The sequence below is a fragment of the Caloenas nicobarica genome, chromosome 2 (assembly GCF_036013445.1).
Source record: "Caloenas nicobarica isolate bCalNic1 chromosome 2, bCalNic1.hap1, whole genome shotgun sequence".
Taxonomy (NCBI): Eukaryota; Metazoa; Chordata; class Aves; order Columbiformes; family Columbidae; genus Caloenas; species Caloenas nicobarica.
In genome coordinates this window covers 34,245,491-34,533,848 of record NC_088246.1, presented here as the reverse complement: position 1 = coordinate 34,533,848, position 288,358 = coordinate 34,245,491, and the positions used below count along the sequence as shown (strand labels likewise).

General features: G+C 41.9%; 2 protein-coding genes across 2 annotated transcripts; one reads left to right on the top strand and one right to left on the bottom strand.

The window, feature by feature from the left end:
* Window positions 1-8,763: 8,763 nt before the first annotated feature.
* IL6 (interleukin 6) lies at window positions 8,764-11,830 on the bottom strand. Its single transcript, XM_065629685.1, has 3 exons — window positions 11,363-11,830; window positions 11,012-11,158; window positions 8,764-8,955 (listed from the first exon to the last, which is right to left on the bottom strand). Exons 1-3 carry the CDS (start codon window positions 11,828-11,830, stop codon window positions 8,764-8,766), a joined length of 807 nt encoding a protein of 268 aa, XP_065485757.1.
* A 96,567-nt stretch (window positions 11,831-108,397) lies between these two features.
* Window positions 108,398-272,977, top strand: RAPGEF5 (Rap guanine nucleotide exchange factor 5). The gene is made up of 26 exons (XM_065628690.1): window positions 108,398-109,097; window positions 138,567-138,617; window positions 139,761-139,867; window positions 140,882-141,003; window positions 142,380-142,548; window positions 150,571-150,637; window positions 158,194-158,242; window positions 174,767-174,843; window positions 180,436-180,561; window positions 207,410-207,513; window positions 207,858-207,946; window positions 236,578-236,656; window positions 238,614-238,758; window positions 239,521-239,618; window positions 240,398-240,428; window positions 241,377-241,455; window positions 244,483-244,632; window positions 247,266-247,363; window positions 249,129-249,251; window positions 250,476-250,654; window positions 253,946-254,036; window positions 256,739-256,789; window positions 257,896-257,983; window positions 261,104-261,168; window positions 265,726-265,780; window positions 269,239-272,977. The coding sequence occupies exons 1-26, from the start codon at window positions 108,912-108,914 to the stop codon at window positions 269,355-269,357; spliced, it is 2,598 nt and encodes an 865-aa protein (XP_065484762.1). The 5' UTR covers window positions 108,398-108,911; the 3' UTR covers window positions 269,358-272,977.
* Window positions 272,978-288,358: the final 15,381 nt, after the last annotated feature.

Genomic DNA, 288,358 nt, shown 5'->3' with positions numbered 1-288,358 from the left:
CTGCGTTTAAAGGGCATTTGTGATTGGAAAGAAAATGAGAAATGAGCCAAGAGGAAAAAATTAAATTAAGAGACAAGACTTGGGAAGAAAAAAAAAAGTGGGAAACATTTATGAGAGCTAATGCAAATCAGCATGTTCCTTAAAATTCTATTAATCATGGTAATCAAATGTCATGATATAATGAAACAGCTAATGATAGTAGACTGCTGATGGGGGAATAGAGCAAGGACTGAATGCAGAACACTTTTCTTGTGACCCTCTATTCTGTTGATACTGCAGCTTTTCTAGTGCCTTTTTTTCTAATGGTAACTTAATAATGTAACCACTCATATCTTAAATTATGAAAGGAGTTTAAATTCTGTTCCTTTTTCTTGACTGATCCTGATTACAATAGTAATGAAATAATCTGTTGGTACTTGATAGTAACTTCAATCATGATGAGGAGCATTTTTATTCTGTTGAATCTAGTGGGATAACTTGAGATATTGAATACTAAGGGATACAGTATTCAGTGTAAAATAACTCAGATTTCTCAAAGTCAAATTTTGTGTTTCTCAAGGGTGTACAATACTCACAGTGCTGCAGCAGGTGGGTGGACCCAGACACCTGCAGGAGTGTATTTCATGTGCTCTGTTGTGTGTCAGCCGTTTGGGATGTGGTTTGTGGGTCTTAACCACCACGTGGTTGCTCTGGTTGCTTTCCAAGAGTTATAGTATTTGGCAAGAGGTAGAGAAATAGGGAAGTGTTCTTGTCTCTTCTGTTAAAAGTTTTACATAAGCATGGATATATCAAGCAAAGACGATGTTCTGTGACCTCACCATGCTGGAAATTTCCCTTAAAAGTAGTTGTAGTTCAGTTTTTTTGAGACTTGGAATTATTGGATAAATAAGCACATCGGATAGCAAATTTTTCGTAATTCACTGTGATTGTGGAAATAAGTGAAATTATTGTTCTCTTAAAAAAATCAAATGTGGTTCAGGAAAGTCATTAGTGTAGAATCTTTGGGGTTTCAAATAGAGGAAAAATGTCTTTCATGGTACATTCAAGTCAAGTTAAATTGAATGCCAATATGTAATATAATTTTTCATTTGTACAACCAGATAATGTTTCATTCAGTATAGCTCTGTCTCTGTAACCAAAAGGTGAGTGAAACTGCTTAAATAAACACTGACTTTTTCCCCCTGAAAAAAGCAGAGTAAGCATTAATCATAAGTCTTTGGTAATAAATTGTAAGGTAGCAAAAATCAGAATAGGAGAGAATTTTTTTTCAAGTTCAAACAGGAAGGAATCTTTCATAGCAGTGTCTTGAATTTACTTTGCAGTTAGTGTTATTTTCACAAAATTCAGATGTGCTTATTTGAGCAGGTCAGTGCTGAAGTTATATGTTAAACAGATTCCTATAAAGAATCTTAATTCCCTAAAAAAACTTCAGCAAATATGCTAGGTTTATCAAGACTTTGGGTTTTTTTTTGTGGTGCTAGGGAGAAGAGGGCAGGTCTGTGGAGTAATCTGGAAGGACTCAACGTTTGTCAAGGCTGTGGGCTGGGGACTTCGAGTTACGTGTTATTTGTTCCAAGTGTTTTAATCTCTAGTTTTTGCTTTTCTGTCTTTCTCCCAGTAAAACTTAAACTTTTATTTTACTCTTGGATGGGAGACACTTCAAAAAGGGTAAACATGAGCTCCCCTGCTTGACTGTATTGATCTCTGTCAAGTGAATCAGTGGATTCTTTCCTGTAGTGGGGTTTGTGATGCGATCCTGTGAGACCACGTGTGAACTCATAGTGTTGGAATATAGTCAATGAGTGTAGCTTACTGAAAATGGAGCTGTGACTTTGACAGCTGAGCTCAAGCCTACAGTCTGAGATGCATGAAATAAAATCATTGGTGCTTTCCTGTGTGTTGTGGAGATTGTACTAACTTTGAGGTATCTTCATCTGATCTTACCTGGAGACACAAATTGTTCAGCTGTGTACCTTATGCCTGCAAAGTGGAGGTTGAGTGTGCTTGTAGTTGTCTTGCTGTCAAGGAAATACCCCAGGTGGGAGACTGTCCATGCAGCCTCTGGTACTTTGTGACAAACGATTGTGCAAGGGGATGAGGAGAATGTTTCCACCTGGAGGAGTCTTAGGAAGATCAAAGGTTGCCATCCTCACTATGCTGCTTGCCAAAATTGAAAGCATCTTGAGATTTTGGTGCAAGAAGAATGCTCTGTTCTCCATCTCAAGTGGCCTACAGTCCCATGCCCGTGATCTTTTTGCATGAGGAAGACAATGTTTCTCCTTGTCAGAAGGGGCTGGTCTGCCTGTTGGCCTCCTGCAAGAGGGACAATGGCAGGAATGGCTTTTGTTTGGTCGCCAAGGAGGGTGACTGCAAACAAGGGATTGTCTTTAACTCAAGAGTGAAGAAATGGGCTGTTTTTCTTCCTCCAGCCAGGCCATGTGTGACATATGAGCAGTGTCAGGAGGTTATGACAGGCAAGGAGGAGTATAGTATCCAGTCTTCTGAATATCTTGTTCACTGGCAGCCTAACCACAATAGCTGGTGGTGGTTTTACTATTCAAGAACAATGTCTCTATTTTCTGTCTTTTCTATATTTTCTTAAAACTGCTTTTCCCATCATTGTATCCAGCTGGAGTGTCAGAATACCCATAACAACCTGGAATGGTGGTGGGGCCAGCAGCTCTTCACCCCTTGGTGTGACAGCCCCTTTAGCAAAGCATCTCATGCAAGCTGGGCTTTGAGGGTCTGCCATCGGGGGTGGGCATAGCACACAGTGCAAAGGGGGACAAACATGTTGGGCTAAAAGGAATGGAGGAAGGAAGGGAGAAAGCTGGGGGTCCTGAAAACAGAAGAATAAGGAGTAGGAAATGTGGATGAGGTTTTTAAAGGCGAAAATCAAATAGGAAGTGAAACAGGTGTGTGTATGAGGAGGAGCCACAGAACCACATGATTCTTGGTGTGTGATGCTGAGGGAGTCTTGTGAGTTTGGTGGATTTCTTGGTCTTGGTGTGTGGACTGGGGATCTCCTGGAAGTAGGATGTGAAAAATTGTGCCATTTAGTGTAGTCATTAATGGGGGGAAAAAAATATATATGACTTTCAGTGTAAATTAGTTCCTAATAAGTTAATCTACAAAGGAACCTACCTTTTTGCTCCAAAAACTCTTCAAAGACTGGCCAATTGTGAGGTAAAAATCAAGGACCTTTAGAAGAAGTATTTAATTCTGCTACAAATTTCTGGTGTAGACATGGCTGGTATAAAGTCACTGTACTATATCTCGTTGCAGTTATAAAACAGAGGGTATGTGCTTTTTTCTTGAATTCATCACCAAAGTTCATGTTAACTTAAACCTATAGCTCCCAAATGTGAACTCTGCAGACCAAAGCAACGTTCGTAATTTTGTCACAACATGTTGGCAATGGGATAAAAACCATCCTTTGCTGCTTCGTGCAGCCATCTTACAAAATGGCTGCAGATGACAAAGTGCTTCTTAAGACTTATTTTTATTGCATTGTGTTGTTATTGAAGGAGGGATCTAACACATTGGTTTTTATCAGGAAAAATTGCTATAACAAACTATACCCTGGATATTTTTGGCAATACCTTGTTACAGACTTGGAATTTAAGCTATGATGATACTAATGATATATTTGGAAAGAAAAGCTCATTACGTCTGTTTTCACCACAGGAGGAGAGACCACATCCTGGTTAAATGTCATATGACTAATTTAATTTTTACAAGTGACTACTTAATTGCAGTTTCTAAATACTTTTCCATGATGGTGTGCTATGCAATAGCTGTTTCTTGGTTAAGCTTGTGGGTTACATGCATTGTTTCTTGGTTATGCTTATGTTAATTCAGGATTAGGGTATGGGTAAGGCAGAGGGAATGCTTGTCTGCTAAGTGGAAAAAGGTATTTACTCTCTGATTATTTCTTCTGATTAAGAAATCAATTTCAAGTTTCTATCAAGAGTAAGAATTTCAAACAACTGAAAAGCAGGAAGCCATTATTAGCCCGGGAAGTCAGATAAGCCTGATTTTTTTTTTTTTTTTTTTTTTTTTTTCCCCCCCCAGCTGTGTTCCAATTCTGTTTCTCAGCACCCACTTTATTTTTGTAGAGACCCCCCAAGTGGTGCACATTGTGACAGTGCAACCTAAAAGCAGCCCCTCTCCAGCCAGACTGAAAGATTACCTGCACATCTGCCTTTATCCCAAATGGTCTTTCTTCTAACAAACTCTTTCTTTTATAGCCCTTTCCCAGGTCACTGAGCTATATGATTAGGTGGGTATGGGTCTTGCAATTTGAGGGATCTCTTAGATCTTCATCATATTTGTTAACGCGTGCTAACATGGGATCCACAGGCATGGTCAATATATAGTCCCTTTTCCCTTTGCGTCTCGTCCCAGATTGTTGGTAGAAGTCAAAGAGGAAACAAAGACTTGCTGTGCAGTAGTGACAGTGTAGTAGCTAATTTTTCTCTTTGAGCTGGGATTTAGAGCTTTTCTTGGGTGACGTTATAACTTGCTTATACATTGTATTGCCCCTATTTATGTGGTACAGAATGTAGAACGGCATCTATTAAGAAGTAAGTTCAAAGAGATAAAGAAAAAACTAATCATAAATATATTTGCAGTTATTGAAACCAGTTAGAATTTTGCACTTGTTACAGTTGAAATGGAATAAAATCTTGAAAATGCTGTCAGGTAAGCACTGTCTAGTAGAAATACATATGGCAGGGCAAATCAAATATCATTTTTCGCAATTTGAAGATTTATGTTTAATTTTTTAAAAAACAGATTTTCTCACAAAAGATTGAATCTTCTTAGATTCTGGTCACTGAATAGAAACTCAGGTTGCAGAATTCCTGTAGTGTGTTATCTGATGAGACTGCCAAAGTCAGTCTTTAAAGTATACTGAGATTTGGTTAAATATATGTAGATTACAGAAATCAGTTGGTTTTGTTAGAAGTTCAAGGAGGAAATGGTATTTCAGTGCTGGAGTCTAGAAGTTGCATTTTTTGGGGGTGAGGAGGTGGGTTTTGGTTTTCTTTTTATCAGGAAGAAGAAAGAGTTTCACTGAGAGAGATCAGAAATTTGTTAACTAATGATTTGACTCAAGAAGCAAGGGTTTACAGAAAGCTTCCCACCCAATATCCTAAGGTTGGTAGTAATACATTTGTATTTGACAGCACTTCTTGACCATTAGGATCTGAATTCAATGTATTCTATTGTATACTTACCTTTCCACCAGTTTATCTTTTAAATTGAATGTGGGAAGGTTCATTAGTTACAAATAACAGTGGCAAACTTAGCTCAATGGGAGAATTCCCCCTAAGCCAGCCTAATGGCTGCTGAGAGGTGATCCTGCCCCCCTTGCTTCATGGGTGGCTGAAATCTTGCATCTCTTGTAGCATCAGCTCTGTCTTGTTCACCTCACTTGCTATCAGCCGTTCATAAAATCTGTGAAGGTACTAGAGATGCAGACAGTCTCTTTCAAGTAGCTGTTGTTCTTTCTGCCAAAATTTAGCATTTTTATCAGTATATAGGCTTACTGGGCAGGGGATGGTACTGCAACCTGGGAAGTGGATCAGGCTAAAATGTTTTCTTGTGGTGTTCTGTTTTTATTTATTTGTTTATTTATTTTTCTATTTTTTAAGTTTCTTCCACATCCGATGTAAAAGTATAGTTAAACAACGGATAAATGATACTTCAGAGACTGTCATTGCAAAAAAAACCAAAATTCTGAATTACAGATCGCTTTAGTAACAGGCCTTTAATTTTTTTCTCTCTTGTGTAGCGTTTTAGTGTCATGTCCACAGCACCGATGAATATTTTGTTTCTCATCTTTAACACTGTGTTTTAATATTGTGGGCTTTTTCTTGCATACTGCAGAGTGTATGTATGCTTTCTAACATACCTTTACCCTCTTCCTGCATTGGGAAAGCAGATGCAGGATGAAGGGAGTTAGTAATCTGTTGAGCATTCCAGAATCTCTGTGTGAGGTTAACAAGTAGGGACGCAATGGGAGTGTGGAGAAAGGCTCGCTGGGATCTGCAGAGAGAGGCTGGTCCTGTACAGCAGCAGCCAAAATACTTCTTTGCTGGGTAGTTCCCTACTTTTTACAGGCAATTATTGGCAGGTCTTTTGGGTGGTTTGTTGGTTTTTTTTTTGCCTTGCTCAGTGAGTTAGCTGTCAGGAAGAGGTTTCTTTGATAGAAGCGTTGAGGTATTTCATTGTTGCTAAAAATAGCACAGTTATTTTTGAGGATTGATTTATAAGAGTTAGGAACGCTCATTTTTACTATTGTTCAGGGGTTTTTTTATGTGTTTGTGCTGGTCTGCCGGCTACAACAAATGTCCAATTGTGTTTATTGATGACTGTAAAATACTTTTCTACACAGCAAACCTGAAAAAGGAAGATAAGTTGGTTAGTTTAAGAGGCCCCATACCATGCTCAACAGTGTTTAGTTCTCTGACCTCCATACGAGTGAGTCTTCATGTACCACAAGCGCCAATGGGTGTAGATTTCAGCAAGTGATGCTTGTCCTGAGCACAATCCCTGAAGGTGGCATGATGACAGCAAGATGATGGCCAGCAAGGCAGCTGCTGAGTCGAAGTATCCTGAGAATTGCGCATGGCTGTGGAGGAGCCACAGGTAAAATAATGGCAGCTCAGCAGCAGCATCAGCAATACCTGTCACCCCAGGCAGGACTCGAAGTTGACCTCCCCACGCAGCAGGTGGTGGTCTTAGTTCATCTTCTGCATCCTAAAATGTATTATTTACATCTTTCCTAGAACAGTGGGTAACCCAGGGTGGCCACCAGCTGAAGGGTGCTGGTGGGAAGGTGTGGATGCTTGTCTATGAATTGTGGGAGACTTCAGTACCCTGTGTCTTGGATGCCTCCTGGAATTTAAGGAGGAAATCAGTGTGAATTTGTTTAGCTGTGGTGTACATAGTAACTAATGGTTATCTCTGGTAACCACCCACTGCTAGGAGAGCTGAGATCAGGAGATGTCTGTCGTCTTCCCCCCCCACCTCTGTTCTCAGATAGTAATAATAGAGTCCTTAAAATGTCCAACATGTGATCCACGGTTTGGTCTCCTAGCTATTATGGACATAATAAGGGCCAGAATGGTCTCTAAGCACATGGTTACTAAGAAAATCTCTGTGAAGGTGAGCTGTGAAAAAGCCAAACCAGGCTTTCCTGTGTCTCCTAGAGTATGTGCCAGGACAGCTAAAGCAGGATCTTGTGTGTTGTGAGAAAAACCCATTCACTGTAGACATCTGGAAAGGGAACACCTTGAGGTGTCCTTATTCCTTTGTGAGATGTTGCACAACTTGAGATGTTGGTTTTACCATATTGGGCAAAGCCTTGGTTTGTTTTGTTTTGAGCCTCTTTGAGATGTGGGCTCTGGGTGGACTGGTCACTGTTTTGGCATCCCCAGTGGTGGAATGCGCGTGTGGATGATCACTCAGAGGAAGAGGAGAATTTACTGACACCCTTATCCACATTCCAGGGCCTGCCTTTCATCTCATCTGCACTGCTGGGCTGCAAGAAAGAAAGAGAGTAATTAATGTTCCACCACTTGCAGGGAGAAAGCTCGAGGGGCTCCTGCTGCTTGCATCCCGTGTGCGCGCGCTGTGAATTCTGCTGGGTTTGGGTGTACAAAGTGCCTGCGCAGCCACAGCGATGGGATGATACAACTGAGGAACACTTCAGAGGTTTGGTACTCAGGCTAAGGAAGTGTTGGGTTTTTTTTTCTCTACAGTATTCAATAATTTGCATTCGTGTTATGTGGCCTATCCATGCTCGTGGAATATAAATGACAAAAGACAAACTACATTAGATTGTCAATGGTCATTGACATCTCTGCAGCAATATGTTGATTTATATCAGCTAAGGAAAGAACCTAAGTTGTTTTTTTTTCCAGCTTCTTGACGGAGGGGGAGAGATGTTTAATCAAACTTGGAAAATTCCCTTGGATGACAGCAGTAAGTCTAATCAGATGATAGTATTCATGTCAAAGCTGTTCATGTGGTATCTTAGCATTTGTGTAAAGAGATTGCTTGACTTGTAAGCAGATGCTTACAAACAATTACGGTTTTGTGGAGTGTTCCTTATTAAATATAGGGGACTCACTGTTTGTTTCTCAGAAGCCGTGATGCTTTATCATGTTCATTCTGAAGTACCATGTTCAGTGCATCTGGTTCCTTTATGTCCTATTTTAAGAATTTTATGTTGATCTAGCTGTCTGTGTATGTATGTGCTATGCAGATAACTGATCTGTTTACACAGATAAAATTTATATTCTTGAAAGTGGTTGTTTGATAATTACTGATATTAAAAATCACATACGTTAGAGTTCCCTAGTCTTATTTAAAGTTCAAGCAGGTTATACACGTGTTTGTTTTTTTAAATCGGCTTTTATTTGTTCTAAAAATATAAATAAGTCATAAATACCATCTCAAATATTTTAAAAGCATAAGTTATACAACAATTTTTCTGGCTTCTAAAAAGATGTTGTTGTTGAATACATTATTAAATAAGTCAGTGTTCTCAATTATTTCTAAATATAAAAAATATAAATAGGAATCATTAGAAACAAATAAATATTTTAAATACAATAAATAGATTCCTAGAAGGAAATGAGAATATATATAAATGCAAATCATTGTTACTATTTCTGGTTCTTTAAACAGAACAACACTGTCATCTGCCACATGACAAATTTGTAACAAAGGATTGTGCCTGAATTAAAACATTCAAACACTGAAACTCCTGGTGTTTTTCAAATAGCGAACAGCCCTCACAGTTTTCTCCATAAATGAAGTAAAGTCTCGGAGGACGAGGTGAATGGTGATTTTCTCTATCCAGTTCTTATTGGACTTGAGCTTTGCACGGAGGGATTCCTGGGTAGCTGGGTCTGGGATGGTCACTTGATCAGGATTGATCACCTGTGAAAGAGAAAATAGCAACGTGCCCTGGTTAAAACGGTGTAACTGAGCTTGTGGGAGAGCATCAGTTCATGTGTATAATATGTTCCTGACCAGCTGTCTATCTAGCCTTTCTATACTGCAGCTGACAGACCTCCCCAGGACCTGCACTTGCCTACAGCCCCACTTCTGTGGTGGGCTTGGAGGTACTGTGAGACCTGCTACAGTTACTGCAGAAGAATCAAAGGGTCTTGTCTGATCTGAACCACTTATTCTGGTTCGAATGCAACATCTGGCATCATGGTCCAGCACGCTGCACTGAACAGATCGATACACCTCTCCTGCTATCTGCTGACTGCCTGGTTATGTGGGAAGATGCTGAACATGATTTGTCCTAACCCGTACTGGCTGAGTCATAAGTTAATTAGATGGCATTGGAGTACTCTCACATTTTGTAGTACATTGACACTCTACAGAGATGTCAAACTTGTCTAGCTGCTTAATTCTTACTTTCCAGGCATCTGGGCACGTGGGAGACTTAAGTGTCACCAACTTTCACTGGTGCGTGGGATCCTAACTGCAAGATGAGTACAAGGAGCTGTGTACCTAATGCTGACTGACAGTGCTGGGTACCCGCTACCCAAATGCCTTCTAAGAACTTGTCCTGTGAAATGGGTAGGTAAGTGCTGAAAATGAGAGTTACTCACCCAAATCATGGAGCTACTTTAGATTATTGGGGCCCAGAAAACTAACAATAAAGTATCTGCTCCTGATTTTAGGATCTCTCCTACCCTTTAAGATGTGACAAAAGCATCCACACCTCCCTCTGGAGCATTTTTTTGTTGTTGTTAAATTCAGTAAGATATGAATATTCTTTCTGTCCAGACTACTTTCAGTGGATTCTGTTCACACAGCTAGTTACTGGTGTATCTAACGCCTTGTTGCATGCTCTAAAGGTTTGAGTCTCTATAGGCTGGTCTCCCCCAGTTATGAAACAAACTTTCTACAAAGTAATATATCAAGTTGGAAGCCAGTAGTCAGGTGCTGTCTTATGACAGGGCTATTCTTCTTAGCTAGTACAGTGTGAAAAAAGCAGTCCAGCTCCCTTTCACTTAATAATGGACATAAATAAATATGTTAGGAAAGGTATGGAAAGTACACAATGGGCTTTTCGAAAGCCAAAAAACACCTTGAAGGAAATAATGCCCTGAGATTTCTGCAGTTCTTAATTCTGCAGTCCTTACTCACCTGGGTGGTTCTTACTCAGGCAAATAGTTTCCCTGATGACAAATGAAATATTCATTGTTAAGGGTTATTAGCGTGAGTAAGAACTGCAGGTATGAAGTGAATTTTTGAAGTGTGATCTTTCAGAACTCCCCAAAACATAGAAAAAGACTGTCAGAAATGAATAGCCTTCAGTTTAATGAATCAAAAGAGAATTTGAGTGTTTGTAAAGATTTTTTTTCATTATAATTGCAAGCAAAAAGCATGCTTTTCAATAGGCAGCACCTTTTATTCAGTGAAGTTACATTCTGAACTTAACTGTCTTCCTTGATTTTTAAGCTATTGATATCTAAATATACCATACAGCTTGGTTTAAAAGTTTGTTTTGGAGAGTTTTAAAGATTAATAATACTGTAAAAATGTATTTGCTTTTATGTGGATTTTTTAAAAAATTACTTATTTCTACTTCTCAGGGGGTTGCAACATGAGAAGGTTTGGACTGAACTGCAGTTCCACAATTAGGAACGAGCTCCCTGAGAAATCTTATTTCTATGAGCCAGGCAGCATTAGTGTATTTGTTCTTAAAACAATATGATGCATTTAATTGTTGGTTTGGAAATTAGAAATAACACTAGAAAGTAGGAAGAAGAGTTGTTTCTTTAAGAAAACAAAACTTTGTAAAACTTGTAAATTAATCATAAGACTAAGTATCTGAGCAGAAGAAATGGTCACCTGTTTCCACTGAGAGAAATGAAAGCAGGAAATATTCAGCTTCACATAGCATCCTATTTCTCTGACTACACATCAGTGCTGGACCATAAAAATTATTGGAGTGAATTTAAAACCAACTCACCATCTGCCTTATGGTACGTGCCAGGTGTTCTGTGCTATAGCACAGCAATTCGACGTTTTGCTTTTCACTAGTAAAAGTTTCTTTTACGTATTCGAGGTACGTCTGAAATGTGTAAAGCCCGCTGGAGATTTTCCTCAAGCATTTATCCTGAAATAAAAGGTGAGAAAGTCACTGACAGGTCAGAAATGCCTCGAGCGCAATATTGCGCATCCAGCACAGGTAAGGCGGGGATGTTATACAGGGAGTGGAGGTCTCTGCACAAATCTTTAGGTCAACTTTCGTGGGTTTTTTGAGCAGGCAAAATTGCCCCAGGTATATAGGATTAGACCAGAAAGGGGAGCAGGTCCTTGCCTCATCAAAGCCGGCGAATAGACACCCGTCTTCCTCTGTCACCTTGGGGAGGTTGAGGTTGTTCTGGACGAGCATCTCCATGCTGTTCCCGCAGACGGTAAACTTCTCGCACATCTGGGGAGAGACACCGAGAGGTTTTATCGCACCTTGGCCGGAGGCAGCCGGCTGTGTGCGAGTGTCCGAGCCCCCGGGACGCCCCGTACCCACCTCCTCCTGCAGCTGGGCGGCCCGGGAGTGCAGCAGCCGGGCCAGCCGCACGCAGTCGGGCAGCGCCGCCCGCCGCACCGCCGCCTCCTCCAGCTCGGCCTCCCCCGAGGAATCGGCGGCGGGCAGCGGGACGGCGGCGGCCAGCGGCAGCAGGAGGAGGAGCAGCAGCAGCGGCGGCAGCGCGGCGGAGCGGAGGGCGGGCGACCGGCGGCGGCGGCCGGTGCGGTCACGGTCACAGCCACAGCTCTGGGGAAACTTCATCGTTCGGCTTCTCGGCTCCGGCCCCGGCCCCTTCTCGTCGGTGAGGCTGGCGGGTTGAATGAGCTCCGGGCATCCCTGAACGTGTATTTATCGAGGGGGCTTCGAGATTATTCATGGCCCGGGAAAATCCGGCATGAGAACACGGGGGTGTGTGCGCAGCGGATCGCGCCGGGCTTGACACAGAGCTCGCCCCGTCCGAGCGCTGCGGGATTGTGAAATGGGGCCGGGGGGGGCATGAAGTCATCGCGCTCCTGCACCGTAACTCCTTGAGGGCCGGGCTGCCGCCGCCGCTGCCGGCTCACCTGGTCCCCCGGGGCCGGGGCCAGAGCTGGAACCGCAGCCTCTGAGCCTGCCGGCTCCAGCCACACAGAAATTCTCGGGAATCATAACGTACATACCTACCTACGTACATACATACTTTATATATTTTAATGTGCTTTAATGGTTCATACATTTCTTATTGTGTATATTTATCTCTATAGTTTAACTATTTTTATTAAATACTTAATGCGCGTGTTTAGGTGTTGCATATGTATAAATTCTGAGTTGTCTCTCCCCGTGAACCACCTATGGATAGGATGAAATACATCACGTTCAAACGCTTTGGATGCACGGGGAGCAGACCCAAGCCAGCCCCTACAGCTCCAAGGGGAGGGTGACTGCAGGAAATGCCACGCAGTTTCCTGTTATCTGCTGCCTTATCTCCTTCTGCCTACCTGGGAGGCGTGGCGGGAATTTTAACCTTTCAGAGGGACTCTTTACCCAGGGCAAGTGTGCCCATTTGGCTCAAACATGCAGAACGTGGACTGAGTTAAACTGTGCAAGGCATGCTGACACTGAACTTCTGGAATGTCTCGAACTGGTTTTGAACAAACTTTTTTTTTTTTTTTTTTTTACAAACTTTTTTTTTTTTTTTTTTTACAAACTTTTTTTTTTTTTTTTTTTTAAATGAAATTGGTGCTGCTTTCTCATGTGAGGAATACTAAGGAAAGACCTGATTCTGTGTTGGCAGGTGCTAACGGGAGGCCACAGAATGGAGAGAACAGAACATGGGGCAGAAGAGAGATGATAGAGATGATATAGTGACTGAACTTAGGTGTACCGATTTGGACTCTCCCTTAAAAAAACTCCAGATACTGCTAATTCATTTTCTAAGAATGGCCTGGATAGAGACCCTCAGGAAAGAAGCAGAGTACTACTATTTTTTTTGTTTAATGTCCCATTCTGCCAGTAGCAGAAAGGCAGCTGCAGTAATTTTCCCCAGTGGAGAGATATATAGTGCAGAAAGACAAGTGTGAGAGAGTGATTTTCAACAGCAGCAATCCGTCTCTGCCCAGTTCCTTGAGCGTGGCAGAGCGGAGCCATAGCAATAATCTTCTGTAATGTTAGCTCTCTCTTACCAGGTTTGTGGTGTTAGAAATAGGAATAAAGCATACCACTAATGGTGTGTTTGACTAGTATCAAATTAAAAGATTCTATTTCAAGGTGCGAAGGATTAAAACAGACAGAGCAGATGAGCACAATGCTCCGGACAAGCCCAGTCTTTGCCTTCCGATAGCCATCAGTGGCAGACACAGCCAGGATGGGAACTCCTGCCTCCCTCTCTTTCCGTTTGTGATAGTGGATAGATGGATGTACATGTCTCAGAGCAGGATTTCCTTCCGCTGCCAGGCAACTCATGGGCTGATTGCTGTGAATGGCTGAACTTCTACCTTACCTGACCCTATTCCTAAAATCACGAAAACTCGGTAGAAAGCTACATTTCCTTAATAATGTATTTTCAGCCGGCATTCCGTAAGTTAGTCTTGTTTGCAGCTCTGTAATTTTTAATTGTGTAACCTTGTTTTATGAGTTGTCTGTTTCCCCTTGTGTCATGAAAATGCCTGTTCCTCAGCAGTTTCCAGAGAACATTTTTTTGCTATACGGGGATAAGTCTTGCTGATATGTGTAGTTATATCTTCAGAATGAAATAAAAGCTATTCACGGCTGTTGTTCCTCATCTAAAAGCCTCTAAGCCTTCAGTTATTATTGTATCCTTTTGCATTTTAGGGTTTTGTTTACCCTTTTATATGATCGTCTATGTGACTTTTCAGAAGTACAAAGTATACTTACATGCTCCAGTGGAAATTACTCATTAATGCCTTAGAAACTCAGCTTGATAATCGAGGACAAAGTGTAGCATTCAAGGGAAGGAGGAACTCAAATTTGCACAATAGCATTAAAATACTTCTGCTATTACTCTAGACAGTTTCTTATGGAAAACCACTTTTTTAATTGGTACTGCAGACAAAAGAAATACTTTGCACTGGTCTATCTATAATAATGTTTAAAGTTTGGGGAGGGCTTAAAGGAGGTTAATTAATCCACACTGTACTACACTGATTCATCAGTAGCCACATTGTTGAAAAAATCATAAGCTCTGAACAAACAGCACTTGCTCATGAGTTAGCCACAGGTCAGGAGATTTGCCTGTTGGTACTTTAAAATGTGTGAGCAGGACTACTGAGACTCTAAGGTATAATTTCTAGATACAGATGAATTTATTTCCTGCGTAGCGTATTTGTAATACTGCAGTTTACTGCTCTTGAATCCTTTTACTGCTATTCCTCATTTCACTGTACAGGTTAATTCTTTTTTTTTTTTTTTCCTTGTCATTTATACTATAAAACAGATGGCTGCATCCTGACATACAGAAGCTTCCTAAGGTGAGATTTCAGAAATTCTCAGTGTTTATCCAACTTTTTCTTTTGTTTGAGCAATGGGCATTGCTACTGTACATTCCTGTGGGAGCAGAGGGGCCAGTTCTGAATGTGAAAAATGTTTCCTCTCGGACTGTCCACACACGATAATTAATGCCAGTTACAGTCAAGGGTAAGTTTTTAGCCAGGGAACCAATCCACAATCATCCCCCTGTGTCAAACTCTCTTTTCTAGGATCAGCATGGCAACTCACAGATCCATTCCAGAACTGTTTCTGTTTTTTCTAGGGCTGCTGTGCCAGCAAGCAAGCCCATGCCACTTTTGCTTCTGATAACCTGGGAGATCTGCAGATAGGAGACTGTTTTCAGGAGAGGTGGATGATACCAGCATGGAAATGCAACTGCAGCTGGAGAATTCAACAGACCGCAGAGCTGCCATGGTCAAAGCTTGTCACCCTTTTTCCATCAGCCATTGGGTATGTGTCTGCAAGGAGCCGCACCATGGGCCGAGGTAAAACCCGGTGCTGCTGGCAGCAGCAGGAGACCTTCCTGCAGAATGCTGAGAGTCAACTCTATATAAATGGCACTCCTGGATGGAAAAACAAGGTCTTTTAATAAAACAGGAGAATTACTAGGGGTTCAGTATATTCCACTCTGATTTATTTGTCTGTTTGGTTTGACTGTTTTTTTCTTTCTAATAATCTCCAGTATTCTACAGTAGTAATACAAACCACTAATGTTTTTTCGGAGATTATGACTTCAGATTGTACTGTTGATAATAAGAGAAAGAATACAACTAAAATGTGGTATTCTTCTGTAAAAGTGGAAGAAAATGCCAATTGTTGGTAGACTGTTCAAGTGGGATCATGACAATGACTAAACAAATAACTTTCAAATGTCTTGAATGAGGTGGAAACCTGATGTCCAGTTCCCTGACATATTTTTGGTTGAATCCCTCAAAGCTTGGAATCCTACAGATCTTGTCAAAAGTGGAGATGAGTTCTTTGTAGGTCATAAAAATATGAACACTTCACGCATTCTAGAACTCATTTATTTTAAGGATCTTTATATTGAGCATTTGCTGATGTTAAAGGGTCTTCAAATGTTTATGTGCCTCTTCTCTACATTTTCTGGAGTTTTCCTGAAACAAAGCATTAGAAGTTTCATTTTCAACTATCTCCATCAAAAATCCCAAGCTTCAAAAACTGGAATTTTTTTTTGCCAGTGCATTTTCAATTGAATGGTCACCACTGGCTCCGCTAAGAACTTGAATGTGTGAGTGTCAAACCAAGCTGCCCTGTGTTGTATTTGAAGTGAACAGGTTGAACAGGTCGTTAATAACCTGTGTTCATGTTTTTCATAAGCAAACATTGCTTTGAGAAGCCACATGTCACCAAAGAACACTGGTGCATGTGACTAACGGCCCTTTGCTTTTGTGGCTTTGAAGTTCTTTGGTTCTCTGTTGGTTCTTTGCCAGAGAACTACAGAGTCGTTTGGGGACTTTTTGGTGAAAAGCTCTGGGGATTGTTCATTTTTCTTCCCTAAAGGCAGACTTGCATCATTTTTAAACAAGACTAAGATGTGTAGTAATAGGCTTTTTTTTTTTTTTCTTGAGTGTATCATATGCAAATGCCATGAATTTCCATGCCTTAAGCTAAATCAGAGGTTTAGAGGATAAATTCTTAGTTAGCTTTAAATTATCTCCTGATTTTCAGCTTTATTTGGGTAATCTTGAGAAGAGAAATCGTGCCATGGTCCTCTCTAGTCCAGGTTTTGGGTATGGAGTCCTAGGTGAAAGGCCTGGAGATAACTGTTCTTGGGGAACATCCAAATGCCACAAGTCACTTTAAACAGACACATCTCCTTCAAATCTGAACAAGTGCAGGCATTTTAAGTCCAGAATGGGAATATTGTAACACTCGCCAGCGAGCCTAGATTTGCCCTAGGAGCACTTTGCTGCCGTGGTTGCACTGATAAACAGCATCGGGAAGCGATTTCACAAACATTTCTCATGGAAGGAAGGTGGCTCTTGGTTTGTCTCCATCATGGTGCGGGGTGCCTTGTGTGGTGGGTGGGAGATACCTCTTCGTAAGGCTGCTTGAGGCACCAGAGTGGAGAACTGGCTGAGTTATAAATACCTCAGTGGCCTTTTGTCATTCACAAGCCTGATACCTACATGCTGTGATCTGGCTGGTTTGTGCCCGTCGCCCACTATGGCAACATACTGTTTTGACAAGGATCCCGTTTTATGAATGTTGTGTTTAAAATTTTATTGGGTTGTGCTTCTATAGAAAATCTCTGTCCCTTTTAAAAAATAAATTGACTGTAAATTCCACTTGTGTTTAAGGGGCTTCTTGGTTCCCTTTGAGTTCTCTTCTAAGCATGAGAGATGAAGATTTGAAGAAGTTGTATGACAGAGGAGGAGAGTGAGGTTTTTCAGTCACTGGGGAAGATGATGAAGCTGAAAAGAGAACACAGTGAGGAGCCTGAGTGTATGGGAGGTACCGAAAGGTATAAATATTTGTTATCTTTATTGTTTGCTATTTTTAACATAGTACATTAGACACGGATTGTGTTTTACAAAGCATTCAAAAGGCAGGTTCTCTCTCTGAGGGGCTTGCTCAATGCCGAAGGAAACCAAAGGGGTGTCAATGTTTATCTATAAAGTAATCACACTTCTGAATGCACACCAGGTCTAGTTCAGTTCAGTAAGCATAGGATCTATTTCATTGTTACATAAAAGTTGGATGTGTTGTTCAATGAGGCATCATGCCTAATTTTTTGGTGCCCATAATCTCTTTATTAGCCTATTGTGTCACTCACTTTGACATTTAGCTGTCCATCCTCGTTCTGCTTTTCCTGGTGATTGCCTTTCTGTGACGTAAATAACCTACACATAACCCAAGTCACTTAATGATCTTTTTGTACTTTTTCCTGGATAGCAGCAATTTCTTTCCACACTGAGAACAGAAGTTCCACTGTATGCAAAATGATGCAAGAGAGAGTACTTCTCACACTTCAGAGAGCTTTACTTCTACATCAGAGCTCAGAATAGGGAAATACAGCTGAATGTGGGTAGATGTAATTTATATCCCATTTGAGTGTAATGAGACATGTAGACTCTCCAGCTGGAGGGCTATCTTTTACACGTGGTAATGTGTATAATATGGTAGCACTGCTTAACAATGCCACCAATAAAAGTATTGTAACTCCATCGCCGGAATTAGATGCAAGGCTTCAGTATGTTCCTTTCAGGAGATAACATTTAGCAGCTTATATGTGTTGCAAATTTTTCTTAGGAGATGAGTAACCAGAAAACCAAAGTGCACTGTCCACCTGCAATACCTGTTGTGTGGTTTCATGAAGATTTCCTAGCTCAAGGATCCTGTAGTGACACAGTGGAGCTGCTGTGGAGTTTGCCACTTTGGTCATAGGTTTGGCCTTACAATCTTGTTGAGAAACCTGAATATTACTACTCAGGAAGTACCTTACACATTGGGGTTTTTTGGTCTTTCTTCCTTTCTGGGTGAGTTCTAGCAAGCTCCTTTATTGTTCTAAACTGAATTTGTGAAAGGGAACCTACTTACTGTAGCGGGAGCCCTTTCTAATTACATGCCAGCACATTATAACAGGATTAATTGGTTGTGCTGGATCTGTAACTTTCACTCTGTTATTGAAGCAAAAGTGTGCTGGGGGCCAGGCCGGCTATAAGGGCTTTGATCTCATCACCAGAGGATTAAAGTGGTGTAGGTCCAACTAGATTTTTCCTTCAGATGGCCAGTTAGATTGCTCAACCAGGATGTGGGAGATGTTGAATCATATCCCTTCCCTATCTAAAGGGATTATGAACCCAGATTTGCTACTTTACAGGAAAGTTCCCCAACTCCCAAGAATAATCTTGGCCAAGATGTTTTCCAATCCCTCCTCTTAAAGTGAACCACTTTTTTTTTGTCAGAAAGAGAAGGTCGGGAGTCCTCATGCCACCTTGGTGGGCTGACCTGGATTCTAGGTAGTGTTTGCTCATATTCGTAGTACAAGAAATTGGGCCCTTGGGCAGAAATAGAAAGTGATTCCCAGGGAGCGCTGTGATCTCAGAGCTGTTGGGTAAGCCTGGGCAGGGGTGAGGGCCTCCCTTCCTCTGTGGGCTGCTTTTTGGGAGGAAGAGCTGGTCTGTATGGTGAAACCCAGGAGGGCTGGGTATCGGATCCTCCCCAGCAAAGGTTCCTGGCTGCCTGGGAGAGAAGCCTGCTTTCCAAAGGGGAAAAGCTCCTTCCCCTGGAGCTTCTTACAGGCTGGTGCAAGAGCTCCTCACGCAACAAACCATCTTTCTCTTACCTCGTCCTCAGTGGGGGCTCTGCCGGTGCCGGGCAGGAGAGCACGGCGGCTCTGCCTGTCCCAGTCAGGCACCACTCGCTGTAAAGTCCCCTGGTATCGCTCATCCCAAACACAGAACGTACTCTGTTTCCCTCGCTGATGTAAAAAATACACATGAAACCGAAAGTTAAAAATAAAAAGCAGAAGTTGTCTAGTTGAATCTCTCTGATCCGAAAACCCCCTGGCTCTTTCCTAAGCCTGAAGCTACATACGACAATGGCAATTCTGGTGTGGAGAGGGAACACGTTGGGTATCTCCCTTTGTACTTCAGCTCTGCAGCATCAAGTGTCACTCCCTGCTGCTCTTCCTTTGATGTTCTTCATTGTTATTTACAAATGCTTAGATCTTGGGATTTCTGTGGTCTACATTTTTCTGGTACTGCTTGTCTGGACTTGTCAGGATGAAGTGCTTAGACTTTCGAAACATGTCTACACGAGTGCAAGCAAAGTGTATTATCTTTATTCCATGTGAATACAGTAACCATGGACAAACATGAACAGAAAGCAAAGAGTTTGGTCAGAATTACAGACACTTTTAAGAAAGGATAAATTAAACTTTTATGTTTCATTTCACAGTATTTTCATCGTAAGTTTGTAAAAGTCCATGCAAAATTTCTGGTGTGAAGCTACATATACATTTTGTAAAATGGCTACTCTCTAAAATTTTATTTTCTACTTTTAGTTTTTTAAGGCATTTTTTAAAGTCATATAGAAGACATTTCTTGGAGGCTGCTACGCAGTTACCAGCTACATGCTATGTCTTCCATTTAGCCTGGGTGCCACATGCCTATTTAGTGAAATCTGCTGCTTTCTGCCTGACATTTAGCATGCGGTGCCACAACTGTTACGAGCTGATATCAATGTGAGAAAGATGCTACCAAAAAGAGTGTCCCTGCCAGTCTGTAGTCTGACTTCTGTCATGAGTCACTTTTTCTTGCCACCTCCCATGCATGTCAGCACTAGTGTTTGAGCAGCTAAGTCAGACTGGGGAGAGGATCTAGTTGGAAAATAAGCCACCAAAGGAATGTAATAAACCCTGGTTTTAAATGGGATCTGTTGTGTGATCTGAGTCGCTTCATGTCTGCCCAAATGCTTGTGTCAATATGATGGAACCAGCTGCAATGTCTGACTCCTAGAACTGTACCAATAACAAGTAACAAAGGTCACTGTGGCTTCGTGTTGAACATAAAAATGTTTTACCTCATCTCAAAATAATATTCACCTCTCACATCTCCAAAGCTGCACATACTTTTGAAACCAGGTAAAAAGAAAGTTTTAAGACATTGACATGTTTGTTAATAAAAACTGATGCTAAATTCAATTCAAATTCATGAGGAATTTTGTTTCCTGACCTGCTTTCAGCTCCAGGTTATGCTTTGGATGGATTTGCTGTTCCCTGAATGGTCTTTTTGGCCAGACCTACCCCCTTGCCCACAGAAAGCCATTGCACTTGTTTTATGTTGTTGCAATTCTACTGATGTTGATGGGAATTCTCTTGCCTGATGAAAAAGCAAGGAGCAGCAAGCTGAAGAATTTTGCAGCCACAGACCACTGTCAGTGTGTGCTTTGCCATCCAAACAGGTAAGCCCACAGCTGACAATTTTTTCTACTCAGCAATGTGATTGGGTTGCAAGACCCTTGAGACTGCAAATTTCATGAGCTCCTAACCTCTGGAAAGTGGAGCTTTTGAAATGAACATTAGCATGTGGACAGATGGTGTAGCCAGAGCTCCCAGTGCTCTTAGGTCTACCGAGAACCTCTGCAAAATCTAAAGCCTACAAACACCAGCAAAACAAAGCTGACGTTTTCTGGCTTCTGGCGATGATAAGAAATGTGTGGGAGGCTCCTTAAACTTCTCTAGAATTCCATTACTTTTTGTTTCGTGTTTTATAGCCTCCTTATTGTGTCCATATTTAGCAAATTTTTTTATATTGTTTCAGAGAACTGATCACAGGGGTAATGAAAAGAACTGCTTCTCAAAAGGGAAAGATCAGTGTCACACAGGGGGAAAGCTGTTCTAAAACTTTCACAGTGGTGTGGTAAAATTACTGTAAGAGGGTGAAACCAGTGGTGACATCTCTATTTAATTCATTATGAACCTGGCACTATCTTACATGAAAAAGGGAAAACAGACAAAGGGATAAAGTGGGAAACAGCTTCTACCATATCTCTTACTTTCTGTACAATTTGTTCACTCTTTTCTGAGCCTCAGCTCCTCATTGAGCTTTGAGAAAACTTTTCTAAAAGTAGTGCCATCAGGACAAAGACTAGCAAAGTAAAAAATTATATCTAATTTTATCTAATGAGGAAGAAAATGAGTCAGATCATATCAGAAAAGGAGGAACTACTGATCCCAAACATTAGATGACATCTGCTTGAAATCCTTTGCTTGGCATTGATGCGGGACACTTTGCCAGGGGATAAAGTCACTCTGCCTGTTCTGCCACTTCTTCCTTTGAGTAAGGCCTTTAAGCACTAGTAATCTTGACATAGCCTGGAGTGACAAGAAGAGTGCAATGATTAAATGTCACAAAGTACACCGTGGGATCATGACATTTCATAATTCCAAAATGACATCCCAGGTTTTCTGGAGTGACAAGTTTTTGTTTTGAAATACATTTTCTGTGGCCACTTGTCAGAAGTGATATGTTTTTCAAAGATTTTGAAATAGATGATTTGGTTTTTTTAATTTGAGAAAAATGTTGAAACATTTTTAATTGGTTCAGTAAGGCCCTTTTCCTGAGTAGCTCCTCCTGAGGTTTATAGGAGCCTCTAATCCTACAGTGCAATGTCTCTTGCTGCTCCTGAAGTTTGGTATTAATTCCCGACTGATACGTGTGCTTTTTGTATCCTCAAAAACCTCCACGCACTTAGGTTCTCTTTCACCAAAATGTCTTTGCCCCCAAATCAACTTTTGCCTAGTTTGTTCCTTTGTGTGCAGGAGATAGGCAGTAGGCTTCCTTTCAGTGTTAATACAGCATTACTCTATAAAGTATAGACAATTTCAGGTAGCCCTGACTTTGACCTGGACTGAAAAAAGCCATGGGATGTTGTTTCCTTGGTTAGTATCAGGCAATGTATATATATTTTCCTGGTAAAGCACTGGCAAAGTCCTTTGGAGCAGCTTGTACAGGTATTTATTCTATTTCTGCTCTTTCTTGTTTTATTTTTCTCTTTTGCCTCTTACTTAGCACTTCTAACCTGCTGTTCTCAAGCAAGAGTTTATCAGAAAGAAGGTCACGTGAAAAGCACCCTTATGTTACACTACCACAAACCAAAGCTACTCTGCAGCTTTGCAAAGACGTATCAGTGACAATTTTGTATCACCTTCATTTTCTTCCCTTCAGTAATCTGGAATGGTTTAATAAATCAGAAGTTATTTACATGAACTAGAGAAAAACCCTTTTTAGCTAGCTGGGAATGCTCTAAAAAATCAGGAGTGGCTCCTTGCATCTCCAAATTGCTGGACAGCTGTGAGAGCTGTGTAGATTTCTTGTCTTGAACAGAAAGTGAATTAGAAATGAGAGTCTAGGATGGTTTGGTTTTTTGTTTTTGTTTGTTTGTTTGTTTTTGGTTTTTTGGGTTTTTTGTTTGTTTCTGGTTTTTTGGGGTTTTGTTTTTATTCTGTTCTAAAATTGGGTACATTTGAAGAGGTGGCTATTTACAAACTTACTGTGTATTAGGTGACAGGTAACTGACCATTACAGGGGACCATTGGCTCATGATGTCCCTTGCTCTGGAGCTTGGTGGCAATGCTGCAAAGGTGCATGCCCCGGGGCCAGGGATTGCGTCATGGCATCGGCATCTGCCGGCGTAATGCTGCAGGGCCTGGTCGCACCGAGAGCTGCCACAAAGCAGATAATTCAGAAGCCACAGTGCCTGGCTTTCTGAACCACAGTGCCCGTCATCCTGAATGTCATGCTCAGTGACACAGCTGTCCTCTTCCTGATGCGGAAAAGGAGCATAATTTCTTCCGCTATACCCTACGCTATAGCATAGTCAGCTGTACCACATGTCAGCTATAGTGAGAGTGGAAGGAGTGCGGGGGAGCCAGAGCTGGTTAGCCATCCAGGGACATTCCCACCCCTCGTGTTCAGGCTCCCTTGAGCTGATTCATAGCAAAGCTGCCGAGAACTCAACTCAACATGGTGTTTTACAGAGCCAGAGCGAGGAGGAATCAGCTCCTCTCCCTGATGTGGGACAGACGGCAACCATGATCTCACTCCACTTTGTAGCGGAGAAAATCTGGTAGAGGGATAGTCTCTAATGTAAATTTTAGCCTTGGCTCTGAAAGGAGCCACGTAATGGCCTCAGGCACTTCACATGGTCTGGAATTGTTGAGTGTTCACCGAAGGGTCACATTGTGAACTCTAGCTTGAGGTATTTAAGTGTTTCCGTTCTCATTTCCATTTCTCCAGCCCCTTTCACAGTGTCCTCTTAGATGTGAAAGATCTGCAAATAGGTGCTTAGCCCCATGTCTCTGTGTAACCCTCTTGACATTGATGGTGACGCCAGGCCCGCGCAGCAGTGAAACAGGTGAGGATGTCCTCAGGACCAGGGCTTTGCTGTGACAAAGCTTTGTTTAAGTCATGCTGTCTGAAGCCTTTAGCTTCAGCACACATTTCTCAACACACACGAAGCCAGCAGATGTAGTTACCTTTCCCTCAGGCAGAATTTTAGGCAACATGACAGGAATATGTAAAATGTTTCCTGAAAACAAATGAAAGCTTTGCAGACTGAACAAGAGAGCGCCAGGAGAAAAAGGTGTGATATCCTGGCATCACACATCATGCTTACGCACAGTAAATGGTTGGCTTTAAGTAAATGATGTAGTCTTATCCTATTACAAATAACCACTCACATTCACATGGTTTGCGTCATTTCTCTTTGCTGACTTCTAACTTTCCAGCCTTCTGCATTTTATTCACTACAGTTAGTTTACAGTACTCATAAATATAATTTTTATAATTCATGCCATGTAGGTACCATTTTTCCTGACTAAATAGCAGTGTCCCCGAAATTTAGCTTTTAAGGTTAGTATTCTTACCATTGAGCTGCAACAGAAGGTTGGCGTTATTGTTGTTGGCAGGTTTTTCTTTTATGATTTTATTTCTTTAATGATGGTTTTGTAAGGGACTGAGCAGATTAAAGAGTTAGGTCTGGTTTAAATTGCTAGGATGAAATTTCAGAATTTCCACTTGACACGTGGTAGGACATTTACAGTAAGTTTTGAGCAGAGGATCAGGGATTTTATTCACAACTGTATTTGAACTTAGAAAGAGAGACTTTAAGTGTGGAGTATGACATTAAGTTTTTTTAAAAATCTGTTTCTATGTGTAGAATTCTTAAATATTACAGGAGAAAATACTTTCTTGTATAGGCACCTCTTGTACCAAGGGATTTTTGCTGCTTCAAGAAGTGTTTGAGGAAAGTTCAAGAAGATTGGGAGGAAGCCAACAAAATCCATCTTGTTGATATTACCCATATTGCAAAACTATGTTAGCTATGAGTACTATAACAGCAGTGCTGGTAACTGTGTTGCTGGGAATACTGATTGAAAAGGATAACACAACTGGGATAAACAGACGTGTCTCGACAAAGAAAGAGATTATAGGAAATTGAAATCTCGTCTGTTGGTAGCTAATTCTTCGTCCATTCACCTCTTCTCCTCACTGTTTTTCTAGCTAGCAACTCCAGAAATGAAACTGCAGAGCTGTGGCAGCATTTTGGATCCCCGCGACCTAACAGATAAGCTCCGATAATCATGACATAGCTGAAGAAATTACTACCTCCACAGCTGTAAACATATTGTCTGCTATTGCTCAGTTTGTCTCTTTTTGCAGACTTTTGGGATGATCGTAAGTAATTCTGGGTCTCAAGTGAGTCATAATTTTTCTGCCCCTTCTACTTTAGAGTTCAAGATACAGTGAGTCTGGCATTTTTCTAGAAAACTCACAGATTATAGTGAGGCAAAGTGTCTCTGTGAATTTTGGAGGGACTGGTACCGAGGTACACAACCCTGATAGCAAGTATACTTAGTTTCAGAGCTCTCAGATGAGGAAAATAACACAGGTATGAAGGAAAGCAAACCTGGGCCCTTTAGTTATGAAGGCTGGGGTAGGAGGTAACCCAGGCAGTTTAATGTGATTGGCTGCAGTAGTATGCAAAGCTCTCAAGAAAATTTTGAACGAAAGGACAACTTGAAGTTGGGAAGTGAACAGGATAAACACATGAGTTTACAACATGGGATTGTGTCAGCCCAAAGGTTCTTTGAGCAGTTATTTTCTACATAAAGGAAATATATGTTTCCTTCCTGGGAATTTCAGTAAAGCCTTTTCATGGAGTCTTGTGGGATGCAGTGATTAGGGAGCTGTGAGAAAACAGGGATTAGGTGTGCACAGAGCTAGATACAAGGGAGAGAGCAATGCTGAGTGTTAATAAGTATGTGGCGAGGAAGGAAGTATTGAGCTGAGTGCTGTGAAGGCAGCGAATGTGCTGGATTTAAATAATTGTGGAAGGGAAGGACCATGGTGTATATAGTGGATGTGCCTTAGAATATGGTCTTAGAGTGGTTTGGTGAGGTATATCCAGGAGAAATGAGGGAGGCTTAGTGCCCTGATTCAAAGATGTTTGTGAGATTTCATTTAAATTTTGCTCATGCTTCTGATTGCCTGTGTTAAACAAAGATGGACTGAGACTGAAGAGTGCTCAGAGTGGCCAGACGGATGGAGAGTTTTGTGCTGGAAAGGAGCTGGGAAGTAGACACTGTTCAGCCTAGCAAAACAAAGCCTCGAGGGGGACCAAGACAGCTCCCTGTTGGCACTGTAAATAGCAGAAAGCACACCAATGGACACATGGGACTAACACAGCTGTGAATGGAAATGCGTGGTTCAAATGGGAAAGTGCTTCCTAACCGTGGAATAAATATCCCAACCAGAAAAAACTTTTGCAGTGGGATTGGTCAAGCACTGGCACAGTCGTCCAGTGGCTGTTGAATCTCCATCCTTGAAGGTGTGCAAAGCTTTACTGGGTAAGACACTGAGCAACTTGATCCCACTTTCAACTGGACGTTTAAGTAAGGGGGCAGTCTAGGTGACCTCCAGAGGTGCCTTTCACCTAATGCACCATTAGAAAGAAGCTCCCAGACACATTTCACAGCACATTAGCGAGAAGCGAAAAGAAAGGAAGGAAAAGCCCTCAAACCCCAAAATGCTGTTAAGGCAGAACTTTACCACAGGATTATTTTGTACATGTAGGTGGTAGACAGGATAGAAACCTGAGGACCAGGGTGTTCTTTCCAAGCTGTGAGCCTTACAGGAAGACATGCAGGGACAAGACAGAACATGTCTTGCTGTCTCTTTCAGTATTTGTATCTCACAGATTAGCAACAGCAATGGTGCCCTCTCAGCATTTTTTGATACAGAGGAACTTGGCAAATTATTTATTGGTTGTCTTTATCACTCATTTCCTCAACACAGTTTTCCCAAGATTCAGGGTATTTTGCTGGAGAGCTGAGATTGGCCAAGTAATGAACAAAAAGAGATGTTGAGGCTTGGGAAAAATAGTATTTTTCAATGAGAAAGAGTACAGTTGAGGCAGAACGAGGATATAGAAAAGGAGAGGGGGGAAAATGAAAGAATCAAAAGACAATTAAAGAGAGGAAGGAGAAGGAGGCCAGGAGAAGTCCAATTTTTCTAAAGAGATTTGCAAAATGGAGTTTCTTTGGCAGGTCCAATGACACAGTCTCTCCTAAATCATTTAGAAAGTGAAATGAAATGGGGAAGCAAAATTGACCTGGTTTTTATTTTTGAATGATAGAATTATAGAGCTTGCAAAAGACGGGGCACTAACCTGGGCAGAGTCAGCAACAGCAATTTGACTCAGCCCTTTTCTCCCTAACTCTCCTTCCCCAATGAACCCATACAGGTTGGTAGGACCATCTCCAGGAGAAAGCAGCAATTGATTCACCAGGCCCATCCATCTCTGAGACTAGCAGGAAATATGCCTTTTTTATTTGTAACTCAGTTTTCTATCAATGTCATTCCATTGAAATAAATGCAGACAGTGTGTCTTTTAGTCCAATAGGCCTGCTATCAACACAGAAACACATGTGCAATGACTGGGCTGATACTTTACTGAGCTCAACAGAAATATTGTAATTTGATGCCCAGGAAAACATTTTTTTTAAACAGTATTTTTTTCATATTGATGTAGCAGGCAAAAAATAAACATACAAGGGAAAAGCTCAGTAATTTAAAAGATATTTTCATGTGAAAGGATATCTTATTCACTAGTTTTGTTTGTATCTGAAAAAAACCCTGTCATATGCTTTGGTAATCTGTAGATACAGCTACAACTGCTGTTTCTGATGCTAAAGACAGACACAATGAGTTGTGTGATTTCCAGTGACTAAGGTTCAGCTTACCTTAAGCTATGTATCCAAAATGTAAATATAAAGCTTCATTGAGCCATGATTCAGTTCTTCTGGTATGGCCAATGGGATGCACCCTGAAAAGCTGCAAGTCTTGGCGAATGTATACCTGCGAGGTGCAGGACAGCTACATGTACAAAACGTGTAATTCTGCATCCTCTCCCTGCAGCTTTCCTCTGATTTTGCACATGAACACACTACTTCAGCCTCACATTGAGAGCCAGGACACAGCTTTGTGTCTCCTGGTACCCTGTAATCTGTTCCCTCTCAGGTGGTCATCTCCATCACCTGGGTGGTGATGACCCATCTCGCAGCACACACGCCAGTATCGCTGCTCTCAGCCTGCGTTGTGAGCTCTGCATGCACAACATGTGTGTGTGGCCACGTACAGGGGGCTGCTCGCTGAGGTGGCAGATGCCCTGCTCACCCAGCATGGCCATGGGCAGGGACACAGGTCTGAACATTGAAACAAAATCGTCCCCAGGAAAAAAATCTTTGAATTGTTTGGAAATGCCCTGTGTTCATGGCCCAGAGGCAGACGAGAGTGCATGGGCTGGCATCTCTCCAGTGCCTCAAAAACCCAGGGCAGTTATGCACATGGTGAGGGAAGACACATCATTCTGGGGAAGGCATCAGGCAGTTTCGGTTGGATTGCCTGACACCCGAGGACACAGCAATAGAGAAGTATGCTGGCTTGGCAGCTGGACACTGCAGGAGGGGCCAAGTGAAAACCAAAAAGTGTCCGTGCTTGTACAGAAGAGGAATGCTCAAATGCTTTTTTCCCTTTCTCTCGCACAGTTGTTTCCTACTTCCACTACGGTCAATGCAGAGTAGCTGTCTCATAAGCAATAACCTCAATCAGCTGCAGATGTTCACCTCTGATAATGTCCTTATGTTGCACACATTTCCTGTCAGGACATATTGTCTTTTCACCACGGTTACAGTTAGTGGGACTAATACTCTGAGTGGCTAAAAATTTGCTTTGCATGCTCTTCTGAACCCTCTGGTCTTTGAGGATCACCTCCTGAATATGTCCTTGCTACTGCCTCTCCCAATATTTTCTTTCAGCTTTTGGAGTGCTCAGCTGCAAGTGGAGTCTGGATCTCTCTCCTACAGTGTGGTCTCTGCATCTATCACCTGCTTTGGATCCCAAAGACCTTCCTGTACCTGATCCACCTTTCCCAGGTGGACTGGCTGTCCTCTCCACCCCTGCACCCTGTGGCCGTGGCTTGTCTGTCTTGGCAGAGGATGCAACATGTCTTAAAGACAGTGCTACTGCAGCACACCCCAAAACCAGTGAAAGGAAAGCTGTACTAGCTCCAGGATGCCAAAGACTCCTCTGCAGGGGCTCAAAGCCAGTGCTGGACCTGACTACCACTGCCTTGCAGAGACCGGTGCCCCCTCAGGAGGTAAGGGTCATGGCTGGTGTACAGTCCTCTGTGGAGAGGAAGAGAGGGGAAGGTGTTCGGTCTGAACTTGGTGTGCATGGAGGAAGCAAAGCGGAGGGGATGCCTGAGGATCAAGGTGGAAGTGGCCCACAGGGATGGGGAGGATTTGTCCAAGCACTATATTAAGAGTTAGCCACTGGCAGCATCAACAGCCTCATGTGGGTTACATGGTGGACAGACCTCAGGGACCTCAGACACATCTAACAAACAGGGATAATTAGTACAGGTAGCAGTTTCATTCCTGACATATATTCATTGTTGGGGGAGGCCAACATTGCTTCAGGAGAAGGAGAGATCTACCAGGTGTTCAGGATGGTGCTGTCTACATGCAAGTACTTTGGTAAGAACATTGCAGTGGTGGCTGGTACACATGGCCCTGTTTTCCCCAGGAAACTAGCTAATTTCTAGATGTACTTGCAGACATCTTCAACAGCTGCTTTAGGCTGATACCAGACAATAGTTCTGTCATAGATTGAAGGGACTTGATGGCTATGATCTTTTCTTTTTATGTTGTCCGGTTGCACCCGAAAGGAAACACTGAAATAAATGATCACCCAGGAGATGGTGCCAATGTGTGGGATCAGAGCTTAATATTGATAAGCTTTGAAACGGCTTCAGGAAACAGCCAAGCTCCAGACAGCTCACATAGATGGATAGTCTGAATGCATCTAAACCTAATGGCTTTGACAGTGAGGGCAGGATTTACACACGTATGTTTAGAAATTACATCAGGATGGACTTAGACATGGAGTAATTACCGAAGTTGTCCAGGTAGGTGTGCTGAGAGACCTTAAGTTGCCTCAGTGTAGTTGCTTATTAATGTGGCTAATGTGAATACTGAGGGAAGGAGAAGACTGGATGCAACAAATCAATGGCAGGCTGTGTCTTTACTAGTGAAGATGCCGGAGGCTGCCAGAGTCTCCCCAGGCAAGGAGACTCAGACCTCGATGTTATTCAATCATCAAAATATACCTGGCCTCACTTCAGGCTAGGGCAAATATCACTCTAGTAAACAGTTTCTGGGCAGGGGTTGGGGGTTAGGACCAATCAGTGACCACCCCTGGCTGTTGATGAGTGAAAGGTGAGCTGGTTTAATAATGGGCTTCAGTGCCTGAGAGTGGTTTTAGTCACACTTAATTCACTTGCAAAGTTGTAACATTTGAAGCTTGGAAAAGCTCCTGGCATCTAAATTAGAGCAAGCAAATCCTGGCCACAATGTCTAAGAAATGGGAAAGCCCGGGCGTGAAGTTATTGAGGCAGTCTTCTGCATTGAGAGAGAACCTGACCTGTTTGGCTCCTACCTTGTGATGACCCCAAGCCAGACCTGTATTTACCATCTTTGCCATGCACTGCCACCGCCTTTCTTTGTTTATCTTGCCGCTTGTGCCAAACACAGCTGTGGCACTCCACAGCAGCCGAAGGGCACAGTGTAGCAAGGACCCGTAGCCCAGGCACACCACCAGAAGGCACAGCCCGTGGATGCAACCCAGTGCTGGGACCTGCCCTTCTCATGTGACGCAGCAGACACCTGGTCCCATCACCGAATGTGCCAGATGCATCCTCTATCATGCCGTCCCATGCTTACATTGAAGAAGTCAAAGTCTTTGTTAACATTGTTGGAGAAACACCAGTGGTCTGTGGTAAGTCGGTCCTTTCTTCTCCTTTGACCACCTCTCAGGAGAAGGACTGTTGGTGATGATGGGTGCAGGATGGTCTCTCTGCAGAAGAAGACAGGAGATGGCATGAAACTTGAAACAGTGTGAGCATTTGGCTCTACAGGGTCTTTTCAGGAATGTCTGGTCTGGGATGACACATAGTGAACAAGATCTCTGTCAAAATCCCCTGGTAAAAGGGAGTATAGTGTCCAGTTGAGGATACACTGCTTGGTGTGGAAGTTTGAACGGGTGTCGCAGCTTCTGGGTCAGATTTTGCTGCGCTGATTTCTGGATGACGGGCATTATAAAAAGCACCAGCTCCTTCAGTGTAATTACCTGGGTTGCAAGGAAAAGCTCCAGTAAGCACAGACTCCACAGGTTCAAGGTCAGGGAAGCTTGTGCTTCAGTTCACCTCTATTCGAGATAACAATTAAATGCACACAGAAGTTAAAATGTATGCCCAAGACCCATTGCAATCAAATCCATGGTTTAAATGTTTTCTTGGTCCTGCTTAGTCCCATCACCATTTCATGTATTACTTCATGAAATCATTATCTCCAGACAAAGATAAAGTTGCACCCCTGTAATTTAGGGACCAGACTTTATACCTGAATGCCTAAAAATATCAAAATAGCTATTATAAACCCAAGTTATACAACCTGAGTTTGCACCTGCACTACACACAGTGAACGAATAACAGAAAAAAATGAAAGAAAAATTATTAGGAGAGATGTTTGCCCTCCAGCTGGAGTATGTTCTTGTAAAAGCAATAATCTGCGTCAAAGTGATCTAAACAGAGCAATCAGCAAAGGAAATTAAAACTGTCATTCTTTGACATAGAATACCACTTGATAAGAATGCAGAACAGCTGTAAACTTAATGATCCACCTAATACTTATTTTTTCATGTTGTCCTTTTTACAGACTTCACAATACTGTTATTAGGCTATAGCTGTTGTCTGGCAGATAAAGGGTTAATTCTGGAAAATTATTTCTGCCATTTAAAAATGCATTTTTCATATTATCTTGAAAAAAAACCAGGACGAACTGTAACTGGTAACTGCTTTTGGAATGTGAATTTCTTTCTAGGTCTTCTGAGAAAAGAAAAAGCAATTTCCAGGCCCCAGTCTTTAAAAAGCAAAAGCATTTTACATGTGTAGTTCTAGAGAATAGGTTTTGCTTATTATTCTTTCCACTTTGTCTAGAAATATAAGTTAATGCATACTTTTAAAACTATATAAATAAAAATAAAAAACCCCTATACCCCTCCAAACAATTCAGTCCAACCCTATTCTCATTTTGGCCTGGTTGCTTACATAGTTTTAGAAAAGAAGAACTTGGCAAGCAAAGGAGCAAAAGTTTTCCCATTTTAAAACACTTAATCTTTCTTCCGTTATCATTTCAGGCAAGTTTACAAGAACTATTTCCTGGACTTTCTTAGAGTTGCTAAAACACATCCCTCCACCACTCAGTCATCAGAAAAGGTTCACTTCATGCCCTGCACTGGATGGATCTCACCTTGACAAACATTTTCATTGCTTTCTCCTTTGGACTTGACAATGCAAATAACACACAGGAGCTGCGATGCGAGTCAGCTAAGGAAGTACTTTCTTTACTGCTACTCAAAAACGGAAAGAAAAATACCCTCCCCATCCCTCAGGACCAAATGGCAATGGGACTGCAGGTTGCTGCACCAGCACGGGTGCCGAGGAGTGCGGCACTGCCCAAGGGGCTGCCAGGGAGGATTCTGCCTGGGGATGGGAAGAGCAAGAGGATCCTCAGCTCTTTTGTCCCCGCTCCACTCAAGCCTCCTTAGACAAACTCACCACCTTTCTGCTCTTATTTCATGGCCTCCTAAAGAAGGGAACTCAACTAATCCTGTTTGTGCACTTGCGTACTGCAGGTGGTTTTATTGCATGAATCATATCAGGAGGATACAATAGCATCATTGCCACCCTCACACATTTTGAATTAAACAAGAAACCCAGAGCACGAGACAAAATATTTCATAAATATTTGTTTCTTCCTACATTTGCTTTACTGGATTTGAGCCTCTGGGGCATATTTAGCTGTTTTTCAGTCTCCTATCTATCAACACAAGGGTTGACAATTTCTTTCTTTTCTTTTTTCTTTTTTCTTTTTTCTTTTTTCTTTTTTCTTTTTTCTTTTTTCTTTTTTCTTTTTTCTTTTTTCTTTTTTCTTTTTTCTTTTTTCTTTTTTCTTTTTTCTTTTTTCTTTTTTCTTTTTTCTTTTTTCTTTTTTCTTTTTTCTTTTTTCTTTTTTCTTTTTTCTTTTTTTCCTTCTCCTTCTCCTTTTTCTTATTCAATTCTTATTATTGAAAGTCCAGTCCACCTTAAGGACTCTGAGGATATTAGGGCTCTAATAATGGTACCACCTCTGCTGGAACTCTTAATAAAGTACGGGGAGCTCACGATGCTCTGAAGTGAATGAGACTGTAAAGAAATGCTTCCTCTCAGCTTCTCCCTGAAGATAAATTACCTAAGGAGGAAAATACAAGGCAACCAGATTTACTATTTTATTTCAATATAAAATATGCAGGGAACATTACTGGCACAGCAAATCTAAACACTCTGTCAAGCAAGCATAAGGACCACACGCCACCCTTCAACCTGGGAAACATCTTTCCTGGCATCAGCCTAGTATAGCTGGCTTTTGCTCCATAAAATCTCAAATGTTTCTTTTCTCTTTCAGCCATTCACAATATTAATACTTGCTAAAGATTAATGAAAGTTTTATAACTTTCAAGAATTGAAAATTCCTCAGGGAAAGTGTAGTTCTGCTTCTTGACTACATTCAGAGTCTTCTGTTGTATGAGGAAGTCTGGGATGCTCCATTCAGTGATGTTACTAGTGACTCTGGGAATTAGTAAATGAGTGGGGAAAGGTTTTCAAAAGCAGAAATAACAGCGATGGGGCCATCTTCCATGGATGTTACAACTGACCTTGACTGAATTTCTGAAGCCAGGGTGCTTCCTTTGCTCTTGGGGTGGTGGTCCTGGCGATAAGAGCCCTGGTCTCCTTAGGGCATTCTCCTTGATACAACCTCATAAACCTCACAGATGAGGAGATGAGAGACTTGTCCAAGAGTGTGGGTGGTCTGCCCTCAGGAGGAGACCAGGAGATGACTGGGAGTCTAAACTCACCAAAGTTTGCCCTTTTTACACCTGAGCATTACAGCTTGCTGCTTTGTTATTGTGCCCTTCTGCCCGTGTCCTTCTCCCACTGGTCCACAAACGCATTCTCCAGGCACTGCTGCCATGCTTAGGAAAGACCTCAAAGTATTGACCCTCACATCAAATAGTCAAATAAAACAGTAGGGCTGTTTGGGACACCAGGTATAACTTCAGGTCCTTGTCACCCTGTAAGAGCCAAGAAGCCTCTGAGAGGGTTTGTCAGTCTTTTCTTCCAGCCTGGCACATTTTTCAGTTTATGAATAACCACTTGAACCAGTGATCCTGTGATGATATACCACATACACCAGCCTTCAGTGACAGAGAGGAACTACACAGGGATGTGAATGTCAAACTATCTAGCAAACAGAAGTCTGTGTAGAAATATTCAGGATATTTTTTTTGTCTCCTTGGTATTTTCTTGAAGTTTGTTTTGGGGTTTTGGGGAGCAGTGTTGTACCTTTGGAGCAAAGCAAAGGAATGACAATGCAAGTGAGTCAGTAGACTGGTGAATAGCCTTGTAAGTTTTTTCTTAGACTGGATTTTGATGTGCGTTTGACCTAACAGAAAGCACCCAACAAACAGAAACACGTGGTGAAATATGGATTTCACCTGAAACAGTTTTCAGATCTGGTTTATGGCTGTGCTGCTGATGGAGAGGAGGCAAAAGAGAGTGGGAAGAAGATGAACAGGGATGGGTATAGGCAATGTGGGATTGGCGGGATTGCTGCTATCTTTTTGTTTTCCCATAGACTCTTCCTTAATACATGGTAAGATAAAGCCACTTTTTTAGTTAGCACTGAAGAGAGGGTTTATTTTCAGAGAGGACTCCTATGAGGAGAAGATATGGGCGGCTTTGAGCTCGTGTACAGCTGTCCCCAGGAGAGACACCAGTGAGATCATGGTGGTCCTTGGATGACCTCTGGCAGCCTGGGTTGGAAACTCTGCTGCTCAGGCAAGACATACCAGGGCTTGAGCCAGGAGCCTGACCTAGCTACATCTGCAAGTATGCAGTCATGCCTAATGGTTGCAAAGTTTAATTTAACTCACTCCTGCAATTTCAGCTGTAAGGACTGGTGATGCTTCCTGCAGCTGGTTTCTTGGCTCCTCCTCTGGCGATGACCCAACACCAACAGTGTATTCTAACATGTCGCCACGGTTTGTCAGCAGAAATTTAGGGAAAAAAAAACCCCACCAGCATTGCTCATTTTAATCTTTCAGAAGATGTCAGAGTGCTGAGCAATGAGGCATAAAAGAGAAGAACAGCAACAAGGAAAGTGGTTGTTCACCACGACTAAAGAAAACATTACAGATCCCAGCTTGAGTTTCATGGACTTGTAGTAAACCCATGAATCCATCCAGTAGATAAAAAAACCTCATGGTTTTGCATATTGCACTATTTCAGATTCTTGAAAGCATCATTTTGTCTTCATCAAATCCTACCTTTTCATGCTGTCTGCCACACAAATGATCCAGAAAGAGCTTGTAATTTCCCAGGTCTCTGTGGTGACTGGGTCACGTAATCACACCTGCCTTCAGTGTCACTGTGTATCACCTTTCCCTTGTCTACTATTTAATTTTATTTAGGTTTTATTTAGGCTATTTATTTTACTTAGCTTCCCTTTCCTATTTACCTGCTGCCTATTTTCTATATCTTGGTTTATAAAATCTGAGGGGGGAAGTTAGCTTCCCAGTGAGTTATACACTGCCCCTGACTATGCGATTTACTTCTGGCTGGGGTCTCCAGATTGTTGTGTAATGTCAAACAGTGAAAGGAAAAACACTATGTAGGTCCATCTGAAGGGTTTAGGGAAAATTAATATTTCCTAAAAGGTGAGCAGGACAGCCTAAAAGTCTGAAAAACTCCTTTAACTCATGTTCTGAATTAGCACTCAGGCACTCAGGTACCATTCACTGCTTTATAACACCACTTCGGTAAATCAGACAGGAGAGAGCAGTTGGATTGCATTCTACCCTCTCAGTGTCTTTCTCGGGGATGAGACTTATTCCTATCTTCTTTTGACTCCGTGAGATGAAAGGTCAAATTAGGCGACCAACTTTGAAACACAATTGCTCCAGCACTCTCGAGGTTGTTCTCAGAAATGCTAACACATGATTTATTAGAAGGTATATCTTCTTTTCTGAGGGATCTTTCCCTAAAAACACCACAGAGTATGGGACAGTGGTGACAGGTTTTCTTCCTCACTTTTATTTTTTTTTTTGTGCTATGGAAAAGCTGGTGATCCAGGCCTGTGTTTGTATGAATTTAGACTACTGTGCATGCTGGAGGGCTCAGCTGTGGTTCACCATCCTGTTTTGCTGGGTCCACAGCACAGGAGCTGCCGTAGAAAGATCAGTGCCGAAAAGCACGTCACGAAAGGGAGAATAATGTCATCTGTACTTCTTTTTCTGCCATGCAGTCTAAATCTATACCAGCTATACAAGACAACACGATGTATCTCCTTATAAGCGATCGCCTTATTCCCAGATGCTCAGGTCGTTAAATGGAGGGAAGGGTGAAGGCAGTATCCCAATTCCCAGGTTTGCCTGACTCACTGCTGTGTCCTGGCCATGTCCTCCAGCCACTTCCAAGCAAGTAACGTTTTCTGCTGAGTCACAGTATTACAAAGCATTTTCCCCTTGTGATTAATCCCTTCTGCAACCCAGAGAGGAAACAGCAAACCCGCTCCTGGTTTCTGCTCTCTCCTGCCCTGGGGGAAGTGCCTGGGTCATGGAAAACGTGGCTTCTCCTCCATTTTATATCACCTCCCCCTTTTTCCTGGCTCCTGCTCGCACTCAGCCTTATCTCTGGGGTATGGGAACCACCACGGCTGTGGTTCTCCCACTTATTATCCATCTTATTAACCAACCTCTGCCAGAGGATGGCTGTAAGTGCTTTTTTTATGGGGATTTTCTTTGGCATGAACTGCTGTGGTAGCAGAGTGCTTGTAGTACTCCTGCTGTCTATGCCGCTCTTACTGTATGTTGCAACAGCTTGCACAGCCAATTTCCACACAGTGTCACGTGTTAAATCACTCTTGACATCAGCGGATAAGTTTTCCAGAGCCTGCAGCCCAGCCTTGACCGAGCCGGGACAGGAATCCGGGTCCTGAGCTGCGTTTTCTCACTCGAATGTTATGAAACCCATTGGACTTGTAACATTTCTGGGCTGACCTCAATTCATCTGTAGAGCAAGGCCACCAAGGAGCACACCGACCTCCAGAGGCACAGAGCTAGAGGCACCTACTTTCGGCAACAGCAAACAGCATGTGCCGAAGCAGGTCAGATTCAAAAGCAAACCACGAGGTTCAAATCCTGCTTTTAATAAACCAGGTGCCAAGACGGGCCAGTGATTTATTTTTCTATTTCTCACACGTTTCAGGGAGAAAAGTGTTGGGGTTTTATTTTTTTTTGGCTAAGATTCTGTGGAAAGCCTAGTGGGTGAAGTCTGTGAGCTTGCCCATAATACGCTAAATCTGGTCCAGAGGCCTGTGTTTGTGGAAGGTGGTGTCTCTTCTGACACCGGCGGGAAAAGGCAAAATAACTTTCAGTGAGAGACTTGCAGCCAGGGCTTGATTAAAAGTTTAAAAGATGCAGAGCAGTACAAGTAGAAAACAGTAGTTACTGAAAAATAAGCATTCGTGTTCATGTTGGAGAGCTGTCACAATTTAGCCATACTTGAAACAAAATCCCTAATTTCCTTTGTATGAAGCTGGTGACACAACAACCCTTTTGTCGTCTTTATTTCACCCCCCAGCTCTCCCCAGCTGTCTGGTCCCGACAGAAGGAACAGCTGTCACAACACTGCTGCAAACAGAAGGTTAGGTTGAATGGATGCTGGGATGTGAGCCGAATCTGCTGTATCTGAGGTCTGCAGTAAAGCTAGCTGGTCAGGAAAGTGGGGGGAATGTGAATGAAATCTGACAATTATTGTTGTGAAATTTCCAAATATCCTAAACATGGACAGAAGAAGAAACAGATTTGAGTTTTTGAATGGGTGGGGGTTTTTCAGATTAGCCCGCCCTTGCCAAACATTGGACGTCAGAGGCAATAACTTCAAAGCAACGAGCTAGTGTAGGATGTCATTGCAAGAGGTGTGTTGAACGAACAGAAGTTCCCCGGGCAGCCTGGTGTTACAGTAAGACGTGCTGCTGCTGCAGAGGCTCTGCTCAAAGTGCTACTGCGACTTTCACATCCTGTTAACGTTTCAGGAAAACTCCCTCTGTCTCCCTGAAAGTGAATTAAGTGGTTTCATTCTTGTTACTTTGCAAATGTCCACGTTTCATTTCGTTTCAGAAGAAAAAGGGAAGGTGAGGGGCCATCCCCTGACCAGAAACCAGATGTACCTTGCTGAGACTGAAACAAAGAAGCCACAAGCCTTGCAGCTAGCAGAAATGCTGGAGGTACTTACTGTTTTACTGTGCAGAACAGAAAGCTCTGGGGAGACCTTATAGCAGCCTTCCAGTACCTAAAGGGGACCTACAAGAAAGCTGCAAAGGGAATTTTTGCAAGAGCGTGTAGTGATAGGACAAGGGGTAATGGCTTTAAACTGAGAGTAGATTTAGATTGAAGATAAGGAAGAAATTCTTCACCATGAGGATGGTGAGGCACTAGAACAGGTTGCCCAGGGAAGCTGTGAATGCCACATCCCTGGAAGTGTTCAAGGCCAGGTTGGATGGGGCTTTGGGCAACCTGGTCTAGTGGAAGGTGTTCCTGCTGATGCTACTGGGATTGGAACTAGATGATTTTCAAGGTCCCTTCCAACCCAAACTATTCCATGGGTCTATTTCCAGGGAAGCCAGTGAAGAGAAAAAGAGGGAATGTTATCCCCTTGTCTCCCTTCCCAATTTCCTAATCTCTATGATCTGATTTTTCACAGACAGAAAGAAGACGACTCACTGAATAACTGAACCAAAGGTGTTCAGTGCCTCTTGAGAGCTGTGGCTAGTCAGGTTAATGGTGAGTCTGCTAAAGGGAAAACGCAAGAGAAAACGTTGGTGACTTCTCCCAGTGTGAGGGCAAGAGCTGCTGTTCAAAGCTTTCCAGAACTGTGCAGGATCCTCTCCTTCCTTTTCCTGTAGAGGAGACTGTGATGACCTGGGGTGCCTCCTGTGTGTGAAGAAACAGTGATGCCTGGCTGATTCTGTGGCTACTAGCTGTAGCGATACTACAATAATTAATCAAACCAGCAGTCCCTAGCAAATTAACTACAGTCATTCTCTTCATTGTACAGTCAGGGAATTCAAGGTGCAGGGAAGCTGTCTTGTCTGAAGACAGCAAATGAATTAGCGTCAAAGCCCACATAAAAATACTTGAGGCCAAATGCTAATTTCAAATGCCCACATTACCAGTTACACATATCTTCAAAAGTATTTAACTGATGTTTTGCGTGAACATGTCTTTACTGATAATTCAAGCCATGTAACAATTTAAATTAACATATCTAATGTTAGAATTAAAGGTAAGAAAACCTCAGAGATGGAGGTTAATCACAAAATGCAATGAACCTGAACACAAAGGTAATTTGCTGCCTGTTTTCTAGCAATGGTGTTTCAATGACCAAGGTTTCTTAAAGAAATAACCATACTCTTAATGCTTCATGTACCGAATACAAATATGTAGATTTTGCCCTGGCAGCACAGGCTAAGAGAGACCCCAGCCAGCTCTAATCAGAAAGGCAGCAGACCACATTGCAATTAGATAGCAGATTTTCCTTAGCATCACCCAATGTGGGACTCATTACAGCTGGACTCTTTACAAAAACACTCTTCTTAATAGTCACAGCACCCTATTATAATTGACCAACAGGTGTTTGGAGTTTAAACACATATTCATTAGGACTGTGATAGGCATTTTGTCACAGCACTGAATATTATGCTCCATTCTTCTAGCTTCAGGATTTGCTACAAGCCACACTTGCTCCCTACAGCTTTTAAAAGATACTGAGCTTTGTGAATTTTCTCCGTTAACATAGACTGTATCTCAGACAAATGGGATAGCTGAAAGAAGTCACAGGAGTTACAGCTGGAAGATATTTAGCCTATCTTGTGGCTTGTGAGGACCATCACATTCCTCTCTACAGTTGTGCGTTCAGAAGTCTGCCAGTGCAAGCCTAATTTTTTTTTTTCTTTTTTAGTTATTGTTTTGCAGCAGTGTAACAGGGTCGTAGACAAAAGGTAAAACTGGACAAGACCCTGCAAGTCTTTTGGGTTTATTTGGAAGAACATGGAACACAGCCGTTTCCTATGAGTGTGGCTGGTTGCTTCATCCCAGTATCACTTCTTCCAGCCTTCCTCTTATCTCCTTACCACGTACCACACTACATAACCACAGCTTTTCAAACTGGTTCTGGGGCTTTGGGCCTTTCAGCAAGGAACTTTGTTCTATTTCTTCCCTGAAGCTCTGGTCTTTTCTAGTCTCCTCAGACAGCCAGGAGTGCTTTGCATTAGCACTGCCTGGCCTTGTGTCACACTGCAGGTTTTTTTCCCCTTCTTAGCTATGTCATCCCAGAGCTGCTACCACCATCACTGATGGGCTCAGCCCTGGCCAGTGGTGAGTCCATCCCGGAGCTGACTGGCACTGGCTTTATTGGACATGGAGGAAGCTTCTAGTAGCTTCTCACAGAATCCACCCCTGTAGCCGCCCCGCTACCAAAACCTTGCCATGCAAACCCAATACAATGGGTAACTCTCACTAAGAAAATCTGACTGCTTCTTCTTCACCAACATCAAGGGTTAACAGAAAAATAGATTGGGTAAAACATATTCTGGGGTGAGAGGGCTGGGAAGGTGCTGGTTCCTCAGCACTGGGCAGTGGTGTGAAACTCCCCCAGTTCTCATGTTGGCTTAGTGACACTCAGACAGGGTTTTGACAGCCCTGCATACACCAGCAGCAGAAATTTCTGCGTGAAACTGGCCTGGCACTCTGCCATCTCTTCTGCTGCTGAGGCTGTTGCTGGATCTCCTTGGAGCCAGTGAGATCACAACAATCTTTAAATGCTGCAGCTTCCCAGCAGTGTGCTGGGGGAAAGGACCCGGTTACAAATTCTTTTATGTTTGGCTTAATATCAGTTGAAATGAAAAACAAATTACATACACCAATATCTTCTCTGAAACAGGACGACCTTTTCCTGCAATGCTCCGAAAGCTGTGTGCCCTTGTCACATCTCCCTGTTTGACCACTGCGAGTGTCTTTCAGTAGTGATGGGGACTATGTCTCAGTGCCCTTAATGTACCCTGTACACACAGTTTGGGTATAGGTCTTGCTTTTTACCTGTTCTGACTCCAAAATAAAATGGTGCAGAATTCAGGACACAAAAAATGACAACCATTCCGTAGAGATCTAGATTTTTATTAGATTTGTTATATCAAAGAACACAACTCTGACATCCTGGACTTTACTATGGAAAATCTCACAGTGTCTCTTCCAGTGAATCCGACCCCTCAGAAATAAAGTTTTCAGTAGCTCCCTAAATTATTTTGGAGTCAAGCCCTCAGGAAAGACTTTCTCACTCCACTTCTTTGGAAATGGTGCCTTCAAATATGCTTTGGAAATGGTAATCTAGCAGAAGAGTTATGTTACTGGCTGACTGGACTCCCACTCAACAAGCAAGTCTTTCTACTTCTGAATGTGTTATTGTCGAGGTTTGATTGCGGGGTGACAATAAAACCGTGGCAGATATATTGTTAACCCCCTCTCCCCCTTCAGCCCCTCCCTCTCCCCCCTTCCCACTAAGGACAGGCGATTGGGAGGGAAAGAAGGATTGAGAGAAGAGAGTTGGAAAAATTAAAAATGTTTTACTAATGCTACTAATAAAAATAGAGAAAATAATACAAAATATACAAAACCAATCTTGAAAGTCCCGGCAACTGCTCCGGCAGATGTGGGGCCGGCACCCGAAGTCCTGGACTGGACTCAGCAGCCAACCGGAGCTGGATTCAGTCTGTCACTGGGCCTCCGTTCGCAGGGACAACTCGCAAGGTCCTCTCCCAATGTCGGCCATAAGGAAAAGGGAATGAGATCCTCGTGATCTCCCACTTTTATATGAAGTATCACGTGAATGGGATGGAATCCTTAGTTGGTCAGTTTTTCAGTTCACCTCCTGCTTGCACATCTTGCGAGATGCATCATTATCAATGACCTTGCATTCCATTGCTATGTCTACCAAAACATGTATCTAGCTTTCGGGAAACCTGCAGTTAGTAAGAAGACTTTAGCTGACAGGGACATTCACTAAAAGAGAAACTTGTTTTTAACAAAGCCAGGACAGTTATGGAGTTTATCTAGAATAGATTATACTCAGGTATTTCTACTCAATGTAGCAGACGTTAAGATAGCTGTGTAGTTTTGGCACACAGAAAGGAGGTGGGTATTTCTGTAAGCAGCTAGGTAGTTGCTCCATCAGAGTTGGAGTGGAGCGAATCGTGCACCAAGGCAGCACGGGACCTGGAAAGTCTCCCAAGCTTTCCAGTGTCCTCATCCCCCGTAAAGAGTCAAGTAAGTCTCAGTTACAGAGGCAACTAAATGCTCCCTAGTAATGCTTGGTGGTTACCTTAGTCTCTTCCCATGTGCATGGTCTTTCTTTCAACCTTCTTTTTCTTGTGTAGCAGAAACAAATTGCAGTAACCCTTAATTGCCAAGGGTTTACAGGTGCAGTGGATTCTGCGATCTCTCTGACTTATTACCTTTCCCTGGGCTTTACCCTACTGGACAGTACTGGCAGCAGGAGAAATATATATGTGAGAATGTGTTTGTCCCTTCTGGCTGGCTCATCACAACATTTTGGCTTCTAATCAGGCTGAATAACACAGTTGTATTGTGACTCTTATTTTTAGTGTCTCTTTTATTACCCTGAACATTGATGTAACTGTGACATAACGTTGTGTGTTGAGCTACCTGTTGTTCTGCCATGATTCATGTGATAACGGGTGTTCTGCTCAAACTGTGCTGGCTGTGTCAGGCTGTGAAGTCAGGCGTGAGCTATTTCCTAGGAAAGGCTTAATGCTCTTCAAAAAGATCTGCATGTACTATCTGTTAGCGGCCTGACTCATCCATTTATTTGGCAAAAAAAGACCCAACTCCATGGCTTTCAGAAAACGGATCCTTGGAAAATGTTTCCTCTCTTTAGAAGGAGAAAAAGCAAAACACATCAACAGTTTGTTGGCAAACTATCTCATTACAATGAGATAAATAGAACAAGGATCATCTTGGGCTGACTGTGTCAAAAATGATGACAATAGAATAAAGTACATTTGCAACATGGAATATAGTATTAGTCATCTACAAGCATGCTGCATGTGTGCCTGTTCTGGAAGGGGAGTTCAGCACTTTTTGCAGGGTGATGAGAGGGCTGAGAATGCTGCATGTTCACACTCTAATCTGTGGGCAGGCCAGGAGAATACCAGACTGACCCTCTTTGACCTCTGCTTAGAATGAGCAAAAAGCTCCTAGTTCTTTGCCTCTGAGGCTCCGGGGATGTACCTTACTGGAATATGAAGGCACTAACAAAATAATTCCACCAGGACCCCAGACTGGTGATTTTTGCAGTAAATGTAATGACTGGCATCACTGTGATTTGAAGCAGCTCTCTTGAGCATCTTCCAGCAGAATATTCATGGTAGGATGAGGTTCAGTAGAAAATGCAAAACATTCCTAGAAAGCCGGGGAATTAATTGAGTACTTGTCGTAAACTCAGTATTACCATGATTAGTTTAAAAGCTTAAGTATAAGAGAATATAGCTATATCAAAAATATCGACCTTACCTTGTTGGCTTTAAAGTCTTACTCTTGCCTTATATCTTGTGTTAAAAAAAGGCTTCTGGAACAGAACAGCTATACTGTATATAGTCTTTCCATCAGGCATGGAATGGAGAAGCACACAACCACATCCCCTCTGTGGGAATTTACAGTCAATCTTTGGTACCAGCAGTATTTTGTATTGACATTCATGGACAAAATAAAGAGATATGAAGTGCACTGAAAACTAAACTGTCTGTGGAAGACTGCCATGCAGAAAGGCTACCAAGACCAGTGGCCATCTTCGCATATAGCCTCCACAGGTTTAATTTATTCTTCAGCTACAGAGCTGGGCAAATGGTCCTTGCAAGCGGTTTGGTTTCAAAGGTGTGTATTTTCTTCTGAATGTGTGGCTCATCCTACGTCTCCTGGGAAGGCAGGGGAGCTCTCTGGAGGACAGCCATGAGATAGTCCCACACCTGCTCTCCTTGGGCTCTGCAATGCTTCTGCCCCGAGAGAGGGGCACGGGGAGGCGGGGGAGGAATTGGCAATGGGGCTGGGGCTGGGGTGAGCAGAAAGGCTGAAAATGTGGCAGTAGATGAAGGGCATAGGGTTGTAGCCTCAGCCTGGGGAAACAGTAAAGGTGGTGAGTTTCTTAACTGTACCAGAGTTTTACTAGGTGGCTTTTTAGGACCATCTGGAGCACAAAGAACATGAAATGGTCTCTGATATAATGTGAAAACAGCTATCCCCAAATGAGTTACTTGCTTTGAAAAATTACTTATTTTTTGGCAGTGGAAATCTACTTGAAAGAAAACTTTTTAAAAAAAAATGTTTATCAGTCATCTGGAATATTTTACATTTCTTGGGAATGGCGTGGGTTTTCTGGATCAACAGAGTAGGATTTTGAAAATAGTAACATGGACTCCTACTACCTTTCTAACAGCTAATCAGTAGTTTTATGCCAGGACAAGTTATTTTTATCAAACTTACATGAGGTCCTCTCTGGCTGCTCCGTGATAACTACCTAGGAAGTCCTAAAAATAAAGAAAATTCCAGAGGATTATTTAAATAGCAGAACTCGTTGGCCAAACCAGTTGAAATATTTTTCTTACCTTAAGATACTTAGAAGTTATTTTAACTCTTTTACCTTGCACAATATTGTTACAAAACCTGCGCAGCAATTTTTTAGAAAGAGTCTTTGTTCTATAAATGTGTTTTAAACATCTTGTGAATTCTCTGGCTGCTAATTTTGATGAACAAGATGCATGCATCTGGCACTTAGTCTTTCAGCAGTCCTGCTTTGTAGTTCAGCATTAGGTTCAGAGTTTAACAGAACTCTTATTCTTCCTTCTGGTCCAACACTCACAAAAATCCTATGATGACTCTGGAATGAGATGTCCTGGCTGATAACCATATGAAGGAGGTGAGATACTCTACATAGGAAAGGCAACTTCCAGTTTATGTTTTGAAAAAGTTTCATGTGCTTGTTAGGGTTTGTATAATATTCTCTTAATAACCAGCTTACGTATATTGTAATCATCTTGAGCTTAATCCCTAAAAGTCTTACTAGTTGTGTTCTGTCTGTATTAAGGAAATGGTTTTGGAAGCAACAGACAGAGGAGGGGCGAATTCAGCTGTTACTTGAGAAACTGTAGTAGCTGGCTAGTCTGGGAAGTTATGCAGAGATCGGTTTAAGATAGACGTGACGGCTGTGAATTGCAGTGTTTTTTACCTACGTTCTTACATTAGGGCATGCGTTATTGGGCTTGTTCATCAAATTGTAAAATTAATATCTTGCGCAATCCATGCAATTTGTTCCTTTTAAATTCCTTCCCTTCAAGTCTTGATAGTGTGTTCCAGTAAATCAACAGCAGAGATTTTTTTTCCTTCCTGGTATTTGTCTGAAGCTTCGAATAATGTTATTTTAGCCCTTACGGATGTAGAGCAACCAATAGTAGTTGGACACATCTCTCATTTCAAAGTTGGCAGATGACCCTGTGAAATCCCACACGCGTACCTCTGCCAAGTGGAGAGGGAAAGCAAAATGAGGGAAGGAGAGCCACCACTGCACTGTACAGCTGGCTGGCGGGAGGTGCGTCAGCAGAGTGACTCTGACTTGACACAATTAAGTAGGAGACTGTGGGGGGCCATGTACGAATAATTTGGTTAATTTCTCCTCAAGGTTTTATTCACTGCTGGAAATGTTATGTAAAACGGAAGAAGCAGATTAGGAATGAAGTCTGAGGGGACATGGTTTGAAAGTCTGCTTGTACTGTAACCACCTTCATGGGTAGAGATGTCCCCAAGGGCTGACTTGCTTCTGCAGAACGGTCTCGACCCTTTTAAAAACAATGAAACAGCATTGAAAAGTTTTGTTTTGTTTTTTTAATCTTCTTGTTTTGGGTTAGTCCTCAGAGTATTTTAAAATGTAATCTTCCTTGAAGGGTTTTATAATCATTTAGATACTATCTGTACACTGCATATTAAGGATACAGCAGCTGCCCTCCAAGGTTTAGAACGCAAAATGAAGGCGTTCAAAACACCGCCCCCAGTCAAATCCTAAACCTAGTGTTGAGAGACATGCTTAGTTCAAAATGAAAAATCATAGAATCGTAGAATCATTTAGGTTGGAAGAGACCTTCAAGGTCATAGAGTGCAACCATTAACCTAACACTTTTTCCACCAGGCAGCTTTCCAGCCACTCTTCCCCAAGCTTGGAGCGCTGCATGGGGTTGTTGTGACTCAACTCCAGACCTGGCACTTGGCTTGTTGAACCTCATACCATTGGCCTCAGCCCACCAACCCAGCCTGTCCAGATCCCACTGAAGAGCCTTCCTACCCTCCAGCAGATCAACACTCCCACCCAACTTGGTGTCATCTACAAACTTACTGAGCGTGCACTTGATCCCCTCATGCAGATCACTGAGCAAGATATTAAACAGAACTGGCCCCAGTACTGAACCCTGGGGAACACTACTTGTGACTGGCCACCAAGTGGATTTAACTCTATTCCACACAACACTTTGGGCCCAACCATCCAGCCAGCTATCCACCCAGTGAAGAGTACATCTGTCCAAGCCATGAGCAGCCAGTTTCTCCAGGAGAATGCTGTGGGAAACAGTGTCAAAGATTTTACTGAAGTCTAGGTAGACAACAACTACAGCCTTTGCCTTGTCCACTAAGTGGCTCGCCTTGTCATAGAAGGACATCGGGTTAGGACCTGCTTTTCATAAACCCTCCACATAAATAAAAGACCTTAGTTTGAAGAACTTGTAGGGGCACATTAATTCTTATAATTGCTCAGACATTGTTTTTTCTTGGTCCTGGAAATTACCACCAAGAGGGAAGGATCTAGGCATGGTCTTTTTGTTACCTTCTGTACTACAAAAGGTGAATCACTGGCAATTTCTTGGTTGCCATAAGAAGCCCCTGTAGGCCACTGATAATCAGCAGGTTCTAAACATTAAAACAACAGTGATGTTTGTTATTTTCTAGATACCTAAAGCCAAAGTAACTGTAGTGTTCAGCACTTAGTAAGGAAACCGTGGTATCTAGAGGAATGGAGACAGTATCAAAAGGCAGGAAGACCTGATTCCTCTGCCATTGATTCATTTGTGTAGCTGAAGCCATCTTGAAATACTTTTATTTCACAAATAAGGAAACTTTTGTGAATGAAACATTTAAAGAAAAATGTTGTTATTTCTTGGTCCCATCTATGGATAGCCTCGGGAAAAGCTATTTGTCTTCAGTTTCCCACGGGAATAATATTGATGTCATTTTTTCTTCAGATAAATTCATATTTTTGAGGTTTTAGAAGGCTGTGGTAGAAATCCTTTTGAGGTTAGCACCTCTCCACCATTCCTGGGGTAAAAAACTTCAGGAAAGACACAGATGGTGATAGGTGAGGAAGGGGTTCATCTTTCAAACAAGGAGTGGAAGCGCTGAGCAGCCGTCCCCTCTCCTGAGCAGCACTCATCCTGCACTCTGCATGGGATGAGAATCCTGCAGAGAAAATAGTTCATGTTCCTGGGAGTTAAGACAATCTCACAGTGTAGACACACAGGAGGAGCCAGCATGATCTGGGTCTGCTAATGTGCTTCTAAGTAAGCAATCTCCTTCTAAACCACTTATCTTTAAGTGGTACGTAATATTCATCACGGGGAGTAGGACTGGAAGTGGATGAACCTTTATAGCATTTCTACAAAATACTTTTTAAAGGGCATATACACATGTAATTTCACTTTGAGAATTAGTGTGCTTTTACAAGTAAGGAAAGTGCTTTAAAAACAGCTGGAGGCTTCTTTTTTTCCGTAAAAAAAAAAAAAAGGCAAAAAAAAAAAGGCAGAGATATTGTTTTCCATGTCCTTTTTAATGAATATGGAAAAACTTATATTTCTGCTCAAAATCATCCTCTTTTTCTCTCATTGCTTACCTTAACTCTAGGGAGCAGGTTAGCCAAGTTTGTCCCCATTTGGTGCAGGATCTCTTGGTTGTCTCTGAGACCAGGCTTTGCAAGGTCTCGTGCTGAAGGGGCAGAGATGCTGATTCATTGGCCGAGACCTTTTTGCTCTTCTTTGAGACCAAAAGTTAACCAGCTAGTGAAACTGAAAAGTTAGTAAACTGAAAATTGTAAAAGGAGAAACAATCTAGCTAAAAAAGTCATAGTTGCTCAAGTTTCACTTTACAGTGTCAGTTTTCAGTTCCCTACTTACCTTCTCATCATTGTGGATTTTCCTACAGCAAACAGGCCCTAAAGTTCTACTTTGATGACTGCTTTCCGTCCAAAGTAAAACTAACATTTTGGAGAGTAAATTACTAAGAAATTAATGTGTATATAGTTTTTCTCATAGTATGTCACATATAATTGAAAAATCTCCTTAGCGAAACCAGTTTATTTTTCAAGCTCTCTTCATGATTTTTAGCTAGTTTTTGTTACCAATGACAATGCAGTATGTACATTTAACTGTGAGTGTTTTCTTTAAAAAAGAAAATCACTACATGTCATTAATGGAGTGAAGGCAGGTCCCATACTCTTTGCATGGGTGGCCCTGGTGTAGGATGCCTGATGGCATGGAATTTGAAGGGACAGCTCTAGCTGGTTTCATGCTCTTTAAATCTTCCGTCATTAAAAGCCAGAGTCATGGCAAAATGAGAAAAATAAACATTAAAACACAGTTATTATTTTTGCTGTTCTTCTCTTAAACATATGACATCAAAGTAAGGGGAAGTAGGAAGTGTCCCACATTAGTCAATCTTGTAGCTCAACAAAAGCTTTATTCCTATTGCAATAGAAAAGCTGCAAATTTCCTTTAACCACAAAGTGATTTGCTAAATGCTTGTGCTCTTACCACATTCAAATGAATGGTATTGCAAAAGGTAGGACAGAAATTCTGAAAGATGGATATCCTGTTTTACTCGGGGCAAGGAAAAACATGCTCATCTAAGAAAATGAAAGCAAGTTCTGTGGTAATGGATTCTGCAATTACTTCAAGAAAGCAATAGTGAATGAAAACCACAAGTTAACCTAAAAAAAAAAAAAGTCTCTGCCTGGTGTTTTGTTTTGGTTAAGATGTCTTATTCTGAAAGAATTTTTTAAAATATACAGTATCTTGTCACATACCTAATTGCTGATCAGATATACTGATTTGACAGACTACTTTAGCTCTCTAAGACTCTCCTACTCAAAATTTGATTTATTTCCAAGAACTCTCACTCTCCTAAACTTTACACCTTTTTAATTGTCTGAAACATTTGATCACAAAGCTTTGTTTTAAAGTATTTTTTCCTCTATTTTGAACAACGGCCTGATCTATTGGAGTAAGTTTTCTAGTCTGGTGAAAATATGACTTTTTCAAATGCCATTCTGAGATGTGATTTTGATTGATCAGCCTTTGTTAGAGGAACAGTCTGTGGCTGCATCAGTGCAAAAATTGTACCCAGTGTGTGGATATGAAGCACGTGCAGGTACTGGAAACTGTGTGCTGGTACTGAAAACACCTTTCTGTGGCAAATGCATGATGCTGGGACCCTGTTCCCCTGCTGTTTCTGATGCCTGACCTGCACTGTGTGTGTGCTATGTCTACATGACCTGCACAGAGCTTTTGCAGGATCTCTTCTGGTGCTCTTGCCCTAGTTGAGCTCTGCTGTTACAGGACCACAACAACAGCGGAGATGCAGAATGCCCATCACCACTGCAAACACTCTGTTTTCCAGGTCTTTTCTGCTCAGATTTAGAATTTCAATGGTAATTGTTGTCTATGCCAGTCTAACTTGCTACTCATGCTCTTCAGGTTGCACCAATACTCATACAGTGACCAGGTCTATAATACAAGAAGCATTTACACACCAATTAGAAGGAAACTGAACATTGTTTAAGAACACCGAGCCAATAATGGCTGTTCAGAATATCTATCTAGGGTAGATAGATATCCACAAGAAGGAAAACTGTTCACTATGGGTACGGACATAAATCTAGACTATGTTAGCCAGTGACTTCTGCATCCAGGATTGTGGAATACAATCTTAAATTTAATTCTTCTGCACTAAATATCTGTTGAAGCTCTGAAATGTCTTGTAGTGTTAAATGTAATGTTAAATGTAGTGTTACATCGAATGGCATATGTTCTTCCAGTCTGTAGATGGTTAGTGAACATGGCCAGGATTTCAATAGGGACTAGGTATGCACATACATTTAATGACAAGTGCCCTATTTATTACTTGCCAGTATTGGACAGGGGAGGAAAACCTGGTAGACAACAGAGCTTGTGCAACATAAACAATGGGTGATACTGAAGTGGGAAGGAGGTGCTGGGATAGAGGGAACAAGAACAAAAGTTTGTCTAGCTCAGGATCTGGAGATACCTGGCTGTGCCTTTACTGTGCCTGCCTGTGGAGGAGGAGGTGAAAGTCTGGGGAACAGAGGTACTGAGATCCTTTTTGACAGTGTCTAGAGCATTGCCAAGCCCATTTTCTGCTGTTTGGCCCACTGGTGGTTGTGTACAATGCACCTCACACATCATGAGGCTCATTGGGTGCTGAGGGTTTTATGGAGAACATCATGTACGGGCCTATCACTGCACAGAGTGTGCCAAGAGAAGACTGTGATCACCACAAGTATGGTCTGCACCTCTTTGTCAAGGCTGGACTACCCCTGAGTTTGCACTAAACCCTTCTGGCAAGAAGCAGAAGGAAGGATGCTTAGGGGTCATGTAAGAAGATCCCAACCATACAGCCACACTTCCCCAATATATTATCTCAGCCTCCAATGATTTTTGTCTCGGTGACTTCAGGAACCGGCTGCTTTATCTCTGTAACTTATAGTCTTTGATGAGCAAACTCATGAAACAAAAACTTTCCAGCCCCTTTCTGAGCCCATCTAAGCTTTTAGCAGCCACAACATCCTGTGGAAAGGAGCATCACAGCTTTACTATGCATTGTTTATTTTGAACTTTCTGCTTGTTATTCACCTCTTAGACCTTCCTTCCTTCTGAACCTGTGCTAGAAGAAACAGTGTTTCACCCTTTTTGCACCATGTGTGGCTTTATAGACCTTCTCAACCATGTCTTTCCCAGGCAGAAGAGTCCTAGCCTTTTTAATAATTTATTATTTAGAAGCTGTTCCATACATTTGATTGTCCCTGTTAGTCCTTGCTCTTTTCCTTTTAAGTTATTTCACCTTCTTGTCAAGATGGAGGTCTACGAAAGTATTCAAAATGCACACACACTCTAAATGTAATTGACGGCATGATGGTTTCTGTCATACTCTCCCTAACAATTAATTTGGCAATCTATGCAGTGCTACTGGGCATTCAACAGATGCTTCCATAACACTTTCTGTTATAACCCCAAGATCTCATTCCTGAGCAATAATAATTAGTTCAGAGGTCACCACCCTGTTTGAGAAGTTAGGATTTTTATTTTCATGTGCATCACAGTCACATTTATCCACGGGGCATTTTATCTCCCAGCGACTCAGAACTGCTTCCACAATTCTTCATATTTGGCCTGCATCTTCACTACTCTGAAAAAGTTAGTGTAAAAAATATAAGAAATATAAATAAATATATAAAATACAAGAAATTCTGTACTTAAACCAATAGTCTGCCTAATTTGGTGTTCTGTCTCCAATGTGGAAAATAGGTGATGCCACTTCACTGCTCTGTCAGTTCCTGATTTATGGACATATTGGCCCTGAAGTTACTTAATCTTTTTCTGAACCTGCTGATAGTCTCTGCCTCAGCAATTTCTCATGGCAGCAGTTTCCAGAGTGTCACTACTTCCAGTGCAAAGAAGTAGAATAGTGTCATCAGTGAACCTCACTACTTCAGTAGTTGGCCTTTTCCACACAATATGGGAATATATTAAACAGTACAGGCTCTAGCACAAGTCTGTGGGATTCTGTTAGAGATTTTCCTCAACTGTGAAAAAGACTGTTTATTCTTATCTATTTTTTTTTAATCTTTTAACATTGCTTAGCCGTGCAAACTCCTTCACTCTCATCCCATGGAAACTTTGTTCCCTTATAAGCCAATGTCAAATACTCTTTGGAGATCTGAGTCGACTATACCAACTGGATCCACCTAGTTAGTCCACATGCTTGTAGACTTCTTCAAAGAACTCCAAGAGATTTGTGAAACACAACTTTCCATTTTCTCAGCATGCTATATACATCTGTTTTCAGCTATTTATTTAAGTGGGTTTTTTTCTACCAGTTTCCCTAAAATGTGACTGCTAGGCCTTGGGCTAACACAGCTCCAAGTACTGTGGCTTTGAGGGAGCAGTTATGAACTGTAGTATATACACACATATACTACTATACACATATATAGACAAACTAAAATGTGTGGTTTTATATATTTTACATATAAAGCATACAACATACCAAAAAGATGTTGTATATTATTATGTTATTATAAATGATGTGTTATAATAATATATATAAATATGGTTTTTTTTCACAAACCATTTCCCCTTCCTACTGTAACCACATACCCTGCAATTCCAAGTATAATTTCAGGGAGTGACATGAACGGCATTTTTATGAAACTTTTCAAGGAATTATGAAACTGGTACTGGAATAATTTTAATTTGGGGATTTCCTTAAACATAAGGGAACAATAACAGCTTACATCAGATCTCAGTAAAATCTGTTGAAGAATTTGCATACAGAGGTAGAGGAAGGAATAGTACAGTGCAACAAGTATGACTCCAATGACACTTCCATCATCACAATTTCATTTTTTCCATGACTCATTAAAAAAAATGCAAAGGGCCTGTTTTTAACCATACTACTTTTAAACATTCATGGAGTTGAAGCAGCTGATTGCTCCAAACAGTGGCAAGAGAAAGGCCCACGTATAAGGAGTGTTGTGGCATTGGTGAGGGGCACAGGTGGATCACACAGCACATCAACCCTTCCTGGCTAGTAGATGTCCTCAGGAGTAGTGGCATCTGGCCAGAGTCAATCAGGCTACAGAGACCTCCAGTTTTTGCTGGCGCTGGTGCCAGTACAGAGTCTGTCGCCACATCAGAGCAGAAACCAAAGGGAGTGCCCATTTGCCGTGGTCCCATTTGCTGTATTAACATTTGCCATGTTAAGTTCTCAGAAGGATCCAAGGCCATGGACTTTGTGAGGAAGAACAACTTGATGCTAAAACTGCTCGTGTGAGTAGATGCAAGAGCCTGTCTAGGAATCAGAGCTTTTGTCACAGCACTGAGCCTCACTTGAGTCATGTCCGAGCTGTACAGGAAATAGTGTGCATGTTGCTCAGTTTTAGATATAGCCTGATTATTTTTGTTCTGCAAAGTACTACATGCAGGAAACACTTTTCATTGATAAGTTCCTCATTTTCAAAACTAAGTGTAGCTTTATTTTCAATGCATTATCTTTTATCCCGTTTGTTATTTAAGTAATTTGTCACTTCGGTATATTTTGCCTTTCACATTTGTGACCTGACTATAAAAGAAATACCACCTGAATGTAAAAGAAGTATTATGCAGAGGAACCTATGTTTTCTGTGTTTTAGAGGACATTGAAGCCATTACATAAGAAACTATAGTCTTTACGTTTTGAAAAACACTGTGGCTTGTGAAGGAAAATATTTCATCACATTTAATCAGTTGAGAAATGTTAGTACAAGAAGAAAAATAGTGTCTAGACATTACTTGTTTTTTCTCAGTGCAGTTAACCATGCACATAATTCATTGCGGTTTGTCTAATGAATGAAAATCCCATTCCTTTAACAAAGAGGCTGTCCAGTTTCAATGCCCAGATACACACTTTACAAAGGCAACTCTTGTCTCCTGTTCTAACAAGTGGCTCCACTAAAGCTGCTGCAAGTCTAATGCGGATCTACATTGTCACTAGAAGAACAAGTTAACTGATCTAATGTATTCTTTATGTCCAGCCGTTATGGGTCTGGAGTGCATTGGTGAGATTTAGAAATAGACCTGGGAAAAACATCAGGACTTAGTGCAAAGTCGTACACAACAAAGAGGAATTCTCTGCTGGAGGGGTCCCTGTTGGGCTCATTCCCATGACTGACTCCTTTGCTCAGTTGTTGACTCTAAAAATATTCCCACTGAACTGCACTCCTGTAACAACCCATTGTCTTCAGGTGACAAAATATTTAAGGTTTATTCATACATTTCATCGAAAGAGAGACTATGCTTTCCTTGAGCCTAGCTGTACTGGACTGAAAGAAGACCGTCCTGATGACACACACAGTATGAAACCCAAGGTCTTAGTACTGACACTTTCCACAAGTTTTCCTCATGGCCTGAGCCAACAATGCCTCCCTTTCTGCTCTGCTGCTCAGATGAAGGCAATGAAAAGAGAACTGGCAGAAACAGTTTACTACTTTAAACAAGAAATAAAACCTCACAAGACCTTCAGAGAGAAACACAGAAACAGCAACACTGCAGGAGCAGGATGCCTCATCTGATCCATCTTATGAGCATATATACCTAGTAAAATTGTCTGGGATGGTCTACAGAGGCTGGCCTAGACAAGACATACGTGAAGTTTTTCAACATATTTATGTTGTGCAAAGGAAACACTGTGCCATGAAAAGGTTCTTGAGACCCCAACCTTGTGTTCTTGCCCTTCCCTTATCCCCAGAATGAGGCATCTCATCAGAAGAGGTCAGGCTAGTCAGACATGATGTGCTTTTGAACAATGTATATGGACTACTTCCAATCATCTTCATGACCTTCATGTGGCTGGAAATGATTTCCAGGGAGGATCTACTCCATGACCTTCCCTGGACCTAAGACAAAGCTGTTTGGCCTGCATTTCTCTGGGCCATCCTTAAAGATAGTTATGACGTTTGTGTTTTTTCTAAACATCAGGCATCTTCACCAACCACAATGACCTTTTGAAGATAGTAGAGAGGAGCCTCACAATAACTGCCTCAGGAATTTCAGGTGCATCCTATCTCGTCCTGTGGATTTGTATCAATCCAATTTGCTCCAGTACTCAACCATATCTTCCTCAGCTGTGAGCTTTGCTCTGCCAAGGCCCTGAGCACAGTAATAATCTGTAATGGCCTTAACGACCCTCACATGGGACCTCTACTCACGTATCCACTGACCATGGGGTCAGGAGCTCTCTTAAGCTCAGACCCAGACTATGATTCCCTTCCTGAGCTATGTTGCAGCTGCAGGATCTGTTTCCAATCCTGTTTTCTTATGATCATGAGTCATTTTATGGATTTCCTGGGTTGACTTTGGATCTAACTTGTTACCTTGCCTTTGCCTGGTGACCACTGGATGGTTGATGGAACCTGCTTGCTGTCACTGCTCCTACTCAGAGTCTGTGGGACCATGCCCCATTGGTAAGATTCCTGCCTGTGCTGTCCTTACCCTTGGCTCATCCTCCCTGGTGGAGCAGCCCTCCTGATATGTTCCCACAGACTAGGCTAGTCAGATCAAGGAAATGGGAGACCAGATGGCAGACCTCATAGGTGAAACCTGAGGCCAGAAGGAAAAGCTTTGAGTACTTCAGCATACTTCGTGTCATTTGTTGCTAGGTTTCTTGCCCCACTACGCAGCAGGGTTATGGCTTCCTTAGATTTCTTTTTGCTGCCAATGTACATATAGAAGTCCTTCTTGCTGATCTATAATATATGCACCCTACAAGTTCCAACTCATCTGAGCCTTGGCCTTTTTACCTTCACTCCTGTAAATTCAGGCAATGTTTCTATATTCTTCCTGGATGTCCTGTCTCCTATGTGTGCTTTTCTTTTGTGTTTGAGCTCAGCCAGGAGATGTCTGACTTCTCTATGGGCCCTTTCTCTCACATTTGGTTCCTGCACATCAGAATGGGTTTTAGTTGGTTCATAATTTTCCTTGACTCTCCTTGAGGTTAGTTGGGAGCTCTTAAGTCATTTTAGTGGAAGTCAACTTTCTTTCCAGGCTTTCCTACAGAGTAAATGTCCCTTACTGAGCAGAAACTGGAACATTTGAGACATCTCTTCACTGTAAAAGGTATTCTGAGGTGGAAAAGGAACCAGTGGTGGACAGCAATATGAATGCAAAATTATGTTATGTACTTCCAGTGTGAATCCTATGGTTGAAATGCTAGTCCTGCCCAGCGGTGCTGTCTCTGCTTATCTGCAAACAGAGCTGCAGCGTATGTTTTTATATGCAAGGAATATTGTGTATTTTCAGTAGGTTTAGTCCACTCATCCTCTAACACGAACCAAAATGGCCACTGGCCATAGTGCCAGTTCCTGTCATGCTGTTGTGGGCCAGGATAGCTCTCTGGAGGACAGCTGAGTGGGACAGCAGCTTGAGCAGGGTTGCATGGGTACCAGGTACAGACCTGCTACCTGGTACAGCTGCTGTAGCTCCCTCTGGGGTGTTACAGCAGCAGCTGCTTGGTCTCTGCTGGCCCTGTCTGTGGATTGCAGCAGTGCAGTGTTAACGAGAGTTTTGTCAGAAGCTTGTTAAATTCTGCTAACTGGTGGAGCAGCTGTCTCTCTGATCCTGCGGAGCTTTATACAAATCCCAACCCATAATCAAGATTTTATGTGAACTTTTATAGGAGGAACCTTAATTGGTAGGAAGATATGAGGTGACATTGATTTCCTGCCCACCTCCTGTTGTAGTGGAGATCCTCCAGTGCTGAACACTCTGAGCCTGACTCAGTCATTGTTTTACGAGAAAAAAACCAAAACAACATATTGTACAGCAATATATATACACCACCACATTTTGTTCAACGGGAAGTGTTTTGACATCAGAGGAAACTGCTGGTTGCAGAAAACACAAACCCTTTTTTGGTATGGGAGTGACAGCAGCATGTGATGTGCTTGGCTGCTTTCAGAAGAGGGGTCCAGGGAAATGACTGATTTAACACATTTGCTTTATACCAGCATATGGGCATGGTGCAGACTAATTATTCTCATGTCCACACAACGATGCTATCAGGGTTTGCTGGACAATGCTTTGGCTGTCAGTTAGGTAGAACTGGGAATACTAAAAAGTAATGTCAGGTCAAATTTGTGCACAGATGATAAAGCAACTGAGAATAAGGACAAAATAGCTCCAGTTTCACAGAAATAATGTTAAAATGATGGGCTTTGTTTGCTGGTGGTGAATCCCATGAAAATATTTTTCGTTTGGTATTAGCCCAACTTGTGTGAATAATAGCTAATTAAAGAAAAAATAAAGGATGAATAAAACTTTAAACAATCTATTAAATCCCCTGAGACTTTTTTAAGAGCTAATATGTAGTTAGAGGAGGGGCTAAAAATATAGCTGCCTGTAATTATGGCAGGAAAAATTCCCAAAGTTGAAATGCAGAGCTTCCCCAAAATAGTAGCCAGTAAGGAATCCTTAGGGAGATGGAGGAGAGCAGATTTTACCTTGCATCTTTCACATGCCTTCTGACAGGACCCTTCCAGCCCCACTCCTCATGTGGCCATAGGCTCTCTTTTAACCCCAGCCATCCAGGTAGCAGGATCCATCTCTCAGCCCCTGCGCAGATGGCTAATGCAGCCAGTATTTTCACTTCTATGAGTGTTGATTTTCTGTGGCAGCTGCTTTCCAGCCGCGCTGTACCTGGAGCTCCAGGATACTTCTGTCTTTTTCCAGCCCTAAATCGTAGGATAGTTTGGGTTGGAAGGGAACTTCAAAGGCTGTCTAGTCCAACTCACCTGGAATGAGCAGGGACATCTTTGACTAGATCAGGTTGCTCAGAGCCCTGTCCAGCCTGGCCTTGAATGGTTTGAGGGATGAAGCTCAGTGGTACCATAGTTGAAGCCCCTCAGCATTTGTCGGAGGAGTAGTGTTTCAATTATTCGTTTGGAATTTTGTGGTTTTTTGAAGTACTTTCCTTATACTTCAGTTCTAGAAATATTTTTCTTAATTTTAAAAATCTTTAAGTCCGTTTAATTTTCATTTTAAGTTTCAATTATTTTAAAAAAATTAATTATAGAGAACTACTCTGTGTTCGTGAAACTGCATCTTTGCGCTCCCCGGTACTGTTCGCGCTGGAACCCGGGCAACCTGCAGCCGGGTCAAAGTGTTTTTTTCACCCACCCGCCGCTTCCACTGGGCCCCCCGGCCCCGCTCCGTCCGGTGCCCCCGGGGCCGGTGCCGGTACCGGCGGGAGCGGCGGGCACTAGGTGGAGCCCGCCGGCCGCTCTGCGCTCCGCCGCCGCCAGCGCGGAGCTCCCGCCCCTGCATCCAGCTCTACCTGTGGCAACCCACAGGGCTCGCCCTGGGAAAACCGGGCGTGGGAGCCGCCCCTGCCCTCTAAAGCCTCGGGAAAGTCGTGGTTTATTTCTCCGGCAGCTGAAGGGTTTCAATGAGAAGGTGAAGTTTGGTTTAATTAAAGCAGAGCTACCTATTGCTTAAGGTAAACAAGGGTAATAAACGTTTAGGTTTCAAGAAAGCAGATAGTGAGGTTATGGTAAGGAGATAGGAATCTAAATATTAACTAATACTGTTTAAAGTAGTATTTATAGCTATTTAAAAGTACTAATCACTATTTGAAACACCAGCCCACAATGACCAAAATTTTCGCGGGTGTCTGATGAACTGAGTTACTTAGCCAAATGTATCCTCGGGGGCTGATTTTCACAGAATGACTGTTCAGTGGTATATAATGATTTGGCCTCTTTAAGGTATTTAAGGTCAGAAACCAGAATCACCCATCTCATCAGAGCAGATTGTCCAAGGTGATTAGTACGGTGTGAGAGCAGCTTATCAGAGTGAACAGTGAGCAAGGCAGCTCTCTGGTCCCAGGCTGAAACACAAATGGGCTTCAGAAAGGTTTGCCTTAACAGATGTGATCTGGTCACAAAATGCGAGTCAAACTTTACAGAATATTGCACTGATAGGTATAAGGAAAAGGAGTTAAAGGGAGTTGAAAGAAACCTTCTGGATTAATTCAAAAGCATTTTTTTTGCCTGTTTCTCTTCCAATTAGTGCAATAAAAGTGATGAGAACATAAAAATGTAGGAAGCTTTATTTGACAAAAATGCCAAGCAGACTATATTAACAGAGACCAATAGAAAGGCATTGAATGCAAATTAAATTAAGCAGAATTAAGTTCAAAGTTAGCCTTTTCAGCTGTGCCTTTTGGTCAAATACTGAATCATTTATGATCAGAGTTGGTGCTTTATTTGGCTGAGCACTTTCCGAGGTACTGAGCACCCTGCTTTACCTTCAGCTAGGAGAAGTTACTGGAGCTGGTGGGGGGAAAGAAGAGTGAATAGTATGCGAGAGAGTGACTAGAAGATCCCAACTCTTCTTAAATATGAAGCATGATGCTAATGGGATGGAATAGTCTTATTGATCAGTCTGGATGTTAGTCAAGGTCTGTCCCATCTCTGCCCCCACTTACTTGATGCCTCACACCTGTGGGCAGAGCACTCAGAGTGTCCTTGGCTCTCAGACCAGAGCAATGAAAAACATTAACTCTGTGCTGGGGTGTTATCTCTTGCTCTCAAACTAAGTCCAACTAATGACTGGGTGAAAAAAAAAAAAAAAGGTTTCTAACTGCATGAAGAAAATTAACTCATTTTCAGTCAAACCAGCACAAAAGTGTAGTCTGGTGGCAACTTCTAATTGAGAAGGGAGATTCAGCCATCCAAGCTACAAATCCAACTCGGTATTGCAGGAAATCCCAATTTATCTTTTTTGTAGTCAAAACTTTGTTTTTTATAGAAAAGCTGGGGTTGTGGTGGTGTTGTTGTTGTGTGGGTTTTTTTTTTAAATTGTGCTTTGGAATATTGCCTTTTTAAAGGGAATAAATAACCATTTCCTAGAAAAAGCAGAAATTTCTCATAAAAAGGTAAAGCTTTTCAATTATCCATGTAAAAGATTTTAAAAAAATTCTGGCTAGCTCTGGGATTTTCTCCCTTATTTACACAGAGAATTCTGTGCAAACTCAAGGGGAAACATGAAATTACCATGTTATTAAAGGTAGCTAAAGCTAGAACAAAGTCCATAGGTGTTAGTAATATGGATTATGTGTTCGGATTTAAATTTGCAGAGCACAAAACAACCATCCAATTATTTGACATTATTGCTAAATGTAGGAAAAAAGAAGTGATTGTTACCTCTTGAAGACTGGCTAGAAGTGTGCAAAGGAGCCAGCAAAGTTGGAAAGGAGGCTGCAGGTCTTTGGGTGATTCAGGGCAAGGCTCCATCCCTGTCATGACTAATAGAGCTACAAGGCAACTGTTGCAGACTGCAGCTGATCCATTGGTTCCAGATATGCCTAACAATCAGCATGTAGATATGCTAATTTACAGTGTATTATTCAAACTAAAGGATGTTTCTTCACTAATAGTTCCAAGAGATTATTCTTTTCTAGTTAGCAGAAAAGACAAAGCCAGACCCTAAGTGGTGGAGCTTTATTTTTATGTAGTTTTGTAATTATGTTCTTTAACAACTCTGCATTATTTCAAAATGTTTTACAATCCACCAGGCCCAGATTTGAATACCACATGTGCCAAGGAAAAAACATTGAGGGAACACAAACCAGTGAGCAAGCCAGATTAGGAAGAAGCTATGTGACGAAGATAGAAAAGAAATCAAGGTAGGCTGGAAAGCACAAGTGAGCTGTGGATAGGGATTTAAGGGAATGCTTTAACTGGCAATTTGCAATTGGAGCATAGGAAATACCAGAATGTAACATTTTAATGTGATGTTACACAGTATACATATCAGTTCATGTATTTTGATGCAGATCATAATTATGCAACACTATGATACCAATTTTATGCATTATAATACTTTGTAACATTGCTGTAATTATAAAATTGCAGCAAATTCTAATGTTACTTATTATACTAATACATAAGTCATTAAGACCCCAAAGCATAGGGAGCAGTGCTGCAAAATTCTGGTTTTCCTTCCTGATGAGCTGCTTGGAATATTTGGGTGATCCCTGTGCAATGGGACCAAAATTCCTAAATTGGTATATTGCTACTTCACCATCTCGCAGTTATCACTTGTTTTACATCAGCTACTGCTTATCTCTGGCTACATTTAGTGTTAGATGTACATAAAAGCACGATCTGCAGCTGCTGGCTAAGGTCACCAGTTACTCTCAGCGGTGAAGCCTTTACTTCTAATATTTGCAGTCCTGAGCTCCCATCACAAGTCTGGCTCAAAAATGGCTGAAATGGCAGGAGGAACCAGGGACGTGTTGTTCCTCTGCCTCCATTCTTCTGCAGAGCTGGTAAACTCTCAGCTGTTGGCTCCCAGTAAGCCTCCTGCTGAGGAAGGTACGCTCTGCTCCAGGGCCTTAGAATGCATGAATCAGTTTTACTGTATGCCTTACATGCAAGATCATTATTATTTAAATCTAAGATGGCTTATTAGTAAAATTGTTCAATAAACACTGCTGCATAATTCATTGCCTACACTAGGAGCTTTTAAATCTAATGTGCCACATAATGTACTGTGTTCCTTCAGTGGAATACAAACAAATACAGTCAGTTGTTCTTGTTTTCAGTAGTGTTGGCCAAGTCATTAAAACATCACCATTATTGTTGTTCTAAGTCCTCTGCTCCCACTCAGTGTAGTTTCCCACCTGCAGTCTCCTGCTGGGCTCTCAGATTTCTGGAGAAAATGCAGATGGAATGTTGCAGCCCTCAGAAATGCTTCTTCAGTGCTTTGTGGTAGGGCTGAGGTTCTTGGTCAGATCCTGCTAGCATGTTCAGTCCCAGCGTTCATCATTGACATAATTTGCTTACTGTAAATGTTCTTAAGATTATATGTTGGGCTATTTCAGGAAAGTGCTTTTTTTTTTTTTAAATGTTTTTCTTATGTAATGAGCTGCCCCCCACACAATAAATTACTTGGAGACTGTTTCAACTGGGAAAGCAGATGTTTCTGCTTTCTCTGCATTTTCAATGTTCTTTCATATAATTTAGTTCTTAAAGGTCACTAGCTCCAGGGATGTGCGATTAGTACTAGAAATCATTCTGATGTTGAAATGATAAAAATATTAAGAGTAGATTACAATTTAGGTCAGCTGTGTTATTGATGGTCACTGGTACGATAGGAAGTTGCCATATTCCCAGAACAGAAACTCCAAGGACCATGTTCAGAGAACTTAAGCTCTACTAGCCCTGTGAACCTAGTATCTCCTATCAGCTACATGTCTCTGTCCTTGGATCAAAGCAAAAAAGCAATGAAAATATGAGAACAAGCTCCCTATGGGCTTCCTCTGGGGAGGCAGAACTCAGAACTGCTGAACTCTGTGAACTGTGTTTAAGCTAGAAAAAGCTATTGAGGTAATCCAGGCACCCCCATAGAGATTCCCTCTGGAATAACCTTCTGGTTCATGGCTTGTTTTACTACTTCTGGCTGAGTTTTGATGTTTCTTTGATGGGTTCTGGGGAGTTGTGTCCAGCCTCGTTTGGCTGGTAATGCAGAGAGCTAAAGCCAGGGACCCTAGGGGAGTGCTAGGGAGGTGGAAGGGGTCAAACTGAATGATCCTTGTTAACTCTGCCTTTACTGAGGGAGCGCATGTGAAGGGAGAGGAAAGATTGTGTCTGAAGAGATGAAAACTAACTTAATTAGTGAAGGGAATCCATGTCTTAACTATGTATCACTGTCCTGCTTTCTGGTCTCTTGTACATCGTCCTGTAGTTTCTGCTGACGTACCATACTTCCAGTCTTAAGATATAGATACTGCTAGGTCAGGTTGCTTGGCAGCTATTGCATTTCTGATTGACTGCTGTGTTTGTGGTTGTGCATCCTGCAGGTTGCTACTGCTGTGTAATTCAACAGTGTGAGGCAAGAGATGAGGAGAACAAACTCTTTAAGGATGTTGTGAAAACCAAGCATAAATAGTATTGGATAAACATCTTTAGAATATTGGGATTTTGCAGTAAAGTTTTATAAAAGGTCTGGTCTTTGGAAAACAGAAACTTAACTTTGATTAGAATTAAATGAGCAATTTCATGCTGGTGGGGTATAGGCAATGGTTAATTATTTATTTGATCCATTTCAGAGTGCTTTGATCCTTGCCGAAGTAGAGTTGCAGTAGTAAGGCCTCAGCTATCTATGCATTGGATATTTATTATATTCTGTTGGGTAGTTCTGGTTGCAGTACTGAATACTAATTTCTTAGGAGCATTGCTGCTTCAGCTGCATTCAGAAAAAGAACCAGACAGCAGCCCTTTGCCTCTTGGTTCAATTTCCTTGATCGCCCCTCTTCACCTTTCAGAACAGCAGTGAATTGATGACACTTTGCCTGAATGACTTGTATTGGAAACCTGTCTTTATTATTTTGTTGTTAAAGAACCCGAGAAGTTGCTGTGTTGAGTCCTGGCAATCTTATACTACAGTCAGCAGCAGCCACGAGGCAACCCAGCAGTTCCCATGGTCTCATCCAAAATGTCTGATTTTTTTTTTTTTTTTAACACTGTAGGCAGTCATGGAAGCAGGCTTGTCTAGAAGGACTATATACAGTCTTCCACCACAGCCACGATGGAGGGAGAAACAGAAACAACTCTTTCCTCAGTGAGGCAGCAGTTCATAAATGAAGATGATTTCCTGGATCATGTTTCCTCCTCCCCACCAAATGCAACACTCATTAGAAGGAGCTGTGACAACGGTGTGCCCTTGAGCCTATAGTGTGCCCTGGCAGCCAAAAGGGCCAACTGTGTCCTGGGTGCATCCAGCCCAGCATTGCCAGCCGGGCAGGGAGGTGATTGTCCCGCTCTGCTCTGCACTGGTGCGGCCTCACCTGGAGCACTGGGTGCAGTTCTGGGCACCACAGGGTAAAGAGGATATAAAGCTACTGGGGACTGTCCAGAAGAGAGCCAAGAAGTCAGTGAAAGTTTTGGAGGGGAAGCTGTATGGAGGAGTGGCTAAAGTTACTGGGTTCGTTCATCCTGGAGGAGACTAAGAGGAGACCTCATGGCGGCTACAGCTTCCTCACAAGGTGGGGAGGAGGTGCAGGTGCTGAGCCTTTCTCTCTGGTGACCGATAACAGAACCCAAGGGAATGGCAGGAAGATGTGCCAGGGGAGGTTTAGGTTGGACATTAGGAAAAGGTTCTTCCCCCAGAGGGTGGTGGAGCACTGGAACAGGCTCCCCAGGGAGGTGTCACAGCCCTAGGCCTGACAGTGTTCAAGAAGAGACCGGACAACACCCTCAGACACATGGTGTGAACTGTGGGGTTGTCCTGTGCAGGGACAGGAGTTGGACTTGATGATCCTTGTGCATCCCTTCCAACTCAGGACATTCTATGATTCTGTGACAGATTTGTGGATGAGATTAGTAGACTGAGTGATAAGTCTAGCCTCAGGACTGGAAATACTGGTACGAGGATGATGGGAACTCATTAAAAAAAAAAATCATGGAAACTTCATGCACTGAACTGACACTTAAGGAAACACTTAAGCACAGGTTTCCTGACCTCTCACATGAGAAGTCAGCCAATGGAACTTGCTACCTGGTGGGACAATCAAATTCAGACTGATTTCCTGTTCTCTGAATATGCCTTTTTATGCTTAAGGACAGCATCTTACCTCCTCTCATTCCCTCCAACTCTTTAAAATTATTTCTCATTCCTTGCTGCTGAGAAGACAGATACAAAAAAATTATTGTAAGCCACAAAGTGCTGAGTTAAGATCAAGGAAACACTGTTCTGAAATTGAAGACATTGTTGAGGTTGTTTATTTTAATTTTATTTTTTAAATAAGCTATCCCAGTTTCAAGAAAGAAATCAAGATGGCTGAAAGGAACATTGATAACATATACAACAGGACCATTGCATGAACTGTAATTATATGTGCTAGGTTGTGGAGTTTTGAGTATGTCCAGATTCTCCAAGGCTGAAAGATCCTCGCTAAACTGCTCTTTTTGAAAAGTAGCTCATGACCTGTTCATAGATCCTGCAGACTTTCACGTATCAGTCATTCCTTCATGCTGCCAAAAGCAAGCAGGTCTCCCTGTCTGGAGTTGGTCAGCAATGGCAGTGGGATCTCATCGGGCTTTTATGGAAAGATAGTACCTCAAGTGTTGTCTGTGGTGGTAATGCACTGTGGGCTAAAATCTTCTCTGTAGTATGTATTCATTGTCTAAAACTACTTTATTCTACTATTGATCACAGAATAAAAGAGATACATACTTTGGAGGGTGTGTTATTTTTCTTAGACTGGTGGATGGAGTTAAAAGCATTAAGAGACAAGGTTTCAAGCAGATGCACAAACTGTTCTTACGTTTTCAAACAGCATTGTGCTGGACTGAGGAACATACTGGTTATGGGACTGATTGTTTTAGTTAATTTTCAACAGAAGCAGTTTTTCAGCCTAAGCCACTAGGAACGGCAGTGCTGGCAGCGGAGAGGTGACGGTGTGGGTGAAGAACAGCATCCAGAAGCAGGAGAGTCTGACTCTCATGGCCATGACATCTTATGTCAGCCTAAGGAGCTTGTGTGCCTGTGACAGCACGCTGCTGATGGTCACAGGCAAGCTAGCCCTGTATTAAAAACATTCTATGTTTTATGCCAAGACACTTTATTATCTAAAAATTTATGGTAGCCATCCTGCTATGCAATTATAACAGTGTAATTATTACTTCAGCAAGGTAGCATCCTGGGGTGTATTAGAAGGGGGGTGGTTAGTAGGTTGAGAGAGGTTCTCCTTCCCCTCTACTCCGCCCTGGTGAGACCGCATCTGGAATATTGTGTCCAGTTCTCGGCCCCTCAGTTCAAGAAGGACAGGGAACTGCTGGAGAGAGTCCAGCGCAGGGCCATGAAGATGATTAAGGGAGTGGAGCATCTCCCTTATGAGGAGAGGCTGAGGGAGCTGGGTCTCTTTAGCTTGGAGAAGAGGAGACTGAGGGGTGACCTCATCAATGTTTATAAATATATAAAGGGTGAGTGTCAAGAGGATGGAGCCAGGCTCTTCTCCGTGACAACCAACAGTAAGACAAGGAGTAATGGGTTCAAGCTGGAACACAAGAGGTTCCACTTAAATTTGAGAAGAAAGTTCTTCATGGTGAGGGTGCCAGAGCACTGGAACAGGCTTCCCAGGGAGGTTGTGGATTCTCCTTCTCTGGAGACATTCAAAACCCGCCTGGATGCCTCCCTGTGTAACCTCACCTAGGTGTTCCTGCTCTGGCAGGGGGATTGGACTAGATGATCTTTTGAGGTCCCTTCCAATCCCTAACATTCTGTGATTCTGTAGTAATTGAAATAGGCCACGATAAGTATTGTTTAGCTTATTTTCTAAACTTCCATTTGGCCTCTTATGCAGAGGGGACATCACTTTAAATTGGTATTGCTTTTTCTAGGAGTAAAGGTGTCTGAGAAGGGCTGAAAAAAGAAATTACTAATTTTGTCCCTATGCTTTGATAAACTTATTTAAGTGGAAAAACCATTTAGGGGTCAAACGTAAGAACTGGCTGACATTTTCTGACTGCCTCAGAAAATCCAAACCAGGAGGGTTTGTTGATTTGTTTTTGATTTGGAGGTGAGTTATGTAGAAATGTTGAGAAACATCTATTGTTCTACTTTGGAAGGGCAGGAATAATCACTGCAGTCAAGAAAAAATTATGCAGGGGCCTTCGGGAATACCCTACCCTCTCTGTACTTCTGGTGCATTTTGCCTATGTGTTGTTACTTATTACGCTCTTGTTCTTATTACAGCATTTCCTACTGTATTCATTTGAGACTATAGAAGTTATTTAGCCCATAACCACAGGTTTTAGGGATGCTTTTAGACATCACCAGCCTATACTAATGACTGCTTTCAAGGTAAACATAAAATTCTTGTAGTTGGCTGAATAGCCTTTAGGGAGTCCATTATAGGGAGGTTTTCTGCTTAAAATTTGTGTTCTGTGCTTTAATAACCAGGGTAGGCTGATCTATGAGAGTGTAGGTTTTTTTGTGTGTGTGTGTGTTTTTAAGCCACAATTCTGATAGTTAATTATTTGATTGAGATGGCATTAGAATAAATTAATATTAAAATATTTAAATGTCGAACAAAGAGTTTGAAAAGTTACAGAGATTGCTCACCCAAGATGCCACACTGGTGCTTCATTAGCTCCATGTTGCCAGGCTGAGGTACCTGTGTTTCATCTCGTTAGCATTTTTTTCTTTAATGCTGACTGGACTGTATTCAGGCTGTGTTGTGTACAACCTCTTTAATAACAGCTCATATCAATAGCCTGATTTGCAAACTGGAATACTCTTCACCTGAAAACTATAGCAATCTAGAATTTTATAAAAATAACAATAATAAGCCCTTCGCAGGGCTTAGTTTTTCTGCTTTCTAGAAGCTTAGATTTCCAGAAGAGTTCAAGGTGTGTTGGTGACATTGTTCATTCCAGTACAAGAAAAAGAGGCTTTAAAAAAGTTAAGACTTTTGCAGTTAGTCTAAAATTCAGGAATAGTGTGGCACTAATGGAGAAAGGAATGGTATATTCGCTAAGAAGGCCAAATTCTTTAGCCTTTTTTGGTGTCACCTTCATCTTGTATACAAAGAGAGGAGGTTTCTCAGTTTCCCAGGAAGCTTGGTCCATCCCAAATAAATAATCAGTGCCATAGCCAGCCCATCTTGTTCACAGCTCTGAGGCTGGGAAGAGAGATCCCTTCTCTCCTGGGGACACACTCCACTCGGGTGCTGCCTGCAGTGGTGGGGCAGGGGACAGGCATGGGATGGTGCTGATGGCTCAGCAGATGGCTGGAAGTCCTTAACCCCAGTGATAATACTAACACAGCCATATGGTCCAGAGCTGCAGGAAAAGCCATTTTTCTAGTAGTAGGCAATATCTAGAATTTAGCTGGAGTGGAAAAAAAGCCCAACAAAATACAAGCTTTCAAGCAGTTAAGACTTTGCCATGTGCAGTGTTGAGGAAGACCTGCGTAGCTATTCTGAGCCATTTACGTGATGACGAGTACAAATCAATCAGCTCAGTTGCAAATGATTGTGCTTTTTTGTCTGGAAATCTTGCCCTCCAGCTAAACAAGGCAACATTAATCCCATAGATGGCTGTCAAAAGCGGATGGGATTTGATGCAGACCTCAAAGGGAGCACCCTGCTCCTGGGGTGTGTGAGCTGGACAGACATTTTGGCATCAGCGCATGGGAAGTGAGAGAGCCCTGGGGGAGACATGGTGACCTAACACCTTCAGGACTGGTCTTGCCTCAGCCAGACACCAGCAGAAGGAAACAGAGGAGAGCTGAAGACCCTTGGCAGCGGGCTGAGAGCTGCAGAGAGCAGGGGATGTCACCACAGAGGTGACTTTGCTATCCTGTAGCGGGGCAGGGGTGCAGTGTGCTCACCCTGCAAGTGTTGCTCTTGCAGAGCTTGGAGTTTCCTTTTATTCTCAATTTAGGAACACAGATGTAAATCTGAGCCTGGCTTTCTTCCCAAAAGGTTGTTTGTAGGGGCTTTCCTCTGGAAAATCTTCTGCTTCCCTTGCTAACCCGCCCTGAACCGAGACCTGCGGGCACGATGCAGCATGGCAGCCTGGCCTTTCCGGGGCATTGGGCTAAATCTGCCAGGTCTACAGGTGCAAGTCCCAATGCAGGACCATGAAACACAGCAGCTAACAAATACAGGAGGGGAGGTGGCAGAAGAAAGTGCCTGTTACTTCCACTCAAGGCCACCCAGAGCTTCTCTGGACCTGGCCCAGCAGAGCCGCTCACACAGTCTCTCACCGGTGGGCAGAGGCAGCGGAGACAGCAGCGGCTCTTCTGCGCTGAGGAGGCAAAACAGACGTGCAGAGATACAGCTTTGTATTTCTCTGCCTCAGTTTTTGTGGCTTTGGGTCAGTTTTAGTTTGGGATTGCATGTGATGCCAGCTTGATCTTTGTTCCTTATGTGCTTTTAAAAATATTTAAGTTACAGAAAATACATCTACTTGTGGTTTTAAAAAGTCCTTTCTGGTAGGAATTGTTACTCCCATTAGTATTTATGCTGTATTTGCCTTCTTTAAAGCCTCAGCAGAGAAGCTTAAGGTTTTGTGTTTGTGGCTGTGTTGTGTGAAGTCAAAGACAAATTTTAAATGAACCCAGTGGATTAAATGCAGACGGAAGACTGAGTGACTTTTGTTGATGCATAGGTACCAAAGGGATGTAGGTGTCACTGAACGGGCCTGATTTTGCTTGCGTGGGCCCTGTGGGATTCATGATACAGTAATATACAGCACATGCTGTGACTGAGGCCTGTTTTAGCTTCTCCTTCACGTGAGATCCTGAGGATGGTGAAATCCATAAACACAACAGCACAGCGCATGCCCTCGCGGTTCACAAAATGTTCCCACAGCCTTTCTAGTGTCCTGGAAAGTGTGATGTGCAGCTGGGGTAAACATGGCAGGTCAGGGATGTTTGTAGGTTAGTGGTTTGCACGGTATGAAGGGTTAAGATGGAGGGGAAGGTTCCCTTCTCCACTTCCAGGCATGTGGTCTCAGTTCTCAAGCTATGGGGAAATAAACCTTCCTGGGAAGTGAAGCCTCATGGGAAAAGTATTCTGCTCCACAAAACTCCTTGGTCTAAGGGAAACAAAGCTGAGGCTTCAGTGCTAGCTACTGCCTAAGAAATATCCAGTTTGATGCTGTCTCGGCGGATTCTATTAATGAGACATTAAAAAAAAAGATATTTTAAAATAAGCTTTGACTTCTGTTTTTCTCTCCCTTTTCCCACTGGAAATAGTTTCCTCTTCCCAGGCGTCACTTAAGCACATGCAGAATTATCTGGGGGATTAAAGAATGCAGAGTGAGCAGCAGGATTTAGAGAAGACACCCACGGGAGGAGAAGGACTGCTGAGACGAAGGTTTCCAGGAGACAGATCATGTAAAACTTTTTGTTTTCATGAGGGAAATCTAGCACTGTTTGCCCAGGCATGGTGGTGGAGATCACAGGAGAAGAGGGACTGAAATCAGGTTCAAACTGTGCAGCCAAAAGAAAGCTCACTGTGGGGGGGAGGAGGGAGTCTTCAGATCTTCCAGCACCATCAAGTCTTCATATATGTTCCCTGTCCAACCCCCTGCACGAACAGTATATGGTCAATACACTCTAGATGGACTTAATCTTTCTTAGGTACTCAGGAGGTTAATTTGATTCAAATACTCTGATTTTCCCCAACCCTGTGGCAGAGAAAATGCTTTTTATCCTTTAAATATGACAAGAACAAATTTTGGAGCCCTCTCCTGTGTGCCCTTTCTGTGCCATTGTCTTACAAAAAGCTCATGGCTAACATTTCTGTGGGAGGTGTGTTAAAAATCTTGGCAGCACATTACTGACTAATTGCTTAATTTAAACTTTGTGAAACAAAGCTGAGGGACTCTCAAAAACCTGCAGGTGTTTCCCTCTGACTGCTGTTTTGTTTCTTCTTTAAATTTTTGCTAGCTGGCAGAGCTAATATCTGTAGAATAAAAATGCAGTTGGTTCCTACCATCTTTTGCTCACTCCACCCCATACTGTGTTTATCACAGCTTTTCACAGGTCCATTGCACTGCATCCATGTTTCCTGAGCTGGGCACTGCTGCAAACCAAAGTCCTGCAGAGCAGAACACGCTGTTAGAGCGAAGGAAGACCCTGAAAAAGCTGCAGCTGAATGGTCTTTCTTGCCTGTTCTTGAGAAGTGCATCTGAAGTATACTACTATCGCCCTCCAAATTGAAAGCATTTGGGAATTTTTATGCAATGTCTATTTAAAAGCTTTGATACCCTATTCCACAACTTCTGTTGGCAAATGTGAGAGGGCTTCCCAGCTCCTCAGGATTGGGGCTGTATCCTGCCAGCACCTCTAGGGAGTGTGGCAGAAAAAACAAGTATGCTGTAGGACATGGAAAAGCAGGAGCATGCAGCTCATTGCAAGAAGGTTGCGACAGAGGGGTGAACCATCTGTTTGTGCTGAGCTGCTGCCCCTCACCCGGAGAGGAGCATTAAGCAGAGCTCCCACTGGAGTGACAGTGACACTTTTAACAGGTACTTAAGCAGAGTCAGGTTCTTACTAGTGGGGTTATTATATGCCATGAAGAGGTGTCAGAGCAGTTAATATAGCTTCCTCAGAGGAGGTCAAGACATAGCTACTCCGAGCAATATACCCTTCTGCCTGCAGAGAGTATCTGTTCTATCAGTATCTTACCCATTTGTAGTCATTTGTTTTCTGCGTTAAAGACTGTATATATGATGTTGTGCTTCAATACAAATATAGTTGCTTTCTGGGTTACAAAATGATGTATTGGCATAATAGAATGCTAACTACTTGGGCCACAAAAAAACCTGGCAATATTTAATTTGTCTCACACTGATGCTGTGAATGTAATACTTCGTTTTTGACTGGAATGGGACTGATCTTGTCTAATGATAGGCTAAATCCATGGGACACCCCAGGGAGGCTGCTGCTCGGTAGGTGCCAGTGTCAATAGCAGGGTCACTTAACTTCATTACAGTGTGAACACAACACTAAAAAAATCTCTGGGACTGCTAGAGGAGCATCAGCCAAGAGGAGCATCACGGCATGTGGAAAGGCAATTGCCAAGTATTGCCGGTGGTGCCTGGAAATCAGTGTGCACAGGGATGGTACCAGGGCTCTGCGGCACAGGGGAGGCTTGAGCCAGATGAAGGTAGTGGCTTGTGTAATGACAGAGACAGCGGAGTGCAACAGGAGACTGATGGAAAAGCCTAAAGGTGGAGGTTTGAAAAGCACTCATTTTGCAGAGGGACTTGCACAAAAGATCATCTAAATTGCTTTGTCAAATCTGGAATGGAAGTATCTTTGCAAAACTTTTTTTGTTGTCCTGAGCAAATTAGTCTCTCTTTTTTTTTTTTTTATAACAAAGCTGAGGAAAGGAAAAAAAAACCCAACCCAAACCAAAAAACTCCACAAACAATAAAAAACTCCCCCAAAACAAGAATGGAAGAAACTCACCTAACTTTCCTTTCTCTTTTTCTCCTAAATGTGAGAATGCTGAGTTCTGGGCCATTGCTACGTTTTCTAGATCTCATCTTGTCCAAGAGAATTTGACCACACAGATGAGGCTGATTCTGTCTAATTCTCCATGAGTTTTCAGTGTATTTTATTGTTGCTTATTTCATTGTCAATATAATTTTTAAAACCATGCTGAAGAAAAATAATTGCTTTAATCACTTGGTGACAATGTCTGAGGTTGTGAGAACTTTGTCCAAATAAGTCCTAAAGGATCATGTCCATACACTGTAAGTACTTTGGATCAAACAACAATTGTTTAAACTGTGGATGCTTTTTATTGTAAGATTTTTTTTTTTTTAATCACAGCACTGGAATTGGGTATCTCTGTAACACTGGGGCTGTTTCCACTTCAATTTCTAGACTGAGAAGTGCCTCTGTAACCATTGCTCTACCACAGGACATAGATCAACCTTTCAGCCTCAGGTTTACAGGGCATCAGTTTATTGTGGCACTGGTGCTTCTGGAGATGTGTCTCCTTAAGAGCTGGACTCTGCTTTCAGGTCCTCTGTCCATGGGAAAGAGCATGCTCTGTTTCTCCAATGTCAGCAGGTTAACAAACTCATTTTAACAACTGATTTATTTAACAACTGATTAATTATTCATAATTTTCACTTCTATTGTTACTTTTCCAGTTGAGAGATGTTATTACAGGTAGAGCCTGGGAATTGTGCAGAAAGTGTTCAGCTGGGGATCTGCACAGGTCACTCAGTGTGTTTGGGTGCGCTTTTAAAGGAATTAAAGCTAAACTGAGCACCATATGTGGAAAACAAAGTTGAAAAATATGTATTCTGCAGTGTTGCTTTCCAAGAACAGTATCTTTTTAACAGCGAAGAACTGAACAGCACAGATGTGGTTACTTTGTGAACATGCAGAGGATGTGCTACTGCTATTTTCTCATCCTGCAAAGAAAACAGAATGCTGTCCATCAGGCTCCTGGGTATGGGCTCGGTGTTTGCTGGCATCCCTGGTCAGCCCCAGCTGCTCTTGTCTCCTGCTGGAAGCTCGGCTCGCATGTTCTCAGTGCAGGGCCAGAGATGGCCCAGGGCATGCAGAAAGCAAGCAGCTCTCTATGGTTGCCAAGGGCAGTTCTGCGCTTGCCTCTTGCTACAGGAAGGTCTCTCTGGGAGAGAGAGTTTGGCTTTTTTTACCCATACTTTGGAGGTGCTCAAGGGCCGGGGTGTTTTGGAAGCCAGGCTAGCCACTGCCTGCCTACAAGATGTGTGTTGCCAAACATGGATGGCTCTTCTCTGTGCATGGAAGGAACACAACTTTTTGGCTGCTTTCTTTATTGTTTTACTGGGGAGAGATGCCCCATAATGAATATGGTGACATCTGCAGCTCTTCATTTCTTCTCATCCTTTATAATCTCCTGTCATGCCTGATTGTGAAGAGAAAACTCCAGAAAATCAAGCCATGCAGTAATTAAACCCATGCTAAAGATTAAATTAAAGTGTTTAACCCTATTCGAATGTGCTATTCTAAATTTTATGGAGCTAACTCCTTATTTGGGAAGGAAACTTACTGCATGTTGCTGAAGAAAATTTTTCTGGACTTTTGGGCTGTGTAAGAATATCAGGGACCTGTATCCTGAATCACATAAAGCAAGTGATTCTAGGAGAACATTTTCACCACCTTTTTGATGGTTCTAATAATTACTAGTCCTATTTTTTTAAACTGTATTTAAAAATACATTTATCATGACTTATCAAGATGCATGTCACATGCATCGTCGTACTGACTAGCCTGAAATGGAGCAGTCTCTCAGCTGATAATCTGCTGTGCCACAAGAAGGGCAGGTTAGAAGTCAAGACTCTGGGGATTAAATTGTGGTCCCTTTGAAATTGATAGGCATCTTGCCAATCACTTTGGATTCTGCTCCGTTTTGCTGTTTCACATGGACTCTGTTCTTGATTCTTATTGGTGACTTGCTATGGGACTTCAGTCAGTTATTTTAGTCTTCTAGTCTTTTACTTTCTCCAGCAGTATTTCACAACCCTTTGTGTTATATATAAACACAGTAAGAACAACACGTAAATACACTCAATGTGTAATATTTAAAACATTAAGATGATGAAACATTCCTCTGCGATCACGCTCCTGACACACCAGTTTCCTGTTCAGGATTGTGGGTAGGAAAGGCCAAAGGTGTTTCCTACATTGAGAAATATAATTCGTGTAGGAGAGTGTTTTCCATACTATGGGTAAATTTCTGAACTCTTCTTTCCATAGGTTCTCTGGGCAACCCCCCGTTTGAGGTTAGCAGCTGGGCTGTGTGAGTAGAGCCTGAGGGCTTCATCTGGCACTTGGGGCACATAGCAGGATGCTGATGGGGAAGGTGTGCAGACCAAGCTCTACAGCAGCATGTTTCCTCCAGCGTTGTAGGAGATAGCAAGCACCACTGGTGCAGAGAAGGGCAGCACCCACATTATTCCCTAGGAACTGCAATTCTCATTTATTTCTCCAGATTTACTTCTTACATCTAAGACAATCCACCTGCTGTGGAAAGGACTATCTCTTCTCACCTTTGCCCCATCTCTGGCTGCATGCTGCGCTGCTTCTCTGGCCAGGAAACTCTTGACTATGCCTTTGCTTGGTAAGTTGATAGGTGTGATGGAAAACAGAGCCACCAAAACTGATGGGGAAGGTGGTGGAGCGCAGGACCATTTTGTGGAGCGTGACATGACATCATGCTCCCAGCATTATGGTAAAATTCAGCCTCTGTTTTTTAAGGTACTTGTGTGCTTGAAATCAAAGGAAGTTGAGAACTTGAATACCTTTGGCTACATCTGTCCTGCTAGAGGCATCTGCCTCCAGGAGCAATCCCTCATCTCCAGTGAAAGTGTGTAAAGTAGCTCATACCCAGGGAACTGCACCAGGGGACATCTGTGGGTGTTGCGTGGCTCCCCTTCTGAGCGAGTAAAATGGGTCATGTCCTGGCCCATCCCAAGGGGATGCTGCACAGTTGGTGGGTGAGGTCTTTCTTTCTGGAACAAGGTAGCCTTGACCACCTTCCCCCTTAAGAACGGTCACTACATTGTGGTGTACGCTGAAGTATGAGGCATTGCCTGGGAGATACAACCAGGCCAGGAAGCCTGTTGGAAACTCAACAGTATGGCCAGTGCTCAAATTAGTGTCCTGGCTCTGTTCAGCTCCCCAGTACATGTGTTTCCTTCATGATCCAAGGTGTTATTATTATTTCGTGGTACCTTTGCAGTTTGGTGTTTGAGTGCCCTATCGCAGCCTGATGGATGCTGGTTTGGTAGCATTCCACCAGGCTGTATGGCTTGTATGTCCTGGGATGAGGTAAGTGGGCATCTATAGGGTGTTTTCAGATTGTGAAGCCAGCTGGTGTAGTGTTGGAAGATGTAATATAGGAGGAAGAAGCCAAATCAGTAATGATTTCTTTCATGCTTTCAGACTGTGGGATGATTACTGTCGGCTGGACTGAGCCAGCTTTTGATGCATTTATGCAGCATGGGTGATCATGGGTTTGAGGGAATGAGCTAGAAAAATACAGTATTTTCAGTGTAGGTGTCCGCAGCTTTGTGTTGGCTGGTCTTTCCATGCTTTGGGATCCTATGAGCTATGTAAGCACAAGGCAAGGAGGTGCGAGGGCAGCAGGACTGCTGGGGAAGCAGGGAGGGGCAGCTTGCTCTGTGCTGCTGTAAGGTCCCAGGGCTGCCTGTGGCCATCTGCTTGCACATCTGACCCTTTCAGCTCTCTTTGTTTAAACCCAGCCAGAGCAGCAGTGGTGCCTCCCTCTCTGCCAGGCCCTGCAGGTGCTGCTCTGCAGCCTGAACCAAAGAAAGAATTGCACATTTACGGAAAGTTGTTTTCCCTCCCTTTCCTTTCTCTTTTAAGGCTCTTGGCCAAGCTGTGTGATTCTTATCTGGTCTCTGCAGAGCCTTTAAGTGAGGTCATTCAGGAAGTTTAATTAATCCTGTACAATTGTCACTACATCCTTGGCTGTGCGTTGTACTCAGACCCAGCCCACTGCCACAATGCATCTTACGACAGCTGAACATCTGTTTAAAAACTGATTGCCAGGAAGAAGTACTTGCTAAGCCTAGTTTTCCCTCTGGCTGTATGTATGCAGTTCAACACAATATCGTACAACTGCCTTAAGAGCAAAAACAGAGTTTCCCCTTGCTACTGGGACCAACTGGCAAAGCAAACTAAAATTATCTGGGAAATTCCAGTTCTGAATTATCAGTGGCAAAGAAATGGGCTGGCCCATGTGTCCCGCTCAGCTTATTTCTCAGCTTGGCCCCATCTGGAGCACTGGGCTGTGAACTGATATCTCAGGACATGGGACTTTTTGGGATGCTGGGGAGGATTCACTAGGGGCTTCAGTCCCTGACCGCTGCTGCTCCCCTGCCTCAGTCCTGGGACCTTGCATGATCCCAAGACTGTGTGCTCTTTCACTTCTTACCCTCTCAGACTGCAGTGAAGGATGATGAGTTTCTGCTGCTCCTGAGAGTAGGGGAATGTTACACACACATGTACACACATATGTGTGTACATACATACACACACAGCGATACAGTCTTAGTTCTTCCCAGCCTCCCAGCACAGCCTTTAAAAAACGATACTCTGGAAGAGGAAGAAAAGAAGAAAGAGAAATAATGATGAACGGGGGGAATTGCAAGCCCTTTGCAGGGGAGAAAGGGAATGATAGCTGCTGGGAGAGGAGGGGAGCAGGGGGTGTGGGCACCAGCAGAAATATGGAGCAAGCAACACCCAAGGCTATAGGGCAGAGTAAAGATGATGGGTCATGTAGAAGGCACAGTGTCAGGATGTGCCTTTCTCTGACAGAACAGTAAAGTATCCTTGGAGCCTTTTAATCTCCTTTTCCTCTATTTGCTTCTACTGCTCTCCAAGTTTCCTCCAAACATCTTAGTGGTGCAAGAATATGAAGAAGCCCAGCCTAAAATCCTACAAGCAGTTGCTTTTTGTAATGGTAGACAAGAATCAGGGCCCTAAATGGTAGAGCTTGTCTTTCAGGGAGAAGCAAAACTTGTCCCTGTTCCAGCAGGCAGAAGATCTGAGGTGCTGTGCCCGAGAGCCCACTCACCTGGGATAACCACCTGCGGGAGGAAGGTGGAGGTGGCTGGTGTGGCCTCTCATCCCCAGCACACCCCTCCCACACCAGCCCTGCAGGCCCCTGTCCCCCCTGTCGCCTCACTGGCATGATGGGCTGCTGCCACTTGCCTAGGAGTCATCTGACATAAAAATTGTCTAATTTGGCATCCGTGATGAATAATGGATGGGGAGAGTTAATGTAGTAAAGAAAGACTTTTTGAGTGTCCTGAGGTAATAATCCATGCTTCCAATTTCCTGAATGGTCCCACCTTTTGGTTCAGTAATGAAATCTATTTTTCACAGTTTGGCCTTTTTGAGTTATCTGATTGGTTTCACTCTTTGCATTTGTTAAAAAAAAAAAAAAAGCTTTCTTTGAGGTTTTGCAGAGTGATTGTGCAGCTGGATGGGCAGAGAGGTGTATTTACATGAATGCAGAGCCTTCAGGATTATTAATCCTGGGATACTCAGATTTAACTCTGTACAGGGCCAATCTTTGATTCTGGAATCAGCAATACTGGTATATTTTGAAATAAGTTCCTCTTTTTCTGATATCGGATTGCCCTTTCTTAAGGTTGTTAAGTAATAGAATTTAAAATTAGTAACATATACTAATTAATTTAATTTTCCTAATTTATGCACTTGTCTTGTGAATACAGGCAAGCTCTATGCAATAAACAGTTGATATAACCTGCAGTATATGAAGGTATCTTCTATAATTATGATGAGATAATATATATCATTATCTATATAATTATTTGTGTCATCTCTGAAGAACTGATATCTGTACTGACTTAATGCACAGCAAGATGCCTGCCACACGTTTTCTGAACAGAAACGTCAGGGGGGCTGAGCTTTCCAAATGTTGTCCGTGTACAGATGTTAAAAGGACGGCTTAGGTGGTGTCCTTCTTAGATGAATTACCGGTCTCATTATAGTGTAGAGGCATAACTGTGTGGCTAAGGATGACTACAGGTGACATGATGTTTGCTGGCAGGAGGTGTCTGTCAGTTCCCACAAAACCAACCCCAAAGCCTTTCATCCCTCTAGGGATGCCTCACTTATTTTGGGCTTTAGGCATCCTGCTTTATAGGTATACTAGAGAGCTTTATTCTCTGCTTTTTGTCTAAGAAAGGTGTGAAGGCAAACTTAAGTTTTTAGGTACTAGGAAGGACTAGAGGTGATATCTAACATTATTTTTCTAGGAGAATTTATACTTACTGATAGCCAGTATTTTCATGCCTCAACAGAAACCTCTCAAGTACACTTACGGGACTGCATGGGTTGCATTTTAGGGTGTTTATCTGTCTTATCTTTTGACATTGGCACAGACATGTCTAACTCTGATTTTTGTGCAGAACCATTAGGAGCCATTTTAGTCTGGGTATGTGTTTTTTCGTAGTGTAATAACTCCCCTGCTGTCTATACTGCTATTCTGTAGTATTTCTGCCATTTTCATGTTTTGTGTGCCTTGGAGCTGCCTGAGCTTACTTCCTTATCAGAGTATCTTGTACTGTTTTATGGCTTGTGTGGAAATTGTAGGCAAGGGAGAACTGCTTTCTGTGGGTGTAATATGCCTCTTGCTGGTATAAGAAAAGTTTTTCTCTGCTTTGGGGTGGAATTTAAAGTCAGGAGAAAATAGCAGATGGTAAAAGCAGCATTTTTAAAGTTTAAAGGCCAAATTCTGTCTTGATCTTATACCCTGTCTTTATTCAGATCTCATGGTTGAAGTCAAAGGGGATTGCGCAGGCACAGTTGAATACAGAATATGCCCCACTACCCCTGAAAAAAATAACAGCTGACACTGATATACACAATACCATATTTCTTCAAAGGGCTCACCAGACGTTAGCTAATTAATCCAATAGTGCTTTTATTTAATGAGATCTGAGTACCAGCATGCTCACAGAAGTCTATTTTCCAAATGCTGCTTTCTGAAGAATACCGCGTTTTGTTTTAAGCACCTCACACAATAGTATTTTATTGATTACTGCTTTTCTTCTACAGCGCTGTAGGGCTTTCACGTAGCAACATGCTGGAGAACCAGCTTTACCTTGCATTGTGTTAGGTGCCACGACACTGTTTGTTAGTACTTGACATTTCCATTTAAACAGTGTTTAAAACTCCATGAATTCTCACAGAAATGGAAAAAAGAAAGAAGTAACTAAGAAAACCATCGGTCCTATGAAAAGGTGCCCTGTCTCCTCAGTTTACTGCAGTGTGTCAGGTATTTTAGCATGGTGGCTCAGATGCTTGAAATACAGCTAGATTTAGCTGAGCTTTAGCTCCAGGCTGAATCTTTTGTCCTTCCTGGGTGCTGCCTAGACCTGCGAGGTTTGTTCCTCGCCTCCGCACATAGCCCTTGCTTGACACTGAGAACAACCCCCTGAGGCTGCCTGCAGCACTTTGGGGCTCAGCAGCCTTATTGCCCTGCTGATTGCCGCTGTCTGAACAATCCTTGGCCCTGGTGAGAGCCATGCAGCTGTTTGGGGAAGGGAAATGGCCACGGCTAGTGGTGAGGTGGCGTCTGACCTCAGGGTCGGCTTCGCATCCTGCTCCGGGCAATGGTTTCACAGCCAGGCAAGGGGCAGACATGCCACATGCAGCAGGAAAGGCGGCTCAGTAGGCATCCGTTTTTACGGATTGCTCAGAGTCACATTTTTATCTGTGCACGCACAGCTGTGGTTATTGGCCATTGCTTCCAAATAAGTTGGGAATAAGATAGATTGGAGGCTTTCACTAGACAAGTTAAATCATGTATCAGATCAGTTGGGATTCTGCTCATTTAACAGCTGAGGTTTGGTTTATGGGGCTGCGGTGCCACTGGCACACCTCGTGATTTATAGTTATAAAAGGGTATTGAACTCCTAAGCTTTTTAAAAGCTTTATTAATGTGTAATATGGGTGAGATTGATTAAAAGTGTGTTTCTGGATGTAAGTGACACCACATTCTCAGATTGTATCATGGTTAATTATTGTTTATCCTTATTTCTCCTTGCCTCTCATATAATGAATTCTCTAGCAGGCTTCTTTCTGGTATATCAAATGTATTGTCAAGTCTTGGTTTGGCTTGAGCAGTTGTATTTTCATATGATGGTTTTAGTGTTTGTCCCAAGTGCCCTAGCACCACTGTTTACAGGATGCAACAAGTCCTGCTTTATCTCCCTAATCCCTAGTCCTTTTTGCTTTCTTTGTATGGAATTTGTACTGATTAAAAGTGGCCACTTAATAGCCACCTTTGTTCTGCTTATCTATATCATACTTACTGCCCCTGAGCTGCACCACTATCAGGTTCCTCAGACTGCCCTTCATGTGTTTGCAAGGCCATAATTCAAAGAAAGCAGAGACGAGGTGAGAAAGGGAATTTCTGTCCATTTCCCTCTTTTCTGAATTGTCTGGTTTGGCGATGTGTGTGTGATGGGAATGAATCCATTGATCAAAGATGTCAGTGCTGGGGCCCCTGCACCTCCACTGCACGCAATTTGCCATTTTACTTCAAAGCAGAGTTAGTCTCGTTCTTCAAATGAATGCCCCTAGTCATTCCTTTGGACTTCTGCATTCTCAGCAAGCTTTTAAGGCACGTTTTCTCTCTGCAAACCCTGATCACAGCACCTGGTTAATTTTCATCTGAAAGCAATTCAGTCCATGGCCATCAAAGCCATCAAACACCAACAGAATGTGCCATGTGAGGATGAGTATGGGGCTGTGCCACCACTCTGTGCTATGACCACAGCCCAAAACATGGATGTGCAGATCCAGCCAAAGTAGCCTAAACAATACTGAGTTTATCCTAAATACAAGTGGCAGATTTTGTCAGGCTGAGGATAAAGCTGGCCTGAAATCACCAACCCATTTCTACTGGACTAACCTCCACATCCGCCAGCTGTCCAGGCTGCTGTTTCCCTTCTTGTAAAGGCTTCTTTCTCAAGTATGAAGTGCATGTGTCAGGAATATGGGGTTTCTAAATGAATATTTGAAGAGAAGCCAGGGGAACTAAAGGAAACACTGAGCTGGCTTCTTGCATGTACAGGACAGCTGTGCCTCCTGCTGCTTCAAACCATGGGTCAGCCCCTGACTGCAGAGCAGCATTTCTCTTGTGGACACACCTTTCCCCTGTTCTCTTTGACAGGGTGGTGTGTTGGGCACAAAAATTGCCTAAGCTGCTCAGCAGAAATGCAGCAGCTCCTCTGCCATCAGGGGTTGTGTGTCCTTCATCATCTCTGTGCTGGTGGCCTTGAAAAGTCTTAAGGCAGTCCCAGTCTTACGGTCCATGACAGAGACCTGACCTACCTTGGGAAGGAAACAATCACACTGTCTGCTCTGCCCTTGTCTGGTTTGGAGCCAAAGATGTCCCTTCACCACAAAATCTGAGAAGAAGAAGAAGGGGGAATGACCTCACCCAGCTGCAGCAGAGAGCACAAAGGGGATGAAGCCATTGGGGATAAGCTCTGGGAACTTTGCTTTCCCAGCCTTTCTGAAGGCATCATCGTCATCTCCAGCCAACCAAGCAATCTTCTGTCTGACGACTCCTGCCCATGTCCACTCACCCATCCAGCCTGGCCCAGTCCGTGCTCTCCCAGCACAGCCTTCCCTTGGCAATGGGACACTGGACTTGTGCAAGGCACCTCCCAGCTTCCCTCCCTGCTCCTCCCGTTCCATGTCCTGGCACCAGCTGCCTTTGCTGCCTTTCCCCATACACATCAGCCTTTACCATATGTGCTGGTGTTCTGCCGAAGTACAGGTCAGGGTCCCTCCTTGGGCAGCAGTCTCAGGTATGACTGAGTCTTGGGCTAGCCCATCTGCTCATTTTTCATTGGGAGATGGAAGATCTTGGGGAAGTCTGTATCACATATATGTTACTGGAGAAAAGACAACTCCCGAGGAATCCAGATGTTCTGTGTGATGTAGTGGTTTGTTTTTTTTTTTTAGGTGACTACTAAGTAATAAATGAAAACTAGGCTTATAACATTCAGTTTTTAAGAACTTCCAAACTGCTTTGATGTAGGGGGGGAAAAAAAAGTAAAGGCTTGGTTTTGGCAAAAAGAATATCAGAATAATGCATTCAACATCCAAAAGAATTAGAAACAGCTCACAGGTGAGCTGCAGACACCTGTATGTGCTTTAGATGCAAAGAGAGCATCCCTTTGGATATTTGCTGCCTGTTTTATGCCAATGGATTTCCTCATTTTCTTGATTCTGTTAACCTCTCAGCGTGAATGCTGTCAGGCTGTCAGGTGTGTAAATACCAGGAGATGAGATCAGTTTTATCTGAGAAAACTAAGAGTGGGAAGTGAAATTACTTTTTTTTTTTTTCCTCCTCTAATGTAGTGAAAAGGTTTGGATTTTGTTTTAGTGAAACTAATTAGCATGGTTAATTAGAGACTGGTTTTGATTTGTCCTGCTTGTGCATTAGTCATCTGTTGGGAATAAGAGCAGAGAGCCTAGGGAGCAAAAAGACTTATCAAATTCTTTTATAATATCTCAATAAGCCTGTCTTTAAAACATGATGTGCAAAAAGGTACAATGACAGCAAAACTGTGATGAAGAAGGATGGTCAGTGATCTGAGATACAACAGTAATTTACAAACTGCAGGTTCTAAATCTTTGGTAGTAGAGGGTTTGGCTTCAGTAAGTATGAAGATAAATTCACATACAGTTTCCAAGGTATTTTTATACTGTGAGATCAGTTACCATAACTTGCAATGTTACAGCTATTTTTTTCTCATCCTCTGTCCCTTCCCTACTGCAGAGGAAAATTCTTTTTGAAGTCTTAGGACACGGTGCTTCAAAGCAAAATTATAACCTTAAGCATAAAGTTCCTATAACTTGAATATCCCCATGTCTTCTCAAGGTGGCGAATTCTAATGCTATCATCACTAAGATGATAAAAAATAATAATGAGCTGTCAGTCTCACCAGCTTTTTTTAGAGGACTGATAAGATAAGTTGCAGAGTGAAACAGTTAAAAGTTGGAGTAAAAATACATTTATTACCTTTTTGAAATCAATGCAAGTTCCAGCAATGTTCAGCAGTAGGCAGCATGGACCCTCTGCGTGGTTTGATCCAACATCAAGTGAGGCTTCATCCTCTTCTAAGAGGCAGTGGAGGGGGTTAAAGCACGTATTGTAATTCATTCACTCATCAACAAAGTACCTACAAAAAATATTTGGAGCAAAAGAATCCTATTCTAAGCTAAACCTATTGCTATTGATAAGTGCTTTGAGGCTGCTATTTCACTCTTTTGATTTCCATTCCAGCTTTCCATTTAGATCATATCAAAAGATGAAATTTTATATGGCCTTTCTCCTGCCCACTTCTCTCTCCTTCACCTCACCTAATCTTCATGTAAAAGTAGATATACTGGACACCAGAAAGCTTGTATTTTGCTTCCAATTTTGTTTAATCCTATGCTTAATGATGTTGAAAATTCACAGAACCTCTGGATATTTCTTGGGTTCCAGGCTCTATGTTTACAGTTTACATGAACGTAAAATTTATTGGGAAATACTCAGGAAAATCAGGTATTTTCTCTGCTATAGAAAATACCTTACTCTGATAATTGCAGAATCTTTGATTAGTCTTTTTCTTCCACATCCTTTTTTAGGGATGTTATCTGTGCCCGAGTGGTGTATTTGTAGCAGGCTTCAGCAAATGTTTTATTTCCTACTGACTGTCAAAGAGGAAAGATTGTATCAAGATGCTGATTGCTGAACTGTCCTAATTGCTTTGTTACTAGTGTTTTGGAGAGGAAGCCTGGGTATTGGTAGTCTCAGGGCTGACACTCTTTAAACAAGCTGAAAAAGACAGGAGGGGGAGAGGGATTTTCTTGCAGCATGATAGGAATTGGGTAGTTCCCCTGGCAACAAGCTGTTGTTGAAAGTGAGTTTGCGGCATCTCAAGGGTCTGTGTCCTTGACACCAGGAGGCCAGAACTTGCTCGCAGCTCTGTCCTAGGACCAAGCTGTGCGATGCTCATGAAAGGCTTGCAGGAGGTGCAAAGCAGAAAGCTCCCTCACAAGTTCTGCTTTCTCTGGCCAACAACATCCAGACCTGTTTTTTGCCATCGCATTATAACTTAGGAGACCACAGTGGAAGGTCCAGGTTGCAATTGCCTGCGTGGTGCTTCACCCTGGCGGTATTCAGCGCTACTGAGCCTTTGGGTGTTGCAAAATATCCCCAGAGGCCAAAGGGTCCTGGTCCTTAGGTAAGAGGCATGGCTGGAGGCCCCCTGCAATACTGCATGTGGGGAAGGAGAAATGGTTTTGTGGGGCCTGAGGACTGTGCCAACACAAGTTGTGCCCACAGAAGGATGAGGAGAGCTTCCCTGTTTATTACCATCCTGGATGAGTGCATGGGGGTATTTCACATGCCATCTGCTGAACGTGAGAATCTCCACTCCATCAGGTCTGTGCTTACACACTGGTGACTTAGAATCTGATTCCCCATGCAGGGCTTAGATTCTCCTCAGTGTGTATGGTCTGGAAATAAAAAAGCAGCCAGATACCGATTTTAGTCTTTACTTCTACGTATATTAACTACACAATTTTGCGGACACTTTCCAAAGACAAATTCTCAAGCTAAACCCAGCCAGTTTGGGGGACCAGGGAACATGTGGGCAGGACTAAGCATGAGGTCAGAAGGCAGGGTCTCTTTCTTGGGCCTGAGGAGGTGGGAGAAGAGCTGTCTAATGCGTGTAATGATGGTGGAACAGTTCCCATGACGTGGGCAGTCATGGAGGGAAGAGGAGCCTGCTGGGCTTTTGACATCTATTTTGGGAACTGGCTGTAATTTTAACTGCTTTCAGCACAGCCCATGCTCCTGTCTTGAACGATCTGTTCCTTCACAACAGGAGGAAGGGATTGTTCTGCCTGCTATAAAAATATATCTGATACAAAGTTTTTTGGAGGTAGCATTTTGATTAGAGACAAACACAATGGAGGAATTGATTTAAAAATGAAAGTGATGGATATAGATGTAATTATTTCTCCCTTTTCTTTGATATGAAGACATTTAAATGTACATTTCATCCAACTAGAACTGACCTGGGGTCATTCAGATGAGGGTTACTAATGTAGTGCTGTCTCTCTTAAGTCTAGCAATACCTGTAGTGACAAAGCTGTGGCTCAATATCAGCATTCTCTTTATAAACATGCCTGTTTTCAGGCACTTATGTAACTGCTGCTGGAATTTCCTCCTGACTGGTTGACACTTGTCAGATCTATTGAAACCATTTCAGCAAGTGAGGAGAAAAAATGTTTTCTGTTGCCCAGAATCGAAAGGTCTTTTTAAAGTGGTGGGTTTTTGTCATTTTTTTCTTCATTTGGTTTTGGTTTTGGTTTTTTTTTTTTTTTTAGGAGAAAACCAAAACCAGTTGTAACTGAAGAGGCTGCCCAGAGAAGCTGTGGAATCTCTGTCACTGGAGGTTTTGAAGACCTGACTGGGTAAAGTCATAAGAAACCTCAACAGGAGGCTGTCTAGGTGCCTCCCAAGATCCCTTCCAGCCTTGGTGATTCTGTGATTCTATGAACTGTGAGCTTTGGCAATGTGCTTTCAAAACCTTATTTTAGAAATATGGCACCAAAGATGGTAGTGCCTGCTCAAGACTGGCAGTATGTCAAATGTTTGAGGTGAGATGGGATATTTGCAACATCCAGACCATGCTGAAAGGAGCTGTTTTTTGATGGCAGTGCTGTACACTTGTCAAAGAAAGCCCACCACACTGTTTACTGTGAGTACATAGTGCATGTGTACATTGCAGTACACCCCTACAAAACATATTCGTTAAACATTTTCCTAGTAATGTCCCTTTAGGCATTAACTGAACTCATACCAGCGTGATAAGCTCTGTGACACTGTGGATCTCCCTCTCCTCATCCCTCCAGCAGAGCCTGTAGGGTGCCACAGAAATGGCCAGGAAATTTTCTCAAAGGGTCAAGTTCTGGTTTTTTGGAAGAGTTGTCTGTGTTTGCCAGGATTCAGTTTGTCAAAAGCTGTAGTAAACACTAAATGGCATAGTGGCTACTTACTATGTTGTATGCAGAGGGAAATAGTAAAAGCCATGCACACAAAATGAGAAAGCTGTTGTGCAAGCCAGTACATACCTATGTATGCACCAAGTGTCAATGCTGAGGTTGGTGGTTTGGTTCAGTGGACCTTCAGGTTTGAGCTACCTCATCTCTCTCTCAAACACCTTGCTCTCAAAGCAATGTTTTATTGTCCATCAGGAATAAGTAGTGTGGAGGAAAAGCTTGTGTTTCCCTGTGCCCATGTTCCTATTGCAAGGTATCCTACTGGCTTCTTGGCTCCAGGGTCTTTGGAAAGATGTCATTTTCCTAGTGGTGGCTGTCGCTTGCTAGTGATTGCTGCTGGCACAGTTGCTCTCCAAGCACCCCTGCAACCAAGATTTCATTTTTCATGCATGTTCCTGCCATATCTACTAATAATTAAAGCTGAGCAGCCAGTTAGAGCATCAGCAAAAATCTGTGAATGCCAATGCTGCAATATTCAGCTGCCAGCACGAAATGAAACAATAATTTTGAATACATGAACCTTCTCCCATGGTTTTCTTGACACAGCATCAGTATTGGCTCGATTCTGCTGTTGCCTTCTAATGTGATCCTATGCTGTCTGAAATTATGCAGTCAGGTCCACAGAGTATGGCCTCGGCAGCAGATATTTACAGGACTGGGTCCAAACTAAACTGTAAAATTCTCTTCCATTTCTTCACTTTCTCTCTCAAATGCCTTTCCCACCACCACTTCTTCTCATGTGCACCTTCACTAAGACAGGCAATGTACTCTCTCATTTTGTGCTGTTCTAATATTTCTTTATTCTATTCTGGTTCTTATGCTGCCTACACCAGTGTAGTGTCTAACTATCACATGCAGATTTGGGAAAAAAAGATAGGAGGAAAAAAAAAAAGGGAGAAAAACAGCCCTGCTAATTAACATTCCTCTAGTGATGGAACGGAGAGAAGGGAGGGAAATTGTTCTGTGGGAATTTAATTTTTGAAAAGCACTCAATGTAAAGGTTTTGGGATGAACTTTCTAAATACTTTGCTTAATAAAGCAGCAATTATGTGAAAAAGATAATAGACAATGATTGCAGAGACAATGGAATGTGATTTCTGGAAAAAAAGAAAAACACTGTGCAAACTCAAGTCTTCTAACGTTAAAGAGAGAATGACATCGATGCAGCATTGATAAACTACACTCAAGAAAAGTAAAATACTAGGTAATAGCCATCTGCCAGTCATTGTAGATTAAAAGATACCCTTTTGTTGTCTTTTTAAGTTGGAACAGGAAGATACTCTACAGAACAAGCTTATAGGACAGGACATTCCAGATTGTGAGCCCTTAATCTGGTAGATATGGAAATCAAAAGATCTATGAGGAGGCTATCCACCTCTCTGCCTGTATGTATGGTAGTCATTGCTCAGCTGTGCAGTCAGAGTTTGGGGTAAATTAGCATGAAAAGATGAGAATGGATGATGACTGTGGGAAGCAGCTATGTGGCATGTAGCTTCCCAAAATTATGTGGTGGCTATTTGTTGGTAATTTTCAGAGAAGGAAATGAGATTCCAGTGACTGGGCAGTAGCTAGTAACGATGTGGACAGGTTAAAACAAATTGTAATTCAAGGTATTCAGTGCCATTTCTAATGGCTTTTCTTGTGTCTTATTGTAACATTCCAAATAAACATAGACTGAGAAAAAAAACATCTCTTCTCTCATTACAAACTTCTACAATCATCAGTAGCAAAACAAATACTTCATTTCAGTAGCACCTAGAAAGCATGAATGAACTTTGATCTTAGCTCTGTACTTCAGTACAAGCCTTCACAAGAACATCCAGTACTGACACACTTTATCATTTAATTCCGAACACAGAGAAACAGCCTGAAATAAAATAGGATACAGAATGTACAAAGACAGCACAGACAGAAGTGTACCATACTACAACATGATGTTGAAAATATTTTTATCCTAGCTGTACATCTAATTCCCAACCTCCCTCCCCACAACCCATACATCTAGTGCATTTTTTTCTTAAATTTGTATTTAAAAAAACCTGATTAGCTTCAATGACTTCTGTTTCAGACAAAAGGAACTGGAAGAGAAAAAACAGCAGACATAAAAGAATATGAGGTATTATCTTTTCAGTTTTAATAAACTCACTGGCACCTGCAAAGAAGCAATGATGAAAAATCATACTAAGTGCAATTTATATCTCATATCTGATGCCAGGTAAAAATAATGTAACAACTGAGACACTAAAATGTGTTAGGTTAAAGTATAAGGAATGAGGGCTTTTCCCTGCTCTACCCATGAGCCTATAATTGGAGTGTATACCTAAATATACAATGAAGGGTGTATTAGAGGTAACACGGGTATTTATAAAACTCAAAAACATGTAGGGAAGGATTCCACCCTGGAAGTGTGTAGTAAAGCAAGATCTGACTGAACAGAGCCAGGCTTGCCTGCACAGACATAAAAACAAATATTTGGATGATGGTGCTACAGCTTTTGTATTATTAAACATACCTACCATTTAGAAAAAAAAATCTCTTCCATGTTGGAGGAGTCCGTGCTTCCTTAGGGAATCCAGCTGAATTTACCTCAATGTCTTCCTTGAATCTTGTTAGGGCAGATTTTTTCTGTTGCTATTATTTGCAGCGAGCATGGGACGTTATGTTGTGGAGGGGGTAGAGCATATCCTTTGAAGCCTCCTTTTTTGTTGTTTTGGGCTTGAGGGGGTTTCTTTGAAGACTGGTGCTAATACTTCTGTGAGCACGCACCCTTGTGAGCTGCGTTGATCTGAGTTAGTCTTGCCTGGGCTATATGAATGTCAACAATTTAAGAAAAGAATTAAGCAATTCTTTCAACCCTCAGATATCTCTATGAGAGTGAGGAACTGCAGGGATGACTCCTATCGTACAGAGGATATTTGCAAGAGGGAGGATTTGGGGAAACAAGGTAGTACTCGTATATCCTCTGCCTCATGGTTTGTGGGGAGGACTTGTGCAGGACACATAGTGGCTGGGGAGAAGCAAGAGAGCCGAGTGAGAAAGGAGCACGCCTGACATCAGGTTTTGTGGATCTCAGAACCCTAACCCTAACGGCAGCCTGGTTCTTGGACTCAGGTCCCAACATGCGTGGGCAGCCCTGATGAGAAAGGTGTGGAGAGAGCAATGTTGGTGCAGTGCCATGCTCCCTTTGGCAGGCCTTTTGCAGCCTCCACGTCCCTGGAGCTGGGACTCTCCATGGCTTCACTTCTCCATGGCTGGGCAAATTTTTGCATGTCAGTGAATGCTCTGGTGAAAAATCTTTGTGTGTGCTCAAGCCATGAGATGAGTACATTGGAGGGCTGAGGGAAAGCCAGGAGGCATTTGCCTGAGGAAGACAGTCTTATCTTCCCGGGGAGCATTTTCACATGCTCCCTGTGGGAAAGCGCTGGTATGTAGCTTGGTCCCTGGGCAACCCGGTAATGTTTAACTTGGCCACCCTTGCTGGTTTACTTCCCACCTTGGCTTGAGATTTGGATTGCTTAACTATCCCCCATGCTACCCCACACCTGCTGCAGGACAGGTGATATTGTTGGTCAGGTGACAGAGCGTGGGCATACGAACTATGCAGGGACTATGTATAAGGGCCTTATGGATCTCAAGAGCTACATGTTTTCTAACCTTGCAGGGCTGTAGAGACCTCCAGGTCTCATGGTCCATGAAGAGACAGAATAAAGGCACCAGCATCAATTCTCTTTCCCTTCTGTAGTTCATCTGCCTCATATCCAGCCCAAATACCAGGTGCAGCAGGGAGCACTGTGCCCTAACTGCAGAATTATTTCCTTCTGCCATTAAAAGAAATTTTAATGCACAGCAAGATCCACTGAAGTGCAAGTGAAGGGCCCGTTTCATAAAAGATTTAGGCACTGTCTCGGTGCATACTTTTGATTTGTACAGCAGGGAGCTTGCACTTGGGAAGAAAAAGGGGTGAGGGGAGTACTTTGCTTTAAATGACAGGTTTTTTTCTCCTTCATTTTGCATTCAAAAGCCCAAATATATTTTCTCTTTCTCTAGCCTTGATTTATGACCTTATAAAAATGTGATAGAATCGGCCCAGAAAGAAACAAAGGTTAGGTCTTCCCAGAGCCTGAAGCCTTTGTGTAAGTCCCTGAAGAACAGCTGTGCAAATTACATTTGCTGCTATCAGATAAAGTGGAGACAGAGAGCAGTTTTTCTAACAGAATCCAGACAAGATTCCATTTCATTTTGTCATTTTGAATGCGGGTTTGATTTTGTTTGCTGGTAATCACAGCCTTTAATGTTACCTTGCTAAAAATGGCTATTGCAGGAGAACTCACATCAGTATGATATCAGTACAGGCAGAAAGAGAAACATCCTGTTTATGTGAATGTCCCTAACAAAAGGAGTCAAGATCTAAACAGATAGAAGAGAATGCTGGTAACCATGAAATAAACTACATGCCAGATGTTACTCACAGTGTTTAGAGCACTACAAGAAGTTGATCAGTTATTACGTTGATGAGCGCAGCTTATGAACCTGTAGAGAAGGGAAGCAATAGTTGTCATTTTTGTGATTAAAGGCTTGTGTAGTACTTCTGCATTAAATTGTAAATAACTTCATTTTACCTGATTGTATGAATTAGAAGGTCACGTTCTAAGGCATTAACTTTCCTTTCTTTACAAATTCATATAAAGCATTTTAAAGTAGAAATTGGTTTTATTTTACAGATCAAAAGATCCACAGGATAACAAAAAAAAAATTAGGTTGAAGGCTGAAAGGGTCTCTTCTGGAGGTCATGTGGTCACAGCCTTTGCTCAGAGCAGGGCCAGGTTCAAAGTTACATCAGGTTGCTCAGAGTCTTGTCTAGTTAATTTTGAGTATCTCTGTAGAGACCAGACTTTTTTTCCAGACAACCTCTTCCATTGCTTCACCACCTGCACAGTGAATTTTTTTTTTTCCACCCAGTCAGAATTTCTCTTGATGAAACTTGTATTGTTGCCGCTCGTCCCTTCACTGTGTAACTCTGAAAAGAGGCTGGCCCCATCTTCTCTGTAGTCTCCCAAAGGCCCTGGCGGGCTGCTGCTAGGTCCCCCTTGAAGCCAACTCTCTACCAGGTTGAATAAGCCCAGTTGCCTCAGCCTGGCCTCATTGGGCAAGTGCTCCAGTCTCTTCCCTCTCGGTGGCCCTCTGCTGAGCAAATTCTGGTTTTTGATCTCACTTCTGTTCTGGGGGATGTAAAACTAGGCACAGTGGCTTCACAAACACCAAGGAGAAAAACTTTTCCTTCCACATGCTGATTATATCGGTTTGATCTGTGTGTTTGCTGAGGGTGCACTCCATCCCACCATCCAAGCTGCAGATGAGGGGTATTTAACAGTGCCAGCATTGGTATTGCCCTTCATAACCAGATGCTAATTTTACTGACTATTGAATGTTTTCTTTTGAACTCCAGATCTTCATCTGTCTTGTATCAGTTATTTCTGCACTATGCACAAATTCTGCTACTGCTTCTCTCTCCTGCGATGGAGATAACTTGAAGCAGAATATTCAGGACTTGCAGAATTTAACCAGCTGTCTGAATAAAATCAAATTCTGATTATTCAGCCTTCTTTCCATTTTGAGACTCTTTTTAGAAGTAGCTGTGTTTCTCAAAGACTAATAGGAGTTTATTTTTCTTGTTTAAATCTCCTTTCACAAAAGCCTTTGGATTTTGCTAAAACTTTTGAACAGGTTGAAAAGAATCACCTGACTTTCCTTGTTTTGTCAATATTAGGCAGATTTTTCAATAGTATCAAATAACCTTCTTCACTACATGAGTAAGTATTATTTTGGATTATATTAAAGGATGCTAGGAACAGCAACAGTGTTATTATAACAGAAAATCACAGCACATCTTTGATAAACAGGTTGTCTAGTCAAAATGAAACAATTTTATACTGTGAACCCAAAGTTTAAAAAACAGTGTTTCATGGGAGCTTTTGAAATGTCAGTTTTCTGCTTCATATAGCTTTATAACTTTCTGAAACTGCAGAGACCTGAGGTGGCCCACATGCTTCCAAGATTCACATGTTGAGATTTCACTGTTTGGAGCAGCCCAAGGTAATGGAGATATCTTATGTGCCGTTGCTCGAAGCACCATTGGTGGGAAGTTCTTGATCTCTGCTTTTTTCTGTACCATGATATGATAATAATTCATGTCTCTTCAGGCTCTTTACTGCCTGGCATGTAATAGTGGAAGCTTCCAACCTACACAAAGGTCACAGTTCTTACGTGACCATCTCACGTGTCTTAGCCTGATGTCTTAGCCTGTCCTAAGACATGGTGTGGACTGTATGTTGTAAAAGCCACATTGCATCCTATTGACTGAGGGTGCAGACACCTTCATGGTAGTTTAAACTTAACACATTTTACGTTGCAATTGGGGCAAGCCAATAACATGCAATTATTGTGATTCAGCTGATGGACTGCCTGTGCCACGGGAACTCCATTTTTAACCTATCCATACAATTTTTAATGTAAAGCTTTGCACTGGGCAGTCTTTTTAAAAAATGCTTATAAGGGAGATTAGTTGATGCCAATGACATAATCCAGGTTGATGCATATATATAAGCAACCTGCCTTTTTATATTCTGTACATGGTTTATAGGGCCAGCAACAGGTTGACTGCTCAATAATTTAGAGATACCACTGCAAAAGATACTTTCTTAATACTATTGCAAACATGTATAGAGATGTACATAGGGAGTTTACAAAAGTGGACATGCCACAAAAAGCCAAGTAAGAGTAAATTAAATTTAAGACACTTTCAATGTGCATATGTTGTATGAGTACATCTGTGCATAATCAGCGTGTTCATTGCACACTTTTCTTAGAAACTTCAGCCCCAAGAGCAAAGGTAAGGTGACATTGTAGTACAACATGCTTTTCTAAATGCCTGTCAATGGGGGGTTATTATAGATTTTAACTTTTCTCACCATTTTGGGGTCTCTTCAATATGAAACATTTTCTGGCTGGGCTGTTTTAAAGTTGTATAAGGAGAGTCAGATCTGTGTTGGTGATTCATTTGTAAAACTTCAGGTGAGGGAAACAATGACTGTAAAGAATTTCCATCAGGAAAGTGTATATGAAGGGGTTAGAAAACTATTGACCAAAGCCTTCTGCATGACTGAGTATAAAAACTGCAGCAGTCACCCTGCACTGGCTCCTGCATTGGCGTTTTACTACTGCCCCTATATTCACTAGAGCAAGCAAATGCGGAACACTGCGAACTGGGTTTTTGAAAGCCAGGATGTAGAATTCAATCTTTCAGAAAGCAAAACACCATCAACAAAAGACAGTGATTGTGCTTTACGCCACCTGGGAGCAGAGAAAGAACACATGCTCAATCATTCAGAAAGCCAAGGCAGGCCGATGTTGTTCTGCTCCTGATTTTGATTTTTTTTTTTTTTTTTGAGATGTGAAACTGAAAAAGTCATGTTGTCATTGATAAAGAGGAAAAGCAAGTAGTCTGCCCATGATGACCTTGAGGGCTTGCTCTGCTCCTGAGATAATTCTGTCCAGTCTGTTGTTTCTTCTCCTGAGCCCCATGCTGGGATAAAACAGGAGAATGACAGGGGTTGGGGCATGCAGGGACACAGCCATTTATAGCAATGTGGGAGTCTCAGCAGCTTTTGAAGACCTCCTGGCCCCCTGTCTACACCAGTGCAACCCAGTGTTGCACTGCTATGAGAAGAGAGCAGCATTGCAGGGTTGCCCCAAAGTTGCACAGCATTGGACATGCTGGAAAACAGCTACTGAGAAGAATGCAGACTGAGTTTTAGGACTGAAGGAGTAGTCACTGAAGTTAGTAAATGGTGAACATGAGCGAATCTTTTGTAATGCTAAGTTTTGCCATGGGACAGTAGACAAGAAATGAAGCATAGGTGGGGGTCGTTTGTTTCTAACCAGCACTCTGGGTTATTTGTTTACACCTTTTCAGAAATAAAAGAGCAACTCTGGTAAAAATCAATCAAACAAAGCCACTTGAACCCTTTGCCCTGGAGGACAGGTTGGCAGAGAAATAAGGAAGATGGTTGTGATGCTTCCAAATGTTCCAGGAAATGAGCACTACTCAGGAAATCGGAGAAGCTGGAATCCCTTGCAGGGGTGCGTGCCAGAGACAAAAGCATTGTTCTAGCAGCTGAAATTTGTTTCTACAGGCCCCACTGAGCGGGGAGTAAGTACATACTTAAGCCTGTCCCAAGCCAGCAAGGTGCAGAATTGTGGGCTGAAGTTCCAGCTGTGCTGCTGATTGCACGTTGCAGTCTTGTGATTCTCACTACATCCACAAACAGATTTGCTCTGCTTCAATGTTTCCTCGCTATATCAAAAGTAATTATGTGAAGGTGACAAACCTGAACTGAAACATGGCTTTAGATTATCTTAAACTAACGAAGGCAAAGATAGATAGTTAGGCTGTCTGATTATACATATCTATATAGGTGCTTTGAGCCATGTGCTAGTACCCATATTTTTTTCCTTTGGACACGCAGAGAAGTTGGGCTCTCAGGCTTACGTATTCTGAATCACATTTTAATTAGATGACTAAAATGCTTGGTATAAATATCTTTCTAAAAAGCAAAGTTTCAACCGTGAGCATAATTAAGTGTTGGAATCAATTTCAAAAGTAATTTCAGTTTGTCATCACTTGCAGTCTCTCAGCTGAGCATGGATGTTCATAAATATATATATTCCCCCCCACTTGTGTGGTGTTCTTAGGCTGCAACTCTATTGTACATTCTAGTAACATGCCGAGCAGACTGAGTCAGGCCGATGGTGTGCTTCACTGCGTATTCCTCCTGGGGAAGAACTGTGTACAACAGGATGGCTTCTTATGGTAACAAAGTTTGGCACACTTGTGATAGCCTGAGTTTCTGGGAAGACACCTGGCAGTATTTTACAGCAGTTGCAGTTTCCTGCCAACATATACTGCACACTATAGTCAGATGATGGATGATCAAAGCATGATTTACTAAAACTAGATTATAATCTGCCTGGGAGAAGTTTCCTAGCCAGCCAGGAGTGACTGTTAGATGATCATAGAGTCGTAGAATAGTTTGGGTTGGAAGGGACCTTCAAAGCTCATCTAGTGCAACCCCCTGCAATGAGCAGGGGCATCTTCAACTTGATCAGGTTGCTCAGAGCCCCGTCCAGCCTGGCCTGGAATGTCTCCAGGGATGGGGCATCTACCACCTCTCTGGGCAACCTGTGCCAGTGTTTCACCAGCCTCATTATACTTGATGTTATGCAAGGTCTTAATTTGAGAAAGGTCTTAAATTCATGACTTGGATGAGGGAATTGAGTGTACTATCAGCAAGTTTGCTGATGACACCAAGCTGGGAGGAGTGGCTGACACGCCAGCGGGCTGTGCTGTCATCCAGCGAGACCTGGACAGGCTAGAGAGTTGGGCGGGGAAAAATTTAATGAAATATAACAAGGGAAAATGTAGAGTCTTGCATCTGGGCAGGAACAACCCCAGGTTCCAGTACAGGTTGGGGAATGACCTATTAGAGAGCAGTGTAGGGGAAAGGGACCTGGGGGTCCTGGTGGACAGCAGGATGACCATGAGCCAGCACTGTGCCCTTGTGGCCAAGAAGGCCAATGGCATCCTGAGGTGTATTAGAAGCGGGGTGGTTAGTAGGTCGAGAGAGGTTCTCCTTCCCCTCTGCTCTGCCCTGGTGAGACCTCATCTGGAATATTGTGTCCAGTTCTCGGCCCCTCAGTTCAAGAAGGACAGGGAACTGCTGGAGAGAGTCCAGCGCAGGGCCACAATTGACAAAACAAACTCCATGATTAAGGGAGTGGAGCATCTCCCTTATGAGGAAAGGCTGAGGGAGCTGAGTCTCTTTAGCTTGGAGAAGAGGAAACTGAGGGGTGACCTCATCAATGTTTATAAATATATAAAGGGTGGGTGTCACGAGGATGGAGCCAGGCTCTTCTCGGTGACAACCAACAGTAAGACAAGGGGTAATGGGTTCAAGCTGGAACACAAGAGGTTCCACTTAAATTTGAGAAGAAACTTCTTCTCAGTGAGGGTGACAGAGCACTGGAACAGGCTGCCCAGGGAGGTTGTGGATTCTCCTTCTCTGGAGACATTCAAAACCCGCCTGGACGCCTTCCTGTGTAACCTCATCTGGGTGTTCCTGCTCTGGCAGGGGGATTGGACTAGATGATCTTTCGAGGTCCCTTCCAATCCCTAACATTCTGTGATTCTGTGAAAGGTGATACAAGTGAGTTTCCAGGCAATAACTTAGAACTTAAGTCCTGGTTTTCCAACTGCTCTGACTAATGATTGCTTGTAGATGTTGAAGAGGAGCTGTGTGAAAGTTTGTGGTAAAGCTGCAGTTTTCTACAATTACTTTTTGAGTTCCCTGATGAAGAAAGAGTTCAGACTGTTTCGGATTGTTACTCTGGACCTCATCCTTTCCCCCTGCCCCTTCAAGGAAAAGGAACCGAAATGTTTCAGGCAGTTCCAGCAGTGTGAGGAAGGATGTTTACTGTCTAGCCACTGACTAGAGGGGATTTTTCATCTACTAAAATGGTTTCACATCCAAGTCCTGGATCTGAATATAGACAGTAAGCTTCAGTTAACCAAAGATGAAGTGTAGCTTTGTGTATTTTATTTGTGACCTTGCTTAGGAATAGAGCAGAGATGGGTTGACTATAGTCATAGCAGGCACTTGGGACACTTTGCATGCCAAATTGTCTTTGAAGAAGACAGCCTTTTCTTATGGGTTCCATGTGAGCTATTTTTGTCAAGTGGCACCTGATTACCATGATGGAGGGAAAGCAACTGTTATATTCAAAGTTCTTGGTTCATGTCCTCTCCTCAGCGCATAAAATTTCATGCTGGTTGAAGGTAATGGGCACTGGGAGCCTTGATGGACTGCTGGATATGGCGGTGTCCTTTAATGTGCCTTTGCATTTCTGGTACTTGTTTGATCACAAGATTTACCTGTTCAGAACTGGTTAAATTATCTGTGAATCACAGCAAGGCTTGGGGTGAGATTTGGCAGCATCAGTGGAGGGAGATGGGCAAGAAGGTTTTGTGGGAGTGTGGGACAGCCTCAGCTTTTATTTTCTGCCACTTGGCACTCACTTTTCATGCCACTGACAGAGGAACACATGCAGTGCTAGAAAGCTAGGGAGGCATATGTAGATGGTAGGAAGACAGAGCCATATAATAGGAATATGCTGATTATCAGTAGTGTCAGTGATAACGTCCCACAAGCCCCTCATGTTTTCCTCTGATATTTGCATTTTAGCAAACCTTGGTGGTTGTTGAAGTCTTTGTGGCCAAGTCAGAGGCTCTGGACTTATGGCTGGTGTCCTGATGAAATGATGGTTGTGATGTCCATAATCTTGATAGCTGGGCGGGCAAGAAGCATCTGACTAGCTACTCAGCTAGAGATTATCTGTGACAATCCTAAAGAAGAAGGAGGGGAGAATTTAGCAGTTTTACTCCATTAGTCTCACCACAATGTTGTTGAAACTGGATGAACTGTCTGAATTATTTCACTGTCTTCAAAATATCCACGACTTCTTTTATGCATGCTGGAGTCTGTGGCAGTGTGCAAACGTGTGATCTTACTCCCTTTCTCTCGCTGCTCCTCTCCTGTGGTGTGCCTACCAGCTGGAAAACACAGTGAGTCCGAGCAGTGTCCTCAGACTAAGCACTGTTTTTCATTCGTAACAACACAGCCTTCAGAGAACAGGTTAAACAACAAATGTCCTGTTTGTATATGGCTTACCTTACTGTTTTCCCTATAACTTAAGTAGGACAAAGGTTTCAGACATGGAATCTGTCTTGCAGATCCTACCAAATAGTTTTGCAGGCAATTATATATCCTTTTCTTGTGACGTAACAAAAGATAAACCCTGTTTATTTAATTAAGACGTAATCAATATTCAAGACAATGATCATGTAGGACATGTACGGTATACATTTACCTGAGAGGTTTGTTAACTTTGGCTTAAATTATTCAAACATTTTTTTTTCTGTTTGGCATAAACAAGCCAACAACTGATATACTGATAAACTGCCAATCATAGGTACTGTACAATGTATATGAAATCAATACAGCTCTTGTTAGATATAACAAACTTATTTGCATGTGGATTTGTATTACAGAGCACTCAGTGACACAGAATTAGTGGCAGTGGATTTTGGACTTTGCAAAGAAAAACAAAACAAGCAAAAAACCAAACAAAACCAGCACTATGGATGCGTTCTGTTCTTAACAAAAATCTGTGCAGCTTTTGATAGGAACTGGATGACTGTGGAGCAGGCCTATAAAGTCCAGTTTTAAAATTCCTTGTACTGTATGTGATCAATCTTAATTGCCAAAGATAATGTAAATGTTCCCTCCTGACTTAATTACATTTTACTCCCGTTTTATGGAAGTGTGAATGAAAACCCAGTGCAAAATTTAGGTGTCTGCAGTGCAGCTGCCTAGATTTGAGCTGGTTGCCTTAATTAACTTTATAGTCAGTGGAGATAAAATGTCATTTGTAAGACATAATTCATCCAAAACACAATATCTGAATCCAAACTCACAAACTCCTGTTTCTCTCCACTCATGGGAAAGGGGGCCTGGATGATCCATTCACGTGTAGAAACACTGTAGGTAAACAAAACCCAAAGGTGAAGAATCAATATGAGGAACTGGTTCTGTTCTATTTTTCTCCATTTTGAAATACATTTATTTGGTCTTTAATGAGATCCAGCGTGCTTCCAAGTTCTCAAACAGAATAAGAATTTCTCAACCATTCTCCAAGTTGGCTCAGCTTTGCCAGTGCAGCTCACAGGACAAATTATCTGATTTCACATGACCCATTTAGTTTTAATAACTTCCCATTCAGACAGCATTCTCGCTTGCCAAAACAGATTTTTTCATGAATTACTTAATCAGTAATCAGTACTTACTGACTGGCAGCTTCAGTGAAGGCTGATAGGAAGATGTTCTTGGTTTGTAATAGGGGCCTAATATAAGCTCGGAGGCACTCGCTAGATTTCATCCTATTTTTTTCAGCCTTCTCCAGCCACTTACGTTCCTTTTTTCCCCGGTGCCTCTTATTACCTTGTTGAGAAACTGTGGGAAGTGAGACACTTGAACCTTTGAAAGATTCCCGACAGGTATTTACTCTTTTCTAACAAGTCAGAAGAATCAAACAATACTAGAAATTGAGTCACTGTAAGCCAGTAAGAGTAGATGACTAGTCCATTAGTTTATTATTACCAGAAAGCTACCTAGATCTTAATTAAACTGCAAGTCAGTCTCCCTGGGACAAAAGCAGTTTGGCAAGAATTGGGAAGCAGAAGCTCAAATATATAATTAAATATTTTTCTGTTTCCTTCTTTAATGTGTGAGGGGTTTTGTTGTTGTTTTTTATTTTTGTTTGTGTGTGTTTGTTTTAGAATTGCTGCTGAGAACAATGTTTAGAAGTAAGTGTCTAGCTGTAAACATCTGTTTTGAGGTAGTTGCATAGAAGGTTGGGGCAATAACGTATGTCTTAATTATTACCTGAAAAGTTTGACTGTTAATTGCAATGTGGGATGCTGGGCTGGCTTTCAAGTTATGTTTTTCACAAATTGTGTTGCAAATGAATAAAAATACTGGAAGAAAAATGGAAGAATTGCTATTGTCTAACCACAACAGTCTAGGCAGGCTTCCATAAGAGTATTATTGAAGCTCTAATTCAAAAATTAGTCTCAGCTTCAAATGTATTAGTTTAGCCAAGTCCTCTAGTTGGCACAATGTCTTAAATTTCCTTTGATACGTGCTGTTGTTTGGGCTGTTAGCTTAATACATCATTAGATAGTTTAGGAATTGCTTGTCCGTAAGTTAATATGTTTAATATCAACTTGTTAATTAGATTGGTTTGGTGTTTTGTTAGAAATAGCTTAACCTTTTATATGATTTTATTATTTTATTTCATTACAGTTACAGATATAACATTGTTTACAATGGTAGTGTATCCAAGTCTCAGAAAACAATGGAAATGCCTTGCAAGTAAAGTACAAAAAATATCTTTTTCCAGGGCTTCAGTGAGAAGGAACAGTTGTTTTCTCATGAGCAAGGAATATTCATCTTATGTCTTTCTCATGCATAGGCCCAGAAAAATGCTGTGCATTTACTGTGACTCTCCTCCAGCAGGTTTTACAAGGCTGCTGATGTGGCTTGTCAGGGGGCTGGAGCACAGGTGTCTTGTTTTACAGTTCTAAGTGCTCCCAAGTAACCCAAACACTTTTCAGACAGCTAAATGCATGCACACCCCAGAGCTAGTACTGTTCTCATATAGAAGGACACCTAGAAAGATAATAATCATAAACATTTTCAGCCTCTGTAGCTGAGGTTCCCACTCAAATCCCTTTACAAGCCAACATCCCTAATCTTCCACGGATGGTCTCAACTGGGCCCACCAGTTTATGTCTTATGGCAAACTGGTTTGCTTTCCCAATTTCTTTAATTCCCAGACTCCTGTTTGCTTTCAGAAGTCTCCAGGGGTGTCTGTAAGCAGTTAGAGAAGGCTGAAAAGGGAAGAGATTGGGGTAGGCAGGACGCAGCCTGTTTCTTCTTTTCTCCAGGTGTGCTGGATATCTCAGCATAGGGAGGGCCATTTTGGTCAGCCCCCACTCCTGCCCCTGTTGTCTAATACTTCCTTGAATAGGTAATTATAAAAATCATTACAAGGTTGCTTTGATCATGTTTTTCCAACAGCCCCTTTGAACAGCTGTCCCACAGGACAACTTGAACAGCCAGGAGTCCCAGGAGGGCTGTTGGAGCGAGGTCTGAGGGCTCATCAAGCCATAACTCTGGATATAGAGTTGAAAATGGCCTTGTGTGGATCCATTAAAAAGCCATTTACTAGACCACAGGTACATGATAGCTGCAAGAACACTTGGCCTTCCCACACTGGCAGATGTGTAAGACAGTATCTCTTCCTGGCCTTTGGCTAATGCCACCAGCCTTGCTGGGGCAAGCCCTCCCTTCTCTACCACCACCCAAATAGAAAGCACAAAGCCGCCTGGATTTGTCCATAGCCCTATTACCTCTGCTAGTGCTACTCTGGCTGTATTTGACTACCTCTACCAGGAAGAAATGTTATCCTTAACAAAACCAGAGGAACCTATCTAGTCACTGAGCAAAGCTACATCATCCCTCGTACAGTGGACGCTCTCTTCTGAACCCCCGACTGGACGTGATTTTCCCTTCCAGTCATCTGCCTCACTGTTTCTGTTCAACAGCTGCAGTGTTCCTATTCAGCGGGAAAAATCAGGCACATTTAAAACAAAACAAAACCAGAACACAACACAAACAAACCAAATGAAAAAAAAAAGAAAGTTTTACAGCATTTCATTACTTGCAAGATGTTGTGAGATGGTTTCATGTTTAAAATGGTGTTATTATTTCTGGCAACCGATCTTATGCTATTCTTTTGTTGATTTTTCCAGCCTCTCAAGAAACTGGAATGAAAATGTTTTGCTGGTGTTACTTTCCCTGGGAAAAGCTTGTCAACATGGATCCAGGTTTGTGTTGAAAACTCAAAATATTTGGCATGTGGTTTTGTATTTTCTCTTCATCAAAGAGACTATGTAGGGCTGAGGTCTGTTCACATGGAGGCAGCAAGAGATACTGACTCTGTACTTAAACCAAAAGGCAACCTTGCATATATGTGTGTACCTATATGCCAATATCTCTTTTTTGCAAATTTTAACATAATCATATGAGAAAGCCACTACTGTTACACTATGATATCTTGCTCATCTGAAAGCTGAGTGGGCACTCTAGGAGTGTATATGCTATAGAAACATGTATATATCTCTCTGTCATATTTCTGTAGTGGTTCTGTGAGCACGGGGATCAATGAAGTTTGATTTTTCTATGGATCTGTGTCTTGACGTTGAGACCGTATCTGGATTTTCTAAGGTCTCATATGAAACGATGCACTTTTTACCTCACTGAAGCATTAACTGCAGCTCTCAACTGGCTGCCTCTTTTCAGAATACTTTTAAGGCCTTAACAGTTTTTGGATTTCAATACCTCTGTCAAATGTGCTTGACAAGCTTAAGTGTTTGAAGATGCACAGGGAGGTCTCACACATACAGAGAGGCAGCACAATGTCTTAAACCCAGTTTCTATAAAACTGGGCTAAAGCATCCGCACACATACATATGGAGAAGAAACATAAAATATGCATTGAAACAGAAAACGTGAATTAAAACATAAATACAGAATTTAACAGCTAAGGAAAAAAGATAAATATGCAGATTAACCATCAGTCACACAGGGGAGATTTCCTTTCAGTGAGAATTTAGTACCTAATTGCAATTTGTGTCTTTCAAAATCTCCTACACAATCTCTTCTGTAAATGTATGTAAAGCTTCTCACATTGGACATTAAAAAAAAAAAATCACGCATATGCCCCTGTGCCTGGGTTAAAAGAATTTGAATTTTAGTTGCAACTGTCAAAAACTTCCTGATTCCAGAGGTCCATTTATGTGTTTCTTTTTTTAAAAATTTTTAATTAAAAGACATTGATTTGTCATTTTGAGATTTCTGTGTTTAGTTTAAAAAAAAAGTGCTGAACAAACTCCATTGAGGATCTTATTGGCTTTGGAGTTTAATTTTGGCCTGTGAGAGATAGAGTAATAGCTCAATGACAGCATTGTTTTGACAGAAAAGGCCAAACATGAGAGCTTTAAGAGTTTTAATTTCCCTGAGGGGTCGTAAGGTCCCCTGCTTCCAAGTATGTTAAAAAGACAAATCAAACTGAAGAGTTGAGTCAGGTTCATTAGCTCTGGCAAACCACAGGGAAGGCATTCTTCTTCGGCTTTGTATTAAAGTAAAAGTTTTGCTATGCACCAAACAATGCTTGTGGCTGTATTTACATTAGTTCTGCCCTTGTCATCACGGCCCAGTGATTCTTAAAAAGTACCAAATGGCAAAGGAAATACAAAAAAGAGATTCAGTTAGGATTACAAACATCTCCCCGCACACTCTCTTCCACCCACTCTCTGACGGGTGCCATAATTCTGGTTCAAACCTGGTGGCTCAGGATGCTCCCGAGCTCTCTCATCTTTGAGCACTGAAGACCCAATAGCAGGGACCGCGTCCTGATTCCCTGTAGAATCATGGGCTGAGCAGCCATTTGAAGATGCCTGAGGGACAGGTGGCTGCTAATGTGACAGGGGGGGCAAAGGGTCAGATGCTGAAGTGAAGAGGTTCACAGGCTGTCAAGAGAAAACTGCGAGTTGAATTAATAGAGGCAGCTTCAGCCTTTCCAGCTATGAGTCACACAAATCATGAAACTACTTGGAATATTTCACCTACTCATACACCTCCTTTATCTTTCACCTCTTCACTCCTTTTTGTAGTTATTCTCCCATTCTGCTGTCTTTCAAGTCACACCCTGCGCTGATCTCCCGCTTCCTTGTCCTCTGTTCCCATTTTGGTATCTTTCCGTTGCTGAGCGTACATTATGTTTTGCCGGCCTTTTGCATCTCAGAAATGCTGTGAGGAGTGCTTCTGAGCTTAAGTCACTGAATAATTGGTCTATGTGATGACATGATACTAAACTAGCCAGAAATTTTTTTTTCAAACAAACAAAAACTAAATCAATGTTGGGTTTTTTTTGTTTAAGTACGCATGACCCACATACATGCCCCTGATGTATATGGCTCCGATAATCCATTTGTGCTATTTATATCCATAGTAAGTTGGTGATATACAACATTTAGAACAGAACCGAGGTCCCACTCTTTGATCAAAAGCCTGAAGCAGGTTATTCAGCCAAAAAGCGGATCCTTAGCAGCTCTGATGGTGAACAGGTTGGTTTTGTTTTAAAGTTGGATGAATCGATGAAGAATGTCAAGGCAGAAGAAGGTGAGAGGTGCCCAGACTTCTGCAGTGTATCTCCAGCCCACATTGTGGAGCCTGACTGGTCACCTGCCACATTTGTGCTGGTCAGTGAAGTGATGAGGTGCACAAATGTCCCTTCTTGGGACTGAGAATTGCACCCCGCAACTCCTGTGAGGCACTGAAGCAACAGGATGGCACAAAGCCTTCCCTAGCCCTTCCCTTTTACAGGGTCATTGCACATAGTGCATTTAAAGCCAGAAATAAAAATCTCCCAGGCCAGGCTGCCCCCTGTCAGGAGGCTGAGAGCTGGCAGGGTCTGAGTGTGACAGGGGCAGTCTGCAATTCACACACATTGGTCCTGGAGTAACATTTGGCAAATTAAAGTTTGTAGGATACAGTTCTCGTGAGAGCATGGGCTGAGTCCCGCAGAAGGACTTCCTTTGAAGTTCATCTGGATGTGGTACAGGGAGGTAAGCAGCGCACAGGTCACCTCCTCCTGCATGGGGAAAGAGGCGTTACAAAGAAAAACCTGCTTGCTAGCTTTCTGATGAGATGGGAATAAGAAAATCAACTCAGTTTATGAAAGGGTAGAAAAGCATCACCCCCTCCCCTGGTCTCCATTCTGGCAAGACCGCCTGGGGAAGGGGAAGTGATGTTTGGCTGGTTGTACAGCCGGTTGTTGCTTTGGAAAAGTCTTGCTTTCTTTTGAATGCCTCCTGCCAGGTCAGGGAGAGCTAATATTCAGACAGGACTGCTGCAAGCAGCTGGTTCAGGATTGCTGCCTCTCAATGGCTTCCTCACATCTGGCTCCAGTGCCCCAGTACTCCCCAGTTCTGTCCCTGCACTGCCTATCTTCATGCAGGGAAATTCAAAGTGGCATCTATCAATGATTCCAACAGAGCCAAGAACTCCTCATACTTTACGTCCAAAATGAGAGTTTATTACGCTTTGTCAGGAAATGTCTGTTTCCAGATAATTCTTTTTTTTTTTTTTTTTTTTGCAATGGTCTAGTTAAAAACTGATATGAAATGCATAGAGGCGTGAAACACCTTGTATTGTTTTTACTGCATTTCTTTAGATTGTGCTACACCATGAAAGAAAAACAAACACATTTAAAAAAATCAGACACTCAGGCCCCACATCTGTAAAGTTGCAGTAGAGTTGCTTAGGTGTCCAGACTTCATCCTGTATCCATTTAAACATAGATGTTTCTATATTTATGTAGAAAGTCTCTTGCAAGTGAGAGAAAAAAAAACCTTGTCCAGACTCAACTCTGGGAGGTATATTCAAACCTACATTTCTTGCTAGAAGCACTGGAGAGAGTATCTCCTTGGTTTTGCTTTATATTGTACCCAATTAAAAGTGTTTAATTTGGAGAACTGGAAATTCCCCGGTGCTTTCACAAGGTCGATGGATCTGATATCCCTTTTGTGCTACTGCTGGTGCCTGCGAGGGGCAGGAAATCCGCAGTCAGCCAAGCTGTTGAGAACAGGGAGTCCATTCTCGCAGAGCCCTGCTCTCCCTGCAGTGACAGTTCACTGGAAGTGAGATCTTCTGAATGCAACATTTTGGGTGCCACACTGTTTGTTTGTTTGTTTGCTTGTGGGTTTTTTTTGTTTTGTTTTTAATGAAACCTTTTTGCCAAATACTTCCTGACCAAATCTAGGTCGCCTTCTGCTCCCTCTACTTTTCTGTGAGGAAAAAGAACAGGTATCAGACCCATTCACCAAGTTAAACCTCTGTGACTTAACAACAAAAAAAAAAGCAGTACATTTAATTTTAAACAATTCCTATCATGATATTCCCCCAAACTGGAATGATCCAAACTAGAAATAGAAAGGCCTAACTACTATCTACTACATTTTCCTGGCAATTGTTAGTCCAAATTACGTTATCCGGCAGCTGATTATTTTTAAACGCACTGCAGAGCATATTCATTTCTCTTTTGACACTGTTCACAAGTTATACTTATCTTGCTCAGTAAAAAAAAAACAAACAAGAAATTCTGAGCACTAGCATAATTTTACCCTTTCTTGACAAAATCAAATTACTTCTGATTATACCCCAGTCTGTCACATTAAGTCACGCTTTATTGAGTTGTCTTATTGCTATTTGTACTGTAGCAGTGCCTAAAGACTCGGACAAAGAACATGGTCCTTTTGTGAAGCCTGTACACGAGGGATCCATTATTCTTTTGGGTGTAGATACACCTCTTCTTATAATTACATCCTGAGCTGTGACAAAGTGGCTGCCAGGCAACACAGCTGTCAAAACCACATTGCAGGGCAGTTGGAGAGCACAAATCAAGTGAAATAATAGAAATGTTTGGGACACGAGGCATCGCACAGAACCGCCAGTGCTCATGTTCCACATATCTGATTATGCAGCATGGCCTTGGCTAAACCATCCTCATGGCATAATCCCACTTGCCCTTGCAAAGGGGCTGGCATTGATGTTGACAGCTAGGGTTCGCAGATCTCCCTGGTGTTTTGGGGTTGAGGGGTCTGCAGCACACTTTTCATCCAAGTTATGGCAGTCACATTCCTGTCCCTTTTCTGTCTTTCGGGCCGTATCACTCCTCTAAAATAACTGTGGTTTTTTTTTTTTACACTTAACCTTTCAGATTTGACTCATGTAATGGGCAATGATAGTTGGTACCAGCAAGAAGGCGGTGGTGGCAGAATGTGGCTGATGCAAACCCCATCCTTCTCACAAGTCCCTTTGTAGGCCTGGTTTGCGCTGCTCATGAAGTCATGCACACAGGACGCGGTTAAGCTGATTTAATAATGGACAGCTGCTGAAAGGAGCAGTTCTGCTTTCCCTCACTTCCAGGTTCTGCCCTCCTCGATCCTGCAGCTGTGTGGACAATGTGGATCAATTCAGCTGTCTGGACAATGGAAAATTCGTTATTTTCTGAGGTGTTATTTTTCCACCAGATTGATCAGCTGACCAGAGTCAGATGGTTACCAGATCCTGCGTAACGGATGTGAAGGGAGTACACATCCATGGGTTCTAGGCAGGATCAGCTTTTCACAGCAGCCTGCTGTCAGGCCAGCATAGCCAAAAGACCAGGCTACTGCTGCTGCATTCAGGTGACAGATAACTCAATGTCATACTGATGCTGGAAGAGGCATCTCAGCACCCCGACACAGGCTGGGTACATCTGCCACATCCCTTCCACTATGGGTACCTCTGCAATTCCAGAGGAGTTTGTTTAGGAAGCACACCAGTGAGGAAAATATTCCTTTTTTGCAAGGTTAGTTTCATGGTTAAGCCAGTTCCCTGCAGAGCTGGATGAGTACTAGGGTCAGTCCCTGAAACCAATGGGATCTCAGGGGTGGGACAGGGTGACAGCTTTCCATAATGTCTGTGAGACTGACTTGACTGCAACGCCATTTACCAAGATATTCAGGCACTGGTCCATTCAACCTGGAAGAACGTGTCAGCCTTATTTGTAGCTCTGAGCAGAAGATATATGTAAGCAGAGCCCCACCTTACATTCAGTTCTCTGATCTAAACAGATGAGAACAGAGTGGCAGAAAGGAAGTGACACCTGTACCACCGAGACAGAAAAGGCAGACTCCAGAGATTAAATAAAGCCCCCGTAATTCAAGGTACTGAATTCTAGATAAATGCCTTGAATGTATCTTTCTTCCTTACACGAAGAGTAAAGGACCTGGTTTCTGGCATTGAGGGTTCCCTTCCAGGGATTACAGAATCACAGAATCACAGAATGTTAGGGATTGGAAGGGACCTCGAAAGATCATCTAGTCCAATCCCCCTGCCAGAGCAGGAACACCTCGGTGAGGTTACACAGGAAGGCGTCCAGGCGGGTTTTGAATGTCTCCAGAGAAGGAGAATCCACAACCTCCCTGGGCAGCCTGTTCCAGTGTTCCGTCACCCTCACTGAGAAGAAGTTTCTTCTCAAATTTAAGTGGAACCTCTTGTGTTCCAGCTTGAACCCATTACCCCTTGTCTTACTGTTGGTTGTCACTGAGAAGAGCCTGGCTCCATCCTCGTGACACCCACCCTTTTTATATTTATAAACATTGATGAGGTCTCCCCTCAGTCTCCTCTTCTCCAAGCTAAAGAGACCCAGCTCCCTCAGCCTTTCCTCATAAGGGAGATGCTCCACTCCCTTAATCATCTTTGTTGCTCTGCGCTGGACTCTCTCCAGCAGTTCCCTGTCCTTCTTGAACTGAGGGGCCCAGAACTGGACACAATATTCCAGATGAGGTCTCACCAGGGCAGAGTAGAGGGGAATCCATTCAGGATTACCTGAATGACTGGAAGCAAGTATTCACCTGGGATGAACTGGTCAGTTTCTGCAGTGCCAATACTGACATGGAGGGCAAAACACCTCCCTAAGTCAAGAATCCACTGGGAAGGGAGCAGGGAAGCGCTTCACTCCGTACAGCCATAAATAAGTCCTGGGGATCATCAGGTGGCTGGGGCAGGTGGGGACCCTGGGAGGCCTCCGGCCCAGGCAGGCTCAGCTCGGGGCTCTCTCCAGCCTGGCCTTGACAACCTCCAGGAGCGACCGACACCGCCCAGCCGCCGGAGGAACCTGAACTCCTCCCGCCTCAGCTCGGACCCGCCGCCTCTTCCCCGTGGGCGCAGGCCACCGGGAGAGGTGGGGACACAGCCCGGGCGGCGATCCCCGAGCGCAAAGGAGTTAATAGGACTTTCTGCCTCTTCCCGCCCGCGCCTCCTCTACCCTTCTCGTTACCTGCACTTTATCACTGCCGGAGCCGCAGGGCGGGAGGGGTGGAGGGCCGGCGGGGCTTCCTGCGCCGCCCGGGGCTGCCCGCGGCGGCGGGGCCGCGGAGTGCGGAGGCCGCGCTCGGCGCCGCCAGGGGAAGGTGTGCGAGCGGAGCGCGGTGCGTGCGAGTGCCTGCCTGCCTCCTGCCCGTGTGCCTGCCTGCCTGCCTCCTGCCCGTGTGCCTGCCTGCCTGCCTCCTGCCCGCCTCCTGCCCGTGTGCCTGCCTGCCTCCTGCCTGCCTCCTGCCTGCCTCCTGCCCGTGTGCCTGCCTGTGGGTGGGAGCGGGGCTGGGGCGACGCGAGGGGAAGGCGGGCGGGCAGAGCGGGCGGGCGAGCGTGTCTGCGCGCCGCAGCCCGGCAGGGATGCGGCATGGCCGTGGGCTCCGTGAAGATGCCGTCGCCGTGTGAGGGCGCGGAGCTGGCCCGCAGCTGGAGCTCCGGCGGCGGAGCCCACGAGCCGCCGCCGGTGCAGCTGCGGCAGAAGCTGCGGGAGCTGCCGGCGCTGCTGCGGAGCGGGCTGACGCTGCGGAGGAAGAGCGCTGCCGCCGCCGGCCGGGTGAGTGAGCCCGCGGGCGCCCCGGGGCAGCGCCCCCGCCCTGCCCGCCGGGCGGCGGTGCCCGGGGCAGGCGGGGCGCCGGCCGCAGCGCCCGCGGTCGGGCCGCGGTGGGGGGGCGGGCCGCGGGCTCCTGGCGCTGGACCTTCGCGGGGAACCGCAGGGAAGGAGGGAGGGCCATCGGGCGGCTCCGCCGTGGCGCGGCACCTCGGCAGTGCCCGGGCAGGGGTGCCCGCAGGCCGGCCCCGGGCTCGACCCGCCTCTGCCAGCTGTGATTAAAAAAAATGAAACATCTGTCAGGATCTCCTTGTTCCTCCTGTGGCTCTTCTCTTCCCTCCTTTTCCCTCCCATGTGGCAGAACTTGTGTGGTCCAATGCATGTGCTCACCTGTCAGGAGATGCTGTGCAGGTGTGCTTGGACACTTGTGCAACTGCGTGTTAAAGCGGTGAACTTCAGCATGTAGTGGAGTGTTTGAAGCTAGAAGGGCTTTCTGGGTGTGCTCTGCCACTCCTCTCGGATGCCTTCAGAGACTGGGGCCATGGGGACAGGTGGGCATCACGGGATTCCCTAGCCAAATTTCACTTAAGTTCACTCATTTTTAGAAAGGCTGGTATGGCTTTGTGAGGCTGGCTTGGTGGGAAGCAGTGCTGCGGTGAAGCATGGTGTGACACCACCGCAGCTGGGAACTGCTGTGGAGAGCAGCCACTCATGGCCGTGAAATCTTCCGCTTGTGACTTGAGCCAAATCATGGGGAATTGCCATCAGGTCACAGCAAAACCTGCTTGCAGGCCAAAACTGGGCTGAAACCCACCAGCTGAGTTGTTGAACTGAACAGGCTTGGTTTGTCTACGTGGGGAATCAAGAGAGCTGCTGTGTAGTTTTGGGGCACTGATAAAAGCCTGTGTGGGGAGTTAGTAGGGAGAAGTTGGCATAATGTGTATTTGTACCCTCATCAACTTTATAGTACTTTACCGATGTAAATAAATGCTTTATCTGCACAGGGAAGTTGTTGTGAAATATAGTGGGGTGTGAATTTAAAGCCAACTTCCTGGGCACATGGTTTGTTATTAGAAGATATACATGCAAGGAAGATAAACAGTATTAAGGTAGTATGTAAATTTACTGCAGAATAGCTATTTCTGAGTAATATTTTGATTCAGATTCCTGTTCTAGATTAATTTATTTCCTCAAGCGAGTTTAACCCACAGAATAAAGACTAGTCTGCATGGAGATGGCTAATGACTTTTATTGTTCAGGTGGAATAGTAATCCACTTGAAAAGTTGTCCATATGAACACAGAGCTAAGGGAATTCAGTTAATTTCAAATAGCCGAGTCTTGCTCTGCCCTAACAGGACTTTCATGATGGATATCTTTCTTCCAATGAAGAGGAGTCCTTTTCCGAATTGAGTTTAATTTACTCCATTCTAAAAGTGTTCTACCAAAGGAGTGGAGTAAATGTGCAGTGAGGTCAGAAGCAGTGCAGAACCGCTGCTGGTAACTATGTTCATTTGCAGGCAGGTCTGAAATACTGCTTTAGCACAATAAATTCATGGCACTTCAGGGAAACACCACACAGAGCAGGCTTAGTTTTATCCTCATGGCTATTCCTCACTGCTACTGAAAGCATTTGATGAGTGGTACAACAGTTACTCTGTAAATATTTGGAATGGGTGAGTTCACATCCTGGTGAGAAGCCTGGGTAGCTCCTGGGTCATGCAGCTGCTCAGTTGTGCTTGCTGAAGCCTTGGTCACATCTTGCACTATATAGTCCCAGCAGAGGCTTTGCCTGTCTTTGCTGATGTGCTGCGTTACGGCCCAGCAAACAGAGCATGACAGATTTAGTGGTGGTGTCATCTGTGGCTTCGCTTCCCCGTGGGTCATCTCGCAAAGCTTTTCTTGCACTATCTGTCCTGGTAGGACGAAGGCTGGAGGGAGGACGGTGAGTTTGTAAGGCAGGCTGAAGTCAACCCAGCAGATCTTCGGAACAGTGGGTGATGCTGTGTGGAGGTACTGTATGGCTTTAGCAGGACCTTCTGGCTGGTGGCTTGGTCCTGTGTGGAGAACAGGTCTGCTGTGCTCTGCCGTCTCAAGGTTTGCAGGGATTCTCCTGCAAATCGAATTATTCAGGAAGGCAAGTGTCTGGTGGAGTGTTCAGAGGTGCAGGTGGTTCCAGGAGTCCAGTAGCGAGGTTAATGTCACTTGCTCCCTTTGGAAACAAAGTGGACACCTGGGGTGCATGGATGGTCTCTCCCACATATGTGATTCTCCAGGGACCAGTCTGCCTGTGTTAGTTGTGCCCCATTTTGATTCCTGTCTGCCCTGTGCATGTGCCTTTTCCCCCCAGAAATGGAATTTTAGGGGCACAACACTTTTCACATAGTTCTATTTAATGTGGAGAATAATTTCAACTGTCAAAATGACAGTATTTGGGAAAGTGAAAAGATATGTTAGAATTATTAAAATGAAGCATTTTTTATACTTTCCCTTTTAAACATGACTCCTAAATTTAAGAAGTCTTAAAATAAGGTTGGAGAAAGGTTGAGTAACACAAATATTGAACAGAGATTCATTTTTTTTCACCTCAACAAAATATTTCAAGTTAATCCAAAGTTCATTTTTGGAGGGCTTTGTTTGCTTATGAAATTTCCCTTCCCTCTATCCCTTTGAAAAAAAAAAAATAACCTTAGTCTGATCTTCCTCTCCAGTGACTTTTTCTTCGTGCTTTTTTGTTTGTTCAAACGCCAAGCTGAGAGTCTTATTTGTCCAGCTGGTTTTATCGGGAATGTTGCTCACTTAGGTGAGCTGTTTTCAAGTAAATGCTGACCAGCTCAAATTCTGGCTTGTTTAATTTCCTAGAAAAATATTATGACCCCTGAACAGGGGGTCTGCCTCTGATGCTGACTTGCTGAGGGACCGCCTGCAGTGCTCTTTGCTTCCTCATCTGTAAAGCAGGGATAATCTGCATGCGTGCATGCTTGGGGACTATGGATAATAAAATATAATGGAAGTGTTAAGGATGCTGTAATTGTTTTAAGGATGTACTTCACTGCATGCTGTTCAAATACTTCCTGTGGTGTGTGGGGGGGTGGGAAGGATTGCCTAGCAGAGGATAGTATACAAACAGATGGAATAAATTTTACAAACCAATATGGGGTGGATTACTTTTTAAAATCGATTTGGGCTTCTCAGTCCTTGGCCTTTGGCACTAGACTGTTTAATAGCACATAAAACTAACCTCTAATTCCTTTGCTAGGGAAACCCAATGCTTTTTTATTTTTTTTTAAAGCTCCTGAACTTTGAACTGGACGTTGGCTTTGTCCCTTATGGTGTTTTTTCTTAAATTCAGTCTTAGGACGGGTGCAGCACAGGTGTCTGAGGTGGCACTGGGGATTAGGCTGCAGTTGCAGGGTGAGCTGCGAGGTGTTGGTTTTACTCCTCATCCTCTGCTTGGCGCTTCTTTGTTTCTGCTGGATAAATCAGCAGAAAATGATCCAGTCTTTTGCTGTGATAGTTGTGTGTGTGTTTCTGTGTGTGTCAGAGTTTGTGCAGAGGCAGAGGAGGGCTCTGCTGCTGTGAGTCACTGTGCCCTGTGGAACTGTTCCCCTCTGCTATGTGCTTTCTCAAAATATTTGGAAAGTGGAACCCTTCTGTTTCCCAGTTTGCCTCCTTGAGGTATGCGTTACGTGTACATGTAGCAAGCATGAGCATTTTGGTTATGAACTGTCTTTGCTGTTCTTCCTGGTGCTTGCCAAAGATGTCTTCCTCTCCTTCCCTTTTTCTTGTAACTGATGGTGAAATACTGGTCCCTGTCCCTGGAAGCACCAGTAACACCAGCGGCGAGGCCCTGCAGGCGCGGTGGTGCAGCAGTCACTCTGTCATGCCAAAAATCCTTTTCACCACAGTCTGTTGGACTCTTAATGGAGCTAATGCTGCTCCTGAGTGCCTCCTGTGTAAACTTCCTTAACATCTGCGAGAGCAGGGAAACACTCAGAAGTCAGAGGAGGAATTATATTGCACACATGCATTTAAAATTATCTCTTCTGCTTTCTGGGTTCACATTTACACACAAACAAAATAGTGTTGTTACACATGAGCATGGATGTTGCCTTTTGTCACAACAGTGGAGCTGAAAAACCTTTTGGACGTCGTGGTGTCAAACCCTGTTACTCTGGTATTATGAAAGATCTTGCTGGCCTGTACAAACCTTTGCCGTGGGACTTGCCTTTTGGCTTGCTGGAAGTTGAAGGATCACCATTACTATTTTCTCTTCTGAGACCCCTTTTATGAGGTTCCTAGAGCTCTTCAGACAGGAAAATGTTCTGACTGTCTTCACCTTAGCTTTGTTTAAAGTGACATTGCTGAATGTGTATGTCAGGCTGTAGGGTTACAGGTTGAAAATAAACCACAGGAGTTAGGGTATGGATGCTAAAAGTTTACATGAGTTCAGGGTGAGACTGGAGAAGTTTGTGGAAACGTTTTGAACATACATAATCCTCACCAGGCACAGAAGGCTCCTGAGCTGAAAATAGCTGGAGGGTTGGAGTGTATTAGAGATATCTGTCATATATTCTGGCACTAGCAGTTGTCATGCTGTTGGAGGCAACTCTTCTTTGGCAGGGGAAAAAAATCAAATTATATGCAATCTGTTTTAATTAAATGGAGTATCCGAACCTCTCAACTTACATTTTGCTAAACTTTTTTTCATTTCTTGTAAGAATCTTTCAGTTGCTTATGTTATTCAAGTTACTGTCCCCTAATCAATTAATCCTGTGATTGGGGAAACTGTAGTGTTGTAGATGAGGTTTTGCCAGGACACTAGAAATTCCCTGCTGGAAATACTCAGAATTTCCAGTCCTTCTTTCCATGGCTACATTATGGTGCTGGATGATAGTCACGTTTCGATTGACCCAAGATCTGCCTTTTACTCAGGTAATCTTCCCACTGAGGACTGACATTTATAGCAGTCCATATTCTTGTTGGCAGCTCCTTTTCTTAGTGGTGCCTGAGTGACCTTGTGTTTCAAGCTGCTGAATTATACTGTTTTCCTAATACTCCAGTTCTCAAAGCCACCTAATATTCCTGTATGCCATTCTGTTTACATTTGTTTTGACAATGCTTCTCATTTTGTGACATCAACAAATTTCATTAGCACCTTTATGCTCATTTGACCAGTATTGTTAATGATGAGAAAAAAATCAGGAGAACAATTGCTCTGGTACCTCTGTTTATATATACTATAGAGGCTTTAACTTTGGTGTTTTTCCTGCATTAAAAAGATGTGGTGTTGTGGTGTGTAGATACAGCACTGGCTGAAATCAGCACATAAAAATACAAGATTGGCTCAGTGAATCAAAAGTTTTACTGTCAGAAGTATTACTGAAGTAGGCTGATTGATATTGGTGACATTTTGCTTTAAAGCCTGCTATAGATGTTCTACTCAGTAACTTAATACCCCCATCACTTTGTCAGTTATTATGTGACTAAAAATAGTCTCAGTAAGTAGTCTTGAATTTTTCCTATTGTAATCAGGCTTATTATGTATTCCTGCTAAATGTATTTGATTAAGATAATTGTCTTTCACAGTATCCTTTAACTTGTCAGGTCTGTGACTGGTGACACATGAAATATTGAGTAATGAGTAAAATAGCTTAGCGACAGTGACCATGGTATTTGATGGGGAATTTCAGTGTCTCTGGTGTTTATTTGCATAATAATTTGTTTCATAGTCAGTGTTCAGTGAATTAGTAAATTGAGAATAGCCCATGTGTTATGACATCTGAGAAGTTATGCCAGGGTTCGATTAACTACAGTGGAGTGAAATGGAAGGCAAACCCCCTCTTCTGCTCTAGGAAGTGACCTAATAAGTTTTGTAGAATGCAAAGTTATTTTTTCTCCCTGAGGCTGTGGATTAGTCAGGTTAGCAGGATACTGCCCACTGCCTGTGGTCTCACACTGGCACTGGGGGTGAAGCGGGCAGTGCTTGGACTGACATCTCAGCCGCTTTTGAGCACCCCTGGGGAGGGCCAGGTGCAGGACTAACAGGTGCCACTGTCAACACATGGGGAAGAGGTGCCATCATGTGGCTTTTGCTCATGGAAGGTGCCTAAAATCGACATCGGCCTCTTGACACAGAAAAAATGCAGCAGCTGGGTCTAAGCTTGGGACAGGTTCTGAGCTTATTATCTCTGTTTTGGCCAGAGCATATCCTGGTAAGTCCCGCTTTGACCCACAGTTGTCTGCTATAAAACACGGTCTTCAACTCCTTTCCTGCTCTGCAAATCAAGCCCAAGCTGAAAATATGTTGAGATGATTTTGCCCATGCTTAGTCTTTAAGCACTGCTTTTCTTGTGTTAGTAATAACATCTTTAGTTAGGGACTTCAAACGAAAATATCAATCAGCCCTGCATGTGTTTGTAACTCTGATTGAACAAGGACCTTGCTACTTTCACTTTTGGTTTTGCTCCTGTTTCGGAGGGGTGTAGCCTTTGCGTCCTCAGATGTGGTGTTGCCATGTGTGGCTCAGAAACCCATCAAGGAAATCTATGTAGGAAATAAGATCAGCTCCACTGGAATTAAAAGGAATGTATTGGAGTATTTACAACATTTCTGCTAGTGTTACATCTTGAGGAAAAGCTTGATTTAAATGTGAGCTGGATGTCCCCTTAGTTATCTATTTAAAGGGAAAAAACCAAAATTCACTTTGTGGAACCGTATACTTTAACTTGCTTTGTTTCAAACCTGCACTACTGGTTAATTCATGCTAGATTTCCCAGCCACCAAGATGAATGGACAAGTGCCGCACTGTACAATTATGACAAACTCCGTTAAGGTTTGTATTCAGCTGTTGTTACTTGTATGGCCCCAGTGGTTTGAATTCCATTTGCTCTGTGATGAAATTGAAAAACAAGCTGTACATTTTTATGCTGATGAAAACACTGAAAACAGGAGGCGATAGCTTTTTAAAAGCAGGGGAAAAAAAGGAAAGCAGATTATGCCATCTTTTAAACCTAATTCATGGAAAGTTGTTGTAATAAAACAGATGTTTTATTCGTAATATGTAACAATTAAAGTAAGATTTCACATATGGGAAAGGAAGTCGCTCGCTCTTTATACTTGTACTCTGCAAATTTATACTTATACTATGTAACTTTATACTTACACTAGGTAACTTATATAGTATAACTTTGTATTTATGCTATATAACTTGCTTATTCAGCTATAGCTGAGGTGCTTCTTTCTACCCATGGTGGTCATCTCCTTGGGATGTGAGACATCTTCTATTTGGGGTTCATACTAATGTTTTGAAAAAGAGCCTTAGGATTGGTTTAGGCTCAGTATGGTGCTGTAGGACTGAAAATAAAATGGGACATCCTGAACAGAAGGAGAGTACCAAGTTCTTCTGTAGTCCCTCAGGGCCGGTGTAGCTGCACCATCCATGCCTTGCCCTGCTGAAGACGGCAGGGCACGTTTCTTTGTACACAAACTCCAGAACCTCTTTTGCTCTGAGTCAGGCTGCCATGAAGATCCCTTGGGGTTCATGTCCATTTTCGTGCAATATTTACGTTGGTTTTTAGTATCTGCTTTATGAACTTCAGCCATATGACACCTTTTGATTTAAACATTTTTCATTATATCTGCACTTTTGGCAAAGGTTTAAGGATAAAAATGAAGTCATTTGGGCTCTAAAGTTAAAAGGCATGGAAGCAGGATCTGAATATTTTCAAGTTCCAGGTGTAAAAGGCAGTAGCTATTCATAACTGTCACAGTGTCTTTTATGTCAGTTAACTTGTAGTTTGACTTGGGTTAGTCTGACCTTGTAAAATGATCTACTTATGGCTGTTGTATTAAGCTAGGGTCAATTATTAATATTTAAATACTATACAGTTTATTCTGATGAATTCCTTTTTCACAAGATATTTTCCCAGAGAGAACACAGCAGGCTAACTGATTAAAAGCCAATATATTTTTATAGTGCAAAAAGAAAATATTCTGCTTATTGAGACTAAAAAAAAAAAAAAGCCCTTCAATCTATATAAATACCAGTATAGCTGTATTCATAGCATCAGTAAATATTTTGTACCTTCAGTTTTATAACTAAATTAACCTGTTAAAGCTTGAAATGCCAGATGATTTCTGATTTGCCTTTTTTAAAAGATTGATTGTGAGGAATGCAAGAGCGTTGTGTTTTTGTTTTTGGTTTTGTTTTTTTTTTCCGGATTTGGGGAGGGTTGGCTTTCTTTCCTTGCTTTCTGAACCTCATACATAAGTCTTTACATGACTGAGACACATATGGGCTGCATGAATTAGAGAAATAAGGAAAGAAATAGTTCAGAGGCTCTCCAGCAGTCTTGTTGCTTAATTATGGAGTGGGTTTTATGTGTCTGCTTTTGGTGACCTGCTGGTAACTTCTCCTGCTGTTGGCCCTTCTGAGCATCTCTGCAGGCTGTGTATTGGCATCATTGGTGGGACTGTGGAACAAGCAGCACCAAGTAAGGGGCTGTGGCTGCTTACAGTGATATCACTGGCCAAAGGGACTGCATGTCAAACCATGCCCTTCGTGATGCAGTAGACAGTATGCAGCCTGCAGGTCAGTAATGAGGTGCAGTAAGCCAGAGGAAGTATGGCATTTCGGATTAAGCATTTCTCCCTCCCAAGAAAAAAACAAGCAAGCACCACCAAACCAAACCAAAAAACCCCAAGTCAAATAAACAAACAAAACCCCGACAACCAAACAAAAAACCCCCTAACCAAACAACCCCAAAAAACCCCAAACCCAACAGAAAATTGAGGTCCAGACCACTTGTGAGCATTGAGAATGTATGGTGTTGCTTGGGGCAGGGAGATCGAAGCAGAGCAGGTGTTTGTTTGTTTGTTTGTTTGTTTGTTTTTTAATTTGTTTTAAGATTATAAGCATTTAATTGTGGTTTTCTGGCTCACTACTGGCTGAGAGAGTTATACTCAGTGATCCACTTCATAATTTCAGACGGATGTAATTGTTTGCTGTCATAGACTGCTACTGCATACTGTTAAGCAGATGCTCTGTTTCATCCCGTAGGTGAATGCACTTCAGTGATGCATAAATTGATTTTTAAAATATGGAAAGAAGGGGAGAAGAACAACACACATGCATGGTTAGCTCTGAAAGTCGCAAAGCTGTTGTTTACTGGATGGCTGAAGGAATGAGCTAAAAGAATCCCTTAGGTCCGGTCTGGGTCCCAACTCATGTACAATCCAGTGCTTTGTTGCAGTTTGTCGTTTCTGCAGCATCTGAAGCCTCTTGGCAGCAAAAGCAAATCTGGGGATGCAGGCTACAAATCTGCTGCTGAATCTGGGTTGCAGGATGAACCGAGATTTGTGGTGTTTGTTAAGGAAGGCAAAAGTCATGGAAGATGCAAGTCCTGAAAGAGCAAAAGCAGAACCTAGTAGTTAGCTGCCAAAGATGAAAGCTGAGGACACAGTGTATTCCAAGCTTAAGTGTGTTTTATCTTGAGAAGGATAAATTGTAACATCTGTCTGTGCTAGCACTGAATTGTGCTAACTGTAATCACAACACAGGAATTCTTTAAAGTAGTCTTCCTCAGCATTTTGTTGGGAAAAAAAATAGTTAAGAAACAAAATATAATTATTCTGCTAGATTAATTGTTATAAATACTTTTGAAAACTAAACCAGAATTTAGCTTCTGTTCACAAAGAATGGCATAATCATGTCCAAAAATGGACCTTGGAGACTATAAAAACTTACATCGTACATGCCATCATAAAGCTAAACTCTGTCAGCTCGAAGAGTGTTTACAAATTATTAAAAGACCTGTTCTCTTTATTCCTCAGTATCCACATGTATGAGAGAGATAGATAAAACTGGTCAGCCTGATAGAGCATAGTCATTCATAAATATTGCCTTTGTAATTGTCCTTGACAGCAGTTGCTGGAACAAAATACATAAAATGCAAAAATAATAATGGTAGTTAAATGGACACCTCTTTATTTATATTTTCATTCTTGTGTTGAAGGATACAAAGAGGAACATTCAGTAGATATTTAATTTCTTGTTTTATCTCATTAAACAGACAGTCCCCAAACAAATGAGTTTCAGATTAGTTTTACCAAAGCTATTTATCTAATTATGGCTTTCACTGCACTTGAATGAATGGCTGCAAATCAATAGGTCTCTTAGGTTACCAGGACATGCATGAAAACTGGTGAGTCTCCAAGCTGAATAGCAGGAGTGATGTCTCTTGTTTTTTCCTGTTGAGGTGTCTGTCCTCAGTTCAGAGTGTGTGCATAAACTGAGAATTTATCTTGAGTCCTGCTTAAAAAGTCCCACTTTTGAGTCGATAATTTGCAATTCAATGTGGCAATAAATATTTACATTATACTGGTAGAGGTTTTGTTAAACAAACAAACAAACCAACAAACCAACCCAACAAACAAACCCTAAACAATTATTTCAGAGGAAGCTAGTGTAGATACAAAATATGTTGTATTGGGTCAAGACTGTGGTTCACCAAGTCCTGTATCCGTAAGTTGTAAGATTGATCTGACAGGTAACTGTTTTAGCCACAAATAAAAAGTTTCTTGTGCTTTCAAGAGTGTGTGGGCAAATGTTGTATAGTCTGCCTTCCTTGTAATTTTTTTTTCTGGTTTCAAATAGGCAGAGATGCCTTATACTCTTATGCTTGAGGGTTGTTACCATCAACTATTGTAGTTACAGCTTTTCATGTTACTCATATACAAATCCAGCCTTTTAATGAATCTGGCTAGTATTTTTGCTTCAGACTCATCTTGGAACTCACATTTACAGAGCTTGTGTGTGGGTTTAGTGATAATGACTTTACAGGGGAAGTAAAAATATGTTTTGGTTTATTCTGTTGTTAATGAAAGCTTCCTTTTTTTCTTTTTCCTTTTTTTTTTTTTTTTAATCAGTTTTGAATATCACGCCTTTAATGTCAGTGAGCTTTCTGTTGTTCTTCTGAGGCAGGAAACTTCCATCTTCTGCACAGTTAGTTTTTATATATTCTTTTTTAAAGCAAGCAATCCCAACCTCTCTGGATGACGCTTTCCGTGCTGTAATCATTTTTGTTACCTTGTTTTGAACTCTGTCTGGTTTTGTAATGTCCCTTTGAACTTGTGATGGCTTGTGCTGTATGTAATATTCTAGATGAGACTGCACTGCTGATTCATATAAATCGTGTAATTTCTTCCTTCTCTCCACTATGTAGGCTTTTCATCCTAACAATTTCCTATCCTTTGAGAGTTCCTGGTGACACAGATTAGTTCTTCACTCAAATGGTTTTGCAAACATTCAGGTTGCTTTTTTTAAGCTGATATAGTTAATTTAAAGCTACATAAGTTGTCAGCATTTTTTCCTTCTAATGAATGTTACTTTGCATTTCATGTGGATGAACATAATTTAACATCGAGTTGTCCACTCGCCTACCTTGACTAGGTCCACCTGAAGTTGTTTATAGACTTCTGATTGTGACTAATCAAAATCATATAAGCAAAATTTCCTTATCCTGATACTGACGTCACAAATATGTTTTATTAAACAGCATTCAGCCTAGGACATACCACTGGGACATCTTTGTGATTTCTTTGCCTCAATGGAAACTGCCTGTGTAATCCTGTTTTTGTTCTTCATTACTTTGCTATTGTTTGATCATTTACAATATTTTGCCTCTCCAGGAAAGACTGCTTTACCTTCTTTAAGAGGAGTTCTGTGTCTTAGGATGAGTCTGTTTGATGTCTGTTAGAGATATGACTATAGAGTACTGCTGTGTAGATGGTCTCTGAACATACAAGAGAACCAGCTTATATCATGTCAGTCTTGATCTTGTTACAACACACTGTGTCCAAGGCTTCCCTGTTCTTGTAAGAAATTTAAGAATATTCATGACTAACAAAACTCATGTTCAATGGGTGGGCAACTGTTTGGAAGGCTCTACACAGACTAGTAATCAACAACTTTGTCACATAATCACTGAGCAGGACTCTGCAAGAGTATCTCTTTGCTCTGCTGCTGTCTGTATTTTATTTAAAAACTGCAGTGATGTAGAGAACATGCTTGTTAAGAAGTAGCTACCTGTCCAATACATTAAAGAAGAAAAAGTAGGGAGGGGAAGAGAGTGGTTTATTATTTTTAAAAATTTTTTACAAAATTTTCCTACCTAGGCAACTTTATGGCAAAACTGCTGCTAGGAGCAAGCAAGTCACTTGCCAAAGATTTTCGAAGAATGTTGCGTTACGGACAACTGCTCTCTAATCTTATAAAGCTCTCTATTAAAAACAGGGACAGAAAATGTCCATGTAGTGCACTTTTGCATTTAAACATAAAGTGTAGCTAACAGAGCAATGCTGCTTTTAAATCAAAGTTGTGGTCTTATTAAAAACAATGGAAACTTATGCTCGTTGAGAATCCATTTATTGTGACTGTAGAAAAGGACCTACTGCAGTTGTTTATTAATAGCAAAACACGTTAGAGGAAAATTTATGGCAGGATGGTGGGTGTGGATAAGGAAACACGACATTCTTTCATTCTGTAAATAAAAATAATTCCAAAGAAGCTATCCAGAGACAATAATAATTTCTTTTTATAAACCCGAGTTAAAAACTGTCCCTGTTACTGAAGAACTAATGGCAGATTTTTCCAAAACTGGAAGCCCGATTTTTTAAAAAAAGATTATTTAAGTTAAGCAAGAAAGCAGACTGAATGTTCATCCTTTCCTTTAGCAGTTGTTGGTGTTATCTGACTTTTAGAAACAAAGCTAAATACTGAGGGTCTGTGAGTCATCTTCTTTTCAGCCTGTGCCAACTCCAGTTTCACTATGTGTATGCTTGTTTCTTTATGCTGTGACTTTTTCCCTCCTAAGTTAGTCATTGTTATCTCTTGGCACAAGTGGAGAAGTTAAAAACATCAACAAGCATGAGGCACGCTAAAAACATGCGAACAAACCTCCTGCGTAATCTTCCAAACCCCAGAGCGTTCCCGTTCCCTTTACTTTATTGTTCATGAACCCATCTGATCTTTTGATCATATCCTGGTGGAGGGAGCAGGGAGGAGGATTCCAAGGCAAGGGTTTACTGGCCAGGAATGGTGTCCTAGAGACCCTTTCCAGTTAACTTCTGGTGTCTCTGATGCTCACCACAGACATTATGGCATTGCATGGAGAAAAGGCAGCAAATAGATTAGAGGTGAAAAAACATTTGTTAATATTTTTGCAAGTTTTGATTTTTTGAAGAAGTCTCTTGTGTGTGTATCTATGTACCAAGAAGGTGCTGAAACTCTGTTTAATTTGCCACAGTTATTTTTGGCATAGGCTTAGACTGGCTTAGGTGAAATTGGTGAAGCCCATGTGGTTTGTGGTGGTGGTTCCACTGAGACAAGGACTGGTCTGAAGTCATCTCTAAGATGCTGGTGTGGGAAAGGATGGAGCAGTGAGCGATTTGATTGGGGTGAGATTCTTGAAGACAGTGTATCTCAATCCACGCTAGTGCTAGACTTTAACCAGTGGCTCAGATGTCCTTGCTGGATGGGCTTTTGAGATTGTCATGGTGAAGGAACTGGAAGAGTCTGAACGAGTATTACCTACTTTGGTAGGACATCCAGGCTGGCCCAGCCTTCCTTGGTAAACTGATGAGGGCAGACTGAGTGTCACAGCAGACTGTTAGGGTGTCACTGACATCTTGGTTTTTGATAGTTTATAGAAACACAGGTAGATTATCTCTACTAGGCTCTGGCAGCTCAGTCACTGCAGTGGGGAATACTGCAGTGTGTTAATCCAGTGGATCACTTTCCTTCCCTGATTTCAGTCTAAATTCTCTGACTAATTAGCATCTTCCATGGGCATATTGTTTGAACTGGCTTTTAAAGACAGCAGGTCCCCATCTCTCTCCCACTCTCCTCTCCCCAACCTCCTGCTTTGCATATGTCAGAAAGCATTTGCTGACTTAAAATTGTATTTATTACTGACTTTTAAATCTGGGTGGGTTGGTAACCAGGATACTGTGTGCAAATGGAAGGAGGATAACAGCGGATTGAAGTGATGAATGTTGCAAGTGTTGGCTACCATGCAGAAAATTAGAGAGGAAGAAAGATTATTCTCTTGCCTCTAGGCCTGAAAAAATGTGGTCAGTCTCTACCTCTGGTCCTTTTATTTCCATGGGACAAAGCAGCCCTTTAAGAATCTTGGGGTGAAGACTCAATGTGGTGAAGCAGAAGAAGGTGGCTCAGTTCAGCATTGCTGCTTTAGATGGACATATAAAGGAGGATCCTGGGAGAGTCATGGTGTGTGTGGTGGCGCAAGGAGGATGCAGCTCCAAGCAGTATGGGGAATGCGTGAGCTGCTGCTTAGTCTGATGGTCAGAAGCTCCTCAAATGTACTTTTCCTGGCTCTGGCTGCCAGGCCTGACTGTCCTCAGGTGGTGGAAATGTGACCCCACAGAAAGGCAGTGATATGGGAGTCCTTTCCTCTGATTGTACTACAGCATCAGCAGATGGTTCTGCTGGCTCTTTGAGGTTGCTTTGTTCAGGATTCGCTCGGTTATACTGCGGCTGTGAGTAATGCAGAGGCTATTCTACTTTTCTTTTATATGCCCCGGTTCACATAACTGATAAGCGTGCTTATGTTCACATTGTGTCCTTCTGCTTCTCTCTTACGTGTTCTAATGAGGATTTCATTAAAAATAGCTACGGTGCTACCACTGCTGTCCTCAGTGAAGGATGAGATACTCATCTGGGTTGTTATTGCAGATTGTGCAGGTGCAGGCTGTGGTTACTGCCTCATGGACATTTTGAAACAGCCTTGGAAAGGTCATCCACAACTTTCAAGGCAAGAGACTTCTGTTTTAAAACAAAAGCTTATAATCACTTGAGTAGGAAGGCTGCTTAATAGAGTTTCACTGGACTGTACCAACTACAGTTAAACCCTTACATGATCTTCTGATACATATTTTCTGGACTATCCCCATATCTGGTGGATGCCTGGCCTGTTCCACAGTGAGATAAGTAACCCCTGAACGGTTCCCTTGGAGGAGTAATCTTTGTTACAGCACCTGATGTACACAGATCTTGTTGAAATCATAGAGGATTCAATCTCTTTGGCAAGAGACTCATCTGACAGAGTTATGTATGTTCAATTTCATAACTTACAATTCTCCTCTGATCCTTGCACTGCTGTGGTTCTATAGACTTCTTTTTATTCACTGCACACATGTTCACATGTTTTTCATACAGATTTAGAGTTTAGCGCTCCTTTTTTTTTTAATATACCTTTGAATATGGGAGAAAGATTGACTAGGTTATAGACATCATATGGTGGGACTTCTGTTGGGATGCAGAATTAGATAATAGTTGTAAATGCAGTTAAAGTTTAATTAATTAAGATAATTTAATCAGATGTAAAACCAGAAAAAATCTTCTGATCCTTTGACTCTCAAATTATGAGGGTTTTTTCACCTTTTTTGTAAAGGAAAAGAATTTGTGCCTTTATACTTGTTTAAAGGCCTCATAATGCAATTAAGGAATGAAACAAAGGGATGGGAACTCTGTGCTTTAAATACTAGATCTTGTTTTGCTGGGCAGTTTTTTACTGAGGGCTGGGAAATTACCAGGATTAATGACCACATGTGGGACAAGATGTGGGACCAACTGCAGGAAGATCTATTTATTTATTCATTTGTTCATTTATTTAGGCTTCCTATTTTTTTTCATATATACTCTCTCCACAAAGGTTTAGTGCAACGTAGTTTAGTACTTCTTCTATGAATTTGAGTGTGGTATTGTCAGAGAGGGCATTAATCTCACAGGAGTAGCTTGTCAAATTTTGTGACTTTTTACTTAAACCGAGTTTGGTTGAACATCTGTACTCTAAGCCTGAGGAGAGGTGCAGGATCACCTGTACAGGCCTTATCTGATCTTGTCCATGCTGTCTTGAAAATAAATAAATGAGGAGAACCCTTATAAGGACCAATTCTATTAATGACATTTTCAAATGTCTCTTATTGGAGAAAGGTTATACCCTTCAATCCTGTCGATCAAAATGAGAAAACTCCCTGGTGCCAGCTGGAAAATCTCAAGAGATAAAGAAACCCCCAGCCTTCACACAGGCGGATCTGACTTCCACAGCAGTAGAAAGAAGGACTTCTAGACTTGAGTTTAGAGTGAGTAAATTTGTAGCAAGTAAATTCAGAATAATGCAACATACCCACGTGCTTTAGTAATATCAGATGCGTGCAAACAATTGTTATCTGAAAAAAGAATGAAAATAAAGATATATACCAGAAGAAAGGCAGGTAATTAAAATTACGGGTAAAAAATACCAGTAAGTAAATAAGTAAACCTGTCTCTGTAGGGCAGAATCATAGAATAGTTGGGATTGGAAGGGACCTCCAAAGATCATCTAGTCCAACCCCTCTGCAATGACCAGGGGCATCTTCAACTAGATCAGGTTGCTCAGAGCCCCGTTCAGCCTGGCCTTGGATGTCTCCAGGGATGGGGCAACTACCACCTCTCTGGGCAACCTGTGCCAGTGTTTCACCACCCTCATTGTAAAAAATTTCTTCCTCGTGTCTGACCTGAATCTCTCCTCTTTTGATTTAAAACCATTACCCCTTGTCCTATCTCAACAGGCCCTGCTAAGAAGTCTGTCCCAATCTTTCTTATAGGCCCCTTTTAAGTACTGAAAGGCCGCAATAAGGTCTCCCTGGAGCCTTCTCTTCTCCAGGCTGAACAACCCCAACTCTCTCGGCCTGTCCTCGTAGGAGAGATATTCCATCCCTCTGATAATTTTTGTGGCCTCCTCTGGACCCTCTCCAACAGGTCCATGTCTTTCCTGTACTGAGGACTCCAGAGCTGGACATAGAACTCCAGGTGGGGTCTCACCAGAGTGGAGTAGAGGGGCAGAATCACCTCCCTCAACCTACTCACCATGCTCCTTTTGATAAAGCCCAACATATGACTGACCTTCTGGTTTGCAAGTGCACAGTCTTGTCTAACTTCAAAGACTGTATTCTTCTTTCATTCAACCTATGTTCATGAAGGAAGTTCCTATCTAAAGATGTCTGAACTGTTTCTGTGACCTTATGGGGGTGCTGAGTGCATCTTTTACTTTCTTAATAGCTTAATCTGCAGAAGATAAGTAATTTATATTGTTTGATTATGATCTTATCGTACTAAGTAAAACCTATATCTGTTAGGTACTTGGCACTTTAGCTGTTTTTCCATGTCCAAAAATTACAAGACTCTCCTGTGTCTTGCATCTGTGACATTTTCTGATTCGGTAACTTCTCAGTCTAATGAAAGCTAAATTAGATTAAGCTGCTTTTATTGGTTGGTTGTATATGCTAAAGTCCTGTTCATGTTCTGGTCCTATTCCGTACCTAATGGTTATTCCACACTACTTCCCATGCTACTCTATCTGCTAAGTAATCCTGATCGAATGATAAGTGTGCAGTAGTTTCTGGCACACCAGCAGAGAATTTTGAACTGCCTTGTTTTTCAAGTCCCTCCCCATTCCAGTAGTAACAAATCTCTCTTTGGAGATGGAGTGCACTTGAGTTTTCATTTGTTCCTGCTCCAACAGCCAGACCCAAGGTTTTCAAGCACAAAAAAGATGTTATCAGGGTCAGTGTGATCCCATTCTGTAGACTGTTTGAAGGTGCCAGTAGCAGAGCTCCAAGTAGTGGTGAGGCTCTGCTGAGAGCAGGTGACGAGTTCCTGGATCTGCTTTGCCAAGGAATTGCTTGTGTGATCCAAGGGAACAATTTTTTTTCTTTCCTCACATATTGAGTGCTTTTTAAGCTCTGTGTACAGGGAGGTCTTGACTGCTTCATGAAACTAAAATAGTTAAACTTTAATAGTTTTTCCACAAAAAAAGTAAATTACAGCTGTTCTTCTGGAAGTAGTTAAGAACTCCCAGTATCCAGTCCATGGTATAATAGGTTGGCACTGGCTTGTGCCAAGAGCTACTGTCAGTGAAATTAATATTGTTCCCAAGAGGTCACGTAACAGCGTGCTGCCAACACAAACAATGGCGCTGCAGATTTTCAAACTGTTAAGGCTGTGCTGCAAGCTTCTTTAACCACTACTTATTCACCCAGCTCAGAGGCTGCTCCTGCTCTCTGAAAACCTCAGAAGCAAGAAAAGCAAAAGTCAACGGTTTTATTCATGATTTGTTGTTTTAAATGCCCTCTAGGCATTTGAACTTGGAGTGGGGCTGCCCTGGCAGAGAACTTGGGTGCTCCTAGCCCTTAGCTGATCTTTACCAGTAGGTCTTAAAGTGCTTTGCAGAGTAGAGTGATCATGGTTGTTCCCATTGCACGGGAAGGGAAATGACTTGCTGAAGGTTGCTACCACATTAGGTTCAGGAATAAAACTGAGGTATACTGAACAGTCTGGTTCTTTGTCCAGTAGGTCAGTTGATCTCTGCAAAATCAGAAAAATTGGTTTCTCAAAAACAAAGAGTAAAGAATTTCAATGTCTTGTACCTGAAAGGAATAACTGTGCTCTACACCTACCTTTTGTGTGGGCAGTGATAAACTTGGAGCTTTCTGAGAGCGGCGACATTAAAGAACAGGGACATTAAAACATGCCTTTGCACGCTTGTAAAGCAATTAATGGAGTATTTGTGTGCAGTTCATTAAAAAAAAAAAAGTTGCCAGAAATATAGGCATTTTTCAAATAGTAAACTAAATTGATGCAATTTACTGTGAGGTATTTTCATAAATCATAGTCAAAGGACTGAATTTTAACTTTGTCTTTTTGTACTTAAAACATTAAATATACTGTAGTTACTGAAATCTATAAAACTGGTTCTTTATTTGCATATTGCTTCTGAATAAATTAAGATTTTAATGGGTTTTCTTATTAAATAGTATATATACTTTGCATTGACATTTTTAGCTATTTATTGTCAGCATCATTCAGAGCTGATGAATATTCGCTAATATTTGAAGTTTTGTTCCTGCATCTGTGTTCACTGAAATAGCTGCAAGAATATTGGATATATTTTCCCTTCTGCTGTTTATTAGAATTCTTCAGCAGAGGTGAGCATTCTTGCAGCAGGGTCATAGGGGCACTTCACACGAAGGCTCCTGAGCCTGCACTGGGGGAAAATCGAGTCGCTAACCATGCTCATTTTGCCTGACACCAGAGAGGGAGCATTTGAACTTACATCTGCAAGATGGGTGGTAGGTAGTGACAGGTGAGATGAATCACTTGTTCAATTGATTGTCTGCTTTAAAATTTTTATTATATTTAAACTCTGAGAAATGTAGGTTGCTGAAGGCCGAGTTCTGGCACCAGTCTTATCTGCAGTGATGCTGACAGCAGAGGTACATCAGCCCCTGAGCTGCTGAGACGTGGCACATTGGGTAATGTGATGGGAACAAGTTTTGGTGAAAGGCTAACATGAAAATATGTGAATTCAAGAGCCTTTTTTAAACACACGATGCTCCTAGAAAAGTGTTTCGGGTTGCTCTGCACCTCCACAGACTTTCCGATGCCTGATGCAGCTGGCAGGAGAAGCAGAATTAAGTTGTGCCTGGGACTGCTGGAGCAGGACAGAAGAACAGAATAATTTGGGTTTGAAATGACCTACCGGAGGTTGTTTGATCCAGCCTCTGGTCCAAGCAGGGCTGACTTCAAAGCCAGAGCAGTTGTGCAGGGCCTGGTCTGGTCAAGTTACAAAAACTCCAGGAAGGAGATTGCACAGCCTGGGCATTAGTTCTTGTGTTTGACACACAATTTCCTTGTGAAATTTCTTTTTAGTAGTGCAGGCTTGTGAGTCAGGCTGCCTGGCTTGCAGAATGTCTTTGCCAAGTTGATGTGCCATCTTGCTTGCTTTTTTATTTGGAAATGTGTCGTGAGAAGGTATTTTGCTGGCAGCACAAGAAATGTGCCACGAGAGGTACTTTGGAAAGCTTTTAAATATGCAGACAATCTGCATTTTCCTACTCCTGATCTTTCTTTTCACTGTTTTGTTGATATCTTCATTTAGATCTATCTGAAAAGGAATGGTAACCCGTCACTGGGAACATCTTTCTATTGATAATATGAAATATCTGGTGTGCATTCTTTTGAAAGCTACAAATAATGTAATATGAAATTATAACTTGCATCATTAGAAATATTAATTGTTGCGTAAAACTTTAATAATCGTTAAAAACCCCACCCACCTGCTCTTGTGCACTGCCCTCCAGACCAAAACCAAACAAGATGCTGATGGCCAGTGACATGATGGTAGATTACGAATACCATCTACTGTATTTATTAGGTGCTGGGTTTTAAAAATAAATAAATGCAGCAATATTGGGAAATTTTCATGGCGACAGTCTGTACAGTGTCTATTTTGTACTGAAAAAAAAGGGAGGTGAAATGTTGCTGACAGCCAGGAGGAGTGAAATGCACTGGGAAGCTTTTAAGGTAGAATTAGGAAAGGTATGGCTGAAATGGCCAACTAGAGCAATAAAGTTAGGTTAATGAAGGAATGTGAATAGTCAGTTAAGTGTACTCTGTATATTTTAGTGTTTTATAAAGGGTGATAAAAAGCAGTAAAATTCTGATTCTTTCTTCTTTCCATATTTAATGAATTCTCACTGCAAACTTTGTATCAGCATATGAGTTAAAAACTTCTATAATGTTTTTCTAACAAAGGGAAGAGAAAACCTGTTTAAGCTCCGTTTCTATATTGTAAACTATCGCTGTAGCACATGCAGTCTACAACTGATCTATGGAGTTAAATGAGGTGGACTTTCTGTTTTGCTTAAAGTGATGCACTTACGTGAATATGAAGGTGGGAGGTGAACTTCCCCATTACTAACACATTTGCATTTTGTCTTGTCATTTTTTGTGAGCGTAGTCAACTTTTTATGTTGACAGAGACACTGAGGGTTTATTAGACGTGTTTTATGCCATCATTCCTTGGATTGTTTCAATTCAGCATAAACACACGCTTCCTCCGTGTCCCACCGCTCTGGCCTGTGCCCCTGCCGCCCGCCTGGCGAGCGATGGTGCTTGCATGGCTCCCCAGTGCCCTGGTGGAGGGAAATAATCTGGGTTAAAATGCATTGTTATTTAACGAGCCGGTTCAAAGCTGTTGGTCCTTGAGGTTGGTTCAGGACATGGCTTTACAGCCACGCATGGCCCTACAAAGCAGAAGAGCAGTGGAGATAGGAAGGTGCAGCTGGAGGTGGAGGAAAGACACAACCTGCTTTCAGCAGCCTCATTTTTATGGTACTTTAATTTGGTCGTGGAAAGGCATCATTAGCAGGAGAGTGGTGGTCATCTATTTTTAAGGAATGGAAAGTTTCTCTAAACCAGGCATCCCCTCTGCCAGTTCACCAGTCCTGCCTTTCTCTCGAACTGAGTTGGTTTCAGCATCAGGATGCCACAGCACAGGGTATATACAGGGGATGTTCAGGCCTGTGTTGGTGCCTTCCCAAAGCTGGATTTATCCATGGCTTTTCTCCAATGATAGGGCTGGGAAAGAGAGGGGAGAGCAACCAGCCAGTCCTGCCATATTTTCTTCTGTAATACTTTTTTCTATTCTTAACTCCTTTTGGGTAAAGGAAAGGGCATTGCAAACAAAATTTGCTCTTGTGCACTAAATTACGCTCCTTGCTAGGCTATGTGGACTTTAAAAGTGGCTAGTTTTTGCCAGATTAACTAAAAAAAAAGGAATTTCATTCCAAGCATAAACCCATTCAGCCCTATTTAGTTTGGTAGTTACTGGAAAATACAGAAATGCTTCTAAATGCCTTGCTTTCCTGACTGTCACCATCTGAGAAATAAGTCTTTAAACCTAAAGAGCATCACCTGTCTTTATAAAGAGCAGCCATTTTCTTCACAGCTCCCTTTCTGTTTTGGGGCAGGTGCAAATGAACTGTGAGCAGTGGGTTTCTGTTCTTGTGAAATAACTTATTCAGATTCATTGCAAGTTCTTGTTATGCAGAAAACAGGTGAGAATACTCTCTTTGGTTTCCTTTCGCTAATGACCCATTTGGTGCCTCCAGAGAGCTTTGCAGGCTCACCTGGGAATCCTACATTGCGAGCGCTGCTGAATACAGGTTTCTCTTTTTACAGCTTTTTGATCTTTTTATGCTACACCTAAGCATATGAATTTTAAGATTGTCAGGGGAATGTCTTTCCTTTATAAAGAAGATCCTTTATAAAGAGTTTTATATTTAATCTTAAATAAGTATTGATGGAGAGCACTGTTCCATTATAATACTTGTTCTTTGCTATCCATGAATTCTGACAGCAGGTTTTGAGAGGAGTGGTGGGGGAAGGTTGTTTGTTATGACTATTATTTGGCAGAAAGTCAGGCATATTCTATGGTTTCATGTGAATGATATCTGCTGAAAGTCAGCTAGCTTCCCAACCAACTCTGCTTGCTGTGCCTTAGCAACCACGAGGAAAAATCTGCTGCCACATGGAAACAGATTGGGATTCATGACAGCACTCTCTATATCCAGCCACCCTTAAACAACGGTAGCATTTCAGATGCTAAACACAGCACCTATATCTTATTTCTGCTTAAAACCCCCGTAATTTAGACAGTAGCAAGAGATGTGAAGTGCAAAAATTTGAAGGTGGCAGAGTGATAAGCTAAATTGTTCAGTAATTTTCTTCCCCTGCCCCCACCACTTGCCTGGCATGACCAAGCACTGGGAATAAATGAGCATTTAGTCGTGCAGAAATTGCTGCCTTCTTGTGTTGCAGGTTGAGGAGGGTGTGTTGGGCAGGTACAGCTCTGCTTTGTTCCAGGATTCCTGTTCAGATCAGGGCTAGAGTGGAAATTCTCTAATTATTGTAGCTGGTTGCTTTTAGTAACTCCAGCAAATCTTTTTGAAGAAAAAAAAAAAAGCAGAGGCTTCCATCAGTTGTAACAGTCATAATAGTTTCTCTTGCTATTGTGGTGCTATCATTGTCCTGGTTCGTAATGGGAGAAAGAAATCTGTCTAGGAAAAAAATAATTACTTTTTGATTTGTGCAGGGAGTGGGAGAGAAGCCTGAGGGAAATCAAGTAAATACCCCTGGTAGATTTTTAGAATTTTTCCTGAGCCACTGTATTGTTAGAATTGAATGATTAGTAAAGAAAGAAAACCACAAACAGATTGGTTTTGAGAGTGAATTTGGATTCAGCTTTATTTGTGGTCCTTTTCCGTATACTGTCTCCCATGGTTGGAAGTTTCCAGCATGAATACTTGTGAAAGTGTATTTTAGGCTTGGATGCTTAAATGCTTGTTGGAAATCTGTCTGAATATATAAAGTCCTTTGTGGTCACATTAGCCAATTTAGGATTCAGGTGTTGAGTAGTTGCAGAAATCCCCTTGTCAGGGAATAGAAATGATCTCATTACCAGCTAGTCTGTGCTACTCCACATGCATTTCGAAATGAGATGATTTTTTTTTTTTTTTAGGCTATTTATATTTACGGAATAAGCCCTGATAGAGCACAGCACTGAAGCATTTGCTTAATTTTAAGTATACTGAGTAATCCAATTTGAAATGCCCAAGTGCTATACCAAATTTTTAGGGACATAGTGAGAGTGCCCTGAAACTATGAACAATTGTTTTCTTATTTTTGTATGCAAAAATGTTCCTCGAACTGCCCAGCAGTGTGGTTTTGATCATGGTCATGTTTGCAAATTAAGCCCTGATCAAACAGATACTGATGAATGTGTTGTAAACAGAAAACAGGTGAAGTTTGTGCGTTGCAAACTCAATGTGGTGTTATGCTCAATTTTCGGTAACGCACCCAGTTAATAACTTAGTTATTTGAAAACCTTGGAGTGGAAGCTTAAATAATTTTCTGGGAGGAAGAACCATGATTCTGCCTTTTCTCATTTCTTTTAATTTTAATATAAATCCAGCTGTAAAATATTTAGGAAAAAGAAAAATCTTGATTAATTAAAAAAAATGCTTCCCTATTTTTGCCAAAGCTTTTTTCATTTTGTTACGTTGTTAACTGCAGAGGAATATCAGAAGCTCTTAGAAGAAAGGCAAAGCACTTGCATCCCATATTTGAAATTATTATTTTCCTACAATTTCTATGGCCTCTTCTGTAGTGTTACAATGTGACTTGTAGTGTAGACAGGTTGCTGGCTTCTACTGCTGTACTAAATCCCAGCTGAGCAAAGCACTTGAACTGGAGCTCCGAGCACTCTTGCTCTGTTTCTTTCTGAGCACTGATGGAGATTAAATTGCTAGCAGATGTACGGAGAACTACTGATGCTACTGCGACTGCAGTGCCGGCAATGGCAGAAATATCAGCAGTTGTTGGAACAGCTTGGACAGGAGGCAAAGAACAAGCAACTTGTAGGCAAGTCATCCTATGAAGCTGGTATGAGGCCAAAGGAAAATCACAGATCTAAAAATGTGGAGAATATTCAAATTTATATCCAAAAGGTATGACTGAAAACATGCTCTACAGTATCTTTAGCCCTTGATTAGAACATTAACCAGATTGTAGTAAACACATAGGGAGTTGCTGTAGAGGAGCCAGTTCAATACTCTGCTGAGTAAAGAACTAACTTGGCATCTCACAGTAAGGTAAGGCTTGATCTTTCCAATGGAGACCAAACTGTGCCTTCATTAGTACACTTTTTTTGTTGCGTAGTATGTTGTGGTGGAATTTCTTTCCAGACCTTTCAAAAATCAGTTTGTGCTCATATATTAAAATATTATCATCAATGTCTTTGCATGCTTAGCTTTAAATAATGGCAGAGATGCTCCACTTGCTTAAAAATAGTTGTCCTGTTGAGGCACTACTAATTTAAACCCAGAAATAGATGTTGCTTAGTAGTATCAGACATTGAATTAGCTGCTGCTTCTGAAAGTCTAGCTGGAGTATTTGATTCTTTGGGTAATAATTCCATGAGCTGGTCATATGGATTGTAAAGAAGTATTTCCTTCTGGTTGTTTTAAATTACTTGCTGGTCACTTTATTCTAATCCTCCCATTCTTTAAACACCATTGCCCTACACCCTGTACTTCTAGCAGTTTTAAATAACACAGTAAACTTCTTTATAATTTTTCCCAATTTCAGACTGAATTATCCATTGTGTATGCAGATTTGGATCCTAGCAGTCCTATTCCAAAACCTTTTCCTGGGCCACCTGTCCCAAATGTCCTCTTCTGTCACATGCAATCATCTCCCCAAGCTAGGATGCTATCCCCGTGCCATGTTCATACTTCACGCTCCTGATCATCCAACCCAAGGCAGCAGCTCCCTGCCTCTTTCTTCCTGTGTCCCCAGCAGGGAAGCTGAAGCCACCTGTGCACACCTACTCATGTGTGATGGGAGAGCCCTCCTGGAGGACACCCAGCACTCTGGATCTACTTCTTGTATGGTCTCCTGACCCAGGACCATATGTGCTGCCACATGAAGAGCAACAAAACTGATGAAGGGTCTTGAGCACAGTTCTTATGAGGAGCAGCTGAGGGAACTGGGGCTGTTTAGCCTGGAGGAGGCTGAGGGGAGACCTTCTCACCCTCTACAACTACCCGAAAGGAGGTTGTAGCGAGGTGGGTGCCTGTCTTTTTTCCAAAGTAGCAAGTGATAGGACAAGAGGAAATGGGCTCAAGTTGCGCCAGGGAGGTTTAATTGGATATTAGGGGAAACTTCTTCACTGAAAGGGTTGTCAGGCATTGGAACAGGATGCCCAGGGAAGTCGTGGAGTTACCATCCCTCAAGGTGTTTAAAAGATATGTAGATGTCATGCTTAGAGATGTGGTTTAGAGGTGGACTTGGCAGTGTTAGGTTTATGGTTGGACTCAATTATCTTAAAGGTCTTTCCAATGATTCTCTGATTCTATCCCCATCTCCTCTCTGACACGTGGTTTGGCAAAGCTTCTCCTCAAACTGGTGAAGTGGCATGGGGAGAAGCTGAGGTGGCAGTGCCTGGAAAGCAGTACTTGGCATGGGCTGCAATAGCTGTTCCAAGGTGATTTTCATGAGAGATGAGTTGTTTGCTTGATGACTAGTGAATTTGCTTTAAAAGCACATTTTGGCTCATTCTAAGAGTTATTTGCAAATGTATTTTGAACTGAGGGGTGTATGTGTCAAAATCATTTAGGAGGGGCATCCTATATTTACCAAATACCTTCAGAGTGGAATGATGCTTCCCCCAAATGGCAGCCTAATGGTTGGGGTTTTCAAACAAAGCTTGGACCCCCAGCCATCCACTCCTTTTTCCTCTGTCTGGAAGGTGACTGCCGAGTTTGTCCCTAATAGCCAAACTGAGTCTGTTGGGCAGAGGTATGCTCAGTAACACAAAATGAAAGGATTTTGTCCTAGCTAAATATTTATTGAGACAAAATTAAAAAAAAAAAAAAAAAAAGCAAGGACATAAACTCCTAAAATTTGGTATGAATTTCAGCCTAACTGCAGTGAATGTTTCAACATTACACAGGCTGCAATAGCATCAACAGGAAAGATAATTTTTTTCTAGTCCAGAATGCCGCTTCCACTTTTGTGTTTATTTTCTTGTGCGCCATTTCCATTTTCTTGTATTTGTAGAAATTTTGTGTATGTAGTTCCTGCATGACATGCATGAAGGTACTCTCCTGGGCTCTCCGATGTTTCATGCTTGCTCCAAACTGAAACAGGTTCAGGTTGTCACCAACTGAAGCTGTTGTCCTGTCTTCCCTTCTCCCATTTCAGGGCTGTGAATTCCTTCTCTCTCCCCTGCTGCAGAGCTACCACTGTGTGATTTGAAAGGCGAACTAGAAGACTTTTTTTTCTTTTTTTCACTCTACTAGTTTTCAGCCTTAGTCATCTTTTGCAGATTCCTTAGAAGTAATTCATAGCTCCAGCCATCATCTGACAGCCAGGCACGTGCCAAAGTGGGCAACGTGAGTTCAGTTTTCCTGGAGCGGGAATTAAAGCCAGGTCTTCTGTTGTCTGGAAAAAAGGGGATGCTTCCATCATGGCCATTTTGTCTGTGCTTTTATAAACCTCCTCCTTCTCTTCCTATGTGTGTGTGTGCTGTTATGTGGGGTGAGTTATTCAGTGCAGCCAAATAAAATGTTTTGAGTTGAAAATGGAAATTTTACTGCTTGGTGCTTTTTTTCACTTCATATGAAGTAATTAGTGTTGATGTGCTGCCTAAGCAACACGAGTTGTCTTGGTGGCTGAGGCCACAGTCCCTGGAGGGTGGGATATTTTGACCTGGTCCCTGCTCCATATCTATTGTGATAAGCCAAAGTGTCAGAGTACCAGCTTCACCTGAAAGTAACCCAGGAGTAACCACAGCCCAAGATGTTACTGGGAGGACATTGCATCCAGGGCACCTGGGGCTGGCTTGATCCTGATTTGTGGGGTCCCCCCTGTTGCTGAGCTGATTTGGCACCCTGTTGCCTAACATGGGACATCTGCTTCAGTCTCCCTCTGCTCTCCTTCTCCTCTTCTCTCCTCCCAACTCTCTTATTCAGCCTTTTCCCTCATGTTGCCTCTGGAGCTTTCTGAACCCTTTGAGAACTGGTTTAACTTACAGAGACACCATAACTTTATTTCCAGTCTTTCTTTGCTGAGTTTGGTCTTATGCTGTCGTGTAACTACACCCTGCAGTAGTGGTATTTGCCCTGGCTGATGCTCTGCCGTCGCGAGTGCCAGGGACCAGCCCAGTGCCATGCCAGGGGCTGCAGTTCTCACCAGCACCACTGGAATTAGTTTGCTGATGATAACGTCATTAGCCCCAGCCCGAGAATGGAGTAGGGAGGGGGAAAATCAATGTACAAGCTTCAACTGTGCTGCTGCAGGGAGTGAGGCTTGTTGAATGAAAGACTTGGACAGAAACCAAGTGAAGCATTGGTATGTAGGGCTGCTGCAGAACTGAGGTGTTAATGACGTGCCGACTAGGAAGAGTAAGTGGGATCTGAGGCAATGTTATACACTCTACAGCATGTTTGTTGTGTATGGGTGAGGGGAATGAAGCTTTTATACTATAGTATTTCCATATGGATCTACTGTTACGCATGGAACTACACTAACATTTGTGATGCACATGGAAGGGTAAACAGCATTAAATGCTTCTGCAATTTCTTGTCGCTTCCCTTCCTTTTCTAAGAATACAGTAACAAGAGTATAGATGGTGGAAAAAGCAGGTGGCATAACTGAAATATGGGTTCTCTAATTCTTATGAGCTGTGGAGGATGACTTTTTTTTTTATGATTGCGGTATACAAAGTGTGAATTGGATCCTTCTCAAAGCGAGGAATTAATTATGTTGCCTGCATTGCCTCCCATTGTGCTGCCAGTGCACCTGCACAATATTTTTTGTTCCCCTTCCAGGCTTCTTTTAGGCAATGTTTATTTGTCTCTTGTATGGCTTGTAGTGAGATAGAAGTTGACAGTAAGCATCAGAGTAGACAATATCTTGTCTTTTAACACTGACACTATATGGAAGTATGATGGTGGGGTAACCTCACTCTTGTAGAGATGTTTATCTTGTCTCTATCTGCCTTCCAGAGTTCTGGCTAACTGTTAATTTTATAACTTTAAATCCTCAGTCTTTATTGATCAGCAGTAACGTTTTGGCATTTGCATTTCCCTGCTGTGAAGAGTTATATGTAATTTTCCTCCCTATGTTCTCAAGTATGAATCCTCTCTGATTTCATTGAGTGATTGGTTATTCTCACGTTACATAAAAGAGAGCAGAGAAAGTCTTTCTCTGTGCCATTTCATTATTTTTGTATAGTTGCATTATGTCTCCCGTAATCTCTCCTTTGTAAGGTAAATAGTCACAGTCTTTTCTGTCTCTTCTCGTACTAAAATTTATCCGAATCCTTTATTATTCCTACTACTATTGTCTGAATCCCATCTAACATTGGAGTGTCCATTTTTGGAAATGCTGTTACCAGTGCAGTATGTGGCACAGCAGAGATAATGCTGGTCTATGCTAGAGCAGTGTTACCTCCCTGCTGGTCACCTTTTTCTTCCTCATTTATCCTAATACTTTTTAAACTATTGTTAAGAATTTCATTTAGAAGAGTGGTCTTCCTTGAGAAAAGTTCTGTGACCCTGAGGTGTCTTTACTGAATTGATAAAGTTTGCTTTAAGAGGTATTAGAGCATGTGTAATTACATTTTCTCCCTCTAGTACATGCTGCTTTTAATGTTGAGCTCATAAAGATACTGTCTTTTCCTCTAGCTTTTTTTAAGGTTTATCTTGAAATTCTTCACTGTCATTTCTGGTCTTTGTGACCAAAATAATTGTATATTGTCTACAGACTTTGCCTCCTCATTGCTCATGTTTTCCAGATAGAGAATAAACATAGTAATCAGCACAGAACTGAGTTTACCAAAACTTTTTGGGAAAAAAAAATGTGGAGACTTCAGTTAGACTTCTTAGATGACTTGATAAATTATTTTTATTTAGATTTCAATAGCTAAAAGACCTAGATTGCTTCTACTTTTTTTTTTTTTCATTCCAAAAACAGAACAAAACTAAAGCTTTACCAAATTGTCTTACAGACCCTGTCTAGAAGAATTTCAAATCCCTATTTGGAAACTCCTTCAAACAAGGTACTTTTCAAGCTTCTTTTAAATTCCATTTCATCAAACAACATATTAGGAATCATTTTGTTTTGGTTCAACCTCTTAGTCGTAGCTTTGAAGACGCTTATGAATGTGGCCTGCAGTTAAATCTAGCTAACAAATTCTAATTTGTGTGTGTTAGAAATTGTCTACTTCTATTACTGAATTTGCAAACTGAATCATTGTGAATTCCAATGTGCACACGCTTCCCAGCTGTTTAAATGATTGCCACCATTTGGCTTAGTTTTGCAATATTTGAGAGCTCTATTTTTGCATCTCACAAGACATTATTGTCTCAGGACAATTTTATATTCCTTGAAAGATTCCAAAACATAGGAAACAAACATACAAACAAAAGGGGTGAATCCACAGCATTGTTTTTCTTTCCAGTTAGTTATTTGTATTATTGATGTGTTTTGCTGGGACAGTGGGGAAACATCACAACAGAAGCCTGAGATAAATTCATCAGTAGGGAGGTACAGAGAATCTAGATGGAATGTGGTTTTATAGAAGTTGGAGTTGGGTTCTGTTTTGACAGACACAACTGCAGCTTTGAAGTGTAAGGTAGGAATCAGGGATGGGGGAAGTCAGAGATGTGTCCATTCTGGAACACCACACCCTCCTGGCAAGGTGTGGATGAACTGACCTGGAGCTATCATAGGATACCTCCAAAATTTCTGAACAAAAAGAAAAAACCTATGAAATGGTGTTTCAATATGTATTAGGCTTGTATTAAATTATTTAACTCAAATACAAATGGAAAAGTGTTTAACTGTATTTGTGTGGTCTTGCAATGGTTGATATAGTAATCTTTCTTCACTAGAATAACACTTATTTTCATCTGAACTTGTATGTTGTTCAAAGGTAAAGCTCGCAGGTTGTAAAATCTCTGCCTTTCTAAGGCAGCAAATGTAAAAATAGTCCAGCCCACGAGGGTCTCCGTGACCCATGATACTAATGGGTATGACAGAAGTTGGGGTGCATTTCCTATGAGGCTTTGACTGCTTGCTTGTCGTTTAGCTGGGGAGAAGACATTGCTCAGCAGGAGGGGACTGGGCAGTGCCAAGGCAATTTACTACAGCACAGAGAAATCCCTGTTTGTCACAGTTTTCAATTTCTCTTTTCATTCAGATTTATGGAGAAAGTTCTTCCTGTGCTGGGAGAGCTCTCAGGAATATTTTTACTCTACAGGCGTCTGACCTGATTAAAGACAGGGTGTACCTTACTGGCATTTGCAGGTAACCTGAGATCATTTTTTTAAATCAACTGGATGGGTTTTATTTGCATTTGTCTATGCCCTGGTTTGACGAGTAAATTCTGAGAGTCAGATTTTGTGTGCATTACTAAGAACCAAAAATATTAAAAAAAAAAAAAATTTAAAACCTCCTGTATTTTAATATCTTTTCTTATGTTACTTTGTCGATTTTCAGAAAGAAGCAGTGGCCTGGTTGTATGTCCATTAATTTAATTTCTTATGATTTCATATACAATTGTGTTTGTCTGTTACTTTGTTGAAAAGAAAGCGTATTAAATTCAGCCCTGGTCTGGAGTTATAAAAGAGATTAATTGGATTCCTAAGATTTAGTTACACAGTGATTTTTGCATGTAATTTATGGAATATTTCTGTAATGAAATAATTTTCCATTTGTGTTGCATTACAGCATAAATGCTTCCTCCTATTTTCAATTATGCCAAAGTATGCAGGTCTCTATTATAGCCCCATTCATTCATATCCGTATTTAAGAAAAGCCACAACTGCTTTTTTTTTTTATGATTTAAGAAGTGAAGTTTACCAATAACGTGCAAGATGAAGTATATCCTAGAGCAACACTTAAGGTCTTAAGCATACATTGCGTAGCTGTATTGCTTATGCCTATGCTCAGAAAGAAAAAATCCTGAGGCTAAAAGCTGGATTTTATTTAACTCTTCTACATTTTTGGATGACTCTCTGTATGCAGCACAAATTGATAAAAATATAACATATTGTAAAGTGTGCCACATGAATTAGGTATGTAAGGGAACTTACTTGTCTAACATGAGTTCCCTCGTAACTAGGGGCATCCCCTGAGACTTGCCAGAATAATTTCTTCCCTTGAAGTGAAGAGGATTACAAAAATCTGTAATTGAGACAAAGGGCTTGCCCTGCTGAACAAAAGGATTCACTTTTAATAGCTTTTAAAAAAAACTCTTTATGATAAAAGAACATTTTAACATTACCGTAGTGTAAGAAGTCATGTTTTGCTTATTTTCAGGAGGAGCTGTGTTGGATCGGAACTGGTAGACTGGCTTTTGGAGCAGTGCCCTTTTGTGAAGTGCAGATCTACAGCGGTTGGAGTGTGGCAGCTCCTTCTGGATATGGGCATTATATTATCAGGTCAGTCTTGATAGTACTTGTAGCATGAGGAAGGCGCTCAGTTTCTCCTGCATAGGATAAGACTCACATTTTGATGGAAGAGGAAGGAGGGAAAGAAAAAAATGCGGATTGATCAATTTTTTTTCACAGTTGTTTATTTTACCATCTCTTTGGTAGGCTCACCTCTGTGACTTTTCATTTCATAAATCCCAAAGATGAATCTCTTTGTTTTGGCAATTTCTTTCTTTTTGCTTTTGCAAATGTAATTGCCTATTGCCAAGTTGCAGACAGCGTGCATGTCTTTTCCAGCCTATTTTTTTTTTAATCCTCAAGCTCTTTTACGTTTTTTACAAAACTGCAGCTGTTTAGTCACTGCAGATCATGGCTTTGCCAGATGCTTTCTCTAGCAGTTAGTGATTTCCCCTTCCTCTCTCTGTTTTTCGTAGTTTTAGATTACAATGGAATGAGAGAGAAGATTCAGCTCCTTGAGGCAGTTGTGATGCCCGGTTCTACCCAGCTGTCCCCACCTTCCCCACCAACATTAGGGGTTAGGTCCAGTTTATGTGGTTGGTGACAATTACATTGATAACCAGCCTCTGGGAGTCTGATGGACTTTACATTGTAGCCAGGACTACTTAGGTAGCTTAGCTCAGAAGATACCCAGCCCTGGGGGCTGTGCTAGACACATAAATTTCTTCCTTGTGAAGAGGTGAGGTGTTATGGAAGATTGCTTATGTACACAGACAGTATACTTACAGATTTTCTTCTGCTCCAACTACACTGACAGCATGTCTGATCATGCAGCCTCATCAAGGGTTGAAAGACTCTCCAGCAGGAGCTTGTGCTTCCAGCTTTGGACTCTATCCTTCGATCCTCCAGTGCAATTCCAGTTACACCAGGGAAGACGATGGCTGTTGTATGGGTGCATTAGCTTACCTAGCTCTAATCTACAGATCCAGTAGCCCTGAATTTGAGGAAGAAACTGCAATAATGATGGGCTACATCCCCATTATTGAACTTTGTTTACTAGTGCCTGGCCACTAGGAAGAACAGGTTAGAAGTCAATGGCAACGGATGCTCAGAAATCTGACAAGTGGAAGGTTTCTATCCCCTGATTCTGAACTGTTTCCAAAATTGCTTAAATACTCAGCAATCTTAATGCTTGAATTTCAGCAGCCTGGAGATCTTAAAGTTGAGGTTTTGGGGTTGTCTGGTTTGGATGCACTGAGTTAATATGAGAGGGCAGGATTGCTTCTATGCTGAGTTTGTAATCCTTTTGCCCTGTCTGGTGGTGCAAGTCAGCATTAAAGTCAAGTGCAAAATAGGATGTGGTGTGGACATAGAATCTTTAAACAGTAATGGTTTAAAGGATATCTAATGTTGTTTTTTTCTAACAGTGGACAGACAAGTCTATTTTCAAGACACACATGCCTTCTACCAGTTCTCAGCAGATGAATGTACCTACCTTTTCTGTGAATTTGAGAAGGAGGAAGGATGGAAGAATGGAGTAAAACTCCTACTTCAACTGCTGCCATTGTCTCCTCCCAGGATTGATGTGTGTAATCTGTAAGTGTGCATATACAGCTGTTTGCAACTTTTCCTGACTGTTTCATAAGTTGCTGGCTTATAATGATTCTGTTTGCCCTCGAACCACTGTGCAAATGAGTCAGCTTTCTTTTCAGAGTTGAAAAGCTTTGTAGAGATGGGCTTTTCTTCTGAAAAAGTCGGTGTGGGTAGAAAAGTGAAGGCACTTGACTTGTTTTTTTTGGCGTATTGTGGTTCTTATGCACTAGCTCGCTGACTCTAGGTTGCTATATTACCTGGGCAAGTTGCCTTTTTTTTTTTTTGGTCTCCTCTTCTGTTTGGAGGTTTTGGCACAAATTTGGCAGCTGTCATGCTGTGGAGCTGATTGGCTAGCAGATCAGATGCCCTTGTCCTGCACCAGGATCAGCTATCAGATGGCTGGAGAGGATGGGTAGAAATGTAGCTTCAGACACCTGCTTTTAGTTTGCTACTTCATGTTCACCAGAGGTCTGTAGTCTCATATTGCTATTACTTTTTCAGAATATGCCTTTTAAGAGTTTCACTTCCTATATGTCTCTTCTTCCGCCTGACTATTGGATGTTATCATACCCTCTGTGCTGATACAGCTGAGGTCTAAATGTTGCCTATTTAGAGCAGCTAGGAGGAAACTACAGTCATTTGTGCCACAGTGAGAGGCCAGATTATAGGAAAAAGCTCTCAGTGGGAGGTCTGGAGGCTTGTGACTCTTCATGCCTTGGCAAAACTGCAGTAGCTGGCCTGGATAGACAAGTTTGGTTAAATTCTTTAATTGTCCCTAGCATGATGAAGCCTCAAACCTGGCATTTATACTGTGGAGAACTATTACTCTAGCAGTGGTAGGATTTATTCTCTTTGATGTCAAAGAAAAAAACATTCTTCTGGAAGTACTTTCCTTCTCTACATATTAGATTTTAGAAACACATTGTCTCAAATAAATGTCCAATGGAAATATTTTAAAGGAGCACAAAGCTCAGCTTCTAAAATTCAGGCATGTTTAGCTGATAAAAAAAAAAAATCTCAGTAGTTTTTCTGCATGGCTTACGGCAGAAACTTGATTCCCTGCCCTGTTGCTGACTGCCCTCACTAACCAGAAACCGGCAGTGCTGGAGTGCAGCTTCCATTGAAAATTCATTTATTTGGTCAGCTTGAGTGAGTGTAGCCAAGTGACAGGGACCCCAAATGGGCTAAAGCACGGGACTGAATGTGATCTTCTAAACAGGTGACTCATATGGGAGAAAGCCTTTGAATATTTCTGCAAATAGAAATTCTTGTCTTCCAGCCTACCCTGGTGCTAAGCACTTTGGCTATCCCTTAAATATCAGGATGATTTCATCTGGATTTCAGTGGGGACTGGGGTTTTCCTCATTATCACTGCCAATCAGGCCACTTTTCATGGTTTATGACTACTTGTACAAAGGCTTTGAATCAAAAAGACAGAACAGATAGGTCGTATTGATGTGTTACGTGAAGGATGTTGGATAGGAAAATGGATTGAAGATCTTTTAGGTTTGAGTTAAAAATGTGTACTGCATGCTGACCTTGGCCAAGAATACCACTGTTTTACAGTCTGCTTTGCTGTTTTATCATTTCAGTGCAACTGTCATTTCTAGTGGAGGATGATCCCTGTCACATAAATTGAACAATTATTCATTAATGTACATTTCCAACTCCTTCCTGCTCACATTATTCAAATTTTAGTTGAAGCTAGATTCCTTTTGGGAACACTGTCACTGAAGAATTATTTTCTGGAGGTTTTACCTGTCAGATTGTGAGGGTGCTTTTTAAAAAAATATATATTGAAGGGATTGAATTTCAAATAATGGTATACTCTCAAGGGAGTGTGATATTAAAGGGAAAGGAGGCTTTTCCAGGTTCAAAATTCTCCATGCTTGCTGCTGCTAAAACACAACCTGAAAGGGAATAGATGTGATGAGGTGTTTGTTGAAGTTACCTGACCAGGTTAAATAAACCCATATACTATTTTTTGTGGATAAAGAGGGCAATTCTAAAACCCATTCCTTGCAGTTAATATTTGTCTTTTTGCAAATATGTAAGCTGTTTTTCATACCATTAGAAGAATAGTCTTTCTTGTAATTTAACTTTTTTGTGTTCATTTTTTGATCTTAGTTTTTCTCATAGTCTGTTGTTGTGGTTTAACCTGGCAGGCAGCTAAACACTACAGACCGCAATTTGCTCACTCCCTTCTCCCTGCAGTGGGATCGGGGAGAGAATCAGAAAAAAAGGCAAACCTTGTGGGTTAAAATAAAGTTTAATAGGATAGAAAATGAAAATAATAATAAACAAAACAAGTGATGCACAATGCAATTGCTCACCACCTGGTGACTGATACGCAGCCAGTTCTGGAGCAGCAGTCACTGACCCTCAGCCACCTCCTCAAGTTTATAGACTGAGCATGACATCGTGTGGTATGGAATATTCCTTTGGCCAGTCTGGGTTAGCTGTCCTGGCTATGTCTGCTCCCAGCTTCTTGTGCACTGCCAACCTCCTTGCTGAAAAGTCCTTAACTTAGTATAAACATTCCTTAGCAAAAACCAAAACATCAGTGTATTATCAACATTATTCTGATGCTAAATCCAAAACACAGCACTATACCAGCTACTAGGAAAAAAAAATAACTCTATCCCAGCTGAAACCAGGACATCTGCATTGATGACATTAATTCCATATGTACATAGGGATAAAGAAATTCTTACCTTATTAATTAGATTCCCTGTTTTTGATGAAATTAGAAGCGACTGCCTGCACCAGAAGGCAACATTGGACATCTCCCAGTGGTCCTGGGAGCCAGACAAGCTCTGTCCTCCTCTGCAGCTGATGGGCAGCAGCGTCATGCTTGCCTGGACTGCTGGGTGCATCAGTGGGTCTCTGTGGAGCAACATGGATATGCTCTCCCAGGAGTCTGCAGACCTGAATAGCCAGAAGTGGCTCAGGATTTCCTTCAGCAGTTCTTCTGGAAACCCTATTAAAATAAATGTGCTCTGGCCTCAACTTTCTGTACAGATTTTTGATGGATTTGTATTTTTTTTGGATGGTATTAGCAGTATTACCAGATAATACTACAGTAAGTTCTACAATGTAAACAGTGTTCTGAAGCCTGAGACGTGCTTATGGTTCTCCCCTACTTATAGTGCTCCCTGTTGCCTTTTGATCCTGATAAATTCCCTACATTAAACATGACATTGGTGGGAATCTACCATGCAAAACAAGATGGAACACAGCAAATTATTAGCAGCTCACACTAAACTGAAGGCTAATGTTGTTATGTGTATTCCACAGGACTTGGCCACTGTGTTATCAGATGAGATGGGACTGATGCGGAGACCTCTTGGGATCATTAAACACCCTGTGTTAATCACAACTAATTCTACTTGAATAGAAAATAAGTGAATATTGCAATAGCCTGGAAACAAAAGATCTGTATTGAAAGCTGTGCCATGAACTTCCTTACAACCTTGAGCAATCACTTAGGCTCTCGTCCAATGCCTCCTGAATTCTTTTCCAGTGACTGCAATAGCTTTGTATCAGGTGTTTAATCTTTGTGTGCTTCTATTTCCTTCTTTGTAAATGAGGGTGTTTATAACAACACCTAATTCCCAGACCCACCTGTAGACTCAATGAACATTTCATGAATGTGTTGAGTAGCTTAGACTATTGAAATGAATCCCATTTTTTTTAAAAATTATTTGAAGACATGTTAACGTGGGATTTTTTGTTTGTTTGTTTCTCTCATATTGCATGTTATTTTATTTCCAGAAGTGTTACACTACGTTCTGTATCTTCTACCCTGAAATAATTTACATTTTATTCTCAGAAAAGTAAACACTCTTAAAAATAATTTAGTTTTAATGCAAATAGTTGGGATAGGATGTTCATTTAGTTACTGCCTTATGGATTTTCTGGAAAGATTTTGCTGAATGCAAACAGCTCTGAGGTATTCATGTATCTTTGACTGGCATTGTAGGTGGGTTGTAGGAAGTCAAGGAGGGGAGCCAGGAGACCTGCGTGGTTAAACAGGGAACTGCTGGGCAAACTCAAGTGGAAGAGGAGGGTTTACAAATCATGGAAGGAGGGGCTGGCCACTTGGGAAGAATATAAGGCTGTTGTCAGAGGATGTAGGGAGGCAACTAGGAAAGCTAAGGCCTCCTTAGAGTTAAACCTGGCAAGAGGGGTCAAGGAAAACAGAAAGAGCTTCTTCAAATACATGGCAGATAAAACTAACACCAGAGGCAATGTAGGCCCACTGATGAATGGGGTGGGTGCCTTGGTGACAGAAGATACAGAGAAGGCAGAATTACTGAATGCCTTCTTTGTCTCTGTCTACTCTGCCGGAGGCTGTCCTGAGGAGCCCCGTACCCCTGAGGCCCCAGAGGAAGGCAGGGCAATGGAGGAGTTTGCCTTAGTTGATGAGGACTGGGTTAGGGACCAGTTAAGCAATCTGGACATCCATAAATCCATGGGTCCAGATGGGATGCACCCGCGGGTGCTGAGGGAGCTGGCTGAAGTCATTGCTGGACCGCTCTCCATCATCTTTGCCAAGTCTTGGGAAACGGGAGAGGTGCCTGAGGACTGGAGGAAAGCAAATGTCACTCCGGTCTTCAAAAAGGGCAAGAAGGAGGACCCGGGCAACTATAGACTGGTCAGCCTCACCTCCATCCCTGGGAAAGTGATGGAAAACCTTATCCTTGGTGCCATCTTAAGACGTATCAAGGATAAGAGGGTCATCAGGGGCAGTCAACATGGCTTCACCAAGGGGAAGTCGTGCTTGACCAACCTCATAGCCTTTTATGAAGACGTAACAAGGTGGATTGACGATGGCAGAGCAGTGGATGTGGTCTACCTTGACTTCAGCAAAGCATTTGACACCGTCTCCCACAGCATCCTCACGGCAAAACTGAGGAAGTGTGGACTGGACGATCGGGTAGTGAGGTGGACCGCAAACTGGCTGAAGGCGAGAAGCCAGAGAGTTGTGGTCAATGGGGCGGAGTCAGGTTGGAGGCCTGTATCTAGTGAAGTGCCTCAAGGGTCAGTTCTGGGACCAGTATTATTCACTATATTCATCAACGACTTGGATGAGGGAATTGAGTGTACTATCAGCAAGTTTGCTGATGACACCAAGCTGGGAGGAGTGGCTGACATGCCAGAGGGCTGTGCTGCCATCCAGCGAGACCTGGACAGGCTAGAGAGTTGGGCGGGGAAAAATTTAATGAAATATAATAAGGGAAAATGTGGAGTCTTACATCCGGGCAGGAACAACCCCAGGTTCTAGTATAGGTTGGGGAATGACCTATTAGAGAGCAGTGTAGGGGAAAGGGACCTGGGGGTCCTGGTGGACAGCAGGATGACCATGAGCCAGCACTGTGCCCTTGTGGCCAAGAAGGCCAATGGCATCCTGGGGTGTATTAGAAGGGGGGTGGTTAGTAGGTCAAGAGAGGTTCTCCTTCCCCTCTACTCTGCCCTGGTGAGACCTCATCTGGAGTATTGTGTCCACTTCTGGGCCCCTCAGTTCAAGAAGGACAGGGAACTGCTGGAGAGAGTCCAGCGCAGGGCCACAAAGGTGATGAAGGGAGTGGAGCATCTCCCTTATGAGGAAAGGCTGAGGGAGCTGGGGCTCTTTAGCTTGGAGAAGAGGAGACTGAGGGGTGACCTCATCAATGTTTATAAATATATAAAGGGTGGGTGTCACGAGGATGGAGCCAGGCTCTTCTCGGTGACAACCAACAGTAAGACAAGGTGTAATGGGTTCAGGCTGGAACACAACACTTAAATTTGAGAAGAAACTTCTTCTCAGTGAGGGTGACAGAACACTGGAACAGGCTGCCCAGGGAGGTTGTGGAGTCTTCTTCTCTGGAGATATTCAAAACCCGCCTGGACGCCTTCCTGTGTAACCTCATCTAGGTGTTCCTGCTCTGGCAGGGGGATTGGACTAGATGAACTTTTAAGGTCCCTTCCAATCCCTAACATTCTGTGATTCTGTGTAAAGCCAGCGCAGAGACACATGTAGTGGTTCTACATTGGACAGTTGAGGTCCAGGCCCAGGACGGTGGGTGTATCTCTATTGCTTCCTCCATCAGTGGGTTGGCAAGCACTGTAGTTGTTTTCGTGTGATGTACAGTAATAATTGTGCTGGACCTGAGCTGTCTGCATGCAGATCTAGGGCAAGCATCCCTAGACGCACTGCTGAGCCTACGGCTCACTGAGCTGTATAAGCGTTGGGCTCATTTGCCTAGGCTTTGTAGCTCCTGTTTGGTACCAGCCCTACTAGGTTTTAGGTGGTCCCTTTTGAAAAAAATAGGGTGATACCTGTCCTGATTTTGTTCCTCAGTATCCATTCTGTCTTACCTTTTCGCTATTAGCCTGAGTATCACAATATACTCTTCCTTTCTGATTCTGGAAATTTGATTAAAATTTTTAGTATATTAGTGGTTTCAGAAGTATTCCATGGTCATATGCAGATTAATACTGGGAGTATTTTTAAATAGAAGATGAAGTGATAAAGGCCGAAGATGGAAATAGCTGTGCTATGTGCTGTTCTGGGTTTATAGATTGCGGCTGCTAAGCTGCTAGCTTTTGCCGCCAGTTTAGAAGATCAGGTCCTAGCCTGGTTCTGGAAGATCAGAAGAGATCAGATGTGTAGGGAAACATAAACACGTAAAGAGGTCAGTTATTTTATTCTCATTCCAAATTATAAAGAGAAAGATTGAATAAATCAGTCTTTGTAAATGAAACTGCATTAATTTATTTCTTTTGGGCTGTTTGTAACACTTCAAATGTTAAATCACGTTTTTCTTTGAATAAGAAAGGCAGTTGTGAAAATGTGTGATTTCTAATCTGAATTACCGTTTTGATCTGAATATGTCCCCAAATGAATGCATGTGTCATTCTGTGCTTTTTGACCTTAATTTTTTAATCAGGAAAAGAAATTTTTAGACATTGGATGGAAGAACTATAATATAGCAGCTGTATATTACAGATAGGTTGTCAGCTCGCTCTCTAAACACATTGAGGCATATGAGCAATTAGATAATTTAGTCAAAGATAGAAGCTTCTGCTAATACCTGGGATTTATGTTTATTACAGAAGCTGCAGTTTTGCATATCTGCTCAGTTTATTGGCATGCCACACTTCTTGAAAACTATAGAAACTGAAGATTTCAAGAGCTTTTTCTTCTTCCCATAGTAATAACACTCTCATATTGGTATCTTTCTTCTAATTTTCAATAAACCTTCCAAAAGGCTTGCAGGAGTTTTAGTGATGGGAATTAGACTGTTTTAAAGAAAAAAAACCAGTCCTATCCTATGCTGTCCACAGCAGCTTTTGTGTGGCTTTTTCCACATCAGTTAGGCTTCTGTGATAGTTTCTAGAAAGGTTCTTCCTGTGCTGTCCCATTTTTGCAAAAACATGAAGTACTCTGTCTCGTGAGTTACTGTCAACAGAACCTGTCAATAGTGTTCTCAACCATTGCTTTAGTTTGCTAATTTATGGCTTCTTACATGTATTCTTTTAATTTTCACTTTTTTCAATATCAAACTTAATGTGTCTCATAATGATTTCGATATTGTCTGCTTTTATCTATGTGAGCTTGCATTCTGTAGGTGTTGCTCCACACCTTAGAAAACTTAAGTGGCTGTGGGCAGACGGAGGAGTCATTGCTCTGTTGATGGAGTGTGCTTTTAGCAGAGCAAAACATGCATTTAAATAAGCAGCTGTGAGTTAAGGGGGTTCTGCATTCTCCAGTTCTTCATCATATTTCTATAGTTGAAGAATTCTCTCACTGTTTTACATTAGTCCAATCAAAAGAGTTCTTGACAGCAGGGGACAAAGTGTGTAGTCTGTCGCTACTGACACAATTAATTATTGTCATGTTGCAGTCATCATTTTAATGTGGAATCTCAAAAGCCCTTTTACATTACTGCCTGTGGCTACATAGTTCCTTGCTTTCCAGGAATCAAAAGATGTTGAAACAGAATGAAAGAAATAATAAAATCTTATTTTTATTTTTTTAAGGCCTGATCATAAAATAGAAGATACAGCAGAAACCAATGCTGAAATTCTTGCTCGTCTCACTTCTGCGGTAAGGTCACTGCATCAAAGTTTGTACTGATCATGTTTGAAATATTGTCATGTTTTGGATCCTTTCAAATTGAAGACTTAGTGAGGAGGTGTTTGTAATGCAAACTACTTTTTGTCTCTGCAAGGAGGAAGCTTTATTGAGGTCTTAGTGTGCAATCCCACAGCTATTAAAATTAGCGCAAGCAAGGACAGCTGCAGTCAGCTCTCTTGTAATCCATGCTATTCATGGCCCAGAAGATACCAGTTTGGAGGATCATGGTGATTTTTCTGCCAGGTAGCTTACACTCCGATCCTCTTGGTCAAGTGGGCATCAGTGTGAAGACAATGATGGGGTGGGGGAAAAACAGAAAAAGGGCCTCAACAGCCCTAACTTAGAGTGTCATAAACTGCTGATGAGTCCTGCCTGGGTATCTGGCTTCCCAATTATGTTTAGCCTCAATAAACTCCATCATAATAAACAACAGCTTATCCTCTCTATGCTAGAATTTGGTGCATCTTGTTTCTCTTATTGTAAGATCATTGTTCTAAGTAGCAGAGAGACGGGACTCCAGAAAGTTAAGCTACATTCACTTGATCTAGTGTAGTCTGTACGATGATACAGAGTGCACCCTCGGCAAGTTTGCAGGTGATGCAAAATTGGGAGGAATGGTCAATACAGCAGATGGGTGAGCTGCCATTCAGAAGGACCCTGACAGGCTGGAGAGATGGGCCAACAGGAATCTCATCAAGTTTGACAAAGGGCAATGCAATGTCCTGCATGTGGGAGAAATAACCTCATGGTCCTGTACAGGCCGGGGGCTGACTGGCTGAAAAGCAGCTTTGCAGAAAAGGAGCTGGGTGTCCTGGTGGACAGCAGGTTGAACATGAGCCAAGAACATGCCCTTGTGGTAAAGAAAGCCAACTGCCTCCTGGGCTGAATTAGTAGAAGCATTGCCCTTGTGTTAAGGGAGGTGATAATTCCTGTCTACTCAGCACTGCTGTGACACATCTGGCGTGCTGGACGCCCAGTACAAGAGACATGTGGAGATACTGGAGTGTATGTGAATGACCATGAAGATGATCAGGGGATTAGAGTATCTGGCTTACAAGGGGAGGCTGAGAGAACTGGGAGTTGAGCTTGGAGCGCATAAGGCTATGGGAGGATCTAATCAATGAGTATAAACACCTGATGGAAGGGAATAAAGAAGATGGAGCCAGGATCATCTCAGTGGCGTCCTGTGACTGGACAAGAGGCAGTGGGCACAAACTGAAATTCAAGAAATTCTATTTAAACATAGGAAGAAACTTTTTTAATGTGAAGGTCATCAAACAGTAGAATGGTATTCGATCCCAGAACCCAGAGAGGTAGCAGACTCTCCATCCTTGGAGATGTTCAGAACATGGTCCTAAGTAACCTGCTCTAGCTGACCCTGCTTTTGAGCAGGGGTTTGGATCAGATGACCTCCAGAGGTGCCTTTCTGCCTCAACCTTACTGTAATTGCATGATTCTGCAACCATCACACCTAAATCATGGTATCAGCAAAACACGGAATTAATGCTAGTTCTGTTTTGGGTACACGAGAAAGTACAGAGATGAAAGTGAACCAAGCAGGGTGATGTTGTCATGAAAAAGGCATGAGTATAAGAGCTATTTTAAGTAAGACAAATAAAGTACTATCTTGAAATTACTGGGAAGGGAAGGAGAATTTGTCTGTATTTTGTAAAGACAAATGTCTTTACAAAAGACATTTTGTAATGTTTTTGGGAAGGCAGTGGTTCTGTGTGCTCAGCCTTATGCAAAAATAATTTAAAATGTATGACCTTAGAAAATTTTGTGTTTTCAAATTGTTTTTAGTTTTATTTTCTCTATATTCAAATTTCTTGTTTTCTCTACCTTTTTTTTTCCTAACTGAAAATGGAAGAACTCCATCTCGATATCCTCCATTTTTAGTTCCATAGAGAGAAAAAAATAGAAAAACATAAAATGCTTTCAGCAAAGTTATATCTTTTCAAAACCCCACAAAACTATCAACTCTAGAAAACATTGCCAGTATCCCTCAAATGCTTCACCTCTCAAAAAGAGAAGACTAATGGTTTTCATCAGTTAAAAAAGGGAAGTACTCAACAAAACAAAGTGATTTGCTGAGTTTAATAACTAGAGCTAACTGTTGCTGGATACACTCAAGTAAAACACATATCTTTAAACATGTCAGTAATTGATGGTCAGCTCAAAGGGCTTCATACCCACCTTGCAAGGTCAAACCTTTGAACTACATCCTGAGTGATTCCAGTAGCAGGACACATGGATGTTGTTTTTTTTTTTTTTTTCAAAAGAACCATTTTATCACTGTAGCTAACTAACTAAAGAAAAATTAGACAGCTGCATCTCCAGATGGCCTGAGACCTATCTAATGCCATGGTGGTGTCAAAAAGATTGAGCTTTTCTACTGCATTTTCTGATTTTCCACAGAACTGTGTAGGCTCTCTATAACAATTTTCTAGCCTAACTCTGGAGGAAAGATGTGAGACCAGAGCAGAATCTTCCTAATATTAACAGCTGTATATGAACTTCTCCCTCTTATCCCTCTAGAATATTGGCTTTCTTCTTTTTGTACATTTTTAGGTTTGTATGTTTGAACCCTATTGATGTTGATAGTACCACCATCTCTACTGCTGCTTTTCTTTTTGCTTTTCTTGTAATGGAATAAAGCATTCTGCAGAAATGTTCAGAAGGATGTTTCTTGGTCAGCTTTTCTTTTTTGGGGGATTAAATTACCAAGTTTTCAAACCTAAACTGACTGTGAAGATCTATCCCAAGCAACATTGGAAGACTCTGTGTGCCTAAAATGTAAGTCACTGTTTCAGCATCTAATAGTGCAGGAAAGACTGTAAGCATGCATGCACCTAAGGTCTGATTATATATTTTTGTAACTCTATAAAAGCTGTTACAGAGTGTGGAACTTGCCTCACCAAAATATAAGTGGCCATATGAGAGGAATCTACATCTGAGCTAGCTTCCCCAGGTGTTCCTTACACCCAGGGAGCAGATAGGGGCACTTGTAGGCTACTGAATGTACGATTCGCTTTGAAAGTTTGCTTTAGGGAAAAACAGTCACCCCTTGGGCTCCACCAGTAAGGCATGGGCTGTCTGTGAAGGGAGTATAGAGTGACTAGCACAGACACAGGCATCTGTACAAGTTTGCTGAATTCCTCTCTCCACCTCTTGTAGCCTGACTTTCTTTGTTGGCCTTTCTCCTATTACTTACTCCTTACTGTTTTTTGTTACCAGGTGGTGTTTCTATTGTAGAGTTCCACTTTTCATATTTTTTTTTTTTATGATTCAGCCAATCTAGAACTGTTTAGTTAGGGAAATGCACTCTTGGTTTTAAACAATGGTTATGGAAATTGTAGAAGATAATAGCGAAAGCTGTGGTGAATTGATGCCAAGTCAGAAGGGCAGTGGAGGAAAATCTGCAGAGGTTCCTTTCTCATCTTATTTTGTGCCTAATGTATGGAAGACACGTCTTTTAAGAGCAGAGTCAGATACAAAGGACAAGAAACTAACGTGTCAAGGGTATCACTTTTTCTTTATGCTTTATTCTAAAATGGAAGCAGCAGAGTCAGTCATGATAACTGAATGCAGCCTATGAAATTATATGCTCCATTACAATGAGGTCCCGACAAAAACGTCAAACTTAAATCGTAAAGGCAGCTGACATGCAAGCACTGTAAAGTGCCATTTGAGATATGTTTGAGTTGAATAATTTTTTGGTCATGAATTTTTAAGAAAATGTAATGATCACACCTGGGCTTACAGAAGCATTCCAGAGCTGTCATGTGTCCTGTGTCATCTCTGATAGAGCAGCTTCATATTCCATGTCTCATTTCGCTGTCTGCTAAATCCAGAGCACTATGGGTTGGCTACAAATTTTTCCACTGCAAAAGTCCTACCTCACCTCGTGATGTGACAGAAGAGGATATCAGAATGTTAATGCAGTGTATCTGGGAAATACAGTTTTCTGATGCTTTAGGACATCATTCAGTACTACATTTATTTAGAGTCCACCAAACTATCATTATCTGAGATGCAAAAAATCTGAATTAGACTATTTTCTTTGTTGAAATGCTGCTTTTTCAGAGCTTTTTATTGCAGGATTTAATTTTATGATTCTGTAAGGACTGCCACTTTGTCTCTAGATCTGAAGTCCCATTTTGCACATTGACATCTAGAATATTGTTTTACAAAAGACTACCATAGGCCGCAAAAAAAGGGAGGGGAGGGAAAGTAGAGGTGGCCTACCAGATGCACAACTATGCCTTCTATAATAAAATTACTCAATTCATGGATAAAAGAACAGTAGTTGTCATGTGCTTTTGAAAAATCTCTACCCCGTCCTTTGAAGATGAGACGATTTACCATATAAATATGCCATTTGTATTTAATCCAGCAGAAGTATACATGGGGGCCACTGTGTGCGCACTCTTGCTCTTTCATATTGCAAGAAAGAAGACTGAGTAGGATGTGGTAACATGCCAACAACACACTCAAAATGTTCTCTTTCAGACTTTCATAATATATCTGTAAATAATATGTGGTAATCTGGCCTTTAAACTGAATCAGTTTTGACATCTGCAATGCTACTCAAAATGGGATAGTATTTAGATAGTGGTAGCTTTGTAGTGACAAGCTATACATATAAACCAATTTTTTGTATTTAATATCTCAATTTATTATGGCAGACATAGCTCTTGTTTGAATGTGTATTTTACTTTTAGTGCAGACTATTATCTTAAATGTGATGTGCAACTATCAATTTTGTCAAACCAGCAGTAACTGAAATCCTGCTAGGAAGAAGTATGATAATGCGTAGCATATATACAGTGAGGAATGAATGTTGTACATGGATTTTGATCGATGTAATGATGCATAGGAACTGCATGTCCAGCAGAGATGTCAGCTGCATTTATGCTAAAATAGACAAAAGAATATAGATTATGAAATCTAGGAACACCAGGCAAATCCAGAAGGATGCTCAGTAGTACCAGTTCTTTGTGATTTGAGTGAGTCCTATGAGAGGAAGCTCAGACCATCAGGATGAAACCCTTTGATGAAGGAACATTTGCTTAATATTAAGACCAGAGGAACTTTTTTCTCCTGTTTTAACTGAAGGGCTTTGCTCAGATTAAGTAATATGCCCGCTGCTTTCCTGGCACACAGCAAACAATGAGATATTTTGCATAACATAGACAAAATACAGAAAAATTGCCTTTTTATTGCCTGTGATGTTAGCACTGTCTTTCAAGCTTGAAAAGTGCTACCTTATAAGTAATACTGTCGCCTTATGAGTAATACTGCAGATATAACCGCAGGATTCCACAATGCTGCTTTTTCTTCTGAGAAAATGGGTTTTTCTTTACACTCACAGATATATTTGCATTTTTCAATTGTTTAATTGGGTTAATTGGTGTGTTTACAACCATTGCAGATGGTAGTGTCTCCTAAGACTAATCTTGAGATAATGTATCTATTAAATGCTAAAAGATAAAGATGATACATCAGAGCACTCTGTCTTACTGTCAATAACCTGTGAGAATGGACCAGGTTTGGGGCATCGATATTGGTACCTCCTGCTGAGCTTAATGAAGGGAGAGGGTCTGAGCAGTTTGGCCACGAGAAGCTGTGATTCTGTTATTCAGAAACAACTTGGGCTTTTATTGAAAATCCCACTCTTGTGTATAGCTTGTGTGTATTATTACAAATGTATATTAATTGCTGCAAGCGAGCAACTACACAAGTTGTTTTTCCACAGAACAACTGTTCTTTCCCATCGTACTTGCAGTTTATGCTTACATTAACCATGATTAACAGTTCTCCAGACATGGGAATGAGTGTACAGGAAGGAAGGAAGGGAAGGTAATACTGCCAGATTGCACAATTGTGCTGGAAACAGGATGACATTTAAGAAAACTGTGGCACTGCCTTCATATTTTCCTGCTTGGAGTGGCAGAAAACTTTTTCCCTCTCAGTAGAGCAGCGTCAAGGAGCAGAAAATATCCTTGTACCTTGCAAGGGCAGCAAAAAAAGCTCCCTGGTCCTTTGCCACACGGGAAGGAAGGATGCAAGGACAGATGTATGACTGCCTTTGCCACATGTAGAGCTTACTTCTGGGTGGTTGCTTAGTATCCGATCAGCGGATGTTGGAGTTACCGTTGTACTGAGATGTCCTGGGAAATTTCGTCTTCTCCTAGCAACCATTGCAGTCTGTCTTTCTGCTCAGTCCAAAAGAACATTAAATATTCTTGTTTTGCATTTTCAAACTTTTCTTCAGAGTTGTGAGAGTGGGATGTTGGCAGTTGTTAGGGATTGTCTTACTTCAGGGATCCTTCATGGGCTTAGTGCGTTATTCTGATCATACCACGTGTCTTGAGAATGGTGTTTGAAATTTCATATGCTATCAGAAATGGGATGTCAAAACTCCCACTGCAGAATAGCCTTGAGCTTTGCGAAGGCCTAGTAGACAAGGTGGCTCATAGGCATTGCAGGAGACTTTGTAAAGAGAGGTAAGACAATCCCTAGAAAAATGGTTGGAATGTCCCATTTTTTTTTTTTGTTTTGTTTTGGTACTCCAGACAGACTGCCTTGGGAAAATGAGGGAAACTGAAAAAAGCTGGGAGGTGTACAGAAGAGTCTGAGAGCATGGATGGGGCAGAGGAAGGGAAGAACTGAGGCGTGTGCAGGAGAGAGTGTCTGGGGTGCTGTAGGTCAGGTGCAGAGCACTTGAAGTGGCTGCAATGGGACAGACAATGGCAGTAAGGAAGTATGAAACATAAAAATAATGCATAATACAGAATTTTACTGATAGAAAAAGGAACAGACCTATGGAGGGAAGTGAATGTTGGATTGAGCTGGCTAAAGGGATTGTAGCTGGTAGTGTAGAGATTATAGGGAAAATATAAAGAATGCAGAAAATGCAGAGACAAGAAGCTGGGCAAGGGAGCTGGCTAGCATGGCAGGGGTGTTTCATCACAGGCTAGTGAGAGAGCCTGTATATCTGGAAATCAGACAGCTGTTATTTCTGCATGTTCATCTCAAGCTAAAGTTTGGTCCTGAAATGCTCAGCCATGCTATTAGGAGAGGTTGTTTCCTCCAGATGGCTCCAAAAAGCGTATGTCAGTTATATATGTGAACCTCAGCATGGAGAGCTCGCTTATCCTAGAGTCACACAATAAATCCAGCATTAGTGTGCTCAGCAGAGGCAAGCCAAACATTTAACAAGGAAAGGAAGAAGCTTTAAGTGTGTGCTTGTGGAAGAGAGATGCTGTGCAAATAAATTACAGGTCAGGCTACCGAATTGCCCACTCTCTAAGGAATGTACAGTATTTACATTAAAAAAAAGTCACAGAATTTCCAGTTGAAAGGAAATAGGAAAAGTGACTATAGTTTCAAAACCAAGTATCTGCATAATTCCACATGCAGTTAACTGCTCCAAATGACCAACAGCCTGTATTTTACCAGTGTTGCAGTCTGTTTTATTTGACTGTGTCAATAACTATAGCCATACTTTTCTGATATTTTAGGTACAGAGAGAACTGGCTGCTGTCATTGCCTTGAAAGCAAGGAAGTCAGGTGAGTCGGGCTGGACTTTAAAGGGGGTTTTGTAATGTTGTTCCTTTTTGTCATTTATTGAAGTATTTGAATTGTCATTGCTGTCTTATTAACATTGGGAAGCAAAGATAGCGGACCTCATTCCTCTCTTGTTGGAGAATCTGTGTGTATAGCACAATGCAATTACTGTCAAGCTTCACTTGCCCTAGCTCGTCACATCTAATGACCTAGCTGATAAAATCGAAATGTTACAGTTGAATGTGAACTTGAGTTTCTTTCTGGCCAATGTCACTGTTTTCACTGGGCTTGCACTTTAGAAAATAAACTTGTATTTGGCTGACTTACATTTAAGACAAAACAAGTTAATAATTTACCTGTGTTTTCTTTTATGGCCTGGCATCTCATGCCGTCTTGGCTGTGTTTTACCTGCCCAGTCAGGTGTATTTCTTTATGCTAAAGCAAAAGACCAACTTCATGCATGAGGATGTTCTTTCATAAAGACTCGTCTATACATCCAGATGACTGTAGAGGCAAGTCTATATTATCAGGGCAGGAGAAAGGGAAAGACGAATGGACAATTGAAAATCTGGTGATAATGGTGCAAAGACACTGAAATATGTGGTCATCTCGGCTCTGTCAGGGTTTGGTAGCGCAGCCACTTTGGGAAGGTAGCTGCATTGCTGAGCTGCAGCGGAAGCAAGAGGGTTTTGTTTTCTGGGCACTGCACAGGATCTAACAAAACCTACTTGATCAGACCTGACTCTAGACAAGGTTAACCCTCTGGTGTCCTCATATATAGCGCAGTTAATCTACAGCGAGGCCACACTGTCTACAGCGAAGTGAGAGTCGAATGTATTTCTAGAGTAAAACAGAGGTGGAGCTGACTTAGATTATTGGTGTGTTCCCAAAGCCATTGAGGTCTTGGAGACTATTTTCACTGAGCATCTCTTGCAATCTTCAGTGATTTTTCTAGAAACTGAGATCACAAATCTTGCACTTTTTGAGTTATTTTCTGACCTGTTAATAATATTGTGTAATAATAATATCTTTGTCTGTCTATCTGTGGCTTAAAAGTTCAGCACGAAAGTTATTACACACAACACACACACTACACATAACAGGATATCTTAAACTGAAGGCACAAGAAGATGTGGCTGGCACATCTGCAAATATTTCCTTGTGAAAATATAAGTATTACAAAAACATTCTAGACACAATTTGATGCATGTTTGCCTGGAAATAGAAGTACTTATAGGGTATATTCACAGTCCTCTGCAAATGTACATGTGCAGAAGGTAAACACAAATCTAAGTGTGAATTCAAACCTAAATTCCTTCTGTGCCATAGCTTTCCTTCTGAAACTGCTATAGTAGTTTATGATGTTACTACCCCTCAGCTACTTGCCCTTACCTGCTCTCACCTCAGTCCCACCTGAATTCTAATGGATTAACATGGAAATGTTTCTGCCCTGGTTCTGAGCAGGTTATTCGAAGGAAGGGCTCAAGGTAGTCCTTTTTTTTGCTGTAAAATGGGCTAGGAGTATGGTGCCATGTACCTTTTTACTTAGTGCTTATACACTTCCAAGAAATCTCTTTCCTTCCTTCTCAGCAGTTGTGTCGGTAAATATTACTACTGCTACTGGTAACAAATAAAAAATCCATTCCCCAAAAGAGTTGATTTTTACTTGAATCAGCCTCTCATTTCCATTCAGGAGATGGCTATGTAAACGGTTGTGTCAGTAGCAAATGGGATGGGGGTAGGATGAGGAATGAGCTGTGGGAGATGAAAATGGGAAAGGAGGACAGCTCTTGGAGTCTCCTTTATACTGGTGTAACTGGAACATTGAGCAGGTAGAAATATTTTAGTTAAAAATCACAGCCTTAAATAAACAAAGCTCCCTATAGAGCTTTGAAGTCCTGACCAGCCTTTCCTAGCACATGAATTTAAACACTTACAATATCAGTTTAGTTCTGAACAAAAGATACCTCTTTAGTCAGTTTAACTAGTGCATGCTTGTTGTTGAAATTTGCATGTCTTTGTGCCTCATCTTGGATGACTGTAAAAAAATGGCTACACAATCAAGCAGAACTGTAAGGTCTAATTTAAGTTAATGCCTTTACTACAGTAGGAGCAGAGTAAATTGGGGTGGTCGATTATGCTTTTTTATTTTATCGCTGGTGGTTAAATTCGCAGCGTAGCAGTTACTGTTTGCAATCAAGCTATGGTATGCTGTGCCTGGTGAAGTGAAGCACGTTTCAGAGAAAGTACTTCTGGAGCTAAAAGGCACAGTATCTTTCGAAGATATTGTTCTTCTAGCCCTGTCCAAGTCTCCATATAATTCCAGGAAATCAACCAACAAAGATATCAGGCAAAGAGTTTATTTTGGCATGAAAAGAGTGGAACATGGCTATTGGGCCAGCTGCCCTGGTTGGCTTCCAGGCTGGTGTGAATGATGTGTTGCCTGGCTCATCCACCCTGGGACTCGAGATTGGGGAGCACAGGTGATGGGCACGGTCCGAACTTAGTGGCTAGAACCTGCCTGCAGTGGGTCATTGGTTCATTAACTGAAAGCTTTCCTAGAGATAGGTAGCCCAGAACCCAAAGCTGTTATGCAGAAGTTCCTGTACTGTTTTTGATGGTTTGGTGGTTTTTAAATCACAGTGTTTCAAAATATTTCCTCTAGATAGCTGGTTAGTGCTACCAGTAAGAGCAAACAAAAGAGTATTTTTGCTTCATGCAAGGACTGTGTAATTTGTTCCTGAATTACTTTAATTTCTGGATATACCTCAGTCCTTAGAGAGGCACTTCAGTGATTTAATTATACTAGAAAAACTGGCTGATTAAAGCCTATTACTTGTCTAGGACTGTTGTTGTAATCACTGGGTTACATTGCATGAAAAGTGCTACACAAGCACACAAACACCACAGCTCCCTCTGCAAGAGGTGAAGAGGGTCCAGCTAGGAAGGTCTGCTGTGCTTCGAGTGGGGGAACATCGCCTTTGGTTACCAAGGTGAAACAGTTTATTTTCGTTTAAATGAAAATGGCATTTGCTACCTCGTGTATGTATATGAGAAGTAATAATTACAACTCTTTCAGTTCTTGGGCCAGAATGGCTATTTCAGAGATTCAGACACTGTATCTACTGACAAAATCCTTTGAAAACCAAGGTAGAGACCTGAGCCTGCTGTGGGGTAGGGCAGAGTATCAAATTCTTGCTAGTACAGGATCTGACTTGATCTGAATGTTGGCTACCAGAAAATAAAAGTCAGTAGGGTGTGGGGCAGAATGTCTTTCTCTAGGAATTATTCTTCTGTTTTTATTGTGGGGTGGAAAAATAGGAGTAACACATAAAACTGACAGATGGCTGAAGGAAAAATGCAGAACCTGAAAAATGAAAAAGTTCTATGCTGTGGAAAAGGGCCCCATTTCCATATTTCAGATGTGTACTGCACATACCCCACTCCAATAGCAAGGTATAAGCCAACAGAGAGGTACTTGAGAGCCCTCACACAGAGGGAGCTCAGCGTTTTTAGCTTCTTGCAAAAAAAACTTTAAAAAAGGGTAAAATTGATGTCTATAATCCTGCAGTTTTAATGGACCTCAGTAATACTGTTGACTAGAAAGTACATTTATATTTCATTAGAATAAAGGTCTCATAAAGTTGACCTAAGTGGGCAAAATGAGCTTGTGCACTTCTCTGTGGCTTATAAAAATGCATTGATATTGTTCTTGCTTTACCTTAGAAATAAATAGATTAAATGCTGTCTTCCTTGATTTGGTAAAAGATCTTGGGTAAGCAAGTAACTGGAGCAGAAGTTAACTTTGTTTTTCATTATAGACACTTGGCATTAGAATTGTTGCGTTTATTTCTACCTTGCCGGTTTCTGATGGCTTATACAAATGTGCTGAAACATAACAGAAATGCAGCCTCTTGTCTGAAGGTTTACAAGGCTTGGCATTTATCTCAATTGCTTGTGATGGCTCATGACATGTTTCTTATGTGTTAGGGATGGTAACTAAAACAAAGATAAAAAGCAGCAAATAGCCTAAGGCTGGAGGCTTTAGCCGGTGGCGTAGCTGCACGGTTACATCTGAACAGATCAAAATCTGTCAGGTAGATGCTAGGAGCTGGTGTTAATCCCATCCACAAACAAGATCCTTGTACTTACCTGCATGAACCTAGCTGTACCCCATGACATCACACAGCAAATTCCTTTAACTTTACATCTAAAGGAAATTCTGTAATTTTATTCTTGTAAAGCACCATTGTCAAGAGTGTGGCTCTCGTCCTTGTGTTTCTGAATACAGGGGCTAATTAAGATGACGGCTGACAGAGTATGGATGAGGTAGGAAGAGGGTGACAGCAGCTTCTCCCCAGGTGTTGTGGGAGCAGCCGCAGGGCTGTGGGTCCTTCTCCCTCCCACTGTGAAGGGCAGGGCAGCCACAAAAGCCCTAACATTTGTGTCTATCTTTGCTCCCTCTTAAGAACAATATACAAGTTTCCGCAATATGTTAGATACTCTTTAGTCTTGCCATTCTTAAATTGACAAGCTCCATTGATATGTTTTAAAAATGGGTCATTTACATTTTATTTGTAATAATACGAATTTTGCAATGTATTCACTTTATATGTGAGATCTTCTGGATTACCTCTCCCCTATTCTGACATATACCTATGAATAACCGTCACCCTTTTCTTTTGTATTGCTTCCCTCAGGACTTACTGCCTATGTGATTTGCTTAGTGTTTTTATTTTAGGGCAGATGATTTCATATGAAGCAGTCACTGGGGCTTGAGCTTTGCCAACGTGAATGAAAAGCAAGCTGCGAGCAGCTATTCCTTCTCGCAGCTGCCACGCCACCTCTACAGTGCTGCTGTCAGAGCTGATGGCGTGACTCGGCTCTAACGCACTCCAGGCAATGTCAGCCCGGTTAAAAACATGAGAACAGCCAGGCTGGGTCAGGTTAAAAGTCCATCCAGCTCCGATCCTACTGTGAGTAATGAGTAGGGGATGCTTAGAGTAGCGAAACAGAGCAAGTACAAACAGTCCTTCTGATGTGCATACTCAGCATCTACCAGTCCATGCTAGATGGATTTTGCTGTACCCACATGGTTGTATTTTGTAGCCCTTGGTGGGCTTTTTTTCCATTAATTTCTTAGGTTGCTTTTTGAGCCTGTTTATAAATCTGACCTTCATCATCTCTTGTGGCAATGAATCCCATAATTCTTTTGTGTGGTATATGAGAGCATATTTTTTCTTGTTTGTTTTAAACACATTCCTCATGACCCTCACTCTGTTTGATATCGCTGTTTGGTGACGGAATGGATTATTCCCCAATTTCCCATTTCATCTTTGTGCTATTCAGGATTTTGTGTGTCTCTGTCATGCCCCTGTGAGCTGTCTCATTTCCAGGCTAGTCATTCCTCATACCAAATCTATTCCATTAAATCTGATCATCTTTGCCACATCTTCTATTACATTATTTTTCAGAGGGGGCAGCCAGAGCAGTATGTAATATTGCAGCAGCATGTGCTGGAGTTGGCACAAAGTGAGGGTGGCAGGTTCTTATCATCAGGGTGGGGAGGTGGAGGGATGTGGGAAGGAGCCCAGTAAGACCCTTTTGGCAGCATTAAGCCCTTTTATCAGCTTCGTTAACTCCGTAAGCTGCATCTTTACCATTTCACTCTTTTTCCCAAGTAGCACAGATCCTTGTGAGACTTCTTGGTAACTTTAGTGTACAATAATTAATAAAAACTTTGTCATTTAGTACTATATGAATGTCCTATGTTATGTTAATAGTTGTAGAACAGACTTGTTATATAGACATGGAAATCATTACGAATTTGGATCAGATTTGTACACATATTTGAAAAATGAGGTTACAAATACATGACCAAAGGTCATTCAAGAATGGAGCAGTTCAGTATTGTGTTTAAATCTCAAACATATTAAGCACCCTTGAATGTACAGGTTTTGTAAACAAGCAGATATACAATATCTCTGGAGTAAAACGTGCACAGCTTATTATCACTTATTTTATGCCCACTGAAAAAAGGGCATAAAGAGAGATGAAAGAACTTGCTCCTGTTTACAGAATAAAATGGCAGTCATGTGCCAGGGAGGTGTGCATTTTCCCTTGCAGAAAAACTGAGAGAGTTAGGAAGGTGGGAAAAAGTTAATATCTGTAGGATTTTACTGGTTTTCTGTGTTCCCTTATGTCTCTTTTCAGTGAGTTTATTTACTTAAGTAAGAGCTTATTTCTTTACAACTTTCAATTCCTCCAACCATCCACTTCTTCAAAGGAAGGGCTGAACTTAGCAAAATGTGTGAAATAAGAGTTCTTCTGCGAGTGTTAATAATGGCATTCATTGTGGAGAAATGGCCACTCAAAATAAAGGCTATTTCTGGTAGGTCTTGGTAACTTTATCTTTACTTTTCCTCTGCCCAGCCCCTCTGTGGTTCAAAATAAAAGTTGCGCCTGAAAACATAGCTAGGAATATTTAAGAAGTTACACTGTGCTCTGAGGATTTCTCTTGAAGTAAGGGAGGTAATCACATTGGCCTCTTTAAGCGATCCTTTTTGAACATTTTATGCCTTATTGAAGGGAATCCCTTAGGGATCCCCCTAGAGATCAATGTCTTGTTGCATCCCATGGGATTCTTCTATCTGATCCTGAGATCAGGCATACCGAGAAACCAACAGCAATGCAAAAGGATGAGATTAGACCCCTTCTAGCCCCGGGGAATGGTGCTCATTGCATCGGTGGGTCAGGAACGCTATGTGCCTCTGTGCTGTGGCTGAATCTGTGGCCACCTGCTTTGTGCCCACCCTGGGCAATGCTGAGGGTGGGAAGTGCCCTGGGCAGCATCAGTGTATGGACTACACACTTACGCTCACTGGCCTTTGTGTATTCAACAGCTAATGTAAAGCAGAATGAACTCGGAGCCATGGGAAAAGAAGGAAAAGAGCTCCAAAGAGCTCCCTGCTGGGAATTATGGTGAGAGAGATTTTGGCAGCTTATGGTCTGGTTTTTGCAGTTGTTTCAGAACTTTGGGCATAGTTCTTTCTGTGCGATCTCTAAGGCACTCACATATAAGAAAAGAGCAATGCAGAATAGCTGTGTAGGTGACAGATGTTTTGCACATATGCAAAAAGGGATTGCATTGTAAAGTCAGAAAGACGGTAACTGTGCAAAAAACCAATTCCCAGGTGAATGTTTTGTTTCCAGTGCTTTGGGAGAGGCATTTACAGAGAGTTCACAGACTTTATTTGTTCAGAGTCCTCTTTGTTTCCTGCTTCTTTCCTGGCCGTGCCCGGAGGATGTTTCCAGAGAAAAGACAGCGGTGTTTCGCTTTGCACCAGCCCACTCAGCGACTGCCCGTAGTACCTCCTTGTTTGATCAGTTCCCAGCAAACATTCTCCCCGTGCCTGCTGCTCATGTAATGGGCTGTTCTTCTCTACCCTTCCAACATCTCATTTCAGGCAGTACTGCTATAGATACATTCACTGCTACTTGATTTTTTTTTTTTTTTTTAATATCATGCACTCAAGAATTAATGCACTGGGTAAAAGTTAAATCTTTCTGCATTCAGCCATCGAATGGTTTTCCTTGAGCTGCTGTTGCTACAAAGAACATTGCTTTTGTCTGTTCCTGCAGTGTTTGCAACTCCTTTTCCACCTTCTTCTTTTCTCCTTGGTAAAAAATGAGTTCATATGTTCACAGTGTGTGTAAAAATGTGGCTTTTCCTTTGTATGTGTCACAAAGTACCAGCTGCTGAAAACCAAACTTCCCCTGGCCACATGAATCAACAGTAGCTGATTATCTATTAAAAAAATGCCTCCCTTGTTTAGCCAGAGGTGTTTTACAAATTATGTTCTCCTAATGCACCACCACCTTGCATGAAATATGGGCCTTCAAACCCAGATGAAAGGCTTCAGTTCTGATAAATAAAATAAACAGAACTTCCTAACAAAACCAGTTGTACAATAATGTGAAAAGAACAGCAGCAAAGGCTCCTGGCTGTAATCTGACTGAATTGGGAAATACCAGTGGCTTTACTTGGTATGCTCATTCTTTAATTTACAATGGCTATATAACACAGACAGGCCTGAGTCTCGTTTAAACAGAAATTTGTCCTTTCTGTGGCCATTCAGAAGCAGTGGAAGGGAACAGCGTCTTAATGGTGTGTGGATCAGCAAGACCAAATCTACATCTGTCAGCCTCCTTTCTTACCACACTGGCTTTGCTCAGTTTAGATGGCAGATTCCTACCCTTGCTGTTATCTGTTCCTTTTGATAAACTCTGCAATGAGAGGAAATGTTTTTGCATCATTTTAGGGAGGCCTGTTTCCTATTTGAGATCTGAGAAATGGTTTGTAGCACTAGGACCCTTGGGAACTTATTTTTCTGGGTGGAAACTAGACCAGCATAATGAGTACCCTCTGTGCAAATTCAATATTAATTCTACACCTAAGGTCAAGAAGAAGTTAATGACCATTTTTTACATACAGAAATCAGTTATGAAACCAGCACTACATTTCATGCTTTTGTCATTTTAAAATGAAATAAAATGATGGAGTAATTTATGTGAAATTGATTTAAACTACAAAGCATAAATATCATGGATCCCAGATTCGTGTTTGAGATAAAATGGCATTATCGTCACTTGTGCAATAGCCAATTCCCCAATTTACAAGCACCTTTATTCCATCCCATGCTTGCTGTGCTGTATTAGTTACAAAGCTGCTGAACAATGCTGTAAGCGGGAGTCTCTCTTTAATAATTTTTGCATTTTCTTTGTTTCTTTAATTAGCTGATTTACTCAGCTGATTGCACAGCTGTCTGGGCAACACCCCCCCAGGGGCCTGCCAACTGTTTCAGAGATATGTAGTGTACTCAGTGAAGGGAAATCTGTACAATAATTTGCATATATATATGCAGAAATAGTGGGAAGGAATGAGAAAGCTCAAAGGCAATTTTTGTATTGCTAATAAAAGGAAACATGTTAAGGATGAGCTTAAAAAGCTTTCTCTTTTCAGTAATTTCTGGGAGAAGATTACAGTTTCATGGTAAATAAGGAACCAATTCTCAGTTGGAGGGTTTTATTCCTGGGATTATCACTGTCTCTTATAGGCAGCTGTTCGGGATTTCAGAGGTATTCAGTCCTTCTCGGTTTTCCTCCTTTAATTCGGAAATAGGACTTGGAAAATACAGGTATGCAGAAGGACCTGGTCTGGCTTAAAATGGTCCCCAAATCTGAGATTTGTAAAGCATGTACTTGCTGCTCATCTTGCTTTCCACTGCTCAGCGCTAGTGCCTTACGTAAGCTGGAGGATCTGGCTTTTAGTTTCCCCAGTGGTATCAGTACGAGCTATTCAGTTTTTTTCCACACTGATAAATTAATAAGCATCAGCAAACATTATAACACTGTCAAACAGCTCAGAGCTGCCATAGTAACCAGCCTCTCTAGATCTCGCTCTATACCCTCCACAAAGAATAACAAGGGCTACCACAAGCTCTGATGTTCAAAAGAACAGTAAAGTTTTTGAAAATCATGAAATTAGCTTAGAATGATGTGATTATTAAAAAAAAAAAAAAAAAGAAATCCTTGTTTGCTGCTTGTTTCTAAAAAGCTTCATGCTAGCAAGTTCCTTTGGAAACAAAACAGAAGAGAAACATGCCTCTCAAAAAATGTAGGATATAAGAAGAATGCTAGAAGTTGTGAGCTTCCCAGCAGCTGATGATAAATCAACTGGTGCAGGCTGCTGGCAATTCAGAGCACTGGAGCCTTCCCCCAGGGAATATTCTTGCAGATTCCTGAGGTCTTTTCAACAGTGATGGTTTGACAGGGACAGAAAAACAGGCTATAACCATCCAGCAGGGATGAGACAGTGAAAATCTGTTGTCTTGTCAAATAAACAAAGTTCTTCTGGTCAGAAGTAGGATATTTACCACCTCCATGGTGGCGTGTGCCTCCCATCTGTAGAGGGCACATAGATGCCTTTAACTTACCAGCTAGAAAAAGGAGAAGCATATATAAATTTTGATCACATAGTACTGAAAGGATTGAAATCTTATGAAGGGCAGAGTGGTTTGATGTTCTAGGATGTTAGCAGGTTAAAGAACAACACTAAATAATAAATGAACATCCTCATTTGAAATGAAAGAGCATCACTGAAACATGAGGGACATAGCCTAAGGGGTGACCGAGCTTTGTACATAGAGCTGAGCTGCCTCTGGCCTTGGAGTACTTAAAAGGGGCCTGTAAGAAAGATGGGAACAGACTTCTAGCAGGGCCTGTTGCAATAGGACAAGGGGTAATGGTTTTAAACTAAAGGAGGAGAGATTCAGGCTAGACATGAAGAAGAAATTTTTTACGAGGATGCCAAAACGCTGGCACAGGTTGCCCAGAGAGGCAGTAGATGCCCCATCCCTGGAGACATTCAAGACCAGGCTGGACGGGGCTCTGAGCAACCTGATGTAGTTGAAGATGCCCCTGCTCATTGCAGGAGGGTTGGACTGGATGAGCTTTGAAGGTCCTTTCCAACTCAAACTATTCTATGATTGTACCAAGCAACTGCTGGAACAGTGAACTCCTCATCCCGGGATCCTGCACACTCGGGCTGCTCCCAAGGCTATGTCAGAGGGTTTGACAAGTTCTAAGCAAGTTCCGTCTTGGGACCAGCTTAGGGCAGTGCAGCCTTAAACTGCATGTCCACCAAGGTTGATGTTTATGGGCTCTGTGCCCCCAAAAGGCAGGAGATGCTGGTCCCCCAGTTGAACTTCACGGCAAGCTCAGGGGCTGAAGCTGGAGTTGTGTGGCAGAAGGGGTCTGGTGGCAATGCCAGCTTGCAGGGAGCCCTGACCCCTGCCCTGCCTGCTGCCTGGGGGCTCTGTGCTCAACCAGATGATCAAACTGAGCCAGGCTAAAAGTAATCCTATTTGATGCACAAATCCCAAATGCTTTATGGTAATGCAGAAAGGGAATAGTAAGTACAGGGCTGTGGGGCAGCCAGCAGTGATGGGAGATAAGCTGGTTTTCTGTCCTGGAATGGGCATGTGGGTGCCATCCACACAGACTGCCTGTCAGGTTGCTTATGGATGGACAGGTGTCCCTTATGTCATGCTGCTCAGCAGCAACATGGTTAACTGTGATGTCAGGCCTCTCTTAATCATTTAAATAATTAGCTTTCAAAGTTAACACCCTATTAAGCCAAAGGGAGGAAGTTCACACCTCTCCTGCTGTTATTGTTCCCGTCTGGCTGGCTGCAGCAGCAGAATGACGATAGTGCCTTGGTTTGTGTTGTGAAGGTTATCTTTGCAGCCAGAAGGGGTAGAGAGAAGAAACTTCATTTATAGAAAAGGAAGAAAGCACAATACAGCAAAGCCTCTGGGAAGATTGCAAGGCCGTAGGTTCCAGGAGCTGGTTTATATGTGGATTTTTTTTTAACTGTCCTTTCCACTTTCAGTTGGGTAAAAGATTCTGCTATTTTGAGTAAGACAACGTAATAAAATTGAAATCACGTGCGTTGTATTATATGACTTTTAAAAATCTTATTCATCAAACATAATTGATTTACCTTCAAGTGTGGGAGCACACAGGACAGTGTATTGTGGAGGCACTGCTCTGTAGGTAACCCTGGTGTCCTTGGCAGGATTTTCCACAGGCAGGAAAAGGTCCATAGTGCTGCAGGTGGCTGTTGTGACCCTCATGGCATGCCGGTCTGTCTAGCTAAGGTGAGCCCTTTAACATGCCTGTGGTGCTCTGTGCTGCCAACAAAGACAGATCCCTTCCAATGTCTTATATATACATTAAACTTTGTAGGAGTAAATGCAGAGGAGCACTGTTGGTCAGTAATGGTGACACAAAGGATGTGCTCAGTTCTGGCATGAGCGATGGTTACGTTCCCTTTCCCTTCACACCCCCGCATGGTGGCTGATTCTGCTGAGGTAGCTAGTACAAAATTATTACTTTTTGTTTCTTTTTTCTTTGTTATTTTTTCTGCTGATTTAATGAGCTGAAATGGGATTACTAAAGGACAAGGCTCTCCCCCACAAGAATTCTCTGTTCCAACATTAGTTTATAGAAGAATCTGCTTGCAAAATCTCAGCTTTGGTCCATGGGGACACAAGGAACTCAGACCAGATGATGGCCCTTATGATCCTTGAGTGACCATAAAAAAAAAATCAACATCCTGAATTCCCTAGGCTAATTTTCAAATGGACACATTTGAATTGCACATTAGCAAGCTAATGCCCCTTTAACATCGTTTTCTTTCATTCATGGTGATCTCTCTTCCAAAGGAGGAGAAGTGCTGCAGGTAGAAAAGGGAATTGGTTGCTCTGGTGTTGCTTGCACATTTTTCCCATCACAGGTCTCAAGTCTGAATCCAAACATAATATTAGATACATTTAGATCAGGGTAGACCACCTTTGCCTTTCCCTGGTGTTGCTGCTTTGTGAGATGTACTGGGGTATTTGTATCAAGGAGAAAAGCTGGGTTTATGCTGGCAGAGAAGGAAGGGCTTGGCCCAGTTCCCAAAGTTTACAACCTTTTTCTATGTACTTGTTACAATTTTAGGGAACTGTCCCAGAATCAACACTTGCCTGGGAAATACTTTCCCATCCCACCCTAACCTTCTGCTCCGTTTTTCTACAGTTGAATTTGCAATGTCAAGCCTTTATATTTAAAAAAATAAAAAAGGCCATCTGACAGTAAGTGGGAAACTATCTGTGAATTCTTATATTTTATGACGGGACTTGTGTTCTGTGCACAAGAGCCCATGAGGGTCGCACCTGGGCCAATTCAAGGGGTGTCTATGAGTTTTTATGGGGTTAGGAGGCACGCTGTGTATAGAAATACAGCAATTGGTTTCTTCCATGTGTGTGATGACACCTATGAACATGAATTTCTGAATCCATCGTAATATTTTAAGAAATTCAAGTTTTTTTCTGTATTTTATAGACAAAACATGTAGTAACCTTTTCATACAGAAACCAAGAAAATATAATTAAGGGTTATTTGCCCATGTGGTCACTTCAGCCTTCAAGGGACTATGTTCTTGTGATGGAAAAAAGTGTATGAGATGGTGTGATTCCTTGAGGATTGCTCCCTGGGTGTAGTTAAATGGCCCAATTGTGGCTGCTTCTTATGGGTTTGGATAAGAGGCAGAGAGGACACAAAAATCAAGTTCATGATGGAAATGTAATGAAAAAGAGGCTGACTGCTTCTTCTCTCCCAAGAGAGCTGCAAGAACGTCAGTGGGAGGTCTGGGACTATTTTTTTTCCTTTAAGAAAATATTTACTGGTTCTTTTCTACATTCCTTACACAGTCTAAACAACACTGAAGCCAAGGAGAGCTGGGTTTGGATTATGAACTTTTTCAACTTTTTTTTTCTTCTTTTTTTTTTTTTTTAAGCTGTTCATTTGGGGTACATCTAAACTGAGGTGGTGTTCTCATCTTCTTTAAAATTGCCCATACTGAAATTGTTCAACACCCAAGGATATTTGGATCCATTGGGGTTGTGGACACATACAGTCTTTCTCTTGCCCGCTATGCTAGGTAAGAGATGTTGCTCCCTTCAGCCTTGGGTGTTTGCTGCCCAGGGAAGTGGTGGAGTCACCATCCCTGGAGGTGTTTAAAAGACGTGTGGATGAGTTTCTCAGGGACGTGGTTTAGAGGCTGACTTGACAACGCTAGGTTAATGATTGGACTCGATGATCTTTAAGGTCTTTTCTAACCAAAATGATTCCAAGATTCTGTCACCAACTCCCTGGCCAGTTATCATCGCCTGGCTAATCTGTCAGCCCAGCCAGGTTAGCAACAGTGTGCTGTTCCTTAAAGGTCTGCCTGTTTGCTTTGATTGAAGAAGGTCTTGAGGTGCTTTTCCTGGCACTAGGCAGGGAAGGGGACACTTATAACAGAGTGACAAGAAGCCCGTTGGCAGCCACTAACCTTTTCCCCCGGGCACAGCTCTTTGCGGAGCTCCCATCTGCTCAGGCTTGTCGGAAAAGCTGGCTGGATCAATGTAAATCACTTAAATCTGGACCTGTTGTCTTGTTACTAGCAAGGTGCCACTCTTTAAATGCCATGATTAACAGCCAGCATCTGAGGGGATATTTTGCCTATCAGTGGCTACAGCAAATTGATTTTAGGTGAAATCAGAAAATTGAAAGGAGAGTTGGGAAAATGTGTTTCTGCTAACGCAGCCACAGACTTAAGCAATTTGCAGTTGCTCAAACAACCATTTTTTAGCATTCATTAATGCCTTCTGGCATTGCAGTGTTCCTGGCTCATGCCGGTTGTTCTGATTAGCATTTGGCAAATGGAAGTCCTGAATGCTTTGTGTCCCCTGCAGTGGCCATGGTGGAACAGGGTCATGCACATGTGGGAGTGTGCGAGAGGATGCGACAGCTCGTGGGGAGGAAGGCTGGGAGGCGGGTTACATGGAAGGGGCTGCACAGAGTCCCCAGCCTGGTTGCCTTGGAGAACCCTGATCCAAACGAGGAGAGCAGGGGCCACATGGGGCCATTGAGGTGCTCACTCTGGTTGCTGCTTCGTTGGGTTATTACTTTTCCAACCTAGGGTGGGGCTATGCCACGATGTCCCAAACATGTTTTGATTTTGCCTAGCTTTACATGCTGCTGTGATTTAACTCCCCTTGTACATGATTTCTGTTATAGCTATAGATTGAGTCTGTGTTTTTAGCATTCACCTTGAATTTCAGAGATTGGCTGGTAAAGTGATGTCAGCAAACCCAATAGTGAAGATTTATACCAGACCTGTTTTCCTTTGATAATGGATTAAAAAAGATCCCTGAATGGATTAAACTGTATTGACAAAATGACTTTTTTCCCCCTTTTATAACAACATTTTTATAACTTTTTTTTCATTTGATAGCATAACTGTGGGGGAAGAAAGAAGAATTATACCCTATATGGCATAGCAATATCAGCAGAAATTCTGCAGTGAAAAGAGAGGAAATCCATATGCTTTATTTTAGAGGTCAAGAACAGTCTAAAGTTACTTTTCTTTTAAGTTGCCGGAGGCTGCCTAAAGGTTAGGCTGCTTTTAGTCTGCAGCACACCCAAAGCACCCGCGCAGACAAACCAAGCTGGACCTCACGGCTCACATTATGTGTATTAGTGCAGCTGTGGTAACCTGGTTGTATGTCTAAAGATTCAGGCTGAGGGTTGAGGAGAGCTTGGGTGAGGGTGGCTGGTGAAGGGAGTCCTGCTGCCTGCCAGCCCTCCTCCTGCTCCCTCAACAGCTCGTTTGTTCATCAATCAAATCCTGGGCTGTCTCAGCTCACAGATGTAGCTTTAAGGCAAAACAGGACTGGTGATCCTTGTCTGAAAACACTGTGCTGTGGGCTGTGACTGTTCAGGTGCAGCCCGACCACCAGCTCAGGTACCCAGGGGTGAAGGAGAGAGAAGGTGGACAGGAGGAAACACACAAGCTGAATCCTCCTGCCCATCCATCAGAGCCACAAGCCTGGTGGTGTTCAGGAAATAGATTTGACAGCTCTACTGCTTCAAGGAGTCTTTTGTTGTCACAACTGCTATGGCCACACTGGCAAATCATTTGATGTGTACACATGATTGATGATTTTTGAGTATGATGTTTATAAGTAAATGAGTATGGTGTAAGGTAAAGTCACTTCTCATGTGTTTCATCTGGTCAGACCCTCCTAACCTGCCATGTGTCACATATCAGAAGGTCTTAGGGCTTAATGTCGTGCTAAAATGCAACGGGTGGTCATGTTGACCGGAAGGGTATCTTGGGCTGTAGCTAGTAAAACTACTTATAGATATAGCTGTTTGCAATATGGAAGTCTGATCTGTCTATTCAAAAGTGGTCCTTGTTTCTTTAGCCAGGTGAACTAATAACTCTGGTTTCCACTCATCTGGAGCTTACATGTTTGATCCAAACCTTTTTTCTTTATAGTCTGTCAAAACTCGCTGGTGTTAAGGAGTGTTAATTGAGCTAAGTTACTGGTTTCTCTAATTATGCCAGGAGCAAATAACCTTCAGTAGATCATCTTCTGCCACCATTTATTTCCAGAGATGACTTTCATGGATGACTTTGCTTACAAAGAATTTTCTGAGGCAGAGATGAGGGATTAATCTGCTTATTTTGTTTAGTTTGAATTGACCTTCTGCATTATAATGAAACTAAAGGGATGTCTGATTTTTCTGTTCTTTATAAATCACCAAGTCTTGTGATAATGTATGAAAAAGTGGAGTTCCCTTAAAGGTCATCACTTTATCAGGACTAACAGTAGCAGGAATATAATGATTTAGTACTTCCTTTTGCTGCCCGGGAAAAATAAGGTATACCTTATTTAGAATTTGCCCAAACCAAATAAGGTATACCTTATAAAATTTGCCCAGAACCACTCAAGAAGTTAACTAGAAAGCTAAACTTGGAACGAGGTTTCTTGAATGGTCATCCTATTTGATCTAAACCAGGTCATGCTGCATTGCTGCTTCTTGTCATTTGAACCTGCCTGCTTCCAATATGTTCCCTCTTTCTTATTTTAGCAATTCATCAAAATGAAGAACACAGCAGTCAAGAAATAAGAGGACTAGAAGAGCCCAAGGATACCTCTGATGCTCAGGTAAATGTGTAAGATTAATGGCATACCGGGGACTTTTTTCAGATCTACAAGTTGAAGGATCTGCTCTCAATAGCTCTGGGAAATGGATTTTCCTTGATGTTCTGTGCAGGGAGCCCCTAGGAAGGAGAAAGTCTGCTGCCTCTTGTCTTATGTGACTATTCAGAATAAGATTGATGATTACTCTGGGAATTAATCCCATGATGTTGCAATTGGACTGCATTCTTCACCTGTCTCTCAGCTCTTTTTAGATAATACACATAGCATATACCAGATGTGAAAACAAAATGAGATGTGTTTTAGGAGGCAAGGCCAAGTGACATTTTGATTGAATTTTAATCACTGTAAGTAGACATGCAATGAAATGAGGATACTTACTAGTCACTCGAGTGTAAGCAACAACCTTTTTCTTTCGTTCCATAACTTCCCTCATTTACAACCAAAGCATACTTCTAGATATTGCTCAGAAGAAACTTAACTGCCTTTTAGAATATTTTATTGTGGAATTGCTTACCCTTTTTAATTCTGTGAATCTTTTTTGATTAATCTCCAGTTCATTCAATCATTCAGTTCATGCATTCAAACTGTGCAAATGTAACTATATTGCTCATTGAATTGGTACTGATTATTGCTTTTAATTTAAAATTGATTTCTCCCAGTCTTGACTGTTGGTGGTTTTATTTTTTTTTCTATTCCTCTTTAAAATCTTATGTTTCCCACCATTTGCCACCTTTTCTCCTTCCTACACATGCAACTTGCAGTTACTGTCTCTGATTTATCTCCTAACACCTTGCCTGCTTAAAAAGCTGTGTGTGAGAAAGACAGGATTTGCACTGATGTCTCTAAGCAAGCTTGGCTGAAGGGGTGCAAGCCATATAGCCAAGTCAGCAGTACCTATGTCTTTCTAAAGGTAGGGGCTGTCTCGACCACCAGGAGGGGCTGCAGACAGCCCTGGTAGCAGGGCTGGGCCATGGCAGACACCTGGGGAGCACAGGCAGAAGAGTTGGGGACCACGCATTCTGCACCTGTGTGTCACTGGGCTTTTCTGTCGCGCTCTTCAGGGTCATGCTCAAGCAAGGTGTTTGGAAATGGACTGCTCTTTTATGAATTGCACACAATTTCAAATCTCTTAAAAAAAATTAAAAGTGTGGTAGGAGCTCAGTGCGTGAAAATGTTGTTACTTGACTTTGATTCCTAATTCAGATCAATGTGGGGTCAAGGATCAGATTTCTATAGCTCAGCTGTGCATTACAGAGCTATAGAAAAGACCCAGAGGGAAGTACTGACCTCGCTGCACAAAAAATCTGTCTTTCTGTTTTCTTTTTTGTGTTTCATGCATGCTCAGTTCTACTTGATTGTGGTAGTATTATTATTTTTTGAAAATGTTTGTTCACGTTTGTGTCAGAGATGTAAAAACAAAGACTATGACGTGTGCTCAAAGCTTCTAAGGAGCCAGCAAATAAGATTATGTGGGCAGATTATAAAAACCCAGAGGAATTTATTATTGGTATATTGATTCAGTCAGCTTTTACTTGGCTGGAAACCAGTTTCTAAAATTTGGAAGAATTTGAAACACATTTAAAATTAAACAATTATTAAGTGAGCAGTTAGCAAAAGTGTTCAATTGTCCAGCTGGGAGGAGAGCAGGAATGTCATCAAAGCAGCTGTTGCTCCAATTTTTTTGTCAGTGCCATAAAAACGACATAGTGTAAATACCAAATACAGTTTGGTTTAAGAGTATGGATGATTTTTTTTTTTTCAGTTTAATGAGACTGTGCATGTGACTGGAGCAAAGCAGTGGCATATGGTTTTAAGTTTTCAGATTGTTCAAGGTGAAGTTTGTAATAATTACATTGTTTTTACCAGACACAGGAGGAGCTAGAGGTGAGCTAGAGGTGCAGTGGAAAAAAGCCAAAGCACCACAAACCTCTTCTGTTAACTAATAGAGGTGAAGGGTGTGCTGCCTGCTCCAAACACTGCTCTGCGGGACTTATATTGGAGTTAGTTGACAAAACTGGCAGAAGTGTGGACAAAAAAATCAGTACAGGGATTTTTAAAAGTTAGCATGCTGTAAACAGTGTAAATAATGTAAATAAAAAATCCCAGCCTGTCTGCCTAGGGCTGTCTTAAATCACCTCTGTGTCACTGCTACTAAATTCCTTTATGGCCTTTGCAGAAGGAGTATTTTCCAATGGATGTGCTGAAACAGAAAATGTGTTGTCAGCATCTTTGCTTTTCCAACCTCAGTAGTGACAAATTTACTTTCCTTCACATTAAATGTTTTTATTTCATTTCAAACATGGCATAAATACCTTTAATTATAGTAATTTCGTGCCGTGAATGGTAGTAAAGCCTTACTATAAAGCTCCTATATTCTTCTATCATTCATTGAATTAAAGCCAGTTAAAATATGCAACTTTTTGATTTCCACCTTCGCGTAAGTTAGTACTTGGATCTCTGTTCGTGTACATGAATTAGACGACTAAGAACCAACATCTGCGCATGTGGGATTTTGGAGGGTGTGCGCCTGAACAAATTACAAATCAAAATCGCACTTTGCGAGTAGGGCGGCTTGTCTTTACCCTTTCATCTAACAAACAGCTTCAAAGTTATTGCTTGAAAATTAAATTTACATTGACAAGTGAAAATGACCAGTAATAGGAGATTTTAACGACATCTTCCCAACCAGCTTTTAGAAGCAGTCATCAATTAATTAATTAGTTGACCGAGATGCTTTCTTATAAGTATTTAGCAGAAAGATTTATAGTGGAAAGTCAGCATAATTGAGGAAATCAGAATTAAAAGTGAGGCATTAATATTTTTCTTCTTAATAATGAAAAAGCATGTTTAGCCTTTTGTATTTCAAGTGCATTCTTTACTCCCAGAGCCAAGCATATACAATTAACTTGATAGTGTCTTAGCTCTCCCATAAAATTTTTAGTTGACCTTTTATCCTCTGGAAAACCAATAAAATAAATATATTTGTCACGTTCTCTGCAATTCTTTAAATTAAAGAATAATTGAGGGAGGAGGGGACATGTTAAAATGTAAGATTTCTTCATGATGGTTATTAGAAACAGGACAATATGATTCTTTAATGAAATTTGAATACAGACCATATTCGTGGCAGGGCTAATGGGCTTCTTCCCCAGGGCGCTCATCCATGCGGAAAGCAATAATGTGCTCTGCCTGAACACAGGCAGAGGGCAAAGGGTGAATGAGAGCAAGCCCCCTCTGTTCAAAAAGTTGTCTTTCTCCAAGATGTTTCTTCTACTTGAACATATACCAAAGTCAACTCTTACCCCAAAACTGAAGTCCCCCTTCCTTATCTTAACATGATTTTAACCATTGGGCTTTGCTTCATACACTGAAGGTCAATGAGTGTTTGTTCAGCAGAGTGAACACTGCATTTCTGCCGATGTCCATCTGACATCTGAAGTACAGGGTCTCATAACCCTCTATGCCACTCGTCAGTCATGGTCTGACTTGTCTGGGCACAACATGAGGGTGTGAAAAGTGCCTCCACAGTAGTCCCAAAGCTCTAAAAGGCCATTCTACTTTGAGTTGTCCTTAGCCTGCGGGAGTTACAGCACACAGATGTTATACTCTCTACTAGAAGCATCCCAAAGCCAAGAAATAAGCGGGTTTGGCTCTCTCACTGATGTCCTCAAGCCATTGGAGTGTTGTGAAGTGCAAACATTAGACCTCAGCCAAGTCTGTGATGATTGCTTTGGTTCCCTGTGTAAATCACTGGAGAAAAAGGAGAATTTTAGGAAACAACTCATCTGATCATTTTAAAATGTCTACAGTAGAGTAAAAAAAAAATTATCTTAAGTACCTCTTTTTCTCTATTGATTAAATGTGTCTGGACAAATAGTTCAGTATATTCTTCTACATTTGATAAAATCAGTCTCACTTCTGATCTGCAAACGATAACAGTATGTCAGAACTGGTTTATAAACCCATGTCCTCAACTTAGAAGATAAGGACCTGATTTCATAGAAAACATAAGGACCTTCAGGTTAGGCACTGCAATTCCTTATTTTCTGGGCGGATTTCTGGTCTTCAAACCAGTACATAGGTTCTTTATATGGGAAAGCTGGGTTCCTCAGGGGTCTGGGGACTAAGCACAGGGGATGCAAAGCACAGGCTGTATCTGAAATTCTTTCCTTCTCCAGAGCACAAGTGCCTGATGCAGGCTTGTGAGGAGATGCTTTTATGCAGACATGAGGAATTTAGGCATGTAAAAATTTCTTTCAAATAATTTAGTAAGGATGACATTTGGATTTGGTTGTGGAACCTGTTTTTTTCCATGAGCATTAAAGCACATTTTGAGAAAGTGGATTCGTAACCCTCCTCAGCTGAAGAAACCTTTACCCGCATTTCTGTCTTCCTTGGAAAAACCAGCAGGCTGCAGAATGTTTTGGGTGGACGCTCTCCTGCCTTCATCAGTCATGGGCAGGAGTTTCTCAAGGCCAAAGGACTGGAGCCTGCATGGCCCTATGGGTTAGTGGCCAGGGCATCCCTGGCTTCTGGTCCTGACTCATAAGATGTTTGATGAGTTTTGGAGTATATACTGATTCAGAAAAGCTCAGGATGAATAGCAGAAAGAAAAGGGTGGAGGAAGTGGGGAAAAAGGTTTATTATCAGATTGCTCTTGAAGTCATATAGCAATACGACAGCCATGCCACATGCCTGATCCTTCCAATGCATATGCTGTTCTTATCAGGAAACATCTGGGCTAATAAAAGCCGTGCGGTATCATCGAGCCAGGTCTTGGTTCCGCAGAGGCTATATCCATGACCAAATCACGGACAGTGATATTAGCCACTGACTTTGCAGGGAGCAATTTAGCCCTTATCGGCTAGCTTTGTGATGGGTCTGGTGTGCCTGTGTGCATGCATGAATCCATCTTTATATATATAGCAATTTTATAAAACAGCCAGTGCTGAATGTTTTGATGAAACAATGTTGGCATAGCTTGAATAACTGGCAGAATATTAGCCAAGAAAATAGTTCTAACATAGTTTTTAAAGCAAATCTCATTTTATTTCCTAAATAAAATCAGGAGATGTGGGTTTGTTATTTACAGAATAAATAAATGTAGCGCAACTGCCTCTTAACTCTTACAGATTGCATACGTGAAAAATGGTCGGAGCTGGAGCAGGGGGAGTTGGAGCCTGTTATTTTTAGGAATGCCTTGTGTTGCGCTTCATTCTTTTTCCAGGGCTGTTCCTGGCTAACTTTCCCATGAGTTTTTAACCTCTTGCTCTTGTTCTCTTATGTAACAGGAAACAGGCTGACAGGAACAAATAAAACACAGCGTATCTGATAGTCACAGGCAGAGGAGCGGTTCATTTAGTTAGCCCTGCCTTCGTTCCTCCAAAGTAGATACATTTGGAGATTCGGATGTGCTTCAGCTCCTCTCCAGTTGTTTCCCGGGAAGCAGCAACTCGTTTTTATTCAGCAAACGGCACCGAAGTACCACAAATATGAGAAAACAGATGCATTTCTTTTAAGGTTGAAATTTGTGGTGGTGTCATGTCCTGGGATTGTGGATTTAAGTATCTGTTTGCTCTTTCTCCCACCCTTAAGGCAGGGGTGCTGTGCAAGCTTCAGGGAAGAGATGACATCGGACGGCTTGAGCTGGTCCAGAAGCTGGCGAGAGAAAACTGCCAGTTTTTGCAGACGGACAGAAAACCACCAGAGAAGGCAGAACAAGTAAGACATTTCTTGTTTGGGTTTTCTGTTTCTTTCTGGTGGGGGAGGAAGATTTAGGTCACAAAACTGAAATAGCAAAGCTGATGGTCAGAATCCAGGGCACACATTAGTCATGGAGCTGTAGCTGCTCTCCTCTGGCATTTGCATTTCTCTGAAGTGCGTTCAGTTCAATAATTGTCAACACATTTAAATTATTATGTTGTCATTAACTGTCAGTTACTGTTATTAATATCTTATACACATAGGAAATAACAGATGATTTCAGGATGCTTTCTACCAAATTAGTGATTATGAAATATTTGGGGTTTAGGTGTGTTTAAGTAACGTATAAGGTATATGAATGCTTCAAGTACTTACTTTAAATTGTCTTAAAATTACCTTTCTGGTGGTATATTTGGATGCAAATATTGGCTGGAGCTTTTAATTATGAATTAAAAAGAATGATCTGGGTAGGGAATTCAGCAGTTTCTTAAAAATATGTGTTTTCAACCAAAAGTTACAGCGAAGAAAGCAGCATTCTGTTTATTGCTTCTGAAAGCACTTATTCAGATGTTAATAACTGGATTGAAAATGCAGTAAAACTTGACTGCTCTGCTTATAGCACAGTGAATCCTAATTTTGTTCTCCTCGTAAAGATTTCTGTTCTGATTGCATATTCATCTAAAGGTGCCCAGGATAATAACTGCAAGAAATAACAAAAATCCCACCTAGTCCTTATGTGTCTTACTATAATGTATATGTAATTTATTCCATTTTCTGCTCACTGGACAGTAGAAAAAAGGCATGTGCTTTAGAAAAGAAATAGTTTTCAGCTCATCTGCAAGCTCATTCCTACCGAAGTAAGGCTGCACAAAGGAAAAGAGAAAGGTGAAATCTTATTTCAGAGCTTCATGCTCTGTTCAGCAGTATTAAGTTCTAGTCTGGTGTAGTTAAACATGTAATTGTATCAGTAGGTGTGCACGAGGGAGGAGGGTAATTAGCCAGGCTCAAATCCCTGAGATTGAATTGTTCCCCAGCTGATCCACTAGCCATGGACATCTGGCAGAATTTCCATATGTCTTTAAACTGTATCAGCAAAGTGCAATTAAAAGTTTAGATGCTTAAGTAAAGAAGATTTTAAGCCAGGGAAGATTTGTAATTGTGTTTCAGGATTTGAAGCAAGATTACAAATGCTGTGGGCATAGGGAAGAGGGGAATATTTGGACTGATACTTCAAAAAACCAGTGGATATTTTTGCTGCTTACTCCAGTCTTTATAAAGGGTACAGTGGTGTCAGCTGCAGCTCTGTAGCTGCACAGATTACAGTTGCAAAAATGGAAAGGGAATAATTGCTGAGCTTTTCTTCTCCTGTGAAAAGTATGGTACTTAGCAATTGCTGCTATTTAGGAGACGAGTGACTTCAGTTTAGTAGGAGCTGGAGCAAACAGCTCATTCTCACACTGAAGGGTGTAATGCAGCAGTTACTGCTCTCGGGCAAGGATGTACCTTTAGACCTAGGAGGTGGCAGGAAAGAGAAAAGTTGCCTGAAAGGTGGCAGAAGCACAGGTCATTCCTCATGTGCCCTTTATTTCTGGGTAGGGAGCATCCTACAGCTAGTGCTGGCAGTAACAAGTTCTGATGTGCTTCTCCTTGCGCTGTTCTGCACATTGCTAGTTGTGGTAGCCCACTGGGTGATGTGGGTGTTCCCTACAGCCCAGGCAGCCCATGACCAGATGTAAGAAAGACTTGCAGTCCTCAATGTGGGTGTATTTGCTAAGCCCCCAACGAACCTATTGATTTCATTAGGAATAGTCATGAAGAAGGCATTTCTGAACATGGGTGAGGTCTGTTGTAGGGTTCTCGGTTTAGCTGACTCAGGTAATTTACTTTCACTGGAAAGAAACCCACGCTTTGGTGTGGTGGGGGTGGTGGGTCGCATACGTTCAGGAAGATGTGAGTTTCCACCCCTTCCTCTCCCTCCCTTCCTCCCTTGTGGTCCGACAGCTGCTCTGGCGCATGTGCAGGTGGCAGGAATTGGCTGGCTGGGCAGAGTTTGCTGTTCTGGGCAGCTGTTTCTCTCTTCTCCAAGGAGAAAAGTGGTAGGCTGGATTGTAGTGAGTACTACTCAGATGTGGGCTTTGAGACCTTCTCATCTCATCCTGCTGCTGCAGAAGTGATGGCAGATTCATTGGCATCAGCCTACTGCCCAGTCCCTTGTGCTCACTGAAAATGTTAGAGGAACAGGTTCAGGGTATGGTGTCCTTACAAAATTATGTGTAACCTGCCCATCTTTTTTTTTTTTTTTTTTTTTAATTTTTAAAAGCATAGCTTACTCTTACATTACTTTCTTAGAAACATGGGGTAGTGGGCACGTGGCATGGGCAGTGAAATGCAGTGTTCTCCGCAGGACCCTCATTTCTCAGCAAGTATCCTTGTGCTAAAGCTTTCACCAGCTTTCCCTCCTGGGGTGCTCAAATTGTGCTTTCATGGATGATCTGCCTTCCTCAAAGGGATGGTGTTCGGTCTGTAAATGAGATGCCTGAACACCCTGCCAGGCTTCTCTCCCTGTGCTGGGATAGCCGGCTGGCTGTGCTGGCCTCCGGGCAGCCCATCCCACAGCAGAAACGCTGCTGGTTTGCAGGGCTGTGTGTTCCAGTCAGCCCCAGGTGCTGGCGCTGTCCAAGGGCTGGGGGCTTTGTCACCCGCCTGGAAGTCAAGCTGCTCCTCCCAAGATGGCCAAGGAGGAATTTTTGCCCAAAGCAGAGTTCTGGTTTGTTCTCCTCTAGGAATATTTAAAAAAACCAAAAAAACCAAAACCAAACCAACCAACCAAACAACCCCCCCCCCCCCCACACACACAAAAAAACCAAAACCAAAAAAAACCAACCAACAAACAAAATCCCAACAACTCAACAGCTTGAATGCAGGGTTAGAATTGTGCATATGTGTGCATATGCATAGTTCTCTACGTGTACTGCGTCCCATGCACATAATGGGAAGTGGAATTGGGGCTCCTCTGGTGTTACCCATGGTGTTTCTAAAACAGGTTTCTTCAGATTAGTACAACATCATATGGTTTTCCAGCATAAACAGCAAACACAAATGTAGTATGATTGAGCTTTGCTGATTCTTGTACTTTCCTTTGAAGAAGGAAGAGCTCTGAGCCTAATAAAAGAATTTGGTACCTGATGACCCCACTAACTTTTTCCTGTACAGTGAATGAGATGCGGAGCTAGATTGTGCGGAGGATTGGTGGGCCCTCCTGTCTTTCAAATAAATAATCACCATCTTCATCTGAGTTTGAGGACAGAACTTAGTGATTCATGTAGGAAAGGTAGATGACACGTGGATGTACTCTGGTCTTCCAGAGGTTTTCAGGCAGATAAAGTACCTAAAGGTATTCTTCAAGGTGTGATGTCAGAGGTCTGTAGCCCGCAATGGGCAGGTAAAGCATGGATTGGTTTGGGTTGCTGTTTCAGAAGCAGATGAAATATAGTTTTTTTTTCTCAGAAAAAGCAGATGGTCTGGAAGAGGGAAAATATGTGACAGCTGGGTGGTTCACTGGAGGAAAGCTCAGTTTGGAACTATGGTGGCAGAGAGAATGGATTCCTTCAGTTTGAATGTGTTCTGGAGGATGTAAAATTGGGATATATATATATATATCTAAAAAAACCTGTTCATCAGTGACCTGGATGAAGAGACTGAGTGCAGCCTCAGCAAGTTTGCTGATGATACCAAACTGGGAGGAAGGGCTGACACACCAGAAGGCTGTGCTGCCATTCAGTGAGACCTGGACAGGCTGGAGAACTGGGCAGAGAAGAACCTGGTGAAGTTCAACAAGAGCAAGTGCAGGGTCCTTCACCTGGGGAGGAATAACCCCAGGGACCAGTACAGGTTGGGGGTGGACCTGCTGAAAAGCAGCACTGTGGAGAAAGACTTGGGAGTTCTGGTCGACAACAGGTTGACCGTAAGTCAACAATGTGCCCTTGTGGCCAAAAAGGCCAACAGTATCCTGGGGTGCATTAAGAAAAGTGTGACCAGCAGGTTGAGGGAGGTTCTCCTCTCCCTCTGCTCTGCCCTTGTGAGGCCACATCTGGAGTGCTGTATCCAGTTCTGGGCTTCCCAGCTTAAGAAGGACAAGGAACTACTGGAGAGAGTCCAGTGGCGGGCTACGAAAATGATCAAGGGTCCAGAGCATCTTTCTTACGAGGAGATACTGAGAGAGCTGGGTCTGTTCAGCCTGAAGAAGAGAAGGCTGAGAGAGGATCTCATCAATGTTTATAAATATCTCAAGGGTGGGTGTCAAGAGGATTGGACCAGACTCCTTTCAGTGGTGCCCAACGATAGGATGAGGGGCAGCGGACACAGACTGAAGCACAGAAGATTCCATCTGAATACGAGGAAAAACTACTTTGAGAGTGCCAGAGCACTGGAACAGGCTGCCCAGAGAGGCTGTGGAGTCTCCTTTTCTGGAGACATTCAGATCCCACCTGGACACATTCCTGTGCAATCTACTCCAGGTGAACCTTCTTCAGCAGGTGGGTTGGACTAGATGATCTCCAGAGGTCCCTTCCAACCCCAACCATTCTCTGATTCTGTGATATATATAATTATTTTGCACAGGCATACATTTTTACTTCATACTTTAAGCACCCAGGTCAGAAAGCCCACACTGCTTTTGTTTTGGGTTTATGGTATGCTATAATTTCTTTCCAGATTTATGGTCTGGATAAAAAAGTGTTCTGAAGAAGTCCTATAATTTAAAAAGTTTTGTGCTCAAACCCTGTTATATGTGAGCTGCTTATTTGTTTCTGGCACTGCAAGCTTGCTGTGACCAGGTTAGACTGGTGTATTGGAACTGGAGATTGTTCTTCTGCAGCACACAGTGCCAGCTCCTCTCTGGTGAACGTAATGTTTGCAAAGTGCTCTAACAGTAATGATGCTCACAGACTTGTCGAGGAAAACAACAATTAAATTATAGTGATTTTTTTCCCCATTCCTACTTGTTAATGTGTTAGAATAAGCTTCTTAATTAAGACACCGAACCTACCATATGTGTTAGGTTTCCTCAAACTTCAGTTTTGCTAGTAAGTAGAAAGTAAATGTTAGTAAACAAGCTTCTAAACAGGCAGATAAGTTTATTCTCTGTGCTGTTGCATTCCTACAATTAGATTCAAAGTATTGATAAATAAATACAATGAAATGGTTGTCTAAAATGCAAAGAAATTAATATCAAATGTGGGCTACCTATGCAAGCTTGCGGTTCTGATTTTGTCATTACGTGCACATCACACTTATAAGCCTAGGGAAATGTAAAACTGGATATTTGTATTTTTATATTATTTAAATATTTCATTACCTTAAAACAATTGCTTTGACAAAAAATAGATGAAAAATCTGTATTGAAATATTCAGATATAAAATGAGCCTGCTTTTTTGAGAAGTTTGCTTACTGTTAACATTAATTATATAGAAAGCGTGTTCTGTATGTAAAGCCATTAGAAGTAATTTCTCATAGCTATTTTTTTGCTCAGGCTTACGTTTTAAATGCCTTTGATGCATATTTGTACTAAATCACGTATTTTTTAACTCCTAAGCAACTACGGGGTCAATTAAATAATGCTTTTTTAATAGACGTGATGCTGTTTGTACAGTATTTCCAGTTACTTCAATGAAGCATTGCACTGATTAAGAAAATCATGTCTCTTTGTAGTGTCATTGTATTAGCAAAATCATAAGAGTGCTTTTCACCTCAGCAACATGGGGAAAATATTCTTTAGATTATAATAACATTTTCATAGTCAGATCAACTGAATAAGCCTTCTGCAAGTTGACACTAATGTTCAAAGGAAATTTAAGATTCTCTAATGTGTTCATTAGAGAACTAAAGAATATTAACTAATTTCTTCAACTATATAAATTGTATTCTAGGTAAAGGGTCTTCCAGCACGAGCATGCATCAGTAGGGAGGGGAACGTTTCCTAAATCCACCTTATAATCCCTTTACAGATTAATGTATATATTAATTAGAGTTAGTACTCTTTAAAAGTATATAAGTACCTACAGCTTGAATGTATTGATTCTGTGACTTAGCCGGGTCAAGATGAAAGAGCTATATCATAGGGGTGCAGATAGGTTTTCAGAAGGACAAAGGATACTGAAGAACAGTTTTGTTAATTTACTGGGTACTAACTTTTGTAATCACTGGTCTCATTAAGAAGACAGATGATTGCTCATTGAAGCAGGTTGGTGGCTGGGCTGAAGCTGTTAAAAGGCTTACAAAAGAAGATTAATGATTTAGAGCCTCAGGTTGTGTAGATCACCCACAACCAAGGAATTTCTTGAGGAAATTCCAGCCATGACACATCAAGGTTATTTTAGGGTGCACCTACTTGTCCAGCTGGACGCCTACAAGGAGACAAGAATGAATGTCAGGACATGTCCAGAGTTGCAGTTTTTGTTAGCATGACAAAGCTGTGGCCTTGTGCTGACGTACTGTGGGGCTGATGGTCAGTCATCAGGACTCCAATAGAAAAATATTCTTTAAAACGGTGACATCAAATGATGTCCGTATGCAATCAGTGACTGAAATCTGTGCTTTACTTTTTTAAAAAGAGTTGTTGCTACTTTTGTTTTGTCTGCTCTAGCTGGGACAGCTCTATTGGGTAGCCTGAATGCAGATTTACTGCTTTTGGCTTTTGGAGGCTATTTTGCATCTCTGGCAGAATGAGTATCAAGTGGATATAACAACTATAGTACAGTGAAAGGTTTTGCAGAAACCTTCATGGCTTGAATAGCCATGAGATGGTATAGGTGTCTGAAGTCATTGAAACAGAATGGATTTAGCATGTCAGTACAGGAGTCTTGCTATTTCCCTTCCTATCTCTTAGATCCGCCAGCAATAGCAGAAAGAGCTGTACCAGGGCAAGATGATAGTTTGCATGTATGACTTAGTCTTCAACTACAGGCCAAGAAAAAAATGAGTCTTTTAGTGAGGTTGTCTGTTTATAGCTCCATGTTGAATAAACTTAAGTAATTAAGAGGTAGGTACATGCTTGCTGTGAAGGTAATCTGAAGTTCAAGTCTCTGAATCAGGAGGAACAAGGACTTGAATCTAGTTTCATCATGTTCTGGACAGTGTCCTGTTCCAGATGGTTGATCTTTAATCTGCTGGAATGAAGGCATAGCCCCAGGTGATCACTTGTTCTTCATAAGCCAACCTCTTTATCTTCTGTGACAAGAAGATTTCTGCAGGTCCTAGGATTTTTTCAGTGCAGAACAGGCGCAGGCATCTTTTTGAAATGGGAAAAGTTTGCCAGAGATAAGGATTCTCCTGCTCAGATGTAGGACTGGGATCATTTGGCTCCTAGGAAAACTTTGTTTCCGTTTCTTGCTTTTATTTACTATATACTTTTAAGAGAACTTACTATTCCTTTTGTTGAGTCTGTTTAATGTGTCCAAAGTTTGGAGGAGAATGCCCTCTTGCCAGGAGTGCAAAATAGTGGTGAGATTATATGGTCCTTCTTTGTGTAAATACAAAGCACTTGCAAGGAGTCATGCTTGTGCTCACATGATGTGTTGTGAGTACAGCACAGGAACACATCAAGTGGGAAGCTCACTGTTTTCCTTTGAGGCAAGTTACATATTCCCATAATGCTTTATTTCCTCCAGATGCTCAGCCTAGTGATAAAAAGACAAGAAAGCCTAATTTGTACCTCTTTGATTTATTCTATAACATTAAACTACTTTGTATAGAAGGAAATTCCATTTACACGTTTTGTGTGCTGGGCTTTCTTTGGTGTGGAACGGTGACTCATTCTTGTACGGGACAATACCTTAGTTACTGGGCTGAAAGGGGTAAAAAGGGCACGTGGTATTTCGCAGGCTAAAACCTGTGAGCCAGAACACTGAAGTTTTATTTTTGACTGCATCAGTTATATGATATGTAACCTTCTTCAAATCACGTCACTTCTCTGCACCTTTGTTTACCCAGATATAAAATAGGGTCTTAAGCATGTAGGACCTTGAAGGGGTGCTATAAAACCTGCAGTAGTTAATGAATGTTGATTAATTGCATTGAGATCCTTGATAAGTGGTTTGGGGATCCCCACAAGCTGGAAGTGGGTTGGACGTTGAAATGCTGAGGTTCAAGGGGATATTTTTAAAAAATCTGAGCATAGCTGAGGAAAGGCCAAGCAGTTGCAGTCACTTCGCAGTTTCTGGGTCCTCAGGCATCACTTCCACGGATGTGCCATTGACAGCATCCCTGCCCTGACTGCTTCTACTCGTCCCTGGCCTGCCTTGTGTTGTGCTGCTCTGTGAAGAGACACGAGGCATAATCCAGCTGAAAACTAAAATAAATGCACCTTTCTAGGGGGGTTACTTTCCAACTGGATCAGTTTCCCTCATGGTACAGGGTATGAGGTGGGAAGGAGATGTGGTATTTTTTGGAAAAGGGACAGCTGTCAGTTGTCTATTTCTGCCTCCATTGCTGAAGCCTTCTCGACATGGACAGGAGTTGGACTCAATGATCCTCGTGGGTCCCATCCAACTAAAGACATTCTATGATTCTCCACAGCAAGAAAGGAAGGACTACTTGACTTTGTATTTTTTTGCAGGCTTCTTTTTTTTTTTTTCCAGGGTTTATTTATTTTAATCATGAGACATACCTTAAATCTCCAAATGTTGTCCTTTTGCTATGGCCATTCTGTCACTCACTGTGCCTGCATTTTAAAGCTTCAATCAGCTCCTGCTGATGTTAATAGGAATTTTTTTGTGAGAGCAGGGTATATAGCCCTTAGGGTCCAATGCTTCTGTCATGCCACAGCCTTGAAGGTGGTGGCATTTTGCAAGATGTACTTGACACACGGTCACCTGTGGAGAATGCTGATTTGGTAGCAGTTAATACACCACTTGCATTCATTTTTCCTGGTTCTGTGTGGCAGCTCAAAGAGCAAAGGAATGAAAACCCAGGCGATTAGCGGTATTTTTGCTGACTGTCTTCCTATAAATCAAAGCAGGTATTCTCCTCACCTTCCTCGATTAGTGTTCCTACCGCTGTGTGCAGCACCTCCTATATTCTAATTCACAGCACGTGAAAATGAGGTCTCAAGTGCATATGCATGAATTTCGTTTTAACTATCCAGTGAAAAGTTTTAATTAGATGTTTCATGTAGAAACATGAAACAGGGTTTGAAATTAGCAATGACCTTGCAGCCTTCCTCGAATATATTTTCAGATACCATGTGGCAGGCAGTTCCCAGCTTTTTTAATCAGTCGCTGGAACTGGCGCATCCGAGTGGGGAAGGCTCTGACGTGTGGGAGCGGCAGCATTTTCTGGTTGCAGGAAAAAGTACTTTAGCCTCATTTGGTGACTAGGAAAATAATAGAATGACCTAACTCAGGAAGATCATGAATAGCAGCTGGTATTTCCTTTAACAGCTTGCTGGAGATCAAACCTTACATGGATTTCCAAGCTCTGAACTAGGGCAAACCCTGAGAAGGGGATGATGCTGAAGTACATAGCCTCCCTCGTATGATCGAGGGAAAGGCACACAGCTCACAATCCCTTGTTGGCTTTGTGGTGCCTCAGCTCTGTCCCTTGCCAGCCTGGCTGACACTGCTGTCTCACCTGAAGTGGTTGGACTGAGAGCCCCGTCCCTTAATTTGTCCCTATTTTCTCAGGGTGGTGGGAGGAATAGACCCATGCCTGCTCTATCAGGAGGAGCTTTTCTACTTAGCCCAGTGCTGGCAGGAACAAAGGAGAACCTGCTCTTCTGGTAGAGTAGAAGACAAGCAAAGAATGCAATTATGCATCAGCTTTTTTTGTTTGGTTGCAATATCACAATGTCTGTTCCCTTTTTAGAGGCACTGATATTTATTAAATAAACACAATATCAGTTTAAGCCTTTTTGCCAAATACTTTTGGTATTGCAAGTAGGGGATTATTCACCACAGGAACCTTTAAAATATATATGTGGATAGAACTACAGCAGTTACATTGATTTTGTGTTTGCAAATATGCTGTTTGGCCATATTTAGCAGGTTAATAGAGAGAATTGATGTGCTCAGGGTCATGGGAGAAGACACTAATCAGAGCTGGCTGGAGTGGAGAGGTCAGAATTTTAGTTCTCACATGCAAAGCCTTGTTGTTCAGGTTTCAAGCTAAAAACCTGGCACATTCAGGCCTGGATTTCCTTGTGTGGATGGTGCAGACTGGAAAGTATGCCAGCACTCTGGCTTTGTCTCCTCATGTGTGAAACCTGAATCTTTTCAGTGGAATCAACACATTGATTCAGTCTGTCTAAATAATCCGTCAGACTGTACACAGTACCTATAGTGAGCTAATCATTGAGCTATATTGATTTCTTTTTGGTTTCCTAGGTTTGATGAACCTGTGTAAAAGAAGCATGTGACTTCTAAACAAAACTCCCTTTGCAGTGAGCTCTTTCCTCCTATTCCCTGCAGAGGCTGAAGGAGTAAATTAAGCCCGAGTGGAGGATTGTCCTACCTGCTTTACCATTGGCATTGCAAGATTTTCCCGAGGAGTTTGAGCAGTGCCCAGTGCCCCAGTGGGAACCCACAAAATCTTGTACATTGCAGGTGATGGCGTTCTGCATCTGGGGCCTTTCACAGGATTTTACCAAGGATATGGCAGAATCCTCCTCCACCAAGGAACCTGGGGTGCTCATGGTCCCCCAGTTCTCCTTCTTCAGAGATACGTGCCTATGTCTGCATGTGCTGTATATATTTATTAATTAAACAGGCTGCAAAACTTGCTAAAAGCAAAGCTGATTGCTTACAAGGACTACTTACGGAACGTTTTTTCACATTGTAGAAATAACAAGTCATTTACACACAGTCTCAGTTGGTAACACAAAGAAGCTGCTTTTTCCTGGTGACCCATCTGTTCTGACACTTCTCTCCTCCTCCTCTCTTCAGGTCGCATCAGGTTTTCATCTAGCCGTTTCTGAAAAGTTTCAGTCTTCTTTTCAGTTCTTCAGATCAAAACCTGAATCTCAGGTATCACATCTGAGACTCATACAAACTTCTGTGCCCGTACCTCAGGGACGTCAGGGCTGTGAATGTCACCTTTCCCCTACTCTCCATCCAGTGCCTGCTGATGGAAAAAATGATAGATTCAGGCTGCCTCGTCACTGGGTTATCTTGCAGATAACTCTTTCTAGGCACATGTTACAGTAGCTGTCTCCCTGAAGAGGAAGGGTGGGTGGTGGAGTTGGGATGTCAGATGGGAACTCAGGAACTTCCCATCCTGCACAGGCTTCCTCTGAGACCTTGGGCTAATGACCAAACGTCTCTGTGTCTCAGATCCTTGTCTGTCTGTGGAAGTGCCGCTTCCCTGCTGTCAGGAGCATTGTGAGCGAGTGCTCTCGGGATGTTCTCCCACACTGATGTGGTGTTTGAGTAGTTTCGGTGCACTGGCTGGCTGAAGGATGCTATAGATAGTCTGAAGAAGCTTCCCTTTTAAACTCTGAACAGATTTCTTCAGGTGACAGATTTTTAATGTGGGACCCCCAAATCAAGTACTTTCTTAAAGGTGGCCTTTATTATTATTTTTTTATTCTTTTTTTTTCAGAGGAGCAGCTATAGCCTTCATTTCAGGAGACTCCTAAAAATCGGCCTCTCTTATTTCATTTTAGACATTTCCTTGTAGGAACCTACACAGGAACTGAATTTTACATCAGAGCTGCGGGTACATGTGTTTATTCGTGTGGGATCCGCAGCCATCCGTAGAACAGAGTTGCTCCGTTCTTGCACTGGGTGGCCGTATGCTCCCTGTAATTCATCTGTTCTCACTATCCCACCCTCAGCTGTCACACAGACACGCATATGTGTACATACAGATATGGCTATCCTTTCCCTGGTGCAAAACACAGTTTTGTACTATGTAGGGAAAAAAGGCTACAATTCTACTACACCATTTTCCTTTTCAGCTGCTGTTGCAATGCAGTTAAATTCTATCTGTTATTTACTGGTTAATCAATTGACACATACTGTTTTCATTGCAGAGACATGTAAACTGTAAATATTTGTATTAGACAAAAGCTATACAGTAAATCATGCATATAACTGCTGTTTTAAAATGCTAATAGTTTTTAATTTGTGTGATGCTCAATATGTATTAAGGATCCCCCGAGAATAGAAACAGTAAAAAAAAATAGCAATTTACTCATTTAATTATGGTAGAAATTCATGTCTTACCTGATGTAAGAAGAAATAAAGGTTTAGCAGTCCAGCAGAAATATCAACAAGCTGTAAAAGTTGCTTGACCATTGTAATGTGAAAATTAACTATAAAATCAAAGGCATTTGCATTTTTCCTTGTAATTCGCTAACACTGTGGTTTCCAGTATTCCAGTGCTCTTGTGCATGGAAAAGATCTGCGTCAAATGGTTGGATGCCCAGCCTGCTTGAAAAATATCTTATTGATAAAGATCCAATAATACTTCCCATTCTGGGGATTCTTCATTTGGACAGTTTTGCTAATGCAGCACAACAGGTTATATCAATATGCTCATATCACTTTTGCTTTTCTGACAAATAATTTGTCCCAATCCTTTTACTTTTTTCCTTTTGATTTGCCATCAACACGTTAAGTGCTTGCTACAGCAAAACTGCTTTGCTTTCCTACCTTAAACAATACATTTAATGAACTTTATCCGCATTGCATTGTTAAGGGCAAGGAGCTAGCTCTAAGTAGGCTGGGCTTTTACGAAAATGAAAGCCCTGAAGAGTTGCTTCATCATGGGAAATCACTGCCAAATGTCATGTGAGCTCTTGCTTTTCTGGCACACACAATGTAGAGAAGCATTTTCATTTTCAGCATCTTGACATTCAGCTCCTTGACTTCTTTTGCTTTACCACTTTTTAGTATATATTTTCCATTAAAATGCATTGTTCTAAATGTGCTTATATTGGAATAACAATTGAGATAATGTAGAGATATAGATAATTAGAGGCTTAGAGCATGCTGTACAGAAACTTCTTAATCAGATCAAATAAAAAATTGCATTTTATTTTTAGCATAGTCTAATTTTTAATAAGCTAAAGCTTAAAATCTGATGAATTGGCAATGATTTTGTGATTTGATATCCAGAAAGAATGCGTCCTGAATACCAAATGAATGAAAGTTACTGTGAACCATAATTGCTCCATTTTTTATTTTGACCTTGAATACTGGGTTAGTTTAGTATTTTCCACATTGCTAACCTTGAAACAGTAACTGGAAAAACAGTGCTGAAGGTTAGCAATGCTTTTACTTCAGTTATCATGGGGGAAGAGTTTGAACTTTATGGGGGTGGAGGGGAAGTGTCTTCAAGATCTTCAAACAGCCTGAAAGTTCTGGTCATGACAGCACTTTAAATTATCATTATCCTTAAAAATGTCTTTCTGTGCCAGTGAAGCCTCAAATAGCTGAAAGGAAAAGTGACTGGGGAACGGGGTTTAAGGATTGTCAGGAGGATGGAGATGCCTGAGAAGCTGCTAATCAAACCCTTTTGCTGCCAAGCAAACAAGTCCTCCTGCATCAGGGATGTGTGTCCTCACAAAATAATCTTTTGGTGCAGCATTGTTTTGGTAGGTCAGGTGAGTAGTTTCATGTAAAATTGTACTTCTTGCGTCAAGTAAATACTCATGAGCCTAAGGTCTCATCCCCCTCTTTGCTGGTTATTAACAGGCAACCAGGGCACCAGTACAGACTAAGGGTAGGTGAAGAAACACGCTTTGCACAGGGAGAGTTTCCTCTGGAATAGAGAGAGGTATAAGACAGAGACAACAGGCTTGTTTGTTTGTTTGTTTTTTCTCTTTACTGAGTGGGTAGTTACACTGTAAACTGCACATTCATTCCTTACACTGGGAAAAAAATCCTAAGAGAGGTGTTCATTAGATTGTAGTCACTTGCATTTTAAGGGAGCAGAGGAAAATGTAAGCAACTTCTGCTTAGGATGACCTGCAAAATATAATTCATTTTATTAAAAATCCAACAGAAACCTAATGGTTTAGATACCTAGGATTTTAAAGACATTGTCTTCCCTCTCCCCAGCCATCAAATCATTGTGGTCTCTGTTTTTCTGACTGCAGTCTCCTAATCCTCCAACGCCTGTGTTAAAATTCAAGGCATCCATAAGGCACAAGTCCTTCTGACCTAGTGCTGTACTTATGATGATGCATAAAATAAATCATTGCAATTACTGAGGCAGTCTCAAGCACTTAGTAACTCAGGCAATTGCTTTTTGAAACATGACTGAACTGAACAAAGGATCATTAGTTATTTCCCTGGAGTACTTGGATATTGTAACCCTCTCCACAGGGTTCTATTAGGGAGTTAAGACCTGGTCATTTGTTCACACATCTCACTTTATCTTTCCTTTACTCAAATGCTCTGTGACAGCTGATGAATTCCAGAGCGTGTCTCTTCACCCACAGCATCTTCTTACCTGTCAAAGATCAGGTCAAATAGCAAATGACCAAGCGGGTGGGAAGGAAGAGCCCGGCAATGACAAAGTAAACAGGTTTAAGAAGTCATTACTGGAAGGACTTAGGAGATAGGGTGAATTTTTGAGATGTATGACATAAAAATAATTTCCTGAGTAAGGAGGAGGAGGAAGTTGGTTAAATGAAATCTCAAGGTTATACAGAAAAAGAGCATAAACCTGTAGAAAGCTATATAACTTGTATAGTTTTATAAAGGTCAGGAAGGAATCAAAGACAGAAATGGAGGAAGGGAAGTCAGGGTTGGAGATATGTGACAGTTTTGATACTTCTTAGGTGTCATCATAAGTGTTGGCAGTGTCTGAGTAGTCCATACTATGCTGTCTGATGGTAATGGGATGTGGTGTGAGGAAGACAATGGGATCAGGAGAAGATACATGTCAGTGGACATTTGCAACCCCAAGTGGAGCCCTTGCTGGCTGAAGAAACCACTGTGATACAGTGGGATATAAGAAGCTGGCAAGTGGCATCATGGTGTGGCTTTCTGTCTCTCTCTATAGATGTAACACCACTTCAGGTCAGTCAGAAGGTCAAGAAGGAAGAGATATTTTGAGGGAGGAGAAAGGGAGTGATGCAAGGGAGATTACTTGGGAATGTCGTGTTGATGCTGCACCTCATGGTGAATTAAAAGGGTAGGCAACGAGCCTTGTGTGCGCATGATAGTGGCTGAAGAAGGTCTAGAAAAGGGCATCGGGGAAGTACACTCAAAGCCCAGTGATGGATGGATATTTGACACTTAATGGATGGGACTGACAGTAGAGCAATGTGGTTTGAATGAGTTATTCTGGAGAGAGTTGTCTTGCTAAGAGCGGGGATGAGGGGAGGCCCCTCTCAGGGAGAGGTTGTATGTTAGATGCTGATAATATCAGAGCCTGGCAAGACATGCAGCAGTATGGTTCAGGGCTGATTCAAGGCTAGATCAGATGCCCTTGTTTTGGGGGCACCAACACCCCATCAGAAGGGTGGGGCAGATGGCTGGAGGCGGTAACAGCTCCAGCTGCCCCAGTGTGATGTGCTGCTGCACGTCTGGCAGCTCTTCACGCTGTCAGGAAGAATTTTTTTCCAGTGCTGTTGGGAACGACCTTCTGATGCCAAGGTACAAAGTGAGTTTGAGAGGCATACTCTGTCATTTGTAAGGTTCCATGGTCTTGATTGAAGCAAATCCTAGCAAAACATTCAATGTTTTATCTTTTTTCCAATATTTGTTCCTATTCTAATGATAGATCTGGTGAAATTGCCCCATGCAAAAATAACATTTTGGATTCCTTCTATCAACTTTTTGTAGAAGAGAGTGAAATTATGCATGTTCCTCCACAAAGGAAACATTCTGTGCAGAGGAGGACACACAAGTGCACAGATGAGTGTTTACTCAAGATGCCTTGCATCTCATTGCAGGTACCATGTGATTTACCAGTTGCCATGGTAACGATGCATTTTTCATTCGATAACTTCAATAAATGTTGAGATTGCCCTTGCTATAACTAACTTACCTCTCTCCTAAAGTTGGGTATGACTGTATAATCTAAAGAAAGCAGAGAAGAAACTCCCAGCATTCGTACTGAAATACATTTTTAGAGCATGTAGCTAGTTAAGAAGGATGAAAGTACATTATTCCATCTGGAAAAAAATAAAAGTAACTTAATATGTGATCACTTAAAATCATAAAATGAGAGAAATATAAAATGTTACTTCATAATGTGGTAAGTGACGTATATTTTGGTAATTTTTCTTGTTTGTGACACTTTGATTTTCCTCAATACACGAAAATTTAATTAAATTTATCATTTTATAGTAGTACTCTTTTCATAGACATGCAAGAAAGCACTTTCTTCTTTTCCTTTTTGCAATCTTCCAATAAAATTTATTTCTTGTGTGCTATAATCTCCACTTTTGAATGAATTATTGCTGACAACAGCTGGTTAATGCACTCTTTCCCACTTCCCTCATTCTTTTCTTTTTTACTTTTGCTGAATGTGGACAAAAACCTTGTACCAAAGAAAAAAACCAAAACCAACAGGAGCCTTTAATTTGCTCCTGTGCATGTAACATTAGAAAAAAACATCCTGTATAGAAGCACCCTGATTTTTCTCATTTCTATAGTAAACTATTAATTGGCATCAGTGAGCATTTTATCTATATAATAAATACAGAATAAAATCTCCTGCTATTAGGTAGAAGGAGTGAGCTTTATTTTTCCTCCTGACTTGTTTTTCCTTTCTTTTTGGCAGCCTTATTGCATCCTCTCTACATTGCTGTCTACTTAGGATATGTTATCAAGTCTGCGAGTGATTAGTGGCTTATCTGGTTTTGAATGATTTAGATGCATGAATTAATTAGCAAGAAAAGAACCATTAGAAAGCATTAGTAAAAAGGCTAGTAATTTCAGGCTATTTTGGAGGGAGATAAAATCATCATCCAAACCCAAGAAAATTATATTCATAGCAATCTATGCTTTTCTCAGAAGAAATCACCACATTACTTAGTTGAAAACAACTACTGAAACACAGGATACAAACTCTACTTTGTAGCATCTGCTGTTGGGCTAGCAGTTAAATAAATTGTTTTTATTTTAAACATGAACCGTGGATTTTTTTAATTTTTTTTTTTTTTTTTTTTTTTTTTTACTCTCTCGGTGCTTTTTCACACTTGCTGTTAGAAGCCTGTGTTAAAAGTCCCTGTATGTGAGAGAGTTTGGTTCTGGAGTTCCTGATAATGAACTTGAGCTTTATATAGTATTCTCAGTTTTAGAGTTTATCTTAAACATTTACGAGGCTAGAACCAGCTCCTGGCCTTTGCTGAATATTCTCTCATGAAAAAACAGCTGCGTCCTTCATTGAGCGTAATGCTTCAACAGAATGATATATGCCTTAGAATGATATATGTAATGAGCAGTGCCTCAGTTTAATGGAAAAGTTTTAGTTTTCCAAGTTTGGAATTGTGGCTTATAATGCGGATAGTGTATATATTTAATTTTTTAAATATATTTTTTTTAATTAGAGTAGTGACATTGTCAGCATTGAGAGGTGCTATGGACATAAGACAAGAGAAAGAAGTTTCTCTGGCAGACAGTAAGTGGATAAGTCAGTTTTTAAAAATAATAGTTTACTTCACACCAAGTATGAATTAGAGTAAAAGGCAAAGAAAGGGACTGGTGATCTCGTCAGTTTGACTTAAAAATTGTATGTGTCCAACTCTGGTAATTAGAGCAATATAAGGCTGATAGTGCTATGTACTTAATGCCATCTCTCTTCCATTCCTTCAGGAGACCATATTTATCACTGTGTCCATTATAAGGGTTGTAAGACCTTGGTACACATGTCCTTACCAAGTTGAATATTACTGCACGTTAATAAATTAAATCAGCTACGTTGGGCTATCTTCTGCAGTTTTCTTTCTAGTGTGAAAGCTGTATGGGGACTGCCGTAAAAGCCAAGTTCCAGCCCTGTTGGATGTTAATCAAGTTGTTATCTAGTTCCCCTCATATCCCAATCATTTCTTGAATTCCACCCTTCTGATGTTAAGATTACTCTCGAATATAACTCCTGTATATCTAGTCAATGATCTTCCGTTTTTCTTTTCCTAAGGCATGTGGCAACAGCAGTATGTGTTATCAGTGCTGGGGTATCTGGGTTAAGTCTGCAGTCCTCCTCAAATCCTCCGCAGTCCTCCCCCTTCCTGGCCAAGACATAAATCCTGCAGCTTTTGTATCATTTCACTCATGCTTGTCACTGCAGCTAAGGTTTGATCCACTGCCACTGACATCACTGGAAGACACTTTTTGGTAGCTGGGGGATTGAACTGTTGCTTCATCTGCGTATGCAAGGAAGTTGCTTATGATGCTCGAATTTTGTCCTACAAGAAACTTAATATTCTCGGGGCGAAAAAGTTTCCATTCCGATTCTGGTGAAAATAATACAGTTGCAAAGCTCTCTTAGGGCAGAAATACAGATTTCATTTTCCTGCCACTTACTTTGGAAACCTTGGGACCTGGTTTTCCAGGCTGTAGCTCCAGGCCCCATGAGCTCCTGGAGGGCAGGGGAGGCAGAAGCCCGACCAGCCTGGGGCGGGCAGTATGTGCAGGTGGTGAGGGGAGCCCGGCAGCCTGCTTTCTGTTCAAACCCAGTTGTACGGAATCCACATTTTTTTCAGTAGAAAAAAAAAAGGTCGTATTGGAAAATTTGCAACCAGCTCCACACCCCACCACATTGATTGCAAGGCCACTGGAAGGGATGGTTGGCACCTGCCCCTTTTGTTCTGTGGCCACATTAATTTGCCCTGGTGTGCTGCAAGGTTTTTTTTTTTGGCTGTTGTTGTAGTTTGTTTTTTTACAAATACACATGCTCTAGGCGTTCAGTTCTTCAATATCCCAGTATTTCTGAAGTGCTGCTCTGCCAGCTGTGAGAGAATGATAATATTAATACCATCCTCATGTCTTTTTGTCTCTCTCTCCCCACTCTCTCCTTTTTTTCCCCTCTGCTTTTGCATGGTTACATAGAGAAGGTCTCCTAGCTTGTCCTTGCCAAGGTGGTAGCTCTCTGTCAGGCTGTCAAACTTATCTACTAATAGCTATGAAGAGCATGTGCTCCAAGAAAAGGAAAACTGAAATGCATAGCCTTCAGTTGTCTTAAAAAGACATTTTTCATTATCTGACAAAGTGGAGTGTTAAGGTTATGATATCATTACTTTGGTGGTTGTGACACCAGTAATGCTTTTTTTTATGCCATTTTAGAAAGCCTACCCTTTCTGCTATGTTAGACGTATTGCTTTATCTCATTAAACCCTCATCTATAAAAGTCCTCTCAATTTAAAAGATAATATTGGGAGGTAACTGGGGGCCAGTCAGGGGTACAGAAAATTCGGTCTCGATTTAGGGCATTTCTTGCTATTAACCTGCTATGAAAGGCTGTGTGAAGCTCCTCCTCTCTCTACACTGATTTTACACGATTGTTAAGTGGCCTGTAGAATGAAATTCCAGCCTCACTTGCAGTGGGACCACTGCTTGGGAACATACGGAACAGCTTTTTTTTTGCCCTAGGACCTAAGTGCAACCTTTCTGCTCACATAAGGACTCACATTTAGCAGTGCCCTATTCCCATGAGCGGTTTCTTTCTTCTTAGTAATAGGGAAAGCAGAAATAATCCTACTCTCAGCAGTTTTGGGATTACAGGCAAAAATTGAGTTCCTTGATGTATGACTGTGTAGGGATATTAATCTTTTCCCTGATGCCTGTTGTCTGTCATCTCTGTTTTACCAGCATTGTCCTTTTGACCCCTCTACAATGGTAACTTGTTATTAACATTGCCTTTGCTGCAGACACTCGGTATGCAGATGACAGCACCAACAATTTTTCTAAGAGGGCTTATTCTGTGTATTATCAGATGCAATATTCCAAATTGGCTTCAGCAACAAAGCATTTGATTTTTTTTCCATGATGTCACTTGTGCTCATTTGACCATCATTTGTGAAGCTAATAAATACAGAGGAGGTTTTTTTTGAGCTGAATGTTGTCTCTTTGTTGCACATCTCTGGGACAGATAGCTCAGTATAAGACCACCGGGAAGTTCTGGTATGATCCCTGGCTGCCCTTTGCTAGGGGAGGTGGTAGTTGAATCATTTAAAGTGTTTTATGGTTTTATAGACTGGTCAGAAGTCATTGAGAGGCAAAACAAAATCATTGTATAAGGCATTTTAATGTTATTAGTGGATTTCTGTTTCTCCCATTATACTGTGAATTAGCGCATGTTTATGAAAGTAGATTTAACAACTGCAGAGGGAAACAAAAATATTAGAGTACAAAGAAGAACTGGAGAAAAGTTCATGAGATGAGAAAAATAATAAAATCTAATATGATTATGCTATGAGCTGCATTTTATAGTGAAATAAAATACCACAGCCTTGTGTAAGGTTTTTTTTTTGCGTCTTGAGAATTGCCATATGAAAAGCTACTGTTGATGTTCCTGCTGTCCTGTAAGGTAATTTTTTCCCTTGAAATTTGGAAAAAGTGTTGATCATGCAACTGACTGCAAAATAGGTAGTCCCGTTGATAATGTTTTGTGCTGTGATATTTTAAGTAGAGGTAGAATAGTAGCTGGGTTTTTATTTTCATCATTCTAGAATAAAAAGAGGGTAACCATGGCAGAAGAAATACCAGTCTCCTCCTTATACAGCTTGGATAAGCTGTGCTGATGACTTTGAAATGCTTTTCTCCTTCTGTAGTTGAAAGTAAATCAAGCCTGTTAATGCAGATTTTGGTTTGTCTCGAAACTGATATACAGCAATGTATTCTGAGATGGATTATCCACAGAGATCAGAGATACTGTTGTCCATCTCCACGTTAATTGTGATGTGTTCATTTCCATTTTCTTGTCAAATAAAGAGGGAGAGCCTATAAAGAATAGGGTCATTTTTGTACATCTATTTCTACTTTGGTGACTTTAAATCTAATTCCACTGTCTTTGCAATAACTGATTCCAGGGAAAAACATTGTGAAGTGTAAGCAGGCAATCATCTTTAGTTTTTGATAGATGCTGTCTGAGACAGTGTCTCTTACAGGAGAAGCTGTTAATGGAATGGTTTAAGGGGTTTTTTAAACTTCTTTCATGTTTGTAATATAAATATGTTTGTATTTTATAGCTAGGACGCATCTCATTGTCTATTACTAGCATTGGCAAATTCCTCACATTGTAAGACTTCATTTTCAGTTGCTTCTAAGAGTTGTTGCATCTTATCTGCTTATTCTGAAAGGTGTCTGGCTCAGCCTATTGAGTTTTTTAATGAAAAATGCAGTCAACATGTTCAAGAAGCTGCTAAGGGCAAGGTTAGAGGTAAATACTGTTTTGCTATGTTAAAAAAAAAAAATCTGGCAGTAGTTCTCTGAAAAGCCCTTATGCCCCTATACTTCTGAAGTGGGATCTGAAATCCCTTTGGGGGTAAATTGGGTTTTTTTTGTTGTTGTTGTTTGTTTGGGTTTTTGGGGTTTTGGGTTTTGGTTTTTTTTGGGGGGGGTGGTTTTTGTTTTTCATTTTTTGTTTGTTCATTTTGTCGTCGTTGTTTTGTGGGTTTTTTTTGGCAGTGTCATAAATATTTGCTGAAATCTGGCCCAAGTTAGAGGCCAAAAAATGCAGTTTGTACATGCTCTGTAAAGAGTTTTTAGAGCTTTGCAGGTTAATATTTGAAGGCTTGGTAAGCTCTGAGTGTATTCAGCCTGAGCTGTGAAGGGTTTTGTTTCTCTGCGGTTATGACCAGAATCTGCTTCTGGGACGTAATGAGCCTGGAGGGAACTCTGAGCTAAAGCCACTTTCTAACTTGTGCTGTGTCGAAGCTGGTTCTCAGTGGGCAGGTTTGGGGACCTCAGTGTCACTGTGCAGAGGCACATGTTTCCAGCCTTTGCAGTGGGTACTGCAGGGTCCCCACAGACAAGGACATTTTGTCTCAGCTTTGAACCAGTCCCACAGCAAGTCCTCAATATCCGCTGAACAAGGCAGAGCTGTAGTGAAGGAGCAGGACATAGTACTAAGAACAAACAAACAAAAAGTCTTATTCAAAAATGCTAAATCAAAGGATACCAGTTGGTGTTTTGCAGTTTTCAGACTTGACCTGTCTGTCTTTATCATGTTCTCATAATTCTTCTTTTGCATAGGTAATATATGCCAGGGTTTCATTAAAGCATCCAAGCAAAAAGATACCTGCCCAGGAAAACAATCAGTTTTCTGAAATGAGGATCTTGTTATTTTATGGCTTTTGTCCTTCTCTGTCACTTATTTGGGCACCTTCCCTGCACTGCAGCAGAAGCCTGTTTACACTTGTGCTTCTGAGCCCACTTCCAGCCTCCATTCCTGTGTTTCACACCTCTTACAGAAAAATTTTTCTGTGTGTATGCAGGGAAGCTCCATGGATTCTTTAGGGGAGGATGGGCTCCTCTTCGGAACACGAACAGGCCCAGGAATTCTTCGCGTATGCTTTTTCCTGTACCTCTCAAGGGCATGCCCTGGCACCACCATCAAAAGACATACATAGAGGCAGAAGTGATCAGCATTATCTGATTGTGTTGAGTCAGTTGTACCAAATTATGCTATGAAAACAAAATGTTCCTGCCCTCCATAACTCCTAGAGGAGGCAATGTCTTTGTTATTTAATGTGATTTTGAAGCGGATAGCCTGTGCAAAGTTTGCTTTTTTGCATGTTGCCCAAAGAAGATTCATGTTGCCTTTGCTCCGTTGTTTGGCAGCAGGAAAATCTGTCTGCAGACTGGATTTTCCATGCTCCATTAAGTTTAGTCAGGTTATCTCTTAATTGCTGTATTACTTCTTTACCCATTGGAACCAGCAATGTGGGAGTCTCTCTGGGTCTGGGGTTTACCAGGGTCGCTCTGGGTCTGATCCCTTTTTTAAAGAAGCAGATGAAGAGATGTTGAAGAAAAATTCTGTCATTGGCAAGTGCCTATTTTGCATTGCTAGTTAGGGGTGTTTCAACCTAACAGGCACTTCAGTAATGGGTAAGATAAAGAAATAAATCTTTGCACAGGTATCCTGTCATATGGAGGAATGATGTGAAAATGCAATTTCTTTTCAGTGAGGCAGAGTTCTGAATATACTATGTCTATTGTAGAGCATACTGTTTTGTTTTGGTTTTCCTATTAGAAAGCTGTTAGAAAGTAGAGCAGCTTTCCAACACTATTCCTAGCAATGGATGTGTCTCATAGGAAGAGGGGAGGCAGTACATTCTGGGTGTTGGTTTGTCTTTTAATTAATTAAAATCCAAACTCAGAAATTCAAGGGACATGGAAATATCCCTGACTGATACCAAAATTATTGGTTGCTCTGGCCAGAGATCACATTCTTCCCGGTCAATTGCAAATAACCCAGAAACCTAATGTCTTCCATAAGGAAGCCGGCACACCGTGGCTGTTTACAACACTACCGTACATACCTCTGCTTTCTTCTGCCCTGGTGGTAATTCACAGGGTCATATGCCTGCTCATGCAAAGCGTAACCTGCACAAGTTAAGGCCCGCTAAGCAAGGGCTTCCAGCTGTTTCATTCCTATAAGCATATAAATATTTATACCACCCCAGGGTTCCTTTCATGCTGAAAATAAAGGTAGCACTTGTCTGCTGTTAAAATATATTAGCTGGGAGATAAATGGCTTATCTCAGTATTAGGAAGATGGATGAGAGGAGTGGAAAATTGACCATAATATTGGTTGGAAGATCTGCTGAGTCCAGAGGGCCTTAGTGTTTACTTAAAACTCCTGCTGGGAAGTGACGTAAAGGTTGATAGTGCTGTGTTTAGCTATCAAGAGATGATTAATTAAAAGCTGTAATAAATGTGAAATATAATGGTTGACACACACAGAGCTTCATGAACACTAGCTAAATTTCCTGGTAGTGGGTAATGTGCACCAGGGACTGATTTTAACATCCAAGCAGGATGTGAATGGTGCTTTTGAAGGGACAACCGAGACAGGGAGAATCTCCATAAGTGACTTGCTCAAGGCCACATGTGATGTGAGACAGTGATTAACCTCTGGGGTATCTCTGGTGCTCTCCCTGCTCCTGTCCCACCTCTGCAAAAGCACAGGTCCAAACTTATCCTGACCCAGGCTGCTGGGAGTCATTTCCCACCCTCTGCACTGGAGAGGGGAAGTAAATGTCAAATAGGCAGCATTGGAGTGTGCAAAGCCAAGGTGCCAGTGTAGCGTCACCAGAGTCTGAACTGTGATTCTGCTGCTGATCTGCAGCACGACCCCGCGGTGGCCTCTCTGCTTCAGTTCATCTGCCCGGCCATAGAATGAGAGAGATGGTGACGTTGGGTCAGTCTGCTCCTGTGTGGTCGGTGCAGGTTGCTTTAGCCAAAGGGCTGCCTAAGGGTCTGAAAAACTGCTGGGCAGCTTTGTTGTTAATTGGTGGTATGATGAGAATGTCTCTTGAGTCAGTCTGCTGACTTTTAGGGACTTGGAAAGGGTGCTGCCTTCCTCTTCAGTACATGCTGCTGTCATCTGGGGGCCCTTTGCATCCTCCTTTTCATCTGCCACTGGAGCATGCTGAGAGCAGCCCAGTTTTCTTCCAGCGAGAATGGATTATTTCACGGGCCATTCAAGATTCTGATAAATGAAGCGTGCCTTGATGTCATTTTAGAGTAATATCTCTAGTGAAATCAGAACTTGTAAAAATTGGGGAAATACATAAGACTTGTCTTTGTGTTTTGCTGTGTTCAGGTTGTCGTTGCTTGTGGTGTGATTAAAGGCTCTGACTGAACACAAAAATACGTCATGCATAAGTGGGATTTTAATGAAATAATTCTTCCCTTAAAGTGAAATTGATTTTAATAGAAGACATCAACAAATAGAAATTCTCTATCCCTCTCCTTTTTTTGGAAATAATTATAGATAATGAAAATCCAAATGGAATCTTATTGGCCTTGGTTTTGCACAATTTTAGTCTTTCCTGATAAAATGATTCTTCTTTTCCTTGAAACTGATAAAACAGGCAAGAACAAGAGGAAGAGCCTTACAAAAATGTCACCATTGGGGCACTTTATGCAATTAATTTGCGCACAATTACCCAAAAGGTTTATTGAAAATGTTTCTGCTTGGTGAGATGCTGAAGCAGGAACACGGTCTTTCAGGACAATCATTGTTAATGTCCTTTCGGTATGAGAGAGCTTTTGCCCTCCCAGTGCTCCCTGTTGAGTTGCTGCCAGCTGCTCGTGTATGCAATATATATGGGTATGCTTAAAATCCATTCTCATATATGTGGAAATAGATGTTTTGTACAAATACAGCACCATACATCACATATATGCTCCATATGTGCTGCAGTTTGGAATGTCAGTGAGCACAGGGAAATGAGGATCAGGGCTATTTTAGAGGATGCCAGAGAAAAGACAGAGAAATTGAGAGATTTATTTCTTTGGATAAAACTCCTTGTTACTGAATTGCTTTAATGCGGCACCTGTTTCTTGTTCTTCCTCTCTTTCTCTTTTGCTGCTTCTTTCAGTGCAGTTTTTCAAATACGTAGGCAACAAAAAAACACAGCCAGTGAAATGAAAGATTACGATTATGCATCAGTATTCCTCTAACGCGGCTGCTCAATAATGTCCCCTGGGGTTTTACAATGAATATCTGACATTAATTGGCTCAGTACCTGTATGTCTGACCTTGCAGAAATTTAATAGATCAATTCTACATGTTGTTCACTGATAAAGAAAACTTCTTCAGGGCAGGGGCTGCATCTTTGGAGATGCCTGCACCACAGTGACAACCAGAAACAGCAATCGGACTCACTAGGTCTTGGAATAAGAAATAAAATAATACAATGGGGATCACACAGTAGTTTGTCTTGCTTCTTTTGCCAAGATCTGTTCCTCAGCTATTTTTAGTCCACTTGAATTCTTTGTCACTGCTGGATACTGTGAACTTGATGCACAAATGCTGGTTTCTTTTCCTTTGAGTAGTCCATGTATTGCCTTTATACATGTGTTTGACATACTGAACGATGTAACTAAACCAGGTCAGAATCAGAGGAACAGCAACTACTGGATGTATTTGCATTGAAACAGCTGCCTCTTTTGTGTCGCTCAACCTCCGGTGACTGAATCTGGGAGGAGGATCTCGCTGGGGGCTGTGAGCAGCTCTTTGGCTGTCGCCGTATTTCAATATTTCAATGTGCCCTGCTCAGTCAGCAGCAAGCCCTCATCTCCTGTGCTGCACAGTCAGCTGGGTTTAGCTGCTCTGGGGATGCGGGCTGTGTATGCAGAAATGGATGATTGTTCAGCTCCCTTCCCTTTCAGGGGGCCGGGAGGCAGAAAGTCAGTGTCTAAATCACAGCTTAGCCAAGATTCATGCAAGAGGTGGTCACTGGGCTTCACTTTCTGTGGGGGTGTTTGTTTCCCAAGTTAAAAAGTTGAAAGGGAGGGGGATTTGTACACAGGGTAAGAGATGCTCAGAGGCATACACTGCATGCCCGTCCCGCTGGTTTTATTGTCTTTGTTGAAGTATAGGAGAGCAGCTTTACAGAAGGTGTATTCTGCTTGTGTATTACCGGAGCGCTGGGGAGTTCTTGCCGCGTTCTTACTATAGTTACCTGTCCCCTGCTTGATGTGACCGGCTGGAAATTAAACAAGTCATCACCTCGGGGCCACAGAAAGCCATAGTCCCCCTCTTCCCCCCCGCTCCTGGGAATTAAAATCCAACACACGATGCCGAGCGTCGCTCACAAAGGGCAGCCCGTTCCTCCCCTCTGCCCCGCAGTGCAACGAGCCCCCTTCTCGATTTGGACGATTTAGCGAGACCCGCCCGGGCAGACGCGGCGGCGGGCACTGACCGCTCTCTCTCTCTTGCTCTCCCCCCTGCGCACGGAAGGCGGACGATGGAGGCGGCGGCGAGCGGGCGCGGGAGGAGGCCGGCGCAGCGCTGGTGCTGCGGAAGGTGTGGTCACGCAGCCCGGCCCCCGAGCGGCGCGGGAGGTAAGGCTTGCGCGGCCCCGGGAGCGCGGGGCTGGGCCGGCCGGGCCGGGCTCCGCGGCGGCGGCGGCGGCATCGGGCGGGAGGGCGGCCCGCGGCCCCGGGCAGGGCGATGGCTCCCGGGGGGCGCGCCTGAGCGGGGCGGCGCGGTGGGAGCGGGGCGCCATGGGGAGCGGCAGGGCGCGGGTGCCCGAGGCGCTGGCGGGTCGCGGCGGGGAGCGGCCGCTGCCCACCTTCGACGTGCCTTACTTCAAGTACATCGACGAGGAGGACGAGGAGGACGAGTGGAGCAGCCGCTCGCAGTCCTCCACCGAGGATGACTCCGGGGACTCTCTGCTTTCCGACAGATACGTGGTGGTGTCAGGGACGCCGGAGAAGATTTTGGAGCATCTGCTCAGCGACCTGCACCTGGAAGCCGCCCAGGACAAGGAGACGGGTAAGGAGCGAGCCCGGCGGGGAGGCGGCGGCCGGGGAAGCTCTTGTCCCCGGTCCTGTGCGGGAATGGGGGAGAGATCCCGGTGCCAGCAGAGCGGCGAGGCGACGGGGGTTGCTCCCGGGCACCCCCGGCAGAAAGCCGGCTGCCAGCCTGATGTGCAGACCCGGGCAATGTGGGCAGGTGGCGAAGCGGGGCACCGGCCCCGGGGCAGCAGCGCCAGCAGTTAGCGAAGCCGCTAAGGAGTCGCACGTACTTAGCAGAAACTTAAACCTTTTTTTTTGTATTCGTCTTTCTCTCATGCCTGGGTAGCTCAGTCTGCGGTGTGCGTTGTGCAGCTCCCGTGTGTCTCCAGGCAGAGACTGCTATTCCTTAATAGCCCGCAGCTATTATTACATTGATCACAATACTTGCTGTGCACTTCAGCCTCCTGGCCAAGTACCCGTTTTGCCACCACCCAAGTACTTTGGCACATCTTCTGTTTCATAAGCACGGTTTATAAATTTTCTCATAACCCAGGACACGGCGTATCGCCTGATGCTGTACGTGTGTGTCTTCACCAGAGATTGTAATTTATTCTAGCCTCGAGCAATTATTATATTGATCGGGCTACCTGACATGCAGTTTAATTTTCAGCTGGATCTCTTGGCTCTATGCACAGCTTGCTGTCACCAAGAGCTCTTGGGGTAGTCGATCGGAAGTTCCTGCAACCCGCGATTCATAGATAGTTTTAATGAAAGCGGCCAGGCTGGTGGGACTTTTGGAGGTCCCGAATACTGAAGAGCTGCGGAAGGCAGCTGGCTGTAAATGGAGCTGTGCATTTCGTCGTTCCCCATAGGGTTAAAATGCATACTCCTGCTGCCTGTATATATCTCTCTCTACAAATGAGATTACTGAGAATGAACACACTTTAATCCTTTTAAGTGACTGAAAATATAAATAACATCTGTGATTCCCAGAGGAACGTCAGGATTGGGTTCTCGGAACAAGTCATTAGTTTAATGTGGGACAATAGGGATATTCCTAGTGCTGATGTCTGAATGCCCCCAAGAAACATAGGGTGTCTGCTGGTGATATTATTGCAGTATTCCTGGTGCTGCTTTTGTCTGCCTAGACATTAATATTTAGTGCAGAGAGAGGCTGTGATTGTTTTCCTTCCACAGATGCCCTCAGACTAATTGTGGGTGTAATTTACATGAGCCAGCTCTTAGGCAGTTTAGTGCGGGTCTTTCGTTGGCCATTTAAGGTCAAATCTTAGATCCGGAGTAAGTTTTCCCCATTAACGTTTTTCATATGCAGATTGAGGCATATTAGCTCCTCGTCTTTATAGTCTGCTTCATCTTTTTCTATAAGCTCATAGTCTTGCTGGAAAACAAGGAGATTTTCACTAGTGTTCTGCATTATATTTTAGTGTTTGTAAATACAAAGCACTCCCTATATTAAGCATTGGGCGCCGCATACATCCACACTTGTACTACCTTTTCTTTCTTTTTGCTCTTTCTCCCTCCCATCACCAGGAGGCTGTGCATAAGCCTGTTCTTATTGTTACAGAGAGGGGCTGGTAAACTGCCCTCAAAACAAATGCTAAACCAGTACTTGCCTGGTTTGTAGATGGTAATGTTTTTAAAGGTTGATTGGCTTCCCCTCGCCTCTTCTGCCTTATCCTAACTCCTTTTAGAAAGAAACAATTAGCTCTGCCCTGTAGCCAGGATTAACTGGATCCCAGGGACAGAACAAAGTGGCTGTAGCTTCGTTTTTTTGCCATCACAAAGAAGTGTGTTAAACCTTGCCCAGCGGCCCTCCACTTCCTCAAGGATAGTTCATAATGTACTCTTTTCTTCTGACTTGATTAATCTGGTTATATAGAACTTCATCAAAATAAAAGACTTTGAGTGTTATGTTGTCCAATGTTTTATGTGGTGGGTGCCCCTGTGATGGTTTTTATCAGTCTGTTTTTCAGCCTGAGTGGCATTTGGCATGAGTAAGTGTGGAGTATCAACTGTATATAGGTGCATCTTTATGTGTGCACCTGAAGGCAACCTGCTGCTGCTTGTGTGCATGGATTTGCTGTTCTTTGTACTTTTTGTAGTTTCAGTCTGGCCCGTCTCAAGAGGATGGTCGAATTGCACAGTCCCACAGGCTTGTGTTTTAGCAGGCATAGCTTTGCAGAACATGAAAGGATGATGTTGTTGTACCCAGCTGCTGCTCTTGCTGTCAGTTTGCCAGTTCCAGGGTGACTTCCTTGGCCTCCTGTTTTCCCTGCAGTCCCCAACCCGGTTTGCTTATTTGTGTCTGTAAAGAACATGGGAAAGAGCTGTTCTTACATACGCTGGTGCATGGGGGGCTGTTGTTCTGTTTGACCCTTTGCACTGCTTCCCACGGAGGGATGCTCTGCATGTTTTTATTCCCACCCTTTGTATGACGGATCATAACTGCAATCCCCTGTGGTCATTTAAAAAAAAAAAACCAACAAAATCCACTCTCTCCTGGAGCTAGCGTGGTCATGGAGCATGGCTTTTTATAAACATTGATATAGTGGGATGGTACCCCACGTATTGCTCCCAGCCATCCTCCATTTTCTAGCCCAAGTCAGCAGGTACCACATGCAGCTGGGAGAGTAAAGGGGAACTTTGGTGCTGGTCTGGAATAAATTTAACTGGGCTCCAGCCCAGGCCTGAGGCTCCCTTCAGCTGCTGCTGAACCTGTAGCAAGGTACCTTAAACACTCTGCTACAGTGTCCTCTGCTATAAAAAATACGTGGGGACGCCTTCTCTTACCCTCTCTGAAGAAGAGCCCCAGTGTCTGTGATGTGGCTGAACACTGTCATAGCATTTGAGGACACTAAAGAGAACATTGCAATGCGCACAATTAGACTTAGTCTGTTGCTCAGATGACTTCTGTAGGCAAGGATGTCTAGAAAGCCTGAGGTCTCCAAGACTCTTTAAGCTTAGCTACTTAATAACAGTTTAATGACTGAGGGTTTTTTGTGATTACTGAGTCGGAGAGCATATGTGAGTTCTTGTGGCATTATCTTACATTGGAGCTTACCAGTAATAAAGTCTTGCCAGCCTTCTGTCTCAAAGGGAGAAACTTTTCATCTCACTGATTTACTATAAACTGTAATGCACCAACCACCAAGATGACTGTTCTTGTTTCCTACTGTGAGATGGCTGGAGATTTTAAATTTCTGTAATGAACAACTTTTGAGTCATCTCTAAAGTTGTTGAAATGACTGGGGGATGTTTGCTGAGTGTGTACTTTAGAGGGTGATTTGAAGTTTTAAAAATTGAATAGAGTGAGACACTTCAAATACGTCTATATCCAGGCAGAAAATGCAAGGCATACCTCCTGGGCTAATCCTTATCAAGGACAGGGTAATCTTCTACAGGCCAAATCTTAGTGTCTCAGGATCTCTGATACCTTCCCATTGATTACAACATTTCTTTCAAGATTGTTGTCCTCTTCTGCAAAAGTTTATATTTCTTGGGCATTAGCAGCATTTCCTTCTCTGGATATTATCCTGATCTAGTCTTTGGAGTATCCTCTGATTTGCCTCTGTTCAGACGTACCATCTTGCCTCACAGTGACTGCATTCAACGTCTGGCAGCCTCTGAAATGACACAGTGATCATCACATCTGCTGCTTCTTCTCAGGCCTGCCTGAATCCTTCAGGCCACTGGGCCACCTCTCAGGCAACTTAAGCAGAACATTGCTGAAGCAGAACATAATCTCCCTCATCCCATCTGATGACACCACCTGTCTTTTACCTCCCTACTGGGGCATTAATTTTAGGGTATGAGTAGGGAGAGAAGAGATTGATTTGTGAAGGTCTTTGAGGGCAAGAAGCAGTGGGAAAAGGAGACCAGGAGAAATAATGTAAATGAAGAACGGAGCACTATGTGGTGGTGTTGGTCTTAACTGATGTATCTTTTTAATGAAATGGGTGAAAGAAATAGTGGCAAGGGCAGGCATGATGCTTTTGTTAGACAGGCTATCACAGAAGTAGGATGTTTGATGCTAAAAGTCTAGACAAGGCTTAACAGGACAGAAAAAAAAAAGATGAATCCTTATGATATAGCTAAAACTGATGCAGAAATCTGTAGATATGGTCTAGATGTCTTAGGAATAGGAAAAGAAAGGAGTAATGACTTTTGTACCGTGCTGTGTTGCCTTATCTTGGACTGTGGATGGTCCTTGTATGGGTGGGAACCCTGTGCTGTCATGCAGAAGCAGTTTTAGCTTTGGGATCATACTGTAGCATCTAGGTGGGGCCCTCACACTGTGTTTTTTTGTCCTAGAAGTGCTGCGTAGTAAGGGTTGCTTTTGTTTAATCTGTTCTGTTTCTACACTTGCATCGATGCCATTGCTTTGATGTTGGGTAATGGCACCCTCTGAGGAACTGTATGTGACCTTTTAGGGGAATGGTACTGTCTTGCATGAGCTGATCATAGTCAGTTGCTAAATGATGTTGCAAAAAAGGGGATACAGGTATGCCTTTTCTAGGTGTTTTCTTTTGTTTAAGAAAGAAGAAAAAATGTCTCATTACTTTTTGATATTTTTTTATTTGTTTCTTAGCTATAAAGGATGCTGTTAGGAGTCTTGCTCACTGTGCTTTATTACTGAGGAGTAAAAGATACTAAAAAATGTACTCCTTTGACTGCCATGCAATCAACGTGAGTGTATCTGGTGCACGTGGACTGATGTCAAGGAGAATAAATACTTGCTCAACACTTCGTGATCCTATCTTCTAGCTTTTAGGATGGAGAGAATAAACGCCCTCTAGCCCTTCTTCTTACCAGTCCTTTATAATGACATGTTGTCTGTCATCATTTTGAGGGATTTTGTAAACTTTTCCCCAAAGTCTTAGGAAAGCTTTGTGAACTGAGTGGGCTAAATGCATATTACTGTCATGTCCATAGGAAAGGAATGACTTTAGCAGAGTTGACATGCATGGAGCAACATCAGTGTAAGAATAGCAGAGAAACTAAAATAATCATTTATCTCACTGTTCAATGTGGGAGAACTTGGGGAGGTTCTCACACAGGACCATTGCTTCATGTAGCATGAGTCTAAACTGTCTCAAATGGGAGTGTCAGTAGAAGAGGTTTAGAATAAATCAATAAAATGAATAGTAACAAATCACCGGGATCAGATGTTACTCCCCAAAGACTTCCAGAGAAGCTCGGATATGAAATTGCTGAACTCCTTTAACAGTGGTTTGTAATCTATCATATAAATCAGCTTCGGTGGCAGAGGGAGGTGGAAAATGTGATGCCAATTAAAAGAAATGGTTCTATTTGGGGAACATGTAAGCAATAAGGTTGTCATTTTACCAATATGTTATTCCACCATAAACTAGCGCTGTAGTCTAAAGCAGCAGCTCAGCCTTCCCCAGCCACTCATTCCTGCTACTGCGCTGGTCCCTCTGTGCCTCTGCAGCCTGTTGTCTCATTCGTGGTGGACTTGAGTAGGGAGCTGGTCCCAGTTGATACTAACCAAGGGAATACTGAATTATTAGTTTTAAGATGGATCCATTTCCTGATCCACTTAATTTGTCAGTGGCACAAAGTTTGCTTCTGACATAGGGAGAGGGTGGTAGAGAATGGGGGATGTGCAGGTGAGGACAGCAGGGGAGAAGGACTGGTAGCTCCAGAAGCTGGACTTGCTTGCAGGAGTTTGAGATGCAAAGCTGCAACATAAAGTAATGACTTTGTGCTGGGAAATTGGGTGGCATTACGTTAAAAGTAGAAGGAAGAAATGCATGCAGAAATATCATACTGAGGGAAGTGGTTTTTATTTCAGAAAGAAGTGGGAGTATGAGTATATATATCGTCTGGTCTGCCTATATCTTACATTCGTATTTCCAGAATCCTTTTGATAAAATCGCTTGCCAAAAATCCTAAAAGAAATTTAAAGATCCTTTTGATAAGGGAGGAAGTTCTTTTCAGGACTGATGATGACTTAAAAGACAGAAAATGAAAGGTAAGAGTGAATTGTCAGTGTTTAAAATGGAGAGAAGTCACCACCAAAGACTGGGTGCTGCTGAGCGTGGGATGCAAACTGGGGTAACAGAATGTGCTGATAAGATTAAATGATTGAGGATCTCATGATAAATGATGCAACGGTTTCATCTTTGCTGGCCATAACAAGGTTATGTTCTTGTACAACCTATGATTCCCACCTCTGACTGCCTGTTTGAGCTGTCATGTTGTCTTGTGGTCATACTGACAAACTTTGCTTGGGTGTCTCTGCAAGGTGAGTTAGATCAGGAAGCTAATCCAACTCAAAAATAGCCTCATGGAAATAGGAAAAACGGGGCAGTGTAGGACTGGGAAAATGAGTGGGGAGTGAGGTCCCTCAAACCAGCCCTTTGGCTGAAGAAAGATGAAAGGAATAAAAATATGTGTGACTGTGTGATAAAATTGCAGATGAGATCCAAGTTTGAAAAATGCAAAGTAATGCATTTTCTAAAATAGAGAAAAGGAAATCCTTATTATACATATTCAGTGAAGGTGCTGAATTGGCTAATATGCAGAAAATAGGTCTTTGGAGATAATGTGGATAGTTCTTGGAAATTTTTGATCAGCATTGATCAAAAAGGCAAACAGTATTTGGGACAATTAGGAAAGAAGACAAGCAAGAGCTATAGTTATACCATTGCATTGTGTAATATGGTATGTATAATATGGTTCCTTCTTCTCTCCCAGCTCAGAAAGGTTGTAAATCAAATTAAAAAACCTTGGGGAGCAAGGTGATTAACAGTATAGATTAAATATATCTAAGAATAAATGATTTGGGTCTGGTCAGCATAGAAAAGCAATTTTGCTAAAGGAGACATGCGGTGTGGTCTGCAAGACTGTGAATTGTGTGGAGAAGGTGAGTATGGAAAGATTATTAATTATTTCTCATGATGTGGGAAGTGTTTTGTAACATAGTGAGATTATTTGGTTTATTTATTTGTATTTATTATTTTTTTCTTTTTTAAATTATACACAGATTAATTATGAAACTCATTGTTGAGGATTTTCTGCAAGCCAAAGTTTGGAAGGTCTTAAAAAACAATAAGGCAAAATCCTGGCAAAATCACTGTTGCTGTGAAATCAATACAACTTCCAGTTTGGAAAGTTAGATTGTCAGTTGCTGGAAGCTAAGAGGGCCTATCAGAGAAAGATAACTCTGTATTTGTCCTTTTCTTAGTTTTTTTTCTTCCCCTGGGCTTCCTCTGTTAGCCCCTGTCAAAGACCCGGTTCTATTTTATGGGGATCTTTGATCTGACCCAGTACATCGCATGTAGCATCTTGCAGTTTGGAAGAAATTAATCAGAATCTGAGGTTATAACAACATGCTAGTTCCTTCAGTTGGGACAGCTGAGCAAGTTACCAGTTCAGCTGGCCGCAGAGAGTGAAAAGTTTTCTGCTGAATGGCTTTGCAAATGGTGTGGTGGCACCTAGAGCTGGAATGACAGAGGTAGGAGCCCTGGGGGTGGCATGAGGTTGGGACCAAGGCTGCCAGCAGTGACACTGGCTTCTGCTCAAATGGGAAGATCTGACATCCTCCAGTTGTCCTCCTATTCATTGCCGTTTAGCCCCTTCTCTCATATACTTGGTTTGACCTTGTGCCAAGGAGAGCTAAGTATTTTAGTAGGAAACTTTTTTTTTTTTAACTTGGGTAGGATTATTTTCTGTCATATTAGTGAGCTGAAGCAGCTTGCAGAAGAGAGTATCGTGTCTGGGATTCACTAGACAGCGTGTTACACGCTGTGGTGCCTAAGTTAATAGGAAATGCCAGCAAGGGGAATGTCTAAGATGCTGTCTCCTGGCAGGAGCTCAGACAGTTATTTCTGGGAAATGAGGACTCGGAACCTGAAAAAGGTGGTGGTTTTTTGCGCTTGGGCATTAAAGCTTGTTTAGGGCTAACTTTTGGAAAGGCAGAGTCCTGGGATGCTGCTCCTGGATTATTTCACTGCTATATCCAATGCTGGAGAAACTAGAGGCAGCATGGGGAGTAATGAACATCCAAATTGTTTTCATGGTGTAAGGATGCCTGACACAGTAAACCCTTTCAAGGAGAAAAAGGAACCGAGGGAGCCATCAGGCAAACACAGGACCACCTGGGCACCTTTTGGCTCCGCGGGCACCTAAATAAATGTTTTTGTACCCTGTGCAAGGATAGCTTGGGATGATGGTAGCGCCTTGAGTGTTTCGTGTGTTTTGTGTTTGAGTCAAATTTGCAGAAGAAAAAGCTACCTGCTGTATTTGATTAGTCAATTCTATCATAGTTCCTTAGTGTTTTCTCTGTAGTTCTGTGGTTCATTATAGCTAGTTTTCACCTTCTGATATGTGAGAAAGAGGTAAGGAGCCACCATGAAAGCCTAGTGTGAAACCATTTATTATGAAGATGTGCATTGTACACAATATGAGGGGTTTTGATGATCTTAATGGTTTAAGCAGAAAGGAGCTGGGAAGCGAAGGTCTAGCAGAACTTTTTTAGGGCTGAAGATCAATAATTTTCTTTTGACAGTGAAAAAGGGTTTTATTTTTTTTTTAAGTTGTAAAAGGCAGAATGTGTTAATTTGTTGTACTGCAAAATAGACTTGCATGATACAAACATTTTGATGAGGTACTTAGGAGACAAGTTGTTTTGACACTGGGATTTTGGTAAGGTTTCTGGAAGGCCAATGTGACCCTGAAGAGTTTTAGTCAGTAATTTGTGAAATGACTTTTACCCTAATGACACTGGAAGTCTAGGTGTTATGAAAAGGAAAACCAATGGGGTAAGTATTCCAAATATGTGAAAGGACATATGGCAGTGTATTTCTCTACATTAACAGATGCATTAAGTAGCTGAGATTATATAGAGACATGTTTGTATATTTGAGAAATATTTATGGAGAACTTTTTTCAGAATGGTGCTTTTGATAATTGCTAATTGTCTGATGGTTTTAAGCCAAGAAGTGATTATGGAAGGGATAGAAAATACTTCCAAGGTTTTATTTGATAAAAATGCTTGTATTTTAGTGATAAAAAGAGTAGTAGAGATTGCTTCTTAGTTTCTGCCTTAGTCTGAGTCCTTTTCTCATCACTTGAGTGTGGCTGGTCAGCGTCAAATTTAGCACAAATAACTAGTCTTCCCAGGTCAGAAAGCTGGGACTAAGGACCATAAAGGCAAAAATGAAAACTGAGTCGCTGCAAAGTGGTGGTGCCAAAGAGATCTCTCTTGACAAGAGAGATGTCATTTTGGAAGTGTGCCAGCCACTTGGGTTGATACCCTGTCTGGCTTAAGCGCTACACTGGAGGCTGGGTTAGTTCCATGGCTTCAGGTTTGGAGACAAAGCAGGCCAGATCCCTTCTGGTGCAACTAATGTCATACTGGTTCTAGTGAGCTGTAAGAATGGCAAAGGCAAAGGAAGTCAGCATTGACTTGACAAAATGTCATAGCCAAATTCTGAAATGAGTCTAAACTGTGCTAACTCTTCCTGACTTCTCTCTACTGGAGATCCATTCCCCCACAGCAGGGGTGGGATCAAACCACCAAATGTGAAATGGATGACGGGAGAGGACAACCCCTACTGCGATGGTGACACAACTTTCTAGATCCTTTCAGGCCCCAGATACAGCCCTGTCTTCATGTTTTCCCAGAATGTGGCTCATTGAAACTGACCAGTTATGAATCTCAAAGCTGCTGTTTCTAGTAGAGGAAAAGTGAGTCCTGGTTTGTAAGGCTGTATGTAGCGTGAGAGGAATAGCAACAGATGGTGTGTGTGGGTTGGCAGGGCAGTTGACTGTGAGAGTAGGAACTGGAAATGCAAAACTGAAATATCAGTGTTGCTGCTGCTTACGAAGTGTCCACACATCCTGTTCCTTCAGCAGGAGCTGCACACCATACAGTCCTTCAGGAGCTCCAACCATGGGGCTCTTCACCACAAGTTCTCCCATCTTTCCTGAGTATATACTCATCTTCAGCACTCAGCATTGTTCTCCTTTTCTTCCTTCTTAAGGCTTTTTCCTATGAACCTCTGACCTGCAGGCTGTTGAAAAACTGGACACTGTCTTCAATACTCTGTTTCTTTTCCGCAACACAGAGATTCATCACTTGCTGACATAAGTAGAGGTGTTTGTCCGTTAATGATTCCGATGTTGCTGTGAGCAATTAGTGAGATGGCTGTTACATCGAAAGCTTGTTCTCAGAGCAGAGCACTCTTTCCCAAGAGCTGACTCTCTGTAATGTTATAAAACTCAGAGAAGGTGCTCTGAAAGATTTTTTTTTTTTGGAAAGATGCTTTCATGAGGTGGGAGAGTTTTTATGTAAGAATGCTGAAAACTTAAATCTGCATCTTGACATACTTGCTGCATCTTTGAGTCCAAGAATACAGTTCATGCACTGTTTTCAGGGTTTGAATTCCAGTGTTTCCAGTGCTTCAAGTTGCTATAATACAATGATTTTTTTGTGAGATTAACATTTTCTGAGGAACATAAAGAGCGTATTCCTTCCCCGCCCACAGGGTGGAAGGATGGATTCACTGAAGACCTGAGCTTTGAGGTTGTGTATTAAGAATCTGAAAGAAATCTGTTCTTCAAAGCTTCTTTTTTCCCCTTGTGAACTAAATTTACTCTCATGCTGCTAATTCCTCCTTCCCCCGCAATCCTTCTTAACATGCCCTGAGTTCAAACAGTTTCACGGTGTTATGGAACTAGCAGCCTCAACCTTTTTGTGAGCACAAGCGGAGCTGGTTTTGGCTTTAGCCAAACTACAATTATTGTTACTTTACTAAGCTCCCTGTCATGCCTCGTGTCACTACTGTTAGGTACCATTTTGCTGTATAGTGTACTGATGCAGTTGTTTTCTTTCCCACCTTACCATTTTCTGTAAATCCCTGTGCTCAGAGGACACCCAGGGAAATTAAGAACGAAAAGGCACAACCCAAGACCTATTTGTGAACCACTAATTGGAATAGATTTCTGCCTATTTCCTGATGCGTAGCCTCCTGATGAGGCTTTCTCTGGGTTCTTAAGATCTCCCTTAATAGCTGCCAACCCTGAGCTGCATTACAGCACCAAATGCCTCTGCTTGCTGTGTGGTTGAATAAACGCTATTGCTTGAGAAAGCTTGTCTGTGCATTGGTAAACTGGTGCCAACACACTCCGGATTATGAAGTGCAGCGGAGCTTGGCTCTGCCTTGCCCTGACGCTGGCTGCTGCCTTCTCTGTCATGTCCAAGGAAAATAAGGGCAGTGAGCAGCTGTGGTAGCAGCTACCAAGGGCCAGTTTTGCTGTGTGCTGGATGAAGTTGGCAGGGGATTCTGCTGTGGTTTGTGTTATCTTGCTGGGTTTTGCTTTTAGTGGGCAAGTCAGAAGATTGGCTGTTGGATGTAGGAATAGATGGTTGTAATAGGAATACTTTTATGAGAGTGGAGGTGCCTGTCTAAAAAGGAAGTAATGGAGCAGGGTGTGCTTGGCATAAATACAGAAGCTTTGTGCATTAACTGCAATTGGTAAGCTCATAATGCAGGCTTTAAATTGCTGTCACTTTTTTTAGAAGGAAAGGCTTGATCCAGTTTGGTATCAGTTGGGGTATATAACACCTTTTAGGAGAGTCTGTGGTTGGCATTGAAGACAATCCTTCTTTTTTAAAGTCAATTTTAATCCTTTTAGAGATTGAGATAGGAATAGAATTACACCACTTTGACAGCCAAACGTTTCTTGTGAGATGTCAGTTACCCTCATGGAGTGTAGCTGGTTCTGGCAGAAGGAGCTTTTCGGAATAGCACCGGTTACTGCAATAAAGTAAATTGCTTGTCCCATCTTTTAGACAAGGTGAAAAATACCGATGTGAGTTGTAGCTGTGGCAGCAGCAGCTCACATCACTGTCTCCTGAGCCAGGCTGAGTTCATGAGCTGACCTTGTCTCAGTTCAGAAATGCTTGTGAGATTCTTCCAAAACCAAATCAGTACTTTCTCTCTGAACTGAAAATGTGATGACTTGCAAGGACGCTGAATACAAAAAAAATTCTGGGGTGGGAGGACAGGGAAAATAGATCAATGTAAATAAGGCGGCAGTGTTGATGGATCTAATTTTGATGGAAGCTAATCATAAAAAACTTGGGCTTTCTTGTGACAGCATTTGGGGTGAATTGTGATTTTATTCCTTTGCTTGAACTTGAGTTTTGATGGAAATATAAATTGCTAGAATCAGGGGTGTAATCATGGAGAAATCATGCTGTCTGACCCGTGGCTGCTAGAGGCCTTTATACCTCACCTTACATTGCTTTTCAATTTATTTCCTTTTTTTTTCTGCACCCTGCATCCCCCTCCTGCCATTATCCTTCCTCCTTCCCACAAGGCTCTACTAGTTTCCCAAGCAGTCTGTCTTAACCCTTCCCAACCCCATTTCTTAGGATTTAGGGCTTGTCGACTCCTCTCCGGGAACCACTACAGCTAAAACCAGAAAGCCAGATACTGGTTCCGTTCTTTCCTAGTTGTGCATTCAGAGCCCCAGCATCAATACAATAATGAAACCTTTGTTGGGTTTCATTCTCCGCCCCGTTAGGAGCCTTGTCCATGGGATTTTGTTTGTTGTTACTGTTTGTGCATCACAGGGGACGCACAGCCACAAGCTGGAAGTGGGAAGCAAACAAACAGCAGAGAAAAACAACCACAAACAAATAGCATTTGTCAGATCCCTGTTGTCAAGGCGTTTTCAAATTCGAAGTCTTAAAGCAGCAGTGAGCAATGTTTTGCATGCTGCAAAGCGTGGAAACCACCAAAAATGGGCAAATGCAAACATTTTGGCTGTTAGGCTGACCGCAGCTTCTCTTCATACTCTTGCATTGCTGTCTGTAGAGAGAACTCTGTAACGACCAGCTGAAAAATTGCTGTCCCAGTATGTACCAGCAAGCAGCAGCAGGGAGGTAACAACTGGATTGTTTAGAAATTCAGCACACATGCACCCCTCCGTGTCCTGGCAGGTGGAACACTGCCTTACCTCCACCTGCAGCTGCACGGGTGTGAAAAAAGGCTGCGTAGGTGCAGCTCAGTAATTCTTATGATGGGCAAACAGGCTCAGAACTCCGGCCTACCCGAGCCCAGCCTGACTGTGAGGGAGCAGCCCTGGCCATGCCGTGGGCTCCTCGCTGTCCTCTCCCCCCTCCCTGGCCCAGAAAAGGAACATCCCCCCGACAGGGCCTGCAGAGCAAAGGGACGCTGTCTGCTCCCTCCTTGCTCCCCTTGTGACAGCAGTGTGGGGCTCTGGGGCCACACACGGCTTGCGAACGCTTTGAAGGTGTCATCTGTGCTGCTTGGTGGGCAGGGAGCCCTTCCCCAGGGTGGCGTGAAGCCCTGGGGAGCCATGGCCATCCTGGGGGCCCCCTGGACCCCTGAGGCTTGCTGTGGGAGGAAGCCCCAAAGCACGCACATGGAGATTTTGGGATGTGGTCAGTCGGGAAACCTGGGCATGCTGTGCAAGTGAAATCTAAACCTATAGGCAGGGGAGGGTCTCTGCCAGCTGAAGCTGGGCTTCTCCCATGTGTTCCCCAGTCCTTCAGTACTCTCCCAAATATTTATTTTCTGTTGCAAAGTAGCAAAAAAGCATTTTCCTGAGGTCTATCCTGGTGCGGTGTCACTGGGTTGAGGAAAATTTTTTACAGTCTCCAGTGTGATGGCCTGTCTCTCTAGGCAAAAGTTTTGGCACATCATGCAGTTTGCTTGTACAGCTTGTGTAAATATTTCAAACAGGTTGTTTTGTTTTGTTTTTTTCTTTGATGTGTGCATACAGATTGTGTTAGTGTTAATGAGAATCTAGATCTCTCTACTCGGATCAGGGCTTTGACATGCAGATGGGCCATAGGGTATTTGATTTAACATCTCAGTGTAAAGGATTGGAAATTTGTTCAAGGAATCAAGGTTTGTAAGATGCCATTTGGGAAGTTACAACTATGTTCTTGATTACAAAGATATTTTCTAAAAGGGCCTGAAAAACATGAAAACGCCATCAGCTTGGCAAGAAACTGCTGTTTTGAGTTTTCTTGACAAATTGACAGCATTCAGGTGCTCCTAGAGGGTACAGTCATGTAGGTCTGGGACGAGGCAGTTTTCAGCAAAGGGCAGGAGCAGTTGTCCAAAATGCTTTTATTTGTAGTGTTAGCAAGAAGGGCAGCTCCTCTTCTGAACCCCTGTGACTTAGGGGAGTCCTGGGTATGAATCAGGACAGAGAGACTAGCAAAATCTGTCATGAGACCATCTACAAGCTATGTTGAGGTCAATGTTTGCTGGAATTTTGTGTTTTCTACTGCAGAGAATGGCAGCTCTGTATGATCAAGCTCCAAACTGAACAAAAAAAAAAGGCAGCTTTTGTATTTATCTTAAAATAATTAGATGATGTTCGTAGTTTTGGATACTCTCATTTCAGATGGGAAGTGAATACACCATTTCCTCAGCTAATCTGTGAATCCAGAGATTCACAGTGTTTGGCTTGACTATTCATGATTTATTTACTTTTTAAAATTCAGACATGGGCATGTGTGTGATGATTTATTCCTCCTTGTAATTGGATACAGTGATTAAATGATCTTGCATATTATACTTCATTGTCCTTCTGGGATGTGGGCAGCCATGTCTTTAAAACAGCAGCTCCTAATGGAATTGATTCCAGCTCCTGTATATTTACTGTAATCGGTGATGCATTTCAAAAAACTGATTTGGAAAATTACTTTTAAGTATATGTTCTTATGTAGCAAGTATTTAGCTAGCTGAAGAGTTGTATGTAATTCTCAGAGTATTCCTTTAAGAGGAAGAATCGTGACATTCTTTGACAGGCACTCTTTTTTAAAAATAAATACATGCTCACTATTTTGTAACGTGAAAGAAGCTATAGGTAGTGTTACACCGAGCAGAAGTGTCTACCAGGCTGCAGCCACGGTTAAGTGATTGCAGTCTGTTCAAGGAGACTGTCATCATGTAATTGATGATTTTCAATAGACTAGCCTGGGATGATATAGAAAAGATACAGCTTCTTAGTAAGAAAAAAAAAATTACTAACTGGATAAGCAAAGCAGTTTAGTGAAAAAACCCTTATTTGCAGAAATAAATGCAGAAAGGTAATGAGTTACCATTTTACGTAGCGGCATTCAGAAGCCACAGGGTCTGTGACTGGTGCTGTGCAAACACAAAGTAAGAAACAGTGTTCTTCCCTAGAAATGTATAGGGTCCACTAAGAGAAAACCTGTCAACCTGATGCAGCAGAGAGGTGGGAACAGCAGCAATAGGGGAAGTCTTGATAGAGAAACCGGGTATGGACACAGTTTGCAGAATTTTAAACAAGAAGACTATCTCAGTGATCTCAGTAGTTCCAGTGTTTAAGATTCTATCTTTTAATCAAAAAACCCCAGTCCTACTAGCAGCAGCTTGAGGAGGCTCTGTCACGTCGTCTCTTCTATCTGAGTTATTTTATGTCTACAAACGTAGCTGTGCTTACGTGGCAGCCTTTACTTCAATGAGACAATAATTTGGTGCTCTCTTTCTTTTACAGATATACTTGCTCTCTTTACTTGAAGGAACATAGTGTCTTTGAAAATTTGATGCCTTGTCTCAAATTGGGTTGCAATTTGTGAACAGATTGAAGGGTTACAGGGGTAAGTGAGAGCAAGACTGACAGACAGTTGGACATACAGTTCAGCTGCAAACCCCTTTTTCCTCTAGAGAACAAGAAAGAAAAAGAATGCTGAAGGAAAGTAGAAAGTATGCAGTGGGATCACCATCCGAATTTCACATTTGGTGGTTTTGGCCTCAGTGGCAGGAGGTCACATGCACTGATATTGCCTGCATGGGACCATGGAGAGATGAGCAGAACAGGAGTGAGGATATTGGGTTTGTACTCTCAGCCTTGGCAGGTACCTCCCTCCTCCGCTGAGCCCATGTCTGCCTCCCTTTCTCTGTGTGGTGGAAAAATAAAGCACATTTTATAAAAACCGTGCTGGCACTTACGGTGAAAAAGAGCTATGGAAATGAAAGATGGTAGCAAGCACTAGTCACACCCGGTAGTTGTCATGTATAGTGGTGAAACATGGCCATGGAGCAGATCAGCAAAGAAAACCAGCTTAATACAGTATCCTAACTGTTATTGCACTTCATGATTTTTACCTTTGTCCTAAACACTGCATCAGATCCATTTATGCTTGTGCAGAAAGGTACGGTTTACATCCTGGCCAAGGAGATTCCTCTCTGCCCTGTGAAAGTCCAAGGAACAACTAGCAGTGCTGATGGAGGAGTAAAACCAGAACAAACAATTTCTACAAGATACAGAATGCATCTTTTCCATTAGATGCTTTTCTTTTTGTTCATGAAAGATACAGTATCGTAAGACTTGGAAAAGAAAGATACAAAAGAAGAAAGCCGAGCTATACCAGTCCAAGGTTACACCTATCTGAGAGTTGTGTTCTGAGTGTATGTTATGTGACTAAATCAATAAATAACACCAAAAATCTGAAATAATGGCAAAAGTGAATATACACCTTTAGAAAATTACCTCACTGGGCTTTCATCCAGTAGTTGCTTAATATCCCTGCTTTATTTAACCGAAATATGCAAGCCCATCAAATAAAATCCCTGAGTAATTATGTTACAGCTGAATCAAGGATCTAATGCTGAGCTCTCCGATGAGTGAAAATAGTTTGAAAATTATAAAAATAAATGTGTTCTTTCTCAGAAGTGTAACATTGAAGTACTGTGTATTGCAAGCAGCCAAAGGTCCTTGCACGAGAACACGGTTCTGCTGCCACAGAGAATTATGCCCATGCAGGTATTTTACTACTCACAAGCAGCTGAACTCTAGATAATGCCCCTGTATGATCTTTAAACGGTGCAAGCAAGAACCGTTGTGTCTTCTTTCATTCTGCTGCCAGTACAGGCTTGTACTGACAAACCTGATAGTTTGAAGTTGTTAGATGTTCTTGAGACATACAGACTATGTACAAGGCATTTTTTTATTGCTGTCTTCCATTAAGTTGTAATAATAAGGAGAAAAGCTGTCTTTAATTACATGTTAACCTGTCATTGGAATGATTTGGGTGTCTCAGTATATAGCAAATACAATTTCAGGTTCATTCACCACGTGAGGAAGCAAAATGCAGCTGCCTTAATCGTGCTCTGACTCTCGCTGTGCTGGTTTGATGCTGTGAAGCCGCACTGTGCTGCACCGGGGAGTGGGGAGCAAGGCAGGTGTGAGAAATGGAAGAATGTAAATATGGCACTGTTTGGTTTTTGGTTTATTTTGGGTGTCATGTCCCTTCTGCTACCCCCCTCTCAGTACAAGGAGGTCTCTGCTTTGCATTGCAGGTGTTTAGATAAATATTGCATGAGTTATTTCAGAGGTATCTGGGCAGTGTGTGCCCATCAGCCTGAAGTATTGTACACCCTGGGACAAAATGGTGGAAGTGGGTTCCTTCAGCATTGCAATGAGATTGCAGTATACTAAAGCCTGCCTGGGTCTCCTGTGAGATTTGCAAGATGTGTTCCCTCCTCCTCCTTGTCCCCTGCCCAGCAGAGCCTGTAACACATCCCAGGCACGCAGCACCTTTGCTGGGCTTTCTGCCTCCATACGTCAGATGATGTTGGCAAGTGAGTCGCTGCTTTTGAGGTTACGTGGCAGTGGACCACAGCTGCAAAACCCTGACCTGTGTGACCCAATACACCAAAACTGTCCCACCACTTGATCTAATGCCTTGCTCTTTCACATGCTGGAAGAAGCGAGTGATCTGTGGATTAGGCTAGTGCACGTTATTGCCATTTTATGCAGCGGTTTGGACCAAATCCAACAGTTCTTGCTCAGATGAAAATGCCATCATTCCCTTTGTAGGCAGTTCTGCCAAATCTACAGAAGCCAGGAGCATTTTGCCAGTGGAGGCTTTGTCGTGCTAGGCTTCCCTGAAGAGATGCTGTGATGTTTACTGCACATGCTCCAGTGCCACATGTTGGGGAGCTTGCACTGCTTAGCATATTTATGGTAATTTGGCTCCCAGGGGCAAACAAGATTCTTCTTATACCTCCTTTCCCGGGCTGAAGCACAAAGAATTTCCCCTTGCCGCTTTCTAGAGGGAAAATAATAGATCAAAGCTTCTTGCTAAACACTTTTTAAAATACACAGTGTGGATCCGTATATTTCTTTTCCCTTAAGAGACCTATCCCTCTGGTTGGTATGGAAAGCAGTTAGCAGCAGGTGATGGGGATAACACTGCACGCTGAATTCTGGGCATTGCACCTGACCTGCAGAGCTTTAGATGTGGAATTGCTACATGGTGTTTGAAGTGTTCATATTAGGTACCAGTGTGGAATGTATTCTGGTCACTATACTTTAGTCATCGTAATCTGCTGGACTAGATATTGTCCAAATACAGTGGATTTTGGAGCCTGTCTTTAGGTGCCGAAGTTAAAACTTTTTCTGGCTAATATTCTTAACTTATTATTTATTTGAAAATACTGCCAATTAAGTTTATATATATATATGTACATACATATATACATACATATGTACATACATATATATGTGTGTTATTTTTTGCTTGTAAACAGAAAATTTGGGTTCATATTCTCAGAAATATCACTGAAAAGTAGGCTCTTTTAAAGTTTCTCAAGTTGAAGACCCAAAAAAGAAGAACTCACAATCCTTTTTTGAAGATTACTGTTTCCTAGGAGTAGATTTTCCAGATCAGCAATGAGAAAGCCAGAAGACATGCTGAACTTGAAACTTGGTTCTTCAATGCCATACGAGTGCACAGCAAGGATGAAAACAATGAAGATTAAGTACATATTCCTTCGTATTAACTGTCAGAAAGTTGAATGTCTAGTCTAATTTTTGCGTTCCCGTTAAGACTCAAATGTGTGCTGAGTTTGTGGACCTGGGAAAAGGCTTAAGCATCTGTGAGTACCTCATAGCCCCTGCTTGGTATGATCCAGCTCGCAGTGGCTGAGGGGCAGGTGATGCTGCCCCTTGCTGTGTGCTCCTGTCTGTCACTGAAGGACACCTGTGTGCGAGGGGTGCGCTGCCACCAGGCACCAAAAGGTCTGAGTGGCCCCACTGAGGAAGTGAGAGCTCTTGGTGGCACCTGGAATTTGTGTCAAGGAGGCGTCTGGGCTGGAGAGCATTGCATCTCTTTGGGTGCCTGGAGATGGGGGTGATGGTAAGGACGCAGAGCTGCCCAGCACGCACCTACACACCCTGCTCCATCTGCCAGAGACGTTGGTTTTAAACTGAAAGGGGAGATTCAGGCTAGGTATAAGGCTGATATTTTTTACAATGAGGGTGGTGAAACACTGGCACAGGTTGCCCGGAGAGGTGGTAGATGCCCCATCCATGGAGACATTCAAGGCCAGGCTGGACGGGGCTCTGAGCAACCTGATCTAGTTGAAGACGTCCCAGCTCATTGCAGGGGTTTGGACTAAATGACCTTCGAGGGTCCCTTCCAACCCAAACTGTTCTGTGATTCTTTGAAATCCAGGTGCAAGACAGAAGCAGAAAAATGGAAACTCGCCTTTCCCAAAAGGCAGCTGAACCCTGGGTAGAATGATGAGAGGAAACCATTAAATCTTTTATCCTCCATCCTGCTGCTCCAGGCAATCCTGGCCTGCCTGGCTTATTTCAAACAATCGATGGAAAGAGAGGATGGATTTTTTTTCTCCTAAAGCACTTTGGGAGATGCCTGGTGTGAACAAGCAGTGGCTGCTTTCTGCAGCGGGGCTTGTGTGAGAACTTCACATGTGCTTTCAAATATTTCAGTTTACTGTCAAGTGAAGTTTCACTGCATGGAAAGCTTGAGTGTGTTAGTTGCAGTAGTCAAGGGGTTTTTTTAATAAAAAGTAGCAATATCTTAGCATGACCGCTATAGGCAATATTTCTAATACTTCAAAATGCGTAAGGCGTAACAGATTTGTTCAATAATTTCGAATAACCCCGACCATTATATCTGCACATTAATCACCAGGACTCCCTCCCACCTGGGGGAAAAAAAAAAGCTTCAGATTTCTGTGTGGAAAAATTAGTGCCTCATTAAAGCTAGACAAGTTTGACATTTGCTCTCTGTCTGTGGTTTCAGGGCTTTTTGTCCCTCAAACAAAATATGAAACTGCTCCAATACATGTGATAGCAGCAACTGGAATGCAACTTTAGGAGGATCTTTGACCTTACCAGACAGAAAGTGTTTGATTCATTCTGCAGATGTTAAAATACTGCCAGAAATTTCTGGGAGATGACCTTAAAAATTATTCCTAGTTCTGACTTTCATGCTCTAATAAAAAATCCGGTTGTACAGGTTAAATATCATGCCCTTATGTATTTTATTTTTTCTAGTCTAATGTCAGAAATAAACGGCTTGCTCTTTATTCTTTTGTGCATTGATTTCTCAGGGCTTCATGGCTAGATGACATAACTACTTAATTGTTTTAATACATTAGCAGCAAATTATGTATCGATGTTCTCTTTTTTTCCATTGGCCTTTCTTTCTCAACATAGTATTCATTTTTTCTTCATGCTGTGTCCATCATGGCATAGCATTTTTAGAGGATTTGATTTTGAATTAAGGGCTAATCCTACAAGGTCCTGAGTGCCATTACCTTCTGCTGAACGCAAGGGAGATCTGGGACCACTCAGTACCCTCTCAGACGTGAGCAATATCTTGCTAGATCAGATAGTAATAATAGCAATTTGCATTTACTGTTTGTACTCAGAGACATCCTGACATTTTTAGTAAATTGCTGTGGTATTACAGATTATTGAGAAACTCCTATCTTTGAAAAGAGTTACCCTCAAATAGTTTTTCCATTTCTGCAGAACAGGCAATTTTCTGATTACAACTGCAACTCTCTGGACATGCGTTTGAGTTGCTGAAAGGTTTCAGAGCATTGCATAGTATTATATGAACCAGAACATGCAAAAAAATCTACATGTAACAGTGTCTGCCTTGAGGTATGATTATAATTTTTCTCGTTTTACAGAAAGGAGTAAGAGGGGTGACAAGAATTTATCGAACTTAAGAGCTTTCAGCACTGAGAGGCTGAAAAACTTGAAAATGTTTTGTTGTGGTCCTCATTTAGTTTAATTTGAACTCAGTGAGTGAGTATTTAAAATGGCAAAAACTATCTATTCCCTATAGAATAGTAAGTAATCAGCATCCATTTTACTCAGGCACAGGGAGCTCATCTGTCAGTTTGCCCAGCTGTAACCCCATCTCATAGGCCTGCTTTTCTTGATAATTGTGAGAAATGCAAGTTTTAACTGTTTCTGAGCAGTTATGGTGTTGCTAATCCCATCAATGAATAGTTTCTTTAAAAAAAATTATTTCCAGTATGTGCTTTGAAGTCACAAGGTGCATTAGCATTACTGAGCCCAGCTTTTCAGTCATACACAGGAAGATAAAAACCCCAAAGGATTCAGTTGGTTTTGGATTTTTTTTTCCCCCAAATATACTCTGGAGCTTAAGCCTCAGTAAATGTTAAAGAGAGGTGGCTGCTTCTGCAAGTTGGGGGTGATGCAGTCAAAGTAAATGAGAGCAAATTTGAAGTTGTTGGTGATTTTAAAATGTGGAATTCTGGCTAATATCATGCCGTGTATTAACGTAAGGAGATGTCAGGAGCTGACCCCATGGTCATCCCATCATCCTGGCCTTAATCAGAAATGGGAAATGGCATAGCTAAAGTTTCGGACTTTGTTATATGTTGTCTAAAATACATTTATTTCTCTCTCAGTCTTTCTAAACAGAATCCCGCCCCCCCCCCACCCTCTGCCAAAACACCAAAGAGGTCTCATTACCGTGCAAAACTCAGAGTTCCCTCTGATGTTTGAAAAATGCGTGTGTAACCTCAATTTCCATTTCATGCTGCTGGAATTCCTACATGCTGCCCACCAATACATTATACTCAGGTTCTGACATGCTTCAGGATGAAGAAGAGCTTGTAATCTCCTTCTGTTTGGTATGTTTCTGAAAGACAAATCGAGTAGTAAGGGCATTTAGCTATTTCCTCGGCTTGGAAAGCAGAGGGTTTAGAGAGTAATATTTTTAATTCAGTACATGAGTTTTCATCCTTTTATTCAGTTTAATTCTCTCATAGTGAAAACCACAACTGCTGGGTAGCAGGGTAAGGGCTGCCAAACTGACGCTACAGAATTGCCTTAAGAGTAGTTTTAGCCTGTGTGTTAACCATGAATTCCAGTGGCTTGTTCATTCAGGTATGTTTTTTTTTTTCTTTTTTAATCTCCATACAGGTTTAGCCTCCTTCAGCAGGTCCTTGGAGAAAGCTGAATAGCTACTTTGCATGAAGTGGAAAAAGACTCGCATTCCAGTACTTTATCTATATTTTCTTATAATCCGATTTAGTGTGGAATACAAGTCTGAAGAACCCTTAAATCTTTCTGTAATTCTTGCACAGCCATTCACAATGGATTTGTACAGTGTAAAGTGGAAGAGATTTGGGTTCAGAATGGTAATAAGTTTAAAAAAAAACCCCAAACAGATTACTTGTTTTTCTTTGCAGCGTAACAGATTTCACTATCAGTACCTTCTCCCTAGCTAACAGTACATGACATAGACTATCTGCAAATAAAATAATATAGAGTATATATGCACAGTCTATATGTTTATACTCCTTTGTATAGAGGAAGTTGTCCTTTGTAAACCATGTCATGATAAGAAAAAAGATTGATGCATTGCTTAATTTAAAATCCCATTGGTTGCCTTGTTTTGCATAGTTTTTTGTTTATTTGTTTTTTTCCTTAATGTTTAAATAAGCATGTAATGGGAAGGAAAGAACATGGAAACAGAAATGCTATAGAGTGGGAAGAACAGGGTCTGAAAAGTTGCTCTGTAAAGTCCAGTATGAAAAAGAAAATGGTTCTTGTCATCTCGGCTATCACAGTTTGTTACTGAAAGTGGGAGGACTTGTTTGGCTTATTTTTCACCTTTGTTGTTGTTGGTAGCCATTGAGAAGCAGCAAAACAAAAACTATTCAGGTTGTAACAGAGTGATCAGAAAACCAGGACAAACTGGAATTTGTCTTCAAGTTATGTCTTCTTGTGGGTATAAAGGGATTAATGACTCAGTGCTGGCATTAGGAATAATTATATCTGGCTTAGCTGGACAGGGTATCTAATAGTAGCAATAGACCAATAGGTATATTCTGAATACAGTTTGAGTTACTGAACATGTTTGTAATGTAAATGTGTAACCAGTATTGTTTTAGCTGTGATGGTCTAAAGACACTGCTTGGTGCACATGCATACTAGTAAATAATACGTGGACATACCAGTTGCTAGGCAGGTAATTGGAGAGGTATATCTATCTGTAACACTGGAATGTTTCCCTACTTTTCCTTCTTTACTCGTTCTGTGTGATAGCTAAACTGAAATACTTGCTTTTCAAAAACCATCTTCAGATATATTTAATTTAACAGAAAGAATTTAACTTTTACTCCATTTTACAAAGGCATGTCCTTTAGATTAATTCTCTTCTCACGTTTATGTAACAAGTTATTAATGTGAGACTGCTCCACTGATGCCTTGTACGACTGCCGTAGTTTAAGTATATGCTCAAGTTTGAGAAGAGCTCAGAGGTGTGAGACATGGCAACACCATGAACCATACTGCTTGTCCTGATTTGTTAAATGTGCGTCATGGATGATTTCTGGCTACAGATCTGTATTGATTTCTGTCCTAAGGCTTAGTAATAGATAACCTGCATAGAGAAGAGGGTAGAGAAGGGAGGGAAGAAACCATTGAAAATCAAATTTGGTGTGCAAACCCATGTGAGAGACCCATTCTACCCTCCTGGCATTTAAAAACATGCCATCACATTGAGTTAATATCTATAGAGTTGCCGTCTTGGAGAGGAAGGGTATGATCTGGTTAGAGAGGTAAGGGGGCACATGGAAAGCAACAGGGAATCCTCTCGACTTTTTAAGTACATGGGAATATATGATGTGTCGTTTATCCCAATATATGACCATTTACTGTCTCTGGGACTCAAGATCCCCCTTCCTCACCAAATACACCATTGCTGCCGTTGGCTGTCATCACCTTATACATGACATACAGTTTCAACTTCTCATGTAGACATCTTGCTGGGTACTTTAGTTGCCAGCTTAGAGGCAAATGTTCCCTGGGTAATTCACATGTGTGGGAACATCCCATGTCTATGTACTGCTCTTCCCGTCCCTCAGCCACCCTGAATATATATTGCAGAAGGACTTGTGCATCACACAAAGATGGGAAGAGCAGTACTAACTGCACCCAGTAAAGCTGATGTCCACATTGCCTTATTTCACCTGGGGGAAGGAGGGGACACACATAGCCTGTGAGAAACTGTCTCAACAGAAGCTGGTGTGAATCAATTATTTAATAACAAACAAGCACAGTGGCTGCTTTTTTATTATTTTTATGCCTATGGAACTCGCACTTATTCAATGTGGTGAGATTACTGCCTTAGGCTGTCCCCAAAAGCTGCAAGAACAGGAGCCCATTGAACTCGTGTTGATTCTGTTGCATGTCTTAATGAAGCTTTAAAATGCTTGAATTGTCTTTGAAATGAAATATTCCATAGCTGCAAGCTAACTGCATACTTTGTAATAATTGCTTAGCCAAATAAAGGAAAATTGTGAGGAACAAAGAAAAATTAGATTGATGGCTAGAAGAAAATGATTAAATAAAAAATTCATGAAGAAGAGAAATTTAAAAACATAGCATAGCATCACAGGCTTTTGCAGAAAGACTTCCCTTCCAGTGGGAGCTTTTCTTTTCCAACTATTACTGTGCATTTTATTCTCCCTGTTTGCTGCAAATACTAGAAAAACTTACTGTATGGAAATAATGGGGAAGATGGTCACAAATTTATGCAGAAACTGGGACACAGAGTAAAATTTAAAAGCAGAGGTATGCATTTCACTGCCATTCTGAGTGGGGAGATGGTGCACAGTAAATAATTAATGATTTAACTGGAATGGCCTTTTTTTTTTTTTAGCTCTTAAATCAACTGTGACCAAACAGAAGAACCCCAGAAAGACTTTTGTTTGTAATTATCAGCCCAACTTGTACGCTTAGAGCCCTTCCTTATTCAGATGTACTGCTCTTAGTGGCCATTAGTAACACAAAATGAATAATTTACTGTGAATAAATTCTCTCATGCTTAGCCTTTTGGTTTGCACGTTAAGAACAGCAAATCATTATTTGTGGATATGTATTAATGGCCAAAAGTACCTGAGAAGTGTGCAATTGTTTGTTTGTTTTTAACAAATTATTTCTGAAGAACTGATACACCCTTAGGTTTTATGACCTTGCTATGGCATGGAAAACCATTCTGGAATTATTTTAAATTACAGTGCATTTAGGAAGAAAATACAGAAGATGGTTACAGTGAACAGTAGGACTTCAGGGAAATACATACAAGCTGGTTACAGGCACTTTAAAATATGAATATTACTGTAAAGTATTTAGGTGACGTCTGGTAAAAGATATTTAATCTAGCAAAAGCACTTTCATTGCTTACTTGTTAAAGTAATTTAATGGATGAGTGATGCTATTAATGGACCACGTGTAGAATCCAGACTTTTTTGTTCGAAACATTCCTTTAGGGTTTACATTTCTAAACAAGTTCTGTGACATTTTCAAGAGATCTAGCTTATATACAAGCTACAGGAATCATAATTTATGAACTTTTCTTCTTCTTCTAGCATTTCCTCTGCATTTAGAAGAAAAAAAAATCACTCTGTATACATATGCATGACTAAATTGGCTGAGTGATATACCTTGTTTTGATAAGGTTAGAAGCCAAAGACTGTGAATAGATAGGTGTATGATTGAGCGTGCAGAGAGGGAGATGAACAGAGAGCTTAAAACCAGTTGTAAGGTATCTGAACAAACACACAATTTTAATCTTCCCTTCACTAATTTTTGAGAGAATTGCATTAGTAATATCTGTAGCGTAGTTTTTGCAAGAAAAAAAAATAAGCAAAAAAGCAGAAAACTCAAATCATAGCAAACCAAGCTTTCTTCCCACTCCAACACATTGGGGTGCTGAAAGAATTGAAGGTAGACATCTGGAAAACAGATGATGAGGTATTAAAAATAAACCTTTTAATTGGCGTTTTAACAGCAGTTAGTATGATGAAGTTATACTATTTTAAACAACTGCAGAGGTTCATTGATAAGCATTCCTGTTTTGCCTCAGCTAGTACACACAACTGTGTATTCTTGAAACTTAGATATCACCTATACAAAGTAGAAAGTTGTGGAAGTAATTGGTTGTCAATATATCTTTGACTTCATGAGGATCACTGCACAGTCACATAGTTTGGTCAAGAACTAAAATGTGGTTGTTGACTCCGAGAACAGCAGTTTCCAGATAAATGTTTGTGAAACCTCCAACTTTAATAGCTGCATTGTGTTATCCAAAAGATGTGCAACAGAATGAATAGATGACCTTTCAGATAGAGGACAAGCTGTTCACAATGTCTTTTCATTGACTGAGACAAAATATTCTTTTTATGCAGAGATAATACGTTCCACCATTTTTAACAAAGTTGGTGAAATATAAAGAATGTAATTGTTTGGTTTCTGAATGCAAGGGGTTTTGCTGTTTGTCTTCAGATCAGGATTCTTTCTAAACCAGCTGTGTTAAATGCATTGGTCTAGCTAGATTTTTTTTTTAAGACAATCGAGGTATTTTGAATCCCATACTCACAGGGTGGGGTGTCATTAGCTCTCCATCCATGTGCTATCCACATGATATTTGGCTTTCAATGATATATGGATGAATTCTTATTGCTATCCTGCACCACAGCTTTGGGGTCAATAACTTCCTGACAAGGAGGTCCAAGGCAGCTGTAACAGAAATTGTTCTAAATTATTGTGCAATTGCAGCCTTGGTGCGAAAAGCTGCTGGGATGCTCTGAGCTGCTCAACATACACAGGCAGGAGCTTGGGCTGTAGCAGATCACAAACAAATAGTGAGAAAATCCGTATCAGGAAAACAGGACTCATCCTTATCTTTTTCATGTGAAGTATGGTTCGACCCTTAATCTTTACAGTTGTAAATCCACCGCTTAAATCACAACTGGAGGATTGGTACTAACTAGTAACAACTAGTTACACTTGTGAAGTATTTTTTGCTCTGCAATATAACCGGAATTACTTCTGTTACTGTTCAGTCACTCCATGTTCCTGTTCTTGTAAAGCAGGTGTGCAAACCTGTTTTCTTCTTAAAGAAAACGCAATATATTTGCTGGAATTCAAAGAAATGCGGTGAACGGAAACTCCTCAAAACTTGAGGAAAATCTTACCATTTTGGGAAGAAAAAACACAAAAAGCCAAATACAAACATTTTTATTTTGGGGTTGAAGAGACCAATGTAATTGTCTTGTCTGTTTGCAGAAAACTGAAGATTTTGTTGTTTGTGAACCAAATACAAATTCATTCCTAGATCACACATCACATATGAGTAATTTACTAAATTTGGAAGCAAATTTGTTAAAGAATTGTAGAATAATTTCAATTGGAAGGGATCTGTGAAGGCATCTGCTCCAACCTCTTCTCAAAGCAATTCCAGTAAGACCAGGATGTCCAGTGCTTTGTCCAGGCAAGCCCTGAATGTACCTGATGTTGGAGATTCTGAAGTCTGTCTAGGTAACCTGTCCCAGTGGCTGACCGTCCTCACAGGAGAAAAAAAAATCCCTTGTATCTAGACAAGTTTTCCATTGTTGTGATCTCTGATGTTTGTCCCTTATCATTTTGCTGCACACCTTCAGGTAAAGTCTGGCTGGGTCTTATCTTTACGCTGCTGTTGGGTTGTTGAAGATCACCACAAGGTTACCCCTGAGCCCTCTCATCCTAGAGCAGACACAGTCTGTTCAGCCTCCCTGCTGTGTGCTGTAAAGGTTTGGAAAAAATCTGAAACTAGCGTGGCATGGGAATAGGGAATGAGAAAGTTTCACTGAGATCCACACTGGCAGTTCTGTGTGTCCTGACAACCTGAGGTGCTACCACTGCAGCGGGTAGAGATGGTCTGTCAGAAAGTGCTTTCAGTCTGGTTTTGAGCACCGATAGAAACCAGGTGGAGGAGAAAACCTTCCATAATGTACTTAAAGAAACCTTAGAGAAAACTTCTTAGCATGTACAGTGATGCCCACAAGACTATCTAAAGATTTGAATATATTTATTTCATACATCTCAACTACTGTGCATAAACATTAACCACAGTACCTGGCAATCACAGATTTCTCTCTCCTGTTATGAAAAGCTTTTCTTCTGCATTTCCAGAACAACTTAGGTGGTGGAGAGGTTGCTTTGCATGCAGCAGAGCCAACCAGGATGGTGGTGCTCATGATAAGGACTCTTTCTTATTGATTCCTGAACTGTGGCTTATTTTGTGCATATTCCTGCTTGTTTGTTCTTTGAGAACCGAGAATGTACTTTTTAAATAAGGATCTGATCTTTGCAGTGGCAACATGTTGGGAACTGTTGGAAATTTAGATTTTGATGCATTCTTTATGCTTTGGACTTGGGATGGGGAGGGGGATCCTATCCCTGCCATGCACAATAAATGGAGTATATACTCTCTTTCTCCTCAGTAATATGTTCTACCTTGGGCTTTTTTGCCTTCCTCTGCAGAAACTCTCCTGGATGACTTCCTTCTCACGTACACAGTCTTCATGACGACTGATGACTTGTGCCAGGCACTTCTGAGACAATATCCTTTTGTTAAGTGTTGTACTAACAGGGGTCACCCAGTTACACCTAAGTTTATGTATGGTCAAGCCTTATATCAAATGTAGTAAGCTGCACACCCAGGATAATTAGTTTTGCTTTTTGCATATTGATATTATTGAAATACAACCCTGCATGATTATTTTGAGGTGGCATTACTATGACATGCTTAGGAGGTGGACCGCACCTGAGATTTTGGCATCACACCTCAAGAAATGCCTGAACAAACAGGAGAAACTTGGGAAGAGAGCAACTGGAATTATCCATATTCTAGAAAAAAAAAACCAACCAACCAAAAAACAACAAAACAAAACAAACAAAAAACCCCAACAATTGAAAGAATTGAGATTGTTTTACTGAAAAAAGGGAAACTATAAATGGGACAATCTTTCAGGTACCTGAAGGGAAAAGGAAGAGTCTGTGCCCATATCCATGCCCAGTGGGACAAGAGACAGATTAAATTGTTCTAAGACAGATTAATGTTAGGTAACGTAGGGTATACTTGTGCCTCTTGTAGGGTGGACTTGGATGGACTAGTTTAGCTGATCTTTTAAGGTCTCTTCTTCTCCAGTCCAATTTTCGCAAGATTTTATCATACCTGGAATTCGATTCAAATCTGTAGCTTCCCAAAGTTCAGTTTATATTGTTTTCTTAACTCAGGTTGTGGAGGAAAAGATTAAAACTGGAAGCATTAAACTAAAATCTGGATATGAGAAATCCCTAATTGGCATGTGCCTGTATATATGTGTATATATATATACTCACCTATTAAAACATTTATAATTTGCATAGCTGAGGAATCAATAAACAGAAAATTCCTGCTCTGAAGTTGAATGTGCAAAGCTAAAACTACTTCTGAATAAGCCCATATCCAAAACGTATACGTATATGTGCATACTTCATAAACATGCTTGAAAGGCATGTTGAAACAGATGCCTAACTCATTGCAGCAATGCAATCTCATCTCTTCTGGTTTTGTCTAAAGCTATACAAATCTTTATAACATTTACAAAATAACATTTGAAATGGGGTTAAAACCTATCCAGACCTGTATGTTAATTCTTAGAATACATGTATCTGTGTAATACATTTCAGAATATGTCAAAAATGAAGAACAAGTATTTTACAATCTCTCCTCCTTTTATCGTGTGATATATTATGGAAGTGTAACTCCTTCTGAAATAAAAGAAAATTTTTCTTGTATTTCCAATTACTTCCATAAGCTATGAAGTGTTGTTTGATTGAACTTGTACTATAAAATGAACTTGCTTTTCTTTTTTTTTTATGTTCTTTTTCTTTTTCCTCTTTACCTTTTTGTGGTGAAAACATCATCTTTTCACCTTATAAAAGAAAGAATAGTGAAGGGACAGGAACAATGTACAGAGTGGGTATCTTCTGTCATTTAGTGTTTCTGATTTGTGAAAAGAGAACAATGGTGGAAATAGATTCTTTCACCTTCTTTTTTATTTTAATAGTGTTATTTCTGCAGATAGTGTAATTTGTGCAAGAAAAAAGAAACCGACTTCCTCTGCCTGGGTTTTTTGTTGTTGTTAATGATGCATTGTCCTCCTTCCCACAGATACTCATGTTGGCATCTGTGTGCAGGACAAAGGTTCATTCCCAGTTCTGCTGAAAAGATATGACTCAACATTGTATAATTCCTTTTGAATTGATTTTGCTTTTACAGACTTGCGTCTCTAATCTATAAAGGAAAAAAATCCTGTTGGTACAGAGGATGAACTGACATTTCTATTACTGAGTATTTCATTCCAAAAGAGATGATGAAACTCCTAAAGCTGCACAAGGGATAAAACATTTAAAACCGAGCAATGTGTTAAAAAAATCTTTCATTAGCCAACAAAATGGTTGCAAAGTCTTTTCCATCAGTTAATTTTGAAGTTTCAGTGAGACCACAGTATTTCTTCCTTAACCTCCCATACCTATTGTGCTAAGAACCACCAAGGGAAAGAAGACGACTCTGATGTATCTTGTAGGAAACGAAAAGTCTTGCATTTGGTGTCTCAGTGGACTTCTCTCTACAAAGACTGGTTACATGAAGATGAGCATTTAAAACAATTTTTAAAGGTATTGAAACACTTTCTTATGCATTTCACCACTGTTTAGTTGTCATACTGTGTCTGAAAAGCCCCAGCTGCAAGATCTATAAAGCATAATTTTTCATACTTAAATTTTCTCTGTGAAATCTATAAAATCATCTACACGTGTCTTCCTTGAATGCCTTAGAGATAGTCAGTTTGAACAGAAAACCTCTAATGCCAGTACTTTCAATGTCAAAAACATTACTTTCAGATATGAAACTTAGAGAACTCCATGCTCTCTAGAAGATAGGAAAAGTTAGGAAGGTGAGAAACTACTAACATGTGAAGGTTCCTTGGACATACTGGTCGTGTCTGCCAGAACAGGGACTATAGTTGTTATCCAGAGGATCATGGATGAAAAGAGACTTTTGAGATCCTTACAAGAGATGCTACTTTGACTGAGGAGTGAAATGCTATCCATAGTGTTCGTCAGGTGCACGTGGAGAGCAGCACAGCTTTACGTATTTTTAATAAATAAAATTACATCCTTACTTATTAGCAAGGATCTTCTGATCTTTCTGAATGAGTTCCAAAAGCTTTTATAATTCCCCTGTTTTGGCAAAGACAACCTGAATATTGACCAGCCTGGAAATTTAAACAGGAGCACTCTCCTTATGGGTGTTGCATAAATATAATGATGAAATTTATTTTAGTATCCTAGTGCCTGAATTGATTTATACCACTGATGTGATGCCTTAGATTTATGTTTGGGTTACCAGATGTTTGCAGATACTGTTTTATTTTGTAGACGATATACAGAAATGTGTTAGATGATGTATACGAATTTCCCATTCTTGAGAAGGAATTGAAAGAATTTCAGAAGATACTTGGGATGCATCGTCGTCAGTAAGTATTGATTGTATTTGTCATCAAGTCTCCTTCTGTTTAGGGTGTAATTTATTTTTGTTGTCATCTTGCTGCAATTCAGTAAAGTGATGAGTGATACAAGTACTATATTCATTTTTACAAATTATCTCTTCTTTAAAGTAAAACCAGATCATTCAATCATCTCTCATGTTTGTTGGACGATGTGTGTGGTTCAGCAGTCACTCCCATCGATTTTGGTTGGTATGACTTGCAAGTAGAGTGATACTTTGTGGAAAAGCCAGCAAAATTTTCCTCAGAAGCTGCAGTCTGTGACTTCAGACGGTACATTCATCCTCATTCTCTCTCTGCAATCCGCAGTACTGAGAAGCAGATCTCCTTTGCAATAGTCACCTCAGCATTATTATTTTAGTCATAATTATGGTATTTGTAAAAGATATTTCCTTGGCACGTTTTTCCAACAAGTGGAGTTTGTTTCTTTGGTTTGGCTGTTGGGTAGGTGGAAGGATCTGTGTCCTCCAGGGTCACCCTGACGGCTTACCTGGGAGGCGGGACCTGTGTCCGTGTTCTCCAGCAGCTTGCGGGCTGGCAGCATTTCTTTTCACTACATCGATTGTGTGGGTGACAGAATAATCTTCTGGCTGAGCCAGGCACTCTTAGCTTTCACTGAAGGAGCTCTACAGCCATTCTGCGGTGACCGTTTGATGTTAAAAACTTTCTGATGTCATAAACTTTGTAACAGCTCAAACTTCCTAATCTTTGGCTTGAAATAATAATTTGGATTTTCCTTTTTGTTTCAGCACTGTAGATGAGTATTCACCTCACCGAAAGGTAAGGCAAGCCTGATTGTTGCTGGTTGCTAGCTAACTCATCATCTCACTTTCTTCCCCCCTGCGCACTTTACTCTTTTTTCCTTGGCTTGTCAATTGAAAGTGACTGGTGGCCAAACACATGACAGGATACATCAGTGAGGTTAGGCTTGCAACATTGCTTAAGGATTTTTTTTTACTGCCGGTGCAGCCTGGAGATCAGCTGCATGAGCTAACCTGCAGTGGCCGTGACAGTATTAGCATCTTAACAAGACGCTCTGAGATGTCAGAATTCAGGAGAGCCCAGGGAGCTTGTCCCCACCGGGCTGGAGAGATGTAGCAACCTGGGCAAACCAGGCTGAGCACAGGCATTGACTACGGATGTCAAACAGACAGAGCAAAGGGGGAATTTGTTGTGACAGGGACAGAGAAAGAAAGAAAGGAACATGAATCTGTCTATTTAACCAGAGGGAGAAGATGCAGCCAGAGAAAGTTGGTGTACAGACTGCACAGAGGTGAATTGCTGTGCTCTTCAAATTTACTGGGATGAAGCTGAAGTGTGTAATAAGCTTAAAATATTACTGCAGAAATGTGGAAGGCAGAACATGAGATTGTACTGAAATTGCTAAATAGGCTGATTGGTACATAGGAGACATATATAAGTGTATAGGATATGGACTTGCACATGGCTACAGAGAACCTTGAATCACGCAGGCTGCTTAGCCTAGGCATGTCCTGCTTCCTCCAAAATCCCCACCTGGGTAATTTTTTAGTAAGGCAACTCCCTGTGCACTGATCCAAGAAAGGGTGGGTGGATTTCCTATGCTGGAATCTTTTTGGCCAGATGTATGGGCTGAATGCTGTGTTGTGTGAATTACTGCTTTTTAAAGGGCAAGGATGCAGAGAGTCACTGCTGTCTCTTTTTTTTCTTTTTTATTTTTTTTTCTCTCTCTCTCACACTACCTCACAGAATAAAACATTTTTCCACCAGTTCAGTGTAAAGGAGAACTGGCTGCAGCACAGAGGAACCATGAATGAAACAGAAGAAAGTAAGTATATTTGAAAGAGTGGAGAAAAAACTTCAAAACTGCAAAATTGTTACTCAAAGGCTGCTCATAATGTAATTTTTTTTTTAACTGACGTACAGCTTCTGAACAGGACCTTAGGGCCATAAAAGAAGAGAGATTTGACTTGTGTAAGGTTACTGTTCCACCTCCTACGCTGCAGGAGTTCAAGAGTGACATGGCATGTCAAGGGCTTTTTGGCCCCGTCGGCTTCCTCCAGCAGCCCCGTAGCAGAGCTGTGTGCCTCCAGGAGTGCTGGCAGCCTCGCCAGGCGTTACTCCTGCTCTATTTCCTGCTCTCGATCTCTTGACCTAGATCTTGGTTGCAAAAGGTGAATGAATAAGCCTGACACATGAAACGGGCCAGGGTCTGCTAACTCTGGGAGTCCGCCTTAGTTCCTTCTCTCCTGGAGAACGTCTTCATGTGGAGTGCAAGGTGCCTCTTCACTTTAATGTCAGCCATTTCAAAATGCAATTTCTCTTCCTTGCTACTTCTGCAATAACACAAGTGAGGCTGTCACCCTTCTGTAATGCTGGTACAAGAAAGGAGGCAGAGAGGAGGAGAACACCGTGTACACAAACAGAGAACAGGCAGAAGGACCTCCTACCTGGAAATCTCGCCCTTGGATGATATGTCTTCATTTCTCACTGGGAACAAATCTCCGGAAGTTCACTTGGAGTCAGGATATTTTTAGTGCTCATTTGTGACAGAATAAAAATGGAGCTCCTTCAGTGCCAAGTCTTTCTGCACAATACATGCTGCTGATAGATATCCTCTTTCCGTGCTTCATATATGAATTTGTTTGAGGTTTATGTTATTAAGGCTGCTTCTAAAAATGTCATTTCTGGATGAGAACCCCCACACTCATTCTTCTTCACTAAGAAGTCAGAAACAGCTCATGGCTGAATGGGGAGGGAAGTGTCCTGGCACCAGAGAGGGGACAGACTGCATAGCTGTGGGGACAGAAAGGGCAGGACCCAGCAAGGCCAGCCCCGAATGGGTTAAATTGCTTTTATCTCACTCGTTGAGAGCATGAGCCATGGAATACGATGGGCTTGATGGAATGAAATAGCAAAGGTGAAGTTGGGGGGAGGATAGACAGATGCTGAGATTGGACATCTAAGTGCGTTGGAGTGCTGCTGACTGATGGCACTTGTGGAGGATGGGTCTGTCCAAGGCACACCATGCCACTTGACCAGAGGCATTTTATCTCCTAATGCAAGCATTACCAGGCTGACCTACAGCCTATGGCTGCTTCCTCCTACTGGCATTCCCTCCTGCACCTCACAGGGGAGCAGCAGAGGCTCCTGGAAGAGATGACATGGTCCATGGCAATAGATACTAGAGGCAGGACATTTGAAAGGTGCATGGAGGAGCAGGAGCAGGCTTTGGGATAATCAGTATGGTGGTTGTGCTTGAGGACCTGACCTGTGGGTTGGTTTAGTTCAATGTTAAACAAAGGATACGTCAGTAGCCCAGTTATAAATTAACATACTGCTGTCATCTTCCCCTCCCAAATGACAGAGAGGGGGAGATTTCAAACCACTGTAGGCAAGTTGTATAGCATGCTGCATATGGAGGCCAAATATTGCTGTCAGGTTTTTTAAAATTTATTTTTCTACCTAGTAGTTTAGAATGCAATTTGATGTCTGTATCTTTTCATGAGTTATATTCAGGCTGAAGAGAAATTCTGCCATAGGATTAGCATCTGATTTACTGTCTGTCAGCAGAGACAGGTTAAGAAAAAATTATAAAACCAAATTACATTTCTTCCCCAAGGTTAAATGTTAAGTTCCTCCTTCGTTCTCATCTTCATCCACACACACACACACAAAGATATTATTGAGGACAGAGTTCTTAACTGCTTCTGGCATGATCTCATTTGATGAAAGTGCCCTGAAGCCATGAAGATCTTTAGAACAAGCAAAGAGCTATTGCTACATACAGCTGTCAATAAAAATAATTTTAAAAACCCAGCATTTCTGGAGAAGAAAAGTTTTGTCTTACACTGACATGATAGCAGCCTGTCTGCAATAAGAAGTGCTAGAGTAGAAAGAAATGGAAAGTTTAATTAAGCACTGAAGTGAGGATGAAACCAAGAGTTGTGGTGATTCTTATTAGCAGATGTTGTAATTTTTGAAGTACTTCTGCAAATCTGCAGCTCTGTTTCTTCCCTTTTAAGTATGACAGCTGTATTTGAAAGAACTGGCTACAGCCAGGTTGGCAAAAGATGTAAACCTAAAATTCTGGCAAGCAGAGGGAGCGGAACATAAATCCCTTTTTCTGGCAGAACCAAAGTATTACCTGAGCTGACCACAGCATTACTGCTGGGAATCTCCCTCCCAGAGATGAACCAACTCGTGGACTTCCATGGAAGTTATGAACTCAGGGAATTTCTCCAAACCAGTCTCTTTTATGTGTGCTGCAAGTGATTCAGGGAAAGAGATGTCAGAATTAATTGCATTGCTGTTTGGGCAGCCTCTGGTAGTGCCAAAATACCCTGGCAGTGCAAGTACTTTAGATGTCTAGACAGATAAGGTAGCGGGAGTGCTGTTCTTGTCAAGCCTCCTCCTGTTCCAGGTGGAAGTGGAGGTCCAAAATAATTTCTGCAGCAGATATGAAATATACTGAAAGGACAGTGATTTATCTGAACCTAAAATGAAGGGAGAAAAGATGGCAACAGCTGAATTTGCAAAGCAGATAGGCAGCAGAGGAGGTTGTCTGTGACAAAGCCTCACTGTAGGAAGTCTTAAATAGGTATTGCTGAAATGCAGCCATGGAGGTCTCTGTTTCCATTTGCTTGGCCCTCTCATTTCCCAGGGAGAGAAGGTGAGAAGGGGGAAAACAGTGATGTTTACACTTAGTTTCATGTCCCTGTAGGTCAGGGTACAGCAGCTGCAGCAGCCGAGGCATTGCCATGATGGGGTCTGTTAGATTCTCCCGTGTTCTGTTCAGGTCTCTCTGCCTATTGCTGACTGTGGTGTTTTTTTTTTTTTTTTTTCCTTTGTGCAGTTTTCTGCCGTGTGTATATAACAGAGCACTCCTATGTCAGTGTGAAAGCTCAAGTATCCACTTCAGCTCAGGAGATACTGAAGATTGTAGCAGAAAAGATCCAGTACCCAGAGGAGGAGTTGGCGCTGGTGACAGTCACATTCTCTGGCGGTAAAGAACTTCCCTTCATCTGATTACTTGCCTTTTAGTGCTTCACATAAGGGAGGGCTGACATTTTCTGGTGCAAGGATACAGCTGTTCCTGTGTGGGCCCACAGCTGGATGACCATGGGAACAATGAGGAGCTGCTTCTCAGAGAGTTGTTTCCATGGCAACAGCTCATTCTTGGGTACCGTCAGATGTGGCATCTCCTCGCTGGGAGGGGAGTGCAAAGGACTCTCAGTCTCCAGCAGTATTGCAAGATTTTATTTTTTGCTCAGAGATAAATCTCCTGCTTTTGCATTTAAATTAATTTGGAAGGCAATGAGGCATGGTTTGCTTTAAAAATATAAAAGGAGATAACAAATACTGTATGCCTGGCTGTTTCCTCTTTTACAGCATGGAGGAAGACATGTATTTGCACAGTTGAGATACTGAGAGCAATCTAAGCAATATTTTGTAAGCAGTTTTCAATATTTCTCATTGAACAGAAAGGCTTCTTGTGTTTTTTAAGGAAGACCAGACTGGCCACGGACCGATAATGGGGACTGGCTAAACGCCTAAGATTTGCTTTGGTGTCTGTCAGGTCTCAAGGTTTTCAGCCAGATTGTTTTGCTCATTGTAGTGCCTTTTGGCTCTTTGGGAATATAAAGGAAGCAATTTAACTAGGTGCATAGAAGCTCCAAGCTGAATCTACAAAAAAGGTCTAAGAGTTAGAATATCTTGGCCATATTCTCAGATAACGTGAGTTGGTGTCGATCCCCTGAGACAAAGACTTCACCCTTAAAGATATTGCACTCATTCTTACTACTTTGTCAGTGTAGTTAAATGAAATACAGACAAAAGCTGGCTTGTTCTTTTTATTTATTTGATTCAGAAATCGAAGGTCACATTTTTCTCTCCCACACCGAGCTCAGTTAAATAACCGTTTTTTTTCAGGGCACCGGTGTGGGTGGCAGGGAGACAGTGCCCTTCCCAGCCGTCGAGAGCCTGGGCTTGGAGTGGCCGCACAGGAGCATTGTACATAGGTGCTCATTTTACCCCTGTGTGTGCCCAAACTTGCTTCCAGTGCATTTTGCAGCACTGCAAAATCACTGTGCTGCTGGTTTTTTTTCAGATCTTGTGCTCCTGTTCAAGAGCAGGGCAAGTTTTTCTCTGATAGCAATAAATCTGGTGCTAATTGCCTACTTAGCTAAGGAAAACCAACAATTCATAAATAATGAAACACAGTATTATCTCTAGACCACATTGGTTCCTGAGAAAGCCAGAGAATAGAAGTGTTTGCCACTTGGCTGTTCAATAAGAAACAATAATTAAAATGCAGGTACAACAGGACTGTCATTTGTACATGGCCATTGTAACCCCCAAAATGTTATTTATTCACGTTGCCTGAGTTAATTTGAGTTACCACAATTTCGGTCTCCTTGTTCTTATCCATTGTCACTCGTGCTGTGGGCAATAAACAAGAGCTTGCCATGCTTTCTTTTTTTTCCTGTTTTCATGACTCAGAACTGTCCTCTGCCATCCACTTCGAGGGCAGCACTGTGAGCATTGGAGAATGTGTTTTTATTGTACTGCTGAAATGAACAAGCAAGCTCTTTTCAGTTAAAATTTCCTTGAAAAAACCACACTGGTAGCTCAACTTAAATGTAGCTGGTGTCAATATGAGCTTGGATAAAAGGGAAAAGAGACAGTTTGAGATTCTGTTTGGTTGTCAGACTCCACCTGGTCCTACTCCTCCCTCAAGGGCAGTGAAAAGTCCAAGGTAGCTGTGAACATGCTTATGGTGCTTTGGGGTCTACATGAATACAGTCACTGTAATCAAGTCTTGTGTGTCAGGTCTCTAGAAGATTACTTTGAGTCAGCAGGAGGATACAGTTTTCCCGGGACAATTTTTTTAGCTGTCTTCTAGGTTTTTGCTTTATTTTTCCTCACACCTTTCCCTGATGCATGCAAGATTGCCCAGAGCTGAACCAGTTCTCTGGAGTGGAGAGAAAAAAAAAAAAGGTTCTTTTCTCTTTGTTTCCGGTTTGGTGTGTCCTGCCCTTTTACTCAAATGTTTTCTAAATGAATTACTCTAGGTCTGGAGGAATTTCTGTAAATATGGTACTATCAAGGACTCTTCAGCTCTGTTCCATGGGCTGAATTTCATGGAGTTGGGATCCTTTAAACCCCTTTTCCTGTTGAATGGCCATGGCTACTGAAGACATCTCCACCCCTTCTCTTGTCTGCCTGTGACACACAACAACTCAGTCTCTAGAGGCTGAGCCACTTGGCTTTAACAAAAGTCACTGCATTTACCATAGATACACTGGATTGAAATGAAATGTTCTGTAGTGCATAGGAGGTCAGACTAGGTGGTTCAAGGATTTCTTTCTGTTCTATCCCTGTGAAGTCCAAGTTGAAAGCAGATGCTGGAAGTTTTCGTGCACTAGTCCAGCATCAGAGACATCTCACCTTTATGGTGCCTGAATAGTGTGAGATGATGATCCCATGCTTGGCATATACATAGGGACTGGGTTTGATGCTTAGTTAAATTCTAAATTGATATGTCTTTACAAATGTATTTGAAATATTTTTCTCATATTTGTATACAGCTTTTACTCCTTTTCTGAAGCTTCTGTATTTTGTTTTCTGTTTTTACAGAAAAACATGAACTACAACCACATGACTTGGCTATCTCAAAATCCTTAGAGTCATCCAGTCGTATGTTTGTCTACCGAAAAGATCTGACTGATTCTTTGGTAAGGATGTGTATTTTATACTTCCCATTTTTTGTTTGCCTGACTCCAGATCAATAACTTAATATTCCTCTTAGAGGGCTTTTTGAATACTGAATTTATTTTTTGCTTCCTTAGTAATGCTTACTGAGCTGCTCTATACCTAGAAAAAAAATCTTGCATTAACAGCAGTTATTTGACTGAACAGTAATGGAATTTGTTCATCAATTTCAAACAGACCAAAGCTTCTGTACAGCTTAAATCTTTCAATCTACATAAGCTTGGAAAATCTGACTTGTGCTTGTACAGGATTGGATGGGGTGAGGATTAATCAGGTCCCGTGTAACTTTTTTTTCCCCCTTGTGCTTCTGTAACACTTAAAGTGGCTGATACATAGTCATACAAGGTGATGGACAAACACAGTGGAATTATGTAGAAATAGATGTCTCGTGGGTTCTACCAAAACTACTGAGCATCAGTGTGACCCCAGTGTTGTGGCAGCTGCATGGTTAGTCTGTGGCTGGTATATATGGCTGTTGGTATCTTCTCTTCCTTCTGTCTGTCTGTCTTTCCATCTCCTTCCTGGTACTGGGCAGGGGAGCAGGTCGTCGAAGGGCAGCAGGTTTCTCTCATTCCCTCTGTCCTCAGAAACCAGGATTACAAACTCCCTCTCCCCCTGTGATTTCCCAAAACCTCAGAGAGGCAGGAACAGTCAGGCACTCACAGCATTACTCTTTCAATAGTTTTCTGCCAATTACGCAGATGTTTCGAGGAAAGCGTGGAACAGTATTGCAACTGGTTTTTACATGTTGTCAGTACCACTAGGATCTGTGCATTCATCCTGGGGATGAGAAATGTCTATTTACATTTTGTTGGATCAATGTGTCCCAAAGAGCTGACATACCGCTATCATTGTAATCTGTCATCCCTATTATCTCTGATGTTCTAGCCACCTCTAAAAATGCGAATATTAAGGGAAGGTTTCCAGTGCAGACAGGTGACAGCCAATCTAGTTTCATTAGTTACATAATAAAAATTGCAAAACTTGCTGGAACTGTCAGAAATATAGTACCAAAGTAATGACTTAACTGATAAGAATAATCTTTCATCTTGGCAGATGGTTCATGTGCCAAGTTTCAGCCTGAAGAGGTAAAAAGAACCTAAGAGATATGCAAACCTTTGAAAATCTGAGCTAATAATGGAAATGTCGAATGACCCTTAATACCAGCAGTACCAGTGCGCTCCACAGTAATATGCTAAATGACTTTTATGAATCAGGACCCACAGTGTTTTCCTGTTGTTTGATGATTACATTTGGAGTAAGTTAATCATCAAATGGATGGATTTATGTTATTTGTAAAGATGGATTGGTGGGAAAGTTGTGTGTATTTATTTTAAATCCAGTGTGTTTGCAGAATTATTCCTCTATCTTATAATACAAAAATTTTCTGGTGTCTTAATTTAGATTTTATTTTCTGGTGGCTTCAGGGATTTTGTTTTCATTATGCTGGCTGCTTGTTCATTGTTTTATACTCAAGGTTTAGAGAGAGAGAAGGAGAAGCCTAATGCAATAGGAAGTCATTGATCCCATTGACCCATTTCCTTTTTCAAGCTATTTATTAAATAGGCTATAACTCCTTGATTTTGATTAGTGGGAGGAAAAAACCCTCAGAGTGCACTTAGAGAAGATTACTTAGTCAGCTCTGGTGCGTACCTTGGTCCAGTAGCTGTTTCATTGCAGAACTTTTGGCATTTGCTTAGGAATTTTTGCTCTTGGTTATTGATTTAGAACCCATTTGCTGAAAACGAGGAATTGCAGCAAAGGTCCGTGAGAATTTTGGGAATCAACACCTGGGATCTTGCCTTAGAGCTAACAAACTTTGACTGGAGCCTCTTCAATGCAATCCATGAGGTAAGAAGCACCATGTCCACTTCCAGGTGTATTACTTTCATGCAGCATTGTGCTGTTATGATGTCCTGATGTTGCACCAGCATTTTGGAGCATCATTATTCCTTGGTTCTCAGTTCACTATCGTGACAGCATGATTTGGCGGCTCTCAGTAGTGGTGGCATTGAATCAAGCCCAAATGATGTCTTGCAATCCTTGATACTGAAAAAAATTGTCAAAGGTTTGTAATGTCCCTGTGCTGGGGCATCTCATATGTTTCCTGTATACCTTGTGGGTTTTATTGAGATTTGCCTCAAGAGGGTAGAAGAGCATGATTATTCTCTGAAAACTGTGTGTGTGAATGTGTTGTATATGCAAATTATCCTTTGCACTTGAGAATGTTCCAGTAAATACGGGACTCCACAAATAGGTGTCCTTGATATCACTTTAACCACAAAAGAATTCACAATTTCAGCAATTTAGACAGTCACATTACTGTTCTTGTTAGGCTTCAATGAGATAAAAATACTGTGCAGATTTTCTAAAATGGGATAATGGCCCACTACAGTGCCCATTGGCTTGTTTCAATGACTTTAATAGGTTCTGGTGTGAGCGGCTGAGTAAAATACGTAGTTAACAGTACAAAATGTCACTTGGAAATAATGTTCGCTGAAAAGCATGGTGGCTTTCTGAGAACATGAATGGGAAATTCCCTTGCTTCTCATCAGATGCTTTGCTTGATCTCTTGTTTTAGGTTCTTTTATTCAGGTTAGACACTTTACATCTAGAGCCGGTCAAGTTGGGGGTTTTTTTGCACAGAAATTGAGACTCACACTTCTGTTCTTGAAAATTTAGCTATTTTTAGAAAAAAGTTTCCATCGAAATTTTTCAGATTCCACAATGGTCTGAAATAGTAGCTTTTTTGTACTGGAACAGAAGTGATGAAATACAGAAAGACACAGATTGCTTATGTGCTGTATCTGGCTGTAGCCAGAAGTGGAACTGCAGGAAATCTCACAAGATAAACACATCTTGCAGGACTTCCAGTCCACCTGCCTACCATAATAAGCTTCTAGACTTTGCTAAGCCAAACCTGACCCTGAATTATTTGTGATTGGCTCATGGATAATGAAAAAATAACCATCTGTAACCAGGTCTTGTTTCAAAACCATACTTCTAAATAATTTGTAATTCATTTACATTTAAATTGTTTTTTATATCACTAATAATGTTGTCGATGTCTTCCAGCAAGAGCTGATATACTTCACGTTCAGCAGACAGGGCAGTGCTGAAAACACCGAGAATCTCAGTCTTCTGCTTCAAAGATGCAATGAGGTCCAGCTTTGGGTTGCCACTGAGATACTTCTCTGCAGCCAGCTCTGCAAACGTGTACAGCTAGTCAAAAAGTTCATCAAGATTGCTGCCCAGTAAGTTACTGAAGTTACAACAAAAATCCTTGAATTCACATGTGGTGTTTAGTGAGAAAGGAGAAGTAGGTGCAATAGCAAAGAAACAAAACTAATTCGTTGTCCTGTTCTAACAGTGCAGTAAGCATACTTAGATAAAACACTCCATAAATAACAACAGCAAACACTGGTCAAAACCAGATGTGGTGGAGTATATGCTGCTCAAATCTTCCCCAGCAGCTCAGCCAGTGTATCTGCACTGTCAACTGCAGAATCCCTGATGGTGCAGAGATATGTCCTTTCTTAGCAGAGGTCACCTGAGAACTGTATTAGAAAACTATTTGAGCAGCAGCACAGCTATTCACCAAAGACTACACAGAAACCGAAAAACTCTGTTATAATCTTGCAAGTCTTTCCTCCAGAGGGGAAACTGGGTGCAATAGCTGTTGCCTCATGTTATCCTCTCCAGAGTACTCTTTGATTTTTTGGAGGAGGTGTTTCTTCATTAATTAGATTTGATGGTCTATTACTAAATAGTACTGGTATTTATTCTATGCCTTGGAACAGAATAAAAATATATGCTATACACAGAGAGTTCCTTTCTCTGTAATCACCCTTATTTTGATAACCAAGGGAATGGAGCAATTTAAATCTGTGCAACCATTCCTCTTGCCTCTCTCTCCACTTGTTGGTCTTCCGCAATATTTGAATATGCATGTTCGTGGAAAATGTATAATTTATTCCTTCATCAACTGGGTTGATTTAATTTACAAGGCACTTACATAGAAAGGACTATTCTCTGCTGAAGCAGTGCCTTTCATGCAATGAATTCTTCTAATCTAATCTAGTGTAACTCATAAATGTGATTTGATTTCATTTGCAAGTTGTATGGTATCCAGTAAAACGTTCTTTTTCTGCCTTATCAATGGCCAAAGTTTGGTCTAATTACGTCAAAAACGGTTGGTTCTGTGTCTCTCACTTGCATCACAGTAGCAGTAATTTGCATTCCAATAAAAGTTTACTGTCTGTCCCACATGAATAGGGATATATTTGTCACCAGACTTAAATGTTGCTCTCTTTGAATTAATTCCATTAAGTGAAAAGCCAAAGTTGTGGAGACTAAATAGTATTGTCAGTAAACACTAGACAGGCTCTCCCAGTGCATTGCAGAACCATCCATCATCATAGCATGTAGGTTGTGAAATAATGGATGCACAAAAAAGTGAGTGTGTAGTTTGCTTGAGATCTTTTTTTAATCAGAAAAGCAGCTTTCTAGAAGAAGGTGTCACATCAGTTCTGGAAGAGTTGATTAGGGTGGAGGGATGGTGCGCTAAGCACAGGACTCTGATCATGATGCACAAGCCAAGCAGCCCTGCTATTTCGTTTACGATCAAGGCAGAGAGGTAGGAAGCTGTGAGCAGCTCTGGCTTCTCTCTGTTCTCTGCTTCCAGATTCAGACAGGAATCTGTATCTCTGACTTTAGCTTGTCGGCAAAGCACCAGCACTAAGATCTCATGTTCAGCGGTTGTGTGCTTCATTGTTGGGGAACACCTGAAGAAGATGGAAGGCTTTGACACAGTCTGGCAATACATAAAGGAGAGACAGAGTTTTTGAAACATGGATACTTAACGCTTCTGTTGATGGCCTAGTCTAAAAGAGAATACAAGTGATTTGATAGAGAAAATCAATTAGCACATTGTTAGAAATGAACATCCTGAGGATTTATATAAACAGGTCAACGTAGAGTTAGAATAAATGGATTACAGCAGCAGCCTTCTCGAGTCCCAAGCAGTGGCTGACTGTACAAGATGGAAAGATGTACCTTCGCTCTGTGGTTCGCTGTGAGCAATGGGCCCGTCCAACAGACAGTTCATCCAAGCTGTGCTGGACACCTTTCCTGTTTTGGAAGGAATTACCTTTGGGAGCTGCCTGACTTTAATGATAAAAGGACTCTAAGCAACAAACTTAGGATTAACTTTAAGACAGCTGAAGTGAAGTGAGAAATAAACCATCTTAAGATAGTAGACAGCGGTGAGTGCAAGCCTTATAAAACTGGAACAAGTGCTGGTGTTTTTCCAGTTGAAGGCCTTGGCACATGCTTTTCCCTGATGATAAATCCCACGGAAGGCAGTGGATTCATTTTTGCTTAAAATTATCTTAAAAGTGTATTCTCACTCTCACACACAAGTGCACACGTATGTTTATAGTGGTCTTCAAGAATCTGCAAGAGAAACGGGAATCTTTTTGTTTGAAAATGACTTGATATTTCAGGATTTCAAATTTCCTAGTGGACTAGAAATATATAGTGAAATGTCAAAGAACAGAGGTATCAAGGAAATTCTGTAGGGGCCTGTTTTGGAACCAGTGCTTACTGCAACTGATTTATAGGGATATGTAAATTGAACATTAATCAGATTTTCATACAATAAAAATGATGAGGGATTGCAAATGCCTTGGTGGATAGAAAAAAGAAAAGAGTGATCTGAGGAGTCTGGTGGCATGCGCAAACAACAGTAGGATAAGATTTAATTTAGATAGATGCAAAGTAATTCAGCTAGGGAATGCTAATACTGAGCTGAAGAAATAAATGCATGATTGTAAAGAACAGTACTGTGACAGAGGTCCTTGGGTGATAATAGATGACAGATTAAAGGCAAGGACAAAGTGTGATGCTGTTCCAAATAAATAATTTGGTATTTGTTTCATACTTGCATAGGAAAAAGGTGTAAGAACTTAGAGCCAAAGCAGTAATTATGTTTCTCCTTCCTTCAACACTGTCTCACTACCATCTCCTTGGTAAGAAGGAAATGCATGAGAGAAAAGTTAAAATAAATTACAAAAAAATTCAGTGAAGGATAATAACAACATGGAAAAGTAAATTGCAGGCCGTGACCACAAAGAGAAAACAGTGATGTACAATTTACAAAAAAGATGAAAAAGGGAATGAAAATATTTATAACGCAACAGAATAGAGGTCAAGGAGTTATTCTGTATGGTAAAGGACAGCTGAGAGTAACTTGAACGTTGAAAAGGGAAAATTACTTTTGACAGCCAAGGGAAAAAAATAACCTGCCAACAGCAGGGTTGATGAGACAGTGGAACATTTGCTAAAAAACTTCTTAGAGACACCATCACCTAGACTGCAGGTGGTCACGAGAGGACATTTAATGAGTTCATTATGTGGAAGATGATTGTATGTTAGTGCTGAGGGTTGAAATGGGACTCAGTAACCTAGGATATCTGCGCATTCCATTTATCTCTGATTCTGAGTACAAAAAATCAGAATACAGTGTTCATATTTTTATTCCACAGCTGTAAAGCCCAAAGAAATTTGAATTCATTCTTCGCTATTGTTATGGGTCTCAACACTGCATCTGTCAGCCGCCTGTCTCAGACCTGGGAGGTAAGATGTGTCTTTGTATCTTTTAGCCCCTGTCAAAACCGTTTCTCACAAAGGTTCTATTCCAGTGAATTACCTTTACTTTCTAATTATTGGGTTTTCATGCTGAAATCAAACAGGGAGCAAGTGTTGGTGGAGAAGCTTCTCTGTGACCTGAAACCTCAGATACATAGCTGTTCAAATAAAACTAAATGTGTCCTTCTACAGCTTTTAAATAAGAAGTAAGGAGATCTTACCCCTTAAAAACAAAACAAAACCAAACAAACAAAAACCCACAAAAACAAGTTGGATAAATTATCCTGTCATTTTAAGTAGATGTCAGAACAGAAAGTCTTTTAAAGGTGGCTCCAAACAAGCAATACCTGATTATGGAATAATTTCATTAAAAAAAAATACAAAGTAGAAATAAACCCTCTTTAATTGTCCCTTATCAGCTCTTTCGCAGCTGCTCATCTTGAACAAAAAGGTTAGGAAATGGGCCATGAATAAGGAGCATACTGGAGAACAGAGATTATCTACTAAAGAAGCTACTGGTTGCTAGACAGTGTATGGGATGTTTAGAGTCAGTCCCACTGGCACCTGTGTTTATATTGTGGATTTTCTGTTCCATCCAAGTAAATTATCGTATGGTAGTATCTGCAAACTTACTATTAACATGAAGGAGTAATCTAGTGTGGTGAACCTTCATGCCCCTAACACCAGAAGCGGGCAGTACTCAAAAAATGTCCACCTGTAATACAAAGTGGCAGAGAATGGCTGTGCTCTCTTGCCTTGGAGATGCTCTTGAGCACTGACAGCTGAAACCAAATGGCCATCAGAGACTTGCAAAGCTACCTAACAATGTCTGGGGCAAAGTCTTCCCCTTAGCTGAAATCATGCATGTGGAAACATCACTGCCCATGTCCGTGGCTTTTGTGTGCAGAGAAACAAGGGCAGTGACTGCTTCTGTGGGGAGGAGATCACAGGGGCTTAGAGGAGCATCTAAATAAGAGGTAAAGCAAAAGTGTTAAAGAATACATACCCGAGGACGATGATACAAAAACTCTTTGTATCTCCTACTTTTAGAATGCCTTGCCCACTAGGGAACATTTGCCCTCACCTGCTCTTATGGGTTGCCTTCCTCCCATTTCTCTGGGTTTTGGTAGCAGAGTGGAAGGGACTAAATATTGTATCAAAGGCACCCGGTGGCAGTGGTGTAGATCTGTCCCACACAGAAACACGTAGGACTCAGCTCTGTGCTGTGTGAGACTCTGGAGCTCATGCACTGCTAGTGGGCTTCTCTCAGGAGAAGCAGAATATATTGCTTGCCGGAACAAGGAGTGCATCTGCATATGTATCAATGTAAATATGTCACGTTTCTGTGTGTAAAACATTTATCAAGTGACATGCTTTTTAAAATTTATTTATTTGTAAAACTTTACTGCACTGGAAATTTCAAAAGCAGAAGGTTATTTGCATTAGTAATGTGACTTCTAGAAAGTAGAGCAATGTTTATAAATTAATTATAATTACTTACATATGTAGATGAAGCCATCTAAATTTAAGCAACAATTAAGACACTGAATTATATTGGCTCTGCACTTGAATTCTTAAATAAGTAGTATGTTCCCAAGCATATTCTTTTACTTTTTTTTTTTACAGCATGCAGTATTTTAATGAGCCTAACTTCCCATGATTGAAGAGATTAAAAATTTGCAATTGCGATTCCATGTTCAGTTATTTTAGCATTTTAATCATACAGCACATCCACTTACCTTAATTGTTCTAAATCTCTTTTCTCTTGGTAGTATCATTGTGGCTTTCAGGGTCTAAGGACAAAGGCAAGGCAAGATTTGTACTGGGAGGCGATATCTTCTACTAAAATAACTAGTATGGTTGGAAAAAGTAGACATGCTTTAAGGCCTATGCACCATTCTTTAAGTCTGAAGAATGCAGCAGCAAAATTCAAACTGAAGAATGATTGCTTTGAGTATAATGAGGTGAATCTAAAAAGCAGATGCTTGTGGAGCAGAGCAGGTGATATTATGTGGGGCAAGATGGTAGTTTGTGCCTGGGCTCCCTTGGAAGGTGTTTTATGTACCTCCCATGGGATTAGGATGAGATACCAGAGATAGTGTAATAGTTTTTTAAGGAAAGTTCTCTTCCTCTGGCACCAGTATGTGCCAGTAGTAACACTGGTTAGCCCTGGGGGCAGTGTATCAAACAGCACACAGTGTTACTCCTGTTAATTTCTAGAACTTGTGTTTTAGGGGAAGATTGATTACAAGAAGTGATTTAACCTGGATGTGATCACAGTGTCTGAATTCTCAGCCTGTATTACTACTTCTGACTTGATTGGGATATTAAGGTAAATGCAACAGACACAAAAGCTAGGAAAGAAAAAAAAAAAAAACAACAGCTGGTAACAAGCAGTTTCCGTAAAAGAAGGATGCAGGTCCTTGAGGTGAGGCTGCAGGGTCTGGTGCCTCTCTGGCATCTCCCTGAACATGAGCTATAATTAGGGCTCTTGGAGCTGAGGAGTAGAGGTGAAGTCTGAGAAAGTGGCCTGTTGGGGCTCAGAGCAGGCACTTCACCCACAAAAGTCTCATGGAAAAAAATGCCTCAGCATTTTTCTGCCTATGTCTGTAGAGGTTTGTTTGTTTGCCTTTTTTTTTTTTTTTAAATCAACTTGGTTTTTTTTTTCTTCTCTGTTTTCCTCACTTCAGAAAATTCCTGGGAAGTTCAAGAAACTTTTCACTGAACTTGAAAGTTTGACGGTAAGTAGAGTGTTGACAGCAGAACAGCTTTGCTTGTCTTTACCTGCCTTCCTTCTTCCCCATTGATTTGGAGACTGCCTGTCATTGTCTGGAGCTGGAACTTGTCGTGTCACATCCGTGATTTGCCAAAGGCCAGGCAGCTCACCAGAGCTCGGAGGTGGTCTCCAAACACAAAAAGGAAAAAGGCTGTATTCCTGACAGCTGGAGGAAGGGCAGAGAGGGGCAAATGTAGTGTCGGTTCCCCAGCATCATTTGGAAGCTGTTCTTTTGCTCTGGTGGTTAATCAGCTTTTATCCAAAGCAACGTACTGCGGATCAGGAAAAGGTGGAAAGCTAAAGTTTAATTAAAAAAAAAAAAAAAATCAAAATCCAGGGCTTAAAGGTCTTTGTCACCATTAACAAAGCTGAATAAACAAGTGTTTCCTCTGGCTGTCATAGCAGTGGGTACACGGTGAGATCACTGCCTGGCGCGGGGAACATGAGATCCAGCCGCTAACAGTTGTCACACTTCTGTACTTAGAATCCTTCATCAATTAATGTGTTTTCAAGATTGTGTGTGAGCAGATGTACAAAAACATTCATTTACGTGGGAAATTGAGATGAGTTTTTCAATTACTTACATAACACCACTGAAACATACTCTCTTATTTTCTTTGAAAATGTCCAATATGCTCCATTGATCTGAGAGCAGTTTTTGTTTGGATTTTTTTGTTGTTTGCTGTGTGGCTGGTTTGTTTGTTTTTAAGAAAAAAGTAATCAGCAATACATTCTGGCATACATTTTGTGATAGATAGTAAGCCGAAGAGGCTTTGTTAATATAAATTTGTGGAGAAATTACAGAGCAGTCCCAGTGAATCTATTCTGCAGCATACTCCCATTTTAGCATTGCTTCATCTAGAGGAATGTAATTGCTTTTGTTCCTTTCACTGTTTATGTTTCCTATTGAGTTTAGTAAGTCACCTAGCTTAGAAAACCTTTATCTACCTCGTTTCCTGAAGAAACCTTTTATACCTAAATCATGTTCAGATCATAAGCCCGTAATGGATTTAGAATTGCTCTTTTTATAGCCTATTGATTTTTCTCTTTATTATCCAAATGGTTTTGTAGGACCCTTCTCTGAATCACAAAGCTTACAGAGATGCATTCAAGAAAATGAAATCTCCGAAAATCCCCTTCATGCCCTTACTTCTGAAAGGTAATGTTAGAGCTTGGCTGCTCTTCTTCGTTGTGGTTAATTAAAATAAGTGTAAGGTGATTTTTTCCTTCAGGTGGCCTTATGATAAGTGTGTGGCAGGTGTAGAGGTATCTACAAGATACCGCTTGGTCTGGATAATTAACAGCTACCTTCTAAGACAGGGGGAAGCTGACAATTTCCACACAGGTTTTCAAACTTCAGTACCTTCTCACGAGGCATGGATAAAGCAGTGTGCCATCGCTTTGGCCACGTCCTCTTTGGTGGAGAAGTGGGACCTTGCAAGCTCCTGGATGGGGCCGTACTGGGAGCACCCGCGCAAGTGGCCTTGGCCATGCTGCTGGGCCGAGGTGCTCGTCGTCCTCGCAGGGGTGAAGCTACCTGGTGTCATCCTGAAGGCAGAACCTGCCCCATCTCTCTGTCCTGAGGGGAGGGAATTGTCAAGTCTCTCCGAGGTCTGAAAGATAACTAAAATCCTATTATTAAAAAATGAAATAAAACTACTTGCTTAATGCAGTAAGCTGGGCAGCTAATTAAGTGGAAGATATTTCAAATATTCTGTTGTCTCCGAGTCATTAATTATTAATTGCCTTGTCTTTGAACATGGCAAATTCATTTGATTAGTCCTGTGTTCCGAAAGTGTTCTCTTTAGGCTGTTTATTCCAACCTGCTGCTGCTGCGAGTTTAAAATGTTTGAAGATAGTTCTCCAGATCAGTCGGTGACAGTTCAGGAGCCATCAGACAATTCCGCTCTTTGCACACATCAAAGGAGTTTGCATTCATTCAGACGGATACAATTATCAAGGCTTCAAAAGCAGTAATTTTTTTCTTTCTTGAGTATGTCTTGCCTGCAAACAAAGCCAGCAAACATAAGTAACTCATAGCACGATGCTTGCACAACACTACAATATGGTGTATAAGAACAGGCACATAAACAGCATTCATGTCTCTAAAATGTATTTGAGACAGCAAGGAGACCTTGCAAAATAATACAGTAATCTTCTTCAGTACAGTGATCCATAAGGAGATGTTGCCAAGGTTGGTAATTCCTGAAGTATTGCACAGTACGTAGGACTTTATTCCATGTCAAGCATGTTTGTATTAACGTTATTTCCAAGACCAATAAAATCAGCATTGATAGCATAGAAATCATTAGTAACTCAACAAACTACCCTATTTTGACACAAGAGAAACAAAAGTAGTTTCAAGAAAAAAATGAAAATCATTAATAGCCTTTAATTATAAAAAATAACTTCAGAGTGTCCTTTTAAAGTTAATTAAATTTAAATGCTGAGCTCTCTTCCAGCTCACAGATACAGCTTTTGAAAAATCAGGCAGATTTTTCAAATGTGTAATAAAATACTGTGATGTACCCTTACAACCTAGCTCAGATGCAATTTTCTGCTCCACTGAATTTATCTAGACTTTTAGCTGTTGGCTGCAAAGCAAATTTCTGTTCCTTCCACCCTCAGAGATATACACATTGTTGTCATTGGCTTAAAAAGCTGTGTGGAAATTTCTGCTTCCAGTAGAAGCTCATTAAACGTGACCAGTGGTTTTTAATGGTATTGATATAGAGACAAGTAATGCCGTGTGTCCTGAAGCCATGTCCTCTCCCTGTCCTTTTCCCTGGGTGCTCCGAAGCAGCCCACCAGAGAAGGTGCAGAAGATCCCGCTCCCTTCTTCCCCCCTGATTTTTAGGATGCTGCCCAGGTGTGGAGAGGTGTTAGAGGCATCCCCAGCCTGTGCTGTGCTTGTCCCACTTACTCAGGAGTGCTGGCTGGACCTGGTGTGGCCAGGCAGACATCCTGCTTGCGAAAAGCATCCCCTAGCATCAGCTGCAGGTTTCCAGTCCTAAAATCCCACAAAACTGGGGGGACCAAGTGGGCGTCAGGGGGATTCCTGATGAAGAGCACAGGAGAAATGCTGAGATGCACAGTTAGACTGGTGGGTTGGAGGTTGGCATCTCTGCTGAGAGGGAGATGTTGCCTGTTTACTGTGTGCCATTTGCCTGCTGGCAGAAACAGCTGTGACCTTTAAGAAGTAATGGTATTGGAGTGCCATCTCTTTACAATAGTGCTGTGTACTCCTGGTACTCCTGAGTGTCCACACAGCCAGCAGGGAGCTGATAGGGTGTATGGTGGTGAGGCTTCTGCTAGTATTTTCAGTGACCTGGAGGATGCGCTTTCGGAGTCAAAGCTTCAGTCCCCAGAGGGAATCTGTCCATGTCCTCAGTACTTCATGTCCGAGACAGGTCTCACTTTGTGTCCTAATATGCATTAGAAAAACGGAGAAAATGACCTCAAGCTACTGTTTTAATTGTGATCTTAATTTAGCAACATTTGTTTCACCTGATAGTCCCTTACGTCCAGTTGGTTACACTGTGTTCAGCTCCCTTCCTGGAGCCAAATATAGACCTTTTCCTTTTCCTCTCACTGACCTTTTTTGTTGCCTTCACAAATTTTCTCCAACAACGCTGTGTAAAAGTGTGTTTTTTCCCTAGCCAGGATGCTTATTTCAAGGCTTTGAACTTCAGTTTGGTGGTTTGTGTTTAACCTCCCTGGCTGGCCACTGCTGTAGCTCGTGTCTCTGGGGAGGACTTCAGAGTCATTGTGTCCCACAAAGAGATGAATTATAGAATGTCCTGAGTTGGAAGGGACCCACAAGCATCATCAAGTGTCAGAGCTGACTCCAGCATCTGGTAGCTCTGTGTCCATGGAAGTCCAGGCTCAGGGACAGGCCAGCCCCAGCTTGGGCATGGACATGGGCAGCGTGTCCGGCTGGATGGTGCAGGCTTGGGAGAGCGGACATGCCACAAGAGCCATCCCTCTGGTGCCCCTGCCTGCTCCCTGCCATCCTCTGCATGACAAGTATGCACCCCAGGAGTAACACAGACCAGGTTTAATGAGAAATCCATGCTCTCACTTGAAAATCCTCTTGTTAGGATGTGTATGTAGTGTTTCTATCTGATAATCTCTGCACGTCATTACACCAGGCTTTTGTTTCCTTGTCCTAAGGTATTGTCTCAGTCCTTAATAGGATATTTTCCTCTTTTTTTTTTTCTTTATATTAAAGAACAATCGAAGCCATGAAAAATAATTATTTTTCCTTTATGTTTTTCAGATGTAACATTCATCCACGAAGGAAATAAAACTTTTCTGGATAACCTTGTTAATTTTGAAAAGCTGGTAAGCTAATTTTGTCTTTCCTGTTTTTCAAAGAGATTCGCATTCTCTTCTTGCCTTTCCCCTCCTTATCTTGCAAGACTAAAAGTTTTCTTCTGGCTGAACTGGGAAGATGTAAAAAGGGGTGGAAAAGTGTAGTAAACAGAATAAAACAGCCAACAGTTTATCTCTCCTGGCCCTTTCCTCTGCTCTTCTCTCTTCTCTTTCCTCCCCCAATTCTGTGTAAAATGGCTAAGCCAGTGGTGGCCAACATTGGTGCCACGGTCCACTGAGTTTTCCTTCCTTTGCACCACCTTGTGGACTATTTCCCCCCAGTTAAGATCTTCTGCTTCAGCTTTCTCAGAGTTACATTTCCTTTTTTTTTTCTCAAGGCACTAGAGAGGAGGTTTCTCTATTTTGTCACCGCCACTGATATGCTCATCCACAGATCTTAAATGAAAGTAAACTTTTTGATCTAGGTAAACTTAAGAAGAAAATAATGCCTGAAATAGGAATTAAGCTGAGTGTAAATATCACTAGACTAACTTTTATGTAGAAGGGCACTTACTGACTTTGTATGTTTGACCACATGTACTCTAGACATCATATAACGTCCACTCTGGCATGATATTACAGACAGAAGTTTGATTTCTCTAATTTGCATGTTTTGTTTCTTTGTCGATAACATTTTCATAGCACTGAAAGCCACAGTTTATATATCTGAACAGTGGTGGGGCGGAGAGACTTTGTTTTTGGGGGTTTTTTTGTGTTGTTTGTTTGTTTGTTTGTTGGCCTGGAGCGTTCAATCAAGAAACCAAAATGTTCTTCCCAGTTGCTCTAGATGTGCCATGGGACCGTTGGTCCAGATGGCTGTGCCTGGTGAATTGTTCCCAACTATTTTCTCCATGTGTTTACACTTGTTTGAGAATGAACATGCAACCACAGAGTTATTAATGAACCAGATGTTAAACTTATTTTCACATCCCGTCATAATGTATCATAATGTTGTCTTTCAACTTGCAAGCAGATGTAGACTTTGACTTTTGAACCTGAGCTCCTCTTTTTGTGTTTTCTATTTGATTTCTGTGCCTTTTCTTGTTGCAGAGTTTACAGGAACACTGATTTGCACTTAATGAAAGGTTTTCTTGTCCCAAGTCCATTGACTGTTTGACCTTTCGGTGTTTGCATAAAACTCATTAGCATGTTCTTCTTCATTGCCTCTTGGAAGTACATCCAATTAACATGTAAATTAAACTAGTCCTTGATGCACAATAATTGTTACTAAAATCCCTGCACTGGCCCATATATTTATTTAGTGAACATGTAGGATCTGATTCTTGTTCCAGTTTTAGCCAGACCTTGTTAATTTGTTCTTTTGTTGTTGAACTGTGTATATGCTTAGTGTATGCTGGGCTTGCGGGGTAAGATTTCCTGTCCTGTCACCATTGTGTCTCCAGAGGCAGTGGGAGCTTTGCTAAGCGACTTCAGTGAGGCAGGATTTCACCTTTTCCATGCAAATGGATACTGGGCATTTTAAATGGGGGGGGGGGGGTTGTGGGGAGAGTCTGAGGTGATGGTGGTGGGGTGAGGATTGTTCAAACTGACACTTCCTCCAAATTATTAGTCAGATCACGCCCTCAGGAATGTGCTGTCTCATGGAGCCCTGTGTACATATGAATGCAGGCAGTAGTGCAAGCTTAGGAAGTGGGGGCTTAGGAGAGATTTAAATATGAGTGTAGTGGAAACTCAGGCACCACACGTATCACACTGATTCATTTGGATGCTAAGGTACTTGCTCAATAAGCATGAACTTACTAACAAGATGCATCACACGTGATCATGTATACATCAGTTTGTGTTTCTTTTTTAGTTATAAGGGGTTTGTGCGAAGGAAGAACATCTTCCTTGGTGTTCTGTATTGTGCTGAGCACTTTCTAGCCTCTGCTGAGAAAAATTAGGATTGACATTGACTCCTGCTTGATTTGGATCAAGCCACTGAACCTCACCTGCAAATTTGCTGTAGCAGAAAAAGAAAAATTATTCTACCATAGCAGATTATTGCTTTGGGGAAGGAACTTACTGTCATAAATGCATAGAATTTCTACTTATGAATTTCAAAGCAAAGATAGTCTCTAATGTCTCTGTTTGGATCAGTATTTTGAAATATTTCATTTCTGCATTAAACGTCTCACCTAAAGGAGGACTTGTCAGTCTAAACCATTGATTTTCCAACTGTGTCAGTTGGTTTTATTAAAAATATTCTCTCTCCCTCCAATCCCTGCTTCTTTTTTATTCTTAGACCATCATGGCCTCAAGAATCCTACCGTAACTGAGCTTGGTTTGACATGACATGATTGCAGTGAAGACAGAGTTAATTCAAAATATAAAGAAGGGAATTTGCAAAGAGAAGAGAATGAAATGGGGTTTTTTGACTCAGAAACGCTACCTAGTTTTAGCAAAAGTTAAAGGGATTGCAGTGGTTTATCTAGCTCCAAGCTGGGTAAACTCTAGAATAGTGTTAGGTCGATACTTAGTACCATACCCACTTCCTTAACTAAATCTGAAGGAATAAATGAAAATATGGTCTTATGCATCTCAGGGTATTTCCATGATATTTACTGAGCTGCTTCACTGAAATGTGGCTTCTTCAAGTGTTTTTTTTTTTTCTCTAGTCAGCTGTCACCCATATCCTATCAATGTCTTAGCCATGCTCCAGCAAACTCTAATACAGGTCAATGGCCATTACTATTTTAGATAACACTTTCTTACCTAGTGCCTTTGGCTGTAAGGATTGTGAACACCCAGCTGAAGATTCTCAGCCTCCACCCCCCAAATATCCGAGCAACTCCCAATCCTGAGTTTTTCACTATCCTCAGTTAAAGGGGTGCTAATGATCCTGTGGGTTGAAAGGCCACAAGAAATGTGTGTTACTCATCACCGTAACTGTACGAAAGCACCTGTTTAAGCAGTCAGGAAATAGCATTTGCTTTGCAGATCAATTGGCTGATCTTCTGTATTAGAATTACATCCCAGAGAGTTGGAAATGGACAGAGAGAAATTAGCATAATTAGGCTACTAAAGCCAGGAGATTTGGGATTCTGCTTTAAGAGAGTGTTACATAAAGAGATTTTTAGGAGCCAGTCTTGGGATGGACCGCTACTCTGACTGACTACGAAGAAGAAACAGCAAAGAATGGCAGTGTGTGTGATAGTGGGATCTTTTTTACTTCTAAAAGCCAAATGCAAAGGGTATCAGCTGGAAAACATCACAGCAGCAGCACCGGTGGAAGTTGTAGCTCTCCTAGTACACACACTATTGGTCATGAAATCTAGATCATCTCTTTAGAACTTCATTATAATCAGTGTAAGAATATCAGCACAAGAGATTGCATGATTTCATGGCAAATGAAGCACAGTGGGTAACAAGAAAAATTATTTTGATTCACTGATGAAAGGAACATGAAGTTCCCATTAAATGTGCTCTTGTGATAAGCTTTTTTGTGGAAAAGTCTTGTAAGCCACTCCCAGGGTGTAGAGAGATGAGCTGTTCTGCGTCATTCTGGTCTTAAACATACTTTGCTCAAGACAGTTAATCCTTTCCACCTCTGTTTATTTTTGAGGGAGATGTAAGAAAAGCATCAGCTGTTTGCGTGAGCTATTATACCATTCCTGTTAACTGCAATTTGCTTAAATTAGTTACTAGATTGGGTGAAGAGTTGCCACAGAAGCAGTTAAATAAAGAAAAAAACATAATGCCTCAAGAACTTTATGGGTGAAAATGCATACTCTCCACTGATTTATAGTGAACAATTCCAGTTTTCATAAGCTGAAGACCCAAGCCTGAGTGAGAAACCAAATTTAAATTTTTTGTTTCTTCTGCTTAATCTAAGCGAACGACCAGTATCCCTGTTAGCACCATCTTTTCTTAAAACAGCCTACCTACAGTACAGTCTTATTTGGTACGTGTCTGCAGAGATGTCGGGGTGCTTGCTCTGCAGCATTTAGGCTATGGGCCAGGTTTCTTACGTTTGTTATCATACTGCAGAAAACCGCCTAGCTGATACTGGTGCCTGGTTGTGCTAGGCATTATACAAATATATGTTAAGGTGTAGTCTGTGCCACAAAGGGGCTTACAGTATAATTGGACAACACGTGGAGACAGAAGGAGAGAGTGCAGACTATCGAATGCCCTGGATAATGCACTAAAGCTGGGGGTTGGATCCAGGAGCACCCACCCAGTCCACAGGACTTCCCTGCTGCAGGTTTGCAGTTTAATAAAAGTCACGGGAATGAAAATAAGCAATTGTTTGGCTGTTTTTCATTCCCACTTTCCATGGGCTCTTAGGGAGTTGTTCTCATTTCATCTCTGTGATATCAGTAAGGACCTTCTAGACTAACCCTGTTTCATCATCTATTATCACTAAGACAAAGAGCAAAGTTTCTCTCCTGCTGTCTTCATTTTCTACCTTACTACAGTTGCTTTTTGCTGTACAATGCAGGGCAAGGAGAATTTTTCATGCTTATTTAATGACAGAATCCATCTGAGATTATTGCACTGATGTTTTATATCTTGTCTTTACAGCACATGATTGCAGATACTGTTCGGTCATTGAGACATTGCAGAAATAACCAGTTTGGTGAGCAGCCAAAATTTGCTATTTATCTTGCCTTTGTACAGCCTCAAGGGTGTTTTTTTGGTTTGTTTGTTTGGGTTTTTTGGGGGGGGGGGTTTGGGTTTTTTTGGGGGGGTTTTTTTGTGTGTGTGTGGTTTTTGTTTGTTTGTTTGGGTTTTTGTTGTTGTGGTGGTGGTGGTGTTGGTTTGGGGTTTTTTTGGTTTTTTTCCTGCTTTCTTTACTGCTTATGTTTACTACAGCAGCAAAACACGATCAACAATTATTTAACCAATTGGCAAGAGGGGGCATCGTTGTTGGAAGCTCAACGTAACAGAAACCACAGTTGGATGAAGTTTTACTTTACAAAACATTTGTAGAAACAGCTTCCAAATTTTTTAGAAATTATTTTCCTGCAAAAATTATCACCTCTTCGAAATAGTGTGTGAGGTCTGTTCCAGCTGCACTTAATAGTGGAGGCCTCTGATGTACGTTGCTGTTCTCACTTTCCCAGCTATAACCAAGTTAGCCCAGTCTCCTGCTAGTCTGTGTGTTTTGGTAATGGCTTCACAGCTCTCTTGGGTTCCAGTAGCTAAAAGATGGTATTTATCGCCACAGCTTTTCACTTAGCTTTTCACCAAGAGCAATTGTTTGCTTAGTTTGGGTTCTTAAGGACATTTCACAAAACGGTAGGAGTCTTGACGACACTAAGATCCTGTGGGCTTGGTGAAAGTAGTTTGAAGTAGTTGACTAGGTAGAAAAGAGGGGGTTGTGTTCGTACCTCTGCTAGGGGAAGACTGCAAATAGAGCTCTGCCTGCTTTAGACGCTGGAGGGTCGATGCTGATGAGAACGGTCCCAAGTGCCTCAGCTGCACAAAAGACTTTTTTTCGTGTTTCCACCTTAGTATCCACCAGAGAATCCAACCCTAAGGGACCATGCCAGAAGACCCCAGCTCACTTTGTTTTGCTGTTCACAGAAGAGAAACCTTGTTTTAATCCTTCTCAGCATTTGTTAAACACAGGAAGGGGGCATAAACACAACACTACTTTGGGAAGTGGTTAGTTTTTAAGCCAAACCCACTAAACATGTCATTTATTGAGGCCACTAGAACTCTTTTTCCAAAGAGAAGTTCAGAACCATGCTGCAGCCTTGGGGAAAAGAGTTTGAATCTTTTTTTTTTCCCAGCTGAATTTTCATCAGCTGCCAGCATGGACTCTGACAATATTATTGTTGTTGTTGTTGTTATTTTTGTGTATAAAAGCCTTGGAGAATGATAGGTACTTTTAAGAGCTTTGCTGAACATTTGTTTTATAGAATTAGCATGTGTATGTACAGTCTTTTTTTAAAAAACAAAGGCTGCTCAGTATTATGGTTCTTGTGTTATTTTATATATTTATATTTATATATTTAAATATATATATATTAAAGAGAGGGAGAGGGGCAAAAGGAGAAGGACATGCCTTTTGTTTTTGTTCTGTTAAACCAGATGCTGAAGGAGGTATTGATTAATCCAAACAATGCCTCTGCAAGTTAGAATGTCTCTTATTTGGCATTATAAAATAGAGCATCGGTTCCTTTTAATGATGTGAATTTATTTTGCAGCTTCTCTGCAAATCTTTCATCTTGTTTTTTGCCTTTTTTTCCAAGTGGGTTTGTAAGTGTTGCAACATAAATCCAAGGTTAATACCTGAGATTTATCATATAATCTAGTAGTTTGAAATACATGATTGTTATTTTATTTTACCAAAGACTTGATTTATGGTGAAGCTGACATTTAAAAAGCAGCTTATACAGACATCCCTGTAGGCATTTTTTTTTCTTAAATTCATTTAGGCATGAAATGAATTCACTGAATATTTATTGAGACTTTATGGACAGTTTCCTTTTCTAGTGGGCTTATTTTGCTCTCAGGAATGTGAATTTTTCTACTGCATCAATTCCCAGATTGGCCTAAGAGCAGCAGGCCTCTCACTGTAAGAAAGAATTGAAACAAAACTAAGCAAGAAATATTATTATTGTTTATGAACTGTATCATGTGTATTAAGCTTGCAGGCCAAAGTCTTTCTGGATTAGAAACTGGCTAGGTTCCAAGCAAGACTGAAATGGCTTTTTAATGGAAATAATACTTTTAAATCCTGAAAACAAATAGTAGCATTTCCAAAACCAGGCAAAGCAGCCTGAGAAAATAACATAGTTCAAGCTCTTATCATTTCAGGTATTAATGAGAAATACAAGTGTTTTGCAGTACATTCAGCACAGCTGCTGGGATCCTATTCCCTCAGAATGAAAATGTCATCTCTGTATCCCGACACAAATTTATCATGTTGTCCTGTTCTCTCCCACATTTCTCAAGTTAAATAGCTGCCCAGGAGCCGCAGGCAGAACTGGCTGCACTCACATCCCACGTTGCCTACACAGCACCGTGCAGCGCTCTTTAGAAACAAGAGGGATGCTCGGTTCCTGGAAAGTGTCTGGTGTAGCTGGAGAGCGTGGAGAAAAGGATGATCATGAAACAAAGGAGAGGGAGGGAGTGTCTGAGTTAAGCTGATTGGTTCAGGGAATTTTGAGGGGTTTTCTTTTTTTAATTTATGGCAATGTTATTAAAAATTCCTTGAGGACACGGACGAGAACAGAGCTCTCCAAGCTTCACTCACTTGTCAGCAGTCAGCAACGTGTGGGAAACGTTTCTTGTTGTTTTCTCTGCCTGTCTTGATGGATCTCATGGCCATGGGCTTGGCTTTTCCTTTTCCACTTCCACTGGTCACCAGGCATGCTGGAGGGTTTCATGAGCAGCGAGTTCCCACAGGCCAATGTAGGAAACAGAAAACACCTGCTATTCAAGCCACCTTTCAGTTTATCTGTTCCACAGCTAGTTCCTCTTGCCATGTAAACTCCCATGAAATGGCAGCATGACTCTTGGCTCTGTTACTAGATCAGAAATCAAAAGCGTAACAGATCAAAACATGGGGGCCTGTCAGAGCAGCTTTGAAGAGCTTTTGTATCCGTCTGCTGCGCTGTCACCTTTCACCTGCTCTGAAGGAAATTATACGGGGCCTGCTGTCTTGTGTACTTGTGTTAAGGTTGTTTAAAAGTTCCAGGCTGGGTCACCCACCCCTGCTCAGGGTCCCGTTGAGCTGCCAGAGCAGCACAAAGGAAACCTTGAAGCACCACACAGGGGACAGATTGTCTGTGCTGCCAGCAGGAGTAAATCTTCCACTTGGGAAGAGTCAGGTTCTTGCCATCCACTTGTCCCTCCTTTGTGCACGCTGGCTGCCCAGGATGGCCTACTTCTTTCTTCTCTTTTTTGTATCTAGCTGTTACCTCATGCATTGCACTTAAACAGCAAGTCCTTTGGCTCACTGGCTGTCTTTTTATGATTGTCTAGCACCTGACAGGTTGGCACACCAGGGACTTTGTGACACACAGGACAGAGAAGCAGATAGAGCATGGCTTTCTGATCCATCCCCTTTCTCCTGTTCTGCAGGCAATGAAGTTCCTTCAAAAGAGCATCATGAGCTGAAGCCATACGTCCATCACCTGCATGTCATCGACAACCAGCAAGCTCTGTTCGAGCTTTCTCACAGGATTGAGCCGCGAGTGTGAGCATACACAGCTTCATATAACCTTGTAACTGCAGCACTTTGAATTAAGTGAATGTTTATGCCAAGCATGTTGCTTCCCTATATAAGAACAGTTTACTGAGTTTTATCAGTAGCTCACACAACATACGCAGGAAAATCAGGCAAGAGCCAGCAAAGGAGCTGCTCACAGAGCGGCAGGGCAAGCGTGGTGCCATCCGCACTGGTCACCGGGACAGGAGAGAGTGGAGCAGCATCCTTTGAGCTCAAGGAGCTTGGTTTCTGTGGAAATATTGTTTGGTCCAGTGTAGCTTTCAATGCAGATTCTGCCAGTATTAGAATGAAAGGAATCATCATGTCACAGCAGCAAAACATTTCAGCAAGCAACATGCTGCAAGGGGATTGATTCTCAGTTCACCACAGTACGTACCTCGCTAATTCAAGGCTGCCAAAGTGTTGTTGCCAAAAATACTGTGCAATCTGTGCAGCTCCCCCGAGTCCACTGGAGGATCTCATTTGAGATAAGTGCGGGCAACCAAGAATGGGAATATAAAAAGACAGCACACCAGATGAAACTCAAGAGTACATCGTGATGTGGAGGTCAGCAGTAAACAGTTCACGCTGTTATGGCCCCTTAAGAATCTGCTTTATAAAACACACTGTAGGAGCCAATCTGCTTTTGTTGCAATTTATGGACACGTTTGTACACTGAAAACCTGTTATTTTCTTCCTTTTCAATTGTCTCAGATTTAGCATCAGCTCTTGCAGCTGATGTGTTACAAATTATTATAGCAGGAGCTTTGTTTTCTGCTTGGATTACAACCTCCTTGGTGTCTATTCAGAGACAATGCCTAGATCCACCTGCATTCCTAACTCACCTCCTGGAAATACTGTTTCAGCAGGTAAAACTTCACCTAATTTGCAGATGCTTCTAGTTTTCAAAGAACCAAAGGGTACACCTCACAGAGTACCTGTGTAATTACCTGCAAACACACCAGGTTCTCAGCATCAGGGTCTCTTTACTGCTCCCGTCCCTCTCACACCTCTCCCCTAGCAATTCTCATGTAGCTAAAAGTACTACTTCTGGGCATGTACTGAGGCAGCGTTTCTAAAATCTTGTCTACAGCTGACCTGCATCTAAGCACCACCATCACCGTCAGTCTGTTTTTCAGCGCTAAGAAGTTGCCCTGGAATAATCTAGTGAATGCCGTGGGCGATGTGCAGCCTGACATGTGTTTGTACACTGACTCACGGTCACGGTCCCTTTGCAGAGCAGGGAGGATACTTTTCATTGCTTGCCCATCTCTATTGTATGTTTTCCACATGAGGAAGACTACCAAGAAAACGCTCCTTTACTGAGATGCGGGAATACTGAAGTAGCATGTTCTTCATCATTGTGTTATCTGTGGTTTAATGGGATTGAAAAAAAAAAAAAAGCAGCTTTAACAAATAGTCTGGGGCGGAATCTGTGGAATGCATTCAGTTTTCCCATCTGTGAAATATTGTATAGATCTATTGTAAAGGAAACAGATGTTTCAGAAATGTATTTGCTTGTACTTTGTTATTATCAAATACTATATGATTTTTTTTTTTTAAGAAAAAAAATCTTCTTTTTACCCAGTAAAAAGAAAAAAAAATAAACTCTTGCTGGCCATGGAGTAAAAATTTCATATGTTCTTCTGTAGATGTGACTGCACATATTGTAAATAATTATTTTGTGCAAACAGACCAAAACTATTCGGATGAGTATACTAGCTGTGGTGGGCTCCTTTTTGCAGTGTAAGAACACAAACCAGATACAATTTTTTGCTTGTGTTACTGCAGCTGTTCCTCTGGCCACAGCACTCCCCGAATCCCCATCCTGGCTGCATTACCTGGGTGGTTTGCTGGGTTTTGAGCTCCCCCTTGTGAAATCTTTTTTACTGTGGTGTTATTTTTAGGAGCCTGTTTGTAGACCAGCCTGCATGCTTTAGCTCATATGGTGTAACACTCTAGTCCACAACTTGTTCTCTTGAGATCTGTGGGAGAGGGAGCATTAGAAGGTATTTAGGGTGAGAAAGTGGGGCTGTTTCTCAGTTCACTGCATTTGGCTCTGTGATAGTTTTGATAGTTACTGCTGGTGAAGCAGCAGTGGTGCCAGAGAAGAATGAAAAACAAGGAAATGAAAGAAGGGTAGAAAAGTAAGGGGAAAAGAAAAATCAGAAGCAGAAAGATGACTGTGCTCAGGCTTTGATTTGAAAGCATGCTATAGCCACCTTGAAAGCTCCTCACTCTACCAGCTCAAAATGGTTGAAGTCAATGGATGGGTTAACTTGTACCAGAAGGCTTCAAGCCAGCTGAGGTATTGGCAATCTGTGCCTCTGTAACTTTATACTAAGTGAGGCGGTGCTTACCCCTTGCAGCTGACGTAAAACCAGTTTGAAGGCACATAGCCAGCATTAATGTCATTATCTGTGTTGTGGCTAATTAGACCGCTGTTTAAAACTTTCCAAACTACTTTTCATAGTGGCCTCTGTAACTTGGATATAAATTTCTGGTCTGAGGGGCCGAAGCAGGTGCATCAATTTCACATTCAAAATATGGACCTCATAACTGTTACCATAAAGGCAAGGCAACCAGTCTAAATCTGTAGCCAGTATGTCTAATTAAGAAAAGGCCCTTCAGAGTCTTTGTTCAACAGGTGAGGTATTGCAGAGCTGGGCTGCAGACCAGCAAGCACTTGAAGGTGTGGTGGCTGGGAGCAGAACTAGAAGTAAACCCCATGAAAGGGAAAGGGGACGCTATACAGCCTCTGCCAGGGTCCGGCACTGGTGATATTGTATGATTTTTTAATTTTTTTTTTCCTTAAGCACTCAGTAGTGCTTTTATGTTAGGATGAAGTCCATGAATCTTGTAATTTCAGTTTATCACAGTCGCACCTGGGGTTAAACACTGCAGATTTTCTTTAGTGACTAGGAAAAGTAATTAGACAGAACAAAGGAAAAAGCTGGGTCACTATACCTCTTTGATGTGGGATTTTGTTGCATCAAATTTAGATATTTCTATGACACAGCTTTCTGATTCTAGCCCCATCTTGGATAGAAATAAATTGCATTTGTATGACAGTGGCAAAAAAAGGTGTTATCAGAAATAATAAGGCGTGCTGCTGTGAATTACAAAGATGTAAATACTAAACATTTTAGCAGAGTAATATTTATTTGCATAGCTTATTTATTGTCATCTTATACACTGTTAAATACTGAGATGAAGTCAATGAGCTGAGGTAAGAACACCTGCCTGTTCGTTCTCTCTGAGTGCCATAATGCTGTCAGCTTGCATTAAAAGTAATAAAATAGAAAATCCCAAATCAAGGTATTTACCTAACTTCTCAGGGACTACAGCTAGTAGTTATCCACCGTTATGAGACCTGGTATGTATGAAATAATCTGATTTACCCGAATTAATGTTGCCAATGCTTTCATATTTCATGCTTGTCTGCCTCTGTACATATTATTGTGTTGTGTATTTATGAGAGCTAGTAAGCAATAATTTATATGTCAAAATGGCCAAGCAATACAAGGTTAAAACTTGTAGAAGCAACTGTTACACTTATCTTGCATTTTCCAGTGTTTTTTAATATTGCTTTTAAAAATATAAAAACTACCTTGATGACATCTGAGCTCTGTGCCTTCATGCGTATCACAGGTGCTTATTCTTCCTAATGGAAATGTTTTACTTCCAGTCGTTCAGTTCCATGAACCCTCACTACATTTGCCATGTGGGTGCCTCAGTAGCCTGACCCTGTTCAGAGCTGCTCGTCCATCGTCTGCTGGTACTGCGTTTCAGAAGCAGGGATGATATTAACGGGGTCTCAGCTGTGCCTTATCATCACAGTGCTAAGAGGGGCCTGGAGCCACCATGAGAAGTCCCTGTGGGAGAGGGGAGGAGTAAATCTATCTTCATATCCTCTGGAGTTTACTTATCAGCGCTTGATCCTCTTACTGAGGACAGCAAATGATTTTCCCTGTCATCAGGCATCGCTGCCGGTGTGGTTTCCTCTCTGCTGCTCTGCAGTGGGGAAGGCAGAGCCCACAATGGGCTGCGAGTGTGCTGTAATGCAGCTGATGCTTGTCCTGTCCTTCCATCCTTCCCACTTGCAGACCCCAGGAACCCACTAAGCCAAACCTGGCTGTTTCACCCAGAAATAATACTTGGTACTTACAGCGTGGTGTCTGTTCAAAGTGCTTTACAAACAGGCAGTACTTAATCCTCTAAGTTCCTGCACCTTAATCTTAAGCCTGACCTACAAAGCATTGGTGGCAGTATTAATATACAAGCAGGGAGAATTTTAACTACAGGGTGTTTCAAAAATATCAACCCAATCTCAAAGCAGTATATTTCATGATGGCAACATGTTAAAATTACACAAAAATTTACATCTAGCAGTAATCTAGAATCTAGCAGTAATCATTTGAAACTCTTTGACCCACCCTTTCAAGTACTAAGAGTTTCATTCATGGGCAGTTCAGGGTTGCAGAGATACAGTGATTTCTATTCTTGAAACACCCCGTAGAATAATTAAACCAGCACAAGCCCAAATTGTTGGCACAGCGCTATAATGATGTTTAAAAGATACTCTACAGCCAGACATCCTTTTCCAGATCCAGCTGTGCAAGCTGAAGGCTTTATGTTCCCAGCTGTTCATCACTGTCCCTTCATTGGAGATCATTGCTCCCCACTGTGTAGCTCAGAAGGACACCTGGGGAGTCTCTCCTAGCCTGTTGCAGTTAGTCAGCTGGATTACTTCAAGCCATATATGACTGCATGCAAACAGCTAATTTTGCACTGGCGGCCTCTCCTTCCATCAATCAGCCTTGCTGGGAGGTTGTCACAAGAAGCTAAAGTGACAATACCTTTCAGATGATTTGCAAATAGGAAGATGTAGAGCTGAGGATACCTACCTTACAGCTCCAGCTGTGCTAGAAGAGCCACAAGAAGAGGCTGCTGCACTCCAGATGTTGTCCATTCAGAGCATCCTGGCTGAACTATTCACACAAGTCTCCTCCATTCCTCTCAATCAAAAAGAGCTTTATTGGCAAAGACCTGCAATTTAAGCTGCTTAGTGGATTGCATGATTTTTAACTGCAGTGGTTGAGAGGCCTGTGATGAGCTGTTCCTGCAGAAGCTGTGGAAGGTGAGAGGCAGCAGGTGGGGGCCATTTCCTCGGGGGCCTGCGCAGAGTGTGACTGACATGCATGAGGGTGACTGCTGCTTCTTGGTGGGAAAAAACCTCTCAGTCTGAAAAACAAACCTCAGATATTTACTGTGTTTCATCTCCCAACGGGCTTTCATGCCACACAGAGCATCTGCCCTGGAAGTCCTGCTCACTTCTGCCATGGGGGTAGCAGCTGAGTTACGCAGCAAAACCCAGAGAAGGTAAGTCTTCCTCTGGCTCTACGTGCTGTCTGCCTCTATACCTACAATGACCACCATTCACACTGGAGAGTTCTGTGGTGGCACCCTGTGTGCTACAATAATACCATGAAATACCTGTAGTTGTAGCAGAGTTAAAAGAATAATGAAGTGCAGTTAATATAAAATCTTGAGAATTAAGGAGGCTTGCAAAGGATGGGCAAGAGAACAATTTTTAAAGCAAGGACAAAAGTGTTCTCCTCTGCTTTCTCTTTTGTCTAGAAGATGGTCAGTGGATTTCATAAGACCCTTCTAAAGGTCCAGAGAGCCTAACAAAGATGAGCTTGAGCTTCAGAGGCTTTCAGAGGTCAAGGAATGGCAAGGATACAGTCTGCACACCTTCTTTTAATTTTGATTGCCCATTGCAATGAACACTTATTCAAGAGTGTTTCCAATATGCAGTTGCAGCTGTGTGTCCCCCTAAGAGGTCTGTACTGCCACTTACCTGTAAAGGCACCATCTTCTTTGTACAGATCATCACATGCTCTTTGCAAATCCATGCATTTTGGGAACTGCCTGGGATTCAGCTCATTTTTCCATCCCTCTCCTATCCCATGCAGGCATTGGAAGGAGGAAAGGGGGCATCATCTTGAAAGCCTTGGGAAGATTCCTTTGCTCTGAAGCATGCTGCTGATTCTTTCCAGGTCCCACTTCCTCAGGACAGAGGCAGCTCTTGTCCTTACATCCTCATTGAGGAAAAAAACCAAACAAACCAAAGCAAACAACCAAACAATCCCAGAGTTAAATCCATGCATTTAATACCTAGGAAGAACCTCATTTTGGGGCCAGGAGAGAGGAGAGCCATTCAGCAGGTCACATAAACCCAGCAGGTGAGAGGGAAGCTCTTTGTGTTCTCTGCATGGCTCTGATTGATTGCACCTGGATATTTGCCTGTTTAAGTTGTTACTTTGCAGGGAAAAGCAGATACTGCTGGGTTCATGTATAAGTAGGACTGTTTGTGGGTTGGTTTTAGTACTCTGTATGGTCTTGTTGCTATTGGTTCCCTTCTATAAGGTTTCAGCTCCGCTCTCTGTAGTAAGGAGTCAGAGCAGTCCTGGGGGTGCTAAGAAATAGTGAATCAGCATAGTTTAGAATGAGGTTTGATTAGGAAACAAAACTTAGTTTACCCTTTTTAGCATGAAAATGTAGATTTAGTGATGTAAGTTTAGAGAAGAGCATGAGCAAGACATGGTGTTTTTAAGCAGGACCAGATTAACTAAACCACACTGAAAGACAGTCACTGGGGTGGCCTGCCTTGAATAGATGAGTCTTCAACAATGGTTTGTGCAAGGAGGTGGGTTACAGATTGTATAGCCTTTGGAACAGGTTTTCTTGCAGAAAGTTGTCAGGGCTTCAAAAACTTGAGCAGCTCAGGTTTCTGTCTTGGTCTCCTGCTGTCACTGTCACCAGTGCAAGTCCTTTCCTACCCCTAGTGGCAGTAACAGCTGCTTCAGAGTGACTGCTACTGCTCCAGGTAAGGGTATAAAGACAAAACGGTTACCGATGGCAAACAGCCTCTTTGTAAGCTGCAGTAATTAATGAGATAAATGGCACTGCAACAACAAAAACCTACAAAAACAAACAAAAAAAAGAAAGGAAAAGTCCTGCCATTGACCCTACTGAGTGCTGAGCTGCCTCTGCAGGTGAATGGTTTAGACAGGAGAGCTACTTAGCAGGGAGAAGTGGCAGTGGCAGAACTCTCCCATTTAACTTAAGTGGCGAAGTGCCCCTTGAGAGACATACCGCCAGCTGTGACAGATGGCTTGAAAGCACAGAGCTGTGCTTTGCTGGAGGGGAATTTACCAGCAAGTGTAAACAGGGATGATTCAGACCTAGAAATGACAAAGGATGGTGAGGATCAAACCTCAGATCAAGTGCCTCCCTGGTAAGTTATACAGGCTTTTTACAAATGCTTCTGGGAGCTCTCTGTAACACTAGGCGAAGGCTCGTGTTGCTTCATGAGCAATTAAACTGTTACTGAGGCTGCGTGGGCTTGTCAAGTGTGTCTGGCAGTGGGGGTGACAGCAGTACCGACAAGTGTCTGCTGAGGCATTCGGCTCAGCAGCTGCAGGTGACAGTCCTTCAGCTGCAAATCCCTCAAAAGTTTGAAGTCTTCAAGTTACATCAAGCAGCTTGGAGGAACTTTCACCAGAACAAGGCCAGCTGGTGTCATAACGGTGTCTCCCCCTTTCATTCAGAAAGACTGTGTGCGGTCAACTTGACTTTCTATTGATTTTGGTTTTAAAAACTCTGGATGCTCAAATGTCTGCTGTCAGGCTGAGTCCCTGGCTATGCTTCAAAACTGAACGTACTCACTGAATCCAATTTCGAATACTTTAAAGCAGCAAATAACTGCAAACTGCTTTATATGCTAGTGATGCTGGGCTTCATACAAGGCCAGCCCCTCTGGTCATGGTGCAGCACCAGAAGGGCTGCTGGGTTTTGGGTGCTCTGTCACGCTCACAGGGATGAAAACTGCTGTGGCAGATGCTGGTTGCCAGCACTGACCTTGGCTCGAAGCTACAGCTTGGCTTGAGGCTACAGCTACATGTTCCAGCTTCAGGGCACATTGTTGGTTGGAGGCCACTTTCTAAGTCCAAATAGATGATGATGTGATGGTAAAAGCAAGTAGAAAGGCGTAGGAAATGACTGAGAATGATTTGAAGTCCAACATAACAAAGGTAGAACAGGAAAGGGCTATTAGGGGAAAATAACATGCAAATTTGCAGAAAACTCGTGTGTCTAAAATGCATTTAGACACCCTTGTTTAGTGTTTATTTGATGAGGTTTACTTCATTTGAAGTGACATAATTCACTTTACTTTTAAATAAGAGTTTCTGCTGAAGAGTATAAAGTGGTTTAGCCAAGCAAATTTTATTTCCTGCTTTTTACTAACTTGAATTAAGCCTCAGAACAATTTGAGTGGCTCCGGGGAACTTGCTCTGGCTTTGCAGAAATGCAAATGAGGAAAGACACTAAACCTTGGGGTTTTCAGAGGACTTTGAGAGATAGTAACATGGCAAAAGTAGTTATCATTTCCTGGAAAGAACTAGACAAGAAACTGCTGGAGCCATGTGTTACTAAAAGACAAGCAGGGTTCTTATGGGGAGCATCTCCGCAAAGAGTACATTACCGCTTTGACCCAGAAAGGGCTTGGATGGCTGTGGTTGGTTGCAGCAGAAGCTGCTGCCAGCTAGAATAAACTTTTTCCAGCAGCATACCTGCTTTTTTTTTCTTTTGAAAACTCAGTTACCATTGACATCTAGTGGTGAAATCCTGTGCCTGGAGAGCCAGTTTATTGCATCCAAACTGCCTGTGCGACCTCAAGGGACGGTGGGACATAACACAGCAGTGAGAGGCTCCTCTGTCATCTGTGTGGTCCACTGACCCCAGTTCATTAGATTTGTTGACTCAGATTCCCATTTAAGTGGACTCATGGGATTATCTTTTCAGCCTTTCTGTGCACGTTTCCCAATGGATTTAGTTTTCAGGCTTTGTGATGAGCGTGCACATTCACTCAGGACAGATGCTAATGGGAATAAAGACTGTTGCCTTCTCATCTGTCAGTAGCCCCCAGAATCAGTGTCTCATTCGAAGCTGTTGGCTGCAATGTGAGCATTGGGCCTGGGGCAGCTTCTCCAAACACGCTGCGGAGTTCTCTGGCTGTGTTTGACAAAAGCAGGCAAATGCCCTGCCTGCTGGGTTAACGGCACGAGGTTGAGTTCACTGTTTAATCAAAGCACCAGTTTTGTGAGCCTGAGGAGCAAGTTTTCTCTGGAAGGTGCTGTTGTACATGTGCTTGTGGCAGCCTTGGTGATAGTTTGTGACTTCACCCAACCTTTGATAAGGAGGAGAGCTGAACAGCTTAAACTGCTTTCTGTAGCAGTGCTGGGCTTTGATCCCAAATGCCATGTGCTGCCAATGAATCGCGCTATGGAAGGAAAACAGGTTGCTCCTGAGTTTAGAGCTTTTAAATGCCGCTGTCACCAGGGTGTGGAGCAAGGCTGTGCTGATGTTCTGGCCTCTGTACGCTTGAGCAGGCACAGGACACTGTGCCGCACGTGGCAAAGGTGTTTGCAGGCGGGTCTGCTCTCCCTGTGCCGTCATGGGTCATGTCCTCTACACCTTGGGCAAACCACCCTGAATTCCCCGTGTCTGCAGTACTCTGTGAGCACAGTTAGGGCCAGACAGCTGGAACTACCACGTGCTGTCACATGGAAGCTGCAAATAGATGAGACAGTGAAGCATTTGGGTGTCACTTGTGTTATGAGTTGCTGGTTGATAAGCCAGTGTCTGCTAAAAGGATCAACATTCAGAAAGGCTGAACATGTCTGCTGTTGGTCAGGGGCGGCTGCAGGCTGTAGGAACTCTGAGCAAAATCAAAACTAATCAGATTTTGGTGTAACTTGGTGAGAAGGACTGAAAATTTGTCAAATGCATACCATATAGTTGTGAAGAAGCATCCAAAAGAGTCAAATATTTGTTTAAGCTGTAACTGTTTGATAAATTGTGCATACTCAGCAAATGTCTCCAAAAAACTAATACAGAAGTACTTTAGGAAATACTTTCATGATGAGCTGACTTCAGCTGTGAGTTGGGACTAGGAAGAGCCCTGATCAGCCATTCCCACTGCTGTGTTGATGCTGCTGCTCTGAAGCCTGCACACCAAGCTAGATCACAAACCTGGGAAATTATTGTATCCAAAGCAAACCTCCTCTACATAAAAAACCTCATGTTTGAGATGCACACATAAGTTAGGAATTGTACTTTACCCTGTCACTGAGCCTAATGCATTGAGCTCATTATGGGTCTCCCCAGAGACTTGTTACTGTGCTATTGTGACTATGTTCACAGTGACAGTCATTGACCAGTCTGAGGTGGTGACGGGGACTATTAACACTTGCTCTTCCCTGGACTTGGGAAGAAGAGTGCTTATGAACAGCAGCTAAAGGAAATGTCAGTAAAACTTGTTCATTTAGTGCCACTCAGAGGGATCTGAAGGCACATAGAAAACACTAACCAGTTAAATTCTCGGAGTCACCAGAAGGCAGTGAGGAGTTGCTCTACCTGCTTCACAGATGAATAAACTTCAGAAAGACAGAGGCAGAGAGATTTGGCCAAGGTCACGTGGAGCTAGGACACAATCCAGATTGCTTTTCACCTGTCCTCACTGGTGCTTCTCCCGTGCTCACTCACTAAACCGATTATACGCTGAACAAAAGTCAGTAAAGGCAAAAAGAGGTGAGAGCCTGACGGAGACGGCCAGGAGCAGCAGCACAACAGGGCACAGCCCCCTCCTGCCTGGCAACACGTGGGCTGCCTGTCTCCAGCCAGTCACTCCATTTTCTGCTTGTCACAGCAGCCGCGGTGTTGCTTGGGTGGGCTGTTTACTCCGTGTGCTTTGGGGCTCTTCATAGTTTCTTTTAAGGTAACTGGAGTGACTTGGAAAATCTTTCACTCTGGAGTAGAGACCCTTCTCAAGCAGGGTGTCCGTCCCAGCTGGTGAACTTTCCACAGCTGCTCCTGCGCTGTGACCCCTTCTGCTCCCCACAGCTGGCTGACAGCCGCTTGAGAAGCGTACTGGGGGAAACTGAAGTTGTTTAATGAGTAGGAAAGGTGACTTGCATGGAGGTAGATGACACAGTCCACAACTGCAGGCATGGAGTTTTGCAGGCATGCACTTTTTCTATGAATCCCTTCATTGAAACAAGAGGAGTTACTTTTGTATTCCTAGCTTGCGGTATCTCAGGCTGAATGCCAGCAAGAGCATGCTGTGACCAGAAAATAGATAAATTAATCTAGAATATTACGCCTTGTCTTTTGCACAGGATTGCACCATCAGTTGATAGACAGCTGACAGAACTATGAGACTAGATTCTGCTTTTGAGCTTTGTGCTCATTTCTGCCAGCAGTCACTTCTGGAGTAATTTGAAGCACTTGTGGGAGCAAGCATTTGCTACTGTTCCAGTCCAAGGGAAAGAAGCAGCGTTTTTAGCCTAGTTTCTAAAGAAAAATGTTTCATTTGTTTGTCCTGTCTTACCCCTTGTCAGCTTTTTAGGTACTTGAGACGTTTTTTGAGCAAATCTGGAAGAGTAATGAGAGGCTCAGAAATAATTAAATGCCTGTGAGGGAGCTCAGAGGGCAGCTTGGAGAGGTGACAGGTAGTCAGAGGAGGGTGCAGCACCGCTCCTCATCCGCATGCTGCTCCACAGCCAGCAGGAAGCCAACTCTTGCCTGATCCATGTTAGCTCTTGCCCAGCAGAAATGCAGGTCATAGGAAATGGTGTGTGGGCACATTTCAGCAAGGTACCATTAGTACACCTTGCTTTTCATCCTGGTGGTGCTAGCAAGGCATTTGTCCAGGGTCATAATCTAGCTCCTGCTTTTACCACCCTAGGCAAGCCATTTCTGCTGAAGTTCCTTTGTTCTACATCATAGTCCTTTCCTCCTGCCTTTTTCCAGTCCAGCCTTTTTCTAGACCCTGCAAAGAGAGTGAATTGTCTTCCAGCATTTCAGGCAGGAGACTGACCATTTGTGTGCTGTGTACATGACATTGATGTCCTACTGTTCCTGCTGCCCCATTACTAACTGATTACTACCAGTAAAACAGCAGTGTTATTTTAGATATTTAACTGGGGGTGGTGGTGCAATTTTTGTTTGTTTCTTTGTTTTTTAGTCTTCAGCTCTAGTGTGGAGAAGAGAGCAGCTCAGGGGAACAGAAGCTGGACATCAGTCCTATTTCTATCCTGGATATTTTACAATGTAAAGATCAATGCTTGACTACCTTACAACATCTGTTCTGAAGCTCACTTAAAGAATATAAGCAAAGTGTTTCCTTCCCTAAAGGAAGGAATCATGGAGGTTGTAATTCTTGTTTGGCCAACCAAGACAATTTGCATATATCAGGATGGCACCAACCTGAGGCAGGACTACTGTTCTACAAAGCAGATAATAGTACAAGTGTACTTTAGGACAAAAATATGTTGGCTTGTCTTTTAATTGATGAAGAGGTATTTCTACCTGAAGCAGGCTGGCAAGGAATCAGATCAAGTTTCCTGTCTGGATTTCAAATACGCAAGGGGCAGTGAGCTCAAGTAACGTGACGTGACGTTTGGGTAGTGGTGTTTTTGTTTTGTGGGGTTTCTTTTGTACAAAAAGGAAACAGAAAGGCAGAAAAAATTTCCTTCTCAGCCCAGTGTTGGCAAGTGGAAGAGGAGTCTCACAGTGCCATTTAGGGGGTCCCAAGCTTGAAGAAAGGCTACATACACTACACTGAGGTTCCCACTAGCTGAGAGCTGGCAGTGCATTTTAGCTGCTGTCACCTTGAGAAGAGTAGTCCAAAAAATGGATGATACCCTTTCGTTACTCAGCCCCCTATCATATAGGAGAGAGCCATACAATATTATAGAGACACGCTGTCAAAAGGTATGGGTGCATATGTCTGATCCCTGGGCAATCTCAGATGAATTTCACATCTGAAAACCATGCGGATCAGTATTTACTATCTCCTTAATTTGGCTGCAAACAAGGAAAGAATAATCTTAGGTCTGGCAGAGAACAGGACTAGACTTTTTCTCCAAGCAGTAGCAGGCTCTTGGTATTGAATGGCCCACTTCTATCTGGGAAAAGTGGTCCTCGCCTTGTTCTGTTCTTGTTTCTATGGCCTGGCTTCACATTTGCCTTGCTGAAAGCCTGTGGAGAGTCAAAAGTCATTTGTGATTGAGGTGTCTATGGCAGAATTTGATTTGGAGAAGTGTCATCATCATAATCTTAGTTCATTTGAAGCAAAAGTGCTGGAACAAAGGTATCACATCAAATGTAACTATAGCAACACCAGTGGCAGGGATGACTCTGGGCTGTCCTGGTTAAACTAGAAGTGCATAACATCACAGTAAGACATGGGCATTTGGCATCCTGGGCCATTACTCAGCAACCATAGTAGAAGATACTTTAGGATCTCATTATTTTTATATATTAACAATTTTCCCTGCTCTAATTCTGTGAGCAAGAAGTAGGGCATTCTTCAGAGAGGCATGATATTTGGGGCATTTGTGATAAGTGGTGTGATGTCTCTGAATAGGAGTAGCCAGCAGGCTCCTGGTGGCTGCTAGACACGTTCCTGGGGCCACGTTTGTTTGCAGGAGCCTCTGTACTCCCAGTGCCAATGTTGTGATCAAAGCATTCCTCAACACAGGCGTGCTGGACGTGGCAAAAGAGTGCATGCTATAATGAGTGTCAGACTCTTTCCAATATGCTTTTTACTGGCACCTAGTTAAAGGAGAGATTTCCTTTTATTACCAGAAATTTAAGGTTAGATTCTGTGAGATTTCACGTACTTGATAAATCTTCTTTAAAAAGAAATGAAGAAGTTGCCTGGGATATTTTTCTATATATATTGTTAAGTTCTGTGAGAAGAAATATTTAAACTTGAGCTTAATATGGGATAGACTGTAGCTGAATGAGAAAGAAAAATTTTCTAAAGTGATTTGCAGCATGCTGAACACTAGTGAGGTATTCATCAAAAAGAACAGTGCAACAATGACACCTTCTGTAAAACACTAGAAATGTCATGTCTTACGGTTTCGCCTTCTGCCCTTGGAAATGTCTAAACTACATGCTGCTAGAGACCTGAAGCAGGTGTCTCTGCAGAGAAGTGGCTTCCCTAACAGACTGTGCAAATGCATCCCAGGCTGACAGGTCACAAGATGCAACTTAACAGTAATAGGAAGCCTTCTGCAAAAAGACTAGGAATGTGAAAACCCTTTTGGCAATCTTATTCCACTGTTGTTTTTTTTTTTTCCTGTCCAAAAGCATGCTTACCCAACTGAGTGGGAAGCTGAGCTCCTCACCCAAACAGCTTCTAGTTCACAGCATTGTGTGTGAGGGCCCCAGCCCTATATTTGGGGTACTTTTAGACCACCTGTTAAAAATATTCCACTGCAACACATTTCCTAAATTAATTTATTAGAAGGAGAGAGCACAAGAGGGAGCCAGACTCTGCATCCTGGTAAGGCTCTTGGCTGTATGTTGGGAGGGGGCAAGGAGAGCCTGGGGCTTGGTCTTTGTGCTTTGAGCTCTTTCTGTATTTGGTCAGCGACTCCATCCTCCTGTGCACAAAGTCCTGTGGCACACCGTTGAGCCTTCAGGACTTCCCTGCCCCCTGTGGTGCCCAGAAATCAAATCTTGTGTCTTTCCCTCTGACATCAAGGGAAGTAGTAGACGAACATTCTGCTCGGGCCAGGCAAGCTGCAAGGAGGTGGCAGATACAGCTTTGATCTCCTTCCCACTGAGGTGGAAGGGCGACTCAAATCTCCCTTTTTATCCCTCTGGCTACTACATTCTCATGGTGCAGATGCAAGGTGGAGGGTGCTGGCACTGTTGGATCAGGTTTATTAACTTGAAAAAAGCAGTACGGGTGCTGTGAGGGTATTTGGGGTGGCAGTGACACTTTGCTCTTTAGCAGAGTGCCTGAGAGCTGCTGACGTGCGGGCACAGAAAGCTCGCGTCGGAGCCCTCTGCCTCCTGGTCTGTGTGTGGTCAGCATCTGCATCGCTCTGAGCTGCCCTTCCCAGCTGCTGGAGCTCCTGACACCCTGCCTAGCTGGCCAGGGTGACAGCCAGCACTGATTCGGGAGCCAAGCCCTAACTTTTAAGCACCTGGGCTTCTTACTGGCACCAGTTTTAGCTGATGTGCTTCAAACCACTCTTGCAGGGTATGACAGAGTTGGGATTGTAACATTTGCACCCTGAGCTACAGACCAGCATCTTTACCATGCGTCAGCCCTTCAGATGCAGTGCTGCAACCTGAAACAATCCCCTGCAGCCTCTGCTTTCTGGTAAAGCAATATGCAAGTCCTTATCTGCCACTTTGCTGGGTTACTTGAGAAGAACATGAAGAGCTCTGTTTAAGAGTGGAAAATGAACTAGATTCCTTCACATTTGGTGCAGTAGTTACCAGGCATCACAAGGTTTAAATCAAGGTTTTAATACTTTAACAGCTGCCTACAGAACGTTACAGGGTAAATACAGGGTACAATATGGGGTGGTTGCATAACGGGAACACAGGGTGTATAATTCTGTGTACGCAGTCCTTACCGTGCGGCTCTCCCAGCACACAGGCTCGGCAGGCATCAGAGCTCTGTTAACACCGCGTCTTCCATCTGGAACTTGTCAGAAGGTTTAGACCACAGTCTTTAAAACTTCTTGCAAGGCTGTCAGTGCTTCCGTATTTTAAGAGAGGAAAACTAAGAACTCAAGCTCCGGTCCACATTGTATATCCTCAGGAATCTTTTTCAGTGTAACTTGACTGAGTACAGCAGTGCTAGTTCAGACTTTTGTTTTCGTGTTTACTTTCCAGAAGATCCTGCTGCAACTGACAGGCTTGCAAAATTAAAATGTAGATTATGTAATGATTTTATTCATATGTATTAGCATTCTTAAAGACTCTGCACCATCGTGCCCAAGGCAACCGAGAGTCACTTCACACATCAGGTAGCATTGGTTGGATTTTACCTCTGTCTCCCTGACCTGCCCTTCCTTGAATGTACCAGGTACAATGAGGATTAAGCTGAAAGAAAACTGAGAATAAAGCATTATTTGAGTGGTATATCATATTTGGCATATCAGATGCAATGTCAGGGGAAAGTTTCTGCAGTGACTGCTATCTGAAATTTAATACAGTGTTAGCTTGAAGTACCAATCCATATAAATTTGTGCAGGTGAGTTAAGTCGCTGGCCAAGTCTCTATTGACATCAGTGACACATTTGTATTTCAGTCAGTGCCTTTTGAATTTTGCCCTTTCATTGCAGAAATATAGTTTCTGAAACTTTAGCTTCTTCCGACCTCTTGGCTATGCAACCCATGCAGCACCGGCCGTTGCTTCCAAGGTTCCCGGTTTCCCATGGCTGGTGGTGGATGCCAGGCTGGCCCTGAGGGCAGGCAAGGTCCTGGGCAGCAGGTCCCACACTCCTTCACCTCAGACAGCAGCCTGCAGGCTTTTCTGGCACCTGCTGTTCTTTTTGTTTTGTGGTGATGTTGTCCCATCATTGAGAAACACTGATGACGTCGCACGCTGCCTTGCAGACAATAATAAAACCCTGTTTGGGGCTAAGCAACATCTGCCACATTCTGAAATTTCCATGAGGTGCACTATTTATGCCTAGATCTAGACCTTCTCCATCTGCAAATTCGGCACACAGAGGCGCTTGCATATCTCTTATCTTAATAAAGAAAGGGCGAGCTATTCATAGGAGCCCAGCCGGGTGAGACGCTGGGGCTTTTTGTTGGTGCCCCGCAGGGAGCCTCATCGCTCAGCAGGGGTAGGCATCCACTCAGCCACACAACCTATAGTGTGCAGTGTCACCAAAAAAAGAGCATTAATTGCTGGGTGTCAGGAGAGGGGGAAAAAAAGAGAGGGTATTTCTTAGTGGAGGGGGAAAGCAAGGAAAAATATATTTTTAAGGTGGAGGAAACAAAGATACATTTTGCTCTAATTTTTGCAGGGAATTTTCCTTCTAGAATTGCATGTCAAACTGTCTGCCCGTTTCCACACCATTTGATAGGGCAAAGTTTGCAGACAACACTGAAAATCAAACTGCTTCTTCTAGTCTATTTTCCGTACTTAATACAGCACAAATCCTGTTACATGCTTCCAGGTCTGACCTGCTGCTCTCTACAAATGTCACACACTTGTGGTAGGAAGATGCAGCAGTATTTGGGTAAAATTATGGCTCTTTTCAGCAGAGGTGATTGGTTTTTGCTAATTATATGTTATGATATGAAAAACCGAGTTTCATATATATGCACATATATATGTGGAATATATACGTGTATACATCTTCAAGGGAAAAAAGAGTCAAATTAAACAAGTGCTTGCCTTTTTTTTTAAGTGCCGTGAACCAGTTTGTTATGCAGCACAGCAGGTTTGCTAAATAACAGTGTCAGCTCTACAATTAGATTATGTACTAGTAAACCAGGACGTCAGAATTCCTGGGGATGACTACCCCTCTAAGCAGTGACAAAAGTTAGTCCTCACTGCACTGAATTTCCCCAAGGGCTGTGTACATCTCATAGACCCCAGCTGTACGGGCAGCCCTCAGGATGCCCCTCCCGTGCCTTTGGGGGAGGAGGGCAACAGGGCAAGAGTTGTTTGTTTTCCTCTTAGTGGTTTTTCTTTTCCTTCCCCATCTCCATGGTGATGCCTCTCGTGCCTCCCTGAAACAGCAGGTTTTCAAAAAGAGATTTCGAGATATTCTGTAGGAGTGCATTGGGATTATAAAAACTTTTTGTAGTTTTTTCAAAACTTTTCAGGTTATTTTCTTGTTCCTGCTTCCAAGAGTTTCATTTTAACAAAATACCTACAGTACTGACTATCTGGGTCTAAGCTAGGCGGCAGTGCTACCTTTTACCTGCGGTTTCTGCATGAGGACACAGTTTCCTTAATAACATCGACTGCAAATTTCAGTGCTGCCAACAAGGCTGAAGTCAGATTTGCATTAGCAAAACATTACTATTTTAGGTAAAATTCACTTCTTTTTGTTTACCCCAACCACCATGATAAAACCATTGAAATGCTGAATAGTAATGTCTTCGTTAAACACGTCATTCTGTGAACAGTGAAATTAATGAAACCTGGTTTTCAGTTGATTAAATTGGCAATTTCCTATCTTAATTTCTCTACTTTCAATCCCTTTGTGTTCACTACAACAGAGTGTTCTTCTTTCTCCCATACCCTATTTTATTCTCAACCTCTCTCTCCTCTGTCCTTGGCCCTGATTCTCCCCCCATCGGCCTCCCCCAGGGCCCTGCTCCCTCCGCTCTTTGCTGGTGTCCATCAGGCTACATCCACCATGGCTCATCCTAGGTGGGCACATGGTGGCCAGGCTGGCTGGCTGGACTCTGGCTAGGACAATGTGGTGGACCTCACTTGTCTGTTTTTCAGGGGAAGAGGGAAGATACTAACCTGGGCCTCTCCCTTCTCTCCAGCTGCAACTTTTCCAGAAAATATAAGAGAAATTTATACATCAAGTTCAATTACACTGAAGAATTAATGAGTTAAAATTGGGGTATTGAGTGGTAAATTGATTATATGACTACATCAGTCTCCTTTCTTTAGAAAACCAGGCTAAAATGGCTTAGGAAGCCCAAGCCCTGAGGATACATTAGCGTGTGAGGAGCATTTGGAGAACTGCTGGTGGCATATTGACTGAAGAAAGTAGATGACTAAACTGAGGGAGCTGACAATGTGAGACATTGGTAACATAAGGGAAGTAGGAGTCCTGAAAAAAGCCTGAGGAGGGTGAAAAGTAGTGACATAAGGTCTAGGAGAGGAGCTTGGTCTTCCTCTCGAGAGTCAGCAGGAAGCCCTGTGTGCATTTGAAGTTGTCTTTCAGACTGAAATGACCCCACATGCACCTTAAGTCTCAGTACTTTGCCAATAGAAGTCAAAGCTGGGAGACAGTTTCTAGGAGGGAAAATAAATACAAATGTACTTATAAATTCATTTTTATTAGTTTCTAAAGGCACATTTTGAGCCTTTCAAAATTTGTGTAGTGCTTTACAAGGAAATCGTGAATG

What these genes read in the sequence shown, in the direction of transcription:
- IL6 (XM_065629685.1), bottom strand. Translation starts at nt 11,830, where the DNA reads ATGAAGTTTCCCCAGAGCTGTGGCTGTGACCGTGACCGCACCGGCCGC. An exon ending in TATTCGCCGGCTTTGATGAG is followed by an intron (nt 11,159 to 11,362) that starts GCAAGGACCTGC and finishes CTTTTATTTCAG; the next exon opens with GATAAATGCTTGAGGAAAAT. An exon ending in CACGTACCATAAGGCAGATG is followed by an intron (nt 8,956 to 11,011) that starts GTGAGTTGGTTT and finishes TCTCTTTCACAG; the next exon opens with GTGATCAATCCTGATCAAGT.
- RAPGEF5 (XM_065628690.1), top strand. Translation starts at nt 108,912, where the DNA reads ATGGCCGTGGGCTCCGTGAAGATGCCGTCGCCGTGTGAGGGCGCGGAG. An exon ending in GACAGTCACATTCTCTGGCG is followed by an intron (nt 244,633 to 247,265) that starts GTAAAGAACTTC and finishes CTGTTTTTACAG; the next exon opens with AAAAACATGAACTACAACCA. An exon ending in CTGAACTTGAAAGTTTGACG is followed by an intron (nt 256,790 to 257,895) that starts GTAAGTAGAGTG and finishes ATGGTTTTGTAG; the next exon opens with GACCCTTCTCTGAATCACAA.